This window comes from Molothrus ater, chromosome 1 (genome assembly GCF_012460135.2).
Source record: "Molothrus ater isolate BHLD 08-10-18 breed brown headed cowbird chromosome 1, BPBGC_Mater_1.1, whole genome shotgun sequence".
NCBI classification, from domain to species: domain Eukaryota; kingdom Metazoa; phylum Chordata; class Aves; order Passeriformes; family Icteridae; genus Molothrus; species Molothrus ater.
Window position 1 is genome coordinate 134,971,726 of NC_050478.2, and position 288,358 is coordinate 135,260,083.

General features: G+C 36.8%; 5 protein-coding genes across 7 annotated transcripts; 2 read left to right on the top strand and 3 right to left on the bottom strand.

Moving 5' to 3' along the window:
• The first annotated feature begins 9,426 nt into the window (after positions 1-9,426).
• Positions 9,427-69,595, top strand: CNGB3 (cyclic nucleotide gated channel subunit beta 3). The gene is made up of 18 exons (XM_054516246.1): positions 9,427-9,534; positions 11,951-12,026; positions 21,538-21,649; positions 36,238-36,392; positions 37,833-38,048; positions 39,034-39,242; positions 41,068-41,118; positions 43,101-43,187; positions 44,808-44,872; positions 48,339-48,461; positions 56,177-56,318; positions 58,232-58,391; positions 58,744-58,841; positions 59,878-59,961; positions 61,809-61,927; positions 65,330-65,476; positions 68,003-68,183; positions 69,314-69,595. The coding sequence occupies exons 1-18, from the start codon at positions 9,427-9,429 to the stop codon at positions 69,542-69,544; spliced, it is 2,364 nt and encodes a 787-aa protein (XP_054372221.1). The 3' UTR covers positions 69,545-69,595.
• Positions 69,596-72,555: 2,960 nt separating this feature from the next.
• CPNE3 (copine 3) lies at positions 72,556-101,617 on the bottom strand. Of its 2 annotated transcripts, XM_036402139.2 has the most exons (17): positions 101,530-101,617; positions 98,800-98,858; positions 91,976-92,115; positions 91,148-91,327; positions 89,914-89,988; positions 89,425-89,496; positions 88,562-88,645; positions 86,886-86,975; positions 83,484-83,582; positions 82,275-82,361; positions 81,638-81,697; positions 80,509-80,642; positions 80,029-80,083; positions 79,887-79,938; positions 79,124-79,257; positions 76,812-77,048; positions 72,556-75,428 (listed from the first exon to the last, which is right to left on the bottom strand). In XM_036402139.2, the coding sequence occupies exons 3-17, from the start codon at positions 92,105-92,107 to the stop codon at positions 75,318-75,320; spliced, it is 1,602 nt and encodes a 533-aa protein (XP_036258032.1). In that variant the 5' UTR covers positions 92,108-92,115; positions 98,800-98,858; positions 101,530-101,617; the 3' UTR covers positions 72,556-75,317. The 2 variants fall into 2 exon arrangements, with proteins under 2 accessions (XP_036258032.1, XP_036258040.1); XM_036402147.2 differs by lacking the exons at positions 98,800-98,858; positions 101,530-101,617 and adding an exon at positions 94,250-94,326.
• On the top strand, positions 101,130-115,976 carry RMDN1 (regulator of microtubule dynamics 1). 2 transcript variants are annotated; one of them, XM_036402158.2, is made up of 10 exons: positions 101,138-101,937; positions 102,580-102,691; positions 105,389-105,476; positions 106,421-106,580; positions 107,940-108,029; positions 108,682-108,737; positions 110,798-110,885; positions 112,431-112,461; positions 113,649-113,782; positions 115,782-115,976. In XM_036402158.2, exons 1-10 carry the CDS (start codon positions 101,284-101,286, stop codon positions 115,818-115,820), a joined length of 1,452 nt encoding a protein of 483 aa, XP_036258051.2. In that variant the 5' UTR covers positions 101,138-101,283; the 3' UTR covers positions 115,821-115,976. The 2 variants fall into 2 exon arrangements, with proteins under 2 accessions (XP_036258059.2, XP_036258051.2); XM_036402166.2 differs by lacking the exon at positions 115,782-115,976 and having other exon boundaries at positions 101,130-101,937; positions 113,627-113,710.
• A 2,875-nt stretch (positions 115,977-118,851) lies between these two features.
• Positions 118,852-177,311, bottom strand: WWP1 (WW domain containing E3 ubiquitin protein ligase 1). Its single transcript, XM_036402126.2, is given in 25 exon segments — positions 118,852-119,780; positions 121,000-121,072; positions 121,372-121,468; positions 122,844-122,948; positions 124,103-124,223; positions 125,131-125,271; positions 125,368-125,501; positions 128,211-128,370; positions 131,037-131,125; positions 132,110-132,181; positions 132,274-132,346; positions 133,270-133,398; positions 133,498-133,582; positions 133,677-133,731; positions 137,056-137,230; positions 137,850-137,945; positions 139,205-139,556; positions 142,493-142,674; positions 144,706-144,772; positions 144,870-144,905; positions 144,908-145,006; positions 147,805-147,929; positions 150,152-150,290; positions 153,918-154,008; positions 177,177-177,311. Coding segments are annotated over 24 exon segments (2,775 nt in total). The 5' UTR covers positions 153,988-154,008; positions 177,177-177,311; the 3' UTR covers positions 118,852-119,680.
• Positions 177,312-199,185: 21,874 nt separating this feature from the next.
• Positions 199,186-218,706, bottom strand: ATP6V0D2 (ATPase H+ transporting V0 subunit d2). The gene is made up of 8 exons (XM_036406715.2): positions 218,577-218,706; positions 211,564-211,735; positions 209,557-209,735; positions 206,761-206,840; positions 204,821-204,898; positions 201,434-201,610; positions 199,965-200,042; positions 199,186-199,443 (listed from the first exon to the last, which is right to left on the bottom strand). Exons 1-8 carry the CDS (start codon positions 218,704-218,706, stop codon positions 199,282-199,284), a joined length of 1,056 nt encoding a protein of 351 aa, XP_036262608.1. The 3' UTR covers positions 199,186-199,281.
• Between the last annotated feature and the right edge of the window lie 69,652 nt (positions 218,707-288,358).

The window sequence follows — 288,358 nt, forward strand, 5'->3', positions numbered from 1 at the left end:
TGCCTAAACTGCAAGAACTTTCATTTTTTCCAAGAACAATCTTAAACATGATATCAAATATATTAGCAAAGTCTACTGCAGAAGGGGAGAAAAGATGTGCTCTATTTTATTTCTTTAAATTCTTCAGGTGTTCTTTAAAAGTTTTTTGTCCTTAAATAGAAGTACTAGTGACTTAGAAAAGCAAATATTTTGCTGCATTTTACCACCAAACATGCTATATCACCTTTAGAATCTCTTTACCTAGGTTTCTGTCCAGGACACAATACTGCAGTCTAAGAACATTCACGTATAACTCATAACATTTAAGACACACTTTTTCAAAGACTTATGGACATAGTGAACTTTAAAGAGAAAACTAATTACGTCACTTTTTTTTTCATTTACAACTTCAGTGAAGGAATTCACCTTTTTTAGATATACCCATATGCACATATCCCAGAAGAACAGAATCAAAATCTATGACAGATGATGGCAAGTAGAAAAATCTCTCGGGCAAGTAACTGTCTTTCACAACTGTTGAATTCCCACAAGAACCATTCCAGTGGTACATAGGAACACAGGAGACAGACTGGTGTTTCAAATGGGTGCAAGCTTACTTCAGCACATTGAGTTAATGAAAGTTAAGCTACCCTCTCCTTAAATTATCTGACAGCTGTGTAGAGGTAACCTTAAAACTAATGAAAGATGCTTTTGGGGAGAGGTGGGAATATTGAGGTTAAAGAGATAATGAACTAAAATGAAGAGAAATCAGGTAAGTTTTAAAATATTGTTGTGGTTAGCAGGCCCCAATAGATGTAGAATTTTCTTATCTGCGGGATGGAAATGTCAAAGATTGATGAATTATATTTCATTAGGAGAGGATGTGCAAGTAACAACCTATCAATTTAAAATTTCCAAGTAGAGAACACCTTTTCATTCACATTGCCCCCAAAATATATTAGTAAAATGGGAATATGTAGTCTTCATAGCATTACCTAAACAGAAGTAAACCCCTTCCTGCAAACATAAAGTGAATAGAATAGGTCAACCAAGCCAATAAAGGATGTTTTTTTGGCCATGCAATACCCTTTTCAAATCTATCTCACTGTATTATGGGAGTGTCTCTAGCAACACTAGCCTCTACTACTTCCCTTGGAGCTGATCACATTTTACTAGAAGTATAATCAATGTTATACTTGCAAAAGAGAGGTGCATGAAAAACTAGAAATGGAGGCTGGCTTACTTATGGAGTCATTGCTCTTCTGCCTTTTATTACTAAATCAAATGAGTTGCTAAATCAAGTTCATCATTAACACCAGACCCTCTTGAACTGCAGGCCAGTCAGGTCATGATTACTCTAGAGTCAAGGCTTATTAAAAGATATTTCCATTTGATTTTCACTCCTACAAGTTTTTTGTGTTTTATCCAGTAAGTAGAAATGAAATTATTTATACAAAATTTCCCATCTTTACAGGGAAGTTACCAGTCTGCTCTATGCCTCCCAAATGATGGAAGTGCAGGGCTAACACTTGCTCTGGCTCTCCTTCTGATCTTTGTGTTATAATAGAAACAGCTATACTGATTCAACAGCAGACTTTGAAGATATTTATTTTCATCTTTACCAAAGGTCAGCCTAGTATTACGAAAGAGTGGGAATTGTGAATATGAATCCCTTTTTGTCAGAGGTCAAAACCAAAGACAAGTCCTGGATTTAAGCTTAAGATAGAATTCACAAGATAATTGCACTAAAATATTCTCACTTCTCCCTTTCAAAAAAAGATGAGAAAAGAAAGCAGAAGCCAGTACAGAACTTGGAACAGTTTAATTATCTTAGACACTACTTTTCTGAGCCAAGCTATACTTACACAAAGAGTTAATATTTCCTAATGTGAATGTTTTCATAATGCACTATCTCATTAGAGGAAACTGGAGTGTTAAGTACCATTAGCAATGAATTAAAAATTAGAATTCCTATTCCTTCCACCAGAGGTTTCCCCATCCAAACAACTTATTTGTCAAGAATGACAACTCTAGAAGTTGACAAAAAAAGGGCTAGAATTTTAAAAAATACGCATTAGTCTTGATCTCTTCATGACAGGGAAAGCCTCCTCAGACAGTAATTACTTTTAAGGAAAGTACACAAAGGAAAAATGCAAATATTTGATGGACTGACTGAAACTGAGCTAAGTCCCAGTTCAATGCTTAATCAATTGTACCAAACTACCTCCATGTTTGAGGTGCTAAGGTTCTTTCTCTGCTAAGGCACTGTTTTTGCAGTACTCAGTTTGCAGTTTGTTACCATGTTGTTGACTAGATGAGGTAGCTTGTGCTGGTGGCATGCTTTAAATATTTATGTTAGCAGAAACAGAAGGCTTAGCACAACTGCAGAGGGAATAGGATGCTCTGAGGGTACATAGAAAATATGATGCTTTTAGAGGAATACATTACACACTTCTGAGAGTTTTTCTTCTTTTGATAGCATGATGAATTTCATCTTTCCAGAAGAGATGCAATTTATAACCAAGTTTCTATTTCCATTTCCCTCAGATAGAAGTGTTAACATACACAAGTGTTAATATTGCTGGCATGAAAAACCCTAAGTGTATAACCCTCTATTCCTCCCCTCCCCACAGTGATCATTTGCTTGCAAGACAGTACAGTGGCCACAGAGGTTTTTCCCCCACACTTATTTCTGCTCTTCACCACCGGTACCTGTCTTGCACCTCTGGGTCCTTTTTCATCTAAATCAAGCCATATCATCATCTCCACAGTCCCTCTTCAAGAAAGTATGTCGAGCTCTTATAACTAAAGTAATTGAGAAGTAGTCTTAAGAAAAAAAAAAAACAGGGGGACTGCATCACTTAAGTTGTCACATTTGCTTCTGTTTCTTAAAACTCTCATTTTTATTAGAAAAGGAATTTTCAAAAGCCCTCAGATATTGAACATGAAATTACAATTCTATCCTGATCACCTTCAGATATTTTTCAGTGTAAGAAACTATTTCTTTCTCTCTTCTCCCCACCCCCACTCTACTCCTATAAGATAATATAATTGCAAAATGTTGAGATGACATTGGACAGAAACCTGGCATCAAGAATGAGATTATGTACTGCAATTATTCTGAGCAAAATTATTTCTTATTTCATTGGTTTGATTTGTTTTTTGTGTTCTGTTGGTCGGTTTGTTGGCTGTGGATTTTTGATTTTATGTTGTGATTTTTTTTAAAGAAAAAATGCCTTTTTTTAATGGGGGCTCATTTTCACCTCATATTAGATGGTTCTGAATTCCAAAATGAAGGATTTAGACTTAAATCTTATCAAAATTTGAGATTCAGGTGTTCAAGAATATCTCTTCTTCATGTACAATGAAGTTTCCTTTTCCTGATGCACTCACACATGTGAAAGACAAACTCAACCAATATTTTGTCAGAGTTTTACTTAAGGGAATTAAATTCTTTTCTACCACTCTACCATCCTTGTTATCCATGGATAAAAGAAGAACTGATTTACATAAGAGAAGCAATGATCAGTGGTTAAATAAGTAAATGATAACCTACTAGACTCTTGTGAAATCATTGTTTAATACATAAATATAGTTACTAGAGAATAACCCTTGCATTTTTCTTTTGAGTATAAAATACATGTAAAGCAGTGGTTCTGAAACCAACATCACAATATCAAATTTTTTAACAATAAGAAGCATTCCAGATTAATGCTATTTTATAAGGCTTGAAAACAAAGCATCAGAAACACATTTTTGAAGACTTGACATTTTTCTGAAATTTTGACAGCCTATTATTTTAGTGTATGCTTGCACAGTTCAGAGACCTTACTGCTCTTCCTAGCATTTCAGGGAAAATAATTTTACCAAAGTGACTCAGTTTTCTAACTCTTGATGTAAGTACCCTTCAGCAGAAAAAAACTACTTGTCCAGTAGTTTTCAGTAAAGTTTTTAAATTTGGTGCAAAGGCAGTCCATGCAGCTCCACACTGAAATGCTGGCTCGAGTCCAGGAGTCAGACCTTTCAAAGAAAAGCTTGTCTCCCCTCCCTGCTTTCCTCCTGAGCTTCCTGCTGAAGACATTCAGCAAAGGAGCCCTTGTCAACTTTCCTACGGTAAACAGGTGCACTGTGTATTCACCAAAAAAATTTAGCAGTACAGAATGACGTTGTTTGAGCTCATCTCACATTGTTGTTGTTAGACAATGGTTTCTTGTACAGTTTCTAACACTGTTTAATTCTGTACCTATAACATCATGGAATGGTTTCAGCAGAGGCCAGTCTTCATTTTTCCTTTGGGAAAACCACACCAGGCACTGTCTTCAGCAGGCATTTTTGTTTGTTCTGTGGTAAATACCCTTTTGTGGGTAAAACACTCTCTTTTGTACACTTTTATTCATGTTGTTGTGGTTATTGCAAATAATTAGCAAATTGTGATTCCATCTTCTACTCTCTCATAGTGTTTCTTCCACTATTGGATGGGAAGAAAGGGGGACAGCTTGGGTGGGTCTGAAGTTCCCACTGGGTTTTAAACCAGCATAAGCATATTTTTAAAAACTCTAGCCCTTGAACTTCATATTTTGAATTACTTCAGTTTCCCTTGAAGTGCCTTACACACAGAGGGTTTCCCCTGGGAAATATCCAGCAGACCACATGCAGGCAATTTCCCATCTAAATGTTGTGATAGAGAATTTATTTCCTTTTATAGCAATCTATTGTTCTTCATAGAGATGAAAAATAGGAAAAGAAAGGTGACTGTGACCCCAGCAGAATAAGGTTACTAAATGGCTGAATATGGCATGAGACCACTCTATTTTAGGTTTTGTTTACTTCTGACATGAGAGTGACCTGTCTCACATTCCAAACAAGTACTGTGTACCCATGAAGGTACTTGAGGAGACCCTAACTTGCTGGTTTGAGATTATGTGGTCTTCATGGAGGGACTGCAGGACCCCTCATTCTTTCAGTGATGTAGCCCAGGCTGAGAATCCTCCAAGTAGTTTTTGCAGCTACCTTTCTGGAGGGTCTGTTCCTTTTTGGCTTTAGGTTCAGAGACTAATTTTGAATACTCATTTAAGTGAGACACTTTTGAGCTCTAGCTTAGCAGATAAAGCTTTCTCATGTGATAAGTCACATTTTAGGCAGTGACAATGATGTTACTAAAGAAATCCTGCCCATAAGGACATGTAAGAAATACAGACATAAACATCTATTTATGGTACCTGGGTTTTTTTGTTTTTGCTCTGAGGGAAAAGAGATGCCAAAAAAGACAGGGAAAAAAAAATAAGAAAAAAAGCCAGACATGCTAGGGAAAGTGTACCTTCTACTAGGAGACAAGAACCTTTCCTCAGCTTTTATTATGCCTGCAGATTAATGTCATAACTAAACATAAAGAGGTTTGCATTTTTCTTCTGTCTTAAATCCCACTCCTTTAACTCACGTGTCACTTTCATCAAAAGAGGTCACTAGCAAAAAGTGGCATCAGCCATTATAATTTTGGCAGGCTGACAGTCCATTTTGTCACCTCCTACAACCCACACATCACATTACAGCATGATTCCATGATCATACTCAAAGCTAGCCAGGATCTGCTGCATACTCTAGAAAATGAGCCTTTAGGATATGGCTCTCAACTCTACTAAGTAATTTTATATAGAGGACTGTGAAAAGGAATAGGAAAAAACAATATTTTATCTCTTTTCAGATTATTTTCAGATATTGCCGAAGTGTTTCGATCTCTTCTTTGCTGTAAGCTGAATAAATCCTATTATCAGAATTTAAAAAAAAATTGAATTTAAAAGGAAAGTCTGCATTCATTGAAGTCCAAACAATCAAGATTATTACAAATTTTCAGATTCCTCCAGACCATAAGACTTATTATTGCCTCAAACTTAGGATTCAGAAGATTTGTGGCAGCATATAAACTGCAACATATGAAAAGCCTTATGAATCAGTGCAAAATTAGATATATTAAAATGGTGAAAGAATCATCCTGTAAGAAATCTTTGTAATTTCTTTAAATGCCTCACTGAATACCAAAGTTGTAATGCATACATCTGGCCATGACTGTGATAATATTCCTAAGGAAATAGATTTCCATTGAAAGCATGAATTAATTTTCTTTATTAAGGTAGAGTTAGATAGAAGATATTATCACCTCTGTTTGAAAAAGAAGACAATAAGTAGATATGAACAATCTGAACTCCAAAAACAATTTTAATCTGAGGAAAAAATAAACAAAGTCTTTTAACAAAACCCCAGCATTAAGGAAGACAGATAAATTACTGTTATAATTTTCAATAGCTCACAGAAATAGTGAAAATTTTCAAATATTTCACTCTGAAGAAGCAAAAATTATGAAAAGTCCGAGATTCAGCTTTTGTCTATTATTACAGAGCTCTAAAGAAAGATGTGCTACTCTTAGCTGTCAAGATCCTTAAATCACAAAGATAAACTGAAGAAAGATACCTACGAAAAACATCTACACACTACATTTTGCATCTAAAGAATATCTGAGCAGAAGTGAAACCCAGGCATTGGTCTTTTTAAAATGTTCCACATGACTTAATACAAAATAAAGATTCCAAGTGATATCTATTGATCTGTACATTCAAACAACTGGAGCAAATGACACTACCTTTGGAGGAATGAAAATCAGTCCTTGGAATTCAATCTTTGCCTATTAACTACACTGGGAGTTAAATCTGTGCTCACAGTGCTTTCAAACATTTTATTACAAGTTCCAGGCAAGAAAAGACTAATAAAAACCAAACCAAACCACCTCAAGAAATATAGTTCTGAAAAAAAGGAATCTCTTCCAATTACCAACTCTCCTAATTATTCAGAAAAAGAAGTCACGTTTCCTTTTGTATATTCTTATGATTTAAGTACTGCTCTCTTTAAGATTGAAAATAAAATCCTTTGAATAAGAATCTTATCAAAAGTTTGAAAAGCCAATGCATATGTCACATTTTTTACTGGAAAACAAATATGTCCTTGAAGAAAAAAAAAAGGGATAGGAGGTAAATCAATAATAGATATAGGATGTAGTCATCCTATAGCTAAAGAATACATGAGGGAGGCTTGAAATCTCTGTACCCTCTGGGGTTTACCATAAATACAGCACCTAGTAAGCCCTGGCCAAAGCCAATGTAGCTAAGAAGCTAACTGCACACAGTCTATCTTCTTTTCTGCTGCACTCTTAATCTTCTTACTTAACAGTGCATCACAGTGCTCAATTCACTGATGTGCTTTTAGTATGTTCAAAACGTGGTAAAAATACCTAGATAGCCATTGCACATAGAAAAAAATTGATACATTGAAGCAGATCAGTCATTTTACTGGGGTCAGACATGAATTTGTACGTCCATTGGTATCAAAATACAAGTTTTGTTGTAATCTGCTTATTCTTTACAAAATCAGATCATATGAAGGGGTTCTGAACACTTGTTTAATTAGTCACAGACTAAGCAAATCTAACATTCATTAACTGTGGATGTCCATAGTATGCACATATTCCCAATGGCACTTTCCTTTTAATGTCTGCTACATCCCTTTTTCATGCCTCTTAATTATAAAATATAAATTATATGCCAGCATAAACATTATATTTACAAAAAGCATTTGAACATATTGCTTCACATTTTTAAAAGAGATGACTGGTCATAATTTTGCAGAAATTCTTGAGAGATACATATTTCTCATGAGAGATGACATATGAATGCTACATATTTTCATTGCATCATGGTTTTTTATGCAGAACTTTACCATTTTTAATAAACAAGGAACAAAACTACCTGTTCTAAAAGATGTTAGAAATTAATATTTTTTAATGAGAAAATGGTTACTCCCAAAAGTCTCAGTATTCAAATATGGTTTAGATGCGGCTATTGCTTAAAGTTACCTGAATTGGTCAACATAATTCAGTGAAATTTCACAAAAGAAATTTCAAAAAATAACTTGTTGTCTAAGATTCTTCTGCTATGGTGCGATGTAAAAATTCACATCCAGAAGAAAAGCTACCTATTGTCCAGACCTGCATGAATAAGTGAAAATACTATAGATATTAATTTATAATTTACTCGCTAAAAGACTAATTTTAAAAACAATGTGAAAGATTAGCAAGAATTGTATAGCTTTTAAAGTAAATCAGGTCATAGAGGCAAATAAAAAGGGGAGGTTCTGAGATCTTGCTGTATCTAACAAGTATGAATTAATCATGCCCAGGGGGAGGTTCCCAGTTACAAAACTGAAGTCTGGCCAACTATTACAAGGTTTGCTTCATAAGTTTCATTGGAAGGAAAAAACTTGCAATCTAATAAACATTGTTGGTTCATTCTTACCGTTACTACTATGTTAGAATAAGGATTAAAAACCATCCTTGCCAGATGATAAACTCCAAGGAGGGACATTTTCAATGCTTCAATGTAATTGCTAAATATGTCATTTAAGAATCAGAGGAGTAGGTTTCTGTACTTCTTGAAGCCTTGATGATCAGCACAAATCAATTGTTAGCTGTTAACTCAAATTCAAAGCTCAAATTGAAGGCATAGACTAGTAATACATAAAGTGAAATTAAGGATAAAAAGGGACAATTAATTTTTAAAGATCCTTGCCAACAGGAGCTTAATCTACATGGTATTAGAGATACTTGAAACTGAATTTACCTATAAACTAAACCATACCTGAATTATATAGGATGACCCAAAGCCTATAGAATCTCAATACCATGTTGCAGTTATAAACTATGTTTTGCTAATTTATAGGATATTCACTCACCTAACACTTATTCTCATCAAAATTCTGAGACACCAAAAATTGTATTGCCTGTAAGCACATCAGAAAATGAAGGACAAATTTTTTTTCCATGTTTTCAAATAAGAAGAAAGAGACAAATTATAAAGGTGCCAAAACAACTCCCAAGAGAAGACCTTTTATTGTCATTCACTTAAAAACAAGCTCAGGACTGCAAAGAAATTGAACCTTTTGAGACATCAGGTATTGTATTATTGGTTATTTATTAATTAAATATTTTCATTTCCTGGCTAAACTACAGATATGATAACAACTTAAAACCTTATCTCTAAACATAAATTAAATACTTAATATCCAATACATAAAAGATTAGAAACTGGTTTATTCTAAAAAGAAAAAAAAAGTCACTCTCCTCTGACGACTTGCATGAAAAGTGGAACTGTATATGGTGTAATGGTTAAGACTAAAAATAACTTACAAATAACTTACTCGACAAGATAAAAAGAAAAAGTGCTAACGTTGACCAAAGAAATGTCACTGAAATAGACTGTGCAAGAAATTTCTCTAAGGCACTAATCAGACCTAAACCTGATTAACTGTCTAATTGGCTTGATTACTGATGGCAAGAAAACATGTGCTATAAACCTGTTCATGGTAAAAGAGTCATAGAGGCTTCAGGGGAGCTGAAGAGACAAGATGTTTAGAAAACTAAAATCAGTATTTTCTAGACCAAAATTAGCACCTGAGATAGCAGATTGCAAGAATGAAGGTGCCCCTCCACCACCAAAGGCATCAACAGGCCAGGTATGGTTTTTCTTGTCTATTACAGACTCATTAATAGTATATTTTTGTTTAGAATGTATTTATGTAAGTAAATACCAAAGGTTAGAATTTCAAATATAGTTACTGAATATGGTATCAATCTTTATTTAGAAAAATGAAATAAATTTCTTCATTCTCTTATACCCTACCATCTTTTCTTTATGAAGAAAATACAATTTTCTCCTTTTGAAAGCTGCTTTCCAAATAGGGATAACCTGAAATAGTACAGGCTTATGAGAGGTCGTGATCAACATTGCAAATGGAGAATTAGAGATACAGGTACTGCTGCTTTACATATGGTGATATATTTTATGCATCTTGTTTCCTTCTGGCAGGAAATGTCAGTGTGTCCTTTCTGAATATTAGAATGTCATGCAGGTATATATCAGCCTGCTTCCTGATAAACACTGGAAAGACAAAGTAATTTAGTAGCTTTTTAAAGAAATCCTTTTTGCAGCTTGGTTTTGACAATGTAAATCTTCTTGGAAAAATAAAGTCATGTTAGTCTACAGTCTATATTTTTATAAACTATTTCCTCACCATTAAAGTTAATTCATTGTTTTCTATTTAATAATGAAACATTTTAAACAGGAGCAAAATGATAAGTACTTTTTCTCTCATTGCCTTTGAACTTTTATCTTTTCCCAATAATTTCCAAAAAACATTTTTGCTTTTTCCAACTTTACATAATCAAAACTTTACAAGACAAAATGACAGCAATTTATGGCTTCACCAAATAATTATGGAAGTGACAAAGGTTCTTTAATATCAGCCTGATATTAATCATTCAGACTATTAATCATTCACGCCTATTGAAACAGTCAAAACCTATCCATTATAAAGTTAATTTTAAGTAAGTTGGTGTATCCATACTGTCATCCACAAAAAAATGGCAAAAATGTCTATGTTCAATAACCTTTATATACTGCAGATCTACAGGCATTGTTCCTGCTTTTATAGTTCAGTATTCTTCTGTCAATAAAATAATGTTTTGAAAGAAGAAAGCTCCTGGATGTCGAAAGGTTAGTTCTGTGCAGACTGATACCTCACTTGGCAAGGTACTTTAGTAAAACAGATCTATTTAGGTTTCACTGGAGACAAGGATTAGTCTTTTGGTGATAATTCATACATACAATAATTTCATACATCAGCACAACATTCAGGTTGTATCACCATCAGCCTACACACTTCAAAACTCTGCTAAAATGGAGGCACATGAATGGATTAGGGATTAAGACGTTTCTTGCCTGCATGGAGATGCCATCTAAAGAGTAAAGAAGAAAGAGAAGAAAGTACATAATATCTGGTAAATGGTTACTATACTGATTAATGCACTAATTTATGTACTTATACTATTAGGAGGGAGCCTGAAACAAAGAAAACAACTTTTACAACAAAATATCATGCAAAAGCCTTGAGTATGTACAGACTTTGCATACTCAAAGATTGGAATTTATTTTAATATGCTTACATATAAATATGTATATAAATTTTATAATTTAGTTCTCTATACATATGTATATTAGAACTTCAGTGCCTGATTCTTCAAATAAAAACAGACAGGAAAACACAAATATTTTCATAGGAAAAAAAAACCACAAAAAACCAAACCCATTTATTCTCAGAAACACAAACAAAAAGAAGGTCACTAACCTAGGAAAGGAAAAGAAAAAAAAGTGCATGAAGATCTGAAAGATACTAATGTCACATAATTTTTCCATATGCTGATACAACCCAACACCCTTCTCTATTAATAAGCATGCTGCACACCAGGGAAAATCATTCTACATGAGATAGCAAATGCTGATGGGCTTGATTAACACAATGCTGTTACATAGTATTGTGAAGGCCTAGGACTCCCCATGCACATCTCACTCCTTCCTCCAAAGGCCACTCTGTTATAACTGAGGTGAGTCAAGGTATAGGTACACAAGGATTTGGTCAATGGATCTAAGTCCGCAAGTGTGGGAGGAAGTTAATTTTTTGCAGTGAAAGTTGATACCATCTCAGTATTTTGTAGAGATTGAGATGTGTCATTGTGTTAAGGTAGCTCAAAATATGCCAGGTGTGTTAGCCCAACAGAAGGTTCAGGCAGAATCATGACTAACTCAGAGATGCACAGTGGCTTGTGAGAGACAGCGCTGAACAAGACAACTCTGCAAACTCTAAGCTGAGCAGCTGGGTTTGCACCAAGGATATGAAGATTCCAGTGTTTGATTTCAACATCCATCACAAGTCCTTTGGCAAATCCATCTGCAAATAGACAGAGCACCCAGGAACAATGGTCAGTGTGTGGCAGCTTAATCAAATTCCTACAAAAATGTTGCAGACATCAAACTACCCTTATCATTCTGAACAATGACAATCTACAGTGTCTAATCTTGTGTATTTTTTTAAGGATGAAAATAAAACAACAAACGAGCCACAGAAAGCAGAGGCCAATAATAAAGCAGAGCCTAAACCAAAGCAACAAGGTCAGTAATTTATGAGTTTTCAAAGATTATTGGGACATAGTATATGTATTCTCTATAGGATTGTAAATGAAACTGTTGTTTTCCAAGTGCTCTGGCAGGAGCTCTTATTTTTTCTTGGGGGATAAATTAAGATGTCTGAATTGTCATTGACCCCAGGCCAATGATTTGTTACAAATATAGGAACAGCATCCAACAATAACAAACGGCAACAAGCTTTCAAGCACACAGTGCCTTCATGAGCTTGCCCCTTCTGATCAGCTAGTCTAGGAAGCTCTATGTGCTCTTACTGCAATTTGGCTCCTTAAAAATCTTAAAATAAAGGTATTTAGTGGCTTAAGAAAAAAAAAAAACAAAAAAGACCATATTTTTAATGTCTCTTTTAGTCACTCTTCTCACCAGAAGAGGTACCAGAAAATAAAGAGGTACAAGAAAAGATAACACAGACTTTTAGCTATCTGACATTCAAATATTTCACTGAACAGCCATTACAAACAAAAACAAAACAAAACAAAACAAAACAAAACAAAACAAACAAACAAACAAACAAAAAAACCCCGATAAAATACATCAAAATAATTAAAAAAAAAAGTAATGCTGTTATAAATATTTGCCATCCCCGTTCAGAAGCTATTCAGGACTGGTACTCAGGAACCTAGAACTCAGGGCAGTAAAACGAGGTAATTTTCTGCCTAAGCAGCTGGTTTCTGGAGACAGAGGCCACTGGCCATGGATATCCTGCCCCCCTCTTCCCCCACCTCCAGCAGCCAAGCCTGTTTTGTGCATACCAGAGCCTGAATGAGTGCTTATACCTGCTACCAAAATAAAGGCTCAGGATGGGTGAAGCATCAAACACTGCCGGGCCATATCCCCTCCTCCCTCCGTCACAGCATGAGTGGTGCAGCCCTTTCCTTTTCCATCCTCCACTTCTGGAGAAAAACAGAGTCCAGTCTTCCTGTCACCTCATGCTTTTCCTTTAGGAGAGCAGCTCATGTTCATGTTCATTTCACTGAAGCAGCAAAGCAAAGACTGAGGAATCTCCTGCTTTTTGTGATAAAAAATAAGAGTGAAGCAACTGGAAAAAGATTATAAGGAAACTTTCATAAACCTTACTTGTGTTTGTGTAATCATAGCAAGTGTCACAATTTGTTTCCTCATGTAATGAAACTTTAAACAAAGTCCATTTAATGCAATTGTCTTGTTATATAATGGCTGTAGCATGAAATTAGGAGAAAACAAAGTCTGACCTGAATTAACTGTAGCAGCAATGGAAAAACCAAATATAATATTTGGCTTTTTTAGCAACACCAAGTCACAGATACTACCTCATGACAGAATCGAGTATCAGTACAGAAATTTTTTTTGTTTCCCGTAAAAACTTAATCTAATTTTACAGATAAATATAACTAATTAAGATATAGTTTGGCACAATCAACTACTTTTTTTCCTTCTAAAATATAGGTGGTGGAATAGTAGCAACTACACCATTAGTTACTTCAGGAAATTTTAATAACAGCATTAGGGTCTATGTGTTTTGGGGAATATTTTTAAATCTACCATTCTTATGGAAGGTACTTCAAATCTCATTTTCAAACAGCTGCGACAAGACATGAAGAGTATTAATTAATTAGATAGACAATGGCTGTACAAGCCAGAAAATTTACAGGGACCACACCTCAGAAGAAACTTATGATTTTCACCACTCTGAATGTAAGTCCCTATCAGCTGAGCCAAATAAGGAACTTCTTTATCTCTGGACAGAAAATGGAAGCTAATCTAAAGCAGTTCACAGGAGGGTCCAGATAAATTTCTGCAAAATTTTGTGAACATTGTGTCAGACTCAAAATTGTGTGATAATCTTCTGGAAGAAGAAAATGAGAATTTGTGTGGGTAAGCCGAGGATGAGAGACTAGAGAAAGCATTTTATGCTGTATGTACAAATTTGGAGTACAGCCAGAGCTGCAACAACATTAGTTAAGGCACATCAGCTAAATGGAGAACTTCAAATGTGTTAGAGAAAAGTCTCTCCAAAGCCTCTTGTTACTTTCTCTGGTGTAATCAAAATAAAATAGACCAGAAAAACCCGTAATCATAGTATCAGTTTGCAATTCCATAGTGCTAAATACAAATCAACAGACTGAGTGGAGCTTATCTTCACCCCCTTCTTTTCATATCACCAAAACCAGCCATTACTTTTCCTTTCTCTATCTATTTCACAAAGCAGCACAATGTTTCCAGCACACATGAGAATCCAACAGGAGGTACTATTGTAGCCTGCTTGATTAAAACTTGGCCACTTAGGTCAGCCAGGAACCCCTGGTATTTTTGGCTTCTTTGTTGTATACTCATTGCCCTATTTCTGCCTCCTCAGTTGCCCTCTCTCTCACTAACTTGCTTTATGATTAATTCTTTGCATAATTACTTCACTCTGTAATTAATTCTCTGTGCTTAGTCAGTTTGTTCCATAATGGATTCATTTTTTTTTATTTATTCCCTGCATTTTTTTGTGTACTTAACAAGGTGTGATTCACCTAATTACAGGTTCTCCGTGATATTGAATCCAATTGCTATAATTTCTTTGCATATTTATCATGTCCCATAATTGACTGGCTATACAAATGCTTCCCTTGTTTTACGTACTGCTGTTCAATAGCTCTGTTGGTGCTCTCTTTAGAAGGACATATCCAGCTTCCACCTGCTAGCTGCTGACTGCATTATCACTCTGTTTTATAATTTCTTTCGTTCTCCTGACATATAATTCCAGTTTGATTCTTTTCAACTACATTTTAGTATTTCTCTGAAGTCTGTCCTCATCTTTACATTTTTCCCTTACTAGAAACTTGACTGTTTCCAATATTTTGGGTTCTGATCTTCTACTAAATCAACAAGTGTGGATGCCAGCCGGTCAGGGAGAGAGAAACGGCAATCGTTTCTCACAGTGCCTTGTGAGGATTTTTAGGGAGTTGTAGGAATGTGATCAACTTGTTAGTATAAATAATCTACAGGTGGTGTTTTCCCACCTTGTTTTTCTGTTCTTCTTAAGGACTGTTTGTGAGAAAGATGTTTTTTATCAACTAGCCAATCAAGTGGAATGTATCATATCACTCTATAAAAACCAAAGAATCTTTTGTTAAAAACCCTTCTTTTCTCCTCTTGCTTTGGGTCTCTCATCTGTTCTTGTGTCATTCTTGGCTCAAGGTAGACAAACAAGTGTCTCAAAGATGTTTTCCAAAGTCACAGTCACATTATTCAGCTTTTACTAAAATGCATATTGGCATTGCTTTGTTCTTGGTAGGAATTGACTGAGAAAGCTAAAGTAAAACTACCATAGGTATTTCTATACATGCTGGAATTGTGCTTCTACTCCCTTTGGGGAGATTACCATGTTAATGTTCAGTGATATTTAGTATATTCAGAGCCTAGATGCTTGGAAAGTATCTCAAGTGAGCAGTGCAGCCCCACAGAGGGAGGGCTGCTCAAAAAGAGCTTCAATAATTCACTCTAGACTCCCTCTTCTGTTCAGGTACTTGAGGAACTTTTCCACTAAGAAGACAAGTAAAAGCAGAAGCTGTTGGTAGCTGTCCCCTCTGATATATTAGCCTACCTGTTATACCTTGCCTCTTTCATAATAAGAGGGTTCAAACCCAAATCTCTCCCACTCTTGTAGAGCTACCTAACTACCTGTGTAAAACCTAGGCTAGAGAGCAGTGGGAGGAAGTTCTATAGCCATCCTAGCCTCTAGGCCATCGTGCAGAAAAGAAAGCAAAACCCTATGGAATCCGAGAAATTAGAATGGAGCATGTAACTGACCTACACATGGATCATGGAATGAACCTAGAAGTTAAACAAAACAGTAACCATGCAGGAAGAATGAAGGACTTTTATTTCAGTATATATCTATATTACAATTGTTGAATCTTTTAAAAAGGGGGTAAAAAAACCCTCCCAACATGTATTTGACGCTATCACAAATAAATAGGCCCAGAGCCAAGAGGAGAGGCTTGATCACTAGCTGATATACAGAATATGGTTGCTCTTCCTTCCTGGCGATAGAAATAAAGCAGATGTATTTATTGAGGGTACCAAAATCTTGGCTAATTCTGGTTAATTAGGTACCAACTAACTCTGCATGGACTACAACTGAGTTAAAACTCTGAGAAGGGTGAATTGAATTAAACATGAAATCTTGCTAAAACCTTTGTTTGGCTTGTTATGAATTTGACTCCTAAATTGCTCTTAAGCAGCAAGACAAGACCTGTCCTGTAACACCAGGAAATCCAGACTTAAAGAAGGGGTTTTTATTTCAAAAAATACAAATGAAGTACATGATTTTATCAGCTGCAGCCCAATAGACTAAACCTGCCAATCCATAGAGACTTTGAAATAATTTTATTCCTTGTCACCTTATCCTTTATGCTCATCACTGGTACTCATTACTGGAAAACAGGCAGCTACTATTTCCATAAAATAATATAAAGAATAAAATATTTTTTCAAAGATTACCAAGGACTTGAATATGTTTAATCAGCTTTATTCACTTCTGCTGTTGTGAAGTCTTTTAACTCCTCTCAGATATTCATTTCTCACAGGAGTGACATGTCTAAATGTTAGGAAAACAAACTCAACTTCTTCATACAATCTTTCTTTCATAGAAAATAAACTCAAATAATATTTTTGTTAGCCACTGAAGTTGAGGGTTAAGACGGACCTACTTGCTGATCTTTTATTTCACCACTGTTGATTTCTGAACTTTTTTTCCCTGCACATAGCATTTGTTTAAGAAATGTTACTTCAAGAAATGCCATGCTTGCAGCACCATTTCATTGCTCTAATTTTTCATATCAGAAGAAGAAGATTACAAAGGTGTGCATTTTCTAATGTCAGACCTGAATTCTTTTCTTTCCTTCATCCACAGATTTTCTGTGTTGTTATTCTCTCTTGAGATCTTTGAGACCCTATAGCCATTTTTAGATATTTTGGATAGCTCAAGAGCACCTCCATGAGGCAAGAACAATCAGGCAAATGACTAACTATGTCACAAGCCTTACATGGAGTTTGTAGACTGGTTCTCTTGTTTCCATTCCATTGCTCCAAATGCCAAGTCTTTACTCCAGCTATTCAAGACAACCTGCTCTCTATGCTACGTTGCAGGCAATACCACTTAAAAGCCAATCTGAGACTTCTAACATATTTTGAAATGTCTAACACTTTGCAAAAAAGAGGAAATGTCAAAAAAATCACTGATTTTAAGTGCTTAAAATTATGTTTCTAAGGCAGATAATACATCACTGCTAAAAAGAACAGATTACTCAAACATTAGTCACTCTGCCTCCTACTAGCAGACTCTAACCATGTCTTTATACACCTTTTCCTGTTTCAAACAATGCTGTCTACCCTCGAGTGTTTCCATGAACCATTAAAATTGGCACCATTGACTGTATAATAAATTAATTTTATTAAATTTATGTTTTCATGCAGGCATGTTGCAGTTTAACCCCAGCAAGCAACCAAGCCCCACACAGCCTCTTACTAACTCTCTGACCAGCAGAACTGGGGAGAGAATCAGAAGGACAAAAGCTAGAAAACTTGTGGGTTGAGGTATTTTATCAGTTTATTAGGAAAGGCAAAAGCCATGCACACAGACAAAGCAAAACAAGGAATTAATTCAATTCCCATTGACAGCCATCTCCAGGAAAGCAGGGTTCCAGTCATGTGCAACAGTTACTTGGGAAGTTGGATACAATCACTCCCAACTTCCTTCCTACTTCTTTCCCCTAGTTTATATACTCAGCATGGTTAGTATATAAAGTATCGTATGGCCTGGAATATCTCTTTGGTCAGTTTGGGTCAGCTGTTCCATCTATGTCTTTCACAGGCTTCCATGCATCCCCAGTCTCCTCACCCCTGTGCAAGCCCTGCCTAGAAATAACAAAAGCATCTCTGTATTATCAGCCCTGTGTTCAGCCCAGATCCAGCACCAGCCACTGGTGAAAATTAACTCTGCTCCAGCTGAAACCAGCACAGAGCACAAACATCAAGCTACACAAAGTTTTCAAGTAACCATCAAATATATATTCAACAGAAGAAATCTAAAGTATTCCTTTATCTTTGTCTTTTTGTCTACCATGACTAATTCTCTTCTGTGTTTCTGCCAAGTATTGGAAAACAGGGCAAGATAGTTCAGGCCAATCAGATTTGCGGGATTATTTTTCATTACTGAAGGACTAAAAAGACCAACATTAAATGTTCTTTAAATCAACATTGCTTACACTGATCCTGGTAATAAACATCAGAAATGAGTGGTAACATTTACAACTGTATTACATACATAGCAACTCAACTATAATTAGTACTACACTATCATTATGCAACCATATAGTAGTTTTTAGCAACAGTGTGTTTTAAAATTACCATATTTTTGTAAAAGTTACTAAGAAGTTAACAGTAGAAGGAAGTATTTGACCATATATATTTAATTAATATGAAATAGACATTATGTGTGGGTGTTCTGATGGAAATATTGCTTCCATAGATGAAATAGAAGATAAAAGTGAGTCAATGCTTTGTGAATCACTCTATAAAACTATATATATTGTGGATTCAAAGTTAAATAAGATTATGTCAGTTGATGATTAAGTTGAACTAAAATGTGCTTTTGAGCAGACAAAAGAAGAAGCTCAGGAAATTCTTGCTTTTTATGTTAGTTACTGCTAGCCATGACAAGTTCTACATTTATGTATATCCAACCAGTAGAGATGGGAGGGGAAGCATAGATGTGATACTGTTCAGACTGCTAGAGCAAGACAGTGGAGCTGGCTGGGAATTCTAGGAAAGAAATTCTTCCCTTCCTGAACTATAGCTAAGCAAAAGCACTTTTTCTGTTTTGTATTCAAACTGCTACTATCCAGCTGCTGACAGTTATTCATATCTTAATAACTAAAAACTTACCTAAGAGAGGTAAACAAATGGGTTTTATAAATTGCATCTTGCTCCTTGCTCCTTGGGGTCCTAGGCAGATCACTGGTATGATAAGGTTTCAGTGGGTTTATAAATTTAATCAGATTTATTTGGAGGGATTCTGTTAAACAGTGTTTTTTCCACAAAGTACTACTTCCACAGCTGTCACTTTCCCCTTCCATCCTTAAGTAGAACCAGCAATATTTATCCCAATACAGTTTTAAAATACATTATCCTTATAGGAAGGACAAATATTTAGAATATGTGGACACCAGTGGGCTTCATTCCTCAACTCCCACCACTAATGCATTGGGAACTTCATCCACCTCTATGCCAGTACAATGGGAATGCAAATAATTCAGAAAAACTCAAACCTATTATTTTGTTGAGTCAGCATGGATCTGAATGTTTTCAAAAATTGCATTCATTGTTGGTGCCTTGGTAAGATTCTGCCTTTTTTCTCACTCATGATTTCTCTACCATGACCAAAGTTATGCAAAGCTGTCCTGCAAACCTGCCACCTACCTGCTGGATCATTATCTATTCTGGAAACCAACAGCTGTAGTCTAATTTTTCCTTAAAATGCCCACACTCTTCTTAAGGACATTCCTTTGGGCGTGGTTTCAAGAGTTAGAAGACTACAAGCTAGATTCAAGAAGTGAAGAGCAATGGGTTTATTTTTTTTTAATATGTGACTATGCAGACAGCCCTCTCAATTTCACACAGAAAGGAAAAATTAAAATTTGACACACAGCTATTAGTGGTGCTCGGCCCTGACATTCTAATATTAATGCAAATAAGCCCTGCTAGAAATTCATTAATCTTTGTATGTAAAAATTTGGAATATTCATGGGATTGCAAGGTTTTCCTTCAGTCTGGATGCAATCAGCATTTAATGGTCAGTGTGGGTTCAGACATCAGACTGAATACCTTGAGAATATCTATCAAGCTTAGAAGTTGTTATCCTCTGCATGGGAGTGTTTGTGTGCAAGCACCATGTATTTTTACTGTGCGCTTTTTGTTTCTCATACATGTTGTCATTCCAAAGATGAATTTTCTTATTCAGGAGCCTGTTACACTAAACAGTGTAACTACACCAGCATTTTGTTTCAATGAAGAATGTTCTTCTAACAAAACCCTCTTGAATGTCCCCTGATTTTCTCTTTTTTTTCCCCAAAAAAAATCCCAAAACACTTTAGGATCTCATAACTGGTTTGGTTTTATTGCTTTAGAATAAAACCAAATCAGAACAATAACTCCATGAGTCAAACTACTTTATTCAAGCTGCTTATTGACATTAATTTCAGTGGATCACAATACACCTAATCACCTAATTTGAAATTTATCTGCCAGATATGCCAGACAAATGACTGACAGATATAAATTCAATGCCATTCTTTCAGCACCATTTCACTGCTCTAATTGTTCGTATCAGAATGTAGCCTATAGATACAGCTAGGAGTAACTACTATAACAAGGAAAATTCCCAAAGTGAGGTAATTACAGAAATGTTGAGATTACCTTTGCTGTCACTCTTGATTGAGTACTTGGCTTTTTGGATTGTGGAGACAAGGCAGAGAGAACTGGTAAACTACAAACCATGAATTCAAAAGGGAGCAGAAACTGCAACAAGTGCTGGAATTTTTTGCTTCTCTTCAAGGAATAACTCTCTAAATATGGAGTTTAACTATCAGGAAAGTAACTTTATACTATCCATGTAAAATATTCAAATTTTGATTTTCTTTGAGCTGTTCTCAAACTTAAAATATAGCACATACCATACACAGGCTCCTGATTTATTTGTTGCTATGTTTTGCTGCCAAGTTTTTCCTCTATCATCATATTTGTGAAGGCTGAGCTTGTTCCTCCATTATGCAAAGTGTCAGACTGATGAGAGCTATCGCATTATTTTTCAACATGAAAGTTTAAAAGATATGGGACTAATTATAAGAAAGCATCATTTTAGGCCACTCAAATGGCAAGAGACCATGCCATTTGCTTCAAACTCTACAGACTTCCTGCTTAGATGACTTGAAAAAAGTTACTAGTAACAGAAATGAAGAAATAGACTAGACAAACGTACTGTCATGGCAGCAGAAGCATCATCTTTGATGCAGTACAAACATTGAAGCATAGATAATTTTATTAGCATTTCTATTCATAAGAAAATTAGCTACACTTCACTTTTCTTCCTGCATTTCTTAAGGCATTTCTGGACACATCTATCTGTCCTCTACCTTGCTGCATCACTTCTTGTCCCTCATAAATACAGAAGAGCTCTGAACTGACCATTGTTGAGCAGGCTACTGATGAATCTGTTTAAAAACCACAAGTAAATTACATATTCTAAAAGGTGAACTTATCATAAACATGCAGTTACAGTTAGCAATGAAACAGATTTATGCAGGATACTTTTCAGAGGTCAGGTCCCAGAAGTTGTGTCTTTTAGTGCTTATCTACTGAAGAAATAATGTCAGACAGACTGTGATTCCTTCAAAAGTATTACCATAATAATTATTTTAAATTTCATTTTTTAAAATTAAAACCTTTTTTCTAGATACAGAATCTGCAAAAGCACCTGAGCCTTCAAAACCTGAAAAATCAACTGAACCAGCTAAGACAACTCAACAAGAAGAGCATGAACTCAAAGATGGGAAAGAAGATGCTAAGTGAGTACATTCAATTAAAAAATTTGAAGATTCTATCTGGCATCCTGACTTAACATTTCTGTGTGCCATATATCTGTTCTTTAAAAGTTCCTCCTGTAAGGATCTGAAGAGCTTTATTTCAATTTCAAGGTAGCATATATATGAGGCATCCATTTGTTATGTGCTTTTGATAGTTTGTTGTGTACATCATCCTAAATTGCAGAAATGAAGAAAAGGATTTTCTCAACTACAGTTATATGCAAATTTTAGCAGTGCTGCTGTTTCATTATTACTATATCTTAGCAAAAAAGAAAGTCCCAGAATGCTGCCCTGAATAACTGGAATGTTTGTCACATCATTTCAACTTGAAACTTTTTACCCTGCACATTTTTTTCCTGAGCTATGACATTAAATCAGCATTAGTCTCCACAATTAGAAGATTATTACTATCTCTTGTTGAGAAGAGACAAACAAATGAAACAGTAGTATTCCTTCAGGGGAGAATCTAGGGTCATTCAACCTTTGTAAGAAGTTGAGGTGACTGTTTTGTGAAAATAAAAACAAATATGAAGTCTATAAAACAATAAGCTTTGAATAGTTTATAGTAATTTCAGAAGCAGAGATTCATAGATTCATGGAATCATAGAATTCCTTGGGTTGGTAGGGACATTTAAAGGTCATCAAGTCCAACCCCTGTGTAATGAGCAGGGACAGCTATAAGTGGATCAGGTTGCTCAAAGCCCCATCCCAGCTGGTCTTGAATGTTTCCAGGGATGGGGCATCCACCACCTCTGCCTAACAGGTGCCAGTGTTCCACCAGTCACACTGTTAAAAATTTCTAATCTAAATATGCCCTCTCTATGTTTAAAAATGTTAAATCTTGTAATGTCACAAATGCTCCTAAAATGTTTGCCCACATCTTTTTTACAGGCTCCCTTCAAATACTAAAAGGCTACCAATAAGGTCTCCCTGAAGCTTTCTCTTCCTCAGGCTGACAAACCTCAACTCTCTCAGCCTTTCCTCATAGGAGAAGTGCCCCAGACTTCTGATCATATTTTTGGCTCTCCTTTAGTCCTGCAGATTACACCACCCAGCTTGGTGTCATCTGCAAACTTGCTGAGTGTGCCCTTGAAGACACTCTCTGTGTCACTACGGAAAATAAAGGTCTTGATAGAACAGCTCAGGCTGGGAGGCTTCTCCAGAAGGAATGAGGTCCAAACTCTTGCTGAAAATATTTTGACATTAGTCCCAACTCCCAGGTTAGATCAAGGCACCCAAAACTTTTTTCAGTATAATTGTGAATCTCTATCACCAAGAATGGAGCTCCATGGTTTCTCTGGGCAATCTGGTCCACCCTTTGACCACCCTTATTAAGAAAACTAAATGCAATTAAATTTTCCTTTGCTTTGACTTGCTTCTTTTGCCTCTCATACTCCTGCTGTGCACCTCTGGTGTTCTTTGTAAATCAGAATGATTAGTTAGCCCTCATTACTTACTAGAACACAGTATGGATTCATGCTCAATTTGTTGTCCACCAGGACCCCCAGATCCTTTTATGCAAAGCTGTTATCTAGTCAGTCAGCTCTAAGCCTTTACTCTCATATGGCCCATTGCTATGCATCATGAAGTTTCTGCCTTTTGAGATCACTTTGAGTGGAGAAAAACTGATAGACTCAATACAGAAGCAGGTAAAAAATCCTCCTGCTTGTTTTTGCCTTCTATTATTTTGATTGTCCTAATGACACAAAGAAAAATCTTTCCCTGACATGGAGTAAATTTATAGAGATAATAAATTAACTACATACTTCCTCCCCCTCCCTATTCCAGACTTCATGTCTGGAAATAATCAAGCAAAATGCTACTGCACATACCTTTATAAAATAATAGATGCAATTAAAAATAACTCTGACTAGAAAGAATGGCGAAGTTATAAATAACTTACTTCAATGTGAATCAGTAGGTCAAAAATGACAACCTAGATAAGAATCTCCTTCTTTTTGTCATCATACAATATGTTATTCAATGCTTACAGTTCCACTGGTAAATCTTGTAACCATGGTTAACATAATTATGTGCTTATGAAACAAAAGGGTATGTTTCTTATTAGTAGAAACAAAATCTGTCTGTTAAAAGAAAATTTAAAAATATTTACATTAAACATTGCTTTCTCAGAGGTGTTCTGACTCAGTGTCACATGTCTATCCAGATATACCTAGTCGGTCTAATTTGAACAACAGCTTCTAAAAATACAGTAAATATTTGATAAAGTCTACTGCCAAAACAGTTACTCACTGAATTCTGCAGTAGAGTCTGGAAGTCATGGCACTGGTGTCGTTGCACTGGCATGAAACCAAACAACAGATCTGTTGTATGACTGTCAGAGCTGAAGGGAGAATGATTTTTAAAATGTGCATTTGAGAGAATTTAATTCATTACTTCTTAAGATTCATGGAAGTCTATTAAGGCACCATTCCTTATCAAGGTAACTGCCTTATTGAGTCTATGAGTTCAAATTTGCTCACTAGAATATTTTTAGGGAAATCAACCACCTTTATCACATCTAGAAAAGCTGAGAATTTGAGTCAAATAGATACATGTGATCTACAAATGTAGTAGTAAATGAAACATGCTCAAACCACTGTCCAGCACTGAGGCCAACTAGAACAATAAAATATGCCTCCTGAAGAGTTTGGTCATTGCTAATTTTTAGGTATTTCCATACCTGGAAGTTATTTGGAACAGTGCTAGTTTTATTAGTCTAAGCCATTTCAAGGACTGTTAGGACAGTCAGGATAGTCAACTAAGGGTCCAATTGTCCAAGAGTTTTCTCTGTTACTGTTTAATCCATGTTTGGATACTTCTCAAATACAGATTAGTAACGAGTGCTACCCCTTGGGCAACACCAAGCTGTGTGGTGCAGCCTACAAACTGGAGGGAATGGATGCCATCCAGAGGCACCTTGACAGGCTTGAGAGGCTGGCCTACACAAACCACACGGAGATCAAAAAGACCAAGTGCAATGTTCTGCACATGGGTCACACTAATTACCCCACCCGTACAGCCTGCATGATGAACAGATTGAGAGCAGACCTGCAGCGAAGGACTTGGAGATATATTGGTGAATGAAAAATCAGCTGTGGGATGGCAGTGTGTACTCAGAACTCAGAGAGCGAACTGTATCCCAGGCTGCATCAAAAAAAGTGTGGCCAGCATGTCAAGGAAGGTGATTCATCCTTGTCTACTCCAGCCTGCTGAGATTCCACCAGAAGTGCTGCACCCAGCTCTGGAGTCCTCAAGAGTCCACAAGAGAGACATTGACCTGGTCTGGAGAGAGCCACAAAAATAATCAGAGAGGTGGAGCACCTCTCCTATGAGGAAAGGTTATGAGAATTGTGATTTTTCTTGCAATTCTACAGGGGGTGATGATATTAAAGAAGGCAGATTTAGACTAGATATAAGGATGAAATTTTTTGTGATGAGAGTGGTAAAACACTGGTTTGTCAGAGAAGTTGTGGATGTCCCATTGTTGGAAGTTGTTCAAGGTCAGGTTGGACATGGCTCTGAGCAACTTGATCTATTGGACAATGTCCCTGTCCAAAGCAGATGGGATGGATTAAATGATCTTTAAAGGTCTATTGAATATCAAACAATACTATGATATTGTTATGGAAATCAAGATTGGCAAAATCACCAGTAGAATTTTCTTAACTGAAATTTTAGACTTTGCCCAGATGTATTTTAGGTTGCTGTAAGGAGTTCACTGGGAGGAGATAAGAGCCAAGATAACCCCAGCACAAACATGTTCTTACCACCAAGGTTCAGCCTCACAGTGTCTGAACACAGCAAGCACAGCAGGATCCTAGCAACAGGCTCCATCAACAAGGCCAAGTGGTGGACCAGGTTTGGAGTCCATCCAGGGAGTCCAGTCAGGAGAAAACACGGTCAGAGACCAGGCTGGAGACAAGGCTACATGACAGGTCCAAAGTCTGTCTGGGAGACAGGACCAGAGACAGAGCTGGAGGTAGACACACCTAAACATTGCCCAGGCAGTGACCAAAGCCTGACCTGAAGGGGACAACAAAGATCCATGGGCACAGACTGTGGGTGGAAGTCCCACTGGGAGTCCCAGGGAAATTAATTTGTGTAGATTATTTTTTTATGCTAATTATCTTTCAAGAGTCAAAGTTTAATCAAAAGTCACTTGATTTGCAAGAAATAATCAGTATGGCCATATGCCTGAGTAATATAGATAATGAAATAAGGTTCATGGATATTTTTTTTTTTTTCACAAATCATATGCATCCAGAGCTCATCAACTTTCATGGAAAATTTAATAGAAAAGTTTTCACCTTATCTGCTGTTACTGTGACATTTAATTTTTTAAAATACATCTGTGCAAGCTCAGATACATAGAATAAGGAAGTGGGAAGGAAGGCAATTTTACTGTTTGGAACAGCACATTTTTTAATTTCCTCTAAAAGAGCAAATTTTTTTTGCTTGCTTGCTAAGTGAACGAAAACTTTGTCAAATCCTGCATTTGCTCCTAAAAATTCCGATAGAAATTTTTTGTCCACAAAAAAAAAAAGAAAAAAAAAAAAAAGAAAGAAAAAAACCCCAACAATCTTCCTTTCCCCCTCAGTACATCCTCATTTAAAAAATACTCCAGTACATGGTGATGGACATTAATAAAGAGTAGACAGACACAGCACTGGTCTCAGCCACCTGAACACTATGTCTGAAAGAAGAAATCCACAAGAATGAATGATGTACCAAGCACTGAATTACAGCCTAGTGACTGAAACATTTAATATCTGTTTCCTAATGGTTTGGATAGAATTGCACACAAATTGGCTCTGTCTGCCATTTTTTTTTCTCCCCTCTATCTTTATTGATAATGTAACAGAGCAACAGATAATTTTCATTAATAGCTAATTGCTGAGCAATAATAACCTCTGGAAGGGTGGGCTAGGACTACCCTGTCTCTTCACAGCAAGAAATAAGGGAGCAGAAGAACACTCAGCACCTCATTGGCACTCTAATAGAAGACAGGGGAGCCTTATTAACAAGAAACTAGCACAAAGCTTCAAGGTATGAGGCAAAGTTGCATCAAGTCCTGGCAAAGAGTGTGGAAGAAGGTAAACAAAGCACCTGAGAGTAGAGATCAGAGGAAATGGAAGGACAAAAAGAGCTTCTGTGACCTCTTCTCTCCTCTGTGTCTTTTTAAAGCCTTTAAGCCCTGTTGAATTTGTAAGAGTATTTCATCTTCCCAGATTACCAAAGAGATTACAATGTACTATTTATACTAAGGTAGTACACTGAAACCCCAGTCAATGATCATGAACCCTGCCATGTAAAATCCTGCATAAAATAATAATAATCCATATTTGGAGGCTAAATAGCCAAGACCACAGAAAGGAAAAAATTGCAGTAGGTTACTGGGACTTTCTATGCTTTTAGATTTTATCTCAAAATCTTACCCATTCTCAGTTATGTTTAGAGAGGAACAAAACATTATATCTGATATGCCACCTTCAGAAAGATGGCATATCAGATATAATGATTACAAACAAAATATAAACATAAAATATAAAATGCATTAAATACATTTTAATAAAATATTAAACTTATTTTTAAAATATCATTCCCACCCAGAAAGCATACTCCTCTGTTTTTGCTTTTTCAAATGCAGAAACACAACTTTCAACATTTTCAAAAAAAAAGGAATTCCTGTACTGCAAGCTTGCATATGACCATGGGTGGTTCAGGCAAACTGAACTTTATGCTTGTGGTTTGCCATTTTCATAGCCACATCCTATTACTTAATAGTCCTTTATAAAGATTTTTTTTTCCCTCTTTAATTTGCCTAATAGCAAGAAAAGAAAACAAAACAAAGATTAAGAGGCAATTTGCTACATGGTGCATAGCCGGGTTAATAAAGAGAACTCCTGCTGGTAGCATGTTCTTAGTGAGTAATGCACTTCATTTACCTCAATAGCCTTGAAAAAGAAAATTACTGTGCTTATTAGTGCTTGCTATCCACTAGTTACAACACATCAATTCACCCAGTAGATGCACCTTAGAGAAACTATGTCCTACCACAAGTATAAAGTCTCAGCACATTAGTGAAACAGACCCAGTATCAACCCTCTGCAGAGTCTCCAGAAATCCTTGATTACTGTAGAACACCAGGGATGTACCAAAACGACACTCATGGCAATAATCTCCAGTCACATTTAGATGAAGTAAAACAAGGCCAATGCTGGGCCTTACAAAAAATCCCAGTTTAAACACAGTTCCAAGCACATTTTATGGAGAGGCTAATACATTTCCTTATTTGTTTTCAGCTAATCATTGCAGTACCTGAAATGGTAAACAGATAGAATGCATCTAATATATTTATTAAGCCTGACTGAAAATACATTAATGTGTTAAAAAATAAAATACTTTTCTTAGCACTTATGTTCCCCCTGCTTAGGCTTTTTTTTTTTCAGAGCCTTTTACTTCTTGGACTTAAGTTTCTGAAATTACTACATTGAGAACCTGCAAATTAAATAGAAAGGTGATGGTGTGCTGTCTGTACCAAAATGGATTAAACATGCTGTAATCTTTGGTGAGATGTAATTTCCCAGAGCCTTTAAATTCTATCCAATCTGCAGGATGCAGTTACCCTTGCTATTTAATTTCACTCACTCTGCATGGCAATCGAGTAGGTAGCCTGAAATTAAAAAGTAGTGAATTTAGAAGTTCTTCATTGAAGAATAAATGAAGTGAGGAAAGGATAAGAATGCCATTACGCAGACTGAAATGCAGGATTTTTTACCCTTGCACTGTTTCAAATCATATGCTCATAATATTCATACATCTTTATTGCTAACTGTATCAATGGAATAAATTGGAGTTTTTTGAATATGTAACAAAGTAAGGGTATTATTTGCCATAATTTGCTGCTGATTTGATTTCTTTGGTTAAAGGCAATTTCTGTGTATTTTGTGTAAATCTTCCATTCACTTAGTATTTTTTAAAGTAAGAAATATTTTTGTAAAGAGAGAAATTATAATTTATTCAAAATTTTATCTCTGCTATTATATGTTGAGTCATTTTCAGGGAAAAAAGCAAAGCAATGAGCATTGTGATACATACACTACTATGTGTAATATAAAACATTTTTATTTCAATTACATTTGTACCAAACATTTGCAAATATATCAAGGCCTTTATTGATAAATCTAAGAGTGATATAAATCTAAAACATAATGCTTTTCATTTAGTAAAAGAAAACTGATTATTACCTCATGGCAAGTATAAGTCTTCATGCCTATGTTTAATCTTGTTCAACATATTTTATTAAAACACCCCATCTCCAGTTATTTACTCTTTTTCCAAATCTTAGTAATTCAGGATGAAAACATCCCTAGTTGTACAGCCCAAGAGAGGAACAGAGGAAAGAGTGACAGGGTCAGATATGAGGGTCAGATGAGAAGTCAGACACATCTGGCAGCCCAGGTTTATTCAGTACCCTGGGTAAATGATACCCAGGAGAAGTGGGATGAGCAGGGTCTGCAGGGAGCACACCTGCTTTGCTGCTGCATTTGGAAAGGAATGTGCCAGGGTCTTGCAGAAGGGGAAAGGATGGTCTTTAATAGCTGTGGTTGGAAGTCATCTCAGAGGAATAAGTTCTTTTTCTCTGAGTTTCTGTATGATCCTGGGAAAGGTACATGTAGTCAGCTCCTACACAGGTTTCTGTACAACAGTTTACCCTAGATTTGCAACAAAGATGGTCACACCAAGGTGATTTTATATAATTAGCATGGGCAACAATGGAAGTTTGAGAACACACACTTAATTATATAATTAAATAACATTCTAGTCATCATACAATTATTACCCTTATATCAAGTCCTTTTTGTTTGGAAAAAAAAAAATTAAAAAAGGAAAATATTAAAATGTGTATATGTAAAAAAAGTGAGATAAAAGAGAAGGGCCCTTAAATTTTACCCCATGTTCAAAATGCATAAGACAAATTGTACCAAAAGAGATTTCCATTGAGGAAAAAGAAATTATAAAATGAAGCTAGTGAAGCACAGAAATAAATTCTTTAGGAAAATTATGGAATAGACATGACTAGCCAAGACATATTTAAGAAAAGGTTAGATAAGTATATTTCAGGTGTACCTCATCCTGCTTTGAGCTGTGATGACAGGACATCTCAAACATCTCTAGAGCCTTATGGTTGTATGATTATTTTAGGGACCCATGAAGACAGATGACAAATGAAAGCATGTATTGCAAATTAAGTTTTTCAAATTTGAGACTTTTTTCCTACCTTTGAAAACATTCACAGTGGGAAATTTTATGGCATTTTTATTTTAGTTTTTAATTCCCTGCATATTAAGAAAAACTTAAAGATAGAAAATAGGATGTGTTTGTGTTGTGCTCATGAACTCTGTACAAACATGTACTTTGATTAAATTATTTTACAAAGTCATAAATTAAAGACTTATGTAAATAAGATATGTGTTTGTGTTTAAATGCTAAAATGTTAAACATTCCTGATAAATGGCAGATGCCCCAGTCAGATTTAATTACTTACAGATAAGAAAGCCCCAATGACACAACAGCACCATATAAGGAAATAAATGAGAATTACTTCTTTAGATTATTATACCTTTGCTCTAAAGAAATTAGTATTAGAAATTATTCTGTCCTTATTTCTCACATCATAATAAATAGTGCAATTAAAAAGCAGTATATCACCTGTTACCTTAAGGAAAGGTGATTTTTTGCATAGCTAATTGAGTCTTTCAACATCCCTACTACTTTCTTTTTACTTCTTTTGTAGTTCCTACTGCAGAATTTTTAATTAAAATAAAATCTTATTCACATTTCAATCTGGTCCCTCAGTGAGAGTTCCGTGTGTTCAGCATTGAGACAGACTTCTCCTTAGAGAGTACTGTAAAGAAGATTAGAGGATTCACAGATTGTTGAGACTAAATAACTAGGAGGATTGTCAGAGAAGCTGCTGTGAAACAAAATTTAGCTAAAAACCAGGAATCTCTGCAGCCTAGATTATGAGATTTCAGTCTGCGTTGCATCAAGAAGTTTATTCTGAGTTCAATACCAGTGGATAAATCTGAAAGATAGTGCCTTCCTTGAACACTGTTGCTTCCATGTATATTTTGCTTTATGAACACAACACAAGGTCTGGGAAATGGATGATCTATGCATTTTTTTTCAAGAACATTTGCTTAGGGCCCAAACAAGCATGATCTCTGTACAAAGATTCTGAACTAAGGGAAAATCATGCATTCCAATGGAAAGATTTTCTTCTATGTTTTCTGCATGAAGCTCAAAAATGCCTATGGCCCATTCTTGCTTATATATACATTAAACCAAAACCAACACACATATTATGGTATCACTATGTTTAAATAAATGAAACACATAATAAAATACATAGTAAGACAAAGGAACAGAACATCAGTTTAAAATAAAATTGTGTTGTGAAAAACAACTCAATCCTAAAATGAAGTTAAATAAAAATTTGATTTATTCTGTTTTATTGCAAAGAAAAGTCAATATAATGCCAGTATTTTAAAAATGCAGCAAATAGAAAAGGACATAATCTTCTGTATCAGTAAAGATGGGTCTTTATCAGACACTTTCCCTTGCTAGGAGTTGTTCAGATTTGATATTAGGAATGAAAAGTCATCAGTGAAGGAGTGGAAAAGCTTTGGAATAAAATGCCCAGGCAAGTGTCTGGATGTGGCACTTGGTTTAGGGATAACTGTGATGCTGCTGGGTTGACCATTGGACTACATGATCTTGAAGTTCTCTTCCAGCTTTGATGATTCTGTGATTAAAGGAACACATGATGGGTCAGAGGAAGACACCTGTTTCAAGACAGTTAAGGAAAATTGCAATATAATTAAGAGCTTTTTTGAAAGTCCATGGAATCTAATGTGTGAACAGCTTGTTCCAAGACTTTAAGATAATCTATGTATCTTAGAAACTTACTTTCTTAGCACTTGAGCTGTTAAGATATTTGGAAGAAGAAGTAGATGGTAAATATACAGGTTAAGTCACATATCCACTTCCTAAACCTTTATATATTTCAGGATTTTTTGCTGAAAAGGATTTCATGTTAGACTGCATATATTCTTTTGTTTTCTTGGGAATCACAGCCTGCAACAGTCTTCATGATCTTAGCTAATATAATCTTGAAGTCTATCACACTTCTTTCAACTGCTCCTCACTCATAATGAAAGCTGCCTAAGATTCTGGTAATTAAAGACTTGGAAACTTTCTTCATACGTTTAACTCATGATAATTCACTGTTCCTCTATTCACATTTATTCTTCTCACAATAATTTTTCTCAGCTCAAATACCTATTTTCCCATGATTCAGCACCAAAATTTGATCTTGTAGACAGTGATCTTATTATGTCTCAATCTGGTTTTTTGTCCTTTTCGAAGTCATGTTCCCAGTAACCTTGACCAATCTAAGAGACTTTCTCGTGTCTTAGATGATGGGAATGCACCTTTTGAGTATAGTTGGTCAGAATCATTTTCACATTGGGTTATATTCCAATGTTAATATTTACTTATTTGGCAATATATAATATGCATTCTACAGTTATATTTGCACCAGTGTTTTTCATAGCCAGATTATGTATGGCTCATACGCAACTTCCCTTTGACTAAACACTTGGACATTTATCCTTTTGTCACCTGCAACTGATGATCTCAGCATTTACAAATGAAATTCTTACAATTTGATTCTAAGTACATGTCTGTAGTATGGAGCATTAGATTTGTCCTCATTTCTATTACTTGGACTAAATAACTCAAATTTTCCTGCATAGGAATCCTTCCTACTTTTTAATCTTCCAAATCCAATGTCCTATTAAACATCATTAGTACACTACTAGATTTTGTAGCAAAATCATGAAGGGAACTATTAAAGCTCACTCCTAAATTCCCGTCAGCATCCTGTGCAGATAAAGGAGAAAAATAGTCTCTCTTCACAGGCAATTCAGAGCAGAAACCTATCTCAGTCATTCCTCTCCTCAGGGAAGCCTTCTTTGGACTATAAAGACAGTATAATAAAAATAGGGGAATTTAGCTTTTTGGAATACCTCTATTGCTGTACCAAGCAAGTGACTAATATGTTGGATTTTTTCTATTACTAGTTTTCCTAGTAATTTAGGATGACCGATCTTAGGCTTGGAACTCAGGGCTTCTATAGCATTACTCACACGGGGATTGTCAGCAAAAATTGGGGATGTATTTTTGAATCAATAAATTTCATGCTACTTGCAAATACATTTTTCTGTCTCTCTAAAATCTTTCTCATCTGTGCCATCATGTTTTGTGTATTATCATATCCTTCTGAAAACTGATTATCTGAATCAGAGATTCTCCCTAATTTATTCAGAAAAGACTTTTTTTTTTTCAAGACACAGATTGTAAATGCAATCACAAATCACAACATCAGAACTCAATAAAAGCATTGAAAGCTCTATTGCAGGACCAAGAACTCTATTTCCCTGTAATTAGCAGAAAGTTTCTTTGGTGGTGCAAAAAAAAATAGGTTTATAACTGAAATCAGCAAAAAGTATCATGGATATTTTCCAGGCAGCATACATTTATGAAATACATTTTCTCAGGGGTCACCAGGTAGATTAAATGTGAAATTGAACTCAGGTATTTGGTGTTCAGGGCCAGAAACAGAGAGGAATTAAAACCCCAGACTGCAACTTAGAAAAGGGCAAGCCTTCTGAACTATTGCATTTCTTATCACTGTTTATTTGAACATTTAATACAGAAAACTTTCCAGCCACAGTCCTTAACAGCTGTTGCATACATTAGTATACTCAATATGGTATTTTCATAGCCTATTTCAAGGTGATATTCTTTAACTATGCTATAGGTGTCTAAATCTTCTCTTGTGGCTTGGGGAGAATAAAGGCACTGCAATTTTATCACTGAACAAACAAGTTTAAATCTACAAGTAACAAAAATAAAATCTAGAAGTGAAAAATATCAGAAAACTACATTATTATTATACTTCTCATGTTACACATATTGCTATCATTGAACAAAATATGTTTGAGATAGTAAGACTGTGTGCATAGTACATGAGTTGCCATCCTGATTTTCATTTCCTAGGCCACATGAAGTTACTTGTACAGGGAATAAGCATTTCCACTCTGTAAAGGACTACATGGAGAGTTAGTATACAGACCTAGGCCTATTGTAACATACTGCACAAAGGTCAAAGATAAGATGAGACAGAAGGAGTCAAGTTTAATTAAAAGTAATTTAGTGAAGTTTAAATGGGCTTCATTTGCCCAGGCAATTTAAAGTGCACCCCCACACAAAGTACATACACAATAAACATCCTCAAATTAGCAGTGTTCAACATGCAGTCTCTTCCATCTGTATTAACCAAAGAAAATTTAAAGTAAGCATCTCGTTACAAGAAAATAATGGAGTAGGAGGTAATGCAAGCCAAATGAGAAGTGGGGCAGGGAAAATCAATTTCTCATCAACTGCAGGGCAAATAACTTTAGACTAAGTCACATAGATTCTAATCAGTACCAAATGGAAACATGGTTCCTCTGTGCTACATTGTACCAAATTCATGATAGAGGAGATTTTAACTTTTGTTGGAAAATCTGTGAAATAAGAGGAGAATCTCAAGCAATTTGTAGCTCATTCCTAGAAAGAAGTTAGTAGGGGCCTTTGTCATGACACTTGTGGTAAGGGTACCTAACTATAAGATAGGTAATAACCTGAGCAAACACAGCAACAACAAAGACTAAGAACTATTTTAAATTGTTTGCATAGAAGCAAAAAATGAATTGTGAGATGTTAGCTCAAAACCAGAAATGTCATTACATTACAGATGGCCTGAGCGAAGGGACAATGTGACACAAAAGGAACTGTGATGAGATTACAAAATGTATCAGAACTGTTTTGATTAATCTCCTGTCTGAGGAGTTTTAATAGACAATATATAAGGCTTAAGATAGAGAAATGGCAAGCAAATAATTCCAAACTTTTGCTTCTGCTTCTAAGTGGAGCATATCTCCACTTTATCCAATGGTTTTATTGCTGAAGGATTTTTATATGCTTAAATTATACTTCCTTGGGCACTGTGATTTGTGTTGTGTCTCCAGAAAACTGCTTCTCAAAAAGCTTGACGCATCCCACTCTGACACTCTCCTTTTTTAGCTACAGCTCCTTCTGTTAGAAATTTCAAAGTAGGTTTAGGTTTTGAGGAGACATCGTGTTTATTCAAAGAGCACTTTTGCAGCAGTGTTCATTTCTTCCCTACCCAAGGTACTGTCATACCACTTTTCCCCTACTCACATTTGGGAAGATTTTCTCAAGAATCTGGGCATTTCAAGCATATGTCACTTTTGATCTGCTGCTACTCTTGCTGTAGCCATATCCCTGAGGTACTTGAGAGAGTTGAAAAACTGTTAAGAAAGAAAGAACCATTTCCTGCTGTAGCTCCTATATTGGGCATAGCTTTCAGAATTTCCATACAGGGTGGCAACTGTGACCTGTGGCAACTGGGAGGAGACCTCAAGCTGCCTTGTGTCAGTCACAGCCATTTCCAACCATCTCTGACATCCATGCATCACATCAGCTGAGAAGGATTGAGTCAAGAATACAGAAAAAGAATCCCATGTTCTGGTCTCTACATGGAGGAAGTCCAAATGTGTGGCCAAGCTGCCAGCTGAGTTGCACTCAAAAACAACCCCAGTCTGCAAAATCAGACAGTAGCAAATAATCAAGGATGAAATTTCAAGTAAGAATAAGCACTGAAGAGTTGATCAAGAATCACTTTCACCTGGATGTTATATTCGACTGCCCAGCATGCATAAAATCTAATGAAAACATTAGTTTTCAGTGCAGAGTATGAGTCTGCAAGTGTTTGAAAATCAATAGTTCTCAGGTTTGAACAAATGCTGTGAGTGCTGCAATATCAGCTTAGTGTTACTGTGACCCTGAGCAAACTCTTAACAGAAAAAGAAGAGACCTCAGGAAGAAGACCAGTATTTTGTTTCCACTGAAAACAGATGCAATTGTTTTTTACCTCATGTAAGCTATAACAAACCATAAAAATCATAGATGAAACAAATTTTCCCAACATTAGAAAGTGTAAAGTAAGCATAAGTCCCTCCTCCTCCACCTGCATTTCCTGTCCTCACTAGGATATTGCCATATCACAATGAGCACATTTTTATACACAGATGTGAAGAGGATGCCGTGTAACTTAGTGAATACATCAGGAAAACTCTAGGCCTTACACAGCCACAGTAGAACTTGGTGAAAAGCATCAGTGGGAAGCCATTAGTGCAGCAGGCTAAACAGGGTACCCTGACCTCTGCTTGAAATACAGACTGCTGCTGACATGACCAGGAGGAACGAGCAGGTTACAGGTTTAACTTAGCATGAATGAAGTGATATGAATGAACACTGTGCTCACTAAAGATCCAATCTCAATGCCTGAATTCAGTTCACAAATAGAATTACCACTGTTTCCTCCCATTGATTTCCAGTACATTAAGCCTTTTTCCCCCTTTTGTTTTAACCAGTGCACAGAAGCCAGCACGTCCGGGCCCCCAAACAAATGAGTACGCTGATGCCCAGCTTCAAGAGATTGTCAAGAAATTGCGTGAAAGGGCAAATGTCTATAAGGAAAAGCTGAATGACCCAGTGATATCTTCACCCGAAGCAAGTCCTCCAACTTGTAAGTGCTCTAGAAATAGCTGTGCATTTGCTCAGTTTAAAACTGAAAATAATTTTGTAGTAACAGAAAATACGATGATAACTTTTTTATAAGTATAGTATGTTTGTCCACAGGAAAGGATCACTTTGTGCCCTATGAAGTCAATTTATCCCTATTTCTCTACAGTAAGCCATAATCCTAAAGTACAACTTCCCTTTGAATGACATCATTGAAGAATTTGGGGAAAAAGCTTATAGAGGCAGTATCTAGAATCATTCATGTCAATACGTTTTCTGTATTTTGAAATAGCTCCCAGAGATGTTTATTCATGAAGATGAATCTGAAACATATGAAGAAACATATATCTTATGAGTGGATGTTAGTCACTTTGATAGGAGATCTTCTGTGTAAATAAAGTAAATAAAATTTTAGTCTTGACAGAAATCTGAAGACACTGAAGACTTTAAGTCCATGCTTTAAATAGAGCAAACTCATCTGATATTAATAAATCATTGACTTTTGACAAAATATGAAATATAAATCAATTTTTCTCCTCTTCAAAGGAAAGTTTGACTTTCCACAAAGAAATGGGTGTGGTGGGTTTATGGTCTGGAACTTTTTAGTAGCTGTTCATTGTGTATGTGGTTTTTAAAAAGCTGTAAAAATGGTCCCTGAAGAATAATTAACCATATCAACTGATAAAGGAATTGTTTTCCTAAATTGTATATTTGCTGATCTACATCTTTTGTTCTCTTTGTAGAACTTATGACCTTTATTTCCTAACTTATTATAGAGCCAGTTTGTCATTTTACTGCTAAGACTGCGTATCCTAATCAGAGGTAAAGCCACCAGAATTAATAGGAAACACATGCAAACAAGATTATCCAGCTCAAAGATGGAAGAACTGGGTTCAAAGGAGTGCTTCAAGACTTTTATAAGCCTAGAAATGTAGACTTATAAAAGGCTATAAATGTAGGCTATAAAAACACAGGCTTCCCACTAGTTTCACCTGCCACATCTTGCATATCAGCTCTCAGGAGAGGGGAGAGATCAGCCCATGACACAGCTTCTTTTCTTATCTCCATCCTCACTGCATTCATTCTTTGCAACAGTCATGTAAAGAGAAATGCTCTGTTGTGTTAATGAATGCTAAATTATGAATTAACAATTTTATTGTCAGTTTTATAAAAGGTATAACTTGTAAGCAATGTCCAGGGAAATTCAGCAATATAGATATTGCACTCTGTAACCTAAGTTCAGGATAGCAGATGTACATGTTTATACCAGTAGTGATTTTATTCTTCAAGTGGTTTTCTATGTATTTAATATAATGAATTTAGTCACTGCCCAGTGTTTTTAGAAGATATTTTAACATAATGAGGCTTATCTTCATGTTAAAACAGGGTGAATTAATTGAGCCATTATTAAAATGCCTATGTTTTTGGTAATCTATGTGTCTAGCACCAAAGAAGCCTCCACCCCCAGCAAAAGATGAAAAAAAAGGTGAAAAAAAAGATGAAAAAAAAGATGAAAAAAAAGATGAAAAGAAAGAGGAGGCAGAAGCAAAGCCAGAGGAGGATCATTACTGTGATATGCTGTGCTGTAAATTCAAAAAACCTCCACTGAAAAAATACATGGAGTATATGAAGCTACCAGATACCATTGACTCATACACAGGTAAATTTAAAGCTGTGTGATAGAATGGGGTAAAGTCATATTGAAGTGACCTGGCATTACATGGTGGCTTACACAGGCTCACACCTGTGAGGCACCATAAGATACACATTCCAGTTTGCAACTCCCAAGGACACAGAGGTCCTGTCCTAAACAACATTTATTCCAAACAGGGAAAAGTAACATCAGTTTTAAAGATGGTATGCAAAAAAGTGTAATGCAAACTGACAAGAATTAGAACCCAAGTCTTCTGTTTCTCGATCTGGAATTTGTACCATTCATTAGGGCCAAATGTGGAATTTGCAGGCAACCCAAACATGGGAAGAGATGAGAATCTTGACTCCATGTTTCAGAAGGCTGATTTATTATTTTATGATATATATTATATTAAAAGAAAATGATATATTAAAACTATACTAAAAGAATAGAAGAAAGGATTTCATCAGAAGGCTCAAAATGAATAGAAAAGAATGATAATAAAATCTTGTGATTGACCAGAGAGTCCAAGACAGCTAGACTGTGATTGGCCATTAATTAAAAACAACAACATGAGACCAATCAAAGATGCGCCAGTTGCATTCCACAGCAGGAGATTATTATTGTTTACATTTCATTTCTGAGGCCTCTCAGCTTCTCAGGAGAAAATATCCTAGCAAAATAATTTTTCATAAAATATGTCCATGACAGCCAAATAATTATTTTGTCAGTTATAATATACATGAGCAAGATACAATATCTTATATGCAATAATTATATTTGATCATATAAGTTTCTTCAGGAGCACTGAATATGCTCTCCTTTTTGAAAATTCCTTGTGTGACTCCTCTTTCCAAGCTATATCACTTTAGCAGCATTCCAGTTGCAAAAGGGAAAATGGTAGGTTGATCTGGGCTGAAGCATTCCCAGAGGCTGCAGCAGAATGAACGTGTCTAAAAAACAGCAACAGGCTCCAAGTTCACACCTCTCTGCTCAATGCTCTTCCTTTCAGATCGCCGTTACGTGGCGTGGCTCATGCTTGTGACAATTGCCTATAACTGGAACTGCTGGTTCATTCCCCTGCGCTACGTGTTCCCGTACCAAACCCCCAGTAACACCATATACTGGTTTGCCATTGATGTCATCTGTGACATCTGCTACCTGTGCGACTTGATAATTTTCCAGCCCCGAGTGCGGTTTATCAAAGGGGGAGATATAATAGTAAGTATTGGAAGTGGGACTTCCAGGGGAAGTAGTTCATCCAGGCTGACACTTCTTTTTATCACTATGTCAAATCTATGTAACTTTTTTTATCTGTCAAAGAGTACATATATTTTTCATCACTGACCTTCATTCTAGACTGGCGTTCCATTATCCTATGTGGGAAGAAACATATCCATTACCTGAATTCTTAAAAATTGAAAAAAACTCAAGATTTCAGATTTGAAAGTAACAGATGAGAACAGCTGCAACAGGCATACAGCTCTAAACGGATTCCTCACTGGAATCAGTAGTCATATGTACTCGTGCATATATATAGATGCACAAATTTGTACGTTTTTGTGAAACTTTCACCTATTTGCCTTGTACCAGAATCACAGTTGAAGACAGGGCTTATTCTGCTAGGGTTGGACAGAATATGCATGCTTTGTAACAGATATTGACATGGTGGTTTTATTTTTTTCCAAAATCAGAACAAATCCCTGTAATTTTAGGATACTTTGAAAATAACTTATGTGAGATAATCTCTTTTGGGGAAATAAGTATGTTCAATTTTGATTCTTGCTACAATTTTTGTGTTATCTTTTTATAGAGAAATTTAAAATAAAATTTTAAACAAGTATCTGAAAGTTTGTCTTTAATCTACCAGAGGCCATCTAGAATGTTAACTTTTCTTTATTCTTCCCTGCTTTTGATTCTTTGACATCTTATAGAAAAAAAGATACCTAATTCAGAAAAAAAAAGTTTTGATTACTTCGACCTGACTTTACTGGGCCCAACAGACAGAAAATTCAAAATTATATATCTTCAAATCTAATTTGGAACTAGCTTTACCTCAGTGCTTTTACAAAAAAAATTATACATTGTACATATACGATATTACTGATACCTTTACAGACCAAGCTGTGCAAATATCATTTCAATAGGTATTAAATGCAGTGCAGTGGAATGTATTTTTCCACACTAAGACATTCAGTAACTAGATTTGCCTAAATCCACAAAATTCATTTTTTATGAACAAAGTTAAAACTCTAAACTATGAAGCTCAGCTTGTATTTCCCTTGAAGCTGTTTCTACAGTTCACAGATTTTAGTGCACAGAAACCATCTCCTCCCTCATCTCTTGCATTTAGTTTAATGTTTAAAGTGATAATAATGAAAGTTGGAATGGAAATATGATTAAGATTTTAAAGCTATTTTTAAAGTTTCCCTGATATAAACACAGAAAGTACAATAATAGATAAATTTCTTTATATACTTGTGATTATCCTTTCTTATTATTATATTAGCATCAGTTCCTATGAAGAACAAATTAAAAATAAAAAGCTAATCATTAGTAATGAATGCAGTGTTGATTACTGTAATGCTAGTAATGCTAGCATGTTAATGTTAGCTTTCAAGGAGCTAATTTTGTAGAGCACCATTTGAAAAACTCTTTGAGTTTTTCTTGGAATCACTGCAGATAAATGCATTTTTTGCCATGAAATTGAAGGGGTTGGGTTGAACATGAAGTCATACAGATATCTTGAGAGGGAAGTTTTGTGGAAAAAATGTAATGTACTTTTCTAGACCAACACCCAGATTGGAAAAAATCAGACAAACCCCAACTTTCATTTTTCAAGTGATTCTAATAAATCTGATCTAATGTAAGCTGTACTAATAACAGTACTTCTTCTCAGAAATAAATACAGATATTTCTCCATTCATACTTTTAGACCATCATTAATTTAACTGTCATCACCACTACTGTACTGTGGAGTAGCAGAGGCTCATCCTTGACATTTTGATCTTGACTATGCCCTTTTCTCCTTTCATTATCACTGTAGTCAGACAGAGCAGAAACAGAGAAATTCTACCGCAGCTCTGTGAAGTTTCGGGTAAGTAGAACCTGTGTTACTGATGCCAATATGAACTTCTGGCCGTTCACAGGATTTTTTTTTTTCATTCACTGAAAACCACTGTTGGTTTAAGAATATCACCAGAAAACATTGGCTCAATGGCATATAATGTAATGGCATATAATGAAACAATGGCTCACCAGCTGAAGACTGACATCCGCATAAACAGTGTTTAACTGGAAGAGACAATATTTATAAATGCAATTTTAAATATTATTTTGGAATTGTAATAAATTGATAAAATAGAATTTGATTAGTTTTTGAGAGGTCATCCCAGTACACTAAAGACAATAGCACCATTTGCCAGAGATTTGTTTAAAAAAATTAAAACTCCTGAAGAGAGATGATAACTATTCTGTAAACTCTTTTGAAGTACCTCATTGTAACGAACATTTCATAACTCACAGGAGTCAAAAATTCAAACTAAGATTTTTTATGCTCATGGCGCTTTGTAAAAACAAAGATGCATTTGATTTAGGAAAATTCTTAATGTTGCTTCTAAATGTTGGGGTTATCTGTCAGTGGAAGATAGGTAGTTTATTGAATTCCTGATGAACTTACAGCTCTGTTGCTATAAGCACACATGTCAGTCATTGCCCTCTTCTCCTCTCTACTTTTGCACCTGCGTTGTTCAGAGTTATTTTTTTTTCTCAGTGACTGTGGTATCATTGCTTAAATACTTGATATTAAGCTATCCAAAAGTGCAGGATATACACCATACAGTCAAAGTGGATTTGTAGGGGTTTATTTTAAGTTCACGCTTGAGGTATGTTTAGGGCTCTTGATTTCTGAAAAAAACTAATGTGAGTTTTCTCATGACACACAAGATATAGATACAACATGGGAATTTGTCATATGATTAAGTACTAATTAGCAGTTACTGATATTAATGCACTTTTGACTAAATTTTCCCTCCTCTTAGACATATGACTGAGAGTGGAAAAGAAAGAGAGACCATAAGAGGCTGTTTCTCTCAATCAGTTTTTTGGTTTGCTTTGCACACTGTTCAGATATTAATTGCTTCTTACCTGCATGGAATAAAAGGTCAGAGCTGCAGGCTGGCTGCTGCCAACACAATTTACACCCCTCAGAGCAAAGGCATTTCTGATTCAGTGAGATGAAGCCCAGAGTTCCACATCCTTCTCTTCCAAGCAATAACAGCAACAAAGCAAGGTATCCCAAGTTCTTTAAAAAGGAAAAGAAATTTGCCACAGCTTTCCTTCTCTATCTTAGGAAAGAATAAAGATACACATAAGAAGAGTAATCACATAGTTGATGGACTGCAGGGAGATGTTTAAAATCTTTGTGGTATGGGAAGAAGCAGCATGAAAATTTGATAGAAGAAAAAAAACTGCAAACCAACCAACTAACCAAACAAAAAAAAAAAAAAAAAAAAAAAGAAAACCAAAAAAAAAACCCAACTCAGTCAAATTTATTATCCTACGATGAATATAAACCTGTTGTTTGGAACACATGCCTTCTGCAGGTTGCAAGCAAGAAATCTAACTCATTGTGCTCCCTCAAATTGCTTTAGGCAGCCTTGTTCTAAAAGCTTTTAAGAAGGACCTTTAAGAAGTGCTTTTAAGAAGTGTTTTAAAGGACTTTTAAGAAGTGCTTGTGTAGTGGCCTCCCCACCTGCAGTCACCAGCTCCATGCCAAACATTTTAGTCTGACCAGAACTACAACTGAAAAAACAGAATGTATTAATAATCAGATATATGAGATATTGTTAATAATCCACATGAAACAGGTTAAAATCTCAGGCACAGGGGACTCAAAAGCAGGGCAGAGCCAAGCTGTTGGTGTTTTCAAGGAGATAATCTTACCTGCCCGTAACTAGGAAGCATGCTGACTCTTCAAATATTATCACAGTCGTGATTCAGTCTAAGCAGGCTTTTGACAGCAAATAAATTCATTATGATTACTATGAAGTTTAAATTGACCTCTCTGCTCTTTAACAGCTTGATGTGATATCAGTGTTTCCATTTGACATTTTATACTTCTTCTTTGGATTTAATCCAGCACTTCGAGCAAACAGGATGCTAAAGGTAAGATCTGTGTTAGTGATGGATTGCTAACCATGCCTAGATGTTTTTGCAATGCAACAGAAATTTTTTTATAATATTTAGGAATATGAAATTTAGAAACTGTAAAATATCTTCAGGCTAAGGTACAACATAACTTAATAAAGAAAGAAAAAAAACAGGGCATAGTCTAGCCAAATTAAGTCCTTATTTTCTTATTTTTCTTCTGACCTTATTATTTCCTAATATTTAAAAGTATTTTTTGATTAAAGTTATTTTTCACATTATTTAAATTAGATCAATCTCAAATAACCTGTTTAGTTTTCAACGATTAAAAAAAAATCACTAAGTAATGCCAATGTACCTTCCCCTTGTGTTGCTTATGTCAGGTGTTTAAAAACATAGGAGGTAATTTTGAGGACAAAAACTATACACAGAATACCTATCAAGCACAAACTTACTTTTGTTATCAATTCCAAAGACCTTGGAGCTGTGTAATGAAAGGTCTGAGAAGGGATTAGAACACAGGCCACTGTGTGACTAAATGCATTTCTCTAGCACACAATCAACATGTTGACAAAGAATTGGCTTTCATTTAAAGCTGGGGAATACAGAACTCTGACAATAAAACAAAGGTGTTCTTCATTTTGGTATTCAATAAAACTTCAAAAATTCCTTAAATCCGAACCAAAATAACATGAAAGAGTGAAAAGTTAAATAGTACCTTGTATTAGGCAACAAGCTGTGTATTGAACAAAAACAAAGGAAAAAGCTGCATGCAATCACTAATGATCAACTGCAAATACTAAACAGGAATAATTTGATACAGCTGCCATTGATACAGAGTATCCTCTAGTGTGTGGCTGTTGATACATATGATCCCTTAAGGAAAGTTACTGGAATTTCAGGAAGAGAAAAAATCATGTAATTCTTTGTGATCATGTTGCCCAAGAAATTATATATGTACGAGGAAGTAGAAGTTGTTCACCTGAAGTACTCTGACCCAAACAGCAAGGTTATTTCTGCAATCACTCAACACCCAGAAAAACACTTGACTCAAATTTATCTTTGTTTTTCAGCTCGTATTTTTGTTAAGTGTTTGTCATGGTTTAGGAATAGTGCTCTCCAATTTAGTACTCCCACTAAAAGTGCATGCCTGGTCCCTCTCCACCTTCAACTGGAGGCACAAAAGGCAATGATCACAGGTTGAGATAACAATTTACTGGAAACAACAACGAGACAAGAAAATGACCACTAACAACAACATTGCTAATGACGACAGAGGGTGTAAGAAAAGAAATAGTTCCCATGGAAAAACTCCCCAATAACAAACAATACCAGACAGCTCCCTCTGCTGGATTTTCTCAACAGAGAGGTACACCTTGCTTCCCTAGAAGAAACAGTCCCTTTATCCCACTCCCAGCAATGACCTGAGATTGTATAGAATAACATGAGTCCTAGCCATGCCCCTCCCAGCTACTGCAAAAATTAACCCCGTCCTGGCCAGAACCAATATTTATAGAAAGTTTGATTGCTGAAAAATCCATTTTCAAAATGTGTATGTGAATTAATGCCAGTACTATTATAAAAAAAATGTGTACTGAAAAATAATGATTGGATTACTTTCATTTGTTTTCCACTCAGCATAACACGTTCTTTGAGTTTAATGATCGTTTGGAAGCTATTATGGAAAAAGCATACATCTACAGGTATGTGCTGATAAAACTCAAGTAGCATGCAAAGCCTGGCACAGAATGAATTTCAAATGATTTCATGAGTTGTCAGTTAAGCATTGGGTGAAATATGATACATCTTTAACTGTTCCATTTAAAGTTTTTTTTTAAATATCTGCCTTTATGGTAATCATTAAAATAATATATATATATAAGGCCTCACTTATGTATGAAATCTAGCTCAGTTCAGCTGGCCTGCTTCTGGCAAAATTTTCACCAAACTGAGGCTTCTGCCAAAATTTAATTGATCAGAAGTTTCAGAAAGTTTGTTTACTGAAAGAGCTAAAGAGCACTTTCTTTAGATTGCTAATAGTGGTTCCAAATCCTCAGAAGCTGTTTATTTGTACTTAATAGGAGTTATGAGCCTGGGCCTGTGTCAACATTTTTCTTGAAACATGCTCTCCCCGTGAACCTGGCATGTACAGAAACTTGATCCTTCACTGCATTGACTACAGCTGGAATGAGGATCAATTCAGCACAGTTCACAAATAGTGATTGTAACTGTAGTCTGCTGAACCGTGTTCTCACCTTCTGCATTGACAGAAAGAATTTTGGATCCAACTCAAGTAGTCCAGGGACATAGCTATGGCAAGATTCATAGCCTCAGCTGCCAGTGATGCCGCTAAGGTCCAAGGAACCCATCTGCTTTGTTATCATTATTGTCAATGTCATCAGCACTGGTTTACCTTGCATAATTCCTACACCAACAAATCCTTTTTCCTATGCTAGTTTTGGGGCATGTATTGCTCCTGTTTTCTGGTGCTGTAGAAATATGTTGGTTACCATCTTATTTCATTTCAGAGATTATTGCACTTATACAGCACACTTGATATTAATACATTCCAATGAGATATTTTATGAGATTTAAAAACAAGCTAAAGTTCAAAAGAAGGTTCAAATATCTGCTCTTTCATTTTTCCACTTACCTATGAAATAAAACAAAACTTAAAATTTTGAAAGTTCTACTAAAATAGTTTTGATATGCTGACCTTCACAAAATTTATTCTTATATTTACCTCTCTTTTTGCTTATGGAAGATTCTGTTGTGGTTTGATTTGGGTTTTCCTTGGTTTGGTGTGGTTTTTGATTTTTTAAAAATTATTTTGGTTCAAGAGAGGACTGAATTTCCACAAGATAAAGAAATTTCTTGTCAGTTTCTGAATCTCTGCCCTCTTCAGTTTCTTATTTCATTTTTTTTAAAAATGGGCCTTTATCTGCTTATGGTGTTTAACTTGTTCTAATATTGATAAGCTTTAAAATTAATAGTTTTAAAATTAATTATTTTCCATATTATATTCTTTGTTTTTTGGAGTCATAATTCAATATTTTTTCTGTATTTCCTGTAACATTTGCAGCGAGTATTGAGAGATACAGTATATATAATATAGATAATATATAATAATATAGACAATTCTGAATTAAGTAATTAGTTTTTATATAACAATACTCTTATAAGTACTGTGGATTTCAAAGAAAAGGGAACAAATTTAAAACTCATTTTCACCCAAATAAAGTTTTTCAAGGGACAGAGTTTCACACTATTATGAAAATATGGAATGGGAGATGAAGATTCAAAGGAGAAGTTGTAAAGGGGATGTGTATATCCTCAAGCTAGACCAGCTTTGAAGAATGTGATATTTATATACATGTCAAAAACAGGAAAGGTGCTCATTTTGAAAGGCTGAGACACACAGAGCAAGATCTCACTGGTCCTGTAAAATGCATGCAGTAGCAGAGCCAGCTACTCTGCCCTGTCAGAGAGTTTTTTTAGCGTGATATTGGTTAAGAACTACAACTGTGTTTGCTGCTTGTGTCTTTGCTTCCTGGACAAAGGCCCACTCAGATTTTCAGTATTAAATCACTTGCAGAATGTAAACTGCAGAATCTAAATATTTCAAAGTGAATCTATTTTCTAATTTGTACTTCAGAAAACACTGACTCCTGATTTTCTCATTGACAAATGGAGAACAGAGGTAGTTTTACAGAAGAGTACAAGGAACTAAAAATCTTTAAAACCCCCAGTCTTTTTGTGCAAACTACTGCATTTAATTTTAATGTGACAATCATGCTTTGGTCTGAGATTGGTATAACCACACTTTGAGCAACAAGGCACCAATTAACTAGATAATATCAAACTAAGCTTCTACAGCAAGGGGGATTCCTTCCTCAAACTAATTAGTTTGAGTTTGTAGAAATAGAGCTAGTATGAGTTATTTACATCTTCTCATTGTGATATATTCAACATATGTCTGGAGAAATATAACACAGCAGAGGTTTCTGGAATCTTCACTCAAACCTCAGGAGTCCACTTTCATGGATTCAAACTTGAACAGAAGACCTAGCATGGACAATATTGCAACATTACAAGATCACAACAGCTCTCTGCTGTTCTCTGTAGCTTGCAATCCTAAACAGAGCTGTCTGGAAGCACACCAACTTTTAAACAGAAAAATAGCATTCATTTGTGAGCATCATAAAGAAGAATAATATGATTAGGTAGATTATCTAATGGCACGGAAAGGCCAAGGAGGGCATAAAAAGTTACCTGAAGAAGCAGCAAAGGAGTGATTCATGAAGTAACCACAGAGATATTTGCTCCCATTACCTTTGTTTATAGATCCAACTTAGTTAAATCTTACTAAATTCTCATCAAAGCACTTAATCAGTTATTCTGTACTGCATAATGCATTGAATTCTAGCTGTAGCAGATAAACCTATGAACTACCAGTCTGTGTTTAGGCAAGTCCTGCCCTTTTCCTTCTTATTTATCCCCTGCTTGTATGAATATTTCAATAGCTAAATCCAGGAGACATTTCTTTTGATCCCCATGCTCTGAACAGAGGTTATACAGTGAGATCATTATTGTATTAGACAGAAAGCTGCTTGGTGCTTAATCATTGGTATTCTTCAAAGCACTGGCCATAAGCATAAGAACTGGGATTAGGAATGATATAACTCCTGCTGTAGCAACTAAATCATACTGTTTAGAGGATCTACTGCAGGTTTTATACTACAGGTCTTGTAAAGCAGCTCATTTCTGACCTCAGATATTTCTTGGCTTTAGTTCACAAGTTTAGAGCCTATCTTGGATAGAGTTTGGGAAACATTATTTTTTACCGTGTACCCTCATTAATACAGCTTCAAATTTCTGGAAATATTCATGGCCATTTAAAGAAGTAGACTATTAACTCCTCAGGGAACCATAATTTAAAAATTACCCCATGTCAAATATTCTAGGGAAGATATTTATTTGACCTTGGACAGATGTGAGAGATGGGTAACTGCCAGCTATTTTTTCATAGACTCAATACAGGTGGGGAGCTACTTACCATAGTCTTAACATCAGTACTGTTAATCCAAAAAAAGTAATGGGTTCTATATTAAAAAAAAAAAAAGAAGGAAAAATTTAAGTTGTTTTACAGGAATCTGTTGACTTTTATAGGGTCATTCGAACAACTGGATACTTGCTGTTTATCTTGCACATTAATGCATGCCTGTATTATTGGGCTTCAGACTATGAAGGAATTGGCAGCACTAGATGGGTGTATGATGGCGAAGGAAACATGTAAGTCCTTTTCTTTTGCAAGAGATTTTTTTTACTTTGCTCATTCCTGCCTCCCCATCCTTCTCCCATGCCACTGCTTACTTTTTAAGTGCTTGGATAGCAAATTTTCAGTATCATGACTGCTGATAAGCAGCTTTCAATGCTAACACCTATTTGGAGGGCAGGGGCAGTATATAATCAGTTCACCACTTTCAGCTTTTATAGGTTTATGAGTCAGTGCTAAGTGCTGACTTAATTAAACATTTAGAAAGCAACAAGGGTCATAAATTAAACTTACTGGTTGCATATGCACATGGGAACTGTTAGAAGGATTGTATAGCAATTCCTCAAAGGAAACACAGGAAGAGTTAGGGAGTTTTTTTGCTGCCACACAGAATTGTGTCATTAAAGTGCAACATTTTAGTCCCTCTACACGATGGTGATTAGTCTGAAAAAATTCCACCAGCTCTCTCTGATCTTTTGAGAAGGTCATGCTTAAACATGTGGCAGAGTGTCTTCAGAACAAACAACGATTTTGGCACAATTTTCCACAAACTCCTTGTGACAGCACTGGTTGGGTGCAAAGTAAGGACCATTTATCAGGAAGATGGAGAAGATGTAAGAGAAAAAAGCAAAGTCAAAATATTTTCTTTGTGTAGTTTTGCAAAGATATATATTAGGTCCAGTTGTATGAACATTCATTTCTTTCAAAGGCTATAATATAAAGCCACAGAAGTTCAATTTGTTCTTTGATTACACTCCTTGCAAAACCACATATAGTATTCTAATGCTGTCATAAACTGCCCTCTAAACAACTTTTCACCCTTCTCTTGGACATGTGCTCCTCTTGTTTGTAGTTTTGTTAGACTTCACAAGTTTGGTGTCAAGTCACTATCTTGAAGAGCAAAACGGACTCTTGGTAAATCAGCACTGATTTTTCATACATAGGGTTATCTCTTGGAAAAAAAAAAATACATATTTGAAGTTTACACACACCATTAAAATACACAGCTTGAGTGCTGCAGTCAGACATGTGCAAGCAGGATCGTGGAGCTTAGTGGAACCATTTATTTAAGTGAAGCTATAGATGGGTGTTTATTTGCAGGATTGAGGTTTCCAGAAATCTGACAAGAAAAATGCAGAAGCAATTTCCATTATAGCTATTTTTTTTAATGTGATTCTTAGGAATACTTGTCCCATACACAAAAAGTAAGGTACATAAGAATAAGAAACGTGTAAACTCTGAAAGTAGAGAGTCTTCAAGTTTTTAATGCTACTTCAGAACAGCCTAGAGAACAGGCAAGAAAGAATTACCTGTTTTTCACAGACAAAAATATTGCACATTTTTCTCAGAAAAACAATTGATCAAAATTATTTACTGGCTTTACTACAGACAATGCCTTGTGTGTTCACAGTGGCCAGGTTTTTTGACATTTTCCATGAGGAGACAAAAAAAAGTTCTCAAATGAAGTCACACTGCAATCACATGGAATTTAGAGCAGATTTGTTATAAAGAGTGACAATAAAATGATAATTCAAGTTCTGCATTAAACTGAGATTCTTAAATAAAATGCATGTTTGGATATCCAAATAGCCAAATGCAAGGAAAACATTGATCTGTTGGAATGAGTCCAGATGAAGCCACTAAATTAATCCCAGGGCTGGAGCACCTCTCCTGTGAAGACAGGCTGGGGAAGTTGGGACTGTTCAGCCTGGAGGAGAGAAGGCATGGGGAGAACTCATAGCACCTTCCAGTACCTAAAGGGGAGCCTACAAGAAGGCAGCACAGGGAATTTTTACAGGGGCATGCAGAGATAGAACAAGGGGGAATGGCTTTAAACTGAAAAAGGACACATTTAAATTAGATATTAGGAAGAAATTCCTTACTACAAGGGGAGTAAGGAACTGGAACATATTGCCCAGAGAGGCTGTGGACTCTCAGTCCATGAAGGTGTTCAAGGCCAGGCTGGATGGGGCTTTGAGCAACCTGATTTAGTGGAAGGTGTCCCTCCTCATGGTAGGAGGGTTGGAACTGAATAATATTTAAGGTCCCTTCCAACCCAAACCATTCAATGGTTCTATGATATATCCATCTAAACCTCATTAAGACATTAATCCACTTCATTTTGATAATTGTTTGGTGAGTATATGACTTTATTCTTTTGCCTGTATCTAAGTCATACTGGAATATATAGTGCCATGAACATAGAACCCCAAAGAGTATCCTACAATGAGCTGCATTTCATAAAATATAGCTTTGTATTCCACTAACAGCAAATGCTGACTGTGTAAAATAGTCATTGCCTCAGAGAATTAGGCATGACATAAAATCTAATCATCAAATGTTTGAGGATTTTTTCACACACAGAAGCATCATGTGAAGCATCATTAGTTATAATTAAAGATGTAAGTGAATTTAAGCTTATCAGACAAGATACTTCTAGGTATATTCATTTATTAGGAAAGCAGATATAAGAACAATTTTTCAGGAAAAGTGACAAGTACTGCAGCATATATTATGGCACAGCAGTGAACTTATGATTTTTCTTTCACAGTGCATTCAGGGTTGACAATATTTGAAGTCAAATATGCCAGTAGTCTCACAAAGAATGGGAACATATTCAGAAATACTATTAGGGATACATAGCTACTTAGCTAATTTTGAAAAATGATGGTAAGCAGTTTGACAAGTGTCGTGGTTTAGGACAAATTTGGAGGGGAATTTCCAAATTAGGGCCCCTCCAGTAAGCAAACCCACACAGCCCCTCCCCCCAACCGGTTCGGGAAGGATTCCTCGGAGAGGAGTGGAAAGAACCTGTTTATTTAACAGGCACAGCACCCCCAGCACACAAAATGAACAATACCGGATGGCACCGCTCTGAAAAAGATGACAAATTCAGAAAGTCTCTCTTGGGGGGTGGTCACTCTGTTCTCAGTCCCTCTGGCGCTGGGGCAGCTGCTGCAGGCCACAAGGTGCAGAATCTTGGTGTTTCCCAGGTCCCAGTCCGGAGCAGGTTCGAAATGGTCAGAAAAAGGAAAGGAGAAACCGTCCCGGAAGAAATTGGACAGTTTAGCTAAACTAGCCGATGAGCAAAAGCAAGCAGAAGCAAAGCAAGCAGGAGCAAGAGAGAGCAAAGCCAAAAGCAAAAGCAGAAAAAGCAAAAGCCCCAGTCCCTGTGTCCCGCCAGGCTGATAAGAAAACCAAAACAAAACTTTCCCTCTTCAGAGCCGGTCTTAAAGGTACAGAACATAATATCCAACATTAACAGAACACATGAATGGGGATACAAGCATCATAACGTCACCCTAGGACAACAAGCAAACCAAAATTCTAGCTGTCTCAGATTACACTGATGCACAGAATATGATCTGGCGCTGATTTAGTGGCCCTAATACTTTATGTGGAATCCCTGCTTTGTCCATAAAATATTGCTAGTTATGGCCAAAACCAGTTCTTAATAATGTCAACACTCCTAGGATGTTTTTTTCCCTTTTTCAATCTAAAAATAATTAACAGACAGTAGTTCCCATTATTAGTTTGATTACATACATATTCCTGAACAGGCACACTAGCTGGTGAACTAAATCTATAACTAACAGCTATACACAACACTCAAACCACAAGCAAAATTATCAAAGTAGCTCTTCTGCAAATTTCCGCAAGCTCTATTCTTTTCTGGTTTTTGTCCAGGCTGTAAAGTGCTAGTGTCACTCCAAGATTTGAGCTCTTTTGCATAGCAGCTTTCAGTCAAAGCCTTTGACTTGAGATGTAAAATGCAGCCAACTTTACCTCCCAGCAATACACCCAAATTAGCCACACAGGGTGTTTCCAGCAGTAAAAGTGCACAGCTTGAGTTAGGCAAGACCTCAGTCTCTCCTAATGCAGACGCACAGCAACAGCAGAGCATAGAGCCTATGCAAGGACAGTAGCAGATATTGAAAAGATCTCTTAAGTGGACAATTCCAACTATATGTGTTTATTTACAATCTAATTTAACTACCTAAGTAAAAGATCAATCTCCCTAATTCCTGAGGAAAATACACAAATCTTTCCCTTTTCAGGGATTCAAGGCAATGTTGTTGTTCTGAATTGTTCCAAGGAAGTATCTCTCTTTCATCACTGTTGACAGAGAAATTAAAACTAGGTAGCTGAAATTCTCATGCAAACCCTCCAGGTCAGCAGTAAGTTTAGGCAAAACAAATAATTTCACTTTGCTCATGGTGTACTTCTGCTGTTTGCAAGAAGTCTGCAAAATTATTTGGCAAATTTAAGACATTTATTTGCATCCCAATTATGTTTCTCTGTAGCGTGCTGCCTTCCTGTTCTGGGCACAGACTTAGTGGATATCTGTAAGTCCCAGAAAATGGTCACTGTAAGTGTCTAGAACAAATCCACTCCTTTGGTATGCATTGCCCAATGCACAGTGAGAGTGGCAAATCTTGAAACATGTCTCGTGGGTTTCAGCTGTGCATTGCTCTTGCAATAGGTCTGATGTGTCACAATCTCAGTACTTGCTATGCAAAGACAGTTTTGTGCCTCCAGGCAAGCTGTGAATGCACAGCCCAACTCATATGTTAGACTTTCAGACTTTCACTTTTACTTATTTTTTTAAGTAAAAGCTTTGTAGTTTGCTCTGCTGTGCCTGAGATCGTCAGACCCACAGGCACCTGATGAACACATCACTCTAGAAGAGGTACCAAGAAGGAGGCCATTAGTTTATAAAGGCTGCTGCTTTTCTCTGCTTAAACCCATCCTGGCTGTAATCTGAGAGGAGTCAAACATGATAGTCCTGAAACAATGCTTCCCTGGGCTGAAATGAATATGTGAATATCACCTTAAAAGTTGAGAGACACATGTACAAGGACTTGATTTACCTGCACTAACCAAAACCATGACAGAAGTTTAGTGCACTCTGAAATGGACTTTTCTGACAAAGATATTTCTATTGACATAATATTACAAGTTATCTTATTTGCAGTGTTTCTGAATGTTTTCATACCTAGGATTTTTTTTAAGGAAAATCTAGTACTTTGATTGCCTGAAGGATAAACATACTCTCTATGATGTGCAGAGAAAAAAATCCCTTTCTTGTCTCATGGCTGCTGTTTACTTCAACAGTAATTTTATAGCAGGCTGGTAAGCTGTGTAGTGAACAGTGAGTGTTTCCAGACACACGCTGGTAGGAAGCAGAGCTGCTAATACTGTTGAAAAAGGAGTTGTTTTTTCTGGCTTTCCTCAAACAAAATTTACAATCTCATTTCCCCCCTTCTTAGGGAAGAAAAAAGCTGCTCTGTATTTCAACTGTGCAACTTCCATTTCAGATTATAAAAACAAAAAATAAAATAAAAATAAAAAATGTATAAATTGAGAAAACCTGTTCCAAAGAGATAGAGAATATCATGTATCTTACCAATAGAAAGTTTCTTTTGAAGTAAAATCACAGAAGAATACAGTATATTAACTAAATCTTAAGAAAGGGTAGAAAGATATAAAAATGCTCGCACATTTTGGACATACAACACTGCAAAGAAGAATGTGACCCCTAAATTCTTCTGAGGAGCTACTTTCATTCTTTGTAGACATTCCCAGAATAAAGATTATATTGTCTGTCATGGTGGAGTTTGCAAACTTGGCACACAGAGCCATTGAGGGTGAGTGATTTGCTTAATTACTTTTTTTTCCTAAAGTAAGTACCACAGAAATATTGTTAATTTCTTTACTTTTATATTACCCAATTATACATGTTTCAAGCACCACAGCGTTCTCAGTTATGGCAAAATCAATATATTAATGTGTTTTACATAATTACACTCAGCCAAACTAGAAGCATCATTTTATGCTTAAATCTGTAATTCTTCCAAAATGGATCTCAGTCTTTTTCTTATTTGTTCATGCTACAGAAGTCTAAGAAAAAGCTGCCACTTATGCATACTTTGCTGGAAACATGCATATGTGATTTTTTTTTATCCAAGTGAAAATATTATTGTGGCGCAATCGAGCAGTTCATTTTGCATCCCTAACAAGCAAAAATGTTAAGATGGAAGATATGCAATGAATTTTTTTATTTAAGGACTCTGAATTAAAATGGCCAGTTCTGACTGCTAACATCTAAAACTAGAAAACTATGGTAAAAGTGATCACTGTTACTGCATTTTCTTAGTCTGCAACCAAGTAAAAAAGGGACTTTGTAGTGAAAAGCAGATATCAATTGCTTGGTAAAGGCTTGTATTTTGGGTGAAAAACTTGAAAACACTTTCAAGTGATTTAAGAAAAAAAAAAATTCATTGGAATTGGTTGTTTTTGTGAGTTTATTTTCTCATATTTGCACGAAACAGATCTTGCAGCTGTATTATTACATGAACCTCTTATTATAGTGTAGTTCATACCTTACAAAGAGAGGAGTCTGAAATAGACCTAATGTCTGCAAGCAGACCACATGTCCTCAGGTTCAGAGCAGGCATGAGAAGAGGCACATGAGACTTTCTATTTCAATACAAACTTATCTCCAAAAGTATTTCTTCTGTGTCTTACTGCTGGGGGTGGGGGGGTTGTTTGGGGTATTTTAAATTATTATTTAAAATGCAATAGAATTCAACTCACATAAGGAATCATCATTGCTTCAGAAGCAGTAGTCACAGCTAAAGTAATAGAAAATACCACTTTATAATTAAGGAAAATGAAGTTCCATTCCTAATCATCAGCAAAGATGAAGTCTGATTATCCAGAAACTTGGGAAGTCACATTCTAATTAACAGCAGGCTTTTAAAAATACATCTAAACCAGTCACTTGTTTGCTCAGAAAAGAAGGAAATTATAGCATTCTCACAACAATGATTTGAACTAGTTATTCCCCACTGCAGTGCTGCATTGCTTGCAGTTACCATGTTCTAGAAAGTGATTTAAACCAGAATTTTAGAGATGCCAAGACACTTTTTTAAAGCATTCTGTTCAGGTCCTTTGCTCTTTCCATAAACTTGTAGTAGAAATAGACGACTTGAAGGCAAAAGGCTCTGTAGTGAAAAAGGCATGAAAGATTTTGTTAAGGTGACAGAAGGAGTTGTGGAGATGAGCAGCTAGGAGATATTAACAGAGGAGTCAACCTTTCAGTGCTGAATTAGTGGTTTGGAGAAGCTGAATTAACACACAGCTCGTGGAAATATATAACTTTTTAGGCATAACCCAGAGGTTGAGCCAATGAAGGGTGCTCAGACGCAGAGTGGGAGGAAGACCAGCAGAACAAATGGAGTAAAAATGGACACAAGAAGAGTGGTATTGCATTTGTCATTCCCACCATAGGGCTTTACACTGGTGTCCTCACACTAAAGAAAGGGACCTTCAGGTGTTTGAGCACCTATTATGCTGCTACAGACAGCTTCTGGGAAGTCTCCCACACTTTTACACTGCTTTTGACCATCTTTACTGGTAGCATTCTAACACTGTAATGTCCATCTTGGCTATTTTTTACACAAATCTTCTTTAATGCTACCTAGAATTACTAGAGAACAGTAAATTATAGCTGCATGCCCCATACATTCTTATTTTGCTGTGAGTGAGGATATTCAACTCAACCTGGCCTATGTAATTGTATCATTTATAGATTCACAACCCTTTATAAAATGCTGAAAGTCTTTTGGACTGAAAAGCATCACTGAAAGGCCCAAATCAGGCAGGCATATGCTTAACTTCAAACACATAAGTAGCTGCAGTCTAACAAAAATGCTGTTTGCATCCACAGGTACCTGAGGTGTTACTACTGGGCAGTTCGGAGCTTGATCACCATCGGTGGCCTTGCAGAGCCACAAACGCTTTTTGAGATCATTTTTCAACTGCTGAATTATTTCATGGGTGTCTTTGTCTTCTCCAGCTTGATTGGTCAGGTACATAAAAAAATCAATAACAAGTTAGACTCCAATTACTGTAATGTAGTGATAATATATTCAATTTAATGGACTTTAATTCTCAGAAAAAGTTTAGTTTCCATCCTCTATTTTAACATCAAACATACTTATTTTTCTGATAAATACACGTGTTTAATCAGTTCCCTGTTTTGCAGCTCTTTTGCACACAAGCTGATTAAAAGCCAAGACTCTGCAGGACACAGATGACTCTTGAAACTATGTATAATTCCTTTTTTTTTTTTCCTTACTCACAGCCAAAGAGACAAATCCTTGACATTCACATTATACTGTTAAATCTGAAATAAAAATTGTGATTGTTGAATAACTCATGTTTAGTACTACTCCTGATAGGATTCTGCTAATTGAAATCCCATTATTTTTGTTAAACTAGACCTCTGGTCTCTTCTACAAATTATAATATATTTGTCAACCTGAAAATTAACTGGTTTTCATTTCTCTTGCTTCCCATTTGGCAGGAGAGAACTAAAAAAGCCCATAGCACAGCAAATCAGTTATATTTCCAAATGAACATAATTGAAATATTTCTGGTTTGTAACTATTAAACTTGGGCTTTAGATCATAGGTTTTAAAACACATTGCCTACAGAAAAATAAATGCTGAGGTTTCTGAGTGAGGCTGTGCCTTATCAGTTTCTGTAGAAACCATTCTAGACTTTTTGATTTCTCCATGCCTGTTATAAAATTAATAATTAAAAAAAAAACTAAATTAAAACTGAAATGTAATTCTTATTTTGAATACAGCATTTGAAAAGTTCAATCAAGCAGCTAGAGATTGCATATGTGTCTTGCTCTCCAGAACTGCAAGAAGGGGTCACTGTCACTGAAGAGACTCTTCCTTATAGGATTTAAAATTCCCCCATAAACCAGAATTACCAAAAATAAAACAATACATACATATAAAATATTTCTTCTGGAAAACAACTTAAGCTTCAGAGCTTGCATATTTATAACTTTTCCCTGAATTGTTGTAACTATCAATGAAGGCCTCATTTCCCCAAGAAGATTCTACAGATGACTTTTTGTAACCAGTGGCGTCATGTGTAGTCTCAAACTTCAAACCTTAACACACAAGCTGCAGTTCTGCATTGCAGTTTGTTGGTTATAATTTCTGTTTACAAAGAACCCTTGAAATTATTGAGTTATTTCTGCTTTAGCACACTTGCCTAAAAATTCTTATTCCCATTACAATCAATTGCATCTCTGTAATAAAGAGCAAAATTGAGCCCATGGCACATTAATCCTTGGCAGCCGCCACATGAAGCCATTCCAACTAAAATCACTAAAATCACACAACTAAAATCACATCTGAATACTTATTCTTTTGAAGAAGGAACATCTATGAACATTAACTCATCCACTTTCTAAAAACTGAATCACATTTGAATTGAAATGTTAAATGATGTTCCTGCACTAAAAACTTTAAGGTCACCTTTCAGCTCTCAGAGCTTAGGACTGATGCCAGCTATTTAACAGTGGCACAATCTTAGTTTTAGTGGTGTCAGATGACACTGTTACAGAAATTCAGCCCAGTTTTCTTTGCTTCTAAGTCGCATTCGCATTGCATGCGAAACAAAGAGTAGCTTTACTATGGATTTTTAAGAAAAGTATTATCTATCATTTTTAACCATGTCCAAAAATACAAGACAGAAGTATAAGCTAAAACCCAGAAACAATTCCTCTAAAATCATGTTACAATCAGACAATCAGATTAAATCTGCAATGCTTCTGAAAAAGCAGAAGAAGCACCTATTCAAAACATGCAGCCGAATGCATAATTTTTTGAAAAAAGCACTATATTTCATAAGTTGCTGACAAAATAAAATCAAGACTATTTTTTCTGAAATGTGTGGTAACAACAATTGATGTTTGCAGATGAGAGACGTAATTGGAGCAGCAACAGCAGGGCAGAACTACTTTCGTTCCTGTGTGGACAACACTGTCTCCTATATGAACACCTATTCTATTCCAAAATTGGTGCAGAATCGTGTTCGAACGTGGTATGAGTACACATGGGACTCTCAGGGAATGCTGGGTGAGGATTTCCAGTTTCTTAGCATGTCTCAGTGAGAATGGTTGTACAAATACAGATATAGGGTGAAATTCACATTTCACCTTTTCTGAATTGCATGTGGGAAGTGAGAGGAGGCTGCTCAACTTATTTTGGAAAAGAAAGAAACTACAAGGCAATATGATTCTTAATACTCTACAAATGCTATTCATTAATACAATGCTTTGGTAATAATTTTAGACAAGACTTATTAAGCATCTTAGTAAAAGGATATTAGCTGCTTCCTCACTTGAACTCATAAGTGTTAGAATAACTCCATTAAGTTATTTTTGCTCATTTTTGTGGACATTCCTAAATTTGTCTTTTTTTTTCCCAGATGAATCAGAATTACTGGAGCAGATGCCAACCAAAATGCACTTAGCTGTTGCAATTGATGTGAACTTTGCCATTGTCAACAAAGTGGACTTATTCAAAGCAAGTAGTTTTACAAGAGAATACAGAAACATGTGGTATTCCATACAGAAACTTTGTTTTGTACATCTTGAAACTCTTAAGTACATGTTAGTATGCAAGGCAAAATAAGTCAAAGAAATATCTCAGGAATGGGGACGTCAGAACAAACACAAATGCCTGCATTTGGATTTCTTTTGTGTCGAGGCAGTGATCTCAAAAGAAACAAATGAGATTAGAACAAAGTCCTGTTATGACCGCATCCTATAGCTGATGGTAGGGTCATCAGACTGTGAGTGAGTTTAGAGTATAACTCATCTCAACAGTCAGAGAACAATCTAATTTTTGACACAGTCACCTTGCTGTGACCACCCAGGTCTGCCTAAGAGATCACCCATGCTCTGTGTTCTGTCAATGTAACATTGGTGTAGAGAAAGTTGCATCATAGTCAGTTTTTGTGCAAAGGAGCTTTCTCTTTACTTACCATGGTAGTTTTCCAGAGCTACACTTTAAATGTGTACTTAAAATTGGATTTCTGGGAAAAAAACAAGGAGACCCTGAGTTTTTAGAAGTATAGACAGAAAATTTTCTGGTTAGAATATTTGTAAGAAATCACATGATACAGCTATATAAGAATTACATGACTGTACATTTTTTTCTACATCTGCTGAAGACATAGAATTTATAGATTCATATGAGCATTTGACAGAATCGGTTGTTTTCCCCTGGACTGGTTTAAAAAAAAATCCCATAACATCCCCATAAAAGACATAAAAAGCTCTGAATATAACACTAACTGAGCTTCCTCAGAAAATCTAGATGTACAGAAACTCACTTTATAAAAAAAATGGAAATATGTTCAACCCATAGAGAGCTTCATCAGTATTTGAAACAACAACTCTTTCAGTTCTTTCTCAGCTCTAGTAGCTGATCTTTATGATGTTTTGAGTTTGCATTCCAGTTAGGAAATCTCTGGGTTATTCCTGTATTGTTGGCTTTTGAGGCATTAATAATCACTTTTAATACTGAATTAGCAGAGTGATCAACTCTCTTTTAACAGGGCTGTGATACCCAGATGATATATGACATGCTGCTAAGGTTGAAATCCATTGTATATTTACCTGGTGACTTTGTCTGCAAAAAGGTGAGAATTCTTGTTTTATTCAAATAAGAATTATATTATGTGTTTTAGAAAAAGAGTTCAGACATGGGTCAACAATGTCCTTTGAATAAACCTAATCCTGACTGAATTAGAAAGCATAAAATTAATTAAGCTACTCTGTGTAATAACAACAAATATGCTCTCAAATTTCAATCTAGAACAAGACAATATGAATTTTATTACTTACATTACCAACCTAGTAATATGGGAAAGTATTTAATGTAAATATGGTTTATCTAATGATACCTCATGAAATTTTAATATTTAAAATGGATCAAACATAATGTTTCTATACTTCTATGCATATAAACCCAGCCTACGGGTCTCAGCCTATGATGCTTTGTCTGTGCTTCATTTGTGTACTCAGACACACTTAAGTAGAATTATTTAAGAATGTAAAAAATACATTCCATGGAGCTCCTTCGAGCAGGGTCTGCTCTGCCTTCACTCACAGCTCTGAGCCATCTCCAGGTTTCCAGCTGAATGCTGTCATACTGTCTCTTAGCAAAGATGTCTATCTTGTCTCAGCTTTTTGGCTTAAACCTGGCCAGACAGGTAGTTCACAGATAAATATCTCAGCTTCTGACCAGGGAGCCCACGTCTCTTTCCAGGAGGCATTTAAACATAGGGCAAAGTCAGATGCAATCAAAGCTTGGGGGGATGAATAGTAATCCATACTACTACTGCTCTGGCAAGTGACCACAGGTCCCACCACCTGCACAAGTGACCATCAGAACCCCTTAACTTGTCTTTAGCAGTTCTAGTCCAACATGCCCACTAAGGTCCTGCTCCATCCCAGAGTTAAGCAGACAATCCTCCCCCAAAATGCTGGGCTAGCTTCACTGACTCCACTGTGCAGAAGTTAAACATTTGTGAATACACTGAAGGATCAAGTGTGTCCCTTCAAAGACCAATCCAAGAACTGCTGTTGGCTAAGAAGGGTGGAAGAGTAGTTTGGTGTGTTTGTTTATACAGTGCACAGCATAAAAAGATCTTAGACTACAGCTGGGACTCTGACACAACAGAGGGAATAAAGGACAGCAACAGATTCAATGCCTTGATACTGCAGTCCAATGCAAACAGTTCTTAACAAAGACAGGTTATGAGAAATTGAACTATCAACTTATTGCTGCTTGATTCAGAGCTAAAAGGCCTCTCACTTGTATAAGTCTACTATGTGACCAACTATCACCCTGTTTTTTTAAGATTTTCTAAGCTTTCTGATGTTGACATTCTTGTAGTGAACTTTTTCACACACTTTCTGTAAATAACTCTTTGTTTTGCATTCCTTTATAGAAGAGGAGAAAGTTGATAGACTGTTGGTTTGAGCAGTGTCATTGGAGAGGTGTCACTGTCACCCTCCAATCCACTGTCACTTTTGGAAAATTATAAATGTTAGAGTCAGAAAATAAACTTCCCTCTTTTCTTCACCTTGAGAGCAGCAGTGAGAGCTTGTGTTCTTTCGTGTCCTATAGCGACCACCAACAACCACAGCAATCTTATTAACGCTGCAACATGAAGTAGGGAATGTTGGAACCACCTTCCCCCTGGATGTATGTCAGTCTCACCCTATTCACCAAGGAGATATTGCATGCAAGCTTGGAGCACCAAGTGAAGAGACAGGAAGTGCAAATCCCTTCATTTTCAGTCCAGGCTCTATGGCTGCTGCTTTTTCACTTTTAAAACTAAATTGCCACTTTGCCTCATGATAGTGGTACACCCTCTGCTCATGAGAGAGTAGAAAGATATTTAAAGAAGAACCTGTAATATGATTCTAATAACAAAAACCATTGCTAAAACATGGGCTCCTTATGTGTTTGTATACCCAGGGAGAGATTGGCAGAGAGATGTACATCATCAAACAGGGTGAAGTTCAAGTCCTTGGAGGCCCTGATGGTACCAAAGTCCTGGTTACTCTAAGAGCAGGAGCTGTATTTGGGGAGATCAGGTAGGTCCATCACAGTTTTGAATACTTTTTTTAGAGCTTGTCAAATAATCAGTGATTGTTTAACATCTCTGTGGTAAGTGTGACAGTGGGGAGGCTAGAAAGTGGGTAGGATCAACAAAGAGGACACTGAGCAAGGAGATGCATGTAAATGAAGGAAAATCTAAGTGAAGCACCAGTGATTAAAAGGGTAAGATCTGAGACCAGTGTTTTGATCAGTGCACACAGGGATATAGAGAAAAATTCCTTCTTTAGCATTTTAAAGATTTAACACATCTCTCTGTTATACTGTCTGCAATACTGGAGGACCAAATGTATTTTATTGTCTGTATAATAAGACTAGGTGTCCTTAAACGACAGATGGCAAAGATAAAAATTAATCTCCAACAAAATAGATACAAAAATCTAAAATAGCAATTAAAATAGTTAATTTAAGAGCTGATTAAATTGCTGAAAATCAGACAACTCAATTCGAAAAAGTATTCATTTAAAAGCATACAAGACAAGAAAAAAGGTGGATAGACCAGATTTTTTTGTCTGAATTTATCTGGATGAGAATTTTTTTGCTGGTGGCTACAAATGGTTTTTATATTCTGCATGTACTGTCTATGCAAAATCCATTAACTCGTATGTGCTAAATTCCCCAGTAGGCCAATCAAGTGCTAATTTTTAGGCATTGCATCCCTCTGCTGGGGGTGGCCCAAGGAAAAGTAATAAAATAAATGTGCTGCTGCATGTGATAAACTGGATCCTTGGTTTCTTCCAGCTGCCTTCCTGTTATTGTTAATGCTCTTGCTGGTAGCTTTAATCTGCCTTTTGAAAAGCAATAATCAGCTCCGGTCCAGGTTTAATTTATCCTCTAGTTGTGTCTCCCTTTGTAGTAGGGGAAACATTCCTGTTTATCCAGTGATGTGAGTACAGAACTTGCTTAGACCTCAAGTGGAAAACATCTGATATATCTGAGTTACAGAACTTGTTCATTAAGTGGGAAAGTGAAATTATATTAGTTCTTGGAGAAGGTTATTTGGGAGGCATTTCTCTGTGTGACAATATAATTACCTGAGCAAAGCGTCCAAACAAAAGGCTGTATTGTAAGTTATGCAGAAAGACTGAGAATGAACCCATCAATAAGGGCTGACTAATGAAAAGACAGAAGAAAAGCTAAAGCAGCCCTCATATGTAACAAACACGTGGTTCTCAATTATTTATTAGTCTGGTATTTGGAGTGAGAACTTTGTATTTTAAACTGAGAAATGATAAGTGTTGGTTTCAAAACACAGAAGGGATTTTTACACTTTTGATCTAACACAGGTGAGCGCTTGTTTCCATGAGAGAACCACACAGCGACCTTTAAAGATTCATTTCCCTGTACGTGTTACTCTTGCACAATTGCCAATATGGCCAGCAAAACCAAAACAAAGATCTCTAAATGTTTGATCTCAGCATCAGCTTTCAGTTGTTTTGTAATTTTAAACTTTATATAAAAAATCCAAACTACAGGGACTATTTAGTTTTGTGAAAGATGATGTTTTCCAGTACTTTGGTCCAGGATTTCCCTCAAAGTAGTAGCTGCTATTTTTCATAGTCTCTGCCCTTTGGAGTTTGACGTCCTTATCAGAAGCAAGATCCAGATCTATTTCCCTTTCCTGACTTACCAGTTCTCCTCATATGCACATAGGTGCCCAGCTGAGCTGCCACAACCCTGTGCATGTTCAGCTGATAAAACAAGCCATTCCCCAATTTCTATTAACAACAGCTTCCCACAGAGATCAGCTATAAAAACAACAGATAAGCTGAGTCATCACTTTGACAATTTTATAGCTTGAAATTTAATTTGCTACCATAAGAATTCTAAGGTTATCAACTTCTACTATTATTAGAGCATTTGACACTCAAAACTGGAGTGAAAACTGTGAGGTAAAAAAGCAAATTTTGTGATTAATATAGATATTGCATTAACAAGAACCCCTACAAGGCAAACGTATCTGTTTTAAAAAATTTGGTCATGTAACTCTTCACACACAAACCAAACCAGATTGAATGCTGAAGTACCATAACTTTGTCCTTAGTCAAAGATTATTCTGTTTGAGCAAAGACTGCCTTACTTCTAAAATTCACCTCACAACATCACCATAATGAAAAAGCTGATCTCTTTAGTCCCTGTCTACCTTGATAAAATGAGCTTTCTGTTAGGAAAGCCTAAAAATGATTGTTCAATGACTTGTTGAGAAGTGATTCATCAGAGCTCAAAAGGTATTTGCAATTTTCTTTAGCAGATTTTCCTATTGTGCAAAGAGTTTTATTCTATCTGGGGAATCATAGAGAATTGTTTAAAAAGAAGATGATAAACTGCATTTTCAGCTTCAGTCCATGTATTGATTGCTGTCTTGAGTTGCAGAAAAACACACTGTGGGCATGTAAAACTAGCCTTGCACACACAGTTGCAGAGGTCTCCTACTATTCTTTATAAATTAAATATATTATCTACATAATTCAATACTTAGAAATATGTTTTATAACTATCTTTAATATTAAAACAAATATATATCCTGTATTATTACTTCAGATGGGTATTGATTCCTGTTTACTGGGGTCCAGAATATTTTTTTAATTACTTTTAATTTAGATAATACTAAATGCTCTCTAAAAATATTAATTCACTGGGAAATTTTTAAAGGAAAAATTTTGGGGTAGATCTTGAATAAAGTGATAGAGCAATTTTAAAACTAAAAACAAAATGCAAATTCTCTTACTTACCAGCAGAGCTGACAAGTGAAGTCTCTTCAATTGCTTGGTGCAGGATGAACAATTTATTTTTATTTGTACATCTAAGTCTTTCTTACATGTCCTACCTCCGGCCAACTGCTGCTAGCTAAACAGGCCTAATGTCTTGTCAATGCAGACACATTTGTAACTGTCAGCCTGAAACACCTTCCTAAACTGTATCGTTCATTGCCAACATTTAAACGTGAGATGAGGTATGTGAGAAAACCAAAAACAAGAGTCCCGCAGAAGTTATTCACTCAGGAAAAAAATCCTTGGGGGAAAATCACTCATTCACTGTAAATAATGCTGCTCTAGTACTGATGCAAATAATTTTCAGCAATAAAACTGAGGAAATGCCAGGTTCACATAAGAACTAAAGCAAGTGCAGTCTGAACTGTGGGTATCTCTATTAGCAAAACTTTTCACAGTCCTTAGCATCCACATATACCTGACCACCCGTGACAATTTACCTTCCTGAGATGGAATTTCTAATCCCAACTGCACAGGGTCCTTACAGAACACTGGACAGAACAGCCAGCTCCATGAGCTTTACAAGGACTTTAGTGGAGAAGCACCAGCAGAGAGACTCCTCACTAGGCCAAGTAACACTGTGACTGATGGTGTTTGCTTTCATTCCAGCCTACTAGCTGCGGGCGGAGGAAATCGAAGGACTGCCAACGTGGTGGCTCATGGTTTTGCCAACCTTTTTATTCTGGACAAGAAAACACTCAATGAAATCTTGGTGAACTATCCTGACTCAGAAAAACTTCTCATGAAGAAAGCAAAGTATGTCCTAACAACAGTTTTTAAATCATACCATTTAGCTGCAAGGTGGACAGTTGTGACTTCTAGACGATTTGCATTCCTTTCTTGGAAAATAACAGTTGTAAACACATTTGCTATTAGGGGTCAGATTTGCCTGGTAGTTTCTAGTTGAAAGCATGGTCTTGGAAGGAATCCCAAGGATTGTGGAAATGTGGTAAATAGAATGAAATCCTCAATATAGCTGCTTTATGCATTATATTTAAGATAACATTAAAAAAATAAATAGGAGACAGGGACACCTATCAGGACACCTTCTTACATCAAGAAAGAAACTGCAGGACAGACATTGGTTAAGGAATAGGTTTTCAAAGATGCAACAAAACAATTAATTCTACAGATATGCTTCAATGCATCCACAGACTTGAATGCATTTCCAAAACCTTAAGCAGCAGTTAGGAATGGATTGAAAGGCCTGACAAGATGGAACTACACAGATTAGATACCTGTGCATTTCATTCAAAAGCATTCCAAAATGGGATTTCAAACCAAGATTGCTTTTCACCTTCCTTTGGCTGTAGCTTGCTCGGATCATCATTTTCACAGCTTTGAAAAGGCAAAGTATTGTCAGATTTTGTCATAAAATTATGACAAAATGAGTACCTTGCTACCTTGTAAAAGATCCAAATATTTGAAACAGTTTGTCATTATTAGTATACTTCAGCACCCCTAGTGGTCTTTACTGTTGTTTTCACTGTTGTATCAAATTGCTGTCGAAGGTTGGAAGGTTGGTCGCAGACTTGAAATTCCCCTAGAGAAGACTAAACATAGCACAGGAGAGACATTTTGTTTTTCAGAAGTGCTAGCAAATGGCTGCATTCATTATGTTGTAACAGCCCAGGTAGTCAAACAACAGTATCTTGAGAATCATGATGCCCCTGAGGAACAAGGAAACCAGACAAAGAATGGGCTGACTGCTCAATTTTCAAAACTAGCATTAACAGGTAGAAAAGGGTAACAAATACATGGACCAGTGATCCCTAGCATTAATCATTCCCGACTTTTCTCCAGCTTCTATCTAAACAGTAGTATGACCTTGTTAGTCCTTTCTCTCTGTCCCACACTGCCTCTTCTCTTTCTTGCCCACCCTAGGTATATTCTGCCCATCCATTAAATTCTGCTTCCTCCAGACAACCTTTCTCAATGGTGGAGCTAAATCATACACCTTTTGTATCTGCACTGCCATTTGAGCTCAAAGACCTCTCTAGATATCAGACTAAAAACAAGATATTCTGTTTAATTTTAAAGATATGCAGCACCTGCCCTGTGCAGGAGGACATGTTCCTTACCAGTCAAGGCATCCACAAATTCTGCCAAAACTAGACACAAAGAAGAATTTGTGCACTGTTTTCATAAAGATTGTGGTTATGCTCAGTTTTGGAATGAAGTTACCAGTTGCTCTGCCCTGGAAGGTTTCCATTAGAGTTCTTTTTGACCATCTGACACCCTTAAAGGGATCCTTGAAATAAACTGAAAGGATTTATTCAAGAAAGAAATTTGTTCTATTATCACCTGCCCAATAACTCCTATATGTTTTTTGCATAATAAAGCATGCAAGCTACTAAAGTATACCTTTTTATAATTTGTGACAATGAAATTTAAAAAAAAAAAAGTAAAAAAAGTAAGTAAACCCTTCACTTCTGAAATTCCCAAAGTACAAGATGCTGGAGAAAATGATAGTATTATGGGATTTACTATACTTCAGACTGCAAATATAGTCTTCACTCACAAAGAGCCTTAAGTCAGGGCTTTTGCAAGGATAGAAAAGTGGCCTTGAAACCTGTACAGTAATCTAATAAAAACTGAAAGCATGGGAACCCTCTGCTTTTTACTGGTCCCATCTATCTCAGATCTTTCATCTAATCTTTACCCTCATTATTCATACTCAGTTCTTGTCATTATGGCTGCAAATCAGTACAGCTACAGAATGGTGTGGAAACCTAGTCTGCCACAAGGCTAGCAGTAGTGTTTGTATTGTCAGGGTGTCTTCTTCTACTGAAGGGGACCAAAACTAAGTATCACTGTCTGACCTGACCTATGTGAGATGAGCCACACTGGAAGTTAGTTTGGTAAAGTATTTCCTCCAAAAGTGCCAACTGGAGTCCTGGTGGAGCACCAAATGCTCCCTGGATTTGTATCCAGAAGACCAGATAAGAAACTGCCATCTCAGGATGGGGCACCCATCCCCCTCCACACCTCTTCTTTCCTTATCTTTCTCTTTGATCTCTTTTGTGACACATTAATTTGAGCCAGCCCTTCTTTATACTCCAGGATATAGGTAAGCAACTCCAGATTTGAACACTTGCCTCCATCTCTACCAGAGCCTAGGGCAAAACCTTTACTGTTTCCAATTTTGCTCTTGTCACTTGACCTGGGAACCAAATAAGAGCCATCAGATCTTCAATACCATAAATGTGGTATTCCAGCTTTGCAGGAACTTTACTCAGTTTCACAGCACCACTGTGTGTTCTTATCCACTTCTTTCTCCAGGGTGCTGCTGAAGCAGAAGGGGAAACCTCCTCCAGGACCACCAGTGCAACAACCACGGGGCTTGGCCAGTCTCTTTGGGCAGAAACAGGAAACTCCAAAATTGTTTAAAGCAATGCTTGGAGGAAAAGGAAAAGAAGGCCTTGCTAAGCTGCTGCAGCTGAAGAAACAACAAGAAACTCAGGTAAAGCCACAGAAAACATAGTAGAATCTACTCAGAGGGCTTGGGCAAACAGTGTAGATGAAAATTCAGCCTTTCTGCAATCAACAGCAAAATCTCCCAGTAGCTGAGATATAACCACTTTCCCTAATCTCTGTAAACACTAATTCTAAAATTTGTCTTGATCTTTCTGAACCTGGACTTTATGCAGACCAGAGAACACAAAAGCAAGGAAAAAAAAGCAAGCAAACAAAAAATCCTGTAAGAAAGTAAGGATAAATGGATTTTACAAAGGTCTTAAGGGCATCTGATCTTCTAATTTTATGCAAACAACAGTAAATACAGAAATACCCAAACACAGTAATCTGATCCAGCTGACTCGGGCACATGGCGAACTTTCCAACTCAGTGTCAGATCTCTGGTTGTTAATAATTCTGAAGACAAAATATAAAGTGTAGCCCACACAGCTAAAACTGATTACATCTCTAATATCTTGCACTTATGAGAAAACTATTGTTGTTACTGATGAAAAATAATTCCCACATAATACTCTGTTCTGAGAAATGTTAATGTTAATAAGAACCTGCTCACTTCTACATATTTACCCAAAGGTGGTAGAATTATTTTCTTTATAGCTGAAATAGCTGTGGTTATATTTAAGTTAAATAAAGAACTTTGCACTTTGCTCTCACCAATGACTATAACAGTATGATTGGAGGAGAAATACTGCTCATTTTAGTGTGTATTTGTGAACTTATCAGCAAATAGGCTTGGCCAAGGAATGGGGGCAGTGTGAAGTATGTTAAAGTTTACATAACACTCTTTCTTTCTCCGCTAGTTTAAGGACATAAAGGAAGGAGAGACCTAAGGAAGGGTTCTATGCCCCAAAATGAGTCTGTTTCATCCCCCTATATTAGTAAGAAGCACATATTTTTAATATCCACAAGTGTTTTCTAGGTTTTATACTGGTATTCTGATTCAGAAATTACACTTTTCATTTAGAAACCAATTTTCAGCATCTGAATAGAAGTTTACATGTGTTGCATACCATTAATACAGTTGTCATGCTGTGCTTGTCCATGGCATATGCAGAATAGAACTACTTCCTGAATTTCTTTTGCAGTATTGGAAAACATTAAACTTCTTGTTTCTAGGAAACTAAAGCTGAAACAGAGACCAAGCCTAAAGAAGAGAAGAAACCTGTGGAGCCTGCAGCCCCCTCTGCACCCCCTGCTAAAAAGGAAAAGCCACAGACAGATGCTAAGCCTGCAGTTATGCAGAGAACAACGAGTAAGGAGTCTCTGATCATTAGTATGACACCATCCCCCAGAGCAGGAGAAGGAGAGATTCTCAAAGTTGAAATTAAAGAGAAAGAAAAGAAATAGATCGTGCTGTGGGGCGTGGCCCCATCTATTTGTCTTGCTACATTCAGAGGCCTGGCCGGACTTTGCTTTTGGGTATAGAATATAAAAGTAGAGGCTACGTGTGAGAAAAATCTACACCAGCTCCTCGTCTTCCTGCCCTCCTCTCCTGGCACAACTGCACAAATTATTTATATTCTTAACCATGACACTGAAGAGAGAACTTTTGGTGCATTAGAAATTACGGCCAGATTGTATTTCACGACCACTTGTTTCTTGCTTTATTCATGTTCTCCCTTTTCTCTTACTCTGTCTTGTTCCTACTTCTCCTCTTCCCTCTCCTCTTTATCCTTCCTTTCTTCCTGTTGTTCTTGTTGCTCAGTTTGCTCTTAGCTTTTGTGTGTATTCTTTTCTGTTTTCTCTTCTGCCTCCCCATAGTTATCCTTTTCCTTGCTACTGCCCTACTGTTGCTAAGGTTCCTTATGTTTCTCTCTATCCTTCTCCCTCCTCCCCTTATACTTCTAATCAGTGACCTGGGTTTGTGACCAGCATGGCTCAGAGCAGATAGCAGCTGCTATGTGTTGGGATGTTTTACCTTGGGACAGAGGGCAACATAACAAAACCATTGTGAAAAAATAAATCCCAAAATCTGCAATAGGGAAGCAGATTATAGAATTATTGCCAGCCCTCTGAAAGCATAAACATCTGCTTCAGCTGTCTTTGATTCTGACAAATTAACATGGGAAAGAGTTCACCCTCCAGATGTGACATATAATTTTGGGCTGCTGATTTACTTGCTTGATCTTGTCAAGGGGTTGGGCATGCTCTCTGTTACATCTCATCAAGTAAGCACTTGATAGAGCTGTCTGAATAACCTTGGTATCTAAACAAGCTACTTCAAAAATAAAGGCTATTTTATAAAAAGCAGGATTTACACTTTCTGGCTCTGCATTGCAAAGTTGCAACCAATGCTCCAGTTGTTCATCTACATCATAGACTAATGGTGCAAAGAGAAACCTGTGTCTCCATGTCTTAGCTACATCACATTTGTGAACTGCATGGGTGCCACAGCTGGGGGATACAGCCTCCCATGGAGGAGCTCCCACACTGCCAACCTTCTACATCAACTCATCAGTCTCAAATGCAGTATTAAACCACAAAAGCTTGAAGCTGTGTTTTAAGATAAACTCCCAACTACATTCTTCTCTTCTATGGGTTTGCATCTCCTCTCTCTCCCAATCCCCTTTCAGATACCACTGGATGAACAGTTTTGTAAACAAAAAACATTATGCAGAGGCCAAGCCAAGAAGTGGAAAAGCAGGCTTCACAGCTCCCTGGCTGACCAGCCAACCAAGGCACCATGCCAAAATAAAACACTCACTTTGCAGGCTATGTATGACCCTACAGGCTATGCATTCTGTAGGCCTGTTCTTCGAAGCCTTTCAACTTCTGTAATCACAGGCAAAACTGGAAGCCTAACCAGAATCAGTGGGAAGTTTGCCCAAGTAAAAGCTGGATGAGTGAATTCCATATGTTGCATATTCCACAATCCTCTGATGAGACCCAAACCATAATCTCTTTCAAAAGAAAGTTCTGCTGCATTAGCAGTGAGGTGAAGGTTCAACTGCTTTGTGGAAAGAACCATCTTTTTGTATGCAGCTTGTTATTTGATATGTATGAAAAAATGTCATCACAAAGAGGGAGAAAATTTTAAATTGTTTCATAAAGAATTATTCATCTATTGCACATCCAGGACTGTCTCAATGAAATCTCAAGATTAGAAATACTGCTGAACTGTTCCATGAATGAGACCTTCTATGAATAATAATACTCTATGAATTGCAATATGTAGTTTCACATCCTTTTTTTTTGAGAGAGTTGTCAAAGCATTATGGAAGGGGTGGAAAATATTCCCCATATTTTAGCATTTTTATATGAATGAGTAAAGCTCACTCTCATTGAAAAGAGCCAATTCCCTTCTGCCTACACAAATGCTACCAGGTAATTTTGAACGTTTTCTCTGAGCGCATATTTAAGTTCATCAATCACACTCTGACATAAATTACAAAGCAAAGGCTGAGACTGCAGCACCAAGTGCTTCACTGCAGTGACAGAGCTTCCCACAAATTGCTGCTTTGCTACAGCTCAGGTTTGCAGAAAAGTTTGACAGTTCTGTCTGCAAGACTACTGTTATACACAGCTCTTGAGTTCCTTGGATCCAAAAAAAATTAGGGGAAGTATCAGTGCAGAAGACAGTGGCCACACATAAAGAACATCCATCTGGTTTTCTGTAACATCCTACTTTTCTATTGTTGGGGTATTTTCCTCTTCCCACAATTTCTCAATTCTCAGGGTTGGCAGGCACAAGAAGGCTGCACAAATCGAAGTTGCAACTATTTGTATGTATACATCTTACAAGATGTAAGATGCAATAAATTCTTTCAGGAACTAATTCTACCCTGTAGATTCTTGATTAGTGAAGAAGCAGAATGAATTACTCTGGTGCACTTAGAAGATGCAGTTTCCAGTGTCATAGTTGTCTCTGTGTGGCATCACATTCCACTGCAACACTGGCTCCTGTATCTTAGTGTCCTAATTCAGTCCCTCAGACTTGACTACACTTGAATGTAAAGAAACTGAAGGGTAGAGTAGGATAATGTATTTGAAAACTACAAATAACCATCTCTCTATGCCCCCTCTAACTAAAATGTAGAGATTGTTCTGGGAAAAGAATTTTTGGAAAACCTGATAATAATTGTATGAAATAACATGCATGGGAGAACTCTAATGTGGCACAGAACATGAAACAGTCACAGTTAAAACTCTCCAGCTTCAGAATATCTTCTTGCTAGAAGCCTGTTTATGATACTTATGAAGAATAAAATGCAGAGTCATTACCACTAGAGTGGAAAGGCATTTTTTTTCCTCTCCCTTTTATACTTGTTATAAATCCGTGGCATACTCACCATAGGAATCACAAAAGCAGCATTTAGCATTACACAGGATATGCTGAATACAAAAGCACCACAGAACAGTATAGTGAAATGATAATTTTAATGCAGAGGTATTGTAAATCATTTAACTTCATCAGAACTGAAATACATATAAAAGTAAAAAATTCTGGTTACAGGTGAGCTCTCTGTTGTGCATATGTATATATTATGACCAATACATGGCAAAAAGCATCTGATGACAAAGACTGCCATACATCACTTTTATCACAAGGTGGTGCCAGTGACCTACGAGCACACTCACTTTACAAAACTTGGACAATATTTTGCTTTGTCACCCGCAAGCTATTAGGGCATTTTTACATGGAAAATGGAAATATAAACAAAAAATGGCAAAACAGCACAGTAACTCCCCTTCCCCTTGACTCACAATCTGCTGCATTTCTTCATCCAGAATATCACTTCAGCCTACCCTGGAGGTTTTCAACAGGCATTAGCTGCACATCTCTAAGTTATACCAGGTCCTGTCTAAAACATTTAATTTACAAAGAATAGGGCACACTGAGAATTAGGTGTTGTTGATATGCTATTTAACTCCCTAAGCTTGAGGAAGAGGGAGCAATTCTCTAATAAAAGATAATGAAATCTCTACTGTAGAAACTCAGAATTTATGTATAGAATACAGACAAAACAACAGGTTTTCTTTTACATGCAGCAGATACTTAGTATAATAATACATACTAACACATTTAAATGCACTTCCATGGCAACTTAAAACAGAATTGGTAACACATAACCCGGGTGCAGCATTTTATCTTTGGCAGACAGCTCAGAGGAACTTCAGTAGTATCCCGTACTTCTATCAGTAGTACTCCTATCATCCACTACAATTAATGCAGACAAAGTATTAATACTGCATCCAGTTCTCTCTGTACATGAAGCAGATAGCTGTGAAACAGTTTACTCTTCCAAAATAATTCACTCTCAATTTGCAGCAGTGTGATTTAGGTTTATTATAGTAACTTCCTTGATCTCAGTATTTTGAGTTGCATATTTGATACGACACTTCATTGCAATTTATACACAAAGTAGTAACAGATTTTCACTACACTGATAAAAAGATGATTACAGATTTTTTTTAACATAAATATATGAATTATATTTTTTAAAAAGAAAGAGCTTGGCTTAACATGAAAAACTCTCATCCTTAACATTTCACTACTTGATAGTATTTAGGATCCCCTTCCACCAAGAAAAATGAAGTGGAGATAATATATCCATTCATGATTGACTGATAAATGTCAGCTGTCTACAAAGCATTTGGTATGTCTTGTGCAAGATAATCTCAATAGATATATCCTTCACCCATCAATGTTAATGTCAATTCAGACTTTCTACAGGATTATACATGTAAAACAAACAAACAAAAACCCAACAAAAACCAAAACAAAACAAAACAAACCAAAACAAAACAAAAAAGCAGCACACTGTGTAGCTCCAGCAGCTAAAAGTCAAATACACTATGACCTGGTGAAATCTTGAGTGTCCAAGTGTGCTAAATTTAGCAGGAGCCCATTCTGTTCTTACATACTACAGCCAGACCATCCACATGAGATAAGTTGGATGTCTAACTCTAAACCACTTCAAAGGTGAAACTGCAAAATTAATGTTCAAGATTGGCATTCCAGAAGTGATAAATGTGACCTTTCCATCCACTTATGTTACACACAGTGACAGGCTCGGAAGGGATCCTCAGCAAGCAGTATGCAGCTGGAGGTCAAGAAACCTTCATTTATCCACTAAGCAAACACATGATTTACATTTGGTATAAAAGGTGAAGGGAAAACTCAAGCCAAGTAAATAAATCAGAAATTTTTTGCCCTAGAGAAATGCAGTATGATTATAGGATTAGGGCTTGAGAGACTTGACTTTCTTGAGTCTTCCTAAAAGGAGAGAAAAAGGGAATATCGGGTTTTTTGTAGGCACTTTTCATTAGCAGGCTCATGGAAAAGCAGCGTGACTCAAAATATGACAAAAGTAAATACAAGTAGCCAATTTGAAGAACTTACTTTACCTCAAAATATGCAGTTCTAAATCAGAGAAAACTTTTAAAGTGAAAACCAAATTCCTACTTCACAAAAAGCCCTTTAAAGGTCAATAGTCATGACTGTTTTATGGGGGGGATAGAACCCCAAAACAAAACCCTTACCAAAATAAATCTGGAATTTCCATTTTCCAGTACACTGCACATTGGAACACATCTTACAGCCTTTACAGTAGTGGCCTCATTGGCCAGTACTACTATTCTGAGATGTCAGAGGTTTACCTTGATTGACCCTAGTTATTCCCATACTATCTTAAGAGAAGGCATAGTATAAAATAATATATACTTTAATGACTTCTTTGGCTTATGTTCACACAGCCCTGAATCCCAGGCATTGCCCAAAGGCACTGAAGTGACAAACATGAAGCAGCTGTGCAAGGAGGGCCTTCACACTCTGTGGCACTTGTCTGAATATGAAACACCTGTATCAAAATTTTGTTATGGCGGCTTAATAGAAACTCTTCTTTCCACTCTTTTCAAAATCAAATGCATCCATGTAAGCACTCTCTCTCAAATCAACATGAAACTTAAATACCATTACAATTTTGGCCCTTAAAAGGCACACTTGGCAAAGTGATTTGTAGGCAAAGTGATTTGTAGGCAAAGTGATTTGTAGGCAAAAGCTAACATTTGACATTATGATACAGAGGCATGTGTACACATATACAGAAGTATATCAAGAACCAAAGTCTGTAGATCAGCAAGTAAAGCAAGCACAAAGTCTTTCCTCTGCTCAGCCCATTCATTTTGCAGCAGGATTCTTAGGAGGCTGAAGTTTGTAGGTGCTGAAGTAGTTCACCACTTGCTGAGGGACTTCTGCCAGGACACACTGAGCCAGAGCTTCTCTGGGAGACTTATAAAAAAAGAACATCAAGCTTCAGTTTCCACCAACTGCTAATGAAGATTCTAAGGCAAGTAATAAGCACCTCCTCTAGAAGGCCAATTTAAAGTCTGACATTTTACAGAGGATTTACACAGTGCCCTTGTGTGACAGACAGATGGAAGCTTTCCTCTTCCCTTCTCACTCCTGTTACCATGAATCATGGCATGTCTTGTGCCACTGAAGTAACAGGAGCTGAGTAAAGGGCTGCCATGTCTGAAGACACCTTTTTTCATGTGAAATACGCAGTGCAGATATCAGACTTCAGCCATGTAAACATACTTCCACTACCTACTTAAGATGACCCTTCAGGGATTTGTCTAAATCATCTGCAATCTTTTGTACCAAGCCTCATCCACAATAACTGTACTTCTATGGAGCAGCTCTTCTGCAGATACTGTTTTTACTGTAAGACTAAGTATCCATAAGTAAAAAAATCTCTTTTTCGAGAAACTGAAAGCATTTGAATATATTTATAATATATAATATTATACTGAGCAATGACCCTAGTTAATCTACATCCAAGTGCATTACTTGATTAGCATATTCTGTTTTGATTTTGCTCTTTCCCATTTCAGTTTGCCTGAGTTACTCAGATTAAACTCAGAATTTGTATTAAAAGTAAAAATATAAAAGCAAAATAAGAAGTTGTAAGGAGTATTATTAACAAGTTAATACTAAGACATGAAACAAAATTAGAATATATATTAGGATGGAAATAAAAATATTGATCTTATTTGCCCATCCTGAGGAAATTTTGGTGGTTTTTAAGTCAACTATTTTCAACATTATGACACTTAAAATTTTACTTCCATTGGCCTACACCTACATTATTGGATTTTACAGAAATTAAAATATATCAGGACTTTATTCTTTCACCACCTTTTTTTAGGTATTTACTTTTATGAAAATGAAAACTATCACCACCACCGTGGCCACACAGAGTTTCTACTGATTTTGACCTCCCTGATTATGACTTAGCCTTGGATTTTAATACTGCACTAAATTGTGACACTAATCCACATTCATAAAAGGGCATCCACAATAAAAAGAAAAATTACCATAAGAAAAAAGTAATAGTAAGTTTTTCCTCACAAATAAAAAAAACCCATCCATTTGCTTAATCAAGTCTGAGGGAGTTTTACAAAGGTCATTCAGGTGCAGAATCTAGCCAGAAATGCAGTGCTGGAACTAGAAACTGAGGGATTTGGGCTTTTTTTTAGCATTTGATAAAAACTTGTCTTATGAGTACATATTGGATACACCACACAAAAGCTTAGGACTAGATGCAGAACATCCTAGCAAGCCCAGCATACCTCTACAATATTTACTAAGCATATCAGTAAGATTACTTACATTTTGGAACTTCCTGAATGGCACAAATTGGACAATGTCTCTGACAGCTGGTTCTCCCGACGAGGACCTAAGAACTCCATCGTCACCATCGAGGAACTCCATGGCATCGAAGTCGGCTCCTCCCACACCAACAATGATAATGGACATGGGCAACTTTGAGGCATTAACTATGGCAGTTCGAGTTTGATCAAGGTCTGTTATCACACCATCCGTTATGATCAGAAGTATAAAGTATTGCTGTCAAACCAATAAACACTGTGTTATGACAAAGAAATAGCAACCATTTAGCCATGTACACTTAGAAAAACCCACATACAGATACACATACAAACCCACAACACTACACAGTGCTGTCACTTTGGCATGTCTACTGTGCTCACTGAATTTTACAATCAAACGTCTAATTTGTGGTCAGGCTTCATCTGCACAGTCTGAAAAAAGTTGTAAGGACAACATAATCTTTTAAAAAAAGGTGTCAATAAACAGCCACCATCTAAAACTCCAGTGCTATCACCCTTCTTTCCTCCAAAATCCCCAGACAAACCAACGATTAACCTATTTTGCCATTATTTGTTCTGGGATATAAGGCAGTTTACTGAGGTTCTGGAAAGGTAACACCTTTGAAACTTGCATTTTTTTCTTTTCTGGTCTATCAATACTTTTATGAAACACTACCCTTTACTTCATTTATTGTATCCAGAAAGTCCTAAATCACACCCTTCAGTGTTGAAACACACAGCCATTTTCAAATTCCTCTAATCATGTTTTCTAGCTGCTTCATGAAGTTAATTATCAAGGTGTCTTTGTAGTACATCAGTAACTTAATTAATTACCACCTGAGTTGCTTCCACTATTCTGACGGGGCTTCTAAAAGTTGGCATCCTAGCTTCTGTTCTGGATTGGAGCACCAAAATGAGCTAGAAGTACCAAGTCTGGAAATTATCAAATGCTTTTTGAATTTCCAGTCTTCCCTCACTTCATTTCATATGATTACTGAATAGCATAAATTCAAGTCCCAAAGATACTCCCAGTATTCTTGCAAGTCTCTCTTCACTACTTTCCTTCCCATCTGCCTTTATCTGCCTTCAAATAATTGTTCTTCCCTCATCTTGTCTTTAGGTATCACCTTTTTTCCCTGCTTTCTGGTAGTCTGTTCCCCCACATCAGCAAGAATCTATAAAGCAGTTATGACCATAGAAAGCTATAAGCAACTGTAGCAGGATAGCACATCACACTGGATTTACTTCTCTCTTCTAATACTTCCTCCATACTGGAAAAACAACCAGCATCAGAATCAAAAGCCAACCCCAAATGACTATGATATGTATTAAATGTCAAGGTAGCAAATTGTCTTCAATATATCCTTTCAGGCAGGAAAAACAAATCTCTTGCTAGGCATACTACATAAAAGTTAAAAAAACCCAAACAAAAACAAAACCACAAGAGGTTTGTTCCTTTCCTAAGATATAGACATACATACATATACATATATTTACATATACATATATTTATTTTTTTACAGCTACTAGTGAAAGACTACCAAGGTTAAACCTTAGCAGCCTCATGGCATATGAAAATCCATAGCTCTTTTCAAATTGGTTTCTACAGATAAATCTACATTTAAAATAGCTAATTTTTTTTCCTGATTTTACATGACATCAAATACACTAGTATTTGTCATCAGTGATTTAGGAGTTTGTGAACTTCCACGCATTATCAACATGACTGAATACTCAAGACTTGGTCTTCAGAATTTCTATTTTAAATATGGTCAACAACTCATGTATAAAATTTTAACATGGAAGAGGGCACAGCCCATACAGCACCTAAACCTTTATAGTGCAGTTAATTATCTGTGTTGGTACCTAGGTCAGGAGCTATACCAACCACTTCTTCACTACCTTAGTTAATCTTCTCTCCCATCTAATGTGGAACAAGGGCCAGTTGAATTTTTTTCTCAGCTGAGGTTAAATCACTCTTAGATATAAGGGCCTAAATTAGACTTTAGCAACTGTATAGCACTGCAAGAGCTTTCTACAGAAGATACCATAAAGGTGTTGTGTACTTTTAAGTTTCTATTTCAAATCTGAAGAGTTTATTTAGTTAATTGATTAAGAGGACTGTTATGTATAATCTGCAAAAATAAAACCTAGGTTTTCTCTTGTTTTAAGGGTAACAAGCATTTATTCACAAGGTAAAGGGCCAACTGTCAAATAAATACACTCACAAATTTAAAAAGAAAAAAAAGTATTTATAAACAAGAAGGAAAATAAAAAAATAGAGAAACACAGAGAATACCATAAAGAACTTACAGATGCTGTTTGCTGCTGAGTAGCTGCAGCAGCAAATCTTGCCACATGATTTATAATTGGAGAAAAATTTGTTGGTCCATATAACTTCACTTGAGGAAGACAGGCTCGATATGCATCAACAATGCCTTGGATCCCTAGAGAACAGAAACAGATCTTTCATTTTTTTTATTTTAGATTTAGGGTATTTTGAAGCACCTGATTTTTCTAAAGCTGTATAAATCAGTTACTTGAGGTGATTATGCAAAGATTTAAAACAAACCATGGTGGGAAAAAAAAAACATGAGTGATGGAAGCTTTCAGTTTGACCAACGCCTAAGGCACATACATAACATGATTTGCCTTGTGTGAACAGACAGACCAAATACTCTATGCTCAAGGGTGTGAAACAACTTCAGCAATTCTCTTCACCTGGCAGCTTGTGGTGGTTGGTAGTCTGATCAGAGAGGCCACACTGAACAGGCATTAGCAGCAGCACATTCAAACCAGACAACTCCACACCAGCAGCAAAGTAGCATAAAGTATCTTGACAGCACAAGAGAACTGTTCCCAGCCTTGTGTTTAAACCACTTCTTTAACAAATCATTAGAGAAGACAGATGCAATGCTATTTCTCCTAAATAAGAAATTGGTTGTAAAATTTTTCCTGCTACAGGACTACTTGAATTAATTAATTACAACAAGCTTCAGTTCACTTTTCAAGTGTCTTGATGCTGTCAACTTAGGTATTTTATTCTCTAGGTCTGATGTTACTTTCTCAGACTTACCATTACAGAATGGGTTTGAAGGATTAAAATTTATTGGAAACTCATGAGATACCTGTGAAGACACAGAAAACATAGTCAGGACTGCATATACGATCTCCTCCTGAAGTAAGAGCTTTCAGCTGTCATTTACACATTCCATTACCTGAAAGGAGGGAGGAATTTGTGCACCAAATCCAAACGCTGGAAACATCTTATCTCTAAAGAAGCAATTTTAAGGAAAACAAAGTCAGTGCCTTCCATTAAAAGCTGCCATAGTTCAGTAAGTGTAGTTATCACTGCTGCTTTTCATCATTAAAAATGTTATTTAAGGGGCAAAATTAAACAGAAGTTCCTCACTGTAATTGTTTCTGGGACCAAAAGTAGTCTTTAACACTGAACTGGCAAGAATGCAAGCATATATTTAAATCAATGCTGCTCTTTTCATCAATTATGAAAAGCCCTGCTGGTCTGCAGTAGACACAAACTTATACTTGCAATTACATGATGGTATTTTAGTTCTGTAACTTAGCTCACAAGTTTCATTCCAGTATATCTGCAGGCATATTCAACACTGGTTTAAAAAGCTACCATAAGTGTCTATACATGTCTAAAAACATGATCCAAATAAAAATCTAACACTTACGTATCATAATCCTGAATGACCATCCCGACAGACCAAATGGCTGTTAGGTATTCATTAACTCCATTAGGGCTGAGGTAATGCAGAGAGTCCGGAGAGCGAGGGTCTCCATTAGAGCCTGTAAAATCTATCCCCACCTGCCAAATGCAGCATTCATATCTCATTGCTCTTAAAGGTTAAGTTATGCTTCTTAACTCTGGCAAAGCCAAAGTGAAAACCATGAAAGAGTAGTAAACAGGACATCTACAAATCTAACAGGCACAGTACTTGGATGCAGGTTTCTTGGAATATTAACACTCTTCAAACAATGTCACAACAAAACCCTCAAAAGCTCTGCATCTCTCCAGAAGGGCCAAAATTACTTTCATCTGAATCACAGAATGGTTTGGCTTGGAAGAGGCCTTCAAGATCATCTAGTTCCAACCTCCCTGCCATGGGCAAAGACAGCTTTCACATGACCAGGTTGCTGAAAGCCCCATCCAACCTGGTCTTGAACACTTTCAGAGATGAGGCATCTACAGCTTTTCTGGGCATGCTGTAAGGTTTTCACTGTGTTTACTTTCAGTTACTATTCACAGCAGTTCTTCAAAATCTGGTAAATTAATTTCATTCTGTATCTTGATACACACACACACCCCCCCTTTCTTCTCAGAAGTACAACTAGTCAGGCTCCACAGAAGCCTAGAGAGCTCTTTCTCTGACTTCACCAGGTCTCCTTTGCTTTGGTGATGAAGCATGTTAATAAGGTGAAGATATCATACTGTTAGTTGTGATGCATTTGGTTCACAAATTATATAACCTAAGGGTTCTAACCCATATGATGACCTCTGTGTGTTGCTTTCAAAGAACAGTAAATTTCTCATTGGTCTCCATCCACACAACTTAGCTAGTTCCTAATGAACATAACCAGAGGTTCAGAACCATTTTCCAAGAGTAAAGACTATTTTTTTCTTGAAGCAAGAACAGACTAGAAGCACTCTGGCAAAATAGCTTCCTGCTCCATGCTACAGAACAAAAACAAAGTTGACAAGAAAAAAAAATACAATAATCAAATAAACCACACAGCCAATCAATTCTATACTTCAATTTGCTCCAAAACTCAAAAAGTATTCATATAAATGATTTAACTTACGGTGAAATTCAGCTGACACCCACCCATGATGTAATCAAGGAATGTGCACTCTACAATAATCTAAAAATAGAAGACAGAAATTTTGGTTTTTTCAATGGGAGAAAACCCAGCCAATGTTATTGTAGCAACTTCTAAGGTTCCAAATATGTTGTCTTTACCCATTAAAAGCATTAGTTTTGCCCTAGAGCTATCCCACCCACCCACTGTAACCAGGATATTTGCAACACATGCTACCATACAGTCAGTATGACTGCATGACAGTATCAGAATCAGGCCTTTAACAAAACTACAGACATACACCAAAGCAGCTCCAAAACAACTTTCATTTATAAAATAACACATTATGACAGAGTTTTTTACTTTGCCATAAAACAGTGATTTGGGAAATGCAGTGGTTCAGAAATTACTTAAATCAGTAAATGACTTTTCTCTTGAAGATAAAGGGACAACGGAGAACAGCTGTAATTCAGCTCTCAATTTGTCTTCTTGTACGAATCAGAGTCCCTTAAATATTTACTGTATGTGGAACTTTTAGACATTTTAAAGTTTCTTACAATTTGAGGATGAAGATATATTAAATGAGAGTTGTTACGCCTTAACACTTAAAACCAGAATCATTCCAGAATATATTACTGACCTCACAATGTTTAACGCTCACAATGCCAGAGTTTTTATAGTTCTTTTTCTTCTGTCTTTTCTTTTCATTGATGCACTCAAATTCAACCTGCATGAATGCAAACAAATCCAACAAAAATATTATAATATCATTATCATTTATGCAACAAGTTTAATTATCTTTTATTTCAGAACTGATACTTTGGGCTTATATTAAAAATGTAGTTCTTTTCATAATACAGCAAAATTAAACCCAGCCTGCCCAATATCAGCAAGGAAAAAACATATTCTCAAGACAGAACCCAAAATCTATAAACACATTTGTTTTGACAAATGTATTTCAAACAGAGAAAGAAATTCTGTACCATTCTCTCTCCGAGGATTCTGCTAACAGCTCTCTTTTTGGTAAAGACATAGCAATTCAAACAAAGCATCAGTGTTCCAGAAGCTGTGGCTGGAATTATTATTATTTTTATTATTTAGTATAAATACAACACTCAAAATATTATTATGCACTCTTGTTTATAGATCCCAGTATTTTTATTGCAGAAATAGTTCTGGAGGTTTTACAGGTCTAAAGGAAAATATGGTAAAACATCTTGATAACACACCTATCCATAAAGCAAATACTTTTATGTTATATTTGCTATGCCAACTTTTGTCTTCAACATGCAAACCCTGCCTATTGAAAGGTTTGGCAACTATTATAGTTCATAAGATCAGGAAGGGTAGCATCATTTTAGGAAAAAGCCACCTAATGTAACATAGCTGCATTTTTGTGCACTGTTGTAAATACTGAATTTTCTCATATTCACTGAAGTATACATAATAGTTAATAAGTTCTACATTTTAAAATGAATTTAAATTAAGTAATATTTGAAAAAAATACTACAAGCTTTGGTCTTTTAACTGTAGTTAAATTTGTGCTGCATTCTGTCTTTTGACAACACAGTGGTTTTTTATTTCTGTATTTTTATGATTAGTGAATTTTTTTTTGTGGCGATGGTGAGGCATTTAGATACATAATAATAAACTGTAGCCAAGATATTAATCCTAGGAAAATGGATGAACAATGCAAATGCTGTTTCAGCCTCAACTCCAATAGCAGTGTCAAGGTGTAGCCTAGCCCAACTTGGAGGTCACCTGTGGCCAGGTGATCTAGGTTTTGCTGCAATATGTATGAAACAGCTTATCAAGAACACCCAGGCAGCTTAGAATGTGTAACACTTACAGGTGATGACCGAGATGCTTCCTTCAGTTTTGACAACGTTGTTTGAAAACTTCCTATGAGATCGTGAGACCCATCACTATCATAATCATAGCATTCAACCTAAAATGCAGCATTACTTACTGTTAGTAACAGAAATGGCCCTACAAAAACAATGAACACTGAAATGGCAAACCTGAACATCCCAAATATTCCTGTATCTTTTATATCACAGAGTTTTTCTTGCATTGAAGTTTTAGAACTGCATAGGGTTGCACTTAAAAAACATTAAAATTGGGTAGATGCCAATACACTCAGTCTTGAATCTAATCTTCTACTCAAGTGAAGGAGAGATGAGAATACTAAGTAGTGTCAGGTCTTACATGAGCAAGTAACATCAATTATATTGAAGAACTATGTTTTGAGAGTGATGGGGTGTTGGGAAGAGTAGGAAAACAAGACAGGGTTTTTTACATTCATCATGAATCTGAGCATCCAGCTAAAAATTTAGTAAATCAGTTTTGTAAGCAATCACAAGAGTTTTAGCAACACTTTTATGTTACTTCATTAATCCTCAAAATAACACGGAATTCATAAGCATATGAAGGTTCAGCCATAAAGCCAGAAACAATATATGATTTTTTATTTTTTAAGATTAGAAAATTAAACAGTGGATCTGTTAAACTTTGATCTACACTTCATGGATCTGAATGTCAACTAAAAATCTCTTTTCTTACAGTGAGAGTTGAATGATAAGCTTTATTATTTAATCAATGCACTCTTCTAACAGCCCAATCTGCCAAACAAGGCAGAAGTGAAAAACAATTGTTTTTTTTCTCTTTGAAAACGTGATCAATCTGCCTTTCTACATAAAAAGCTTGTTATTTATCTATAAAAGCTTAATTTCAACCACTTCTGATATTTTATTTCAGTTCAGCAACACAGACATGAGAGCTAACTTATCAAACACACATAAAAACATACTAAAATAATTTAATGATGATGATAAATAGAAACAATAATAAATCAAAAGTCAAGTAGGTATCCCACACTACTTGGAATCAAAATGCAAACTTTGAGAAAAATGTTCAGAGTATGTATGGCTTAAACTGAACAGCTATTTGCATGTCCATCTTTCAAGTCCAAAAATATTGTAACTTACATTCAAGAATCAATTTAACTGATTACTTGAGCATTTCAGATAGAAATAAAAAAGCAAAACAAACAACTTCAACATACACTTGAGTTTCTGAAAGAAATTAAATTTCTGACAACAAACAGGAATATTGAAGTACAAAACATGATGTGTAGATTGGAAGTTCTACTGCACAGAACATACCTCTATCTTGCAGTTTGCACTACTACAATATTTTGAATTCACTAATAAATAAAAAAATGCATGCACATGCACTAAACAGCACCTTAAATTATGCAAGCAGCCAAAGAACCAACAGGCTAATTAATGTTCATAGCAGATGCTATGTAAATTCTTCTGAATGTCATAAATTATGCCAATCAAATACTCAGCGAAGTGCTTCAGTAGCTAAAATTTAAAATTGAACATATTTCCTAACCCAATAGTTCTGATACCTGCTAGTGCAGTTAGTAAATGTATCTCCTTTTTATTTCAAAGGCATAAAAATTTGTCTTGCTTGATATGTTTGACCATTTGAGCCAATTTTTAATATTTATTCCAGACAAGAGAGAAGCATTTACTTTTTTTTCCATATATGCCCTCCTGGACATGCAATAGCAGTAGGGAACAATGTGATTTAACATATTTTTCCCAGCAGAATTAGGCATGCATGCTCCAGCTGAAAGATTCACATTTGAGACAGAAAAACTTCACTGACTGCAAACACACTCACATGGAACATAACCATGAATCCAGAAGATAAAGGATCAACTTGGTTTGTGCACTGCTGGGTCTACACAAACTAAGCCTTTAAAGAGGTGAAAAGCCACTCATAGAAAAATTGCTGGTTTTACTTACTATGCCAAACAGCCCATTACACATGCAACTGTGTGCATATAAAAGTGTTAAAGGCATTGTTTAATCTTTCAATAACATTCCATAACACAATCCTGACTACATTTTAATGTTTGAAGTGAAAGGTCCTGCATTTCTAAGTTAAGGCATAATCAAACTGCCTGTCTGCAAGTCTGTAACTATTCCTAGTCAAGTCTATTTCCTCTGGATATAAACCTGCACTTCCCAGGTAAGATTTCAAAAAACAGACTTTATTAAAATGATGATAGAGCTGAGAGTAACTCTTTAGAGATACATTTAGATCAATAGTCTATAGCTTTAGTATGGCTGTTTAGTGAAAAGGAGAAATATATTTATAGTATATGGAGATGTAAGAGCTGTCACAGCTCTTTTGGGGACAAGGGAAGCAGAAAGGAATGAGATGGAAAAAACACAGAAGCAGCAAGAGAAGAAGGTTCTGGGCTTGTAAAGTTGTTCATTAGTCTCCTCTATAAATATGTATTTAAATCCATTCAGGCACTGGTAACACCCAGATCCCCGTGGCTGTTAAGGATTTTCCAGGACTGCCTCAAATCATATGACTAATACCCATTACATGCAAATCATGCTCTAAGTTTTCCTTCCCAAAGGAAGAACATCAAATATATAGCAGTTTGCTGCATTTGGGTTTTCAGGGCTCTTTTTCAAATGCTAAAATACCAGGTTTCTAACATGATCATAATAGCTTATAAACGGCATTTTGATTGGCTGTTTAGCTTAGTTCCACCCTGAAAGAGAATTCCTGAAGAAAAATATTCAATAGCTAAACACAATTTATTCAAGATAAAATTGGAAAATAGAAAATATTAAAGCCCTAGTAGAAGTATTACCTCACAGGTTTGATTTACTTTCTGACAGAAAATTCAGCTTTATATGAAGAGGAAAAGTTGCTTAAACTGGTATTCACAAGTTATATCTGTTAGCTAGTATATTAAATGTAATTTATTTTATCAGGCAGTATATTAAAAATTTCATTAATGTTACCTGTTGCACCAATAACAAAGTATTAAAAGACCCATCACATACAACAAAGCATATTCTAGCCTTTAACATGCTTCTTTCACTGCACAGTATCTTTAACACCAGCAGTATTAGCTGATGCCATTCTAGAACTGTACAATAAAAATAAGAAACTGCATTGGACATTTCAAAGATACTTGTGTTCAAATGGTTTCCCAGATTTTCAAAGACCAGCTTCTACCACATAATGCATGACAAAATGTGCAGGGTTTTCCTTTTTTTCCCCTAAAACATCTATCTGTGTCTTTCAAATAAGAAACCTAATATTTTCAATTAAATTTGAAATAAAAAACCTGCAGTAACTAGTAACATTTTCCCCTTGTTACATATTTTAACTTTTAATGCATTAATTTATACACACATTTAATATATGTTACCTTGATTGACTTATCCATGTCACTGTAACACAGAGAATTGAGAGAGATTTTAAAGGGCCTCCAAACAGGATTCAGGTTGTTTTTAATAACCTGTTGGGAAAAAAAAGGCAGAACACCATTGTTCACAGGGGTGGAAAGCAGTCATCATGATGGATCATACCTTCATGCCATGATTTTTGTATGCAAACAACAATTGACTAATGCTGCTGTCAATGCACTCCAAGTCCCAATATACAGGATATAAATCAAACTACTCTTAACATGCCATTGTTCAAAAAGAGATTAGTCTCTTTCAGCTCCATTTTTGCTAGACTTCCCTATCACCTACTTATATCCTTCAGCTACTGCACTGTAAAAAGTTAAATTTATCATTACAGAAGTAAGATACTGGTTGCTTTCTTTTAATAAGCACACATATATACATACACATATAAAGCCATGCATTACCAAAAACGTGTGTAAAAATATTACATTAGAATTTCTGAATACATCAGTGCTAAAGAGATTACAACACACTCCCACGTATTATTTATTCTGAAATGTCATTTATGGAAATATGCTCTCAAACAAAAGACATTCATGGTGTAGTAAAGCAAGAACAGTGCATGAGGATAAAAGGCCTCTCAAGTAAAACACTAAAGTGTTATTTACAAATAATACTGAAAGATCTTCAAAATTTGTCTTTATCTGTAAATACACCCAATACACCAAATAACGATCTTACAAAAGTACAAGAAAGTACACATAATATGTACTACTTAATTAATAACACCTTACAATAGCAATACTTTCAACACTGTAGGAGTGTTGTGAAAAATCTCTCTTGAAAATGAAACCAATAAAAACAGTTGCTAGAAAAAAGAGGTTTTTTTGAACCAGTAACATAAAGAACTAATCCACTAGACATTTCTAGGCTGAAACCACAAATTCTGGATTTACTCCTTAAGTTGATGACTGGAAAAGATGCACCTTAAGCAGAAGAATGACCTCATAAGAGAAACTAAGTCTGACAAAAAGGATTTATAGTTCTTCAACGCCCATACTTCAAAATGAATACAGTCAGCACTTCCTATGGGTACAGCACCTCAGCTGTAATGGGGCCCCGAGCTGCCACTGCAGTGAGACATTCTGAAACTACTCTTAGCCTGTCAGTTGCTGTCAGAGGACCCCTACGCCTCCTCCTGGGTGAAAGGCTGCTGCTGCTGCTGCTCAAGCACGTTTCCCCTCCCTCTGCATTCTCCTTGGCTTGCCCTTGCTATGCAAGCATTTAGCACCATTACTTTCACTAGTAAAGGGTACAGCCAGGTGACACTTTCCTAAGAACAGCAGAGTCAGGAATGCCCAAGTCCTACCCCAGCACTTGGGAGAACTAAGCAAATGTCTCTGAGTATGCAGCTCTTTTTCAAAATATTTCTTTTCTCCTAGATTGCTGAAAGTTAGAGGAAAAAAAAAAAGTGTTTTCCTTCCAAACAGAACGGCATATATTGAAATCAGCATAAAGAGAATAAGGTAGATTTCCCAGAAAAGTCAGTGGAAGAGATGATGTAATTTCTAACTAGTCTGCACATCAACTCCAGATAGTCAATTCTTTTTGTAAGGCATTTTATCTCTAGTGCTGTGACACACTGGAAATTAAATAACCTTAACCTCCTTGTTGTTAACTGAAAATATCCTACCTCTGTTCTGTGAACCATCACCCAGTTTCCATCTCCAGTCTGTTTGTGGAATTCCAGATAAGGATCTGACTTTCCAAAAAAATCCTGTATTTAAATAACATGCAATTATTTCAGAACAGCCTGTAGAGTGAATACCATTAAATTCCAGTTAACACACACTTAGATTAACAAAAAGTAAATGCAGGGAACAAAAGCTTTAGATGATGAAATGCAAATCTGATTATATTACCACCTGTGAAAGAGGAAAAGAAAGTGGTGAATGTCCTTCAATTTAGAAGAAAAATGTCCACACATCAAATACCTGACAGTTCAAGCAAAATACTTATACCTGTAAGTACTACAGTGGATAGACAGGAAACTAAGGAGTTAAAAAAATATCATGAAATCAAAAGGTAAAAATAGAAACATTTTTCTATTATTTTTCTAATTTTATTTTTTAAAGTCTCTTGGTAGCCAGCCCTACAGTAAACATAACAAATTCATACACACCAAGTACACTTTTCACCATTTATTTCAGAGAGGTAATGGGCAACCATTTATATATCCATTGAAACCAATGGATATACAAAACTCCCTTTTATTTATGAATATATGTAAAGATTTACATTTTAACAATATTACATGTTGCTCACAGATTACCCCTGAAATGCATTTATCTTACTTAGAAATACATTACAATTCATTTCAAAACAGTCAATGAAGTTACTCTGCAGGAATCTTACTTCAATTTCTTTTTTAGTATAAGTAAAATCTTAATGGATTTTATTTTATAAGCAAAAAAGCGAAAGAATACTCAAATGTTTCCTGCTTTGACAAGACTCTGATTTACTACTTTATCAGAGAAACAGCAACCACTTAAATACCTTATTGTCCAGTTTCCTTGCTTCTAATTCCAATACAACCACCCTGTTATCCTTTACTTCTTCTGCTGTAATCTAGGTAGGCAAACAAAATATTTCAGTTTACTCATATTCACAGAATTCCTATGACATGCCCATTAAAAAAGCCCCCATGTTTTCTCACAAGTGAAGCATTAAAAAATGGGGGTGGGAAGGAGAGGAACAATTTGATTTGGCACTGGGATTCTATTCCATCTATTTGCCATAAATGATGGCACTGACAAAGATATGCCCCAAACAGAAGCCCATTGGATGCCCTCATGATGTTTGCAATGGGACTTATAATTCAGAAGGCGGGCTGCCATTCGATGACAAAGACAGATTAGTGGAGGAAAAAACTATGCTTTACAGCACTATAGAATAGACTCACTGTATTCAAGCCGCTAACTAAAAATAAAACCCAGAAACAATTAAGGATGAACTCTGAAGACATTTATTTCTTAACTCTCTTACCGTAATGCTTCCTCTTCCAGCAGGTTTGCCATTTTTAAGTACTAATGGTTTTGTCAGAGTCCTGCTAGAAACTATCTGCCAAGACAAAATTGGAGTATCAAGAATTATTAACACAATTTAATAGATTTTCAGAGGAATTAAACGAGTTAGTGAGGTATTTTCATTTTAGTAATTTTCCTCTTTGTGAAGATGACAGCATTACATTTACTTACCATAATCTTCTATAAATAAATAGGTTATACTTTATTCACTTCAAAATTTTAAAACACACATGCAGATGAACATATGCAGAGCTCCAGGAGTAAGAAGAATTAAAATGTTTTCTGGTAACATGACACATATTCATGGACAAAGATAATACCTTAGGTTCCAATGTCAAATTGCTCTTTAGGTTCTCCATACATACCTTTAAAATGCATGCAGGGCACATTTCATAAATGGATTCAGGAAATAGATTTATAACCACAATGCCTGTCACTCAAAAAAATCATCAGCCCACCCCTGCACAGTTTCCAGCTGATTTTATTTTACCCTATTCAGGCAATGCTTCCTCAGAAGTGTGTCTACTCCTCCTTTACCTTAAGAATGAATTATTAATTTTTAATTGGCATTGAATTTCAGTTCACAATGCCTCTTTATTTTAAGTGCATTATAAGGATAAATGCTTAAGACACAGGGGAAGAAAAATCCCAAGACAACTTTTCTGAGAAGTGCCTTTGAAGGATCTATTCAAAAGAACAAGTTTAAAAGAAGCTGCCCAATTGTCATAGCATCAATAGCAGAATATAAGTGGGAAATAGAAGTAAATCTACAGCTGGCAGAGCTAGGATCATTGCTTGCATCGAGTGGAAAGCAGATTACAAGGATAACATGGCCCTTGTGAGCACTCATACGTTGTTCTACACTGATTCTCGTTTTTGGGAGCATAAAAATAGGAATTTGAGTATTAGAGTAAATAAACAGCAATTACAACTTTGTGCTCATTGAAAGCCCCCTTACTTTTAGCTAGCAATCCAACAGTCACCATCCTAGAGCACATTTCAGGGCATCATCTCAAGACCTTTTGCAAATAAAATGCATATACACTGAACTGAGACTTTAAAAGTCAAATGAAGAGCATCCTATTCAACTTAAGAGTACTCCAACTGCACAAGAACATAGTGATAAATTCAAGGTAAAAGTGGCTAATGATTTTCAGTAACTTAATTCTAAGGGAAATCATCTGCATGCTTACCTGTCCCAGCGTACATTCTAATTCTCCTAAGAAGTCATCATCACTCAGATCATAGGTTTTGTTATCAATGTCATATATTCCAAACTTAAGTTTCTGAACAAGCTCAAAATAATAATCAATTAAGAATTTCTTGGAAAACTTTGGGTTCAAGGAATTCTTAACTCTTTCTGTGCGATCAACCTGAAATTAGAAAGATACCACTTTATCCGGTATTTCCCAAATGAAACAAGCAAGCAAATCAAATATGGTATTATTAAATATATTCAAAAGTTCTTAAAGTACAAAGGAGTATCTTCCTATAAACCTTCATTAAATATAAGTTATATTACAAAATACTATATTATATATACACATTATATTTCAAAATCCACTGCTCTAAGTTAGGGATACTTGACCTATTTTTCAACACTCCCTCTAAGGTGGGACCTGTTCCTGCACAGAAAAGACCAACATAAAGTCTTGTATTGTCAAATCCAGGATGAGACCCCAGTTATGGAATACTGTATTTATAAAAGCACATTAAATCTCTTAGAAAGCTTCTTATATTGGTCCACATATGGCTTGGGAACAGTGCTAAAAATCAGACAGTTGTAAGTATTTAACAGCAAATGATTATTCATGTGCTGCCCATGTAACTATTTGTTGTGGTTTGACATAGCTTGGTTTTTAGTTAAGGGAAAAATCCTAACCTACTAGACTATTAGAGTTATCATCTAATAAAAAGTACTCAAAAGTGCTGGTACAAAATTAAAATATTTTAACGAAACCATATGCTGTAGTGTTTTAAAAGGTCCAGCAAGCAGATTTGTGAGAAGCATCAGGATGTACCTCATACCACTGCTGACCACTTGTGTTCTGGAGAAGCACACACAGGGGGTCTGACTTGGAACCAACATCTTTATCCAAGAGACTGGTGCAGGCAATAGTCAGCTCCACCTTTGTCACACACTGCGCCGCCATTTGTTACACTAGAAAGCAGCAACAGAATTCATCATTAAAATGGACTAAAAGCAAACAATAGGATTGTCACGATGCATTAACTCTCTAACTGATCACAAGAAGTGTTAGCTTGTCAAAAGTGATAATTTGAGATTACAAATGCAAATTTTAAAATTTATGATGTACCAACATTATTATAACATTATTACTGCCACACTCTTGTTTTTTTCCACACAGGTATAAAAATTAATTTCAAAAATCTGCTCATAAAAAACAAGATCAGGTTTCTGAGAATGCCCAAGGAACCAAATGAAAAATGGGATATACCTCAAAGAAGGCACAGTGGTTTGAATTGCTGACAATAAAACTTCACAAGCTTTAAATGAAATCCAAAAGCCCACATAAATGCCAGTATCTCAGAGATATTATTAATAACTGCATCAATAGGGAAGACACACTGTATTATATAGTCCTCTACCAAATCTTTGTAACAAAGTGCTGAAACCATAAGCATGGCAGAATTGGAAAAGTATTAAGCAGGTAACAGGTTATCTTGCTTTAGTAAATCCAAAAAAACAACTACAAATTTTAATAATAAAGATAAATACTTTGAAGTCAAGTAATAACAGAGAAATTGGGGGAACTGTTCTTTCTGAAGATCCATTAAAAAAAAAGAAGAATAACTGAAAGCATTTTTACATTTTCTCTTTAAGTACCTCCATCATTGTCCACTGGACAATGTCCACTAAGACTAACACATATTACAAACCTACAGAAAACTACTTGATTATCTGTTATGAGTCTCACATTGGCATAACATGCATTTGCAAGCCCAAGAAGGTCTGAGCACCAGATTATTTTCTATAGATACACATATATATAAAAATATCCATAATGATACACTTCAAGGATAGAGTTGATAATTTCCATCAACTCTTAGGGAAGTAAACCTCTACAGTGCAATTGTCCTTGACTCAGAGACTAAAACTTCCAAATCTTTCCACAAGAAGTGTACCCTGAAAGCTCCCAAGCCTCTTTAGTTTCAGGCTTGCCTTCTTTCCAGTAAACCCACAGTCTAGACCAAGTATCCCTCTGGATTAATTTATCTTACAAGTGCATGAGACATCAAAGAGAACAAGGCAGAAGGAAAGGCATCTGCTTCTATCTGGTCAGCTCCCTAGCAACATACATATTCATATTTGAATATGAAACTGTACCACTTAACCCAACCCAGCTCCATTCCTTTCACTGTATTCATAAGACTTTTCATGAAAAGGAGTGATTTTTTAGAGGAAAAAAGGAAAAGGAACATGGAAAATACAAAGAAGAAACTGAAAATAGAAGAAAGAAAATGTTGTGGGGTCTGAGGAAATTTTCATCAGGCTTCTTCTATTCCTCTAGGGCACAATTCACATGTCTCGTCTTCATTTTGCTATCTCAGTGATGAACCTTTTGGACACTGAAGTACATATAAATTACCTGCAAAAGAAACACTCAAACATCCATGCACATATTTTAAGAAGCATGTCAGATTCATAGAAGTCCTCATGCACCTCCTAAAACCTAAATGTGATTTCTTCCTTGAGTATCTTTTTGTTCCCATGACTTCCATAAAGTTTAATTCATTGACCTTGAGGAGAAAAGAGTGAAGGTCTAAGTACTAAAATAATTTTTAGACCAATGGTTTTTAGGCTTAGAAAGCACACCTCTTAAAAGCAGTCTGCTCCTTTATTCCTAGTTCTCTTTTTATACTGGTATTTTCCACTCCCTATTGCTTTCCTGGCTGCCAGACTGAGCTCATTAACAGTCAGTGCCTTTCCCACAGAATCCAGTGCAGACCAGTACCTGACCCCTTAATGACAGTTTTCAGAAAAACAAATTTCTGCTGACAAAATGATGCTCTAACTCCCACTGATGCTGCAACAGCAAGTAGAAAGGGTTTGCATGAAACGCAACAGAATTCAAACTTGAACTGAGATGGATCTTCAAACCAGTCAAAATTTTCTTGCGTCAACTGTCTGAAACTCCTCATTAGTAAGAGTTCTTGAAAGCACCCAATTCTTTTTCCAAGGTAATATTTCCAAAATCACTAGTAAATGGATAGCATTGAGTCAACCTAAAAATATGGTCAGCTTTTTCCTCTTTGTCTGTGTGTGTACTCACACTTCTTGTACAACTCAAGTACTTTCTCGCATGGACACATAATTCTGTTACTTCCTCTCCTCCTCCACGTCACCAACTCTCCCACTATGCATCTAATGCAGGAAAAGAGAAGATTAAGAAAGAGGTGCTATGCAAAAAGCATCCTTTAGCATAGAGAAGGGAAGAATAAAAAGGCTGATTTCCCTTCCCTGAAATGCAAATGCTCATTTGAGATGCAACGATTGTGTCCATATTAGATAAAAGACAACTTGTAACAAGAACATGCATTTATTTAAGTGGAGGACACTTAAAATTCAGATAAAGAGCAAAACTTCACAAGTCACAAGACGGTCCTTTAATCTTTACCATTTCCAGTTTTGAAAAATCCAAGATGAAAAATAAGGCAAGGCATTTTTCTAAGAAGTTTGGAGACTATTAGGAATATATATTTGTATAATAGGTTGAAGAGGTCTGTAATACAAATACATTTCCATAAATAATTTTGCTATTTTACTATAAAAAATGTTTCTCAGAAAAACTAATACATTTTACTGCAAATAGTTATACTGATTTTCAGTAACATTAATGTTAAAAGTTAGTAAAATACTTATTAGCAAGAAAAAGTTATGTCTCATCAACCCAAAGCAGTGTTTAAGGTAGTGAAACTTAGTAAATAAGAGATACTTCTCTTACTACATTGCACACCTTACAGAATTTGCAGAGGGCACACATGCTTCACATGTGTGAAGTCAGGAGTCTTTCAAACAGCACTATCTGCTAGGGCTCTGCTCATGCTGCACAAGCCCTCATCATCCCAAATGCATGAAAGAAAGAATTACACCAGTTCCACCCAATTCTCCTCACTTCTAAAAGCCCATGTTAGCTGAAAAGTTCCAAGGTTTGAGAGGTGGATGGTAGGGTTTCTAAAGATGATAAACATCCTCAAGGATCAGTCACTGCCAGGTAAGCAAGCAAACTCTTCTTGAGGACTTGATGTAATAAAGTCTGGCAAATTGCCATATTTTCAGGATGGTGAAAATAAACCATGGGTGCATTACCTCTTGAAATACCATTCTACAACACATCTAGTCGGCAAACCAAATGTAAAATATTCTAGATACATAACCAGATTACTTGAACATTTGGAATTCTGGAATAACTTAACATGGACAGATTATATTGTTCAGACAATGAGGATAAGCCTCGACTGCCACTAAGTTACAACACATAACAAGAAACTTAGTTCTTGAATTACTTAGTGTTATTAAAGTAGCTGTGCTCCACGTTGGTCAGATTTAATTAAAACCTTTGCTTTTCTCAAGCTATCAACTTGCCCTCCAGGTAGGGTACCATAAAGGGAGGCAAAGCAGTTCAGAATGTGTACAGGCGATAGCTCTGTCATCTTTTTATTGAAATAGCTGTTATAATTGCAGAGGCCAGGCTTTAAAAATACATATCTGGACAGGAAAAGACTGAAAATTACTATATATAATGTACACCTGAACTGCAGTGAGGTACAGTCACAAGGGACCCTCTGCCATGTCTAGGCTGCTCGAGAGCATGATTAGGTCAACTAAGAATATGACAAGTCTTTCTGCTTGAGCTGTAATTATCAAAGCAAAAATCTAAGTCAAGGACTAGTCCTGTCTTGCAGTTTTATAGATCAGAATGTTCTTTCAACTCCAGTGATGATTCTAATGAAGATAAGTGGGACAGATCAAACAACTGAGTCATTGTCTGTTTTCCAGCAGAAACTGCAAACATGGCATTCTACCTGGAAAGGAACAGATCTATTATCAGAATGATCTATCAGTGCACTTGGGAACTGCTAGACTGTAGCAATCCTCTCTGTGCTGCAATGTCAGAGGACAGTACTGGCTTGCCCAGATAACCTTGCAGAGCATTACAATGACATTGTTCCCAATTATAGGTGCATCCAGTCTGACAAGCAGAGATACCCAGCTAAAACACAGAAAAACTATTGAAGTGGGTTTGGCATCACTGTCTTTAGTCACAAGCCTCAAATCTGTTCTGACAGAAACTATTGCTGTCATTGAACATTTCCTAGCTCCTGTGAACTGCTAATGGCATTAGACCAAAAATCCATAATTTTCAGATATCTCAGGGCTCAAATGAACACAAAACCAGAACGAGAAACCAGAAACTTGCAAATGAAGTCTACTTCTGATCAGCTAATCTTGCCATAATGTTACACTTCAGCATTTTATGTCAGCTGTGTGCCAGACTGAAAAAGGCAGGAAATGCTATGTCTGCTGCAAGAAGCTGACAATGAAATTATGACAAATAGATGCTTCTTCTCACTGATAGAGCTTGTAGCAACACAATTGCTAGTGATCTTGGGCTACATGCACATAAATATACATTTTTTAAAATCTCAAGGTAACCATTCAGTTCTCAAGGAAATAGAGCGCTTCACAGGAAACAGACATTTCATATGAGGTTACAAGAGCTAAGACTGTTTCATAACCTAATTTCATCACTGCATTTGAAAAAAATCCCCAAGAAACTGCTTCTCGAAAAATCCTACCTCCAAATTGGAATTATGATGCCTCTTTTCAGTTTGTTAACAGACAATACAGCTGGAAAAATTGCCAGCTGATGTGCTGACAAGCTAAGTACCAGAAGCAGCTTGAGTCATTCTGAATTTGAAGAATCACACAAAATCTTGAGTGTAAGCTTTATCTTCTACTAGAACTGATACAGCTATCACTTCCTGAGTGATAGCTCAGGAAGTATGTATGAGGTTCACTAACATCAAGTACTGCATCCTGCACTTGGGTCACAATAACCCCATGAAGCACCACAGGCTTGGGAAAGATTGGCTCAAAATCTGCCCAGTGGAAAAGGACTTGGGCATACTGGTTAACAGCTGGCTGAACATGAGCCAGTGTGTGTCCAGATGGCCAAGAAGCCCAAAGGTATCCTGGCTTGTAGCAAAACAAGAACGGCCAGCAAGACAAGGGCTGTAATTCTGTGGTTGTTCCGCTGCACTTGGAACTGGTGAGGCCACACCTCAAATCCTGTGTCCACTACTGGCCCCCTCAGTTCAGGAAGGACACTGAGGTGCTGGAGCATGTCCAGAGAAGGGCAACAGAGCTGGTGAAGGGTCTAAAGAGTAAGTCCTATGTCAAATGGCTGAAAGAGCTGGGGGTGTTAAGCCTGGAGAAAAGGAGGCTCAGGGATGACGTTGCTGCTCTGTACAACTCCCTGAAAGGAGGCTGTGGCCAGGTGGGGGTTGGCCTCCTCCAAAGCAACAAGTGACGGGGTAAGAGAACATAACCTCAAGCTGTGCCAGGGGAGGTTCAGGTTGGACATCAGGCAGAATTTCCCCATGGAAAGTGTTGATAAGCATTGGAATGGAGTGCCCAGTGAGGTGGTGAAGTCACCGCTCTCAGAGACATTCAAGAAGCATCTCATTGTAGCACTTAGTGCTATGGTCTAGTTCACAAGACACTGATAGGTCACACGTTGGACTTGATGATCTTGGAGGTGTTTTTCAACCTAAATGACTCCATGATTATCATATTCACAATTCAGTATAAAGGAGGGAATTAGAACATTCTGAACTAAACAAGTAAGATCAGGCTGATAAAACCCTAATAACCACACCACTCATTTGACTGGGGATTATGTCAATCAAAAACACAAGCTAATACTTAAGAAATCTGAGATACATGCATACATGAGAATGGAAGCATAGTTTTCTGTATGGGAAATGAATCACCTATTTATACAAGCTTTATAATACTCTACTGGATTGGTAGCACACTGGTATAACAAGTTACACAACTATTTGCAGGTTGTTTCCGTATATAAAAATCTGTCAGTAAGCTACATTGCCAAAGAACAAGTTTAGAATTCTATTTTTAAATAAAAACTCCACTGCAAAGAAATTATTAATTTGACTTATAGGATACCTGCTCACAAAATTACTTCAAAACAGTTATTTCTAAATATCTTTCTGTTGGTCTTTTTTTATATATTTTATTTTTTAATCCTGCATACGTGTGTTTGCCCTTTAGACACATCTTTAAGGCTTAGTTCTTCCCAGCATCTTCCTCACACAAAAGTATTTAGGTGATGTTTCGAATGAGCTAAACTGTAAAAGGTAATATTGTGCCTTGAACAAGAAAATTAAGAAATACAGATCTCCTGACTTCAAAATTCAATTATTTTAAGCATACAGCAGCAAAACAGAGGAACACACATTCCTTGCATATATGTTTATATGCTTTATCAGAGTATCTTTATACCAATTATTTCATGTAAAACCATCCATCAACTATGCAATGTGAATAGTATCTTAAATTGTGTGTTCTTCATTGCAATTTCCCTGTGTAGAGCCACTGACTAATTGACTACATAATTAACATTAACCACAAGAAAGAAAAAACCTTTATCTCAGTAAAACTTGCTATACTTTACTGTAGAAACAAGATGCAGGTGAACACATGCCTTAAACTAATCCTTTTAACAGTTCTTTTCAAGGGACATTGTCCCTCTTCACTGTTACAAATATTAGTTCTTAAATAGGAATTACAGTAACATACCACAGAAGTCTGCCTCCAGGCCTCTCAGCAAAAGGCTAAAGCTTCAAGCAACAGTAGCACTAAAAAGTGAAATGAAAGGAAATTAAAATGAAGAATTGTTATTCCCATAGATCAATCAAAGTAAGAGGTTTGAGGAACTACAGTTTCTCTTAAAATAAATAACCTGTCCAACAGTTTTATGTGTCCATGACAGCAGCACTGTAAGGATTGCTCAAGGGTAATTCAGAGCCTTTATTAGAGAATAATATATACTAAATATTATAAAAGTCCAGCAAGAAGAGCCCTTTAAGATTTTAAGAACGCAGATCCAATTACTGGTTTTGTCCTATTCATTTTTTTTTTCCAATAAGGTGACAGTGGATTAGAGTAAGTAGATCAAAATCAGTAGCCCCCAACATTGTTTATGCTATAACTAACCTGTGCATCATTACACAGCTAAAGGATGACAAAGGAAAGTCCATGAAATCAGTATTCCACAGTGGTCCAGCACATCTCAGTATAAACAATAACATTTTGAAACCAGCAATTACAAAATTGCACTTTACTGTAGCCCAGAAGTATTTCAAACCTTCCTGTATGTAAACCAAGTGCTCTCCAATCAGCTGCTCTCCAGTTCTGTATCACAGCAGCTACTTGCACTCAGCATTCTCTGCACCTGGGAGGCATCATTCATGCTCAGCATATCCACAGGCAGTGGGTCCTAAGACAGGCACACAGTAATCATGCTAATTCCTGGAACCATCACATATGCTAATCACTTGCCATGAGGATTTTTTCAAAAACCCTTCTGGGAGGTAGGGGAAGTACCAGAAGCTAACTGCCCACAACTAGAACTATTTCAGCTGCCTCCTAACTGTGCCTTTGATAAAGCACTGAGTGAAAGTGTCCTTGATCCATCTACAAGACAGAATGGATCTAAAGGATATAGTCTCCTTCAATCAGAGAACAAAGCATGATTCAAATCAGTAAAGACTATTCCTTAAAAAGAAGCTTGGATCCAGCAACCAAGCCCCTAAAATTCCTCTATTCATTAATCCTTCAGACACTTAATAATGCCCTTTCAAAATGTCTGAGCAAAAGCATCTCATCTAAAGCAATATCAAAGATAAACCAAAGAAATCAAATAGAATCAGAGTTGATGGAAAAGACCTTTAAGATTATAAAAAAACCCACACCACAATTGTACTTCCTCCCTACCAGCTTGCACATGCCATACCACACCTTCAAATGTCACACTAGGAGGGGCCAGTATTAATCTTTGCCTAACTGATCCAGGAACAGAAATAATATTCTTGGGTTTAACAGGAACTAAGATCTACAAATAATAAATTGATCATATATTACTTATGTTGGAAGAGCATCCTGACTTTCAGAGGAAAATAAAACAGGAAGGAATAGAAGGTATCTTACTCCCTAACTTTGTCCCTGAAAACCATGTAATGACAGCATTTGTTCCTAAATCAAATTTAAAAAAATTAAAATTCCCTCCCAAATATGTGTACAGTTCAGATTTTAATTTTATTACCCCTAACACTAGGGCTTCCATTTAGTATTCAATTCAGGGGGAAAATTTGGCATAAAAGAAGACTGTACAAACACTGTGGTACTAATTCTGCTACTATGCATTTCTGGACATTTAATAATAGCTTAGTTATTCAGCCTACCAGAAATAGCTTTTTGCTTTTGTTACCTGAAATGAAATTAGTCTAACAGTCACCTATAATGAATCTGCATAGTTTAATTTTAAGACATTTAGCACAAACATACTTGTTGCAAAAACACTGCATTCTTCCTAACACCACATAACAAAAGAGAACAAAAGAACCTCTATCTCTTACTCCTTTAACATCTTTCCTACTTTTTTTCCCTTCAAATGCTTTTTAGTATTCTGCATGCACTTTGAAACATCCTCCCTCTATGAGTATACACATATAATGTCAAAATTTAAAGCTCCAACTGAAAACAAAAAGGGAGGGGAAAAAGCCAGGATTAGGTTTGACTGCATTTACTTTTATTAAACAAACTTTTTGCACCACCACAAAAATGTTTTTAACTCGAACCTTCAGGGACATAACCCTCCAGGAAGATAAATGTAAGTGTTGGAGGCAGGGCAATATTACTTTGAGGATACTTAACGTACTTTGAAGATAGGAGTATGTAAGCAAAAGTGAAGAGATTTCACATTTTAAAACTTTTCCCTAGTGGAAGAGTAAGTTATGACAACATGAACATTATCTAAGATTTGTCTTGTATATATTATGCAACTACAGTGAAGAAAGAAAACAACCACCCACTCAACCAGGAGCTCAGAAAGAACAGCCTGCGGTTTTCAGGAACGATGCTGACTCTCGAAACCCTCCTCTCTCAGAGATAAGGGTGCTTTTCAGAGCGGCGTTTACACCGCCACAGGACCAGCACTACGGACTCAAACCTTCAGGCCCACAGCTTTAACTTCACCGAGTTCCGCCACCCGCGGGACGGCGGATGGGGCAGCGATTTCTCGATCCCCGCAGCAGCCGCAGCTGGCAGCGCGCTCCGCGTCCCCCCGCAGGAAGCGGGGCCGCAGCTGCGGGGACGTTTCACACGAGGAAGGGCGAGGATAGCAGCCGCCCGGAGCCCTGCCCTGCCGCCCCAGCCCCGCACGGGTCCCACTGGACGGGGCAGAGCGGCCAAGATGTCAAGCCCCGCGGGACACGGCGGCCCCAGGGCAAGGCCGGACCCCACCCTCACCTGCAGCGCGGCGCCTCCGGACCCCCGACCCGCGGCGGCCACACCCACGCAACCGGACACGCCCCGCCCCGGGGCGCAGGCGCAGAGCCCCCGTGCGCGCCCCCCCCCGCCCCGGCCGGGCCAGCGGCCGCTTGGGCCCGGCGTGGCTCAGGGGCCCGGCCGCGCAATGTCCGGCCCGCGGCACAGCGGGCTGCCCGGCCGGGCGGGCGGCCCTTGCCCTTGTGTGCCCCCGAGCCCGGGCAGGGCCGTGGGGCGGAGCGGCTCCTCCGCAGGCGGGGGGCGGTGCTGGCAGCGGCGATGGCGGCGCTCATGGCGGCGCTGGCGCGGCCCTTCCGCCGCGGCCCCGCCGGCCTGGGGACAGCACTCCGGCGAGAGGCGATGGGCGGCCCCTGCGGCCGGGGGACTCAGGTAGCCAGGGTGCCGCTCGCTGCGGGGAGCGCGGCCGCTTCCAGGGCCTGCTTGGAATGCGCTGCCCGGGGGGCTGGGGAGTCACGGAGCCTGGAGGTGTTTTAGGAAGACCGGACGGGGCGCTTAGTGCCGTGCTGTATTTGGCGTGGTGGGGTTCGCTCGTAGGTTGGACTCGGTGATCTCAGAGGCCTCTTCCAGCCTAATTCACTCCGATTCCCACGGGGTGTGGCCGCCGCTCGCCCCCGCGGAGCCGCTCCGCCGGCAGGAGGGAGGCGGGCGGAGGCTCCGGCACCGCGGGGGTAGCGAAGGAATGGTTTGTTGGTGCGAAAACTGCCCTGGGCTCGTTTGAGCAGTACGCATTTGATTTTTGCTTCATACCTTGTGTTTGCTCCGTACTTACGGTTTATGTCCAGTCTAGTGCTCTGTTCGTTTTCCGGCGTAATCGTGAGCTTCTGGTGAATATACTTCAAATCCTTGCTTGATGAAGTGACATTTTGTCTTATGAAGATTTTTTTAAAATTTTAAAGTCTTTTTTTTTTTTGCTCAGAATCTGAAATATAACCGGTGATACAGACAAGAAAAAGCTTTTTTTTAACTCGGAGTGATAATGTTCATTAATACCTATCTTATGATCCTACACAGGTGCTTAGGAAAAGCCTTCAGAGAGGAGTCGTGCTTTCAACAGGCTCCTTTTTGGTTTATGAAGCTCATAAGCTGATTTCTGGCTTTGCTGAGGTTCATGCAAGCTTCAAAGGTAATATTTTCTAATTTTGAAGTATATTGCATATTCTGATATGAAACGTAAAATTTTTAGTACCGGAATTATAGAGGAAAATGGTGTAATGCTTTTGATTTTTTCCATTAAGACTGCATGCAGTGTCATTTCATGATAGAATGCTTTTGAATTGGTTATGGGTGATGTGGTAGCACTTCAACACGTGATTATTTCAGGTATAAATGAAAGCAGATTAGTAGCTCATCCTGTCAGGGATAGAACACATGCACAAGGTGGATAATAACTAATTTGTTGCCCAATCTTTAATTGCGCTTATTTACTCTTACTTTAATTAAGTCTTAATGGGTCTGTTAGGAATGCAAACTGGAACTTAATCTATTTCTAGAAATTTTAGCTAGTTGAGATTTTCAGTATGAAGACTGTCATTTCTGTTTAATCTAGTTGAGCAATACCAAGATAGTTCCTCATATAAAATTGAGAAATGTCTTCTGTCTCCCTAACACTATAAAGGCGGGAAGCAAAGCCTTGCTTTACGGACTAGAAAACAATTTAACAAGTGGTAAAATGGTTTTTTTGTATCCTTTGCATAAGAATAGATTCACTGTGGAAGGACAGTAACAATATCTTAAAAGGGGATATTGTTGCAGAATTAAAACTTGCTTGTCTAAATAAGGAATTTCAGAGTAAGCCTGACTGAAAGGAGAATGAGCCTAAACTGGATGTGTGCTCACTGTATAGTTGAGGTAGTATCCAGTTCAGGTAACCTGTTTCTCCATGTCTTAAAAAGAGGAAGATCTTAGATGTTTATGCAGAGAGAAATAAAAATTCAGATAACAAATTTATAAAAGGATAAGGAGCTGTTTCATATGCAGGAGTATCAGTGAGTAGATCTGAAGTAGCTACTCTACACAATTAAGAAATAATAATAATGAGGAATAAAGAATTCATCATTTCTCATGAGGAATATAAGCATAAATAACACTGCTTAGTTGGTCTTTTCGGTGCTCCCACATAAATCTGACATTTACATTGCCAAGAAAAGCAATGCTAATGTGCTTTCTATACAAGACATGGTAAATATGGTAAAAACAAGGGTAAAACAGAAATACCTGAAAAATACTCTAAAATAATAAAAATATAATAATGTGTATAAAACACCTTGTGGGAAATGCATTCAGAAGTTTTGAGTTCTGAGCATTTAGTCTTTAGATATGTTAGTAGTGTTCAGGTCAGCAAGCAAACATAACTATTTAGTGAAGATCATACTGAAGATGTACCATGAAGCTCATTTTGGACACTAAAATCCAAAGCCCACATAGACCATTATCTTATCTTTGAAAGGGTTGAAAGAAGACATTTAGAGACAGCAAGGTTAAAAATTATCCAGAATGCATTGATTTATATTCTAGAATGTTTTCAAGCTGAAGAGGAGGCTTTTGTGTTCAGTCACCTTCAATGTTTTACTTCTTCTGTAAAGAAAACTGTGCTGACTTTAAATTGGCTACCATATTTAGTAGGCAACTTGGAAAAGGAAACCTTATAAACATGATTAATTTTTATGAAAGGGGTTAGAACTTATGTTTTGACTTCTTAAGTTTGATCATGGACCCAGGAGTAATACCAAAGAGACAATAAGCATAGGTAGGTCTGTAAAAAAATAGACAAGGCTTTTGACTTAACAGGTATTTTTTTTAATGCTTTGATGTTGGCAGAAGAGTAAACTTGAAGCTTGTTCTTCTCCTGTACAGTTACCTACATCAACAAAATTACCCATCTTCTTCCCTTTGGGTATTTCTCCTTCTAATTCTATCCTTTTTCATGCTATAATCCTCTATAGTGTGGTGTTTGATAATTCTATTTCCTGTATGCTGTTCCAAGGGCTATATTTATTTATATATTATTTATATATTATTATATTCATGCAGTTGTGGAAATTATATTTCCCCACCACTGTTGTGTTTCAGAGTATTTTCTAGAAAAGGCATAAAAATAATGGAACTTAGCTCATAAATTGATATTCTAGAAAGCCAATTCTGATTTTCAAAATTGTTTTTGCTATTAGTATCTTAAACACACAGGAGTTCCGGTAGATTGTCTGTTTTGGGGTTGTATTTGGGAAAATCCTATGGACTTCGGTCAGAAAACCTTTAAGCAATGTTTTGTTTTGGCTTGTGAGTAAATAATAGGACTCACTCAAACTGCAGTAACGTTCTGGCTAAACTGTGGAACCATAATGAGAATGAAGACTATTTTTAGAAGTTGAGGGTTTTTCATTGTTATTGTAAGATTTAAATTCTTTACATGTACTAATGAAGTGACTTTGTTACTCTCAACTCTGTACTGCACTTGCTCTCCTTGTCCATTTTCCATACTTTTTTTTTCTTTTCTACCATTTTCACAAGTTAAAAAATAACTTATTTCTAGTAGTCTGATGCACTGAGAAAGACACCTTGGGATGTTAAATCTGTCCAGCAACCAAAGCTGTCATGCTGAAAGCTGTTGTAGTGTCACTGGAGAGGCACTAGTTGTCATCCTCGTTGTGCATTATGCATGTTGCTTACTCAATCCTGCTGTGCTTGTAAGTTTGAAGTGATGGCCTAAAAATGAGCTACATAATTTTCAGCTAAGTTGTCTTGCTTTAAAATGTTTTGGTGATAATGTCTTAATTAACTACCATTCGTTCTTCTGTTTTCACAATTTTAATTCCTTCATAAGTGGAAGATGTGATTGAACAAGCAGACTACCTGTATGGGAGTGGAGAAACTGAAAAGCTGTATCGGTTGCTGGTTCAGCATAAAAACAGGTACTTCATTGCCTTGGGACATTAGTGTAGCTTCTTTTCTATGCTCTTCTGTATCAGTTTATCAACTGATATACTCATTGTGGAATGCTGGAGAACCTATTTTTCACCCTTAAGTAAGTAGGAAGGAAGGACTTGTGATGTTTTTCCTCCTGATGGAAAAATGAATGAAGAAAGAACTGATAGTTGTAGAAGGTGAGGGTTAACCCTCAAGTTTTTTAGTCATGGTTGTTCATTACTCTAAGAATCCCTTAGAATACACTGCAAAATTCTGAAAGATTTTAAAGTCTGTAGTAAATTAGTAAGCCAGTGGTAGTTATCTAAAGTATAATGAAGTGTAAGCAGTGTTCCAAAGTAGTATGTTAACAAAATTAAAATTAAGATCCATAAGCTTGGACTGTAACCTACAATACACCATTTGGTAAATTATATAAATAAATACTTAAAGTTACAGTTTATGTGCTGGTGGTGCAGCTCATCTGTGGTTTTTCCATTGTTTTTCTAGGAAGAATTTAATAATTTAAATACAATTAGAAGGAAAAAAACCACATAATAATTTAAGTATTCCAAGTAAGCATCAATACAAATCGGCAGAGTGCTGGAAAAAAATACCATCTAGCTAAGAAGAGAGTAGCCCTCTTTTTCCTTCTGGTGTTTTGAGTGGTACCATAGGGGTTTCTTAAATCTGTCTTTCTTTGGAGAAAACAAAAACCTTTCCTGCAGATGTGTTTGCTTTGCAGACCAGAATGGCAGACCAAAGCTATTTTCAGACAGTCTGTAATACTGGACTTTCATCTGCTGTTTGTTACCTTGGAGTTGTACATAGCATAGCATGACAGATGATTCACTGTTGTCCTATCACCCACTTTAGATATACTTTAAAATATTACTTTTTTGCTTTGTTTCTCTGATTGCTTTAAAAATTCAGTGTTTCTGTTCCTAACCAGTGATGATGCAGAGTTGTTATGGCGGCTGGCACGGTCATCACGAGATCTGGCTCAGCTTGGTAGTACTTCTGCAGAGGAGAAGAAAAAACTGACATATGACTCCCTTGAGTATGCAAAAAAGGCACTTGAAAAAAATGAATCAAATTTTGCAGCACACAAGGTGAGCCTTGCAAAATAACTGAAATCTTGTTTAATTTCTGCTTATAGAAAACACAACAAATGTCATTGTGTTGTTTTAGGAAACTTCAGCATAATATAACTTTTCAGCTGTGAATCAATGACACTTCTTACTCTTCCTTAAGTTTTTGGAAGATCTGAGTTCAGACTTTTCCAGGTAAACTTCCTCTAGGGAAGCAGAAACATTCAGTGCAGGACCATGGAAAGAAGCGACTGGTCAGGATGATAACAGCTGATGAAATCAGCTCCTCCTGCCCCAGCCTCGCCTTAAAGATGTTGAAATGTTGTACGTCACACATTCCATGCCTTTTCTGGGCTCTGTAGAGTTTCACTGGAAATATTTCAGGCCCTGGCTACATTCTGCCCCCGTTTTTTTTTGTTTGTTTGTTTGTTTGTTTGTTTTGGGGTTTTTTTGTGTGTGCTGCTTTTCTCACTGGCAAAGAGGTAGGAAAATGTAGTCACTTGCCTTGGTATCTTGGATCAGGAGAGGACATTGATTCCCTTTACACATGCAGACCAGCAGCTTGCTCTGATGTTGATCGAGCTGTTCACAACAAATACTTACTGCTTTGCCAAAGCTCACCAGAACACCAGAACCCAGGCTAGCTCTGTACCCTCCAGTAGCCACAACAGGAGTGGGGAACAGCTGGGGTCTGGGATTTGCCCACAGCCAAACCTAAAGAGCTGCAAGCTCTACAGTGCACACTGCTACAGCCACGGCAGGGACCAGGTGAAGAAGGAAGGAGGAGACTCTTTGTCTTGAGGTTCCACTGGGAAAGTTTATTCTAGGTGGAGGGAGGAGGACAACAAGAGCGCCTCGCCCCCATGTGGAAGGGGTTTTGTTCAGATACAAGTCAGGCGGTGGATACAAACAGCTAACCAATAGGGAATCCTCAGGGGAGGAGTGAGGGGATTACATCAACTCTGTGGGACCAATCAGGACAGGGGGAGGAGAGGGAAAGGTCACATGGGCCAATAGATGAGGGGATTTCTAAGTGGGTGTTTCAATCAGGGATTGCCCCAGGGGTGTGTGGCAGGGCACATTCAGGAAAAGGGGAAGGTTTACCTTGACTGGCAGGGAGGGGACTAGAATAAAGGGAGGGGAAGACTTGAGGGACAGCTTTAAGGGAGGGTACAACTTAGGGAAAAACCAACTTGGGGAGAACGTGGGAGGGTAACAAAATGAACCATTTAACAGTAACTTAATGAAATAAACATGAACCGCAACACTGCTTGTGGTTGTTTGTGGCAGCAGCAGCTGTTCTACTTGGAAGTTTTTTAAAGGGCACTGTTAACGTAGTGCTGTATTAATTTTTTTTTTTTTTTGTTATTTGAATTACAGTGGTATGGAATTTGCCTCAGTGATGTTGGGGACTATGAAGGAATCAAGACTAAAATTGGAAATGCTATTATCATCAAAGAGCATTTCCAGGTAATGCAGTTTTTTGCATATGACAAGATTAATGTGTCCAGTATGTATATTGTGTGACAGCTGGTAACTAATTTTTGGTGAAATACTGAAAGCATACTTCTGTTCAGACTTCCTAGTAGCACTTTGGTTTTTGGGTTACTGTGACATATGCTCCAGAAATGCCCCAGAAACACAGAGTAGAAATTCTCTCCTGCAGTAAACTAAGTCACTTTAGAAGGGAGTCTTGAAATAGCTCAAGTGCTTCACACACCTCTTAGGACTAGATTAGTTGTAACTGTGATATTGAGAAATGGCAGTGTGGCTGTCCTTTTAACTGTGGATTATGTAACAGTAAAGGACAAATACTGGAGATGAAGAACTACTACTTTTATATCACCAGAGATTATATCAGAATCTGAACATGCCAAGTCTCAAATGCAAGGTTTAATAACCTACTAAAGAGATGTGCTTAGACATCTGTCAGTGTCATCAGACTTTTGAGGTGAGCTGATTAAATTGTGCATTGAATAAGTGGTGTGTTGTCTTGAAATTCTACACACCACAGTCTGGTTTAATTAACAGTATGCTAACAAGCCTATATTTAAATATATTTTAATCCATGTGTCAGAACAACTTCTTTACATATTGTGTTGTTTTTTTCTTCCCACACCAGAGAGCCATTGAACTGAATCCCAAAGATGCTACAACAATTCATCTTATAGGGATTTGGTAAGATGTATTTTCAAACTAAAATTAGTGCATGGCACAGAAAAATGCAAGAGAATAAAATATCTTGCATTAATTACAGAGCTGTTTGGAATAATATAGAATGTACTTGTAATTGATGCAAGCATGAAAACGTATTGAACAGATATAGGATGTCATGCCTTGAAAAAGTCTAGCTATTCTTATGCAGTTGTAAAAGATGAAAAATAATTGTTCATTTAATTTATTTGTATGGAACTGTTAAAAAGTCCTTTTGCAGATGTTAAGTTTGCTTCATGGAATCCATAGTGGGCATCAGTGATAGGAAGTAGTAGCTCATTTTTTTCTGGAGTATGAATGGGGTCAAAACTCAGCACTGACTTTACATTGAATTTCAGTGATGGCTGCAACTTAATACAGTCCCTGAAAAGCTATCAAAAATGAGATGTATTCTGAAAATACTTTTGTTACTATCTGTCAGGATACAGTATTTTAAAAGTTATATGAAAAAAAGGGAGCTTATAAATGCATATATATTAACCAAAAATCATTGAAATTGAATTTACTTCTCAATGAAAATGATACTAAGAACTACTGTTACATAGCAGATAAATGGACTAGAAATAGAACTTTCCATACTAACCAGGGTATTCTGTGCAAGTGGTGTGATGGAAAGCAATAGCATGTACATGTTAGTGAGAGACTCTAGACAGCACTTTTGGTTATTTGTCTGAAAAAGACCAAAGATGTCACATTGATTTACCAGAGATCTCTATTATAAGATTGAGAGATTGAAAATAAAGAAAGGCAATGTATTTTTAGCCTAAAAGAATACTGAAACCCACAGTCAGTTTTTCTGTGGGTTTTTTTTGATCCTAAGTATCAAAGAAAATGATAATGATAAATGCTCCAGAGTTTTTTACTAGTTCAGAACCTTTGGAATCCACCATTCATTCCCACGTGATCCAACAATTGCAGTAGTCCAGATTTTTAAGCAGAAGTATATGCTACCAACTGACTAAGCCTCAAAGTCCGTTTTGAGATAGGAAGCATGTTCTGGAAAGTACTTCAGACATTGTTCCCAAGGAAAATTAGAAAATATTATCAGAAATGTTAGATTAATGCTGCTTTTGGCTCTAAAATATTCCCATGTTGTCTATTTAAATCTACTCTTTACTGAATTTCAGAGCCATCTTGAATTGAAACTGGCACTTAGTATCAGCCAGTTCTTGAGTATTTCTCTTTCTTCTTTTTCTAATCTGTTCAGGACTAAATCTGTTTCTGATAAGGCACATCTAATGACATAATTTCAACTCCAGCAGTGTATTCCATGTCTTGCCTGCCTCTCCTCCAAACATTTACAGTTACTCATTTTTCACCTCCTCTAGAATGCTCTATTTTACACAGTGAATAACAATTGTAATCTCATTGTGGGAGGCCGCTAAAGTGAATATCATTGTTTAATGTTTGCACCCAGAATGTTCTGTGCACTTGAAATGCTTCAATAAAAATGTTTAATCCTTCCAGCACCAATAAGATAGGTGACTGATTGATTACCTGTGTTACTTAGTAGATAGAAAACCAGCATAGCATGGCTTAGCCTAGAGCGCAGTGGTTTGATTCTTGAATTTATTTTCATTCTTATAGATCAGAGTCTCAGGAATGTACTGCAGATCTACTTTATACTAATAATTGAGAAAAGCAAAGTAGTGTTGAGGTAAGGCAATGACATTATTCAGTTGTGTTGCTTTTGCAAATACATTAGAACAAAATAAACATAAATCATTAAAATCATTCAAGCTCAAAATCTGTCTCATGCTTAGTAATTGTTCCAGTTTTAGCTACCATAGGTAGTTCCCAGTAAAACACACACCAAAACTTCTTTAGTAGCAGCTTCAGACATCTTGCTATTTTTTTTTACAGGTGTAAGAACATGCTTATAGAACTTTCAATATGTCTGCAGTTTTGACTCTTGGAACCAACAATTATGACATCCAGTTTTTATGTCCAACAACAATTCTGAGACTGTTGCTTGAAAACAAGTGAAATGTGAAGGGAGATATAAATGTTTCTTTTTCCTTCAGGTGTTACTCTTTTGCTGAGATGCCATGGTACCAAAGAAAAATAGCTGCAACACTGTTTGCCACACCACCAACTTCCACATTTCAGGAGGTACAGTATGAAAACATTTCACAGACTGTTATTCCACCCACAAAGCTGATGATACACTTTGTACTTATTTTCCTGACAAAAACTGACCTCTGATTATGCAATAGGCATGGAGTTGTGAGTTTACAACTGTCAATAATAAAATGAGAACATGAGAGTGAGAGGTATCTAAAAACATAAAAATCTTTAATTTTCTTCAGCTGTAGCACACAAAGAATAGTGTAAATTGTTTTAATAGTTTTTGCATGAGAAAATAATAAACTATATGTAACTTAGCTTGTAATTACTGTTGTGCCCTGTTGGAGATAACTGTCTGTACTAGTCCAATGCTGATGATTTATATGGTGGTGTTATGCCATGTACCTATTTGCTAGTTAACAGAATTTCTCCCCTTATATTAAATGCAAAAAGCAACAGCTCACTTTGTTACTTAAGATGAACAAATACCCTTTAATTCTCTGGCCACATGTGGTGTGGGCTTTTTTCAGTTGAAAGTACTTTTGTTCCTCTTTTCTATGAAGATTCCTGCAGTCATACACCCTACAACATACTATCCACATGTTAATCCTTTAAAATAGTGCATCTAAACCAGTGTGCATCTTTTTTAAACACCCCTACATATATAGAAGCTTGACAGTTAAATTGGTAATAGAAAAATTTGGTGCAGCTGTTTTAATCTTTGTTTGTTTAGAGCAACCAGTAACTCTTTTGTTCTCTTAAAGTGGGGGTGGGCAGGCTGCTTGCTGTTACATAAAAAACAAATTAGGAGCTGTTTGAAAAATAAATAAAACTCTTTAATAGAATGTCAAGCTTGTAAGTTTTCCTGAAAAACCACTCTCAGAAGAATACAAAGTGTCAGCCAGGATTTCAAATATTGCCAGAATAATGCCAGTCCCAGCATTCAGTTCTGTAGCACTTAAACTTGTTGAAGAAGTAAACTTGTACCGGTAAGATTTCTGCAGTTTCAGTACAAAAACTGTTTTGTAGATACAAAAGCTGTGAGAGCTTTTTCCCTCCCCCTGCTCTCATTAGGAAAAGGTAGGGATGGACTGAGATTTTGGATGGGAAACTTATTGAAAATGTGCGGATATCATAGATGTTTATCCTTATGTAAGAGAGGTTACTGACTGCTGCTCTGTGGGAGTCAGTTCTCTCTCCAATATTTATTAATGACCCAAATAGTAAGATTTTTTTCATCTATTAAATTTATACATGAGAAATAGATGGGGGAAACTGCAGATGTGCTGGATAGTACAAACAAAATTCAAAATTTATCTTGACAAGTTGAACTGGAAAAACACAATCCAGTTTGGTAGGAACAGATAGGATGTACTACACTTATGGGAAAAGTAGTAGGAGGATAGTTGGGTAAGTACTAGTTCTTTTGAGATGATGTTAAATCTAATTGGACATCAGTAGCATTCTGAATTAATAAAAAACCATATCATGGACAGGAACTCCTTCTTCAGGTGTGTGCATAAGACTTTAGTTTGACTATTGTGTTGAGTTTATTCTCCATTTTAAAGAATACAACTTTGTCTTTTTCAGGCTCTCCGTTACTTCCACATGGCAGAAGAAGGTAAGACCTGTGGCTCATTTTGACTGAAAAATATCTTTTAGGATTGATGACTTCAGTAAACCTCTAGCTGTCAGTATTACCTTAGTAACTGTAGCCACCAAACCCAAAACAGTATAATATGATCAGCTGACAACTGTGGTGTGCCCCTCAGCACACTGAGCTGTTACATTGCAACATTTTATCAGTATGTTACACATCTAGTATAAATACCAAAGTGAAATTTAAACCTTCCTGAGAATAAAGTACACTTCCCTAAGGAATTCAACAGGAGTGCAGAGAGGCAGAAGAAATAAAAAAAGGGAATTCTGTGTTACTTTTTCAGAATTTTCTTAAGAGTTCGAAAGTCCTCTTTATTCTAAATAGAAAACAGAAAAAGCAGACTTTTTATTATTTCAGAATGTATTATGCCAATCTGACAGTTAAACTTTACACATGATACAAAATAAAATGTGAACGTGTTATTTCTCCAGGAGTGAAGCCATAAGCAAAACTCGCTAGCTGAAAGATAAAGGAAGACAAGGGAAGGCAGTGTTCTATGAAAGATTTGTACATAGTTAAATTATTGAAGATTAGAGGAAAGGCTCATAGTGTGTCTTCCTGAGTGTCAGGTAATGCAGCTGTGAACTGGAACAGTGAACTTCATCTCAAAATTTGCCTCCAAAACACCTCCATATGTTTTGAAACCTGACCTTAAATCCAGCAGTAGAGAAAGCCTGTGCTGTAAGTATGAAGAGCAGGCAAGATTAGTCTTTAATACTGAATGATGCTTTATAAAAGCAAGGTTAAAATCTCTCCTTAAAAAATGTTTCTTCTGTGCAGCAAAAATTAAGCTGGTATCTGTATGTGCTAGCAAATGTGCCCTATTTTCCCTTGCCTATACCTGCTAAGCTGGTTGCACTGCCTGTTTTACCTCCTAGGTCCAGAAAAGCCCAAAATCTGCAAAGCAAAGCTGTTACACTTTAAGCTCACTGCTTTGCTCTTTGTGAGGAATCTAGTGTCATTTAGTATATTAACTAGTAAGCTGCTAATTAATATAATTGTTTATGAGAAGAAAAAAAAATCTAGCAAGTGAAAATTTTACATTTGCTTCCTTCTGATCCAAAGCCAAACCATGTTTTCTAAAACAAGTATCAAAGTATAATATGCTGCTAATTTTCATCTGAAGCTTTTCTCCTGTCTCTATGCAGCTGATCCAAATTTCTACAGCAAAAATTTGCTCTTTTTGGGGAAAACATACTTGAAGTTAAACAATAAGAAAATGGCTCTTCTGTGGTTAAGCAAAGCAAAGGAGTATCCTGCACAGACAGAGGAGGACAAACAGGTGGGATGTTAAGAACTGTGATCATACAATCATATATCGTATCCAAGATGTATGACATCATGGCAGTGGAATGTCTTATAAAAGTAACTCAGGGCAACTTACAGTTCAGCACCTTTAGCTCAGAATCACAGCAACACCAAAAAAATTCTAGTATATTACTAGCCACCTCTGGAAGCTGTGGTTGGAAATACTCTGTTTTATTTCATAGCAGAGAACTGTTACCCTTTCTTCTTCATGGTAGTTCCACAGTGCCAACAACGACCCTGCCTTAGCTGTGTTACTGAAGGTCACACAGGCACCTTGCTAGCCTGTTTCTGTGTGAACACAGAATCACCTTTCATGTGCCTGAAATGGGTAAGGTAGGAATTACATTTTGGAATAGCTCACAATCATGTGAACACAAGGAAGAAAAAACCCAGATGTACCAAAACTTTAACATTGCAGTCCTTTCCAGGCCCCCAGGGAGAGATTCAGATGATCTGAGTAAGACAAATTAAGGTAATGTATCTTTGACAGCAGATCTCCAGTGCTAGATGTCATGAGTCACTTAATTACCCTTTGAAACTGTGCAGAAGGATTTTGGTTGGGAGGGTAGGCATCTGCTTCCTACCTAAACATTCAAAGTACTTCCAGGAGAGGTAATCCATTAGACTTGTTCATACCTGATAATGCATTCAGTATAAACCAATGCAACTGCAGTTACCTTTCAAAAACAATCCTGTTAGCATCACGACTAACAAAGCCTCAATTTGCATTTGATTTTTTTATGGTTGATTGACCTCTATTTCATTTAGCATTAAAGCTGCAGTTGAGATGCAGCATTCTGAATGTCCAACATAAGAAATACTTTGGTAGGAGTTTGCATTTCACACCTTAGAAACAAACACTACTGAGACAGTGTTTCAGAATCCCTCTGTAGATTCGCTAGTAAGCCTCAAACTGTTTCTTCCAAAACTGAGTTTCTTTAGTAACATCTTTCAGTGAAAGAACAAGTCTTGCATTCCTCTAGTGCCTTGCACAATGTTTAGGAATTTAATAGCCTAAAGGGGTAGTAGTCTCAGGTGTGTAAGGAATTGGTCATTTCTTCTGACAGTTACCAGTAGCCAGAGGCACCCATGAAACCAGTGATCCCAAAAGCTTGTCTTTAGGAGCCATTCAAAAAGTATAGTCAGGAGTGAATTCTGTGCAGTGGCCAAGTTGTTAAACCACTGATCTGCTTCAGCTACTTGTGGCCTCCTGGTACTGACATCTATTTCTTAATCTCTTAGAGGTGTGCAGAGCTGCTGAACTGAGAAAGGCAGTATTCTCTCCATTCTCTGGGTGAATGTGTAAAATGCAAAATTCATTGGGAAATAGACTTGATAGTCCACTATGAAGGAAACTGGCCTGTGCAAAGACACCTGAATCTTGTCTCAGCATAACTAGGGTTTCTGAACATTTGTTACCCCAGATACTCAGAGGTTATCTGGCTTACACTGTCTGCATGGCTTGCTATGTTATTACCATTGTTAGGATGGAGGTTTTTTGTGGTTTGAGAAGGGAGGAGAGGGTGTTGAGATTTTTTTGCTGTTCACTTTGTTGTTGGGGGGTGTTTTAATATGAATGTTAGAACCATTGCTCCAAGCAAACAGAGCCTCAGAAATGGTCTCACTTCTTAGTTGCTGTCTAAGGTGTTGAAATCCCTAGGCAGGTTTGGTATGGTCAGAGGTAGGACAGTTTCCTGCATGCTCCTTTGGACTGCAGCAAATCAAGAACTAGTGTCTGTATTCAACACAAATAAACTTCATTTATGTAGTAAATGAATGACACTGAAGACACTGGCTTAAGTGATTTATTCTGATTCATATTTCAAGTATTTAGCATCTTAAACTACGGAAGAAAAATGACTCGTCCTAGGACTGTCACAGCTGCAGGGAAACATTTGGGTGCTTCTGAGGGAAGTTTTGCTAGAAGAGTCTGTAACTGTCTGGGACTGTTATGTTACATTTATTTCTTTCAGGTGCAGAAAGAAGCTGTGGAGCTGCTTAATTCTATATAAGAAGAAACAAGATAATGGGAAGTAAGTGCCTCAGGTTTGAGCAGCATAGGAAAAAGGCCCCAAATACTACTTCAGTTTACTGAAGCTGTTACTAAAAGTACAGCTCAGACCTTCTATCTCATTTCTATTAAAATCTGAACTGAAAGATCTGTTTCATTATGTGATCCTGTCTGTTCATTTACATGGGAATGAAGGGGTCTTCATTCACAAGCAGGGTTGATAGTTAGAAAAGGCTGGGAGAGTGATAGCCTGGAGTTTAAATTAAGTTTTTTACACTTCTGAACTACAAGTTATTTATGAGGAATAATAAGATATGTGACTGGTGTAAGTTTAAAGAAAGGAGGGACAGGATAATGACATAATTATAATCCTGCAGTTTTTTCTACAGTGTTTTCTTGTGAGGTTCAATGGCCTTCAAGAGTAATAGATGCTCCTACATATTTATCATTAAGGCTGCACCATCTTAATTCCAATGGTCTTAAATGCTAGTGTTTGACTTTGCAGAAAGTGTTGTGGTTTAAAATAAAAAATGAATGAAAAAAGAACAAGTAGGGAACATCTAAGAAAATCCCTTTATGGGTGATATCATGTGCAGTGAGAAGCTTTGTGATGATTTAGTGGCTGTAAATGTTTGCTGAGCACACACTCTTTACCCTAGACTGTAACAACAGGAGAAATACATACTCCCAGTACATTAGAAAGTAACTACTGTGGAACAATATGGGCTTCTGTTTGTAGACATAAAACTTTCTTCTTGGTCCTTCTACTGTGTTGGCAGGAATTTTCACCAGAAATACAAAGTCATCTAAATTAGGTGTCCAGCCAAACAATATATTCCAATTACCCAAGAGAAAAAGTGGACCAAAGAATAAAGAAATACCAAAGATGTGGTATTCTCAATAGAACAGCCTAAAAAAAAACTTACTAGAAAATACCTAGTATTTGCTTTACTAGGAAAGGGTATTGTAATTCTAGGAGTAAGATGAAGAACAGCATAAATTGCTTAGACTAACAAACCAAGCTAAGTCAGTAGTAAAATTTCATGATTGAGAGAGAATCTGGGGCTTGAATTGAAGCCTGATGCCACAAAACTACAGTTAAAACCGGGTTTTCCCAACTACCATAAAGGAACTATTTTTTTTCTGTTAGTAGAGCATAATAATGAAGTCATCTGTGTTACAGTGTCTCAGGGTGGGTGATAGAGTGTTTGAGAGAGAATTTTCTGCATTCATATTCTAAAAAAACATCTGCATAGTTGCTTCCAGTAGCTTTGTGGCAGAGGCATCTTTATTTAGGTGCCTTTTCTACTGCTGCACAAAGGAAGAATATCCAAAGTAATAGCTGTGAAGTGTGTAGTGAAAAGCAGCTCAGTTGCAGGAAGAAAGGAAACAACAAAACCCATAAACTACACAACAGCTCCTTCAAGTTATATTACTTCCCTGGTCTGATCTCCAACCATTGCTGCCTTCCCTCTTTTTGCTATCTTACTCACTCTCCCCAAGTATAGGTGAAATATGGGGAATTCAAGTGGGAAAAGAAAAAATTACAACACAGTCTGTCTGAAATTCCCAGAAAATGCAAGTATGGTACACAAGTACACACATGCACACAGGTATATATATTGCTTTCTTTTCCTCCAGAGTCATTCTTTCAGTCAGGCCCTTGACACAGGTCATACACAGGAAAAGAAAGCTACTGGATTTGGTTTTTTCATGCTTACTAATCCTTACCCCCACAAAAAACTACTGAAGGTATGAGACAGCTGAAGTTACCAAAACAATAAAACAACTACATTCTTGTGGTGTGCTGTCTTTTTTTATTTCGTTCAGTTACTCACAGATTCACAAAATTCAGCAGTTGGTAGTGGGTCACCACGTCATTCATTAGTGCAAATTCATTAACTGTGACATTTAGCCCTCCTTGTCTTTTAGGCAAGTGACACACACACTCCTGGTGCCTGGCCTTTGACCTTCTTGGTTTGTTTTCTTAAACTTCCTCCATTCTAACCAGCGTAAGTGATAATTTACGTGGATTTGCACTTCAAATGAATTTAGTGCTATATAAAAATGGTTTTGCAAAAGATATTTGGTGGTGTATGAAAAACCCTCAAAGTGGTGGAAATTTCTGAAGCTCTTACAGAAAAGTTAATGTAAGACAGCAGTCTGTTTGGGCCTGCTGCACCACTGCTGTGACCAGAGCTCTGTACAGCTACAGCTCCAGGGTAAGCTGTGCATATTGAATACAAAGCCTTGAGACAATCCAATATGTAGAAAAATAAACTTTTGGCAGAATTCAGCTGCTGCATTGGAAAGATACATGAACAGATATAGCTGTTTTTTTCTGCATGTACACTTTTAACAGTGCAATATGATATGTTAACACAAGTGTGTTGAATCATATTCTAAAATCATGTGTGTACAAAATTCTGTGTAATTTAAATGTAATGGAATTTACAGGTAATATTTAAAGCATATTACAAGTGGTGATTTAAAACACATTTTTACTCTATAATAAGGAAGCACAGTTTGCTAAAAGTAGCATTTAATATAATTCACATGAATAAGGTGTTAAATTTTAGTATTTTTTTAAACATGTCTTTGCAGTTCAGCAAATATATGCCAATAAAATGCCAATAAAACTAATTTTAAAATGTTTTTATATTATTGTGCACTTATGACAAACCTGATCTACATAAAAGGATGACAGGTTTTAGATGTACTTTATTCAAATACATCTAAATTTCCCTTAAGAATTTTAGAGAAATGAGAGATTTAATACTAAATAATATTTTTATCTGTGCAAAGCTTAAGTAACTTTCATTTTATTTGAGTTTACTAAATCCAGTATCTGAAACTGAACAAGAACACGGAAAGCAGCAAAATTCACATTTCCTTTTGTATACCCTTATAGCTCAGTTTACATTAACATAACTCTACAAATTTATAAAAAGGACATCACAGATTGAAAAGGAAACCAAACAAAACCAAATTAAAAAAAAAAAAGCCTGCAAGACACCAGACCAAGAAGAGAATGGGTAGTATTTTCTCTTTTATTATTTTTTCTCTGAAGATTACCTAACATCCTCATGGTAATAACCCAAGGTACTATGTAAACAAATTTCAATGCTGCTCAAATGAATTAAAATACTCTGTTCAGCTCCTGCAGTAAGTCAGAACAGTGGCACCAATTCCTTTCAACATTACATCACATTCATCTCATTGTACATGACTCTTGTGCAAGTAGTAAAGGCTTTATTCATGACCTTGGCTACATCAGTAGAGAGGGATATATCAGCTATTTATGTATTTAAAAAAATTTAACTGACAGAAGAACAGATTCTGTCGTCTCAAATACCAGCAGCATCTTTCTACATATTTAGGATACATTTGGCCTAAGCCTTTAACACCTTTTAGAACAGCCATGCAGTAAAACAAACTTGGAGATGTTTCTTTAGAGAACACTGAGCAGTTTAAACATTTTTCTGAATGATAAAGCCAAGATAAAGCAAATCCAGGCCCTTTTAAATGGCTGCAACTTTTCATACACTTAAAAGCTCTATAAAACTAGAGCCCATTAGTATATATATTTATATTTTTATATATATATTTTTTAAATAAGTCTCTTGTCTGCTTTCAAAATTTATGGAGGGGTATTTCTGGTCTTTTGAAAGGGCAATAAATAAAAGTAGAAAAGGCTGAACTGTTTTGCATATATTTGTGGAAGAACAGAGAACAATTAAACTTTTAGAGTTCCAGAAAGATCACTGTACAGAACAGAAAGCTTATATACAATAAGGTGTGCAATTTTCGTTGGCTGGGCCTTTTATTATTCAAGATATCCTTTTTGACTAGAAGTCACTTTTACTCTTGTCCAAATCCCTCTGTTTCTTCAATGGCAAAGAGCAACTTCTCTTTTAGTTGTTCATAGCTTTTATATGGTGGCAAATCCAAACGATTAAAACTGAGCAGGAAAAAAACAGAATTTTGTTAAGTTTACTTAAATCCCATGCAGAACTCTACAGAACTCAATTGTTATAGTAGAAGTTATAAATGTTCTGATCTAACAATTAGAAAAAAATAAATAACAATCAGCACAAATTCACTGCCTTGGCATTTCTACAAGAAAGAAAAACAGTCGAAGTTTCAGAGCAATATTTTAAGAAACAAAAGACTATTACCAGATGAAAAACCAGAATGGTGAAAGACTGTCCAAGATACAGGGAACTATAATACTTTGAAAAAATACAATATAAAAACATGATACTTACAATAATAATTGATTATAATAGTAATACATAGAAAAGGAAATTTTCAGCATGAAGTTTAATCCTAGTTTGATGCATCTCCAAATTTCAACAACATCATGAAAAAGCTGAACTTTTCTCCTTCCTACACATGCTTGGATATAGGTGGGTGTTTTTTCCCTGTAAACTTTCCCTAAAAGACTTCTGCCAAAACATTTCATTCCATGTCTTCCTCAAAATTATCCTAAACAAGGTATGTTTAACTCTTGCAAACATCACTCAAAACAAAATCCAGTGGAGAAAATGTAAAATGAAGGATACCCTTAAGTAGTTTAAAAATACGGTGAATATTATTGTCACAGGTTGCCAAAGGAAGCTGTGTCCATTTTGCACAGTCTATATAAAAAACTGATCTGTGTACCTGATGCACCAGTTCAGTATGCACAGGAATGCCAAGCCAATAATGGCCCATCTGAAGCCTGGTGGGAAAAAGTATCAGCATTCTTGGCTAAGCATCCATCTTTTGAAGGTTTGCTGTCATTTCTTTCATGCTACTTCTTCTTGTGACTATACATTTTATCTTCTATAATGTTACTTCATAATAACTCTACCTAACAACTCTGTGCCTACTATTAACATGACTTGTTCAGTTATTTAATATTCTCTAAAAGAATTAGGAAAGCACCTTTCAGTCCTACACAAGGATATTCTCATATTTTTGATAGATCTGACACTGACAAACTGTTGAGCACAGTTGCAAAATTTTAGAAGAGGGCAACTAGGAAAGTTTTCAATACTGGCATGTCAGGGCAATCAAATGAAGCTGAAGATGGAGACAGAGAATTGATCCAAATTAGATTTCATTTGATTTGGCCAATGCAAGCCTGGAAGAGATAAACTAGTAAAGGTACAGAATGTTATCACATAACAACTCACCAAGTGTGACTTCTTGGTAACCAGGTTTCCTTACCAACTTTTTCAATGCAGAATTTCTGAGGACCATTACTTCCTAGAAAATAAGATTTTGAAAAGTGTAATCTGTTCCTTTTAAGTACCATACATAATACATACGTGAATACTACAGAACTCAGACACAGCAGAGTTCATTAATTACATGAACATGCTTCTCACAGAAACAAGCTAATTTCCAAATAGTTTATAAACATTTTCATGGGATTTATGATATAAACGCCCTTCTAGATGCAAGGTGATGAACATGAATTTCCTCCTATCTGTACACTTGCAGCATGATTCATTTGCAAATGAAACAGTGACAATATGAAACAGTTCTGGTCACCTTTTACTTACCCATAAGTTCAGCAAATCCACCCAGTGGTAATCTGCAAGTGCCAGTGACAAACTGCAGAAGTCGCATGCGAACCTCGTTGTCTGTTTCTTTTACAAACTAGGCATAGAAATTCAAATTATTTAATAAAAAGCTTTAACACAGCTGGACAAAACCAAGAACCTCATGAGATGGTTGAAAAAGTAGAATTCCATTTAAAAAACCACCACCTTGTTTAGCACCTGTTTGCATTTCTTTACTTTAGCAAAATGGGGTGGAGAGAAAAGAACAGTGATTTCAGATTATATGCACTGTCAGCCACTACAATGTGAAGGCTGGGAACAGCAAATAAGAAGAATCCTTACCTATTATATTCTACACTAAAATATAAATCATGTCAATGCTTTGTATAAAGACTACTGCCATTGTTATTAAACACAGCACTAGTCCACTAGCCACAGACTTTGGGTATTTCAAGACTAAGAAAAACTTGCATATAAATGTTGGTACTTAAACTTCTGGTTTAGATTCTTTCAGTACCAAGCATCTTAAAAAGATTTATCATCAGATCTTATAATATAAATAAGATAGGAAATAACTGATTTGCACCACTTTCCCAGAGAAACTTAGTCAAAAGCATCTCTAAAATGGTGATTTTTCAAAAGATAGGAAGACCCTAGGTCTGCCTTCTCTTTAGGAAAATTTGTAGAATAATGCCAGAATAGTATTTGAGGGTTTTTCTTAGCCAACTCCATTAAAATGTGAGTGAAGATTAGTCAGTGCTAGACTGCAACAGTTAATATGACAAATAATCATAAGTACTAAGTGAAATTTTTAGATCACTGAAACAGAATGGTTTGGGTTGAAAGGGACCTTAAAGATCATCTAGTTTCAACCCCTCTGCCACAGCAGGCCTACTTTCCCCTAGACCAGGTTGCTCAGAGCTCCATGCAGCCTGGCCTTGAACACTTGGAGGGATGGGGCATCCATAGCTTTTCTGGACAATCTATTTCAGTGCCTCACCACTCCCACAGCAAAGAACTTGCTCCTAATATCTAACCTAAAGCTACTATCTCTTTGAATCCACTTCCCCTTGTCCTGTCACTACGTGCTCTAGTAAAAAGTCACTCTCCTCCTTTCTTCTAGGCTCCCTTCAGGTACTGGAAAGTGAAGATGTTCAGGTGTACTACATGTAAGAATATTAGAAGGTAGATCACTAAGAATAAAATAAACCTCACTGAATAATCAGTAAGGACAAGGTACAGAAGAAAATATTCATAAGCCAGCATCCAAATGTAATGTGTGAATCTGTCTACCATTTCTCACCCTAAAGTATCCTCCCTAAAGACCAGTAATCCTCCTTTCCTTCTCTGAAAAGACAAAAGAAAGGAAGCTGTAAGAATCTTCATTTGGACAGCCCTCCACTACATATACCATTTGTGTTACAGATCAAAACAAAACCTACAGAAGCCAGAAATGTAACTGATTAACAAACCTGCCAGAACCATATGATCTGCTTGCTATTCCTTGTGTAATGACGATAAACAGTGTTCCTCTGCCAGTCTGCTAAATCTACTTCTTGCATACCACAGAGCATAACCTAGAAAAGAGAACAATTTCTTTATATTAAACACAAAAATTAAGAGTATTTTCTGTTTTGTATGAGACATGGTAACAAAAATCAAAGTTTCTGCCCTGAAAAATGGACTGGTAACTTTTTTCACTTTATTACACAATTAGATTTTCCTTTATCCTAAGTTTACAGTTATCCAAAATTGTGTATGTATATAAGTGGTCTGAAAGACTGAATACTAGAGACTTGGTATCTTCCAACTAATAGCTCAGTAATAAAAGCTACTACCTTTTTCATAAGAGAAATTTTTATATTAAGGAGTATATTAGCCTTTCCATTAAATCTTCACCTCATATTCCAAAACGATGATGATTAAATTGCTGCTACTACTAATAAAGATAAAACATACTGAAAAGTATAAGTCTGAAAATTATTCATTACAAGAAGCAATGAAAGCTGAAAGTTCTAAAGGCAAAGCTTTCAACACTGAATAAGACTGAGCAAAGTCTTTTTTTTAGAAAAAAATCCTCCCTACTTAACTTAGGAAGGTTTCAGAAAACTGCTCAATAATACAAGGAAAGTTGTCAAGTCACACAGAAATAAATGAGCACAGCACTACAGAGCCTTTTGTCCCTACTCCAGATGACAAACCCCAAGAGTAAACACAGGCCAGGCTGATTGTTAAGTAAACGTGGAGCATGCAAGCAATCCCTGTTATCAGCCTTTGGGTTGTGTACTGAGGATCTGCAAAGTTCCATTTCATGCCTTGTTGGTTCCTCCAAGCTTTAAATATAAGAACCCTAGAACCTGTCTTAGACATTGTATTTGATCCTAAGCAATCACTATGAACTACAGTCAACTTCTGTGTCATCTGTTGCAGAGTAATTCTACCCATCTACCACAGAGGGAAAAGTCTGTGACTCACAGATCCATCAGTGATCTCACATACTTTCACAAAAACTTTCAAAAATACATTTTAATGCTGAACACAAGAACACTGATTCAAGAACATTGATTCAATTTTTATCATGATTTAATCCCACTGCTCTTAATAAATTCTCCATGTTCCAGAAGCTATCAAATGCAGCATACAGACGAGAGATTCAACCTGACCTATCCATTTAATCTCTCCATACATATTACCTTAGCAAATGCTAAAAATGCTGGATAAAAACCCTCACCTCCAGTTCCTTTTCATCAAAATAATGTAGCCATTGTAGAGGAACTACTTCATTAAAACCATCAAGGAAAGCTTTGGTTTGTTCTCTAACTCCCCGAGAAAATCGCCACTCTGCCATTAGCCTGGGATAGAACAAAACCAAACATAAATTAAACATCATTTAGCATTCAACATGAAGAAGTTCAAACACATAGGATTGTCTATGTGTTCCCATCAGGTAAGAATCCCTTGTTTCACTTCTTACACTGTTCAATGCCATTAACTATAAGTAACCTAGTACACTATATTATCACAAATCTTCACATTTAGATAAGAGTAAAGTAGCAAGAGGTAACTTAGATTACCATTCCAGTTAAAAATAAATATTATTATTATATTATAGAAACTATTTCTCTGAGAAACTGAAGACTGCTAATGTAAGTGGAAACTTTATGTGCAGCACTGGACATACACTGTATCACAGAAAAGGGTCTGTCTACATCTGCTTTTGAGATCACTGAATAGATCAGAAACAGAGGTTAAAAAAAAGGGCAGTGATAAAATTAGGCAATAAGCAAAAAAGAGTAGTAAAAAGAGTTTAAAAAACAGTTGAAATCACAGCATGTTACACACTATTCTGATTTTCAGTTTCCACATTTGTAGCAAAGTTCTAAACAATTTTAGGATCTTCTGTCAAACAGACATCTTCCCTCTACCTGGATATGTTACCTGAAGTTACTGAAAACACACTTGCTCATTTCAGTTTCAGCTGTTCTCACTGTACATATAAGAGCATTTCAGGTCATCTCTCCACATGGTCTCCTTTTGTACCAAGTAGTTGTGTATCAAGATAGCAACATGTACCAAGGTACTATTTCAATAACAGTCACAAGAATTACATAGTAACATGGGAAGAAAAAGTAAAACAAAACAAAACAAAACCACCAGAAACCAACGTGTCAAAAAAGACTAGAGCAACAGGAGAAACATGGAACATTTTTTCAGCATCTACACCTTCCTACTCAATATATTCTTCTTTGTTCTCCTTACCCAATATATTCTTCTTTGTTCTCCTCAGTTACCAAGATATTTGAACCTCCTGATTTCAGCTCATGTGAGGTTACTTTCCCTAAGAGCTCCATATCCACACAGAAGTACATTTCCAAGTTACACTCCTCAATGTTATTATCCCTGGATGAAAAGAAAAAAATATTGCAATGAATTCTATATAAACAAAAACAAATCCATAAAATATCAAACACACACACAAGAAAATAAACTACAAACCTTATCCAAATTAGGGAGTTGTAAAATTCAGTATCAATAGATTCCAGGTCTTTAATAGTAAGCTTTTTGCTCAGCATTCGTTTGTAGAAAGGCAGAGAAAAACCAGTGTCAATAAATTTCCCATGAAACAATGCCTGTTGAACAGAAAAATACGTTTCGTTTTTATTGAACTACTGAATTATCAAAGTGTTTCTGGACTTGAAGTCTTTTTTTTTCTTTCTCCTTCAAATAATGAAAAGCACCAAATAGCAGTAGCAGCTTTATAAAGCCATATTTATAAGGAACAAAACATTAAATTAAATGGGAAGCAAAAAAATTGGACAAAATTTATCCAAGTATATGTTATTTATATATATTACAATTTAGTATTTATTTATATATATTACAATTTTATATATATTACATATATATTATAATTTAGAAATTCTTTGATTAAAAATAAAACTTCTCATAAAAGGACTTCATCCCTTCTTCCCTTAGTTATGTGAATAGGCATAATTGCCAAGTGTTACTTTATCCTACTTGATCAGAATATTTGATCTTACTTGAGTATTACTGCCATTTTTTACTACATACATACATCCAGCAACATCATCATTTACAGAATGCTACTGCAGCTTGTAAGAAAGAGCTTTGGGAACCACATTTTTTTGTAGGTGAGTAACAGAACTGAGGAATTAGGTTCTCCACAAAACTGAAAAAAAAAAAACCCAAACCCAAAACATGGTCACACTTGTCTCACCACACATGCACTTAGGGTGTAAGCTGAGTAATAATAGTACTGAAGCACAGCATTACACACACACACACACACAGTGTTGTCTCTAAGAGCTCACAGAGCACAACCATAACCATGAAAACCCTTTCTTCCTCTTAGCTTTATCAAGTATACTTTCTCCACTTAAATAGCTCTTTAAAAAAAACATCCTAAACATAGGCCATGTATGGCATTCATTGCTTCTCTTTCCTCTCAGCTGAAATTCTGAGAGCAGAAGAGCCAATTAACAGCCCATTTCCTCTAGGCTCCATCTTTTTTCCCCACCTAATTTCCCCCTTTTAGGCTTAGCCTATCATGCATTTTCTTCTGCTTAAGGAGACCTTAAAGAAGTTCTCTTAAAGGCCTGTATTTATTTGTTTGTTTGTTTGTTTGTACATCTATTTACTTTGAAACTAGTTTATTCTTCTCATGGGAGGCTGACCTGGTAGAAATTCCACGTCAAGTGCAGCACCTGGGCATATGATTTTCTGCTTTTGCAAAATTAAGCTCTTAAAATCAGGTTATTTGATGTGTATGATAATCTTACAGCAAAATATAAAAGTTGCCACAGCCAACTTCATTTAACAGGTTTTTATTATGAAGCAAGATGTGTACTCTTTATGTTTAATCCTGTTTCAGTTGAAAACAACTGTGGCTACTTCAGTACTTAAAACTAAAAATCTCACGACTATTTTAGAACTGCGAGAAGTACAGAAACTGCCATTTCATTTCCCAGTTGCATTATTACCTGAGCTATCTTAAGCCACTAGAGGGTATCCCAGGAAGCACTGCAGAAAGTTCCATCCAGTATAAACCATGAACACTCAAACCTTGCAACAAACCAAATCAGGCAGCATTATATGGGTCTCTCTCTTGGCCCACTTAGAGAATTTAAAATATAAACACATAAATACTTCAGGAAATAAAAGTTTGTCTTTTAATTACACTAATTACTTTAATTAAGTTCTCTACTATGATCTGTACTGTTATGAAATAGCTTTCCTAAAGTTAACATTTCTTACAGACAAGATCAAAAATCACCAGCAAAGAAACACTGGCTCTAGCACCTAACTGGCTTTATCACACCTTCCTGGTAAGCAGTCCTCTAACTTGCTGAGGACTCTAAAATAAAGAAAAAATGTGGCAGCCTATTGAAAGTGTAAACCCAATGAGCTAAATTTTCATGACAGCACAACAATTGTGAACTCAGCCATAAAACGCTTGAAATGAGAGATGTTGTCATAGCTGAATATAATTCTTAAGAAGCATCTGTAAGAAAAGCAGAACTAAGAAACCACCCAAACCTAATTTATTTTAAGTCTGAAAGTATTTTTTCATTTATGTTACACTTGGCTTGTGTTAATTCTAATTTTGTACAAAAAACCTGAACAACATGAGGCGATATGAAAATGCTTTCTACTCTATTTGGTTTCACTATTCACCAGGTTGAGGGATGTTGCTGAAGACTACCTGTAGACGTAATGATTATGTGGAAAGATGACTGTATACTACATGGAGGGAAAGAAATGTGACAGAACAGGAGTCACTATAGAAGACTGACTTAGTGATACCAAAGAAATGATACAACATGCCTGATCAGCTTGTGGTTTAAAAGAAATTGGATGGCAGAGAATCAGCTCCCTGACAGCTTCTGCTCTCCTCAGTGTCTGACTTTTATTTACATTTAAATTAAGGCCCAGTGTACTCTGCAAAACATTCTAACTCATTTTTTCAAATATCCTCAGGTATACCAGGTCCAACTGAGGAGCCTTTTTCACAAAATATTTAGTCACATTTTTCAGAGCATCAGTATTCAGACACTCAGACAACAGTTTGCATGAAGTACACACATCCAATTGATGAAAATAAAATATTATACCGAACGTCATATTAACTTTGATAACTCTCCCAGGAAACATGAGTGTGCAAGACACTTAACTCTCAGGGAATTGGCTCAATAAACTTATATGCCTTAATCTTCCATTTCTATGAGATTAATATAACCTTTAATAACTGTACAAACAAATACTGTTCAGGAGTCAATGTATAGCTACAGCAAATATAAAACCTTAAAAATCTAACCTACCATGGCAATAAAGCGCCCAATGAAACAGAAATATGAAAGATGGTCAGGATTGATTGTTGATGCTGGATTTATCTGCAGGCAATAGTTGCTCTTGCCAGCATATTCAAATAGGCAGTACATAGGGTTCAGTACTTCATGGGAAAGCAAGAAAAACCATTCTCTAAGGAAAAAAAAACATGTATACACATAAAAACCATCAAATACAGATGTTTATCACCATTCCCCTTAGGTAACCAGCAAAATGGTCAAAATATATGCAAACTTTGAAAAATAATATAAACAGTGTTTACATACTGAGTATTAGAATCACAGAATAATATATGGTATTATATATTTCTTAAATACAGAAAATTAATTATTAGACCCAATAATGTTAGAAAATCATGGTTTCCAAAGTTTAGAAATTATTAGAAGTTAAGATTTTCATCTTGAACACACCCTCACAGCACAGGTTTTAGCTGCCTATCAGTAACATTTTTTTCTTACACAGTCCTTGCTTCAACCAGTACACAGCATTTACCTGGTCATGCCTACTTTACTGTCTACAACTCACATCTTTACTCAAAAAAATCACAGATTATTCCACGCTTATTATAAACAACTTAGATAAAACAAAATAAAACAAAGAAATTGAAACCTCAGCACACCTTATTTGCTTTTCCAGTCTGACAGCAAAAACACATGCTGAGTTACTGTTGTTTAACAAATTACCATGCATTGGTTAAGCCTACATGACATGAAAGTGTAAAAGTATCTTTTTGCTGAGGTTACAGGTTAATGAATACATGTTTTTCACCAGCTTAATTTTTTTCAACTCAGCTGATCTGAAATAATACCAGAATTTGGTATTCAGTGTTCAGATAGGTGATTTTGATAATATTTCTTGCTTTCTAATATTTGCATATAGTATTTGCAGAGACCTCAGAACAGTCATACATACTCAGGGACTTTTTTATCAGGCCATAAATGTTTGGTAGTAAACAACCAGGCCTAGAGATAGCCTGTAAAACAGCTGAAAGTCTGTTCTATAATAACTGTAGGGACTGAATTCCATTCTGACTGCCTTTCAGCTGTCATAGTTAAAAGGCATCTCTTCTATCCTTGTATTTATTCAAGATCAAGGAATAGAAATGAGGTTTGCTGGCATGTTTCTCCTAACAGTGCCATGAAACTCAAGTCATGGATCATGGGTCACTATGATACACTTCCAACCCAAAGGCCAAGTAGAAAGAGTAAACAGAGAAAGGCAGCCAGGATCCAATAACCCTACCAGGGTTCCGTGTATCTTCCAGCAAGCACGAGAATGTTGTACAGCATTCTAGGCAAGTTTCATACTGAGACAATTACATTAACTACACAGAGGCATCAAATTTAATAGGCATTTAAATTAGAACAAGTCAGATAACAAGGGAGGAATAAACTAAATCAGCCATTAACAAGAAGTTGCAGAAGCAAGGAATTTTTCATATCAACAGCTAAAAACTTGCCACAGGACATAATGTCAGATTGGTCCTGCTACATGCAAGGTAAAAATCTGACAGGAACACTGAGTTTAGTCTGCTGAGAGACAGATGATCTATATTTGTATTAATGCTGTATTTCATTAGTCAGTACATGAACATTTATTAAGTGTCACTTAAGAACTCTCAGCTCAATTTACAATGAGATCCTGGCTGGTTCTCAATTTCACATTAAAAATCTTGGGCAAGACTTAAATAACTATGAAACTACACTGGTTATATATTTTTTATTTATTCATTCTCTACTTTATTTGATTAACACACTTCAGTTGAATTATTCTAACATCTTTTCTATGAAAAGATCTATGAACTGTTCCAGTTCCCACCCTAAACCTATGACCCTCATAATAGGGACGCCAACAAAACAAAACCCATGCAAAGCAAAAATTGAATTCCTTCCTGAAATCACTCCCCCAAATTCTATGTGATACTGTAATGAGAAGCAAAACACCACATACCCAAAAGAAGCTCAACCTTCAGAGGCAACCTTCCTTGCATATAAATACTATACATTTTCACTGAATTCAATTTCAATGCAGGAAGCTACATAAAACCAGAACAAAACCAAACCAGAATATCTTTACATATTAAAAAAAAAAAAAAACCAAACCCAGAACAACCTAACAAGAAAAATTCTATCACCTATGACCTTTTCCTGTTCTCAGGATATACAGTAGTACTGAAATTTTTTACCAAGCAATAACATTTCACTGAAGTAACTAGCAGCAGTAGTCAGTGGCTGTATTCTCAGTGATCAAGAAATGAAATCTTGTCTATGGTTTTCCTGTTATCAGATTTTTCCCCTCTGAGTTCCACTTCAGATTCTAGAAAAACCCATAGTCCAGCTGTTTCACATTCCAGTGGAGCCAACATTGTCTGTCAGTTGTTCCTTCATGCCTGCACTACTCTCCTTTTGTTTATTTCCTTTCTGTTCTTATCAGCCCCAATCTGGTGTTTGCTTGCCATTTTTCCAAATAAGCAGAACACTTTATTTTCCCACAGTTCCCACTTCTAGGAAAATTAAACTTTCTGATAGAAAGTTTTTGAAATAACTCAGATAAAGCAATTAATTTCATTCCAATTTAAACATCACTCTTTGTCAAAGAATTGAAAAACTGAGACCACAGTTTTACCAATGTGAAGTTATAACCTGTGACAATAGCCAGTGCTGCCAGTTCCACCTCCTTAATACATTTAGGGGGACTAAAAAGGTACCTAGGGTCAGACTGCAAGAGAAATCAAGGCTAGAGTGCAATTAAAAAAATAAAAACTAAGAAATTTGGGAAATTAAGAAAATTTCTTTTACCTTGCCAAGCCACCGTAATCCAATCCTTCTTCTCCTCTAAATATAACATATAATCTTCTCCTCAAATCATAGGGCTTTAATGCCATAATCTATTAAAAAATAAATCAATGTTATAAATTATGCATTGTTACCACACCACTCATTCAGATTTAATTTATGTTGATACAGAAATTGTATATACGTCAAATGTTACACAAATTTGAAAAGCAAGTAGACCATCTCATGGAACAAGCAATCAATGAACTACACACAAAAATACCAATTTGGACTTAAAATCCCTTAGCAGCAGACTGCTAGCAAGTGGAAGGAATATCTGGAAAGTAATGCTTTATGGGTATCCCTGTTCTTACATTCTTCCTGAGGCAGTCATTAATTACGGAAAACAGGTGAAAAGGCACTTCATCTGATATATATGATTTTTAGTTTTAGGGAAATCACTTAAAATAAATAATTTAATCCAGACTAAGTTCAATATACTTTAATTTATAATATACTTTTTTAACTTATAGAGAATTCCTGCCTAGAGGTCTTGTGGTGAGAGCAGCAAGAATTTTCATGACTCATTGGCTGCAGACTGTAAGGGCTCAAGGACTGTAAGCTTCAGTTACACAGATTTAATTTTTGAAGGACAAAGCAGTTTTAACTGGAGAAAACAACATGTCGTAAGGTATCTAAAGACACACAGGAATCAGAAAAGCAAATCCAATGTGGCTGATGCCACAGTAGTTAAGCTATGGAACTCCACCACAGGAGGCTGTAGATGCAAAAAGTTCACAAGAGGAGCACAGGCAAGCTCATAGAAGAGAAATCCCTTGAGGATTAGTAAAATACTCAGAAACCACTTCAACCTCAAGAATCATTTCAACTGTATACAGCTGGAAAATGAAAGATCATATGGTAAAGGTATTATATACAATACTTCTTTTCTTACAGTCTTCCCTAAGAAACCCCCACTAGCTAATACCAGAGGAAGATTACTGTGCCTGAAGGACCATTAGTGTGAACTAGCTATGGCCATTTTTGTTCTTCTGCTTTGTCTTGATGAACAAATACAATAATTTTTGCAGGCTTACTTGCTGGAAGGAATCCTCAAACAAAGTCTGTCTGGATACATTGATTTTCACATGACTTGGCAGTGCATTGGACTGTAATCATAAGGCAATAACATTAAAAGGTAGCACACACATTTGTAAAAACTCATATAATTTCAATAAATAAATAATTAATAAATCAGTACCTGACACAAGTAACGGAAATGAGCAAGTTTCCACCTAAAGCTACGCTCATAAGCAATCTGTGGCCCTTTATTTCTGTAAGAAAACATATTGGAGATACATTAAGCATGCAGACATCAAATCAATGCTAAATAACAGCATGAAGATTTCAAAAATACACAAAAATTGTTATTGTAAGATATGATCAAATGCAGCTGGTGGTTTGGAATGCCAGTCTTCCTTTCCACCATTCCTTGCCTTTTTTTTTTTTTTTTTGCAAGTCAATTTACCAAATTTGATAGAAAGATAAAAGATCAAGAGGGCATAAAAACCCTATGAAATGTATAAAAACTACAAGTCACATAAAAGAGAGATATCGAATTTATCATCTTCACTGAGAAAAAGACTGCTAAGTTAGGCTTTATAAATACAGCTGCTTCTGGAACTATGAAGGACATTCTGGTGCAGCATTCTACAGGCTTGTTGCCATCACCACTATTTGACAGAAGTAAACCCTACCCATACAAAAGACATTAAGAAAGTCATTATAGGTTGGGTCAATACTTTTAATCAAAATATTTAAAAGAAGATTTGCATGTAAACTTTTTCAGAAGTATTTAAAACTACTTTGTTTAGACATTACTGTGTATCCATTACTGAGTGTGTATCATTATAAGGAATGATACATAATGTCCATTTGCTGTTACTTTAAAAATGCAACTATTAGTTATATTAGTTCATTATTCAAGTTAACCTCATTACCCCTCTCTATTTATAAAATTATTACAATCTTGGTATTTCAAAAGCATATAAAAACTATTGAACATCAGAGCAGTACAGCAAAGTGTGTCACAAAGTCACAAATAAAAGTTTTAAATATACTAAACTTATAATAGAAAAACTTGTTCATAATTTAGTGTGCAATTCCAGCTAAAAGCTCATTTTATAGTATGAGAAAATTTCACTATTTAATTATAAAAAGGTAAAACATTCCAAAATATATTTAATTTCTCACTTACACAGAAGATTTCCCAGTACGAGGATCATTGAAGGTGGTGGTTCTTGTATTGTGATCAACAAAATATCTGACACCTTCTCTGGTGTATCTGATTTCCCAGCCCTCTGGAAGAGGGTCCTCATTTTGTAAACTGCAAAAGAAATTGCAAGCAGTGCTTTTTCCCCCATATCATGACATAAAAGAATTAAGCAGGATCTTTTGAACCTGTACAGTCATTATACACACCTACCCTTGAGTTCGAGGGTCCTCCCACTGTGTTGTCTTTGTGTTATGATTTACAAAATACACCCTATCATTTGAATCCACTCTTCTTTCTAAGGGAAAAAAAGAAAAAAATCCACTGTACAACAACTGCATTCCAAATTTCTGTAGCTGCCACTTCCTGAAATCCACAGCTAATTAACTTACCCCAACCTGGTGGTAAAGGCCCAAGTGGATCATTTTCTGCTGACAACATCGAAGCCTATTTAAAAACAAGAGGACCTTTCAGTTAGGCCAAATATTATTCATATTATTTTCTCAGTGTGTTCTAAGATTATCACTAGTCCTGAAGACTATTCATTCTGTAAAAAAACCCATCATGCCATGTTTAATCTGGTTTTGCAAAGAAACTAAGATTATATGATAAGATAGGCTTTCCACACTTGTTTTCAATGCAATGTACCCTCCCTTTCCCTTCCTACAGCAAACTTGAGTGCTCATACAAAGAGGCACAGTTCATACAAGTTTTGAGGAAGCATGGATCAGCAGATAAGCACTAAGGTCTTGCCTAAGAACACATCTTACCATAATAAACATTTCCAAGCACAGTGGCTACTGCCAGCATAGGGGGTTTTACTTCCTCAATACATGATAACTTCCCTGAATATTTGGCTATTTTCAAACATTGTCATTTTTTCTTAAAATGCAGCTGCATCTATATGCGGATGGATAAAATTATACTGACGTACAGTAAGGTTAGAACGGGGAAAAAAAGGGATTATATTATTATGTAAACACATGCTAAGCTCATAATATACTGTAACCTTGCAGAAGTCCCCAAGTAGCTCCCAAAAATACAAAGCATGGAAAAAACAAAAATAAAACGCAGAAATCCCACAGACTCAGGCTCACAGCTCTGATTTATAATTAAAAGCATCCACCCCTAAAAATTTGTGGACTCTAACTTTTAGTGTGTGTGAGTGCAGAATGGAATTTTGATATAGGGTATATTTTCCAAGAGTGTCTTAGGAACTAATACTGCTTTATATAGCATTTGCAATACAAAAATATCAAATAAGAGTTTACAGGAGCACATTCAGGCAAAACAAATCTATGATATTTTTTCTCTGAAGGAAAAATAGATCAAGGATCAGAAGGAAATGCATTAGTTACACTCAAAATCGAGCTGTGCAGCTGCCCCAGCCACCAGCTACTACATGTGAACAGAGAATTTATTTATTTTTCAGCAGTTAGTCTTTTCTGCTTTAGGAGAACATACAATCACAATAATCCTCTAACCAAAGACTTCTCTGTGCTGACTGTAAAAGAATAGAGCATGAAAGGAAAAAGCTGTCTGCCAAGGAACTGAATGTTGGCACGGTTCAGATATTTCCAACCTTCTTAATGGGTCCAAGGATTTGTGTATGGCTGCTGGCTACACAGAGCTGTATATTTAACAGAACACAGTGAAAGACCAGGCAGATTCACTTCCAAAATGACTACCATAAATTATTCCAGGTAAAAATGAAAGTAATTCAAATAACCATATCCCATCTACTTTTCTTTCTTTACATAGTTTAGCTTTGACCACTCAAGGTAATTGAAATATTCTTTAACTGAAAGTATTCATCTACTTTTTTCCCAAAAATAAAAGACAGTCTCACTCAAACTGCTATATAGGCAGAGTCCCGGTATGTCACCAGAGCATGAAAAGGTAGCTATAGTTTGACCTTAACTATTCTAGGAAAAAATATACAGAATCACACTAAAGTAAAAAAAAAAAAAAAAACCCACAAAAAAAAAAAAAAAAACCACAAACAAGCAACAAAAAAAAAAAAACTCAAAAAACAAAAAACCCCACTCTTTCTTCAATAAAATTTCAATTTTCCCCCTCAATAAACTGTGAGTTCTATCTGTGCAACAGATATAATAGTTAGAAAACAGAATTCTAAAGAGATACAAGCAGTCAAGTTTTCTTTTCCTCCAGGTATATTCTGTCTCACTAACAAATCCTCATTTATTGATTCTAAGGTCAGATGAGACATTTTAAGGAATAGGTCTGTGGTTTTCAGTAAGGGTTATCCCCTAAGGAAGGAAGTAATATAATTTAATTTTTAAAATATATTGTTCACTGAAGGATAAATCTAGCAAAAATAAAATCTTGGCATCAGAAAAGTGAAAGTTTTCTCAGATGCATTATGCAACTGATCAAAGTAGTACACAAAGTTGGCCAAGAGATTTTGGCTCTATGTGCTTCAAGCTGATTCTTGATTTTGCATTAGAAGTTACCAGTGTGTTTAAATACCTGAAGGAGGGCGCAAAAAGGATGAAGCCAAGCTTTTCTCACTGGTTCACAGTAGCAAGACCAGAGGCAATACACTGAAACACAGGGGTTCCCTCAAAACATCAGGAAACACTTTTTATTGGGAAGGTGACCAAGTGCTGGCACAGGTTTCCCAGAGGGGTTGCGGAGATATTTACAAGACATTAGTCCTGGATGGCTGGTTCTAGGTGGCCTTTCCTAAGGAGGGACATTGGACCAAATAACCTTAAGAGGTCCCTTCTAGCCTTGACCATTCTACTTTTCTCTAATTCCATAAAACAAATTGAATTTGATACATAGCCCTGGGAAAGTTCAGAAAATTAGTGGTGATGCATGTTTCTGCTATTGCTAGTGACAAGATAAAATGTCCAATTCAATAATGAGAGGCTGAGAATTTTTAAATGTAGCACTGCAGCATCCTTTACTTCAGAGGAGTGTGTGAATAAAGCCCATCAAATTTAAACTTAGGTCTGCACATGCAAAGAGTCCTATTCCAATGAAGCTGTTTTAGACTTGTACTTCAAAAGTTTCATGTTTAAAACAGTCCAGCTCTTCTGCATATCACTTACAAAGTTTCTGAGATCAGATCATTTTTTTAAGAAGCCAAGCACAATTATTAAAGTGTTTAGAGTGACAGTGACACACAGGCACCATAATTCTTAACTCTGAAAAAACAACTATTCTGCTTATCCAGTCACAGATGGGAAAATCTGACCGAGAAATATTCTCTATGAAGCTACTCATATTTTCTTCAGGCAGAAGTTAGCAATCATGTTAGAGAAATGGAAAACCATTTAGGAAATTCCAGAGTTGAACCAGATGTATAACCTTCAAAGTAAAAGAATTGCCACTTGTATTAGTGAAGGAACTCTAATCACCTGAACAGTTTTTAAGGCTATTTAATGCTCAAAATGACCCCTAACAGCATTTACATTCCTTTTCAGTTTAAGGGACATTTTTAGTTGTACCTCTTACTACTGGCATTAATAATGTTATGAAAAATGCAGTACACAAAGCTGATGTCAGGAAACAAACTCAGAAGGGAGTACTTTCTGTCCGAAAGTACTTTCTGATTTTCATCCAATAAAAGGATGACTTCTAACTTTTTTCAAAATAATCAGAATCTAAATTACTGATGCTAAATATCATTTAACCCATATGGTTGAATAGTTACAAAATCCCTTTCTTTGAAGTTAAATTACAAAAAGTATAACAGAGTATAACCTATACCTCTGTACTAATTTGAAATGTTGTGTACTTTACCGAATAGAGGTATCGTTGGTTGAATTGTTGCATAGCTCCCTGCAGTTGATTCCGTTGCGATTGCCATTGCTCAAAGTTCCTCACTGACTCCATTGTTGGTCGCTGCCACGTTGTCGTTCTGGTGTTGTGGTCCACATAGTAAACTCTCCCACGATCATCAACTCTCCTTTCCCAGCTTTCAAGGAAAACAAATGTTAACAGTTAATTCTTTCAGTAGTGTTACTAACCATTTTTCTCTTTGCCAAATGCCAAATTCCTAAGTGGTACTTAAATTAACTACTGGAGTCACAGGCATGATTTCATGTTCTAAAGGACACAAAAGTACCTCAACTTAATTGGCAGATGAACTGATGAGCATACACAGACTACAAGCAATTGCCTGCTCAGCTCTCTGTCACCTCATTCTTAACTTTGTAAACACCTGTGACTGCAAGTAATATTGGCAGACTTCACAAAGAACACTTTGCTGGGAAATCTGAGTTTTGGAACCAGGGCACTACACTTAGTGGTGCCACCTAAATGAAGGTGATCAAATATGCATTATTTCATGCTTAAGTTTTAAAGGAAGAACAAAATACTTTAATAGCTATATTTGAACAAGTGATCAAACCTAGTGACATATCCAATAGCAACATTCCTGTAACAACAGCTGTAATTTTATATAATTAAATGAAAGCTAGAATCTCTTAATATATGATACAGAATTCAGTTTTGATGAGCTGCTGTTTGTTCCCAGCAACAAACAAACAAAAATATAGTAAGTTTATCATATTTAATTCAAAAGTGTACATTACCCAGGAGGTAAGGGCTGTGGTCTTTCCCATGTTGTAGTTCGTGTGTTGTGATCAACATAATAGGTTCTACCATGAGGATCTTTTCTTTGCTCCCACCTTGAAGACAAAGAGACTCACACATAAGTGAAGATGCAAATACATCCTTGGGGCTTCCCACTAAGACAATAAATTATCTTGGCACTGAGTAAAAATACCATGGTCCAAAACCCATTCTCGAACACCAAAGAAAATTCATAACAGAATACAGATCACTTACTTCCTATTTAACTGATATCACTGTAAAGACTTTAAAGGATTTAGCACATAATGAGCATACATCAATATTCACAAGCATTTTTCTATTATATTTAAGTTTGGAACAAAGTCATTAATTATCTGCTCAATGCTTGGATGCTAAAAAAACCTCATTCCAAAAGTTCTTGGAAATACAAAGAATGCATCTCTCTAAGTTCATGTCTCTAAAAAAATGAGAGTGTTTGCATTTTGAAGCTCTGTTCCCAATATCCAACAAATAGCATCTTTCAGAGTGAACCTGAAGTGTGTGCTATCAGCTCTTTTTCCTGTGTTTCTATTTCCTATCCTGGTAAATTCTGTATCTGATATCCCTGGAGATTACTTCGTTTTGTGAAACAATCTTACACTGAAGATGGAGCTAGACCAACAGCTGAAGTTTCATAATGCTGAGAACTACCACAATGCAATAAAAGTATGTATAAATGACAAGGAAACCAGGAGAAACATTAGATGAAAAGGTGAAGTGCTTGTCCACAGTTGATATATATTTATTTTTCTTACATAAACACTTAATTAGTTCCTAAAAATGTAGGCAGAACACCTGGCCTGCTACTACTAAAGACTACTAAAGCAATTTCAAATAATCTAGTAAAATTAAAATATTCCAGCTCTTCTTAGCACATACCTACATACACATCAAATCTTATTATTAACTCTAACATTTTTGAACTCATTCTTACACAGCAAGCACCTACAAGCATTTATAGATTAGTCATTTTCACTTCTTTGTGCTTTGGTCCCTACTACTAAGAAACATAGGAATAATTAATTATGGCCCAAATAAGTTTGAAAATATCAAATGAAAAGTCTTCACATCTGTTACATCCAAGAGTTTGTCTGTTAAGATCACAATACCATCTCAGCAAATCAGTTATCAGTTATTACTTTCTGGGACAAGACTAGCCAGTTATAGCAGCAGTACAAATCCCATTTTAGATCAAATAACCCCATCTCAGCCAGCTGACCTGCATTTGAAAATCCCTGTATAGAATTAAGTTTCTGTTTCTTTATATGCACATTTAGATGACACAAAATGATAGCATTAAAGCAAAACAACATACCCAGGTGGCAAAGGTTCTGTACTGGCACTACCAGGCTGCTGTCTTACAGGTTCTGCAGACGCACTTGCCGTGGAGGAGGATTCCCTCGGCTTTGCCGCATCTGCTGCTGCGCTGTTCCGAGCATTAGGCTGAGCACACTCTGTGGCAGCTGCAGGTTCTAGCCCAGCAGACACAACAGGTAATGCAGAAGTGTGGCTTTCAGAACAACTAGCTGCTTCTGTTGCTGACTGAGGTTCTGCTGTATCATTAGTGCAATCTGCTGAAGACACAGGAGCTTCATCTGAACCCGTCGGAGCCTCGGAGACAGAGGAATTGCCAGCTTCAGGTGCAGAGGCAGATGATTCGCCATTAACTGAGAAATGGGAAATAACATTTGTGTATCAGGATCTGATGAGATTTACTTTTCAAATAACTTCCAGAGTAAATTACTTGAAAGGAATGTATTTAAATTGCACCTGCCATAAGTAGCACTGTTGGCTAAGATGACAAAAAGTCACAACCCACTTGCATTCAGTTAAAACTGACAGTTTGAAAGCCATTCTCTGTACCTCCCTGTTACATAGGGATACACATATATATATATATATATATATATATATATATATATATATAAGTTATTTATTAGTTTCTCCATGTCTTGGTCAACTCAATGTTGCACCTCAGTCTAGATTAGCAAGAGTCACCCATCTGCTTTCCACAAAACTGTACAGTCTTTTTTAAAACTCTGAACTTATAGTGAAGTTCAAAAATGAATCTTAATCAGTATGACATGAAAACAAGTATTATGAGATTACTCTATGAGATTTGGAAAACTAAGAGGCATTTCCTACAGATAATTTCTTTTCTTTTTCAGAGCTGACATACCAAACCCTACAATTAACCCTACACCTGTGCAACTTGGAAAAAAATCCTCCTCCAAAAGAGGGATTAAAATATAAAAACTATTACTGGCTAACACAACTTACATAGTTCAATGACTGAAGAAAATTACTTTAGAATTACAAAGTAAATAAATTCTGTCTTTTCTAGAACAATAAATACACCATCAAACTGAATCAAGCACAATCTCGTAAAAGGTTTAAAGCAGGCATGGATTAACAGACAAAGGATGCTAAGAAAGCTTTATTAGTCCCAAGCCCACTTGGCAAACAATACACCAATCATCTGCACAGCTTAACTGAACAGTCCCTCAGCACATCAAGATCTTGTCTAACTTAGACAAGTGACATCAGGTACAGCAGTCTGTAAGACATCCATTAAAAGTCAAGGCCCTATAAAACACAGCGCCACACCATTCAGCACTTTCATTTTCTGCACCACTAATCAACATTCAACGGTGACAATTCTTAGTAGCTCGTACCTGTTTTAAAAGTTGCACCAATTTTCTAAGGACTAAGGATATGCAATACATGCTTCAGGCAATTTTCTTACCTTACAGTATATTATCACCTTACCCTGCTAAGGGCTGAAACTAATTTAATTCTATACCCTTAACCTTATTGATACACATTTGCAAAATTTAATCCTACACTAGTGCCTATAAAATGTTGTTCCATCATTTTAAAGAGTTCACTTGTTTAATTCTGTCATCAGAATTTCAATTAGCAAGTCAGTTTCCTTAAAGAATTATCACTACACCATATACATTTTCCTGATATGCGTAAGCATAAGCATGAGCATGATTTTACAGGCAACAGATTTTTAAGTTCTATAAAGGCACTACTTTTTGAACAAAACTTTTCCAGGGTAACACACACTGCTTCCAGATGGCACAAAAGAAATTAACTACATAATACATATCAAGATTTTATATTGTTTCAGCATGACATGAAAACTATGAGCACATGAAAATTTGATCACATTTCCTCAAATTTCTGCTTATACTAGCAACAACTTAATTTACACAAGAAAAAAGCCAACTGAAATTTCAACTTCCATTTAAAAAATTCAACTCATCCAGACTAAAGAATGAATTGGATTACATAACAAAGTTAGAAGCAAAATAATGAACAAATCATCTGCTCTATTAGTAAGTTCATCTCCAAAACAGATGTATAAAACATTACATCAGATGATTACTTCACCAATTATGCCTAATACAGCAATTTTGGCAACATCATGTAAAATTACAATCCTACTAAAGCACAACAGTGGGGAAAAAAGTGTCATCGAAAAATGCCAGAGACCAGTTTTATGCCTTGCATTAAAAACATCTTCATCCGCTGGTAGAGTAGTTGATTACTCCTATATCAATGCCTCAGTGCAAGGTCAGTGATGATTTCATCAATATTACCACTTGAACAAATCAATTATTTTTCAACTACCCTATTCTAATACAGATTTCAAATGGCTCTCTCTGCTGTTGAAGAAAAAGGGAGCAATGCCTTAATAATATATATGCCCTCTAGCCTCAAACTGAAAAGAGAGGGGAATCAAATTAAAGTTCTCCAAATAGAGAAAAGCTTCAGAGAAGACCTAATTTAATTATAACTTTTAAAAGTTCATAATTCTTTCTGTTATCTTCCAACTATACCAGTCTATTACAGAGAGTTTGACAATCACTGTTCTACAACTTAGTAACAATTTGCCTATTTCTATTTACAGTTTTCTTTTCTCTCTGGTATCACTGTAATCTCTCCCAAACAGCTGAGAAAAGACAAAGGGCTTACAAAGCACAGTCATTATTGGACACCAGAGAAATGAAAATCAAAAAAACCTTTTTTTCAAATCAAAAAACTAGTTTCACTGAACCAAAAGTGAACTGTAGTGAGAATCAATGTTTTGGTGTTTAAGAGGGAAACAACATTCAGTATTTGCCACTAGCTGTTTTTAAATGGAATTTATAAAAAAAATTGAAGGCACGGAAAGTCTGCAACACATCTCAACTCAGAGCACAGCAGTTTCCTGCCTAAATCAGATTTATATAATATCAGGAAAAATTTAACCATAGCTACTCAAATTAATTGTGAAAGAAACCTGATTTTTCCTCCAGACAAACAGTAATATGGTTTCATCATCCGGGACAGAAAAATGGAAGATTTTGGACACTTTGATCTTCCTTCATCAGAGAAAAGAACTTATAATAAAGTGTGAAACTCAATATATTTAAGAATGGGTCTACTGCAAAAAAAATTACAGAAGTGGACACACAAAGTTATAAATTCAAGCCACATCCTTTCAGTACTTTTGAATTCCAACAAAAAGTTGATAGAAAAAGTAGCTCAACTTGAGATACAACTAGACAAAAAAGCCTCATGGAATACGTTCCCATAACTCTCCCCTTCTTACCAGTGCTGTTGACAGGCTGAGCTTCAAGTGGTTTTGGTACTGGTGTATTTTTGGGTCTGGCTGCAACGTGATTAGGAGATGGTGTGCTGTCTCCATTAACAGCTTCCACACAGAATGTATTCTGTATTACAGAGCTGGAAGGTACTTGATTGTCTATCCCATTAGAAATGTCACAAGCAGATCTTGGTAAAAATAAAAGATGATTTCAGGTTACTATAAGCAACATGTTAAATGGTTACACAACTAAACTAAATGCTACACTAAACCATGCTATAGAAACAAATAAAGAAATGGTGGGAAATTCACAACTGTTTATATCGTGGTGTTTGCAGCCTAGATAATTATTTTGGTTTCACACTTGACTGTTAAGAAAAAGGCAAGAATCGGTTTTGAGGATTTTAGATACTTGTAACAGGTAAGAGTTTCCATTTTTACTTTCTCTTTTACTTTTCATGACATATCAGAATTTAATTGAACAGACTGATGCACCTGCTGCATCTTCCAAAATGGCCTTAGGGACCCTTCCAAAGTGCAGCTATGAGCAGGAAAGCCTTTTCTCTCATTAAGAGGAAGAACCGGTTTTGTTAGTCATATCACTAAAAATACTGATAACATAAGAAAGCAACAAAATTTTCCCTCAGTAAAAGGAAAATAAGATGAGCTTCTCTATGCAATGGCAGGATGGGACATTGTGAGGACAACTAAGCTTAGGCAGCTCTGTGTTTGCAAGGCCACATGGATAAATGTATTTTAAGGGCTTATGAATAGAAAGTTTTGTTCAGTTACAGTAGTACATTGGTTTTCCACTTAAATCTCTTTCAGAATGCTTAAAGCCATCCACCAGAGACATATTTTGAAAATTACACTCAATGCCAACTACTTATCACCTCAAGGAGTAAAGGTTAAATACTGAAATTATTTACTATTTTATCTCACAAAAAATGTCAGAACAGTTAGAAGTCCAACTTTGTGGAGTAAGAAGGGAAGAAGCAGCATTTCCATGCTACCTAACACAACTCCAAAAGATCAGTATAGACAGACTGATCAGCTCTGGATTACAAACTCAATTTACCTCCAAAAGACATGGAGAGAAGCTACCTTAAATCTTTTCTTCATCTCTTAATTTTAAAACTGTAAATCAACACAGCTGGATAGTTGTGTAGAAAACTGCAGTAAATTAAAATATCAACACCAAAAGCAGGATCCCAGTAAGAGAGATTATCTCCAGCAACAATAGCTGAATGAAAACAAATGATTGTTACTACTGCTTCAAAATGGTATGCAGATGTGTTTCAAATCACTTTTAGCAGTCCCAATTTTTTCTAACAAAGAGAAAAAAGCAGAAGCACTGTTTTATTCTCACTCAGTCATCTTGAGCATCCATTAGGGGAAGAGAGAAATATCCACAAATTCAAAAAAAGAATCAAGTCAAGCATATAAGGACAAATGTGTCCCTGTCACTCAAATGCATAGCAACTGTATTTTTTTTCACTCCAGTTAGTGTCAATAACTTAAACAGAAATGGGTTCACAGAAGGTAACTGAGCAGACCAGTAACATTAAATTGATCTGAATTGACCTATTTGTCTTACTAGAGATGAGGGGACAAAAAAATCTATTTCTATTTCTCTCCAGCCAGTCCTTGAGCAGGTTAGAATGGCAGAGAAACCAAGAATTAAGCTCTTAATTGGTCTGAATGTCTTTTTCTTGCCACTTCAGGAGGAAAAAACAGGCCTTGGCCTCAGTGTTACAAATACTGCTTGTGAAACTCAATACAAGTCTCTTAAGTCCCTGATTATGACCTTAAAAAGGCTTTGGAGGAAGTAATTCAGGCTTTTTTTTCCTCTTCCTTCCGTTCAGGTGCTACATTGCAAAAAGCTGCTAGACATTAATAGAAATGGTTCTTAAGCAGCAAAAGAAAATAAATTGAGTAAGTACATAAAAATACACTGAGCTACTGCTCCCCTAATTTCTGCTGCAGCATTTTTATAGATTTCCAAATCAGCTGAACTAAACTATGTAACTATCAAACAAATAAGGTTTCTAAAACCTGTGGCATCATAATTTAGACCTCAACAGTGAAAATCTCTCATCTTCAAAACCATTAAAAAAAAACAACAAAAAACCCACCAAAACACAAACAACCCAAACATTTCAACTGATAAATTTGCTGATACACTTCATATCGCATAAAACACAAAAATAAATTCCAACCTGGATGAACTTCTTGCTGAAGCATCTCTGTTTTCATGTACAGCCTCGCCATTTTGCTGAACTTCTACTGAACAGTAAGAAACAAATTCAACAGAAATATTCTATTATATCTGTTTGAAATCTTAATCTAAATATTATCATCTGACTTAATTATTTTAACTTACTGGTTGCTGATGAACTGAGATTTGTAAGAGATTCTGTTCAACAACCAAACCATCTAGCACAACAGTCAGTTCACCTGTTTGCACCATGCCACTCTTGTTTTCCAAAGAGAGTTTCAATTGTTCTTTCACCTTCTCCACTAAAAATGGAGTTGGGGTGGGTAAGGGACAAGAAGGAAAGAAGGGATAGAGGAAAAATTAAATTCTAAATAATATTAAAAGAGATCTTCAACACACAAATGTGATATATGCATTTAGATCTATAAAACTGAACACCAGAGATCTTCAATTCAAAGTAGAAAACACTATGGAGTATATGTATATATTTGTATGTACGTCTATAAATGTATATATTTACAGCTGCTGTGTGTACACGCACACTTTAAAAAGAACTGTCTGTTTACATTGTATATTCTATAGGTATGCCAAAGAATCCATGTGGATTCAGTACTTTGTTGTTAATGATTTCCCAGGTCTGCCGTTTCCATTAAGCCCTTTGGAAATTAAGCACTACTTACATAACATGTGATGGCTTAGAGTCAAACAACTTCTGAACCACACATCCAAATATTAAAAAGTCACTGGGAACCCTTCATTTTACAACCAGAGCCTATATTAATTCTCTTAGCACCTTTCAAAACTAATTCTAAAAGACCACTGAAAAAACCATCTCTTTGAGGAAGATGAAAATGCAAAGACTGCATAGTGTCCTCCCTCAATTTTAAAACTATTTTTAATGAATCCTTACTAGCATTTTCATAGATTGCAACTCCAAGGATTAAACAGTAAGAGAGGATGCCTCAGGTAACCAAAAGTTAAATCAGATATTATTTTCACTGAAAGAAAATTTGAGATAACTGATGGTGCAGTAAAATAATTCAATCTGACTGACAAGCAACACACACATTTGTAGAGAAACATATATAATCCAGAGGTAAAACATGCTGAGGATGCTACGTAATTCTCTCTAAATCAACTGCTACAAGTACAACAGTTAAAGCTACATGTCATAAATCCAAACACAGTCAGCTAGGAGCTCACATTAATCAGGTTAAAATGGTTAAGACCTTTTAGTATTTGCGCTCTCAGATTAAAAGATTAGTTTTTAAAGACATGCCATCATATTTCCCTCCATATGACAGCATTCCAAGTTAAATTTAAACTAGGCACTTCTATGCATTAAACTAGCATTTCCATTTTTTTCATTCTTAGCATGCATCATAAGTGAACAATAAACATGAAAACAGGGGAGGCTGCCATAACCTACAGCCAGATACCCCCAAGCTATTACTTGAAAGAGCAGGTTTGACAGCGTAGTTGGGCAGCAGTTACCAGCAGACACACACTGCTGGGCTACAATGGATTTTAAGGGACTTCAACCCTTTGTAGCAAGCACAAAACTCCTAAATCTACAGGGTTACTGATTTAGCAATACACATTTTGGAAAAAAATACTATCTCAAAGAAGAGAAGAAACTAACCTATCACTGAATTGTTTAATTAACACATTTTTTAATTTTTGCAAAGGGTGGTTGGTTTAACTTCTGCTATTTTATAGGTTATCTTCCTAAACTAGATCAGCTGTTGGCTGTAGCTTAATTGAGCTGGCAAGAAAACTGTGAGGTGTGTGGGCAGCAATTTAATAGTTGTGGTGTTTAGCAGAAAAAGGAACCAAATTAATTCTAATGTTTCTGCATTTAGAGGACTTCCCATTCCATTTTCATCAGCAAAGAGCCTTTCAAGTGCTGCATTTTAGAATAGGTATCAATAACTAAATGAATTAAGGATACCAGTCAGACCATTCTACCAGTGAATTCTTAGATAATCCAGTAAGTATCTAACTACTGACTTGCTCAAATAAGAAACACTGCACATAAATTACTTTGGTTGCAATGTACAGTAAACTCAGTCAACCATTCCCTGAAAGAATTTGTCAAATTGTTAGATCCTACCTCCCCAGGATTTACAGTAATAAAATGTTAAATATTTTGTTAGAACTTTGTTAGAAATTTTGTTAGAAATTTGTAGAAAGTATTTAGAAATATTTTTTGTGGCTAACATTATTATAATCCAGTTTATTCTGATACAGTTTTCTTAGGTAAAAGAAAATTTTCTGCCTAACTATGAAATTTACTGCTGAATCGTTATAATACTGTTGAAGAAGACTTACTCAATACTGGATTCTATTTCAATTTTCTGTAAGAATCAGAAAAAATTAGCTTTTTTTATTTTTTTTTCTCATTTATCCCCACTGTTCAAAACATTCACCTCAGGTTTATATATCTATAACTTGTGAGAAAGGTTAAGATTGGTTTAGCTTTTAGCTGGAATTCTACTGCCACTCTGGAGTGGAATTTAAAGTGTGGATTCACCATCTTGTTGTACTAAAGAAAAAAAATTTTGAATAGCAAATCAGATATATTCTATTAAAAATATTTAGAAAATATTAGAAGTTACATGGAACAATCAATTTCTAATGTACTAAAAGGAAGATCACAATTGTTTCATTAATCAATGTTTTCTATTGCTCTCTGGGCAGCTAAATTATGAGGGAGAAATATCCAGTGCTTCTATTAGTGACTCCAGAGAAGAAAAACTTGAAAAATTACACAGCTTTTCTGAAAGTTTAATTATTTTTTTGGTCACCAAATCTAAAACAGATCTTCTATCAAATTGGTTACTAGCTTGCTACAAAACATTGTATTTCTGCTTTTACTTTCAGCAATTAATACTCTACTGTTTGTTTCAATAGTATTATACCCCAGTGTTACATTTAAAATGCTCTCAATAGCACAGACATCTCTAGAAGAGACAAGTAAAGATTTCAATTGAGAGTCAGTTGTAATTACATGTATAGTTAGTAGTCTGGCTGCCATTTTGATATATAGATTAGTAGCAATAATTTTACTTTATTCAAAATATCCTTCATGATAACTTACATTTTCTATTGTGTACTTCCAAAGCTTGTCTCAAGTCTACAGTGGCTCTTCCTAATAAAGCATCTGCCTTTAAAGTGTGATGGCTCCACACTCTAAATTCCAGCGTAGTCTGTGGAGTCACATGCCTGCATAAAAAATAAATTTAACAAAAGATATATACAGATTTTTAATTAATTCTTGTTATTAGGAGTATTTGAACTTTATTCACTTTCTCATTCTATTTTTTGATACTAATGAAGTGCAGTTTTGTATTGTACGGGGAAACTTTTGACTAAGAACTGCAAACACTATGATATATACACTTAGGAAGAAACTTAAAGTACATTACTATGATAGCCTAAGGAATTTGAGAAGCATCAGAATAACCTACACTCATCTCAAATCTCAGCTATATAAAACAAATCTTGATTTATGAAAGGCTTATTTCCCCTCATCCTCCAGAGTTTTAGCTAAAAACTTGCATTATTAAATGTAGAGAAAAAGGTGGGAAGTATATTTGTCTATCACTGAAAAGAAAAATAATAAGTATTTTTCAAAAAGGAAAAAAACAACAAAGCATCTATTTTCAAGCAAGACCCCACTCAACAGGTATCAGCCTGCCATGGAAGTGTTGATAAACATTTTTTGTGAATCCACAAATGTATACAAAACCATAAGGCATACTCACATAAATCAGAGAGGAAAATTCAAATGATGAAGCTAAAGTAAAAACTGGAGGGAAGCAGAAGGTAAAGGACCCAATTGCAGTAATATTATGACAAGCTTTGGCATTGATCTCTCCCCTGCTCAAGCTATGCTAGGTACTGGAGAGTAAGTTTTGTAATACAGGGTCTAGTACTGCAAAGGTGGTCCTGGCTGTGCAAAATAGGAGTAGAAGCACTTCATTGCAAAAAGCCAAAGGCCACATATCCATAAGTATTGACCTAATATATACAGAAAATTGTATCAGCAATGATGAGAATAATAATAAAAACAAGCCCCACTCTCCCAACAACAGGACTAATTCTACAGTCACTTGAATATGTTGGACAAGCTGGATCATTTTTGCTGAAACACAAGCAAATATATTTTTGCATTTTGAATAGGCTGCCTTCTAAGGGAGGTCTTAGTAAAAGAGCAGCTCAACAAAGAAAAGGAAAAAGCCCCCAACACCTACACACACAAATATATAGCTGACTCATAGAAGTGAGGGGAATTTGGCAAGCCAGAGAGGTCACTTAACCTCAAATACCATTCCAATAGTCAGGGGGGGCCAGAATACCTCAAAAATACATATAAGGGTAAGACCCTGAGTAAGCAATACTCATGAAATGAGTCTGCCATTACTATGCATTGCAATTTACCTAATTTCTATCAGATCACCAAATCCTGCCAAAGCAAACCTGCCTCCTCAAGAGAAACTTAGGTCCCTGTGAGTATACTGATAGCTCTGTAATTGTTCTAGTTCTTGATCCCAGAAATCATCCTCAGGTCCAAGACTATGTTATTCTCTTTTGCAACACTGCAAAGGGTGAATAAGTTCACTAAACCTAAATACCAAGAACTGAGGCACAGGAATACCTACTTGCTTCTGAGCAGGTCTGGAGTAAGTAAGTGTTCCCAAGCAAAGAGCTCCCCAAAGATGTACCAGTCCTCGCTCTCCAGCACTTACTGGAATCTAGCATGGCTCCTACTGCTAACAAAGCTGGCTACTGCACACAGACACGTCAGATGCTGTGAAATGTACTGGCCCAGGCTCAACGCCACTTGATAGGAGCTATGCTGTTCCCAGACCCAAGTCTGAACCAATATAATCTTGCTTGTGAATAAAGCATTCTAACCAAGTGCAAGATCGCCAACTCTTCATGGAGTTCTATTCAGGTATATCTACACCCCTGGCATAGTTAAACCAAACTAAACCACAAGAAGATTAAAACAGTCAAATATCAGGGTAAGGTGCAAGGTAACTGCAGTTTTTGTGTGCACATCCCTTCACTGGGAAATTCAAAGGAAGAAGTGAGCTTCCTCATAACTACTACTTATCCAGTTGAGACTTTTCCTTCTAAAGAGAGAATGACATGGTTACAATTAGTAAGTCTTTCTAGCAATGTATGCTGAACACAGTGCTGACAAATATCAAGACTATATCATGTAGTGCCACTGTATGCAAGTAACACACTCTGTAGGAAAAAAATATTCTCAAAACATTGTAAGGATTCAGAAAAAATCATTTGAGATAAATACCAACTCACGTCTGCATTTAGACATCAACAGCCAGAGCAAACTATGTAGGCAGCCAAGCTTAGTAAATATTTGCCTGCAATGTCTGTCTAATAAATAGTATCAAACAACCAAAAAATCTACTTACACTGTCAGCTGCTCATCCCATTTGGGATTTGAAGAACTACTTGATTTTGCTGTTTTCTTAATTTCTCCATCTGCAGTTAATTCCGTGTAGAAAGTTGTTCCAAACCAATTCTTTTTCCGTTTCAGTTTGGCACTAGAAACTAATAAAATACATTGCTTTATCTCTAACAGCATACTGTTGCTGAAAAACAGAAAATGTCCTGCCTACACACTGTATGAAATACTTTGCAAGGCAATGTTTTTCCTCACCTACTCTACTTCTGCTGAACAGAAAGAAGTCAATGCAAAAATTACCATTTTATTTTATTAGTAGCTTTTATTTTCAAAAGGTACTTTGTCAGATAGTTGAAACCAAGTGTCACTCTTTTCCCCACACACTGGCAGGACTGGTTGTAAAGACAGCACAATTATTTTAGGGATAAACACTGGAAATAACGTAGGTTATTTTCTCATTGTTCTCCCTATTCTTCCCTTAACTGAAAAATGCCTAAGTATATCTGATGATGCATCTGAGGGATAATGAGACAGACTATTCTTTAGTTATATTTTGTTATGAAAGTCGATGCAGTTCACGCCTATTTCAAAATGTCCCTGTATAGGAAAGCCTGTATACAGAGCTTCATTTCTTTGCCTGTATTACTGCATGGTTGAATTTCTGGGTTTACACATAAGTTTGTAACAATTAAGAAAGTTACTCTTAGCTTTCCTCTATTTAAACAGCTTTGCAGATGAACTCAAAGGTTTCAGGTAAATATTCAAAAATTAAGAAACACCACTGACCAAAGAAGCTACTTTCACATCCAAATCAGTGGTCAGTTCCTCTGTGCTCCTGAACATAAATCTGTTCACCCTCTTCCATGCCCAGTTGAGGAAGTCACTATAAAAACCAACAGCAGCCCAACTGCCAAGATTTTAAATTGTATTTCAGGCAGATGGTGTCTTGAAAAGACCACAAGAATGGACTCTCAACTATATTTACCTGCTGGCTCTGCCTTCTCTCTAATTCCTCCCTTGCTTCAGTGTGGTTCTTGTTCCCTCCACTTGCAAACTAAAACAAGGCTGAGTATCTTCAGCCATTTAAAAATAATTCTTCCCCATTCCTTTCCTTTATGGTACTTGCTAACTCAATATGGAAGTTTACTAAACTGAAAGGGAGACGTATTTCTGGATTGCAGTATTCTGAGACATAAACATTAGTCACTTAAAAGTTAGTGGGATGCAACCATCCAAGGTTCTAAAGGAGCTAGCCATGGACTTTTATTTGTTTCAAATAAAAGGTGCAAACTTAACTTCCTCACATTTGAAAAGCCCAGTCTTAGTAATGCATCATGGGTCATAAAAGGCAACTGATAATGATGAAAGCTGGATTGTAGTAAACTAAAACTGCAATTCCACACACAAGTCATATTTTTTCATCTCAAATCATGATATATTTTTAAGCTTTGACAACCTCTACTTCTTCCACATTTCCTCCACAATTTACTTTCCAAAGGAAAATACAACATTTATTAAAACACAGGTATTTAGTAATGATATTCAAGCTTCCTCCTAATTTCCCCTTTTTTTGTCTGATTATGTTTTGTTAGTAAGTTTTGAGTCCCCAAACATAAAAGGAGACCATGATCATCTTTTGGTTAGGACATCTTCTTAAAAAAACTATGAATAAGTAATAATACCAGCAATACTTCCAAAAGAACTAATAAGACAAGATCTCACCAAGAATATTTGAACAAATACTGATGGCAAAGCATGCCTACAACATGTTGTATCTGTCCAAACTCAAACAAGTCACCACTCCATACAAATTCTTTGTTTGCAAAATGAGTCTATGATACTTGCTGCCTTTATAAAAGTGCTTTTTAAGTATAGTTCTTGAAAAAATTATAGCTTCTACAGCAGCATAGACAAAACTGCACATAATTATGCAGTGTAGGTCAGCAATACTACAGTCCCACACTCCCCTGCCTCCTACAACTCAGAATGCCACTGGCATTCATTCCTGTGATCCTGCAATAAAGACTAGGTTTAGAGAACTAAACCTTCAGAAAACTAACCACAAATGTTGTAAAGACTTCTTCCCATTTGAGCCCTGACCCAGCTTTCTTGGAGTCAAAAGAAGTCCCAGTACCAGAAAAATACAAGACTATTTACATAAGGAGGAGCTCAGCACAGGATAAAAAATTACCATTTCTGTAGACACAGATCTGAAATTAAGGGTCATTTGTGTAAGTCAGTTTACAGTTACATTTTTACATTCAATCTACAGGCGGCTCCATCTTTGCAAATTAGTCATTGCCAGTTTTGATGATTCATCACATTATTGAGTAATCTGCTCCTTACATAAGGTTAATAATTTTTGAGGCCTCTATCTTATCTAATTTCATAAAATATCCATTTTGGGGACTCTTCAACGATATATTTTTTCTCAGATAACCTGGCCATCTTTGGATCATCTAGCAAGATGCACCTTTCTTAAGATGCAGCCTTTATTAAGACATGGTACCTTACTCATGTTTTTCCCAAATTTTTTTCAGGATAGCTTTAATATATTCCTAGCCATGCATGCATTTTTACTTCAGCATTCCCAGATTTCTCAAAATCCCTGGAAAGCTCAAGTTAGTTATCAATGGTAAAATAATACTTATACACATAAATACACATATATATATTTAAGGTAGGTGTATTTATGTACAGTATCTTACCTATGTGCTGGTAACATTTTTACTTTTAACTGCTGTAACACTGTCACTATTAGCTATTGTTTACTTAGATGCACTTTGCTTATCTTCAGACTACCAGGATGCCTCAGTTCTGTTCTGCCATCCCACAGATAGAGTAGCTAAGACTGACAACAATTGTCACATCTTTGACCAGTCCTTGTCCATCAGTAGCAAAATGCATAATCTACTTGGCCTGTTCAACAACTAATGAAAAAGTGTCCCCAGGACTGTTTTCCAGAAATTTCCGTGGATACTGGGATGGCTTATTTCTGCCCCAAACTATGAACACCAGCAGAGCAAAAGGAAAAAGGAGACTTCATGGCAATTTGTAACTGGATAGAAGGAAAAACATTCAAATTGACATGGCTTATCACAAGTAAACCTGGTAATCTACAGACTTTGAGATACTGAAAATTCAAGTGGACAATATAATGAGCAACCTGATCCAACTTCAAAGGTAGCCCTGCCTTCATCAGAAGAGTGGACTAGGGAATCACCAAAGGTCCTTTCCAACCTAAGTTATTCCATATGTCTGTTAAGTCTAACCGGTGGCCCTAAGGATATTATATTCAACAAATATTTACCTGATATTTAATGAAAGAACTTAATCTTCTGAAGGGCTAGCAAATTTTTTGATCTCCTCCAGCTCTCCACCTTCACTACAACATTGCACCTATTTTCAGCTTGGGGTTCACAACAACCACCAACTTTTTTCCTAGAATTTCAGTAATCTGTGCTCCCTCTTCAGAATACATGTCATTAAGCACTCGTTCCCAAGCAAAATTTCTTGCAATTGTCTGTACTGTTGTACAGAATACCTTTTTTTTTTAATTTTGAAAATTTATTAAACTCTATCATGCAATTCACTATATAACCTCTGTTTAGCCTCAAATCATCTACATATATTATAGTCACATTATTAACTGCAACATTCATATCATTAATTAAGATATTAACTAGCTCATTTTTACACTCACTTCCAGGATTGCTTTTGTAGAATACATATGCTTTCCTGTAAAAATTTCTATGAAACAAATCACTACTTGCCTGTTACTTGCATCTGTAATCTTCCATTACAGTTGTGACTTGTATCAGATCTTGGTGAGGCTGTGGCCATGTCAGAGGTTTAGGCTTCAGCCTAAAATAAGCAAACAAGATAGCTTATTAAAAAGTACTTATCTCTGCATGTCAGCTACAGCTATTAAATAAAATGTTCAACTAATCAAGAAGTTACCAAGTATTATTTAGGTACAGCAGAACACATTATTGCATAACAGCAGCTAAAAAAAGCAATCGCTTTGGAAATTTGTCCCACGTTACACCTTTAAGGATGCCAAGACACTTCAGTAACATATATATTTACATAGCTTAGAACAACTGTGTAAGGCAAGAATAGAAATTCAGCTGTGATATATCAATAATTCTCTCTCTAGAAGACATACTTATGGTCTGATTTCAGATAAGCTGAGCACCAACAATTTCAAATGAACAAAACATTTGAAATGTTTACATGCTTGGAAATCATCCTGTCACCAGAACAATACACTCAAACAGTAATAATAGCAATTCAAACAAACGTTTGCATTCTATCCCTAGATTTGCCACCAGCTTCCTGCCCCACTGCTGTCCACCCACAAATCACTCCCCTCATCTATTCAGACAGGAAGCACTTCACAAGGACACCCAGCTCACCACTCAGCAACTAAAACTGAGTGTGTCAGATCCCAGCTGGGGCATCCCAGCACGTACCCATGCAAGCAGCATCACTCCTGTCCTCCTGAACTATTACAACTGAAACACATCCAGGAGTAAAACATTCTGTGTCTATCAGACAACTACTTTTCACATGAAAAGAATATATACGTGTAAAATAGACTTTCCCTGATCTGGATAAACTTCCACATATTTGCTTCTGTGAATACAACTGGTTTCAATTAACAATATGGGAAGAGCTGTCACCAAACCTTTTTGATCATGCACTTCTATAAGTATGAAAATTTTGAGTACATACCCCCAGTACGTGTGTAGTTATTTCTAAATTAAATATATTTACCACTTTACTAATACACTCTGTATATATTACAACATATAAAAACAGAAATTTAAAAGGATGAAATGAAGAAGAAATAAACAGTATTTTGAAATATTTTAATGGTAAAAAACCCTTATGCTCTTACTAAAAAAAAGTGGGATTTTTTTTTGTGAGAGCCATGTGATTGAATATGCTTCAGCATTTTTTAAAATGTTGACTTAGCACTTTGTAATACAGTGATTTGAAGGTCTAGTTTCAAATTCAGTTTATTGGCTGTCATAGCTGGAAAACACAATTTACAAAGATATGTGCATCAAAATCAAAGTGCATCACTGGCTACACTTTCTAAATCATGACACTCATTTTGCATCTCCATCCACTAATTATGCAAAGGTTTTTCTTGAAATATGGCCATAAATTTCCATCTTCCCTGATATCAATCACTTGTTATCATAAACCAATGGAAGGCACATTTTTATACTTCTATAAAAATTTGAGATTCTGAAACTCTTAACTGGGAGGACTTTTAAGCAGATAAGGAAGTTCAGCTTCCAAGTTTAACTCTACAAATACAGAAGGTTTTACAGATGACAAATCTTTTCTCGCAACAAAATCACATAAGGAAACATTTCAAAACATCCATTTTCAAAATACTTTCTCAATAGCATCAGTTTATTTCAAAAAACAATAGGTTTCTTGCTTGTTAAAATACCATCTTGACCTTCAACTGAGAGTGTCTTAATTGTCCTTTTTTTTTTTTTAATAACTGACAGTCAGCATACTGCTGACTGTTATCACCAAACAGGTCAGGAAATTCGTAACACTTGTTTTTCTGTGAGATGAAACATGTAATTAATCTTTAAGTTTTACAACTCTTCTAAGCACTTTGCCATGATAACTAGCGATCCTCTGCACAGCACACAAGATCTTCCTGGTCACACCCAGTGTCATTACAGATTATGTTAGATACTCAACTATTTAAAGGTTTTGTTTTCATACAATGAACCACAATAATGGCATCCTGCAGCACTTTGTGCACTTATGGCTCCAACTTTCTTGTTGCTTGCCTATGCATGATGCAGTGAATGAATTCTGCAAGTCGTGCTCAACTTGTAACCTTAGCCAAGAACCTTTTTTTTACTTTGGTCAAATCAGCCACTCCATCTGTCCACCTGTGGTTACTTTTGTACAGTTTTTCCATTTAAAAAAAGTTATTTAAGAAGACACTGTTTAGAATTTATGCTTAAGAATGTCTCTTGTCTGGTACATCTTTCCCTAACAACTTAGTTCTTTGTGAATTTCATTATGCACCCAGAATCTAGCAATCACCGTAAGTCGAGCCACACCACAAACACCTGTACTTTCATCCAAGTGTCTGTAGAGCAAGCCTCTCCCACTGTGTAATTTTTTCTGATATTTGTTTCTTCAGAACTTTGGCAATGTTTCCCAGACATCTTCCAACAGTATCTGCTGACAAAAGAATGTGTTTTAGTTTGTCACCACATTGTTTACCATGTATTATTTCAGACATTTATAGTACTGCAGGAAGAGGAAATGCTTTCCCAACTGTATCCGTGTCTTCTGCTACTAAGAAATCTCAAAAGAGGCTTCTAATGATCTATCACTAAGTTTAGTGAAATCTTGTAAAATCTTGGATTGAGTTCATCATGACTTCAACGTTGCTGAAAAAAACCTGCAAATGCTTGCATGCTTGTCTTCATGTTTTGGGTGCTTAGTTTTTAAATGCCTTGCTAATTGTGATGGCTTCATACTATCATCAGCTGATACCTCAAGAAACAATGTTCATCATTTCCAATAGCGGATGTACATCCATATTTGAAATACCATTCTTGATAAACCAAATTGTTTTGGCTGACTTCTTGTCACCTGTAATTGCCAATGGTTTTATCCCTTAATACACGTGACCAAGAGCTCACGCTAGAAGCAGAAGAAGACTCAGCTCTGCCATGTTCTTATTATTTATATTATTAGTATTATCTTCAATCTGTGGTCTCTTTGCAGGAATTTTTTTAAGGTACTTGCCTACTTTGTGAGGGTTTGCTTAGTAAAACCTAAATATTATAATCCACAAATCCTCCTAACTGGGCCCAAGTAAACTGCCTCCATCACAATACACTGGAAGTGAATGAACAAATGAAGGTGTTACTGTGACCCCATCATACTGTGGAATACTAAATCTGTCTTCAGGACACCTCATGAACCAAATGTGACACAGGACCATCCAACATACAGACCTACAGAGAGTGCCAGTGTCAATATTAAATAAAGCTTAATTTCTTTCTTATTTGTCAGTTAAAATGTAAGTCCTAGGCTTTCTTCACACATTCCACTGGATGGTTGTCTACACCTGACTTTGGAGGCCGCTGATATGGAAACGTCATAAAAGCAACACATTCAAACAACTCAAATAAATTCAAATTCTTCCCAAGAAACCAAGATCTGCAATCTAGTTCTAAACACACATTAAAAAACTAGTTTAGGCATACTTCTGTAATTGACAAATTATGATTATTTCTTTCCTTCAACTGTTTAACCTATGTAGATCTAAAACGCTGGGGTGGGGGGTTGGTTTTAATTTGGTTGGTTGGATGAAATGTGTGCTTTTCTTAACTTTAAATCAAGGATGTGCAAAGCAAAATAAATACAGAAATAAATAAATAAATAGTGTCAGAATTCTCAAGTAGACAGTTCATTGTATAATCTCCTCAAACTTCATGTGCTGATTTATCTGCAATACCACCTGCCCAAACCTGAGTTTCTGGCTCTGCAAGCTACTAAGATGCTAACTGCATTTGGCAAACACATTTGTCAATCTTCTGATAACAGGGCAGCAAGAATTCACTACATTTAGCTTTGTATCTCTCCTCTTGAAAGAAAAAATGACCACGATACCTGGGAGAAATTATTGCACTGTGAGGGAGATCTCAATAGCTGACGGAGATGAAACAAAGTTAGGCTTGCAGTTGGCTGAGGGGCATGACTGCAACCCACAACAAAAGTCCCCCAATGTTCTGCTCTGACCCTGCTGAATTAACATCCTTCTATAACAGAAATCTATTTTATATTCTTGCCAATAAGGTACACTTAGGTGCATTTACAACTAAGCAATGATTATAGTTCCACATTTTCAGTATGCTGTAAACAAAATACTGACATGCATGTCAAATACTATTTAGGAAAACACACTGAAATATAGGAAAGTTTTTTAAAAAGCATTTAAACTTTTAAAAATAAACATAGGTTTTTACCAACAATACAGAAAGTTTTGTGTCATGGTTTATATTGAAAGGGCTTTACTGAACAGAGCAAGTTAGTTGAACTGACTGATTTTGTTTTCATCATGTTCCAAAGATTCTAACAGTTTCCATCAGGTTCCAAAGATTCTAACAGCTGCAGCCCACTCACCCTTTCTTAACTGATTAAAAATCAAGAATGGGTTAGGAACTAAGAGAAAGGAAACATTAAATTTATTTAAGGCTTCAGTCATCAGTTATTTTCATCACTAACTCAGCTACTGACATTTTTAAATTAACAGGTTATTGCCTAATCAGCTCAGATGAAGGTTGATTCTTTCAGGAGACAGCCTGCTCACATGACAATGTTTGTCATTTTCATTTAAGATCCAAAAAGCCACTCTAATGTTAATATTAAAAAAAAAAAAAAAAAGTCTTCACTGCCTGATGCACATTGGGTCATACTCACTTCCAGTCAAACACGTTTTTACTCCAGGTAAACAAAGCCTTCAAGAAGGAAAGTCAGCCAAACTAGATTGTACAAGATGAACTATTTTATCTAGAGCTTTGAACATCTATTAGTCCCTAAAGCTGGTCTGAATATGACAAATGCTGCACACAATTAAAAAAGAGAAGCATAATCCAAAACTTGGCCCTTCAACCTTTGACAGAAAAATTACTGGTGCAGACATGGCAGGGAGCAGAGGTGAGGTGAGGTGAGGTGAGACAGTGGGCAAGAACTCTATCACAGGAACCGTTTGCAGTGCTGACAAAAATAGTATTACTGACATTTGTGAGATAGTAGTATGGATTGCCATACTCAAGTAAAAGACATTAAAAGCTTTTCTGGGGTAATAGACCATGAAAGAGCAGTCCAAAATTAACAAAGACTGGAAGTAAAGAGTGTTGACATAAACATTCCCAAAAATCTTGGGTTTCTGGGGAGCAAGGCTGCTGCAGAGAGACCATGCATATACTATGCATGAATGAAACTAAGCAGGGACAATAAAGAAGTCACATAAGTAGAAGAACTGACAGACTTACATAAAGATGGGACTACCATCGTTTTTTTACTTTACTAGAAGTAAAACCTTTTATAACCTGAGGAAGATTTCTGGAAGTTCTAGTAGGCATTCTTCCAATACTGAAAATCTGAAAGTTTCAAGGACTAGCAACCTGCCGCCTTGATGAGCCAGAAGAAATTATATCTGCACAGCCAAAAATAAACAAAATTTCAACTAAACACATTGTTTGATCTGCAGAAATGCATGGGATGGCAATTAGACCAAGCGAAGTGAAAATACTCATTAGGAGGACTGAGTAGTTTTGACATTCAGGGTAATGACAAAAGCAAAATACCTGTATTTTCTTGATCTAATTTACAAAAAAGTCTCCATTAGAAAGAAAAATAGATAGTGAAGAAACACTGAAAGATGAGGATTTTTAACTAAACTATCTCAAAAGTCATAATTCAAATAATGCAAGCCCTTACCACTAATGGACAAGGGAACACTATGTCATAGGGGCACTATTTACCATTTTCTTGCATCATGGACAAATTTTTTTTTCCTCATCCTTAAATCCCTTTTTCTTGTCTTTTAAAATAAATGCCCAGTTTGGCTCTTGAATATGTCAATTAAGGGTTAAAATCTTTGAGGTTATCTTTATATAATCTTAAAAAGAGGATTACATACAGCAAATGTAAGTCACCATCTTTGTAGTTATAATCTTCCTGAAAATGAGGGGATTAATTCTGACAGGGCTACAATCACCACACATTCCCAAATATGAACTTGCTACACCTCTTTATTCAAAGTCTAGGTTAAACTTCATTGGTCTGAAGCATGTGAAGCTTTACTTTCAGAACTGTTCATCAATACATACAAATACCACTCGCAGCCTCAAAATTCCTGGACAACAAAAATTCACTGAGAGACTCTGGAGAGCCCCACAAAGACCACAGTGATCACAACCCTTCTTTCTAAACCACCCTCATCATATATAACTGTTACATCAACTGTAAGAGTACAATCTAGTTATTAACTCCTACAGCTGATACTTTAATATTACTTAATATTACTTCAGTTGTCATATATTATTTTGGGTAACTACAGATTGATTAGGACAAAATAAGACACAAGCAAAACTGTGGAATGGACAACATAGAAGTCTATTAAAAAAATTAAAGGATCATCTCCTAATTCATATGAATCAACAGTTTCATGGAAGTCAGTCTCATTAACAATAACAACATTTATAAAATTTACACTTCTGTGAACAATACTCTCCAAATCTCAAAATGCTATTAAAACATCAGAAATCAAAGGGAACAACTACAGTGAATATTTCATTTATTTATTTTTCAGTCGTTAGTAGAATAATTACTTATTCATAGAATTTAAGCAGGCACATTTTAAATGGCATTACTCATTTGAAAATGATTGCATCTAGTGCAGGTATTTCTTGTAAAGCTGAAAGTTAGGAAGTATCACTGGAGCAGCAAACACACATTTATAAATTGCCTGATGCTGTGAACCAGTAATTGAGGAGATATTTAATGAAGAATCAAGGCACTCAGATGTAAAAGAGCACACCCACCAAGAGAGAAAACTACTTTCTTACTCATACGATACCACAAGAATCAAGTGAGGAATAAGAAAAAAAAGTAAAAAAAGATAGTATGGTCCAATTACCTGTGATATCATTTCATAACATATGAAAAATCCCATCACAGAAAACAGTTAATTTTTTTTTCTACTTTAATTCATTAATGTAAAAATATCAATTAATGCTAAAGGTTAGAGAAGTAAACAGTGATTTTGAAGGCTGTAGGTGTCAGAATCTCTGTATTGTAGCTGTTCTGATCTTCTGAGTGTGAGGTATGGGAAGGAAAGATTCTAGGGAAACTCTGCCCATGGTGGAGCATGCAGGGTGACACAGCAACCCTGTGTGAGCATCTTTCAGGAAAAGACAGCTGTTCCACTTTGTTGGGTAGCACAGAAAATCATCCACACTTCTAGTCCTGCCTCCAGGCCCTCTTCTTCCACCAAAGAAACAAGGCTGGGTGGGGGGAAGGGAGTTACCAGGCTGATGAAAATGAGCAAGTATAGGATGAGAAGCAAGTTTATTGATGTAAAAATAAGAAAAAAAAAGGGGAAAATGCCTTTTCTTAAGTCAGATGCAAGTAAGTTTCTCAATCAATCTCTTTCCATTAAGACCTAGAAAATACAGAATTTTTATTCAACACAGTTCTGACTGAAGTCCATTTCACTATTTATCAACGTTAAAAACGCTGATGACTTTGTCACAGCTACTTGAACACATGTCTAATTAACTGGGTTTTAAAAAAAAAAAAACAAATCTGTATTACTTCAGAGAGAACCAGTAACTCTATTATCATTTTAAAAATTAAGGATTTCTCCCTTTGCCATCAGGAAATTTTCACCTCAGTAATTTGAGATGCACAAACAGAAACCAGAGCTGAAACAGATCTGGAGAAATCTCTGTAGACCCAAAAATATGTTGGCCTTTCTTACACTGAGCAGGACAGTAAAGTTACTTCTACAATTCTTCTTGCCCTCTGCAACATTTACAAAAAAAAAATCTAAGACTTGCCATTCCCTATATGGGTATTTCTGATCATCAAAAGTTAAAATTACAGTAATAATTACACATAGGCAAATAGAGAACTTAAAGTTTTCTTTCCTTGAATGCCACAAACCTTACCACAAACCAAATGCCACTTTAAGAAGCAATGGAAATACTTATCACAAACACCAGCAGGGCCTTCTGAGAACCACTGAACACTTGCTTCATGTTGAATACAAAACTAATTTGTTCTTCACTAAAATTTCATCTCTCCTCCTCCATTTGAGATGTTCTCCTCCTCTAAGATTTACTATTTCAGGCCAATTCAGAAAGTCTGCAGTTCCATTCTCTTTTCTAACAAATATATGTTAACCAGGAATATACAGTAAAGCCCAATACAAATTTTGGTTTAGGTGCAATGGACTAGGGATAGAAACAAGTTATCATGTAGGCAAAGGTATTAGCTTTAATTAATCAGCAATTAACTGGTGTATGGGGGAAGGCAGGCGAAGAAAAGACAACCTTACTCCTGTGAACATTAGCTTCCAGTAAAATCTATATTCATGGACATCTTATACACTTAATGAAAATATTTGCTGGTTTGATTCCTTTCAATAGAATGCCAGAATTTAAAATACTCATAAAGCTGGCAAAATGGTACCTTGACATGCTTCAGCCACTTAGAAGAACTCTTTCACATATGCACTCTGTTGCACTGTTAAGGAGCCAAAATTGTTTAAACACAAGAACAAACTTTAAGAAAAAGAAAATACTGCTTAGCTATACTATTGTTTTAGCTATTTCACATTACACATCTTTCTAGCTGGCAAAGGCTTTAAAAAGGGTATATAAAGCTCTAAATGAACATACTGTAATAGTTAAGCAGGCAATAAGTCACACTAGAAGTTGCAAAAACATTGAAGAGATTTTTTTCAATGTCAAATAAAAGCCTTGACAAGCTTCAGTTAACTGAAATTAAGTAAATTAATTGAACAAGAACGATGGAGTAATGAAGCACCATTAAGCAGCAGGTGGGTTTTTTGTCATTCTAACAGATACACTGAAAGAAATGGTTCAGAGGCAAATCCCAGTAAACAGTGCTTCAATGTGTGACTCCTGCTAGACATATGAGAGAAAAGCAAAGTCCAAGTTACACAAACAGCTCTAACCTTTGATTTTTAATCTGGATGCCTTACCCTGAATGTCTGGGATTCTTTCAATTTAACTTAATAGATCTGTTTATATGACACTGGGATATTACTTTTTTTTCTTCACAGACTAAACCAAGTTCCACATCTTCTGCTATTCTGTTTTTGCCCCAAGCAGCCAATTCCCATACCTTTTTATCTGCATGAATTTAAACACTTCCTGGTTTTTGAACCCCTTATTTTTTTTGTACTCACCTTTACTACCTTTAAATTTCAGTCCTATGTATATTTTTCTTTGCATTTGATACCTATATAATCTAAAATTTTTCTGGGAGATATTTTAATTATTCCACAGAAAAGTACACATGAAATCCATATGTTACAAATAAAAAATATTTAGACTGGAACAAAGTAGCATGCATGCTTACCATCAGGTTTTCTACCTATGTCTTAAAATTATGCATGAAACTGAAGAACCTGAAACATTACAAGTCCTAACTTATTTGACAGTATGCTCAATAAAGGAAAGATTATTAACTTTCAAAATCCCTGTGAAAACAACTTTAGCAATAGTTCTATGCTCAAACTGAATGCAAAAGATGGTACAAAATGTATTCAGAATCATAAAGCATAGATAAGTTTAATAATTAGCCAGTAAATTTGTAAGAGGCTGTGAGTAGTACTGAACAGCCTCCTCACCTATGAGATACCATTTGTAAAACAGTAGCTTAAGTCATTGTTTAATAGCTTAGAAAATACTAGAAATGGAAATCAGTTTTTCTCTGATCATTTAAAATAATGCTAAGAGCAGTGATTTTACTTCTCACACAATGGAAACACACAGTGACAGTACTTCTAGGACAGGATTGTAGTAAAGATTGTAGTAAAGTTTGTTGAGCAACAAATTATTTTCTGTGGTACCTACTGCTAAACTTGAGTCAGACAAATACTGAGGGACTGAAATGTAGGTCTCTACCTTAAATAAAAATCTAGGATAGTTTATAAAAGTGCAAAGCTAACAACTTGAAACTATTTAATAGAATAGTTAGCTACTTATCAAGATCATAAGATTCCTTCAGATCCCTTTAGTACTTACTCCAATTCCTTAGGCATTGATGAGTTTAAAATACATATGCTAAAAAAAAAAAAACCTGTTTCATGAGGCACATAAATATCACCGATACAAACAGATCTAGAAAACCTGAAAGGACAGTAAAATGTACTATTCAAAATATTTGTAACTGTAGGACATATTCTACGCTAATAGTGAATATTGGAAACTTTTTTTTTTTTTTTAAGTAGAGGTGCTCCAGTGCCTTAATCATCTTGATGGCCTTTAATTAAACTTTCTCCAGCACATCCATGCCTCCTTTGTACTGAGTAGCCCAGTACTGGGCACAGCACTGCAGGTATGGCCTCATCACCAGTGCTGAATAAAAGGCAAGGACCACCTCCCTCAACCAGACTGAGATTCTTTGCCTAATGCAGCCCAGGAACCAGTCACCCTCTTTGTCCCCATGGCATATTGCTGCATCATGTTCAACCTCATGGCCACCAGGACCCCCAGATATCTTCTGCCAAGAGAATGTTTTGCTTCTCCAGTCAAAACTCAAACGTACTACCAAAACCATCTTCAACTTACAATATCCCTCACTCCTTTATCTAAGACCAGCTTACAAGTATTACCCTAAAAAATGAGAATTACTTGAGGCTGAGAGATCTGGAAAAGGACCAAAACTTGTTAATTAGTACTTCAACAAAACAAATGAGAAGAAAGCTATGAGAATATCGTCATACTTTCTGTTTTCATCAACATACTTTTGGGAGTGAATCTTCAGACCAGCGAGAACAGACAGGAATATAGCAGCATTTAATTTCTCACCTTTTTGCCAAGGCCACAGTACATACTGGTGATATAAATACAGTAGTGGTTTCCTTAGGATCTGCTTTCACAGAGTAGAATGTCAGCTTCAGCACTCTCCACTTCCAAGGTTTACAAGGCCTTGACAATAGGACAAGGCACTAGTTTTCCCTGACAGTAAACCAACAGCTTCTCCAGAGATACTCCAACGTCCCTGATACACTGTAAATATTTTGTTACTAAGTTCCAAGTTGCCAACCCTGCAGCAGATGGACAGAGAACTGAAGTGGAAAGCAAACTGTAACTCTTCTTAAAACACAGGACATTCTGAGATGGAAGAGAACCCAAAGGATCACCCTATCCAATTCTGACTCCACACAGTGCAACATAAAAGTTAAACATCTTTTAACATAAAGTTAAAAGTATCTCAGAGCACTGTCTGAATGCTTCCTGAACAGGATGGATTGGTCAGTTCCCAGGGCTATGATATTATTGGTGGGATGAGTCTCATGGCTGGAGCACTGGGATGGAGGGCTATAGGCTGTCCAGGAGCAAAAGGCAGAGCAGGCAAGGTGGAGGAATTGCTCTGTTTGTGAGCAAGGGTTTGATTGCACAGCCTTACAGTTAGTGATGACATATGATTGAGAGCCCCTGAGAGAGGATTAGGGGTAGGGGAGAAAAGGAGTTGTTGCAGTGGGCGTCTACAACTGATACCCCAGCCAGCACATAATCACTGATGAATTATTCTCAAGGCAATTTAGGGCAAACCTATGAATTTGTAGTCCTTGCCCTCATAAAAGATTTCAATTAATATCAATCAGGAGCACCATACCACTGTGATGAGGAAGTCTTGGAAATTCTTGAAGTCTGTAGGAGGTAACCTCTTGTCACAGGTACTCAGTGAGCCAGCTAGAAAAGATGCCCTCCCAGACTTGCTATTCGTGAATACAGAAGGACTCGTGGGGGATGTGACAGTAGTTTGCTGTCTTGGCAGCTGTGATCATGAAATGATCCTGTTTAATTTTATATCCTTCTAGGATAAGGTCTCTGACCTTGTGGATGAAGGGAAGGTGGCAGATATAGTTCTGGATTTTAGCAAGGCTTTTGATACTGTTCCTTACAACATCCTTCAGGAAAAGTTGCCCAACTGTGGGAAGAGCAGGTTTGTGGTATGCTCAGTGAAGTACTGTCTGAAGGGCAGAGCTCAAAGGGTTGTACCAAATGGGACTACACCTGACTGGTGACCCGTCCCAGTGCTGTTCCTCAAGGCTCAGTTCCAGGGCCAGTCCTGTTCAATATTTATATCAATGATCCAGATACTTGTTGCAGTGTGAAGCAATATCCTGTTTTAGCTATCCCAGTTTCCCAAGTGTGCCAACCTCTCCCTTCCCCTCCCCCTTGCCCCCTTGTTAAGTGCTGTCCGTCGAGCTTAACATTCCAGCAAGGGCATCGTCTGGTTGGTCAAGTTCAAAAGATGCTTCTCAGCCCTGGGGTCATTGGCCAGTCCAGGTGTCATTGTCCCCTGAGACTGCCCCCCTCCCACCTGGTTGGTGGCTCACCTACCCCTTCCCCTCCCCCTTTCCCTGGGCTTAAAAAGACACTGGACCATGCGGTCGGGATTCTGTTGGAGCTGTTACCAAGATTCGGAGATCTGTGACCATGGAATAAAACTCTGGATTAACCCTCCAGCAGAATCTGTCTCCTTTTCCTCTTCACCTCACCTAAAGCCTTTCCATTAGAGGTAAAAACTGAATTCCTGCTTGCCTGGACTTGTTCCAAGTGCCTAGCTACAACATACAGCCAGCCAGGGGTGTCTCTGAGGTGAAAACACCACAGCTGCCGCCTCTGGTCAAGCAGCAAGGGCCAGAAGAGTCCAGGCACGTTCCACCTGGTAATATTGGGATCATATTCCAATAGATACTGGAGTTGAATGGACCAGTAGCAAGTCTGCTGACTGGAAACTGGGGAGGGAGGTGCTAATCTCCTCTTCCGGTTGTTTAGTGACAGAACATGTAGAAATGGTTCAACATTGAGTCAGGGGAAGTTCAGACCTGACACTAGAAAGTATTTCCTCACTGAGAAGGTGGTCAAACACTGTAACAGGTTTCTTAGAGAGATGGTCTATGCCCCAGGCCCATCAGTGTTTAAGAGACATTCAGACAGTGCCCTTAACAACATAGTTTACCTTGGTGTCAGCCCTGAACTGCTCAGGCAGGTGGACTAGATTATCACTGTAGGTCCCTGCTAATTGAAATACTGTACTCTATTTTATTGCAAACTGACAGCCTGGGGCCATGACCACTTCCCTGGGAAGGTTGTTCCAGTGCCTGACCCCACTTTTGAGATCCTTTCCAACATACGCCATTCCATGATTCAGCAGAGAATTTCTTATTAACCAACCAAAACAGTTTTAAGCAACTCCTTCACCTCCTATCACTAGACACCAGAAGATCAGCACCTCCTTATCTGTTCCCCATCATAAGGGAGTTGTAGACAGCGATGACGTCACCTCTACGTCTCATCTTCTCTAAGCTGAGCAAACACGGTATCCTGAGCTGCCCCTCATAAGTCATGCCCTCTACTCCTCCTTTGGACAAATTCTAACATTCTTCACATTGGGTCTGATATAAATATTACTGTATGTTTATATACAGTATAAACCCTCCTTCTTAAGCCAAGCTGTATGCATTTTCCACCCCTCCATCTCAGAAACCAAATCTTCATCTACTCCTATTGATATAGAGAGCAAGCTATATACAAACAGTATTTTCTCCATTTTTTTCAAGTACATTCATTGACCATTGCTACAAATGCTGCAGAATTGATCTGTGCATTATCTATAACATATTACCAGCCTCATACAAGGGTCTAAGAAAAAATATACTACCATTACATAAGTTTACAAAAAACTGAATTTCTGAGTGTTATGCAAGAGGCCCAGACAAATGACTATGATTCCATTGCACACATCTGCCTGTTCTGGTCTGCCATATACTTGGCCTTTTTTAGCCTTGTTTTCCCAAGCAAACATCACATGCATGACTCATACTGTCCACCTGCCTCTTCCCCCTCTTCCTTTCATCTCCATCCCTCTAAGTGAATCTGTTCACCACCAAATCCAGTTAAAATAAACCGAGAAGTAATATCTTCTGAAACACTAGGTTCCCATGAGTTTCACAAAGTTCAATAGCCTAGCAGAGGAAAGAGACACAATTTCATGTGCTTGCTGAGCAAAGGCTGCAGCGTGAGTTCAAGCTCTCTGCACTGCCTGACTCAAAAGCTACACAAACACCACAGAAAGCTCTGAATCAGTCTGAGCTGCAGCAGTGCACAGTGCCTTTTTTATTACAAGTAAGAAGGGTCTAGAACAGCACATGAAGCAAAGAATTGTAACTGTAAGAGAAGTCTGTATGGAGCCTAGTTCCACTGCTACAGAGCAACTTACAGCAAAATATTTACAGCATGCATTGCTTGCAAATCTTAATCACAATGATGCTTCTAGGTCCTACCACAATGCCTCCTCTGTGTGTTACAGATAAAAATGCACATGCAGTGAAACAAACAGAGTAAACAACTTTCAGGTTTCTTGAACAGAACAATGGTAGGTAAAGGCCAACACATATGTCAAGAAATCAGGGAAGAATATTTTCTCCTTAATTCTAATATTTAGCTGAATAGTTCTCATATCTGTCAGAACATGATATATGCTAGCCACACAAGCCTTCTCAGTTGTCTTCTGTTATGCAGAATCCTAATGCTTGGTATAAATTATTGCTCATCAGACTTGCATCAAGAGCAATGTAAATCAATATATTAAGATAGATTGTTAAAATATGGGCAGATTTTAGTGTACCTACACTGCAAACAGAAAACTTTACCCCCTAGTTACATATAGGTACTTCCATATTAAATTATATAGGCAACCTATTTTCACCACATGGAAAATGGAGAACTATGAGCTTCTGAACAGGAGGAGAGCCTGAGCACATACCAAGAGTGCCCAGATAGCTTATAAAATCCACTCGCAGGAATTTGCGTCTGTCAGCACCACCTTATTAGTTATAATAGCTTTGACTGGTGTAAACACATCTCTGCTGCAGCCATAGCAAAATTAGCGACCATGGAACAACTTTAAAGACATTAACCAAAAGTGCTGCTGTTACTGTTCCATCCCCCCACTATGTTTTTATGGGACATGAAAAAGGTGACTAAGGAATACCAATAATGGGAAATACATTATTACTGATCCACAAAATAGTTTCCCAGCCTCCCCATTGTTTTGATAAGTCACAAAAAAAACAATAATTCAAAGAGAGGAAGAGAAGCCTACTCAGTGTTATGAGAAAGTGGCAGAAAGGGTTTTGCACAATTTTTGTCAGTAAGACATTTGATGTGATCCACCTCTCACCAGTAACTTTATCTCAAAAAATAGCTCAAAGAGGTATAAGTAGAATTCACTGCATGTTCTCACTCTCTTTTCTCTGAATATTTGATTTTTTAAAAGTGCTATGCAAGGCTCTTTCCAGCTGTCAATCTCAGCAGTGTTAAAACACTAAAACATGTCTGTCCTACTTCCAGTCACAGACTGCACTAATCTTACCTACTGCTACCTGAGAGCATTCAGCCAAGCACTGTCGCTTGCTTTTTCAAAAATAGCCCTTCAGTCTCTACAGTGCTAGAGAATTCAACCTGATCCTTACTAAGGCTCTAAGCTGATGAATAATTCTCATGTCTTAAAACAAAGAGTTGCCTGTTTCTGCTAATTATTTTCCAGTCCAATTTTAGTCTGAGTTAATATGATTCCAAAATTTAACTACAAAAAAAAAAATCAAAGTTGAGAACATGAACATTAATAAAAAACACGTCACTGTTTATTAATAAATAAAAATTAATAATTGATTAATAAAATTAATAAAAAACAGGTCATACCAGAAGGGCCCAAGGTTTGACTTCTCAAGGGTCAATACTGAACCACAATAATATCTAACATAGTAAGTTTAACACATCATTACAAAAGCAACAGTGAATGAAAACACACTTTCATGAAGGTCAGTATCCTTTCTAGAGAAAAGCTAAAGACTAAGTTATAAAACTTAAAATTATTAACAGCTTATTCTTGTGAGCAACACTGCTTTGAAATCAGGTGGCTACAAAAAGTGCACAGAAAAGACCAGCTTCCCACTGAAGGAGGTCAAAGTTATTCAGGTTGATTTTCGAGGGACTTGTGAGGGTAGATATTAAAGGAAAGACAAGCAAGAGAAAAGCATCTCCAGCATGTTTTACCCACAAAATATACACTTGCATGATACGGTCAACACACAGGCCTTCAGCCTGAAGAGCACTAAAAATGCTTAGTCATTCTCTAAGTCTTCATCCATATGAATCTCTCCTCCTCTTGCTGTCCTTTCTTATGCCTTCCCCAGTTGTACTGTACAGCTTTCAAGACGGGGTAGGACACAGAAAAAGTTGAAAAAATACACAAAGCATTCATTCAAGCTAGGAATGCACTGTGCACAGAAACAGTGGCATGATGACATTGTCTGTTTTATTCTTTAGTCTATTCCTACATCTTCTATATTAACCTTTAGAAACACCAGTTTTTAAGCTGTGGAGTGTCACTGAACATCTGGAAAAATGTTCTTAGTTCCCCTCTGTTATAAGGGAAGGACTGAAACACAAAATGTTCAGATATGCAGGAAAACAAGCCCAAAGTATATGTCTCTGCTAATAAAGATTTATTTAATCAATTTTGATTTCTTATAGCCTTTAAAGCTTTGAAACTGAAGCAACCAGCATGATAGATTCATACAAAAGAGACAAGAACAGCAACCAACTCTGAAAGTAGACTGTCCCTGATAGTTATATGCAAAAAAACCAAACCAAAACATAAAAAACTGTAACCAAAAAAAAAAAAAAAAAAGGCTACAGTGGGCAGTCTAACTAGCTCTTTGAAAGTATTTTAAAATGCTTTTAGTTTATGTACTAAAGTACAATCTGTATAATATTTTTATTAAAATCCCTATTTCTTAGCAATGAATTTTCTCTCTCCTTGTCTGGTTATTCCTTATTTTGAATCATACATCAGTTAATCTCAACTGAACTGTGTAAGAATTACTTCTTGATAGACTACCCTCCACAACTTTTCAAAGTGTTCTCTAATACCTTTTTGTTTAGTTATATGACACAGGATTAAAAGCATGAGCTGAAAGCTATATTTAATATATGAAATATTTAAGGTTCTGTGTGCCTCTGCTAGAGGCCTCTCTTCACTTACTTTTAATGCTAAAAATTAACAACATTTTTCATTTTATTTGCACAGAAGCTGTACTACTCTGATAGTTTTCTCCTCAATCAGTTATATTTTCCTGATCAAACACTGAATACAAACAATAAAGAAACCCAACAGCTCATTTGTAAAATATCTGGGAGATCCCCAAAACCATTTACCATAGAAGAGTAACAAATATGCTTATGTAAGTAATATAAAAATAGCATGTAAGCTCATATATGTTTTATTCTGAATACATTCCAACATGTAGATTTTTACTCCATTTCTGATGGGACATTTTCGTAAAACAGTTCTTCACTATGTTTGGTTCTTGTTACCAATACTTCATTACACCTCATTTTGAGGAATAGTTGTAGCTACTCTTTCCAACACTAGGTCTCCTATGTTAACATAGAAAATGTACCTATCACCAAATATTACACTACCCACTGTTATTTCCATCTGAAGGTTCAACTACTCAATTTCCGATTTTGTCCGTTCATTAGCAGAAGACTTTTCATCATGTTATGAACTAAGATTCCAAATAGTTTTCTTTTCCATGGCTATTCCCTTAACAATGCAATTTAATTCACCATCCCATGACAAAATTTTGTCAGCAATCTCTTACAAGACAGGGATTTATTTTATTCTGGAATGACATACAGATATCAGTCTTCCACCAAATTTTCAATACTAACTGATTTTTTACTGTCCTTGTAACTGGCATCTTGAAGCCAAAATCCATCTTCTTTTCCTTTCTTTTTTTTTTTAATGCCCAAAATCTTTTCAGCTACTAAGTAAGAAAAGTGATCATTTTTAAAAAGATAACACTGTACAAAGATCGTTGGAAGTGGAAAATAAATTGTGCCAAGAATGGAGGAAAAAGGGAACTGAAATTTAAGAAGCAGCAGTTTCCACGATTCTAACCTGAGGAGAAAAGGGAAGTTTGCCAATCCTATTACTATTCATCTTCTATTGAGCTTTCCTCTTATATTTTATTTTGTTTTTTAACTTTTATGCTTACAAACATAATTTTATGTCATCACAGACGCTAGGAAATACATTGTGTATGTAATTTTGGTACACCAGTTAATAAAAACAAGGTCAGCTTTAAAGACTAAGGTATCATGATCTGTTCAACAGTTTTACTCCATCCTTACAAACAACAAACAAAAAAAAGTCTTTCTGAATTTTTCAAGAACTACCACAGCACTCTGTTTCAAAACTGGACATGTGTTATTTTTTCAGTTTTGATGCCAAAGCATATTGTGCAATTTTACTGATTATCAACTTTATCTTTCCTGTTTACTTTAGCCCATTCTAAAAATACAACTCATTTGATTTGATTTATATTGAGAATTTCTGGCTATCTTGAAATGCACATAAAATCCTAAATCCTCCTATATTTTTCACCCACCTACATGAGGAACAGGTAGAAGTTTTTAGTTGCTTCCTTTTTTAAAGGATTCTTCAGCTAATCTCCGGCTCCATTCAGATCTTATACCAAAAGATCTGGGTTAAAAACCCCAGTGATGAGAAATGTGTGCACAGTATCCTGTTTACTGCTCTCATGCTCACAGAAGCACAGATAAGAGCTCTCCTCTGCCCACTTCAGGCTGCAAGGTGAAGACACTTAAATGCATAAACCAGAATTATTTTGCTGCTTATCTTTAGAATCTGACTTCCTCTTCTCATCAGTTTTTAAATTGCTTTCCTCTATCTTCAAGACAATATCCTGCAAAATAAACCTAAAATCCTAATGGAATCGAAGTAGATGGGAGTAATTCTATGCTGTTTGAACTACTTGAGGGGTCAGATACTAATATGCATTTGCATTTCAATGCCGTTTACATGTAAGACAAATCAAGAGATTGTCCTACTGTGTAACAGATAATTTTATTCAGAAAAAAGTATTCAGGTTTAGAACTGGTTACATTTAAGTATGCTCAGATGCTAGCCACTTAAAGCTGAACAAAAGCATATCTAACAAACTCCAATGAAAAGAAAAAGGGTGGCTAATAAAAACTGAAGAACATAATCTGCTTTGTTAAACACATGCTTCACTCCAATTTTATTGGTGACTTTATTTTAGTCAAAAGCCATTATAAAGTAACACAACCAGCTCAGTAAATTTCAATTGATTCTTGCAAATTAAGTAGAATTTGTAAGTTAAATCCAAAGCCATACTGTCTTTTAACAGGATTTTAAAAGTGATTTTTTGACAGTACTGAATTATCAAACTGTACATTAGATTAACAATTTACACAGTCCTCAACACTGACTGACGGGAGAGCAAATCAAAATATAATTGTTTTTTGTCATACATAGGCTGCTATAAAACTACAGCAGTACAGTCATGTAAACCTGCAATGATTAACTACTTCTTACTGTATGTGCAATAATTAGTAAATCTATATGTAAAAGAAACCTAAAGGTTTTCCTGACATACTTTCCCTGGAATGCTAAGAAATTAAAAAAAAAAAAAGGCAATGAAAACAAAACAAAACCAAACCTAGCACGCTCCCCTGTAAACAATTCTGACATCCTATAACCACTCTGACAGCTGACAGCTTACCTGGAATCTCCAGTGTTTCTCTCTAAAGCAACACTACACTTGGAAAACAGAGCTAAACTTAAATACGCGTCTGATTAAACTAGCAGCTCCTCAAACACAGCAAATACAAATCACAAGCAGCAGCAATTAGAGCTTTTCACTTACAAAAAGCAACTAAAAACAAAAATTCACTCTTACTCTCTGTTAAAGGTATCATAGCACATTTTAGCAAAAACTGTGCCATGTCAGTGTTCTACAGGGGAGAGGGCCAGGGCAGGGAAAGAGGGTGCACCACTCTAAGACTTCATCTTTTTTACAAGCCTTTGGAATGCCTCTTCTGGACACTCCCAACTCCTGCTGATAAAGTAGAGGAGGTTTCTCTTTCCAACTATATTATTTTTCTTCAAGAAAACAGTGGTGACACCTCCAGTATTTCCAATGATCCTTACTTAGGGCCACTTTATGTAACCACAGGAGACTCTCCAGCACACCACAGAAAATCTGAATGAACACCGACACAGAAAGTGGCGCCTACTGATGCAATGGCAGCAAACTTTGAAAGAAGGACCTGGATGTAACCAGCTCCTATTGCCTGCACTGGGACACAGACCTGAGAATATAGAAGAGTGTCACTATATTGCACAACTCAGAACTCAAATGATGAGTTCAGCAGTTCTGGTTTACAAGTTTCGCAAGGACAGAAAAAATAGCGGGATTTTTGCTAATATGACACTACCATAGAAACTGGGGAATCCTGCCCTAGTTCAGACACTTTATTACAGGCACACTGGAGCAGCTTTTCTGATTTTGAGTCACTATGCAACTGATTTTCTGGCAGAGCCAGAAGGGTTTTTCTCTTTTTTTTTTTTTTTAATTCAGGTGAATGTTACACTCTGCAGAAGCAGGCAAGTGCAGAAGACTTGCCTAAAAGATAGTACATTTTTATCAGTAGCTTCACTCCTTTTCAGTCTTCAGGAAGAGTCTTTTTAACACAGCTAAAAGTAACTAACAAGAATCACTTAAAGACAGCTAGCAGCAAGCACTTATTTTGGTTATCACTCCATTCATTACCTCACCTAGCCTTCACACTTCATTATCTCAACTCAATTCTAAAATGAACTTGAGGGTTTTTGTGGGGGATTTAGATTGCAGGGGTTTTTTAAGCTAACAATAAGTATTTACCTTAAGTGCATAAAGAGAAGCCATTTCCAATTAACAGGCATGGCTTAGGTCATGATGTTTTGATCTCGGCACCTTAATTTTCAAGTCTAACGCTTTAATGGCATAGGAAGTATGAAGAAATGTATGAATGTGATACCAAACCTTACTCCTGATTCTTCCTGTTCAAAACCCAGAAGGAATCTCTTTCCCCACACACATCCTTTCATGAAAAACAACGGGGAAGTGGGGAGAATTCCAACTTATCAAAATTTCCAACTTCATACTGAAAGCTAAAAAGATGAAAATCAGTAAAACTAGCAGACACTTCTCCTTCCAAGGGTTCCACACACTCATGAAAAGGGGTTGAGTCTGAACTCCATCAGTATTCCTGTGATTTAAGAAGCACTTGTAGGCAAAGCGATTATTTAAAGTTTATTGAAAACCCTTTAACAAAAACATACTGGCTCACTTACAGTGTTTTTTTCACTGAAATCAAACAACAAATGTAAACTATTTTACAAACAAAAATAATCCATATTCTTTTGGTAACAAAGTGTCCTATACCAAGAGAATAAATCAGTCCAAAAGCTCTCAAGCTTTCAAGTATAATTTTGTATTTAAGGGAATTATTCTACAGTGTCATTGGGGAAAGTCCATGGATAGTACTAAGCTGCTCAAGCTAGAAGCACTTACAGGACTAGACCTTTAAAATATAGCTCAAAATCCACACTGAGGAGGTGATAAAGGGATTCTAAACCCACAAGTTCACAAGCAGCATAAACCAGAAGTATTTCTACTTGCCCCATTTGAAAGCATCTTTGTCATGAATCCAAGTAAATTGTGTTTTTGCGGCTGTAAAATTTTTCTTAAAAGGATGAAAAATTCTCAGATTTTTTCTGTAAGTAAATTTATTTAATCTTTATTAGTATTTAAATCAACCAGAAATTGTTATTCAGTTTAGACCTTGACCAAACGGACTCAGATAAGGCAGCATACAAAATTCTTTAAAATATACAACCAGTTCAAGTTAGTAAAGCTTTATCACAGCCAATATCAGTCCCTTTGTTTCTATACTGCAGAGATTAAACCAGAATACCAATTTTAAGAGTAGACTTATTACAATGAAGATCATACTGTCTTTCAGAGGTATGTCCATATATAACCCAGCTACCTGCAGTCAGTGATTGCATCTCCTAGTAAAGCAGTATTATTAAACTTGCCTACCTGAGTTTTTTTTCAATGCAGGGCATCCTGATTACTTTTTATAAGACACAGCTGCCCTTTGAAAGTGCAACTGAAATATGAATACCTTTTTTTACAGTTTCACCCAACATCGAAGAGCTCTCATTAAAATAATTAGATGCTGTTAAGTCCTTTTCTCTCTTTGATGTACAGTTTAAACATTTATAGATCTGGAAGCAGAGCTAGCTTATCCTAGTTAAACTGGGATGAGAATTGGTACCATTCCAAAAATAAGACAACTACAAATAAAATCAAGTAAATAAACACACCGAGTTGTAACATTTTGCAACAACATAAACAAAGATAAAGGACACAAACAGGTCTTTTGAGGTCTTCAATTCACAAAGTCTGCTCAGCCAAACACCCATCACAGGGACCCCGAGAGACGAGCAGACACCTAAAACCTGAGCGCTGACCGAGAACACCCCGTGTCCCCTGCGCCTGGCAGCGTGAGGGGCGACAGCAGCGCACCGGGGAGAGGACACGGCTCCTCACCTCCTCCCTCCCCGGCTCCACCAAAGGAAGGTGAACATAAACGCCACAATATCCTTCTCCTCTGCTTTCACCCGCACATAAGCGAGCCAGGGCCGGCCGTGGAGCTGCCTCACTGACTCCTGGCCACTAAAGCCTCTCGCAATCCACTCAGCGTTGACACAGGTCACGACTCAGCCCCCAGTCACCCTCGCAAAGGCCGTAGACAGGAATAAACAAGGTTATTCGCTGACACCGGACACCGGCGACACTCCCCCTCCCTGTCCCCCCGCCCCACAGAGACACAGGCTCACCACAGCCCCGACCCTCCCTCCCCTCGCCAGGTGCGGGCCCAGAGGCCCTCAGCCCTGTCCAGACGCGAGCCAGAGTGGGAGACGGCAGGGAAAGCCAGCAATTTTCCGAACACCATGTGGGGCATCGGGAGGGGAGAAGCAACCCCCCGTCAGCAGAGCCCGAGGGGTGCGACGAGTGGAAGTGCCGGAAGGAGACCGAGACCTCCCTACGGCTCCCTTCGCCATTTTAGCCCCCACGCCCATTCCCCTCCTCCCCGCCCCTCGGTGACAGGGGCAGATCGCAGCCGTCCAGCGCCCACCCCCCTGGCTGCCCACGGCCGAGCGGCGGCGAGGAGCGAACACGGCAGCCGCGTTTCTGCCGGGCCAGACCGCAAACCAGAGAGGCTGCGGCACAGCCTGTTTTGTGCCCTTACCGTGCTCGCAGCCTCACAGCTGCTGCCGCCTCCTTCTCCTTCCTTCCACCTTTCTCTGCTTCTTCTTCGCTTCCTCGCCGCCGCGGCGGCTCCTCACCCCTCCGCGCCGCGCTCCGCCGCCGCCGCCGCGCAGAATGATGCCATCTCACAGCGGCATCGGCGGCTCCCGCACAACAGCCCTCCTCCCGCCCCTCCCGGCACCGCTCCCGCTGCCGCTCCCGCTGCTCCCGCCCGGCGCCCCCGACGGCCGGGCCAGCCTCGTGCGCGCTCCCGGGGCACGGGCAGCAGGAACTTGTGGAGCTGGAGCCGGAGCCACTGGAGCCGCCCCGGCGGGAGGGCCCAGTCGGGACCGAGCAGTGCGCAGCGGCGGTGGGAGGGAAGAGGCGAGCCTGAACCGAGGCTCTTCAAAGGGGACAGGGCTTATTCCTAGCGCCTGCCCCGGGCTAAACCAAGTCGGGCGCCGCGGCGGGGAGAAGAGCCGAGAGCACGGAATCGACCTCGGGGGAGGCAGGGCCGGGCTGCAGCCCCGGGGCACCGACCGCGGGGCAGAGCCTGCTGGGGCAGGATAAGCAGGGCTCCTGCAAGTCTCTGTCCCCCGACAAGGCTCCTCTGCAGCGCGGAGAGCCAGCACACCCCGGTGCGGTGCGGGCGATAAAAGCGGGGGGTGTCTCCTCCACCCGCCTCCCGCCCTCTCTTCCCGGCCGTGCAGGCAGGGCGGGATCCTGTGCCCCGCCGGGAGCCTCTGCCGCCGCCGTGACAGCAGTCCCTGTCCGTGATACCCCTGGCTGGTGCCCGTCCTCCACCGCCGAGCCTCTTCTGCCTCTCTGAGTAACGCCGCCCTTCCCGTTGTGGGGCGGACGGATGTGGGCAGGGAGAGCAGCTCCGCGCAGCCCTCGGCAGCGGCGCAGAGCAGCCCCGCTGCGGGGCGAGACACCGCCCGCCCGGCGACACCTCTGACAGCCCCGGCATGGGCGCGGGGCCGGCTTCCCCTGGCAGGAGCCACAGGCCTCCCCTGCGGATTTACAAAGCCAAAAGTAGTTATATGCATAAGTGTGTGGAGCTGAAGTTGTGTCTTACATTGAAGACCAATGAAGCTTTGTCTTCGTACCGCACAGCATAACTGCTGTGGAGGCAGTGATAGCATGAACTTTCAGGGCGTAAACAAGGCCTTTGAGTGGTTGTCCCAGAAAGTCCAGCACTACTGTTAATTAAAAGGAACAAAAGCTTACAGTATGCGACCCTGAAGCAACTTGCAGCAACGTCTGGTATTTCATTATTCTTAAAAAACAACATGGGGGCCAGCAATCTGATTTGGGCATGTAAATTCCTTCAGGAAGTAAAAGGAAGGCTCTCAAAAGTACTACTTTCCAACCTATTCATTCTTCTTAGAAAATCTGCAGGAAAACAAAGTTTCCTAATAGAGTTTGGAAAGGAAACAGTATTTACAGTTCGGCTTTAAAAGTATCTTATAGTATTCTAGAATAAAAAAAAAATAGTGGCCTTCTCTTGGCTGGTGGTAATACTAGTACAAGCAACTGAAAACTGTGATGGTTTGAGCTTCTGTACACAGCAAATGTAACAGAATATATGGGCTCTACACTCACAAAATCTGGCATGGGCATAAGATGAGCTGTATGCAGTTAGCAACCTAGTTGCTAATTGCAAGGTAACCAAGTTAATCCATGTGATTTACAGAATTCGGCATATACTATTTTCTCTACAGCAACTAAAACTTACATTTAAAGAAAACTAGAGTCCGTCTTTAGTTCTGAAATTGTCCAAAATTGGGAACTTGCTTACACAAAGAATCACTTTTAGAATATTTTGGTAGCATTTCTGGAGTGTGGTAATAAGCTCTATCTTGCTTTCCTGGCTGTTTGTTTTTCTAGTGTAAAGCAATCTAATTGAAATGGATGTAGCATTATATTCCCAGCTGCAAAGGGTGGATGTAGGTGTACATGGCAACATTCTATCTCTTGCAGAAGATATTAATTTCTCTTCTACAGAACTTTGCTTGTTGCTAATATCAGTAATCTGATGCTAATACTTCATGGAAAGTATGGAAGTATGGAATACTTCATGGAAACTATTACTTCTTAGTATATGTGTAAAATTTCTAAGTGCTTCTTTCTTGCCTTATGAAGTATGAAAAGTGTGTAGTTACTTAATACTCTGTAGACAAGTTATGGGCTTCTTTGGCTTTCCTCCTCTCTGTTTCAAAACAAATTTTGTCATACATTGTCTCACTCTGGGGAACAGTGACATTCCAAGTATTCTTCCATCTTAAAAGACATTTGATACCCTAATTAGTGCAAAATGTCACAAGTTTGTTAATGCCACAAGTTTGGTTTTAAATGTCTTATAAAACCTCTTCAATATTTCTAGGTAATGGAAACATAGAACCATAGAATGGTTTAGATTGAAAAGGACCTTTAGGTTCATCCAGTTCCCCACGCTCCCTGCCCTGAGCAGGGACACCTTCCACTAGACCAGGTTTTACTCAGAACCCCATCCAACCTGTCCTTGAACACTTCAAGGGATGGGGCATCCACAACTTCTCCAGGCAATGTGTTCCAGTGTCTCACCACCCTCACAGTAAAGAATTTCTTCCTAATATCTAATCTAAACCTACCATCCTTCAGCTTAAAGCTATTCCCTATTGTCCTATCTAGTAGGTAAAAAGTCCCTCTCTGGTTTTCTCCTAGGCCTCTTTAGGGACTGGAAGGTGCTGTACGGTCTCCCAAGAGCCGTCTGTTCTCCAGGCTGAACAATGCCAATGCTCTCAGCCTGTCTTCATAGAAGAGCTGCCTCACGTTGCAGTCCCCTGATGGTATTAAACACTTAATGGTTAAAAGCCATGCATTGACAACTTGCTGAAAACATTCAAGTTATGGAGTTATACATGTATACTTATACCTGAGAAAGTGCAAATACAGTTGTCTTCATTTTGCAGATAAACACCTTTGTTTGTTTGTTTGGTTTCTTCTTTGTTTTGGCCAGAAAAGATTACAGACTCTATCATACAGGGCTGAAGGCTAGCAGGAATTAATGCAGGTCTGGTGTCCTTGTTACCTTAGAGCTTTTCTCTTTGTAGGGTGACATAAAGAGTTTTTATTAATCTCTTCACCATCCCTTTAGAAAAGTTAACCTCAGGTAAGGTTTGATAAGCCACTAAACTTACCAAAACAAATCAACCAAAGTTGGAATTTTGCAAGAGGGTTGGCATGAAGATTGAAATAAATATAAGAGTACCTTCTATACACAACATTCCTGAGATAGTAATTTATGATACTAGTGGAAGATTTTAACAGCATCTCCTTGTGTATTTCTGACTTTTTTTTTTCCTTTATTCTTTACAAAGTGAGGAGAGCTTTGGAGAACTTGGATTCAGAACAGATCTCTATAAAACAGACTCTAGAATATACTGGGTTTATCCTCAGATTTTAATAGATCTTCTCTGGCGTGCTTGAACAATATACATTTGATAAGCTTGGATTTTTGGATAGGCTATTGCAATATCTAGGTTTTAATAGACTAGAATGTATCCAGTGGCTGGAATTGTATCTTACCTTTTCACTAATTGTTTCTCTGTTGTAGCTGCACAAACAGGAGTGGCAGTGAGCTCTGCTAGCCTTTAATTGGAAAGTCTGAGTGACAGTAGTTTTGCTTAATTTATACTTCTGGAGAACTCTTGTAGACCTCAATAGGCAGTAAACCAGTACAATTGCAAATTAATGGCTTTCGCAGCCCATAAAATTACTGTTCAATACAATCTATTTGCATTTCTGTTTGTCTTTGATTTCTCTAACATTTTACAAAAGCTTTGTGTTAAACTAAAATCCCTGAATATTGCAGCATAGTTTATAAACTTCTGTAGAAAAGTGTAAGTGAAGTGTAATGATCCAACTTCCTTAACAGTGATGCAGTAGTAAAAGATGAGGCTGAAACCAAATCTTTCTGCTATTAATAGACTCCAATGAAAGCTGATTTTACCTGAGCAAAGGCATGTAAAACTAGTTGGTGTGGTTTCTGTTTGAAATGAGCAAAGTTTTATAATACAAGTCTTAAATGGAAATAGTTAAGTTGATTGCTTATTCAGTCCTAATTTCCAAACTGGGGGGGGAGGGGAGTTGAGGGGGTGGGGAATGTATCTAATGAGAGTAGAGGGAAAATTTCCTTGGTAATTGTTGGTTTTTTGGTTTTTTTACATGGAGATTTATTATTACAAAACTCATGCAGAGTAAGAAAATTTTTGGACAAGTTTCTTTGGACCATATTCAAAAAAGCATTTAGGCACCTGAATTGTGGTTTAAATAAAACATAAATTTTACCTTCAAGAGCACAAGCCACAAAACCCTGTAGATGTAGTCATCCAAGTCTGCCAGTGGATGTACTCTGTGTCCGTAGGTATTGGCAACAGGCATCTGATCATTGCAGTAAAAAAATACTACTTGGCTTATGCCTAATTTGTTTGGGGTCCAGGTGGTGGGTAATATGTCACCTAAGATCTGTGGAAGGGTGAATCAGGGAAGTGTGGTTAAAGCTGTCAGAATCAATACAGAGTACAGAAGTTACAGTGAGGGCAGAAGCAGGGAGAAACATGGTAGCAGCGATCACCCAGCATTAGAGTGCCATGGTTGGAGAACTCGGAACCTAAAACAATCTGTGTTCTGTGCCCTCCTAAACTCAAACTAAATCTCTTTTTTCAAGTCAGGCTGTGACCAATTAGTGCTGTCTCATTTGGGACCAGGATTCCTGTGCCAGCTTTATGGAGCTTTGCAGAGTCCCACTGAAGTAGTGCAGCAGAGTAATGCTGGACAACTCTGCAGCTAGGGAACATGAGCTAGAACAGCTGGGAAGTTTTAGTTTCTGGTCCTGCTTCCCAACAGTGTTCAGACATTTTAAGCAATGGTTTTTCAATGCACAATATTGGCTCCTGTTCCAGGACAATAAACACTCCCTATAACAACTGAATGTCTGCATTTTTGGCATTCTGTCAGTCTTCCCATATTGCTCTCCCAGATTCCATGGTTGTTATGTTCTGAAAGCAGAGTGAGTATAGTTATGTGTATGTTTGACTTATACACATGCTTGTGTCTGTAATATTATACCATAAACATATATTGGCCTTACAAAATATCTTATTTATATGGTAAGTAAGGGATAAGGGTTTGTCCCTATGTTGTTATGTGGTTTTTTTGATGTTGCATTTAGAGTACAATCCTACTTTAGTCACTTTTTACTGTGTATAATTAAAAGTCACCAGTTTCACAATGGTTAAGGAACTTGATTTCTGCACCATCCAATTATTTAGTCCAATTTATTTATTTCCTTCCATCTGACAGAGGTTTCTTCTCATTTAAGGTGTGAGATATGCATTCTGCTATTATGTGTGCAATATTTGGCACAATCATGTTCAAGTTTGTAATATAAGGGGTTTTGTATATGTGGTAGTGTAAATAATGCATTACAGTAATCACCTTGGATACACTTAATTTAACCTGATTCCTCACAATAATTTGCTGTCTGATTGCGTTAAAATGAGTAAGTCTTTAAAGCAGTATTGTGGAGAAATTAAAATGAAAAATTGCAAAGACTTGACTCCAGTTAGTATGAATCAGTAAAATTTCCTGCCTCTGGATTTAGGCAATATTAGTTTCTTTGTCTACAAATTTGGAATTAAAAGGAGATTCTTCTCCCTACACCTTTTTCCAAGACTAAAAATTGTTAATTCAAGAGTTTTAAACTTTTAAAGGAATTAATTAATTATTGAGGGGTTAAAACTCATTGATTTTCATCTACAGTTCTAAAAGTTGTATTTTTTTGTGTACAAAAATGTCTTCCAAAATGTATTCACAAATACAGTTATTTAAATACAGGTTATTTCAATACCTTGATATTGTCATCTTTTCAGATCTGTTAATCATCATTGAGACATCAGTGAATCAGCAATCAATGTATTGCTTTTTTCTTGTAAGTCTAGAGGTTGATGTGCCAAATCCTAAAAAACTATGAAAATAACTAGTCAAAGGGTTGTTGTTTCTGTGCCATCTCTTAGCAGCACAGAGTGTTAGATTTATTTTGGGGGGTGGGGGGAAATTTACAAACCAATACATCTCATTTTATATTCTAATGAGATTGTATTGTAATTTCCTTTAAGTCTGGTCCTGCACAGTCTTCTCCAAAATCAGAAACCTTAGATTTTATGTCAGTACATTGTAATGTATTTGAAAAACAACTAAAATATAATTATCTTTTAATCAAGTACTGTTTTCCCAATGACAATAGCGTGAAATGTATTAATGGAAATTCACTTCTGTCTTGAAATTATAGCGGATAAGTGTTGAGCCACTGTTGGAAGTCTCTTGTTGTGTACTGGGTTACTTTTTTGAAGTAAGCCTGCCCTCCTGACTTGGAAGTGGGGCTGAGGTTGAGCACAAATATTGAGTAAGCTGAATGTGGCTTAGGTGCCTGAGATGAGTACAGAGACAGGTAATGGAGAAAAAGGGACTCCAATCCTAGTGGAAGTGGTAAGTCACAGAAGGGTGTGGAGCACAGCAGCTCACCATGAGGTGGAGAATGGAAGAGAATAGGGTTGTTTAGAAGGCATGAGTTATGGGGAGGGCATTTAAATAAGGGAAGACAAATAGTTTTGTTTATTCTGTTCATATTCCAGTGGCAATATTTTGTATTTTTTCTCACCAATAAATTTTCAGTGAGTTTTGGAAAAAAAAAATCAGAGTATGGCAAGTTATTTTATCCTCAATTCACATGGAAGGAAGATGCATGTTTACCAAGTCTGTGCAATTACCCTTAAATCTCCATAATAACTTTTTTGAGTTCACAGGCCAACTTCAAACATGTCTAGTAAATCTGATAAATTCATTTTCCTTGAGAAAATAGATGGCAGAGTATAGTAGAAAGCTTCTGTAAATGTTCCCTGGAAGGCCTGCAGACAAAGGAAAAGCTACATCATTAAATTGCACACTATTAACCGCTGGAGAATGGGGAGTAAGGAGAGAGTAAACAATAAACCAGGCAGCCCTTATAAATGCCTACCATAAGAGAAGACTTTAGTTGGAGTTTGCATTCTTAGGCACCAAAGTCAATCAACCATGAAAAACAAATCTTTAAGAGACCAAGCTTCATTAGTTCCAGTGCTCACTGGGTGATGTGATTTAATTGCAGCACTACCTAAAGCAATGCTATGCAGCCCATAGTCTGTGGGTAATTGATGGTCAATAAAAATCAAAAGGGAGCTCAAAAAGCAAGTCAAAACCAGACATTCCTGCACAGCCATATTCTCTCATATATAGAAGCAGAAGGGAAGAGGAGAATGAAAATAAGGTTAATTTTTTAACCTTTATTTTTTTTGTCTCCAAAAGATGGCCATTGTGAGTACTTTGGCACAGTAAGCACAGGATGGCTTTTGAATTTGTTTTGCTTCCAGAGGTTAAGTGATCCTTCAGTTGAAAATGTTGAGAAATGTAGCGGTCTAGAGATCACAGTCAGAGAATCAAGGTTTTTGTTGTTGTAAGAAACCTTATGTCCTTTTTCCTTTATTGCCCTATTTAGGTTGCATAACTGAAAATGATCAAGTGAATGTAATTTGTGTTTGTCCTTTGTCAGAGCATGGCCTAAGTGAACCAGTCAGCCATCAGTTTGAGTTGCAAATTGTTTTTGTCTTTTGTTGAACCTTCTCTGAGAATTAATCAGAAAAACTAAGAAATTAAAATCTTCAAATTTGTATTTTCTTAGACTTAGCCATATATTCTTTCTCTTAACATTGCAGTGGTTTGTCTAGTGTTCATGCTTGTTAAGAGCTGAGAGCTCTCTCTCCCTTTAATATAGACTATGTGCTTATTGAACTTCTGTGCTGAACTCCTGCCATGACTTTCTTTTATTCTAAGGAAAAACAAAGGTCTCGAACCTCAGCTTTCTCCTGACCTGCCTTTCTGATCTTTCTTGGATTCTTACCTGCAAGCTTTTTTTTTGTTTGTCAAGCCTTAGAACTTTTTTTTTGTCTCTGAAAACCCCCTCTTCTATTTCTCAGCTGGACATAAGAATTAGACTACAGTATTGTATGCATACTAGTAATAAAATAGACTTATAAATTCATGCGTGTGTTTTAACAGCTTGGGAAAGTCCTTTTTTTGTCAGGTATTTACAGTACAGTACTGTTTGTTTCTTTATGAGTAATCCCAGCGTTTAATGCAGTTAAATGCATTTCAGTTTTAGATCAATGCACCTCCTTGGTAGTACATGGCAATCTTGGTAAACCATTCCTTCCATGACTGCTTAAACTGATAATGGGAATAAACTAGGAAATGTTTAACTCTGCCACTTTTGATTTCCTTATTATTCTCTTTTAATGCCTCTGGGACACCTTGTCCCCAGATCACTCTTGAAATCTCACTTGCAATTTGTGCATGTTGTATGTTTTAAAATAAGATATAAAATTTATACTTATGTAAATGTAAAATCTTTTAGGCATAGATAGGAGTCATAATATTTTTAAATTGTTGTTTTTAAAACTTCATTCTTCTTATGACTTATACAGGAGAGTTTTAACCAATTAAATATTAATACAGAACATTTCAATGTTTACTGTAGAAATCAGTGTACTGCTGCTCTTTAAAAGCCTTTAAAAATGCATTTCTTTTTTCTCCTACATACTGCACATTCAGCTTAACACGTAAATTTTTTAGCACAAATCTGATGGAGTGACAAAAGACATGTTTGAAGTAGAGCTGCTTTTGTGCTCTTTTTTGTCTTCTGCCTTCAATTAGATTACATCTGTTGCTTTGGTGGGCCAGTTTGTGACATGGTCACTAAAATATTGGCAATATCACATGTAATGCAGCTATGTTGAGGTCTGTATTTCCTGTTCAGCTGTTTGATGTATTGCAGAGGGAAATGAGCTTTTGCCATGAGTAAAAGCCCATGAATTTTAGTTTAGAAAACACAGGGTTTTCCATAGTTATTTCTCTGTCTGAGGTAAGACCTTGAAGAAGAGGCTTAGTTCTGAATTTCCTCGTGCAGAGATTCCTACAGGCAAAGGTATGTGGAAAATATATGTGGGTATGTGGAAGATATATGTGGGAGTTATGCTCAGATAGATCAGTTGTGTTTTTAAAGGCTGAGTCCTGTCTTGCACATCTCTGTGTGTGAACTGTAGGACTCTCCTTTGGCTTTCTACCAAGTACTGAGTGAATTACAGAACTGACTGTGCACAAAACATCTCCTTTATGAATATGGCCTCTGGGATTGTTCCTATTTTCATAAAATAGTACTGTGTATCAGTTTTCTTACCTTCAGTGGATTGTAGGTGAGAGAGAAATGAAAGCAGTGTTGAAAGGAGAAAGGTGATGGACAATGGATTTTTTAAATTATAGAATCGGAATATTAATGTATTATAAATTGGTATCATTATAACCATTATTGTTATCATTGTCATTATTATTCCTGCTGACAATTCCAGCTCTTCCTGAGGGATAAACAATATGTAACGTACAACAATGAAGTTAGTATAGTTCTTTTTCAGGTGTGTTATTTTTCCTCTCTAGAATTTAAAGAAAATACTGCTTTGATATTCAGGAAGAAATTATTAACTAGATGGAGTAGTGTTTGCATGGAATTTTTTTAATTTAAAAACAATTTTACCTACAAAAAAATTTTGGAACCTCAAAAACATGACTCATTTTCATCCCTGTTTCCAAAAAAATACTAGGGAAGAAAGGTATTTTGACTGGTATTGTTCTCTTCACAGAGTTGATTATTCTATTTAAGTCAGCACAATATTAAAAAATGGGTTTCCAGCAATATCCAGTGAAGTTCCTAGATACTTTAGGTAAAATAACAGTTTATTTGAAAGTGCTAAAACATTTCAACTTGTTCTGAATATTTATAATAATATGAAAATGTGAGTTAGCAAGTTCCCTAATGACAAAGATTTTATTATGAATAAAAACTAGATTTGAGAAGAGAGAGTTAACTTACCTTTCTCAAATAGAAGTACTTTATTTTCTCTCCTCTTTCCCAAGATGTAGCACATTAACTTTGTTAAGGAGCATGCTAGTCTTGCCATATTGAGAAAAGCCACAGAACAATTTTGTTATTTTTCTTGGTATACTAGTTTATTTTCTTATTTATTTTATGAAAGAAAATGCAAAGAAAATTAGTTTTGAAAAGCTAACAAAAGTGGAACTCAATGAAATGGGAGGGATAAAATATTAATGTAGTAACAAAGTGAGAACTCAAATGATTTTGGATATGTAATTTTTTAAATGGTAAGTCACCTTGAATCTGAGTCATTTTGTACACTCCTGAAGGTTTGAGACCAGACACTATTTGAAAGAGAAATGGTAAAAAAAGCTGAAGAAAGTGTGTATATTTCTGCAAAATAATATCCCTCTGAGGCAGAGATAATTGAAACATTATTCTGAAATAGTTCACTTATACCAAACAATGGTTTGAGCTTTCTGCAAAGATATGGAAATCTATCCTTGTACCATTATATTACCCTCTAGGCAGGAGCAGAATTGGATTTTTCCCCTGAAGTGTTATGCATAAGAGTGATCCACATGCTTAGCCTTTGTTGTTTCCAAGGTATCACTTTTATTTTTCAGCAGCTGCGCCTGCTGCACTGACAGTGGCCAAACAGCAAACACAAGACTTGGACAACAACTAAGAACTTGTAATTGCATTTTCAGTCAATCTGAATTACATTCTAATGGAAATGAGAAAGCATTTTCTTTCAAAAAGCAAATCTTGAACATACAGTTCTAGCATAAATTTTATATATATGTAGATATATATGGATTCTAAAGTTTCACTGTCATTTTTAATATACTGAAATACCTGCACACAAATAATTGGTAACAAAACTGAGTTGCAGCCAATGTGATTTTTTTTTTATTGCAACAAACATAACTGACAAAGCTGGACAGACTTCAATCAGAAGAGTCAAGTCAAATGATCTTTGTGAAGGAGCTAAATTTTTTAAATAATTAGATAGTGGAATTGACTCTTTGTCCCATCATGGGCGGTTATTAAAATCTCTTCTGGCCTTAAGCATTGTCAGTACTTTGATTGTGAAAGAGCTGTTTTCCTGTACTCCTGGCCTGAAATGTCTACTTCAGTTTAATAATACATTGTTTTTCTGTGTGGTTTAATGCAAAATCTGCCATATAAAATTCAACAACAAATTGTTGTTGTTATTGTTTTTCTCTCATAATTAAAATCAAAAGAGAGCAAAGCAAAGCAAACCAACAACTTCTGAAAATCACTGTTAGGAGATTGCAGTACAAATATAAAGAGGATCAGGCAAAGTCAGTGTGTAGGGAGTTTTTCCACTGAGTTCAGTCCTTCACATATTGAGGAAAAGAACTGACTTAAACCTGGCCAGTAAACTGACTGGTTGCAGTTTCTGTGATGTATGTAATCACTTGATGGTATAAAATGTTGACAATTTTATGAAGACTTCTGTAAGTAAATACCAAGATGTGCAGTGATGGCATCTTGGGTTGTTTTTTTAATTACTCTTTTAACACAAAATTAGTTTATTCCATTTTTTTTTCTTTCTGTGCTTTTCCCAGAGTGCTTTTCCTTACTAATGTAGTCCTCTCTGACAAGGTAGTATAATTCCTGAGCATCTAGCTTTCAAAAGCCAACAGGGCTTTCAAAGCCAGAAAGATTAATTAAGTTGAAATACATCAAGTGTTTCCATGAGTTGCATACGTTTCTAAGTTTGCTTTTACCCAGTGCTCTCTTTGAGACAGAAAGGGCCCAAATTAGGATAAATTTAATTTTCTATTGTTCCCACTTACAGCTTGGAAACAGGTTGTTAATTAACTTCATGTGGCTTGCAGCCTGAAAGAAAGTGGGAACACATTATTGTATTAGTGTGGCAAAAAACAACCCCAAATGTATTTGTTCTTATTGATAATGAAAGCTCATGTCTTTGTGTAGGCCATGGATATCTGAATATCCTTTGTAGGGAGGAGGTAAGCAGCCTTTGCTATTGCTTTAGGAAGACAAATAATGGTTCAGCTTTTGCTTCACAAGTTTCATCTTGACAGAAAATTGTATTTGCCACAGAACAAGGTATTTTCCAGCTTAGCAATAACTTTATTGATGTCTTGCCTTGTTCTGAAACATGATCCCTTCACTGCTGAGGTTTTTTTTTTTATCTTCAGAATAGAAGAACATGCCTGACTGTGCCAGGCAAGAGTGCGACTGTATCCTGCACCATGAATGTAAACATGACCATTTTGAACTGTCAAAACCTGTATTAAGTTGGTGGATCCTATTAACAGGGAACTGATAAATTATTTTTCCTAAATTTTGGTATTAGTTCTATTAGGATTCCTAAATTACTGTGTTAGAGATAGTCTTTGGTCTGAGTGTGAGCATCATTTTTATTAGCCAAGGACAAACTGCACCCAAACACATTTGGACAAAATATGACTCGGTCTGCACTACTCCTTATCTTGTAAAAATCATCCTATTGCAGCATTACCCTTGTATACAGTACCAGATTCCTCCTGAAAAACAGCTTCATGTTTTTGCTCAAATTCAGATGCTTTACTTGAGACAAATACAGTGTTGTCTTCAAGAAATACTACTATAAAGTTAGACACCTTTGAACTGGTACCATTAGATTAGGTAATTTTAATTTTCCAGGTTTATGACAGGTTTTGGGATCATCTATATATTTCTGAATTTCTAATTCCATAGAGACAGACTGTCTAACTGTTTTTCTTTTAGTGGAATTAGATTGTTGTCCCCATTCTGGTTGCTGTGGGACTTTGCCAAAATATGTCAGTTATTTGTTCTTTCTGTAACTTCAAATACTGTCTGAGTAATGATCTGACCTTGTTTACCAGAATCCTTGAGTAGGTGACAGAACTCTTTAGGGAGAATTAAAGTTCCAAAAGGTTTTATTTATTTTTCCTTCTGCTTATTTGTGTACATTGTAAATGCACAAACTGAAATGTTTGAGAGAGTTTTTGATAATCATCATTCTCATTAATGTGCCTGGTGCTGTGCCCAAAACTAATCTTAATTGGTGCACTTCAGAAGATGTGTACTAATTGGAAGGGGTCCAGAGCAAACAAACAGATTTTATCAGACATCTAGAAAATATGATCTACAAGGAGGGGCTCAGCTTGTTTAGGTAGTTGAGCACAGCAAAAGAAAAAACAGAGTCTGTTCAGGGTAGTTATCTTTGATGATAATTTGACCTACTCTCAGTGGGGGGGTTGGACTATTCATTATTGGTAAGGTTTGTTGGGAAATAAGTCTTTTGAAAAGAACCTCATGATAGAAATGCTGAGCTAAGACTTGAGAAATGGGCACTCAGTTCTTGTTTCTTCCCAAAGTGGCCTTGGGAAATCTCTCTGTTCTTTGATCCACCAGCACTAATATGTTAATATTTTTCCACTCTGTTTTGTTTATAGGTCTTAAACCAATTAGGACTTTGGCACTGAAAACATAACTCTGTCATGCTTGCAGCACATGAATCTAAAATTGCTCCAAACAAGCCTTGTTCTGCCTCTGACTCTTCAAAATATCTAAACTCACCTGTCATTTCACTTTAGAAATTTCCAATTATCTTCCAGGATTTCTGCCTTTTGCCTAGTATTGTCTCGGTCTGAACAAATTAGTGAATAAGTTGCTTAAACTCACTTAAAAGCAGGAACTGGTGCAACTTCAAGTTGTTTCCTGTCATGCAGAGTCACTGTGTGCACTTGCAGAAATTCTAGGGACCTAAAGTGCATTGGTTTCAGGGCTCACTTTCATCTGGTTTCCAATGTCTCAGGCTTGCAAGTTCATACCTCTGACTTATGCTGGTTAGGACACCTCATTGAGCTTGGGTTGTTCATCAGACAGCCAAAGCTATTTCAGCTTGTTTGCTATTGGCTATAGATAAAGAAGTGGCACTGGCAGCACAGACCAACCCCAAGATCTCCCTGCTGAGGGATTTAATTGATAAGTTAATGCAGTTGTTGGCATTTACACCTAGGAGCAGCCTTCTGTCCAAAACTGGATAGCCCACTTATACTCCTGAGAAGAATAGTAGCTGTCCTCTGAGCTTTTGCTGTTGATCAGCGATGTGTCTCTTTGCTCATTTGAGTGCAGGATACATTTTGATTTGCTTAAGCTGTCCACACAGTACCTATTAATGTATTGGCACCCTGTGAAGTGTACCTGACAGTTCTAGCTCTTACTTTGTGTGCTCTGATAGTGGGTGAAGGGACTCATTATCTTGGTTATGACCTATAGGCATTACAATACAAATTGAAACATACCTACATACTTACTTATCTCAACTATTTCTTACTTATCTCAACTATTTTTTTAGTGAAATAGAGGAGTAGAACATATTTGAAAGTGTCTACATTCCAATTGCTATCAGTTCATTTGAATATAAGTGAGTATTGTTTGGTAAATAAGTTTTGTCTGCAGCATTTCAGAGGCTCATTGTTTATGAGGAACTGGGTTATAACTTTTATTCCCTAAGAGCTCAAAGCGAAGTAGAAGAAAAAATCTTGCAATAGCTAAAACCTGAAAGAAGGCAGAGATCTGGGTCAACTTTGTCCTCTATCATTCTGCTCAGATGGTTCATTCCCCATATTATCAATATCAACATTTGAACAAAAGCAGCAGCCAGCTAAAGCTAATCTAACCATGATTAAGGTAATGCTGATTAAGTCTGTACATGTATCCATCCTGTACCTTTGTGGTTGCTGCCACTACTTTAAACTCCTGTTCCCACCCTGTCCAGAGCGTATAGCCATAGTTACAACTAATTGCAGTAAACTCTTCAGCAATAGGGGTTTTGCTCAAAAATACTTTGGGATATTAAACCAGATCTGTGTATTTCACACTGAAAAATGAGGCAGCTGCATTGTTCTGAGCTGCCATTAAAAAAAGTAGTCTTATTTTTCATAAAATGGTAATCCGCTGCCTGTACTGCCATAGAAATACAGATTGCCAGGTGATGTGTGCTGTGTAAGTCCTCTGCAGGAACAAATAATGTGTGATTCCATTCTTTGGGTGATATTTAAGAACAATTTGGAATTTCTCATAGCAGTGATTTTCTTTTGGAGTTGAAAGTCCTAGGGAATTCTAAAGGAGCTTCTGAGATCAATCCTGTATGCAGTCCTTAAGAAGTTAGCAGATGTATAAATATCCCACCCCTATAAATACAAATGCCATCCATAAAGTACTTCAGAGGATATGAAATATAGCAACTTGTATCCTAAGCAATAAGGATAAGAAAGAACTTTCTAGTTTCTTGATTTCCTGTTCACTGCTTCTGTTTTTCCTCTTCCTGTTTTCCATGCCAGGTCTCAAATCTATAGGAGAGTTCAGGGCTGTAGAGTTCACAGTGTGTGAAATGTGGTGTTTTTTAAATAAATGACTATGATCTGTTTTAGTAATTTTTTTTTAAATTTAATCCAAGAAATATGGCACTGCCCACTTCAAAAATAAGACTGGACATCTAGGTGGAATGTTTGTTCAAGGTCTGGCCCTTGAACACTTTTCAAAGCCTTGTGCAATGAAACACTTGATTTGCAAGACACTTAGATAAAATAGCATGTAGGGCACATGGGATTAGAATGAGTAGGACTGATTGGAAAGGCTGGCATTTTGATTTGTGAGTTAATACCTTTGGCAAGGGTTTGTTTTAGTGCAAGACTTGGCTCGTGCTCTGGTGAGGGCAAATCCTGAGAGATGAAATTACAAACTGTATCATTTATCATGATTCAATAGCAAGGACTGATCTAAAAACTGTAAAAGAAAAAAAGTTACAGTGTTATGACAACATTCAGAGTGACAGCCTTGCTGCCATGGTGGAGGTTGTAAACTGTTACTGCTGGTTTTAAGAGAAAAATATTAAAGCTCACACCTTTAAATGACAGACTCTTTCCTTTAGAATGACAGAAATAAGACTTTGATATGGAAGTCATGACATTATTTTAGGCAGTTGCTTTTAGTAGCACTTTAAAAGCAGTGGCTTTCCCTGGCTTCAGTGGCTTTCCCTGTTTGGTTTCTGCATGTTTATTTGAGCAAAATGAGGAGTGTACACGCAGCTGGATCCCATAAACTAAATTAAATAGGTCTGTTTAATTAGTCAGATGATCAAACCTCTGGATCTGAACTGAAGTTCACCCGCTCAGAAGCACTCTATTGTAGACCATAGACAGAGAGGCAAGCGGTGCTAATAATGTTTGCAAAACTGCTCAGCTACTGTCTCCTGCCAATGAGGAGTCATCAACATTAATTCATCTAAGGGTTCTGAGAAAATGTTATCTTTTTCAGTCAGCTGCTCAGTCTGCTGTGACCTGTGCTGGGCACAGTGATCATGCTGGTTACTACCTGGCACAATATTTGTCACAGCATCCTGGCTGCTGCAGGACACTGAGAAGTTTGAAGGACAGATTCAGGTTTTTCACATAAACCGTAAAGCCATTTACCTTCCTGGAGGCTCTAACCTCCCTTCTCCTCCCACTGAATTCAATTGGAGCATTGTCATTTATTCCCACAGGACTATTACTTACAGTAGCTTTTGCTGTATGTAGTTAGATGCTTTTGTTAAGTCCTTTATTTGTTTGGGGGTTTTTTTGAGACATTGAACAATTTTATATATATTTTTACATGTTTTACAACATACTATTTAGACTAATTTGGAATTTGTTTGTGGTTTTTGTACATCCATGAGAGTCCTAGTATTTGCTATAAATAAACTTCATCTGTTTTATTTTGGCTCCCTGGGCTTCTGGACATTTCCAAAAATTTTAGTACTCCCTCTTTATGTAACATATGATAGACAAAATACTCAGGTTTTGGTTTTGTAACAGTTATGATGGTTCCATCCTGTCTAAATTTATATATACACACACACACACTTCATGAAGCCATTTCTGGCAAAGGTCTGGTTGAGGGGAAAGATTTTTAAAAGTATGATTTCAACCTTTTGAATTTTTTAATTACCCTACTGAGGACAGAGAATATGTGACCTCCTTTTTTATGTTTCTTGGTTTGTCCAGATAAAGGACAGCTTTTGTCCTCAAATTCTGCCATTCTCAAGTTTGTTTGGGTTTTTTGGTTAATAGTCAGGGGTTGAAAGCAACAGCAGTATGGGGTTCAATTGAACTTGGTTGAAGTGTCATTGTATGTATAAAGAATTTTCACGAGCCTAAATTCATAGGTCCGATAGGCTTGTAATTATTTGAATGCTCTCATTTGCCTCTTGTGATTTATGGTGTGGTGAAAATGGTTTAAATTAGTTTAGTTGAAGATGCAAAAAGAGTTTGCTTTATTTGGCCTCAATGAACTTATTACAAATCTTTCAAATATTTTAATTGTTTTTCAAATTTTAACTGGCAAAAAGAGGTGTTGTGAAGGAACAACTTCTACATTGTTCTACATTGATTTACCCAATGGTTGCTCTCTCAGTTTACAGCAGATATGTGACTCAGTAGAAAATTCTGTAATTGACACATGCGCGCGCGTGTGTGTGTGTGTGTGTGTGTGTGTACATGCATTGTTTGCAAAGCAGAACTTTCAGAAAGTAGTGAGACGATGTTGTAGTGTGTTTTTATACTTTGTAATATTTTGAAGTAGTTTTGTTTTGTATCCCCATATTTTTCCCAAATGGTTTATCCCAGACTGTACTCCCCTCCCTTTACCTGTGTTATCCCTCTCCCAGGATGAGATCATCCCCAAACCCCCACCCTGGCTCTCTGTCAATCACTCTGCATCCCATCCCTCCATCCAGAAGTTTCTGTCCAAGTCGTTGAGTGATCAGCCAGAGGCCAGGGGTCAGCCCCCCAAGCCTTGCCCCATACGCTGTCCTATATGTCTGTCCCCCAGTACCCATCCCTTAGAGTTACTTATTGGTTGGTAAAACGTTATCTACTTTTGGTTTCCACCTCCCTTTAAATGTGACCTTGGCACATCTCCCGGGGCTCTCGGCAGGAGGCCCCCTGAGGTGCAGGAGCTCCTTCGGGACTCCTAATAAAACCTTGGATTAACCCCTGCTAAGAGTCGGCCCTTTCTCTTCTACCGATGTCTCTGGTGTCTCTTCTGCAGCAAAGGCGCCCAGTCCAGGTGCCCTCAGCACCCTTGGGGCACAGAGAGTGTCTGCCCCCAGCCCAGGTGCCCTCAGTACCCTCGGGGCACACACAGAGAGTGTCTCCCTGCTGCCAGCCCAGGTGCCCTCAGTACCCTTTGGGCACACACTGAGAGCGTCTCCCTGCCAGCCCAGGTGCCCTCATACCCTCGGGGCACACAGAGAGTGTCTCCCTGCTGCCAGCCCAGGTGCCCTCAGTACCCTTTGGGCACACACTGAGAGTGTCTCCCTGCCAGCCCAGGTGCCCTCAGTACCCTCGGGGCACACACAGAGAGTGTCTCCCCGCTGTCGGCCGTGTCGGGGCTGCCCTCCCCGGTGTCTGCCGACTCGGGACTGGCCCAGGGTTCCTGAGAGGCTCGCAGAGAGACCGAGACAAGACACAAAGAAAAAAGAGTATTTACATTTTCAACATAATATTAATTACATAAGAATGTGTACTTTTTCTGGATTGGAAAAAATATGCAGCTATTATCTTATCAATGACCTTGAAAGTTCTACCTGTTCCTTTTCAGGCAGTCTGATTTGCTGCTACATTTTATAAGTAGCAAGTTAGAATATGTAATTAACTTCCAGAGAATATATTTTTCTTAAGTAATGCTTAAAATAATTGTAGAATATGGATTCCTAATAGTCAAATATTTCTCATATTTTATTTTATGCCATAAACATAAAATTTTTCCCTTTGAGAGCTTTGTCTTTTTATTTCTTGAATCACATTTTTATTTTTCCTTTGTAATTTGGGAGGCATTCCAACATATTGAATGAATTTCTGTTTGTTTGAAAAGATGTTTTTTGTCATGTAAACTGTTTTAACTGCCTGGTAGATATTATTGCCATTTATCACTTGTTTTTTTCCATTATTTATATTACATATTTCTCCACATTCCTCAGTAAATCAATGTAGCTGTCCAGCAAATCAATGGATTTGACCTTTTTTCTTGTTTAAATTATTATGGTAATATTCATCGTAATAGCTTTATAAATGTGATGAAAATCCAAACACTGACCAGCTGTCTCTGGATTGTTTTTAGTGTTTTCTGAAATTCATGCTGGAATTTACAGAACCAGAACAAGAGATTCTACTATTGTCAGCTGACTGTGAGTCCAGAGAAAATCTTATGACCACATGCTGATATGATTCATCCTATAAATCTTCATTTCTTAGCAAAGGCACCTAACACAGTAATTCATGCTGGAAGGAGGGATTGGGCCTGGGAAGTGCTTGGGACACCACAGCCCGGTGCATCCACAGTTCTGTGCTGCCCAGCTGTTTGTGAGCACATGGCAAGCACATCAAGCTGGAGCTACAGCTCAGGCAAAGATGGGAAGGAAAGATTCACAGCTCTCAAAGCCCACCAGGAACTTGTTCTCCATCTCTCATGAAAGATGCAGTCCAAGGGGCATAGTCACCATAATCATACTGAACAAATTTCACTGGATAGGCTTAACCATTAAAGAGTGTGAACACAAGTTCTTGTTGAGAGGTGAAAGGGAAAAGATGAAAAGTGGCTGCTTCCTGTTCCCCTATGTTATAGGTTGACATTTCCAACAAGAAGTTAATGATGCTCTTTGTAGTGATCCTATGATCAGAACTACCACTATAAGGTCTTGATGGAGATGATATATGGCCTTTAAATCCCCTTTATATTGGGTTCCTTCCAAATCAGAAAACTCTATGATTCTATTTTACATATCTATATTTATAGATTTATAGGTCTATGGATTTATATTCATATATGCACCAGCATGAAAACCATTTTACTAAGAAGGCATAATGTAGAATATATTGTTTATAGAAAAAGATAGATTTTGAGGAGTTAAAAGTTTAAAGTCCTAGCTTGCTTGTCCTTGAATTAAATATAATTGAGGTCTATTACATGCTGTCTTCATTTGGCAAATATCTAGAGATTTGTTTTGAAAAAAGCATCAATCAAAACTGATGCTATCCTTTCCATAGTCTAAAGACCAGTTCTGCTGACAACACAGTCATGAAAGCTGCAATTTCTGCTCACTTCTTTCTGAGCCAACACTATCCAGACTGTAGCAACAGCAGCTGCATATCTTCCCTGGCACAGAATGATTTAGGGTGGAGAGCAGATTCTTTCCCCTTCAAATCACTTCAGAAAATTCTTGGCAGAAAGTCAGCTCATTTGTTTTGTTCGAGTAAGGAGGCCTGATTTATCAGAACAGAAAAAGTATTCATGCACTGTGCTGAATTGCATTAACTAAGTTTCTGTGTCCCAGACCAGTTGACTTTGTTATTCCTCTGCTCCCAACATTTTTATTAAATGCATATATAGAATTTCATGTAATTTTAATGCAAATATAGAAAAATATATAAATTTGTGGCAATGTTTTCTATTTCTTTCTTCATTGCAGTTTGTGAAGTAGTTTGTGAGACAGTTTGTTGTATATGAAAGCACTGACCACAGATTAGACTCGGAAATATATTCCTTTTTTTTGTTTCTTTTTATTTTTTTCTGAATTGCTGGATCTACTAAAGATATATGCCTTAATATAGAAATAAGACTTGTATTCTTGTCTTATACACTTATTAATTTTTAGTCAATTTTTCTAAATTCATACTAAATTATTTCTGAATTAACCTATGAAAATATTTTTTAAAGTAATAATATAAGGTTGTCTGGTACTCACAATAAAACAAAGTAATAAAATCATCTCAATTCTGCATTAAATGAGTATAGAATGTTCTGGATATGGCCCTTTGGTGTTATTTGCAGTTCAAGAAGTATGGTTTTATAAAAAACCCACAAAGTTTATTACTTTTTATGTATGAATGCATGTGCACATTTACATATTATAGAGAGAGCTATATTATAACTCAGTTTTTAAGATGATGATGCCTGAATGTTTTTCATAATTCTGAGGTGTTGACATCAGATATAATTTTTTATGTCTACTCAGCAGGAAATGGATTGTATTTCTGTATCATATTTACTGGAGGAACAGCCAGCTGAAGAGTGAGATTTGCTGTTGTGCAGCCTGAAACTGGGAAGTCATGCAGAAAATCAAGGTATGACCTGTTTGAAAGATAAAAGGGCAAATTCTTCGAATAGAGTAGGAAGGCAGAATGTCGATAAAGCTTTCAAAATCCTCCCTTTTTCTTCAGCAGAATTAATCTTGTCCTGCTACAATCTGGCTTCAACTGTTCCCTCTATTTTTAGTTACTGATCCTAGCCAGTCCTCAAATAGCTCAGAGCTGGTGTTGTTTGTGTCTGATGTAAAACTGATACAGACTTTGTTGGCATTTTCATTCATGTTTCATAATCTTCTCCAGTGAATACATAAAGACAATTCTTAGGTGTGCTGGGAGGGGATATTTTTATTGCTGTGGACTAGATCAGGCCCCCATTGTTTGACACGTAGGGTGCTCCTCATTTGATCGTAAAGGAAGAAATAAAAACATTTTAGTGATACTATAGTTACTTATTTACATTTAGTTGCAGAGAGGCATCACAGTTAAGATCAGGAAGCTTCCCCTTCAGACTTGTTTCTCTCTTATTTGTGTATTAAGTCCTTCATACCATCTGTATGCCATGAGAAAGACCCTGTGAGCTAGAAGTAGTGGTTTAATTTGCCCTTTGAGAAAAACATTAATTTTAAAAAAAAAGCCATTAAAGAGCTTTTCAAATGTCATTTATACAAATTTTGGTTCCACAAAAGAGAAAGAGTATATATGTAAGACATTGCAGGAGGTTTTTATTGATCAATTAAATTAAAATAGGCACAGTGGGGAACAAATCTACCAACAAATTGATTAAACCTATTAGTATTTCCTTATGAAGTACTCATATCTCTAATTGCATTACTTTTTTTCCTACAGTGATGTATTTAAGTAGGCTCATTAATACAATTTAAAACATCTGATAAGAGTTAATATTTGAAATAAGATTTTTCTTCTTTTCTATGAAATATCTTTTCAAGCATTATAGATTATCAGATTTAGAAAATTGGAATGTAGTTGTTAATTTTGGTTCTGTGTCTCTGAGAAATGCATTCAGCAATCCATACAATATTCCTGCATTCTTGTTCCTTTAACTTCACATAGGCATAAAATACTCCAAAATGAAACTGGTTGTTGAATGCAAGCACATTCAGCTTTACCTGTAGAAAAGATGAAACAAGTGTTAGGATAAAATATCAAGGAGGGTGAATGGGATTTTTATATGGTAGCTTTAATGTTCAAGACTTCTTGCAGCTTTGCAACCATGATTATATTTAGCAATCTCTTGAGTATTAGTGTAATTGAAATGTCATCTGTGGAATAATTTTGGTAATAGAGTACAGCAATATTACAGGAAATAAAAGACAGCGGTGAAATAACTTCTCTAGTAGATTACTCAAAAGAAATTTAATTAAGTGGTGTTTATGATATATCTTTTGGATAGGTTATCAGGAATGATAGCTGTGTAAAGAGTCTTCAGAAGAATGTTATAGGATTAATTTTATTTAAAAAGGTAAATTCTTCTATTTTTATTCAGCCAGATGTTGACAGACATCAAAAATCCATGTTCTTGAATAGAAAGCAGTAGAGTAGAATCAAAAGCCTGGTACCTCATTCTTGTTTTAATTATTATTCCATGTGAATAACATTCATTTTTGTATTTTAAGGCTAGAAGTTTTACCTCATGTTCAAAAAATGCGTCTTCCAGTGTCTTTTCTCCAGTGCCACTCCCTACACCTTCAAACACAGCCTTGTATTCCTAAAAGCAGAGACAACCACTGTCCATGGAAATAAGGTAGTTTTGCATTCTGTGCAGCACAGACACCTTACATTACTTTGTAAATTAATCTTTGTTAAGTAATCTTTCTGTATAGAAGACCTCCTGTATAGACCACAATTCTACATAAATCAAAAGGTAAAAGCATATAATCAGCAAAAGAAAGAAAAATCACATTTGTTCTTGTATTTCTTATCATCATTTCTAACAATTTAAATTAATTTGCTGAAGGCAGTAAAAGAGACTTATTATGGAATGACATGTGACCTTTCACTCCTTTGGGCAGAGAACACTGAACTTCTTGTACAAATAGTATCCATCAGAGCCAGAGCTCTAAATGGAGCCAAAACACTGAACTCTGATCATCACATGGCTGCTCCTTTTATTTCCAGTAGTCAGCTGGATTTGCCTTACCTGCATTAATATTATATCCAAATCCATTAGTCTGATTTGTCATCCTGGAATATCCTGTGCAGATACATTTGACTTGATTTCTTAGGTGTTATGTTTCCTGTGTAATTTCCTTCTCTGTGTGTTTGGTTTGTTTTTCCCTTAAAGTAGTGGTGTAGTAGAAGTCTACTACAATGGTTCCCAAATTCATCTAAATAACCCACCATCTCATGAACAGTCTTGCTCCATACCTCACTGACATGGTAACTCATGTTTAAAATGTTCTCTTTATGCATAGGAGCAGATGCACAGCTTCACATTTGTGGAGTTTTTTTGTGGAAAAAGCAATAGACCAGGTATTTTTTGTGTACCTATTTAGAGGTAGCTTAAATATTATAGTTAGACAGAGTACAGCAGGTAATTTGTAGATCAAGTATTGCAGATTACTAATCTTTAATAAAAACACTATTTGCATCAATATTAACATTTTCATCTAGTTCTTTGAATCAATTAGTGATTTTGAGAAAATGTTTCAGAAGGGAATTTTTATGGTATACTGGCAATAAATCAGGTTTGACTAATCTGCGACATTAATTGTTTCGTCAGCTCAGTTTAAAATGCTGTATGGCTATGCTCCAAAATCTTGGAGGCCGAAGCAATGAAGTGAAACTCAATTTGGGGAGAGTTAATGGAGTAGGAAGAGTTTTATTTACTAGATGTGATTTGCTCTTACTTAAACATCCTTGTAAGAGGAACTTTGTACTGCACTAATGTAATAATGTCTTCTCTCATATCTCTTCATATCAAAAGTCTTTGATCCCATACACTGTTTTATGGGAACTTTAGTACCTCTGCTGATATTTTTCCTGTCTCAAAAATTCTTTTAACTTACGTGTATACTCTTAACAATTTTGCTGATGTCAGGAGATGTTAATTAACTATTTTTATATTGGCTTTTTGTTTTAATAAATTAGTTTACATACTGCATAGTATTCTGCAACACACTTCACTTGCTCGTAGTCATCTGCATTGGCCAACAGGTGTAAGCCTTCTGGGTAAAGTTTTCCACAGGTTGGATACAGCTTCTCTCGGTCATCTTTACTCAGCTCAGTGCCAAATGAATTAATGGTGATGATAAAAGCACGTCTGTCTGCCTCAAACTTAATATGCAAAACAAAGAATAAAGAGGTGTTATTAGACATCTCATTCTAAATTAGGGTGGGCATATTCTGGGGTTTTTCAGTAAGTCAAATGGAAATGTAATTTTTTTTAAAAAGTCGACTTGAGAGCATTGGACATACTTTATTTTTGAAATTGTAAATTCTCTCCCTCTTCTTTACAAATATGCATTAAATTTTGACTAGAAAATCAACAAGATTTTGCAACTACAGTTTTTATACTGTGTTTTTTATTCTAAAAATATAATTTCTGCTGCTTCCTCATTTCCCTGCTTAGTTACCCAGATGTTGATAAGAAAAAATATCTTCACAACCTCATGTGTAAGATTATGCAATAATGATCTTATAAATAAAACTGATAAAGGAAAGGACAAAGAATCAATAGTACTGCCTGTAACTCAAAGTGCTGTTGATAGTAAAAGTTGAATGAAAATCCTAAAAAAATGTAGTTTCTCAATGCACATATTTAAAATGATAATTTGATAAGGAGGAGGGGGCCATTTACTTGCAAAGTTAAAGTTTAAAGTAGTTCAAATAACAGTTAATTTTTAATACATAGAATAAAAGGCTATATTTCTTCTGTCAGGTTTAGATGCCTGCAGTATCTGTATTTTCACTGCAGCAGCAGACTGAAAGGCAATCCAATGTCTAGATCTTGGGTTCTTATTTTGTACAAGGCAAATTTCACTTAACCATTCTTATAGTATGACTGAAAAATGCAGTAGTAAATAAAAACAATCTTTTCTTCTGTCTTGAGATCTAAATTGACTATGGTTTTAGTTCTTTCCTTTATTCCTTGCTTTCATGTTTTAAGAACAGCAGAGCCCTTGCTAATTGCAGGGATTACACAGGGAAATTCTTCCCAAGTGAAGTAAATATAGTATAGGCACATTTTAGGTGGCTTAAAAAATTTCTTATCCTGTGAATATTTGAGCAGCGAGGTGCCCTTTTCATTTGAATAATAAGGCTGCATTTGCAACACTAATCTGCCACTTTAGCAAAAACACATATTCACATCTACTCTTGTGTATGGGAACAGACAATAACAGGAACTCGCTACCCGCTGGTGCTGACTTCGAAGTAAGGGAAAGGAGTAAACAGTAAAGAAGTAATGAGAAGAAAATAAGCATGCTTGAAAAGATTTCTAGCTAATGAATAACAGGGCCAAACTTCACTTCTCTAATTAATAAAAATAAGCCTATTAGACCTACTGAAATCGTTTTAGAAGGACAAATGCTTTCTTTTTTTTTAACTTGTTAAAGCCATGTAGAATCTAGCTGTTAGACGTGTAATATTTTGTTGATAAAAAACGTTGGAGGCAATTGCAACTCATGGTAGCAGGTGTGGGTTCTGCTTCTGGTGGCTTCCAGTTTGAGAAAATTTTCAGGATAACTCCCATCCCTACAGACCTCTCAGTTCATCAAATTATTGGCACATGAGGGTCTCCACAGAGATGCAGTTACTTGGGTGACAGTCCATTTGATTGCTGCAGGTGGAGGTAGAGTCAGAGGATGACCATTTCCTTAGTGCATGTTTGCATGTGGGAGACTGTTGGTTCAGAATTTAGTGTGAGGCCAAGCTAAATTCTGAACTAGCAGCTTTAGCTGCAGTGAAATGCAGTCCTGCTGTTTCTTGCCAGAATCAGGGCTAAACATGCAGCATGTGCTGTCCACGGTGGAAAAGAGATCATCAGTTCTCTTAATATGGAAGTTTGGCACCACAAGTGGTAGTCAAGGAGTTGGGGAGCTAAATACCTCAGACTCATTCTGTAGGGTCAGGTTGGTAGTCTTACATATAAGATTACAAAATAAATAGCAAGTATTTGTTTGAATAATTTAACTTGTGGGTTTTTTGTGAATCCAACCATCAGCAGTCTGTTCTATGTGTCTCTTCAGGGTAATAAAATGTTATAGAAAAGAAAATCTTCTATAGAAAAGTTTATCCTCCTGGCTGATTGACATTAGATAGGGATTTTAAAGAAGCTTATCATAGGCTAAATTGTTACCACTGATATAAAGAGATTTTTACCACATGCTTAAACTAACATTAATAAGTAATCTGCACTGAGCATGAATTTCTAGTTAAAAACGAACTTTCTGAAAAATCTGAATCAACTATGCCAGCCAATCAGCCAGTCTACTGATTTTTATTTTTAAGAAAAGTCAAAATATTTAATTTATCTTCAATTTAACTTGATTAGGAGCATTTTGTTTAGAGCATAAATTGAAATGTTGCGACCTGCTTAATTAAAATAGGAAATTGCAGTATCTTTTAGGATTTATTTTGTAAAACGCAATTCAGACACATTCTTCCCTGAGGAATGAGCTCCCAGGGTTATTATCTGTCTTCTAAATGCAAACTTTCACTATGATGTCATCAGCCCTCAGTAAATTTTTTTTGGTTTCCAGGGTGTGAAATTGCTTATCCAGAAAAAAAGACTCCTGGAAGCAAGTGGGTGGTCTGGCTGTCAGCCTCTGCAAAGAATTGTGATAGACTAAGTAAGAAAAAAAAGAAAAGGGGACCTGAATGCTGAGAATTCAATTTTAGAAATTACTGCATCTTTTATTGAAAAAACAAAGACAAAAATATCATTCACTAGATGCATGTATGCTGTGGAGGGAGGACATTAGGAGCTTTGTTTGCCATGGAAAAAAATATCAAACTTTGCTGAGTTGAGACAAAAATATAACACAGAATGTTCAACTTTTTTATATGACACTAATTCCAAAGGTCACTCAACTCTAACCTTAATCACTAATTTTAATAGGAGAGTAAACAAATGTAGCAGTGCCATGAAGCTTGAAGATTATTGATTAGTAAATAGACAGTAATGTTAGGCTTTAGCTATCCCAAACTCAATAGTCAACATTTTTTGGTTTTCTACATAATGGAGAGAAATGTTAAGGGGCAACAGGTTGAGATTGGTGAACCATTTCTTCTTTTCTGCTCTCTGATACAGAAAAATATTAACTGAGACTGGATCCTCCTTAGTAATGGTCTAGCTGCTTCTCTAGTGAAAGGGTAAAAGTCATCCTTGAATACACTATTTATCACATCTTAGAAAAAACAGGAGAAGCAAACATTTCACAGATTCTTTTGCAAATGGAGAGAAATTGAACAGGAAAAACAAAGTGAAACAATTATGACAACATTGTGGAGGACTTTAATGTATAAAGACTGAATGTTTCTTACCTCAAGAATAGGTCTCATTATTTCTGCTGTAGTACCACCTTGTTTTTCACAAAACTTATAAAATGCCTCGAGATAAGACTACATGAGAGAAGAAGAGAAATATTTTAAATGCTGCTTAAGACCTGGACCAGGATTGCATGTAGCCATGAACCTCATTTTTAAATACTTCCATTAACTTTGATAATTCCACCTATAAATTTAAATTTTAAGTATGTGCTCATTTACTTAGTTCAAATGAAAGCTGAAATATTCAAATGCAAATGTCTTGTTTTTACAATTTGAGATCAAATGTTTTCAAAAATTGTAATAAGAAAAATATTATGTTTTACTTCCTCTCTAAAGAAGGAACTTTTTGAATTCCATTGAGCTTCCACTGCATAATAAGCAGATGGATAAAGGAAACTCTTCATTTATAGTGTGTGGAGGAGGGGATTTGGGCATATGCCACGGATGTTGGGCCAGCAGGATGAGAATACACAAACTAATCCCTGCTGCTCTACCCTAAACCCTGGATTAGGACAGAACAGCAGACAAAGCTTCTGTAATACTGGTCTACAGAGCCCTCTGGTCTATTAAGGATTCTGGCATCTGCATCCATTTCAAAATACCTGTGCAGGAAGGACACTAAATATCTGAGATGCTGTTCTGCCTGCCTCTCAATCTCCCAAAATACTGTATTAGAGAACATTTATGTGAAAACGCATTTGCTACAACTTCACACAATCTTGTTAGGAGCTGTCACTAACTATGCAATTAAGTGAATTTTAAGTAGAGACATCTCAAGGGGGATCTACCGCATAGAATTATGCATTAGGTTCTGTATACTGCTATCTGATAGTAGAGCAGAAGCAATCGATCACATTGACAGCTGAAGTAAAGGAGAAATTATCTATTAATAATTTCACAGTGTTTGCAGAATGGTCCCCCTAATAGTCAGATAAGCAAGAAGAAAAAAAAATAGATTTGGTAAGTGTTAATATATGGATATCCACACAGGATAAAAGAATCAAATATGTATGTTACCAAATTGGAAAAAGTGTCTAGTATAGTAGTACTGTGAAAGAATTAAAATACATTAAAAATTAGCATATGTAAGCATAATTGATGTTGTATTGAATGAGAGAATTAGTAAAAGTTTCGAGAATTAAAAATCGGCTTTGGAATTTATAAATATAATTTGTAAGACAAACAGAATTTTCTTTTCCTTTCCTCTAGTACAATCAGATCACTGTAAAAATACTTCCTGCAATCTGGGGAATCCACTGTGCAAGAAAGATGATAAAGGTTTTGAAGAGAATGTGCCAGGAGGAACCTTTGATGGATTGGAGTATGTATAGCCTTTAAAGAGACCATTGTAAGAGTAGTGACCTGTGTGCTAAGATTTGTAAAGTACTTTGAAAATGCAAGGCTCGCGTTAAATGCATATCCTTGCAGCACTATGCTGCAACAATGCTAAACTTTGTTTTTAAAGGAAGAAAATTATACAAAAACCCTAAGTAAATATCATGTTAGCTAGACTCAAAGCCATTAGACCCTTTCAAATCTCATCTTCCTTATATAAATAAAGATAAATGTTAGCCAAAAGCCTGCCTAGGCTCACTCAGGAGGTAAGAGTTCTCTGGTGTTTGGTGGCTGAGTTATTCATAAACAAATCTGGAACTGGATATTAGCTTGACATCTAGAGTATTTTCATTAGTGAGATATTAAATTAGAATTTGGATGCAGACCTAAAATTTGAAAAGTTCCCAGACAGTGGAGTAGAAATGGAAGCAGCTGGGTTTCATTTCTGGACTTGAAATCAACCAGATGACCTTAGACAATTTGCCTTATCTAGCCGTACTTCTGTTTCCCCATCCATAAAACTGGGTTAATGATACTGACCTGCTTTGCTGAGACATTTGATAAACCCCAAATATTATCATTTTGTTTCAAAGACTTGCCTTGTATAGTTTGTTGCGCATTATTTCAATGTTCATTTCATCCAGGTCGTTTTCAGACAGGCAGTCTTGAAAAAATGCAGCTGAAAGCAGAGTTTATAACATAGTAGTATAAATCTGCATGCTGATAATATGCATCTCTTGTCTATTGCTCACTAGTGTGTGAACAAGGATCCGAGGGTTCTGTTGTACAAGAAAGGATGATATAAAAGAGAGGAAGAAAAATCCGCTTGATTTTCCCCTTATCCTCCTATCCCCTTCTTTTTAATGAGAATCTGCAGTGAGGGGAATCAATCAGTGCTGCAGGCAGAGCCCACGTCTCCAGAGAGAATCAAATAGGAGTGCTAATGAAAGCCCTAATCTTCTCTAAAGTATATAGTTTGGTTATTATGGAGATTTTCTAGAGAGGGATATGAAAAATAATTTTGTCCAAAATCATGCAGGTATTCTGCAACTGTTAAGGAGAATCCTCTTTCCTATTTTCCCTTTTCTTCTTTGTCTATGTAGTGTGGGAAAGGCAACAGGTTGCAGCTGATAAAGGGCACGTGCTTCAACCTTGACCATCTGTGCTTATGGGTCCTTGGCAGAACTGACTAAAGAGCAAGCTTTTGAGCAGGGAGGCAGTGGATGAATTTCACTTGTGCAGCTGCACCATTTAAAAATGTGATATTCATAACCAACGTGTGCCTCTCACTGTTCCTGAGCTATCCCAGTGGGCAGAACAGTACCATATGTAAATGTGTTTTCCTAAGAAGTGGCAATGGAAGATGGTATTTACAGAGAAGATGTGAGCCTGGCCAGGTTTTGTGGTCTTATCCCTTCCTACATTTCCAGCATCTAGATTTTGTATAGAGAATATTAGGAAGTGTAGCCCTGAGAGTACACTTCAGTATGTCCTTATAGATCTATTGCCCACAAATTTGTCCCATGACTTTAAAGAGCTGACAACACTTTTTTCTTTTATGAACTAGTTTAGAAAAAAACCCAAAAATCCAGAAATTTACTACCAGCTGTGTGAAAACAGTGGTTTAGTTTACCTTTCAAAAGTAGTTTTCTGCTAGCACTTGGTCTTCTGAAGGATTTGGTAAGCAGCAGTTCATAAATCACTATGAACAAACCACTGCTTTAAGGAATCTGTAAACCCTGTCCGTATCTCTCATCAGCTTTGTCCGCTCCAAACTGCAGTCTGGACTTTTTAGTCTGTCTACACATGGCAGCACTGTTCATTTTAGCTGTCCTGCTCTGTCCCTTCTCAGATTTCACTGTACAGTGTGCCAGCGCCCAGGCACTGATGGGAGTGTACTGTAGGGTGGCCTCTGTGAGGGAAAGGCTGTGCTGTGCTGGACACAGGCAGCTCCAGCTGGGACCCACCAAGGGCACAGCCCAGCCCCTCAGTTGAGCAGGTGTATCTGAAGGGGGCCTACATGAAAAACAAACTGGGACTTCTTACCAGGGCATGTAATGTTAGGACAATGGGGAATAGCTTTAATCTGAAAGAAGGTAAGTTTAGATTAGATGTTAGGAAGAAATTCTTTACTGTGAGGATAATGACACAGGAATAGGTTGCCCAGGGAAGTTGTGGATGCCCCATCCATGGAATTATCCAAGGCCTGATAGGATGGGGCTCTGAGCAACCTGGTCTAGTGGAAGATCCTTGCCCATGGCAGGGGTGTTGGAACTGGATGATCTTTTAGTTCACTTCCTACTCAAACCATTCTATGGCTCTAAACTCCCCCTGCTCGTTGAGACTGCCCTCCCTGTCTGGAGGGATGCAGTGTAACCTGCATGGATAACAGGGCGGGTAGGGAAGAGGAGCATTGCATGAAGGAACAACAAAGGCTGGAGGGAAGGTATTTTTTCCCAAGTTTCCCCAAGTTTTCCCCTAAATGTTTCATTATTTTCTGTTTGTCTCCTTGTATCTGGATCAGTAATTAATTATGTCATACATATATAAATCAGTAATAAATCAAGTTAATCTCCCCACTGATTTAGTCTGGTTTGCCTGCAGCAGTACTTTGTGGGTGATCTCAACCCACAATCTATTTTTTGCACCTTTTTTCTCCCCCTCATTGTGCTGAGAATAGAGGGTGAGCAAGTGGCTGGCTGGGAATTTTTTTCTGTCTGGGGCCAACCTATCACACCTTTTTGAGAAGCAGAACCCAAAACCTCTCAGAGAACTGAAGATGACGGCACATAATGGCTTCATATACATTCAGATACATCCAGTTCTGTCTTATTCTCAGTGCCCTTCACAGGCTATTGGGTTTTGTACATGTTGGCTGCTACACCACATTGAGCAGAGTTTCATCTTAATTTATAATGTGACATCTCCAAACTTTACCTTGCTTTGCGCTTAGATTTAGTTCTTCAAAAAAAGGACTTTTCTTTATATTTGAACCATGTCCAAATCTCAAGAGGAATCTGGGTTCTACCACAACATCCAATATTTATTAGTAGCTGTCTGCTTGATCCTTAGTAAAGACATATTTTTTAATATAATGTAGGTATTGAAATAAAAATATATATGTTTTAAATCAGTGACTGCTTTGAATAGAAAATATATACATTGCACTTCTTGAGTAACATGTTTTTTTTCTGAGTCTGCTACCCAAGATGGATATAGAGGCTATTAATAAATGTTACTAGAATATGTCCTGAAAACCACTGCAGATGTTCTTGATCTACAGTTCAAGATTTGTTTTACCAAAACACAGCATGTCCACTGGGAAACATCCTGTTCTAAAGAATACAGGATTAGTAGTTTTGAGAAAAATAAAAGAAATCATTTAGTGGTTTTACCTAATGGTGTGTCAACCAAAATTGCATTGAAGAGTTCAGTGGGGTTTGAGGCAATGCTGACTGCTTCCATTTGCTCAAAGCTCCCCAATGGATGGCACTTGGGAACAAGTTCAGCTATGGGTCGCTGATGTAATGTGCCAGTTATTAAAAGAATTACATTGTCAATCATATAGCTGTATCTGTATTGGAAAGAAAAAGTAAAAACAAATTATTTTTATAATCAACTTTCACTTGAAAAAATAAAAACCAAACATTTTTGAAAATTAGCCATAATACCAAAGTATTATCAGAATGCATGTTCATTCTGTATCAATAGCTCATCAAAAATCAGTAGTTTTTAAATAGCAAGTAGATAACACAGCACTAGCTTTAAACCTAATTGATATGAGAGATTTAGAAAATGGACATTTTTAAAGAAGGTGGTACTGACACATGACTATAATAAACATAACAGCTGAGATGTAGATTCACTGTAATAAGTGACAGTGAGTGATATCCAAAGCAAATCACCTGAGCTAGCAACTTTTCAAGTTTGGGATTTTTAATTTCATATATACCATGGACAAAGAAGTACATGGGAATCTCGGCACTAAAACTGCAGAGTTCGTGCAGTTGGTCCAATCTTAGGTTTTCTTCTCATTTAGCTTTAAACATCCTCCCATGAGGGAGCTAAGAACAGGCACTTACAGATTTCTTCTCTATTACTTAAAGTTTTCTCTTGAGTAGAAGTTTTCTATCAGCTTCATACCAGTTTTAGTGTCAAAGGGGATGATGAGTCTTGTCAGTGACTCGGAAATGGGACCATAATTCCCTTGAATGCCAGTCTTGAGTATGCATTGTTGACTAAGAACACAGCTATAAACATACAGGGATTTATATGTTCTCACCCAAAATATGTAAAGAGGGCTTGAAGATCTGGTGGAATGTTGTTCAATGATTTGTGTGAAATATCTTAGCCAGTATATCCATTATTTTAAAAAAACAGTGAGCAAAGGCTGTGCATACACATCTATACATTTATGTCAATGAGTGTGATAAAAGAACTGCCAAAACTTTCCTGCTTTCATTTTTTTTCCCTGAAACAAAATGTAAATATTGCATGCCCACAGGCATCCTAGGACAGCCTTTAAGATCCTGTTAATATATCAGCCTAAAATTGGTCAGCTACACATGACCAGAAAAAAAAATCATGATAGTTTCTTTTTTACTGTTATAATAAAGCTGCTCCTTGAAATTTAGTTGAACAGTTCATTGTTCTTGTTAAAATATATTAAAAGTATCAGATCAAGGGGAGTAAATAGTTAGGTGAAATATCATACTGGTATTTTGCTAGTCCATGTTGTTATATTGTTATAAAGCAGATCCCTGTTCTTAAAGTTGTTTAAGTCATTCATTTGCAAGTTTCATCTATTCATGATGGTACTGAGATCAGAGCTTTCTCTTCATCCAGCATCAAACAACAGCTGAACTTTCAAATAAAGCTTCTTGGATCTAAGTACTTTGCAATATACCATATAAAGTACTCCTGGTTTTTATTTATTTGGTTCAAATAGTATAAAAATTATGACAGGTGTAGGATATGTTGTCTTTCCTCCTTTAGAAAAGGTCTACACTTTGCCACATGCCTAGGAATTAAATCACTTCCCTGTACATCATGAAATTGTTAATGAATCACACCCCTCTCCCAAACGTAGTTTTTCAATTTGTCTGACCTAGACAGTGTTTGAAAATTTTAACCATTTTTAAATTAATTAATCTCTACCACTTCTTCTGCCACTGTTCAAACAAAGAAAACTGCTTCTGTTCTTTAAAATAATTAGTTGCAAAGACAACAGCTCTTCATATTACATACAGTTTCAGAATTTATATTAGCAAGTAAAGCATGCAAATGTAGCAGCAACAAAGTAATTTTGCTGACTTTAAAACTTAAATACAAATTCCAATATGTTTTATTTACACTATTTAAACTGCTTTTCTGTGTGGTACGATATTTGGTAATATACTTACGTGACAAAATTCAGAAAAGTGGCAAGTGGTTCAAAAGCATGGTTTCTAAAGTAATGAAATTCTGTGAGTAGTTTTGTTTTCAGTTTTTCATCAATGGTGGAAACAGTGAGAGGGCCAGTTTCATTTGCCAAGAAATTGCCATAGTCTGTAGTCTGTAGATGTAACTTCAGATCTGAAATTAAATTCAGGAAAGATCATGAGGATAAACTGTCATATTGTCTGCAATCAATTTTTTTTAAAAAGTTAATTTCTAATACACTTTTATATTAAGCAACTGATAATACTCTATTGAAAAGTTTTTTGCATAGCTATAATATAGGGTAAATGCAAAATTGATGCAAATTTGTGCTTCCTTCTACCAGTAAGACTTTCTGCATACTGTAGGAAAGAACAAATAATTTATGTCTTTGTCAGAAGTTTCAACATCAGCTTTCATTTTCAGACATACCAGATAGGCTGTTACTTCCTACTGTCTCTAGTCCCTCCCTCATCACGTTTGTTCAATGTTTCGATTTCACTGATTTGCACCATTATAATGCATCAGTTGTTTTGTCTGCTGCACTCTCATGAACTGGAATAGGAATAATCCTTTAACTTGGGTAAGATCTTAAATATTCCCATGAAACATCTAAATCTCAAGTAAGATTATAATCTTCTGTTATCAGGCTGTCTGAAGAAGAGAAGGAAACACGTCTTGCCTGGCACACATTCTGGACTCCAAATGGATTCTGCAGTAGAGCACTTGAAAGGGGAGAGTTTACACTCTCTTAGCATTTCTGGTTTGGCTTTCTCTGATTTATGGCTGCTACTAGCAAATCCTAAGAAGCTGTTCCAGAAACTTGGGTCCTTGTGACATTTTCTGCTTGAGCTCTCAACCCTGGTGACTGGGGAAAATGAGTTGTTTTGACCACAAAGTTAAAAGAAACTTTCATGATATCCTAGAATTAATATGATGAATTTTCTCTGCTAGCCCTTTTTTACCATGAGGCATAAGTAAGCATTTGAATAATTTCTTGCTGTTCAAAGCAGTTTAAGTTTTCTTTTAGAAAAGACCCCACTGCAATCCATAATTGTGTTCAAATGCTATATTAAAACTTCTTAAATTATAGATTGGGATTCTGTTATATGATTTGGGCATTTCTAATAATTAGATTTCTATGTGAAATCTGAACTGATAATAAGGGAAAAGGACAGCAACACTCCCACTGATGGAAATAAGAAAGCTAATTTGCAGTTAGCAAGGTAAGCATTTATCAGTACAGAAGCTACTTTTGCCTATTTCCCTATGTGTATACTTCCCTAGTATGCAATAAGGCTGCCTACACTGAGACTTGAAGCAAAAGAACTAGTACAGTGTGAAGCAGACTCCTACGTTTAGCACTGTAGCTTACTGAGATAAACTTCATAGAGTCTTCTATGCAAGTTGGCTGCCTCTCAAGGTTGCTCAGAGTCCTGTCCAATCTGGCCATGAATGTTTCCAACTTCTCTAGGCAACCTCTTCCAGTGTTTAACCACCCTCCTTTTAAAATATTTCTTCCTTATATTTAGTCTAAATCTATTCTCTTTTAGTTTGAAACCATTGCCCCTTGTCCTATTGCTACAGGCCCTATTAAAAAACTTGTCTCTATCTTTCTTGTAACTCTCCTCGGGTACTGAAAGTTGGCAATAAAGTCTTCCTAGAACCCTCTCCAGGATCAACAGTCTCAAATGTCTCAGCTTTTCCTTGTAGGAGAGATATTCCAGCCCTCTGAACACCTCTGTGGCCCTACTCTGGACTCAGTCCAACAGGCCCATGTCCTTCCTGAGCTGGGGACCCTGGAGCTGGACACAGTACTCCGGATGGGGTCTCACGAGGGCAGAGCAGAGGAGGAGAACAATTTCCCTCCCTTGCTTTAGATGCAGCCCAGGATACAGATGGTTTTCTGGGCTGTGAGCACACATTTTCAGCTCATGTCTGATATTTTGTCCAAGAGTAGTAGACATCCAAGTCCTTTTCCACAGGTCTGCTCTCAATTCCTTCCTGCCCCAGCCTGTGTTGATACCAGGGATTGCCCAACCCTTGGCCTCATTGAATCTCGTGAGATTCCCATGGGCTCACTTCTCCAGCTTTGCTGGGTCCCTCTAAATGACATCCTGTGCCACAGTTGTGTAAACTACGACACTCACTCAGTTTGGTGTCACATGCACCACTCAGTTCGGTGCCACCTGCAAACTGTTGACAGTGCATCCAATCCCACTGTCTGTGTCACTGATGAAGATATCAAACAGTACTGGTCCCAAAAAGGACCCTTCAGGGGCACTGCTCAGCACTGACCTCTATCTGGACTTTGAAGCATTTCCCACTACTCTCTGGATGCGACCACTCAGCCAGTTCTTTATCCCCCAAATATTGCCTATTCATCAAATCCATATCAAATCACATAACACACTTAGAAAAAGTCATACTTTCAATACCGACTTCCAAGTAGGAAGAGGAGAAATAGAATCCAAATATGAAAAAAGAAACACAATTGGTGAAAGAGGGAAAGGTAAGCAAGACTAAGAGAAAAATAAAAATGCAGTTATACCCAGAAATTAGTCTATGTAAGACCAAGTTTTTAAAAGTTCATTAATATTTTGATTTTACACCTACATTTCCTGTGAAAACCTTCCTACTTTTCTCCTTTTTTGTTGCAAAGAGTACAAAAATACCTGACATATGCTGAGATTAGATAATACTACTTTATGAGATGCAGAGCTCAATTCCTTTTCTCAATTCCTTTTCAGATGAACCACAGATATCTACTTTCAGCGCCACTGTGTAAATGCCTTTCAAACACAGTACTTTTCAGGGGTTAATTACATAAAGCAGACTGTAAAACCCAAATATCAGCCCCAAGTATTGACCATTCTGAAATGTGATTAACATCATCATAAGATGAACAGAAACAAAAACCTGCTGATTGAGAGTAGTTTCACAAGACGTTGTTATTCTCCCTCAGTTATCTGAATTGATTTGAGTGCCTTCATAAACCATACCTTAATATAAGGCACGAAAAAGATTAGCTATAATTCATTAAATAGCCTCACCCATCTCCCAAAAGGAGGAAATGTTATACCCAGGAATATTGGATTTAAAACCCTGTCAGTTACACAGCCTGCCTTATAGATGTATTTATTTAACTGAATAAATAAATGCCAACATGCATACTGTATGTAAGAAAAAATTTCCACTCTATCTCACAGTCTTGGCCAAAACAATCATCCACAAGCTCCAACACCATATAATATCAACCAGGAATGTCATAATCAGAGTACACATCAAGACAGAGTTCAGGGCAGCTCAGAGACGGAACTGGTGGACCTAAATTATAGTCCTTTCTTTGCTGCTGGCATAAATAAGGCCTGGGAACTATTGCTGTCAGACACTTGCACTAGTGACATGACTTGGTGACTCAGCAGGAGTAGATGGCTGAGCATTACAGGGCCTCAGACATTCCTGTTCACCAAAACCTTTTATTGATGGTAGCTGCTCCTTTTCTCAGGGTCTCTTGGAGACCTACACAAGACTCTGGCCTTTGTCCTAAAGATCCCTAGGGAAGAAAATTCCTGTATTTCAGCTGTCATCCATTCATTTTGATTGTCATCCATCTGCATTGTCTATTTCCTCATTAAATTGCATGCAGGAAAACAACTTATAGGAAAAATATGACCTTAAATAATTACATGAGTTTACTCACAACTGAATAGCAAACAAACACAATTAACTAAAGTATGACTAAAAGTAATTAGAGCAGAGACTGGTTTGAGATGATTGCAGTTAAGAGAGGAATGATCCTGATCAAAAAGAAAGGCTATTGTGAGAACTTTAACAAAATATTAACCTAGTCTCTTGTCATCAAACTCATGGTAATTTGTCTGACCCCTCACTTTGATAGCAATAACCAACTAGCTGCAGTTTTCTTTCTGTTAACACTGTTATTTCAGCCACCATGTGCTGGCAGGCCCTGGCTCTGGCAAGTTAAGTAAACTTGTGTCAGTGATTCTGTCAGGCCCAGAGTTCAGATGTTTGTCCTTCTGTGACCTACCCTCCTTTCTACAGAACAGAAGTCTTTCTATCACAGAAAAAAAAAGCAAGAGAAGAACAAAACATTGCATTTAAACACCTCTACACTCCCACACTCCCATATTCTACTTCAAAACTGTCAGCAAGGTTGCTCTGGGAACCTCATTCCCTTGAAACAGATGATGCCATAGGACCAAACCGGCATGCAGCCCAGGCGGTAGCTCCATGGAAATCATAGCTCAAACAAGCTGAAGAGGATGTCTAAATGGAGCTGAAAGCCTCTCCTCCTGTCAGTATGGCCCTGAATTGAGAGGACACAGTGGTATCATTAGTCTGTTAGCAGTCTTATTTAATTTCCATCCTGCTTTTACACTTGCTCTGTAATTATCAAGCAGATGTAAAGCACTAATCTAAAGTTTTGCTTGTGGTTCTTCAGTAGTGATGTTATGGTTTCATCTCTAGAGATACCAAAACCACTTTGAAATTAAAAGATCTTTTTGCTTCTGTTTATGGGTTACTTTGAGTGGTTTTGATTTTTGTTTTCTGCTTGTTTGTTTTACCATATTTATAGTGTTTTTAGCTTAGGCCATTTTTTGTGGTGTGGTGCTAAGCCACAGAATGCAGAATAGGGTAAATTTATTACCTTTTAATGTGAAGACATGATGGCACTACTGAGAAAACATCACATTACTACAGCACAGATCCTCTTGCTGAATATTTCAAATTTGAATCAAAGACAATGTATGAAATTTACTTTAGAAATTTACTTTAGGTGGGAGTCTGTGGGTTTGGTGCACTGTACTCACAGTGAAAGTTCAGTATTACAGCACCCTACATGTGCAGAGAAATAAGTGTGTTTAGCACCATGTAGAAATCCATTATTTTTATATTTCTCATATTTTCATTATAAATGTTACAATTGGTAGGTAAATGGGGGCAATTTGTTAGCTCTCTATAATAAGTAGAAAAAAGTTAGTGGTGAAAGAGATGCAGCTGAATAGAGAAAAAGGGGAAGTGATAGTGGGTAGTAGAGATGTGCTTGTAGGAGGGATGATGAAGGCTGCTGCTTCTATTGATGAAATAATTTGCATTCTAAAATTGAATGAACACTAGAAAAAATAAGCTTAAAAAATAAAACTAATTGTTCTTCCTATTATAAATTTTAATTAAGAATGCTTTTTATCTCTCTATTGTTACCTGTCCATCTGCTTCATGCTATTAAAAATATTGAAGGTTTATATATAAGAAATATTTGAAAACTACCTCATGGTGGTAAATAACTTCCTTATAGCATGACTTAAAATTTAGGGGTTTTTTAGCTATTCTAAACTTAACACGATTGAGTATTCTTTTGTGAAGAATTTTTGCTTATATGTTTTTAACTCTATATCTTTTTTTCTTATTCAGAAGCAACCAGGAATTTTTTTCCTTCATGAAGCTTTGGATAACATAATGTATTGAGTTTGTTTGCAGAGAGAAGTGAAGTGACAACGGAGTTTAGTTATTCTACCAATCTGTTCTTTGTGTCTTTTATAGATGCTTGAAGCTGTTACCTTTTTCCAAAGTCTGTATCTTTATGCATCAGGACTTTTTCACTTAAACAATTAAATACTATATCAAGTGTTTCTGTAGAGTCTGTAAGTTGCATACATCACAAATGCTGGAACAAATGGGGTAAAGAAACAGTTGATTTTGTCCAGCTGACATAAGGAATAGATTTCAGTTCTCAGAGTGATTGTATACATCTGTTCTGTGTGCCTGAACTGCCACTGTGTTTAGTGGAGAGCTGAAACAGCTCTCCAGGTTATCAGGAGAAGTAGACACATGCACTTGGTCTGTTCAATAGTGTCTAGATTCCATTGACTGTACTGATAAACTCTTCTTTAACATATTCCTACAAGAGGAATTTTATTCTGCAGACAGGTAAATATCTACGTGCATTTCTTTAAATGCAGTTGTTTTAATCTGAGAGATGAATGGCAAGCAATCTTCCCAGACTTATGTTATTACTAATATTAATAGTTTAGACAGCCTCAAAACTCTGTTGGATATGGGAATCATCATTCTTCCCTTTTTCTTACTCCAAACCCATTACTGCATGTACAAATCAGCCAAAGCTTAAAATAGAGAGAGCTTATTCATTCTCCTTCTTCCTTTTCCAAACTGATCTAATAGACTGCAAGTTATAGAAGTTGAGTGTACAATCATAGCTTTTATTTTGCAGTCAGGAAAATTAACTTTATGTTCCTTTAGAAAGGTGATTTCTTTCTGTTGCATTTTTTCCTGCCAAGTGTCTAAAGGTATGTCATATGATTCTTTGGTACAAGTCTGTCTTCATCAGGCTGTGACCAGTCTTGGCCACAGAAAGCTGCTTTGGAAGCTACTGTGTGTTCTCTTTATTACTGTGGCAAAGTCACCTTGAAAAGAGCTTTTTTTTTTCTTTTTTTTTTTTTCCTATTTCCCTAAGTTTTATTTTTGTGGAGTCTAGTTTTCTGTTCCTGGTAAGCAAAGTCTTCACCACTGCCCTAAAACTCAGGAAGTAACAAATTACTAAAATCATTTATTTTATAGAGAAACTCAGAGCCAAATAGCAAGCTTTTAACAAGATTTTGGAAACTGTGTTATACAGCTGAAATGGTATGAAAGTTTCAAACCTGAACTGTTCTATAGCATGGCTAAAATCTGTGAGAAGGTTGTCAATCTCCATAAGAAGTCTGTGGAAGAGATTTCTAATCCTTGTCAGCAAACCAGAAAGCCCCATTGTCTGCATTGCTTAGCAAATTACAGCCTGCACACAAATCACAGTCTATGGAAAGCTATTAACTTAAATATGAGAGCAGTTCTTCATAGGACATCGGGGTTATCTCTGGGTTTAAGACAAACTCTCAGTAGCTCTGTCTTTTACCTTCCTTTCTTCAGAAACGTAAGCAACAGTGTTTCTTCCTGAATAAAAGAAGCCAGCACTTACCTTCTAGCGTCTCACACTGTGCTAAATTGACATAGTCTGCGCTTGTCAAGATCCCACCTTTGAACCCTCGGACCAGACCCTCCAGGTAGCCATGGTCCACATTGAAGTAAAACTCTGAGTATCCTGGCATGGAGAAAAAAGATATTTAATCTCTCTTCTGGGTACTTGATGGCACTGAATATCTGCCACCAACTGTATTTCCCCTCTTTGGAAGGAGTGACAAATAGTCACAGAGTTCCTGCCAGCCTATGATTGTGTTTTACCAACCGGTTTCTTCCTGTTTCTTGCTCCTACCGTAGTTCCAGTACAGTTGATGCTTACACAATGGCCAGCCAGTAAATCCAACTCCCTCCTGTCAAAGCCAGAATATGAACCTGTTATTGTTGGAAGAGAAACCAAAAAGGAAGTACAGGATTTAACCCCTGCTTGCAAGGATGCTCTGCACTGCTTGGAGAATGAGAAAGCACATTACAAAGCATGAATAAAACTGTCTTATAAACAGGAAGTTGTCTGAGAATGCCTATAGAGGAAATATTTCTGCAGTAAAATAGTAGTCTGTGGCAGAACACTGCTTAGGAGCTTAGATGGTTTGGTAGTGTCCCTGTATTGCTTTCTTTTTTTAACATTTTTGTTTGCTGGAAATTTTCTGCAGCTCATCTCTATCACCAAATATGTATACGAATTATAAGAACCTTCTAATAATTAGCGTGAACGTTAGATGATATGCAAAGGTGAAAGGTTTTTGAAGTGTTTGACTTTCATTGTCCTTGAAAGTCAGTATCCAGAACTTGCCTCAAAACCATAGTTTGTCCCAGGGTGCCACCCACACCTAAAAACACACACTCATTTTTCAGAGCTTTGAACATGTTTGGTGCATGGTGCTGGCTGAAGGCATGCACCATAGCTAGTCTATTGACATTTGTGCTGAAATGTGGCTGCAGCAAGAGTTGTGAGTTGGCAGCTGGTGGGACAAGGCTGTGACTATGACACCTTCTCCCCTGTCCTAGGATGGGAGAAAATGATGAGACCTTGGTACTCACTAGATGATTCCTGTCTATACCACGCTGCTCCTGGCACAGCATGGCTTCGAAGGCTACATAATGAAGCACAAGATGCCAGCATATTTGCTGCCAAAACAGCCACTCCTACCTCCTCTAGGAAGGTCACTAGCTGACTGGTTTCTTGGCTGGCTGGCCAGGAGAATGCAATGGACAACAAGTGGCCACAAGCCACTGGGCAGCTATGCTGAGCCAGGGAAGCAATAAACTGCACCCTGAGGGTCAAATTAAAATTGTCTCAGGCTGGATATTATCCCACCGGTAACCCATGGCAGGGGGAATAATGACAGCATTTAGACATTTTGAAAAATCATGTGTTCAGACATGCAAACTGTATTTAGTTGGAAGTTCAATGGGGCCAAGAGTATTGAAGCTTGCTCCTCATACACTGGGTTTACAGTTTTAAATCAATCATTTCTTAGCACTGCAGAGCTAACCCAGCTAAAGAAAATGAGACAGATTAGGCCTACTAAACAATAGAAACAAAACATTCGCTCCCCCACACAAACAATTTGGTTTTGTCTCCCAAGTCCGCATACCAGCAGTGCTCAGAACCTCCTAATGCAAGAAATTTTCAGGAGAATTTTGTCAATGATGTTTCAAAACTCAGAGAGATTTTTCACGATACATGACTGCCATCAGTGCTTCCTTACTGGCATGTGTCAATAACCACATTTTAACTTAAACCTACTTCTTTGTTGCTGTCATCTGCTTTGTTCCAGCATGTTTTGCCCAACAGCCTCTGTTTTTCCCCTTTTCAAAGAAAAGAAATGGAGAGAGCTGATAGTGATTGCTGTGTACACTGAGAGCAGCATGTAGATTTAACCTATAGCTCTCAAAGCGTGTGTAATTGCATAAACAAGTCAGGTCTCTCAGCAGCTGAGTTCAGGCTCCCTCAGCTGCAACCACAGCGTCCCACAATGTGGCACACGTCCAGCTGGGGGCAGTCCAAGGTTGTGCTCCCGATGAGCTTCCAGAGCTTCAGGCGGCAGAGCCAGTGCAGAAGTGGCTTTGCAATAAATCCTAAATTTAGTAAGGTCATGTTAATACTGCCTGGCAGGTGTAAATACCACCACTGGTGATCCTCCAGTGGGAAAGTACTACCATGGGTCTATAAATATTGATGGGACCATCACTTGAAGTATAATCATTCAGCCAAGTGGTCTAATGAAATCAGTGTAATTTTGAATGATTTTGAATAACTATAAGGAAGTTATTTACCACCATGAGGTAGTTTTCAAATATTTCTTATATATAAACCTTCAATATTTTTAATAGCATGAAGCAGATGGACAGGTAACAATAGAGAGATAAAAACCATTCTTAATTAAAATTTATAATAGGAAGAACAATTAGTTTTATTTTTTAAGCTTATTTTTTCTAGTGTTCATTCAATTTTAGAATGCAAATTATTTCATCAATAGAAGCAGCAGCCTTCATCATCCCTCCTACAAGCACATCTCTACTACCCACTATCACTTCCCCTTTTTCTCTATTCAGCTGCATCTCTTTCACCACTAACTTTTTTCTACTTATTATAGACAGCTAACAAATTGCCCCCATTTACCTACCAAAGGTAGGAAACCAGATACTGTAAAATCAGGATAAAGTCTTGAGCAATTTTATCTACTAAGGGATAAGGTGTCAGGTAATTCGATCCACATTGATAGCCTGCATTTGGCGACATCAGAAAATCCTCAGTTCTCTGATTTTTGTTGAAAGAAAAGCTGAGGAAAAGAGACAGCTTTAACAGCAATTTAAACACAATGCATATAGCTAGTTCATGCACTAAAATTTTATGAAAAAAAATGTATATTCAATCTCTACTGTTGCAGTCTATCAATATAATCTTATTTCTTATGAGTGGTTTGTATAGTTTCTTTTACACTTGTAGTGGGCACAGTTTTATTAAATATTATTGGGTTTTATATTAATGATTTTATTTAGAAGACCTGTGAATTTGCTTAAACAAATTATCCTGTGAGAAAACACGATACTCTCACCTGCTATGTTCGTGGAGTGCAAAGGTTGAGATATTTTTAAAAGAATCTTTTAGCAGTGAGCTAAACAAATATTGATAGTGTGCTTGGGAGGAGGAGTTATTTCAGGTTAGGCAACATTAACAACACAAAGCTCTTCAGATCTAAGCATAGAATTTAACCTTTGATACTGGAAGCTTTCAAGAGACTTTGATTCAAAATGCATGTATTACTTAACCACAAGAGGTCATCGTAACACTGCTGTAAGCCACTTTAGTTTTTTCACCTCCACTGAGAGAAACTTGGAAGGAAACATTTAAAAAAAGAGTATTTTTGAATATGTTTTCAGCTAATCTAAAATTAACAATAAATCTGCCATATATTGATTATTTACTCAGAAGTGACAAACAAAATCCTTCCATGTTACCAGTGTTTTGGCTATATCCACAGATATTCTCTGAACTTCCTCTCTTTTTTCTTTTTTTAACACAGTTAACAGCTCTTAGCCACGAGGTTAGTAGTGAAGAACAAATGACAAAGAATCAGCAGAAGAGTGAGTAAGTGGTATTATATCATTGGAATTTTGGCTAAAGGTACTATTTTTTCATCTTAGAATCACATTTAGAAGTCTCTATCAGCCTTAGCAGGCAGACCTCTTCTCAAATTTTGCTTTAGCGTATGCAGAAAAAAAATTCCCTCAAGTCTTGCCTATGCAATTGTTTACAAGATAATTAGCATCATGAGTGACAGATTCACTCTTACCAGTATACAATGTTGCTTCAATATATGGGTGAAACAGATTTCTTCATTTGTCTTTATATTGACTCTTTATCTTTGGCTATGGGAGATTTTTTGATGTAATTTCCTCTCCTGTCAGTGGAAAATGCTCCTTCCTTGCTTGTAAATAAGAAGTGGTTTTAAAAACATAGCCTGTTTTCCCAGATGTTGCACATTCCCCTTCCCCCTCAAAAATAGGATAACTTTTTCAGATTAGTTCAGTAAAAATATTATGTGCACTACCGAGATTAAAACTATTTTAATTTTCTAACACAACTTAACAATATCTAAACAGATTTTGATTCTTTTGGAATGCAGTTTCTAGAACATTTTTTGTTGCATATCTTTTTGCTGACATTGAAAGGCAATTACATCAAAACTCCCTAAACTTTGTAAATTCTGTGATGTTCCAGTGTCAATTTCTGATGGGTGTGACCCATTCCTAAAAATCTTTCCAATATGTGACCTGTTGAAATACCTTATTTTCTGAAAAAATAACAGGACAATTTTGACTGCAATATGTAAACTGAGATTCAGCATTTCTGAGGTGCTGAGTACCTGAAACTCTTGTAAAACGAATACCACAAGCAATTGGATACTGCATGGAGGCTGGCACTCCATGGAATGCTACAAGTATCTGGTATGGGTAACAGAAATGTAGCTCAACCACAGAGAACACGATTACACTTATCCCAGTTTCTGAGCTTTGCTCAACTGCTCTCACTCGTGAAGAAACAGTACAAACACATTTAAATTTGTGACTGCTTAGAAGTTAAAATGATAGAGTATATGTGTACAGACACAGTCCAGCTACCATGCTTTGTAGCTATTTTTAAATCATTCCCATGAAGATCATCTGGATAGCTAAGCCCTCTTGTGCCAAAAACCTGTATCCAGCTGACACACCCTGTGTTAACCTGCACCCTGGCCAATTTACTCTGTCTTTGATGAGAGAATTTGCATCAAAAACACACCCCTAACTTTCCTATAATCTGATTAAACTTTGATTGAATTTAAATAAAATGCATCTTTTACAACTGTTCCTTGTTAGAAGTGGTTTTTTGATATTGGATTCACGAACGCCACTCACTGATATGAAATATCAAAGAGTTCCCTTTTCCCCCTTCTTTGCTTTCAAAAGATAATCTAGCAGCTTTTTAGGTCAGCAAGTCTTTTGATTTTTAGGTCTTTATTCAAGGAATTACATGCCAGTGTAATAAAAAGGTTTTTATCAGAGACTTAGAGTGGTAAGTCCGTGGAGAGAAGCCAGGACAAAATCATTATCAGTAGATATAAACTTAGAGAAAAGCAGATTTGAGCAAACTAACACAGCTCTGGAATGCTTTCAGAAGTGAAGATGGAAATTTACAAAGTTTCTACACTCTCTTACAAAATCAGGCAACTTTGCTCTGAATAATTTGTACTTTTGTACACCGATATTCACATGAACTCAGCAGCCTCCTTCTCAGACTCATGTTCTGGCTAATTCTACAGAGGATGACAAGATTCAGATCCTGTGTTTATCTCAAGTCTTTCTCTGCATAGTGTCAGTACTTTTCAGTTATCTTAATTGTTTCTTTGTGAGAAAAGTTCATGCAGGTGAGCACCCTTTTCTCTTCTTCATGGATCAGTAATTCATTAACTGTCACAAAATTCACAATCAACAGGTAACATCTTACATTTCTTCAGGGATCCTGAAGGTTTTATCCTTGACACAACCTGGAAACAAAGTAAGGGTGATAAAACTTTGAGACAAAAAGTACAGACGTGTCAATCTGAAGTGCAAGGGCTCCATTAACTCCCCACACTTGCAGCTCTCTGAGGACCACTGCTCAAATGGTTTCCTCATCACCTCAGTGATTTCAAACAGAGATGCAAATTCTGACAGCTTTTTTCTCAGATCAATAGGCAATTAATATTTTTGACTACCAATTTAATCTGCTTCCTAAAATAGCCAGAAGATGTACATGGCTTCAAAAGACAGCATTCTGCTAGTGTTTACACTAACATGATTATAGATTGTATCTCCTACATCCCATTCCTTGTAATCTTCATTACAGTTCCATTTTCCACTTAGGACTTCTATCTCAAATGGTTATGAATAAAGTCTTAAAAATGGAAGATACTGCAAAATCAGAACTCTGTTTCAACAGGAAGATGAATAAAATTCAAGTCGAGGATTAGTATATTTTATTTGGCCCCATGAATTGGATCGATTCAAAAAATATGTTGTTCAGCTTCGGACTTAAGCCTGATGTATTACAGATTTTTCACTAGGTGGAGCAATAGTATCTTTGTTAACCTGCTATTCCTATTCTGAACTCCTGTGCCAGGAGCTTGGATTGTGCAAGAATATTCTGAACTAAATCTGAATATATTGTAAATGGGGTATTTAATTTAGGAATATATTTTTCATCAATTTGATTTTTTTAATTTCTGACAAGTGTTAAGATAGCTCTGATACCTCTTAAGAATTATTAAAATATAGAATTCTTAATTTTACTTCTTTTTTTTTAGTCTCAGATTCATGAATGTTTTATAGATAATGGAAAAAGTAACACAGAAAACAGTCCAGATAACAACTTAGTACTTTAGGTTGTTGTTGTTGTTGTTTTTCTAATGCATGCAGTAAGAAAGAAAACCAAATTCTGGCTCATAAGTTGCCTAAATATTTGCCTAATTGAAATTCTCAAAAATGTCGGTTTATATGAATGCACATTTTTGCAATTGCTTATTTACATTTAATGTTAAAATCTCTTTTCAAGGTTTATTGCTTTAAAGTATAAAGATGCTTACATTAAGAAATAAATTAAGAAGAGTTTCAATGGCAGTCTAGTTTCTTAAGATTATTAGTTTAAGAAATATTGGTGGTAAGTTTTAGAATTTTTCAAGACAAGATATTTTTGTTAGAGACCCTTCTCTTGATACCTGCATGAGTAATGATTCTTTATCAAAAGATTAATTCATGTTTTCTATGGGGTTGTGTTATCAGAAGAAAAATTACATTATTTTACAATAAAATGTCAAGGAGATAGATTTTAAATTGCTATTCAATTATATCTATTTTCCATTTTAATCCATATATTTTAGTTCATGGCTTGATTTGCTCCTATTACGTTATACCAGTTCTTTGGCTTCAGGCCAAGAATATAATACCTGAACATGTGTTATTCTGATGATTTATGAAATGGCTGTTAGTAATGGCCCAAATTAATTTATGAAATTAAAACATTATATCAGATGTTGATTCACATTTAGGAAGAAATAAAGTCTGATAATGTGTTTATTTACCTTATTTCCTCCACATTTAATAGAATCAAAATAGTGTTTAATTGTATAAAAGCATTGGAAAATAAATAACCATCAGATACAGTAAAGACAGCTTAGGACTGCTGCTGGCAAGGCTGATAAAATAAAACCTAATTTCAGAAAGAAAGCACATAGAAATTATATTATGTTACATTTTTAAGAAGTGCCTCACTAACCATTTAAGCACTTTTGTTGATAGATTGCTGCCTCTATGACACACTGGAACCTCATTCATAAATTAACCTCAGTCTTTAGTAAAACAGCAGAGTTGGTTCTAAAAATGAATTGTGCTTTTTGAGATTTAGCTATAGAGCTCTTTGAACCCCTTTTTAAATTTCTGGTTTAACAAATGCACCCACCAGCACTGCAGCACCATGGGTGACTGAGCTGCCAGAACACACCATCATAAGGACTTAAACACTAGAGGAAATGTTATTCAGTATAATATTCAGGAATTCAAGTATTTAAGGTATTTAGGTATTCAAACACTATTCAGTTAGATAAAATTCTTAATATCACATTTTTCACAAACTCAAATGGGCACCTGAATTGTGGGAAAGGTTATTTCAGTATATTTTCATTTTTATATTTTCTGGTAAAGAGTCATATATTTTGGTCAAAAAACAGAAAAAAATTGTAGTAGTAGTAATGTAAGTGCACTAAATATTCAGACTCTGGCTCCTTTACTGGAAAACAGATGCTAAACCTTCTTTAATGCCAGGGCCTGATGATCCATATGTAGGAGGATCCATGGGAGAGGTGGCACAGATCATGCAACAGTTTTTTACCCTGTCACTTGGGCAGTAGGATCTGATTTAGCATGAGCAAGTACAAACATGGATTTCTGTCTCTAATACCAGGAATATCAAATTCCAAACATCAAATTCAATGTCCAGAAGTTTTGCATCTCTGACTCTCCTAATCCCAGACCTGTTGTCATGAAACAGTTTCAGACCCAGTGCATAAGAAAACCTGGTTACTTTTCACAGCCCCATAGAAAGGGTGAATTGTCAGCAAACAGATCAGAGTTTTGTCTGACTTGAAGTAGAGAAATTCTGAAAGTTAAAAGTACTTGTCTCTTTCTTGAAATCATAATCTTCTTACTTAACTGATTAAATTAGCTCATATTGGCACAACAGTAGTCACTAATAAAGAGGTATGAAAGCCTTCAAATATTTTGAGTGTAAAGCATCTGTTTCTCACTGTGAATAACTAGCACCCTTCTGCCTCATATAGAAGCTGATTCCTCAACCTCAGACTTTATTAAAAATTATGATGATTATATACAAGCACCCATAAAAGACAGATTAAGATCTTGTTTGAAAATACCACAGTGAAATGTCTGGTTAATTCTCTAATCTCCATAAGCTATATTTATTATCTTGCCCAAATTACATTTACAGCTCCTTGCCTTTGATTTTATGAACAAAACCAAAATACAGAGAAGACTTAAGCTGGTACTGTACATAAAGTATTTTCACTATGATCAGTACATGTGTGAACAAATTATTAGATATGGAAAGAATTCCAAACACAGAGAAAATAATTTGCCAGGAAAAAAAAAAGATAGGTTGACCTTCTCACAGCAAAAATTGCTTTAGCTTATACTTGTCTACAGCTTCTGCAAATGCAGTTTTGGATAAGTCTACTGATTCCAAATGAGTCATATGAAGTGCATCAATATGAAACGTGTGTAACCCAAAGGTGCTGCTGAACAGCAGCTGGGTATTGTCTCAAAATTAAAATTAAATTCATGGAAAATATGAACATTTTCATCAGAGTTTGCTAAGTGGTACATTAGTTTTGTCCATGAATTTTGCTATTAGACTTTTGATTTAAGAAATTTAGTTTGACTATTCCCCAGATAATTTGGAAGTAATATTCAGAACATAATACTTCTCAAAGATTCAAAAACACTCAAACTTTAAAACAAAATACAGTTACAGAAATTACCATAGTTAATTTTGAATTATTGTCATTTTTGCTTTGTTTTGTAAAAAATGTTGATGTTTTCTTTCTCTTCTCCTGCAAATCCTATAAATCTTTTTAAGTACATATTGCTTCAGTACTTTTCTTCTTAGTTCATATTCTGTGGCAGACTTCTGTTGACCAGCTTCCTTCTAAATCATGGTATTTTATGCATTAATACCTGCAAAGATTCTCTAGAGCTGTCTTTCTGTTCCTGCAATGGTTATATCACATCTGAGCAAGTTCATAATTGTTAGCATTTTTAAAGATTCTTAAATAAGAGGGAATTAGTCCCACTTTGTCCAGCTTATGTATCGTCTGCCCACAGCTGCCAAAGACATTGGTCCTGTTCCTTTTTAAGTGAGTTTCCATGAGCAGAACTATACAGATTGACCTCCCTGCCAGGACATTGATTTCTTAACTCAGATTCAGTTTGAAATACCCAACATTAGTGAAATCTCTGAAAGCAAGTTGACAGAACATCTGTAACTATAAAAATATTTCTTTGTGATTGCTCGAAAATTCTGGGTAGATTATGCTGCAGGACTTAGATTTTTAGATCAAATTCACCAGATCTTTCAGGAGCCAGACTCTTAAAAAATTAGGCTTTTCTCCTCATAGTTCTCCTTCTCTTCACAGTTTTTATGAATGTCAACCCTCAAGAAATGCACAACTAAATTGTTCAGGGAAGCATGATATTAGATAAATAAAACAACACCTTTTCATAGAGCGAGTTTTAGCATAACTATTTTTTAAATAAGTTACTTCATAATTTCATGATTTTGTATTGAAATTAAAACAAAGAACTTATTTGCATTAAAGGTACAAAAAATTATTTTGAGGAATCCCTCTGAAGTCAGTGGGTTAGTGCACTGTACTAACTCACTGACTTATTTTAACCTGATTAGTTACACATTAAAATAGTGAATTTTTTGAACATAATTTTAAAATTTATTAAACAATTTAAAATTGAGCTGTAGAATGCAAAGCTGAGAATTTAAAATTGAAAATTGAAACGGGCTTGTATGAATTTTGGGTGCAGAAACATATTGCTTTTTGATATGTCCTTTAGAAAAAGAAAACATAGACTAATCAGCTTTTTCAGATGCCCCAATGAAATGCAGAGAACCAAAAATGTGATGTAGATAAACTGGATAATCCAAATAAATATTTTGCAATTCTAGTCTCTATAAAAAACAAATTTTCCAAAAAACAAATTATTCATTTTTCCATTTCACAAACTGAGTTTATCTGTAAGTATTGAGAGCTATAAATGTTAAATATCTTGAAACTCAGATGCATGGAGGATTCTTCCTAGGCTAAAGGAGTCTGTAATGCCACTGACTCCCAAATGACTTGGATGAGACTGACATCCCGATTTCCACTTGTCTCTGGAAAATGAGCCTCAGGGTGACTCAGACGGGATGATCTTAAGTTAGTGGGCTTTTTCTGGAAATTTTTGCATATAGTTTTATGCTTATATCTTCCTTACCCATCAAACAAAGCTCTGAATTGCTGAGTAAAACATAGAACGACTGTATTCAGTTGTCAGCATATTTTACCACTGAAGTTAGTGATAGTAGTCTTGCCAGAAGTGCCACTAAGAATAAACATCAAAAAATGAGACGAGAAGAAATGTTAATTGTCATATGAACGCTGGGTATTTGAGAATTAGCTGAATCATTTCCTGAAAAGAGAATTCCTGTTACAATGGCAGCACAGTCACTGTAAAGAAGTCAAGCACACCCATGAGCTAACATCTGTGTGCAAACACACACACAAATAACATATTTGCAACACTTCAGTGGAGGGAATTTGTGCAAGTCCTGCAGGAGTAGCTCAGAAGTAAGAATGATTAATTTCTGGAGTCCTTGTTCTATTCTTATTCTTCTGTCTCTGGAGTTAATGTCACATTCTCGCCCTTTCTCTTAAGAGGCAACAAAATGTAGCATTCAGTAAGCAAAAATACCCACAAGATCCTTAAGATATTAATCTTTAGCTATTTTTATAAAATAAATTCAGATTTTTTATTTGCCTAAGATTTTTGAGCTTAATGGAAAAGATATTTTTTGAAATGGGATAAGTACAGTTTAGTACTTATCTGTACTTTTGTACAGTTTGGTTGTGCAGAATTGTGTAGAATTGAAGATAAACCCCACGTGTACCCAACCTTTGGTGTTATCTGCGAATCAGCATATCTAATTTTTTGCCTTTTATCATCCTGATTATCAGGTCAACATTTTCTTTGGGCAGAGTATGATTTATGTTTATGCTTTTTCAATGGCTAAAATTGTGGCCAAATGGCTGTCTTATAAAATGAAATGTATTCAGATCTTAAAACTGCTGGTTTTGTGCTGTGCTCTGATTACCACAGGAATATCTGAAAAATGGAGAGTTCTCTTCTATGCCCTTTTGGTATCTAGAAGTCCTTTTAGATTCCAATTTGTCTAATTAATGCTGGCTTTCCACAGTTGTGGTGTTTTGGTTTTTTGGGAGGGAGAGGGGAGAAGAGTTGTTTTGTTTTCTTGGTTTTTATTTGTTCGCTTTTAAGTAACACAAAATAAAGCCCTCATATCTTTTAGAATTACAGCTTTTCAAGGATGGCTGACATATTTAAATATCTAGACAGGGTAAGAACAAGTTTAGTTGATATCTGACTTCTAAGATTTAAAGAGGTGGCTTCAGTGAATGCAGCTCAAACTCTGATTTTGCCATTTGCTTCCTTATTGATTCTAATAATCAGTAATGATTATGTTACCATTTACACTAAAATATACCTATATAAAGTAAATTTCAATTAGCATCTGAAGTCTTTTTTTCTGCCTTTCTGCCTTCTGAATGTTGATTGTTCTTTGGGATATCTATTTTCTGTTATTTAGACAAGTAAAAGACTGAAGTGTCAGTTTGCTCTATGAGAGAAATGAATCCCGTTTTAGGCTGCTTACATCACAAAGTAAAATAAGAAACTATTCGTTAGAAGAATTGAAAATAAATCAAAATTAAATCAAAATCTATATATCTTGCTTCAGATTACAAGTTACAAACAGTCTGATACTATCTTCTGTGGATGGAAAGCCTTAGAAATATATTCCATAGTCAGATTCTAGCACTGCTGGAGGACTAGGGAGAACAGCTCTCATTCAGTTACAGTGTTCCTGGAGAGATAAAAATAATTCTCTGAAATGCTATCTTTCCATTCCCAGAACTTGAATAGCCTGCATTTCAGATTAATTCAAACGTATTTCAAATTAGCTTCTTAATTATCTCAATGTAATTATGGTCCTAAACATTGTTCAAAATCAATCATGCATTACAGTATAAGTTTATTTTTAATGAACAACTTTATTGCTTTAATTATTGCAGTTATCAAACACATTGATTTGAGACAGAGCTGCTCAGGTATAACCCTTTTAATCCAATGTAAAACTTCTCTTTCCATATTCTTATGGAAATCCTGTGACTTGTTGTGACTCATCTACAGAACTGTCTTTCAGGTAAACTTGGCACATAAACTTGGCTTCATGAACTCAAGCAAAAGAGAATTTTATTATTTCTTGCTGTCAGCCATAAGGCTTAATGACAGGTATGGGGAAATATTAGGGTAATTTCCTTATATGTTTATACTTAACCCTTAAATGGCAACTTTTTTTTCCAAAGCTGTGAGATAAAACACTTTGCAGGAAGTTAAAAGAGCTTGATGAGGTCACATGGGAATAATTATCATAATTGCTGTATACGTAAGTCTTCCCACCTGTAAGCAATTATCTATTTTACCACCATCATTGGACAATGCATTAGCAACCTGAGTAATTTCCATCAAACAGTAAATTTTGAAAATACCTGAAAAACATGAGGGTTGCAGTATTCTAATGTTTCTGGCTCTAATTGGCTGTTTTAGGCAGATGTGTCTGGGTTAATAATGCTTTCCATTAAAATGTCACATTTTTGCTTTACAACAGCTGTAGAGAAACCACAACCAGACTCTTCTCAGAGGTGCACAATAAAAGATGAGAAACAAATCTACAAATTCCAAGAAAAATTTTGCCTGGATATAAGGAAGAAAAAAAAAGCCAACAATTAAAAAGTGTAGGAAAAATCACTGCAAAAGGGACCTTGACTGCAGCTGCCCAGCTCTGGCAATGTTTGCTCAGTATGATCCGACAAAGAAGTACAGAGGAACCTTCTTATGCAACTGCTGCTTAGCCTCACACTTTCTGTAACATTTGGTGGCTGGATACCAGAGGGTGACAAAGGCCCTGGGGACAGTTAGTAATTGGTCTTTGCTAAGCAGAAAGTCAAAGAGATTTGCCTGGGGCTATGTGATTAGCAAGGCCATTGACAGCTTATGTTTGCAATCCAAGTTAGGAAGCAATAAATAATTAAGACAGTAGTTCCTGCTGGGTGGGTAGAGGGATACAGCATGAAAGGATGCCAGCCCAGCAAAGGCACAGCCTACAGGGGAAGAGTTATGGCCAAGCTACCAGCCAGGACCCCAAAACTGAGTGGGCAGTGATTGCCTGTTCCCCCTCATTCATGACACAGGTCTGAGCTGCTGGCCCAGAGGAACTGGGACCTGATTTGTGAGTACGTGATGAACATGTGTGGCAAAACAGAGATCTTGGAACAGAAAACTCTGGACAAATGCTACATCCCTCCTGTAAATAGTAACTTCAGAAATACATGTTTTTGTGTTTATCCCACCTAATTGGCCCTGTAACACAATCCTTGAGATCTTAAAAACTCAGCTGAAGCAACTTGATCTAATGTTAGAATTGGTTTCTGCTTTAAGCAAAGTTTCAGAATAGATATTCTCCGGGACTGTCTTCAAACCTAAAGAATTCTGACATCATGACTACAACTTACAGCTAAAACTCCAAGAAACAATCATAGGGTTTTATTTATTAAATTATTTGGCTTTATTTGTTATACAATTTAAAAATGTCAAAATCCTATGACATACAAGTAAATGATGACTATGTACTGTCACATTCAGACTGTCATGTCCTAGAAGAAGAACTAGAAAAGAAAAAATAGGTGATTCCTGATTTTCTTTGTTATGGCTGATGAACACACAAACTAGGAAATAGGAGTAATATGCATGATACAATTTTATTTTAGGGAAACCTCTCTCCTTGTGAGGAGATCAGGAAACTCCAGAAGGCGCTGTCCAGAAACTTGCCTGAATGCCAATAAAAAATGATGTGAAAGATCATCTCTACAGATCAGGGTTTAAACTAATGACCCTATGCTTTTTTAGTATCATGGTTGCCTAGGTCTCAAGCAGCTACGAATGACCTGGGACATTTTTTTAGTAACTGTTGGCCACATTGCACCTCCTGCAGTGATATTATGGTGAAAAAAAATATAGTCGTATGTCTGATGTAATAGTATTTCTAAATGGCCTATGAACCAGTTACAATATAAACATAATACCTTTAATGGAACCATGATGAGAGAGGGAATTCAAAGGAAATTCCAATTTTCAATGCTTGCTTCATCTTGAAGAGAAAGAGCTTAAGAAATACTCACTTTAGAGGGAAATGGTGAGTGTCAGTATTTCGAACTGTAACTGACAAAGTGACACTTCGAAGTGTCTTACTTTCAGATGTTTATCTTAACTTTGACCTTTCTATCACTTAATATTGCTTTTAATGGGTTTTTTCACATTCCCATGGGCAAAAGCCCATGGTACCCAGTTATTTACCAAAAATGCCAGCTCCCCACACTACCCTCCCCTAAGCTTAGGTTACAATAGGACTGTGTTTTGCATTAAGGATTCTTAAGTCAATTTTCTAAAATCCCAGAAGATAAATTTGCTTCCACCACCATTCAGCTAAGAGAGTGGGACTAACTAGGGCAAGTGACTGGTTTGGAAACAAGACTTACCTTAGACTCTGTCCCCATTAATACTTAGCAACGCAAAATGTCACGTAGCTGGTAAAATTTTTCAACAGCCTGAGTCAATATTAAGTCTATTTTAAAAGTCTCTATTGTTGGGTTAGCTGCTTTACAGCAAAATTACCAATTTCTAGTCCCAGTTATGCCCAAGTACTGACAACACTGCTGCCTGTGAGATAAAAGTTCCTTGTTATTAGAAGATCTATTCACTGTGAATGATTTAATTTTCTGCCCCTGAAATCATCTTAAATTAAGTTGTTCATAAGAAGGTGACTGCAGACAGACGGTTATTATTTGGACAAGCCTCTATGAATGAAAATTCAATAGCCAGACTCTCATTTGTCTGCCTAAAAATGTTGTTATATTTTAGGTTCATTTCATTTTGAAAAGTTTGATGGTAACAGAGAAGGACAGTCTTCACTGGAGCTTGTCTGGTGTAGGGAGGTCCAATGTCCATCTCCTTCATCTAGCCCATCAGAGAAAAATGCTAAATCTTACTGAACAATAGTAATATTGAGCTTCCGTGCAGAGACACTTTAAATAGGGCCTTCACAAAATTTTAATGAAAATGCCTCATGCCTGACCAGTGTTCAACTGCTTTTCAAGACCTTCACCAACATATATCTGATTTTGGTTCCTACATGTTCCTTTTCTAGTGGGTCAAGAAAATCTTTAGGATGGGTACAGATGGTTCTGCAGAAGCAAGTGCTGAATTCATCTTTTCAAAAATGGACATCCCTGGAAGCAGAAAGGATGCTTTGAAAAGGGAATTTTCTAGGTTGTGCATGAAGCAGTGGCAGCAAACTTTTATCTGCTGGTGAAAACCATTGCTCTGCAAAGGGATAATTTTGGGAAAATAAAGTTGAGACTGGAGCTGTGCAGGCACTAGTTCTGCAGCCACATGTCAGCTTATCAGGAAACCTGAATTTTATTCGTTTTGTTGTATAAAGCAACCATGCAAAGTTTTGAGTTACTGTTAGAGCCAGAAACTAATAGCTGAAGGCTAATTTTTCCCAGATCTGCTGTGTGTGCTTGGTCTATTTGTGATGAAATACCATTTTGCTGATATAGGAGAGGAACAAAAGAAAACAAATGCCACAGAACACTTTCAAATATCATTTATTAGAGAACATTAGAAATTAGGGAATTATAGCCCACATTTCATATCTTATACAAAAATATAGTTTGGAAAGACTGGATGAAATTAATACTTATGACATAGATTATGTTGCAGCATATATTTAGGCAGAAGAGATACACATAGAACAGCAATAACCTTTGTCTGTTTTTAACACACTCAACCATTTAAACATAGTAGAAATTATTAATAATAACACTTCCATGTCTAGGCATCTTCAAGAAACAGACTTCTTTCTCTAAGCTTCTAGAATTCTACCAAAGGGAAGATTGCTGCCTGAGTCACAACAGTAGGAAATTAGTGCTAACATTGTATAGCTTGCTGCTGAAAAGAGGAAGGGGTCAATGTCGTTGACGATTTGTCATCAGTTTGTGTTAAAACCTATGGCACTGTTTTTTTTTTTACAAATAAGCCAAGTAATTCAAAATATTCTGCCCAAGAAACAATGCTCTTCCTACATAATGCTGTTAGCAAATTTATGTTGTCTGGCATTAGCATGTTGATGTTACCTTTTGCACATTAAAGAATGCATGGCTATGTTTTTTCCACATTTGAGATAGTCAATGTACATCTACTTAATGGCAATGCTATATTTCCTATGACTTCTTTTAAGAGGCATTTTGAATCTTTCAGGATTGTTCTTCTATTAATCTATTTCTAGTAAACATTACTGAGACATCATCAGTTTGTTGGGTTTTTTAATTGAACAGAAGCTTGCAAACAAGTCATATATTGTTTAAAACAGAAAACAAGAACATTCATTCTTAGCGTGGCATCAGTTTAGGAAGCTTCATCAAATTTCCTTCATTCATCTGCACTGGCACTCCCAAGCAGATCCTGAGTGGGTCTGTACGTGCTGCTCATCACACAGTGAGGCACTGCAGTATCTGGGTCTCCGAGCCATGTGACTGCTGCGAGCACTGTACGGGTCAGCTGCTATTTAATTTCTGTTTCACTAATAATCATAAAGAATGCCATAGGCACTTTTAACAGGCAGCAGCAGACCAGGGGCTTTTGAAGTATCCCTCTCCAATCTGAATGAAAACATCTGATAAATCAATTTCGCTATCTCAAATCTTGGCTTGGGTTTCCTGTGTTTTCCTAGTGGCATTCCTCTATGCTTCCAATAACATGGCAATTTCTATAGAGTGTGTTTGTGTGTGCAGGCAGACAACTCCTGATGACACTTCTCTTTTGTCCCTTCAACACAAAGAGGGATGTATTACTCTACCAAATACAAAGGACTAATTCTACTAAATCAGCTTGTGTGCTCATTAGTGGACATAACAGTTTGCAAAATTTAATCAACAAAGATTTGTAATCACCTTTACTCAATAGTAGCAATTCTTAATTTTCTTTATTATAATTCATTTTATGTCTGGCTAACTGCTACAAATGTAGTTTATTGAATAGATAGTATTCTTTGTGATTAGTTTAATATGAGGTGTCCAGTAATAGTTCTTTTGAGTATCTTTTCAAAGTAATTTCCTTGTATTTGGGTGCATAAAATTTTTTATCACAATTCAGTGGCATTCTTTTTACAAGCACAATACAGGAGTTTAGGGACATGAAGATATACATATTTTTGATATGTTATCCTCATTTAAGAATATTAATGCTAATATTAACAGTTGACTTGTTAATTGTGAAGAGAGAGCAGACATGACAATAAAATAATTACAACATCTCTAGTCCAACTCGCTAATTGGTAAACTACTTAGGATTCATGACACACAGATTCCAATTACTGCTGAATATGCAGACTAAATTTTATAAAAGGGCTCTTCTATCAAAAGTGAGGTAAAACTACTAAATATGTTGCTATGCAGAACACCAGTCACCCCAGTGTTTTTAAAAAACAAAGTACTTCAGATATTTTAAATATTTGAAAAAAATCCAGATTGCGTTTAAAAACTGCACCCGAGACATTGTGCATTAGATAAGCAAGGCAGAGTATTACCTTGGAATGGAAAAAAGTTGAAAACATAAGTGTACTTACAGTGCATTTTTAAATTAAAGATTTTTAAGTTTGTGAATTGCAAAGTCCTCAGGGAGAGTTATCACACTGCACTACACATGTGCCATTTAGGAAAAAAAATGGTTGGTTGGATCAGAACTGGAGCTTCTAATGAAGTTTTAGAATGGAAGCCCAGACACATTGCAGAATACAAGCTCCTCACCAAGATTTGCCAGATTTCCCTGTCTACAGCATGGTGTTGCACTCATGCTGTACTGTGAACGTCTGGCTTTGCAAAATGATGCCTATACATATGTACATACTTAATATTTATTGGTTTTCACTACTAATGTAGTTTAGAGAAAACACCTTTGAAGCTGCAACAACTGATAAAATTTTTGACTGACTTTTGAATATGTGATGTTTTTAATATAGACTGTTATCTGTCAGGGTTTTGTTTGGTTTTTTTTTTTTTTTTGTCATTTAATACTCCATGTTAAGTCATATTTCCTGAAATATTTCCAGTTAATATGGTTGTATGTTCTTGCCTGCCTGATCATGCAGTTCCAGGTAAAAAATAAATCACTTTCATTAGAACAAGGCCCCCAGTGTAAGCACTAGATTTAGTAATTGGGTTCAATGGTACAATTTATGCCTCAAAGCAGAGGGCACAGATGTGCAGAATGACTGCAGGTTGCACCTGGACACATTCAGTTCCCAAATGTACATGAAAATCAAAATTCATATCCAAATCCTTTTGATAAAAGCAATTTTATCAAAATTCTTTCGCCTCCTACATCATGTTTACATTAACTGTGATAAAAGCCCTTCATTCACAGAACAGGCTTTAGGGCATACTGATATTACTGCAACAAAATAACTTGGCATAATCCCAGGCCCAGTTTCTTCCTCCTGATTATTTCCCATACTTCTCTGAACATAGCAGGCTATAGTTTTCCACTCTGGAAACATTACTGCAACTTCCTGATTTTCTTCAGAAAATACCTTGAGGTTAAATTTGCATAAGCGTTGAAGACCTTCTCTGACGCCTTTCCTTGATAGGAAACATTATTTCGCTATAGAAATATATTTTTACCATAAGGATTTTCAGTGTGTTCATAATTTTTTTATTGATTTATTCATTACTTGTTATTTAGTAATTATTTTATTTCCTTTTAGAATACAATATGTTCATACCTGTTCGGCATTTGATTTTTCATAGTGAAACAAATCAACTAAACATGAATTAAAAGTGAAATAAAATAAGGCTACTGCTGAAAGTATTTTCAAACCTCACCTACAATGTCTGAACATTTATTGTTCAAATTTGAGTAACTGGATTAATTGACAGAACTGACAAGGGTATGAGTGAGCAGTCAAAGAGTATTTCGTAAGCCTAAATTCATTTAAATTTCTTCTGTTGAGATGCAAAATGACTAAGGATTTCCAAAGCATTTTTGGGGTTTGGATCAGTGGTTTTATTTGATATTAGTAATTCTGGATTCTTGGGTAAATTTGGTTCTCTCGTCTTTCTGGACTAGAAACTCTGATCATATTCATGGTACAAAGCTAGCACCAAGATTTGCTGCTGTAGGAAGGACAGCATGAAGATCCTGAGGAGTACTTTAAACCCAAATTTATTTATTGAATCTGAAGCACAAAATATATGAGGAAGGAAGAAAAAGACTGAGAATTTGCCTGAACCTCCCCTCCTACACAAATCTGACCAGATACTTGTGGTTAATATGAAATTGTGTAGTGTTCAGTGCCACTTCTCTTTTTTAGCTATTGGAAATTTTATGCATTTAAATAAAATACATTCCATGGCTTGCTAATACATCTGCTACAAACAAATTTTATTCAATAAGTATACATCTTCCAGTTCTGACTTCACACTGTTAAGCAAAGGATTGCATAGAAGGGATTCAGTAAGATGGGAAGATGTGGGGATATAAGTTTATCTTATGGTTTTATGTTTCACTGCATTAAAAAAAATTGAAAAGGTGAGCAAGTCATTGAAGTTTTAGCATGTAGTACTAATATTTTAATGTGTAATTTCCACTAATTGCAATGTATTTAATAAAATAGCAAATTAAACATGCATTGCTTCCTGTGAGAATTATTTTACACTCATAATATGGAGTCCTTATAATGTGAAAAAGAATTGTAGTCTGTGTTCCCATTTATTCAACAGAGAAAGAAAGCACATTATTTAACTATCACAAGAATGTCCAATATGTCATACTTAAAATTTCAAAATAGCATACATTAACACGTCTCATTCATAGGTAATAGTATAGCCCCTCACCAGAAGAAATTAAATTTTTAGCAAGGGAATAATTTGCTGGAATATTTTAAAATGTACACTTATTAAGGACAGGATCCCCTCAGAATTTTGGAGGAAGTCACAGAAAGTTGAAAGGAGATCATATCAGGTTTTAACATTTTGGGAGGAAAGAATATGGAGCATCAAGTGTAAGGAAAAGTATGATTTTTTAAAATATAATATGGTGATTGTTTTGATATACTATGAGTTACTATCCTTTCTTCTGTACACTTTATTGAAAAATTATGCCCAAATCATGAGTGCTACATCATGAATGGAAAATTAATGAAAATTCAATTCCCTAGAATACCAAGTCTTGTTGATCCAGCCCTGCAAGCGTTCAAGACAAGGCTGGATGTGGCTTAGAGAAATTTACCTGCCATGGTGTGTGGGGGGTGGAACCAGGTGATCTCTAAGGCCCCTTCCAACCCAAACCATTCTGTGACTCTATTGCTTAAGGAGGAGGATCCTGTATAGGGGTGCTCATGCACAAATCCCCCTGGATGCTGCACCACTTCTGTTGTCACTGCTGTCACTTCCGCAGGTGACTGCAGGAAAGGCAGCCAGCCTGAGTCTGCTTGTAAGGAGCCAGACTGAGAGGACCTGGGGGGACCTCACAGGGGAAAGCTGCTCCTGCCTGGATGGGATTGCAGGCAGGGGAAGACACAGGCTCCCATGAGCATGACTCTGCTGCTCTAAATTTTTGCTCATATTTCAAACTTAGGTAAAATGCTTTTGCTTTGAATGGTAGTGAAAAATGATAGAAAAATAGCTAAATTACAGTATTTAATAACAATTTAATAATCATGGGAATTCTGCAGAATGACTTTTGTCCAGATACTATTTTGTTCAAAGGAAATAATTCAGCTGACAACATTTTTAACTCAGAGCTCTGTCTTTAATCAGTAGCACACCATCTCAGTCACAGTGTGAGCTTTTATCACAATGAAGGCAAAATGAAGTCATAAAAGTCTTGGAGAAACAATTCTTGAGTATCATTCATGATGGCAGTGGGTGGGATGAGTCAAGTTGCAGAATATGGTGCTAAGGAGTTCTGTCCATGTTGGGCAACAACTGCAGTGGTGACAATTTTTTTTTGTTTTCTTTTTGTTTTCTTTCTGTTTTGTTGTTTGTTGGTCTTGTGATTTTTATATCATTCATTTTCTTCATCACTGTAAAAAAGACTTAATTCTGATGGCACACTTTTCTAGTTCTATGCTTGTGCCCTATTAATGTCATAATATGCTGCATGTGCATTCTGATTTTTATATCTCAGTCATGAGTTCCTGAACAAGTACAAGAAGAAATCAGAACGCTAAATGTAGCATGTTAGATGTAAAACATCTAACAAGGTGCTTAGAAACTTGGATTCTCCATTTGCTGCTGAAACAGGGGCTGTTCAGGCCAGCCACAATAGCCCTGTTGTGCTGTGAAATTCTCTCACACTGTATTTGTATTTTGAATCAATAGCTGCCCTGTAGCCAAGGTTACAGTGACGCACCACCAAGGCCCACAGAGAAGCAGCAACTCATGGCTGAAGCTGGTTAGAAACTGGATTGTGGTGCATCATCTGCCATGGGATATAATCAACATGATATGTGTGTCCATAAAAGAAAATTAGGGATGAAAATGTGAGGTGTAAGATTCAGGATAGGAAAAGATAGGACTAATCACATTGCTAGATTTGATTTGGTTTTTCTTCAGAAGTGTCTTTTTTTCTACTGCTATTTTTTCCCTACCATTCTCTTCATCTTCTATTCTTGGTCCTTTCCTCCTAGGAGACGCCCAAAACTACCTGAGGCTTTGCTGCTGTCAGTGTGCTATTGCTGAACCTCTCAGGATTGTGTACCTCCTTCAGCCACAGAAACAGTCTGTGTTCGGGTTAGCAGCTCCTTCTTGCTATCACCATGATGCTGCACAACCCATTTGACCACCAGAGTTCCAGGGTGGGCCCCTAAGCAGTCCTATTGCTCTTCCAGTCTTGGGACCATGAGACCCAATGAGACCCAAATTCTTGAAAGCTTTGTTATTTATGTTCCTGCCTTCTCAGGAGACAGAGCTGTAGTTTTTAGTGTGACCACTGAAATATGTTTCCAACGGGTTTTGTTTTATATTGAATATGGACTTAATAAAGGCTCTGTTGCTTTGTATGCTGGGATGTTCAAAATAATCCTCAGTAACTTTTCAATGTGACATTTCAATTCAGGACTTATATTTTTTGGAAAGCTGAAGCATATTTCTCTGGGGGTAGAGTGTTACATGTTAGAAGATTTTGGGAGAGATATTTTTTTTATACTCACAGAACATGTGGTGCAAAACCATTCAGCAGCTTTTCAAAAATACAAAGATAATTTTATTCTTTTTTCATCAGAGTTGTTGGAAGAACATCTCATTCACTTATACAGTAATTTCATACCAATTTTTACAAATCATTGATGTTCTCTTTCTTCACTTACCATGTTTTTTACCTAATTTTTTACCTGTTATTTTTACATGAGAATACAGATGGAAGAATTATGCAAAAAGATTATTCTTAGTTGTGTACCTCAATAGTGTGTGTGGCAGAAAGCAGGAATATCTAAAATCTTTGTGTCTTTGAGCATGACTGTCACTCATACTGTCCTAAAGAATTGCTTTAATAAAACGTGTGGGTGTTAAAAATGAGCAGTCTTTGGCCAGATAAGTCTCTGACTTTGAAATCTAGTTTTCAGGTATAATAGTTTCTTTTTGGCTTTTAAAAAATGCCGAGGAATAACATTAGGGACTTTAACTTGGTTTTTATTTCTCGATTTTTTTTTTAGCAGTTGAAAAGCAATGGGATTCTGTATTATATGGGGAATATTGTTGGGTTGGTCTTTTTGGTTTTTTGTGAAGCATGAGTATTTTTTTTTAATTTAATGCCATCTTTTTACTCAAGAAGTTGGACACACAGACGAGAAGCATGTATCTTTATCTGAAGCCAGGAGAAGAAAGTTACGTCCCTATCCTTCCAAAAGGCTGTAGGATTCAAGCAGCAGTAAAACCTTTGAGATACTGGGAGAAAAAGCCTGACAAAGGGTGGTATGTTTTTAACCATGGGAAGGGAATGACAGTGGCATTAGCCCACCTACTAGTGACATGTTTTTAGAAATGCTTATTTGCAATTGTCCTGAGTTTTCAATACTATGGGCTATGTTATTTGTAACTTTGTTGGCCTACAGTGTTTGAAGGCATATCGCAAAATAGGCTAGATATTTTTGTCTCTTTGAATAAAGGGAGTATGTAGCTTTTCAAAGATTAATTTTGGTCTTGCACAAGCTAGGCTTGGAAACTAACAGGAGTATAGTGTCATTAAGTACACTGTTCTCCAAGATCTAATAAAATATTTTTGTTCGTCTGCAGTGACACAGTTGTTCCCAGCCCTAGAGTTGTGTGATTCCAGAACAACCCACCGTGGCACTGCAGAAAGTGCAGTGAGTATTCTTTCCTTTAACAGTGAGGAAAGGTATCTGCAAAAAAAAAGAATTAAAAGAAACAAAACAACCTCTAATTCTTCTTCATTAACTTCTTTCATATTCAACTTCTTTCATATTCAACTTCTTTCATATGAATGAAATTCATATTTCATTAACTTCTTTCCAAGTATTTCCCAATCAGCATGTGGAGTGATTTCATTCTCAAATCCAAACTCTGAAATGGTATAATAATAATAATAATAATTATAAACATAATAATAATATTAAAGTGTACTTCCAAATGCCTTTTTTATATAACTATCTGCTTTTTAGTTTCATTTGTAGTCCATTTATGAATTTTGACAAAATAATTGCTTTTTTGGTGCCCACAAATAGTATAATGAACAATTTCCTATATCCATCAACATGCTAGGAACTTTTATGCAAGAGATTGTAGAGATAAGTGATTTGACTTATTAGGTATTAGGAAAAAGTTCTTCACGTGTTGAGAGCTACAAAGTTCAGCAGCACTGATCTTTTTTGTCATCTGGTACATCATGCCTGTGGCTTGAAAGCAATTAATGGATATATTTTGTAATATATATATTACAAAGTGTTTTACAGCTGTAATAAATATCCTGCAGATAAGAGACAAAAATGGATTTACACTTCATTGAGATTTGAAATTGATGCTGTGACTTCAGCGACTTCTATCAATTAAAAATGTCTTTTGCCACAAAGCAAATAATCTGTCAGTTTAAATCATTATTGGTTTAGTTCCTTGAGAAAAGAAAAAAAGTCTTCAACTTGCTTTCAGATTAAACTATATACTTAAAAATAATTTTTTCCTTTACACTCTGTTGTAAACTTTAATCACATTAAATTCACTTTTTAAGCTAGGCTATTGAGTTAAATGTTGAGTACATAAAAATATTAAAAAACATGGGGGGAGTGGCGGTGAAATCAACACAGTTCAGCTTCTAAAGAGGACACAGACTGAATTTTCTGGACTGTAAGATCTCCTTCAGCAGAGGGTATCAGATAGATAATGCTGTAATTCTTTAATTTGTTGTAGCCATCACCTAAACTTCAGACCATTCTCACGGGGTTTATCTATTGTATGTGCTGTTCCATTTAGCTGAAAGTGTGACTACAAGTTAAACTAGACAAAATGCCTTAAAGTATTGTATCCTCAGTTGGAATCTCCAGCCCCTTCAGTGAGCAAATACTGAAACTCAGCTAAAAGACAGTAAATGACCGAGGGTCTGCTTCCAAAATGAGGCAGATCAAGCTCACTTCAAACACTGTGGGAAATAAAAGCTGAACTGTCTGACAGTGGTGCCTCAAGAATAAGCAGCATTTTTAACAGGATGTGAAGTCTTGATTGAATTCAGCTAGGATGCCCAAAGATAACAGATGTAATTTGGAGAACACCATTATTTTAGTTTCTGTGTCTGGCCCATTTTCAAGAAAGTATGCAGTGTGAGAATTATGTAAAATATAATATGGTGGGGTAAAATGAGAAAAAGATGTATTTTTTTGGAACTGCCTGCCCAATGTATTCAAGACTTCAAACTTTTATCATGTGGGCCCTCCCATGCTCCTTCTAACTGAGTATACATATGCTCCCATAAGAAAAGTAATCCATTACTTTTGAATTTCACCAAATTTTGGAGCAAGATCTCGGCAGCAGCTGATTTTTCTCTGCATATGAGAAAATAAAAAAATCCTATTACTTTGTTCCATCCAGTCAGTCCTTTCCAACTCTTTATGTCCCATAATAAATAAATACATTCCTTTTAGCAGCTAATGTCAATTATATCTGACAATTGGCTAATAATAATAATAATAATAATAATAATAATAATAATAGACAATATGTCAATTATTTTCTGACAATAAGTTGTATGTTATATATATGTTTAAAGCCACTAAAAATAAATCTTTGACAAAGCACAAGGACTTTTGTTCTTGTTGTTTTAAGTCTGTTTCGACACTTTCATGTCTAATTTGGAGTCCTAAAGTTCATTCATTAGCTCCTGCAGCAATGCTGCACCCAGAAACATTTCTTCTCTTTCTACTTTTCCATCCCTCTCTTCTCATTTTCATCCTTAGGAATTGGAAAGACCAGATTTCCAGAAGCTGGGAATGTAAATGCAGTGGTTTAGTGCACTGATAGCTAGTCTTCCTAAAATCTGCAGGCAATACATCTTCTATTTTAGGAGATACCAGTTCATCCTGGATTAAGACGAAGAGTATTTTTAGACAGATTTAGGATGTCAGTACAGTTGCAGAAATAGAAGAACAAAACCAATTGCAGATAGAGCTACTCCCTGAAGGAACTGGGACAGCCATACCAGGATAACTCCTCTGGAGTTCAAGGGGATACAAGTTAAGGTTTTGGGGTTTTTTTGTCTGCTGCGTAGAAATGGGGTCTGGAAGTCATTAGAGGTAAGGGGTATGAGAGCAAAAAGAATAAGGAAACAAGTGTAGAAACCAGCTTTATATCCATAATTTTAATGTTTGACAACTGATTTAAATTGAACCATACTAAGGAAGTGCGTATGAAATTATTAATATGAATTTCCAGTATGCCAAGGCCAAAGGAGAAGCCTAGTGGATGATCTAGGTATGTATGCACATACAAAATAGAGCAAAATATATCCATTAATTGCTTTCAAGCCATAGGCATGATGTACCAGATGACAAAAAAGGTCAGTTCTGCTGAAGTGCATTTCTCCAAAGGAAAAATGTCTTATTGCTTCTACAAAGGCAGGGCTTGGCATTGAGACTGGTCACATTTAATGTCTCTATCAATGATGCGGATGAGGCAATGAAGTGCACCCTCAGTAAGCTGGTAGATGACACCAAGTTGGGTGGGAGTGTTGATCTGCTGGAGGGCAGGAAGTCTCTGCAGAGGGGTCTGGGCTGGCTGGATCAATGGTCCAAGGCCAGCTGTGTGAGATTCAATAAGGCCAAGTGTCATGTCCTGCACTCTGGTCACAACAACCCCAGGCAGTGCCACAGGCTGGGGCAGAATGGCTGGAAAATGACCCAGCAGAAAAGTAGGTGGGAGGTGCTGGTCAACAGTGGTTGAACATGAGCCAGGAGTGAGCCCAGGTGGACAAGAAGGCCAATGGCATCCTGGCCTGCGTCCAAAAGAGTGTGATCAGCAGGACCAAGACAGTGATTGTCCCCCTGTACTCGAGACTGATGAGGCTTTACCTTGAATCCTGTGCTCAATTCTAGGCCCCTCACTTTAGGAATGACACTGAGGGGCTGGAGCATGTCCAGAGAAGGGCAACAGAGTTGGTGAAGGTCTGGAGCACAAGCTATAGGAGGAGTTTCTGAGGGAATTGGGGATGTTTAGCTCAGAATAAGAAGAGTCTCAGGGGGACCTTATCATTCTCTACAAGTACCTGAAAGGCAGTGGTAGCAAGGCAAGGTTCAGCCTCTTCTCCCACATAAATAGCAATGGGACAACAGGGCATGGCCAGGCTGCACCAGGGGAGGTTCAGACTGGACATCAGGAAGAATTTCTTCATGCAAAGTGTTGTCAAGAATTGGAACAGGCTGCCCAGGGAAGTGACTGAGTCACTAACCCTGGAAGTGTTCAAGAAATGACTGGACGTGGCAGTTAGTGCTATGTTTTGGTTGGCATGGCAGCGTTAAGTCAAAGGTTGGACTTAATGATCTTGCAGGTATTTTCCAACCTAAATGACTCCATGATTCAAACAATTCAGGGAGAAAATGTTATTTTCTTTCCCCAAGATCTTAGTCTTTCTTGTAGTGGCCTGAAAAGGAAGATGCCAGGACTTCTTCCACTCTTCCAGTCATGGTATATTTGCTCAGGTTCAGTTATTTCCTCTGGAGGCAGCAGATGGCACTTTTCAGCCACTTTATTTGGATGCTTCTCAGAGCAGACATCACAACAGAAAAAAACCCCACATTTCTTATAGAAAACAAAAGTTAACATAATTATGAAAGTTATTGACAAACAGGAGTTTTAGAAGAAAATTCTTCTGTACTTTACTTTCAAATTGACACCATGACAGTGGACTGAGGCCTGGAAAGAATACAATAGCTTTATTTCAGGACAGTTTTTTCTCATGGAAAAATTTCTACTCAAATGAAAGCTGAAAAAAAGTCCCCCAAAACACAATAAAATATCCACTTAATCTGCTTTCATTGACAAAAGTGTATCATTATTTAAACCCCACCAGATTTATTGTATTTTATCTATGACAGTGATTCCATAAAGAAAACCTGCTGATGTTGATTTGTTACCAAGGCACTCATCTAGAAAATCACTTTAAAATATGGGATAGCAGAGCAAGTATTTATGTAATGAAAAGAATAATAGTGACATGTTATTAGCTATTTGAAAACAGTTTAGAGGAAAAACAAAGGAAAAAGAAAGGGAGAGAAAGGTACATTGAGTTCCTAGTTGTAATTACCAGTGTGTGGAGATGTTGAGTCTATGACAAAGTCCTGGGGGGGAAAAAAAAGGAGGGAATGTTAAATGTCAGTTTTTATTTTTAGGATGTCAGGAATACCATGTTTTCAGATTATTCAGTTGCTGAAAGTGTGTCGCTTGGATCTAGATGTATTCTATTTATATATGCACGTTTAAATACCTGTTAAAAATATACTCCTTGTGAAGTGATGGTAGTAGCATTGAAGTAGCATTGTTTCCTAATCCTTTCTGTTACACTGGAAGTATTCTCTATTATATTCAGGTTAATTAGATCATTCCCTGAATACTATGCTGTAGAGAACTGGTTATTCCCATGAGCACATTAGAAACATTCTCTGAGCTGCAATATTTTGTAAAGGATAACTCCAAGGTGAAGTCAAATAGACTTAAAGGTTTAGTCTGTTTCTTTCAGGCTCATCCTGCTTCCCCAGGATATCTTTGTATAGAATATCCGGCACTCTGTTGGGAAACCGACTTTTTAGTTCAACCAGTGGTGGTGTTTCATCTCAGAGAGTAGTTATTTCCTGAATGGAACTTGCAAAACTATTGAGAGAGGTACCACTCCATGCTTCCCTGCACAGCCAGATTGTTATCTCTGTCACACTTCTGCCGTGATTTCCCTGTGACTCAAGAACCAGCAGCTAAATATGGCTCCCATTATTTTGCCACAGGGTCACTGAGGACTGTCTCTCACAAGCTACTTTGGAAATCATTTTCTTTGTTAACATTACTTTAAGAGGGGGAAAAAAGTTCTCCACCCAAATGTGTACTAAGCAAGGCAATGTTTCGCAGGTTTTATTGCAATGTCAGGGTAAGGCAACTGTGGTCATTTCAGCCTGGTGCTGCCAAGCCTGGACTCAGTTCTAAACAGCTCAGTTGGGTACTCACTGTGAATTCTGTGCCAGTATTTACCCCACAGTGAGTATCATGTAGACAGGGACATCATATCACTGAGATACCATGAAATAACCATCCAGATGCAACACAGTAAACCATTTGCATTGATATATCAATCCCCAGGATCACACAGCTTCATGTTCATTGGATATTTGACTCATTTCAGTATTTTTTTAACAAACAGAGCATTTATCAGTGAATTTGATTTCATTTGATGAGCCTTTACTCCAGTAGGAAAAGTTGAGACAACTAGTGCATTAAAAGCAATGTGCCATAAATCTTGCATTTTTCATAGAGGAAACAGCATATCTGAAGTGCTTCTTGTCCTGGTAGGAGACAGGCAACTTCCATAGATTAATCTAGGAAGAAAAAAAAATCATGATTCTGATCAAATTTAAAATCCCAGAGGAAGGTTATTGCTCCAATGGTAAATGTTAGCAACCTCATTTCCAGCCTGTCCACCACACTTCAAGGTTCCTCTGGAGATCATTATTTTTTCCTCTTTTTCCTCTTAGATCTTCTCTTGAACTCCATTGTTCTCTACAGATTTCAATATTTTCTCTTTCAGATTATCTAGATCATTAACATAACCTAACCCAGTAAAATTCAGTACAGGGATTTTTTTCAGCCTGGGCTAAACTGTATGTTGCAGTTTTGTTCTGAAGTATATTTGTTTGGTTGGTCGGGTTTTTATTCTCCCAATTACATTGGTTGCCTAAAAGAAAGATATTTCCCTTCAAGTCATGCTTCGCTGTTGTAGTCACAACAATCTGTTGTCTTTTAGTAGCATAACAGAGCTACTAATGAAAATGTTATCATTATTCTTAGCATGCCAGTCTTAATTAACATTATACCTTTTATTCTTGAGGGTTTACTGTGTTGCCACAAGTTTTTAAAGAGCGTTGAGAAAAAACTTTCTTGAGAAATGTTTTTTACACACATAATTTCAGTTAAAGCTGTAAAGCTGTGTGAAATAGCAGAAAATTTGGTTCTGTAGAAATGGTCAAATTTAATATATCAAAGAAATAGTAATTATCTGCCCCTTTAAGCTGTGTCTTAGTTTGCACCTCTCTGCAAGTTGTAACTACTAGATTCAAGCACCATCAACCCCCCTTAAACCTTGAGAAAATGTAGGTTAAATTCAGTTCTCTCAATGAAGAATGTTGGTGTGGATCTCAGGTTTTGTGGGATTTTGACTTGTTCTTAGGAACAATAAGTACAAGATAAGATATGTCTGTGTTTTCTGCAGATTTAGCTGTAGTGCTTCCTGCTGAAAGAAGAGACTTTGGAAACAACTACAGGGCAGCAGAGTGGAGATCTCTGTATTAGGATGCCTTTTGCACTTTAATATGAGAAGTAAAAATGTTTTCCAGAAGTTTATCTGTCAGGACTAGCCCCCAGCTGCTGCTCAGCCCTTCCTGCTCCCACTGCAGAGCTGCACTGTGTCAGCTCCCTCCAAAATCCATCGTGCTAATTTGTAGCATTGTATGAATGCTTTGTATTTGCCAGAACTTTCTCCTATGTCTGTTCCAGCTTTTCTCTCTCCATAGCTGAGGGAATATCTTGAGTTAATTCTTTCCATCCTCACACTAGATAATTTTTAAAAGTGCTGAACACCTTTCATTACACTTATTGGAGCATTTCCAGAGAAGGAGGAGGAAAGAGTGAGGTGAGCAAATGAGGTAAGGTGAAAGTAAAGCATGATCCAAGGAACAAGTTATTACTGTCACCCTTTACCAAAATTCACTGTAGCCAAAACAAGGTATGTAATAAACTTTTATGGGAATTTTGTTTGTTCTGCTCTCACCACACTCTTCAGCATATGTGAGCCTAAGCCATGGACTTTGGAACAAGAACTGAGCGTCACTCACTGCACACACTAGTGCATTCTTTGAGGTTGTGTATTCAAATATCTTCTTTGGCATGTGCCAAAAGAGTTTATAATCTGTTTCTCCATTATTTAAATCCATCACCCATAAGTTAATGAAAATATTTGAGCAAAGTATCTGATACCTGATATGGGAGAATTTTAAATTTTCTTTTGTAGAAATATTCCTAGTCATCTGCAATTACTTGCCAATAGGAAGACCGAAAGAACTTATTCTATTCTGATCCACTGTACAGTCCTTACTTCCTCCTTTCCTATCTTCCTTCCTATGCTTCTTGCCTTTTTTTTTTTTAAGTAGAAGAAACCTGGCAATGCACTGTAGCTACTTTTGAATTACAACTTTTGAAATACAACAAACGAAAAATTATCAGGAGGATTTGAGCTATGGACATACAGTAGGTTTTCACCACTGTTTTTATCTCTCTTCTATCTAGATACATGAATATACATAAAGCAGGAAAAAATGCTGTTCAGTACCTTCTGGGCTGCAGTATTGAAGAGTGTGTCTGTAGGAATATATCTGAAGCATGGTAAGAAATCTGAACTTTAATTTTCTAAGGCTAGCAGTGAATATTAACATTCAAAGTAACAAAATCAATTTTTACTGGACACAAGGCCAGGAAGAAGCTGACAAATTTCTTCAAAGGCTTCAGATTTTGTACTGATATTTCACTTCTTCCAGAGAAATAGTGTATTGATTGAACTGATTTAAACTGAACTTTAGTGATTACATAAAATATTTCAATTTTTCAGGCAGTTAATTTTATGGGCACCATGCAAATAATGTAGGTTACATATATATGTATATTTATGTATTTATATAGATATATAAATAGATATTTTTATATATATATTATGTAGGTGTAAGACCTGTACTGCTAAAGCGAATGTCTCCAGCACTCTCCTGGGCCACTGTTGACACAATGTAGTGAGAAGGCAAGGAATAAATAATATAAATGCATATTAAATACTATCTATTAAGTACCAGAGACTAATGAATAATTAATTTAAGCCAAAACACTCATCATTGCTAAGAGAGCATTTAGTATGCTTTCACTAGAAAAAATAAATTTAAAAAAAAAGAGGCAGGGCACCTGTGCTGGACTCTTGCAGTTTAGAAAATTATCTGAGCATACATTTGGTATCCAGCACTCCTCAGGTTTGGCTGGGCAATGCTGCTGATTTCACCATGAGGCAGACTGGAGAACATGGGAATAAAGCACAGCCTCAGCTAGATCAGCTGCTAGGGCAGCCAAAAAGTTACAAGCTCTTTAGATATGGATTTAAAAAACAAGCCTGATGATCCAAGAGACCTTCAGGCTGCACCTATGAGTATGAATATGATTGATGGTGTGCATGTCTTGTCTGCTAGTGTTTTTTTAAAACCTTTTTGAGTAATAGCTACAGCCACCATAAAGGAGAGCTGTGCAAGTTCACTTAGAACTGTAATTATAGAATAGCACATGCAAACCTTTTGAGAATTATCTCTGGTTTCTGTCATTTAAGTGACAACTGCTTTTGCCAATTACAACTTAACCAGATTAATATTCCATTAGAGAGAAAGCCACACAGCTTAGCCAAGTGATAGAGAGATTAGAAGGTGACCTGCCCTTGCAATAATGTAGTCAAACTAGTTATTTTTGTCCTAGTGAGTTTGACATCTGCCTTTGGGTTTGTGTTTTAACCTAAACCCTTATTCTCGCTAAATTTTCACTCTTCATCACACACTCTCAAATCTTCATTAACACTGTGTGTTTCTGGCTAACACTTGTGTATTTCTTTCTCACTGAGGCTGGACTTTTTGCAATGGAGACAATTTTCTTTAATAAATACATCAAAAATAACTTCAACTTGTTGAAGAGAGTGTTAGAGCAAGGAATGGGTACATTATTGATAACTCAATCTATTGAAACTCTATATTATAGTGAAATTTGCAACAGAATTTGACAAGGAAGAGACTGCTAGAAAGATTCTATGCTAGATTATTCTAGAAAGGACTTTCTGGGCTCAGTATTTTTGGACTGCTCTTTCAGCACTTCTTTGAAGCTTTTTGAGAAAAGACTTCTTGGAGGGAATCTGTTGGAAGGCCTCTGAAAATTAAGATCAACAAAGAGTGCAAAGTCCAAACAGACAAAAGTGCAAAGTCGTCTTCTGAAATGACAAATAAAATGTGTTGATTGTGGCTGGATGTGGCTAATTTCCCTTTTGTTGAACATTAGAGAATAATTGTCCCAGCATCTGGTTTGTTCCTTCCATCGGCAGTCGTAAAGAGAGAAAAGCCACACCTGGATCCTCTGCTATCCTGCTAGACACTATGGAACTTCATCTTAGAACTGTACTTTTGATAATTACTGTATTTGAATAGGATGGAGTCTTTATATGATGATAAATCAAAATAGCAGATTTTCACCAGTGGAAAGCAGCCCGTTTCACAAAGTCATAGATTCTTGTCACTGATCTCTGTGAGGTCATTGTCATGATCTTTCCAAGTTTCTTTCTGTGCCCTAGAGACCCACATAAGACCAAAAGGAACATATTTTTGTGGGATTGTTGTTGTTTTGGGTTTATGTTGTTTTATGGGATTGTTGTTGTTCTGGATTTTTTTAACGGTCTTTTTCTTATTCTCAGACACACCAGTTTTGGTTTTTTGCTTAAGTGACAACTTAAGCAGTTGTGCAGTTTAAATATGCTCTAAAGCATTTTATATCCTTCCCCCTCCCCTTCACACACACGTACACACCCATTCTGGTAATTCATGGTGCTATTTTCCAACTTTTATAGCCCTTTATAGATAAATGAATCAAAGGCCATTGAAGTCTAGTCATTCAGCAAGGCAGGTCTAGAATCCAATTCATCCTGCTGCCCTCTTGCAAATTTAGCACACTGAAAGTCCAGTTGCAATTAGGAACTTCTTAGCTTGCAAAAAAACCTACAATGTCAATTTTGCAAATACAAGTACAAAGTACAAATATAAGTGCACTATGGACCAGAGGCTGAGTCTTTTAGGATTATTGGTGAACCTGAGAGATTGTAAGACTGTGGTAGCCTTTTAGAGTTTTCTCCCCAAACCAAAGGCTTTGGAGTTGCAGATGGGCTTTGGCAGAAGGAATTAAGACTGAGCTTTGAAGAGTAGGAAAAAATGGCAGAACACAGCCATGTCGTCTCGTGTTGCTTATAATTCATTAACAAAGCTTTTGAACAGTAATGGGATCCTTGCCTAGCTCTGGTTTTGATGAGAATCTGATAGGACATAAAGCTATCAAAGTCAGGCTTCTTTAAAGATCACAGTTCATTGAGCAACTTAAAAGCTTCAGTAAAACAAAGCACATGCAGCCCTCTGTTCTGGTGTTCTGCACAAGATAAATTTCCAATAGTCTCTGCAGAAATAATGGCTTATTATAACAGCTATTCACATCTAGTCACTGGACAATACTGTAGCTAAAGCAAAATGCAAAATGTTTTATTTGTGGAGAGGAAACTTAACAATCAGCTTTGTTAAGTCAGTGGGTTCAGAGCCTTATTAAAGGGAAGGGTGTGCTAAACAAAAGGTTCATCTCCCACACATTGATCCTGAGGAAGTGTATATGTCTGTCCTGACAGAAAGCTGAAAGTCTAGGAACCATGTAAAGCGTGGCGTTGCTTTTACTTAAGTGGATGAAAATACAATCTAAAAATAACCAATTCCCAAAACATCTAGAGCACAGAGCAGATGTTTGAATTCAGACCACAAAATGGTACATGCAGATTGTAATTAATTGGCAAATACTTCAAGGCCCAAACACCTCCTAAAATCATTTTGTTGTTTCATTAAACTGTTGGGGAAAAAATGCAATGAAGGTTAATAGATGTGATAAACTGTGTTGTCTGTTTATGACACATGAGAAGTCACCTGAGAAACTGGGAGTTAGTAATCTCCATTATCTGCTGTGGTGGCTCACAGCTGCAGGAGTCTTATTGAGGTCAGACTGAGATAATCAATTCACATGATTAAAAGGGGAAGTGGCCAAACAGATGTGTTTGGTGCTTTGTAACTTTCAGACCTGCAGAGAGCTCCAACCGACAGCACCAGGTGAGTAATGAGGTGAGGAAGCTTGAACAGAAGTGTGTGCAAAGGTGAACTGCATGCGCAGGTACTGGGCTAGGACAGCACTGAATAATGTTCTGATATGAGGATCATACATCATTTTGAGGATATCCAGAATAGATAAAGAGGCATTGTAATACAGATAAGCTTGGGAGCACCTTGTGCTTTCACTGTTTAGGAAACTGCAGAGAAAGGAGATCAGAGTTCCAATACAGAGCTGGTGTGCAGAGTGTGGGTGCGGTTGGATCCTGTAGGCCTTGCCTTGGGTTCTATTACTGATATCCTATGTGACCATACAACCCATTGTCTTCTGTGCTCCTCTAGAAAGTCTTTTTGTTCTAACCACAGCAGGAATTAAAAAACCAAAGCAAAACAAAAAACTAGCCTTTTGGTGAATAAAATCTGGAAAATCTTAAATGTGGTGCTCCAGGAAAGTGAGAAAACTGCATATACTTTTACTCTGCCAGTCAGGGTTCATTATAATTTCTCTTTAAATCCCACAATACTTATTTAAAAGTTGTTCAGAACTGCAAAGTCTAATTTTTCTGTCTTATATATAATTGGAATCCAGAGAGTCTCAGACAACTTTAAAGACTTTAATTACATTTAAGACATTAAAAACATTAAAGACTGTTGGTTTTTAAAATTAATTTACTTTTGTGCTACTCTATTACAGTTTTGTGCAGGTTTGAACAAAAGTGTTACATCAAAGTATTTGCCACGGCTGGTGGTAACTACAATCCTTTAATCTGGTACCTCTGAACATCAAAGTAGGTGCCATTGTACCCAGAAGGGAATGACTGGTTTCTGAATGGATGGCAATATTAGGCATAAAACAAAGAAATAAAAGGCTTTTTATAATCTGCACCATTATTTTAAAGCAATTTTGTTGCATTTAAAGTCCTCAGTCATTCTGGCATCTTTTGACTGTGTTCAGAACCTACAGTACTGCCCTTGTAGTTTTGCCATCAGTTTAACAAACGATATAGTTTCCACAACAGCTATTATCTTCTAGTTTCATACCATCAGTTATAATCCAATAATACTGTTTCACATTCCAGAAGGCATCATTTTCATACTCTTCTGTTGGAGGAAAGAAAAAATATAAAATACAGAAAAGTCACTGAAATAGTAGCAGACTACATCTTCTGGTAATCCGCCTGAAAGTCTGAGAAGAAAAGATTAGATCAAAAGGACCGGGAGACCAAATTACCCTTTCCCCTTTCTCTAGGGTGAGCTAATCTCTACAGGTCAAGGTTCAGCACAGTGGTTCAGCAGGAAGGAGTTGGTGATGGAGTGATAAGGCAGGCAGTCAAAGTGTGAGATCTGAGCCTGCTAAGAAACAGTTGTAAATGCAAACATCTAACAGAATGAAAATAAATTATCTATGTGCTCTTCAACATCAACAACACAAAAGTATTAAAAGTCTTTCCTGTACTTCTCCCTCAGCCAGATCTGCTTCTGCCTCACTTTTTTTGTGAATATACTGAAAGGAATTAACCATTTGCAATGAATATACTACCAGAAAAAGATCTCAGTCTCTGTTGAAATCATTGCATCAATCACAATTTTCAGCAAAGGAAGGAGCATACTAATAATAAAGTATTTAAATGTCAAAATATAATATAGTTGTTGTTGTTGTTGTTATTAACAGTCATTATTAACTGTTATTATTAATTTAGTATTCCTAGAAATAGACATAACAGAGAGAAACCTCAAGTGCAGCATTTTAAACACTGGCCATCAAGCCAGAGAAAGCCTATAACTTGTATAGGTCTCAAAGGAGACCCTGAAATTCTGGGCACCATCAGTTATATTAAACTATAAAACATAACCAACTAGAAAATTAAGATTATATTTTAATATTTAAATTGAAATATATATTCAGTAAAATGACAGGCAGGTATATATCACACAAATCAATTCAGTTTGAACATGAGCTTTTATTTAGAAACAAGTAACTGCTGTACTGTGTGATATTTCTAAAGAAGGCCTTCTGTTCAGGTACACTGATTTTATCTAATAAACACCCTTGCCTCCTGCCTGCCCTCCTCAGCTTCCTCATTCTCTTGGAGGTACCTGAGCAATGCAGGGACTCTTCTATGGGATGAGATGATGAACGCAGCAATCCTTGATCACACAAGAAAACCCAGAGACTTTAATAAACAGAAAACAAATGCCATGAAATTACACATTTTTCCAGTGCCTTCTGCATTTCCTTCAAAAGCATAAGAAGATGCCAGAAAAATAATATATTTTTACTTGACATACGAGAAAACAAATCTGGAGTTAAGAAGCCCATCTAAGGTAAGCATCACAGAGATAACATCTGAACTAAATTTTGAGTGAGATGAACAAAATTAGGTGGAAACAAGTGATTAATATTGGAGTCCCTTCAAAGAGGGGCAGAGGTAGTGAAAGCTTTTTGGGAATAGAAGGGGGAAATGTGTCACTGAGAGTGAGGCAAGACTGGATGCCATAAAACATGTTTGTCACTCTAGCTGTCATGCTGTTATGGATGGAGTTCTGACCTTGCTGCAGACCTATCTGCAGAGATTCTGCAGAGTAGTTTCAGTGGGCTATGAGAGACAACTTTCTGCTTTTGCAGAGGAGTTCAGGAACTGCTCAAAACACCGTAATAAGAGAAGTACTCACCAATGATACCCAACGACTTCACTAAGTTCTAAATATAAATGTATCTGTGCTTTTGTTTCATGTCAAAAAAGCAATACACAACTTTCTACAGAAAAAAAAAAGGTAGCCTAAAGTTAATTCATACTCTTCCAGAAACACTCCATAGGCCAAGTCTCCCCTCCTCAGTATGACTGTATTCCAGTACTACCACATAACTACCATTTGCCAAGGAGTTAATTCCTTTCTAGTCCAGGACTAACATTATCGGCAGGTCAGAACAGAAACCACTTCAAACAGTACAGAGGTTTAAATGACAGCAGAAACATTCTTGGATTTTGGATTAGCAATCACATGAGCAGAACAGAAATTTGCAAGAGGGGTTGAGATTTTTTTTATATTGGATTAGTATAAAGCAAGTTGCAGGGTAGGTTGGGGCTGTAGCATACAGCAGTAGAGTTCAGTGTGTTACCTTTAGGATAAGAACAGACTGACAAGGAAGAGGCAGTGCTCAGATCTCAATTGTGATGAGACCAGGTTTGAGAACAGTTGTGGGATGAGATAAATGGGAAGAGGCAGGCACAGACAAAAATGTATGAGCATAGGACCCAAATTCAAGTCGTCAAGTTCACTCTGACACAGTACACTGACTTCTGTTCTCTTCTGTGATCTTCACTTACCTTGCTAAGGTACCATGCAAGCCTTGGTGCTCTCCTGTACTCTCTCTTCTAACAGTGCTTCAGGAATTTGGGTGAATTATAGGCCTTGTTACTACAAAAGAAAGGCATGAAATTTTTCTGTTAGATTTTATAGACCTAAAATTGCCAATGGGAATCAACATCTGCAAAAGATTCAGGAAAATCCTTGTGACATACTGCAAAATATTTTATGTCTTTCTGATTTACTTGCATTCTGAGTATTGAGTTAAGGTCTTTTAAAAGTGTGATTTTTGATTCTCTGTTTTCATTAGAATATATTCACTGAATGATTTTAAAAGGCAAGGAACTTATAAAATGAATACCTCGTTGTTACTTCCCCATAATTTGTCAGTTTTGAAAACCTTTCTTCATATTGAAGAATGAACCTAATTCATTACCTTGATTGCACTTGTATGAGTTTTTAATCCTTACTGTTTTTCTCCAGTTAGACTTCTATGTTTTCACTACTGCCACATGTTTCCTGCATTATTTCAGGAATACAAAATCCATGAATATCTATATGTATAATAAACTGTAAGGATGAGACCTCACTGATTTGACAAGATATTGTTCTTTCAGATCAGGATTGGGATCCTAAAAGCCTAAGCAAGGCAAATATATGAAAATGAAGAAATGAAGCAGAGCAAAGCTCTGTAAACAGAGACAGTTACAGACTAATACTCTTATAAATACTGTGACATTTATGCTGTATTGAATGACTTTATATAGTCCAGTTTCAGAGCTTCATCGGAAGATTGTCATAATGGGCAAAAAGTGATCATAAGGATTAGAAGATTACAAACTGTGGTGAAAGAAGGGCAATTAAAAAGGGTGCTGTAACACCAGTAAAAATTAATTACTTCTTTTGCATGTGATTTGATGGGAAATATTTGATAGAAACATCACCAATAGACAGAAACTGATCATATGAGTTTGAATGTGAAAATATGTCATAATATATTCATGAAGGTGAAACACCTCCCACACATTTGAAGTAGTATTAATTATGCCTTCCAAAGCAGAACAATCCCTTATGGGCTGCCAGACATTTAACAGATCATTGTCAGAGTCAGTTCTACAATTGCCTACTTTTGCTGAGGTATTACAAAATAAGACATCAGCTTGGCAGCAGTTATCTGCTGTGCCAAGACTAGCAAGGACAACACTAACAGAGACAATAATGACAGAGAAGCACAACTGTGACTCCCAGAATCAAGAGTAGAAGAACTGAGTCTCACATTCCCAAGCAAGAACATCTTAGAGTAGCCCTTCCCCTAGCTCTCTACCCTATCCCTTTCTTGCATTTTTTAATCCCTTCTGCATGCATGGCTCAGATGCCCATGCAAAATAATTTAGCAAACAAAATTGATGGTTTTGTTTGCTTAGGTATCCTGAAATTTGTCCCAGTGTACCATTATGAACCCATCTGCAAAAGTCAGTGGCAATGAAGCAGAACTTTACCTAATGTAGGGAAAGGATTTACAGTGAGAGGGTCAGGAGCAAAGAGCTCCAACCTCCCCAAAGCAAGCCAGAGAGTTTCCCTCTCCAAAGTCTTTTCAATGTGTTGAACAGGTCAATGTGAAGGGAAACAATGGCATGGAGGAAAAACTTTAACACATGGCAAAAGACATATTGTTTTACAAAGAAAGAATTGAAAGATGTAAAATTAAAACTAAGTAAGGTCAACTCCCATTTAAAATCTGTGACTGCTTAAACCACTGATTAAGTTTTAGATGGGGAAACATGTATTTCTGCCATCTTAAAAATGGTCCTAGTAAATTACTCATATCTGTTTTGAATTTTTTGATGTCTGAACTGTCTATAATGTTCCATGAGTGCCTGAACTGCACAGCTGATTTCCATGAGTTTACTATTCTTTGACAGGTTAAAAAAGAAACAATAACAACCAAAAAAAGAAACCTCCCACTATTCAGTGCAATGCCCAGGCATTTCTTTATCTGTCATTTGGAGGCTTCCCCCCAGCGAGCTTGTGCCCTCGTTGCCTTGATCTGGGAGTTCTGGCGTGGGAAGGGCATGGCTGGCAGTGGATGTCAGCCAGAGCAGTGTGTTATTCCAAACACAGAATAGACAAACTCCTGATATGTGGATCAGCTGGGGACAGGTGATAGAAGGAAGCTGGAAAGTTCTACCAGCTCAGTATAGACCAAGTGTCATGTTATAGCTCACCCCAGTACTCCTGAGAACCAGACTGAGAAATGTATTTTGGAAGATTGGTGGGGTGGCTTGCCTCCTTTAAGAGGTGTGAATATTCATGCACCAGCTCACAGGGGATGCACAGAAAGCACAGAATATTCTTAGCTGGAAGGGATCCACAAGGATCATTGAGTCCAACTCTAAAGTAAATGGCCCATACAGGGAATGAACCCACAACCTCAGTGATATTAGCACCATGCTCTAACCAACGGAGCTAATCTCAGCATCTAGACCATGATAAAGCCAAACCTTCAGAATAATACACAGCAGGGACATCTCCTAATGGGGGTCTGCTATGAAGGAAACACCCATGCAAGCAACATATTTCTGATTTGAAATCTCAGGGATTGGATGTCACCTCAAGAAAATTTTTCCCCAAGTTTTGTGGTGCCCCATACCACAGGAGTTGCATGTATGGTAAAACAGTTGTGTTTTCTGAAGGAAGCATGTGTATTTCCTAGTGCTTGTTATTGTACATCTTGCTTGTGTTCTTCCTTGTTAAAATAGACTAAAACACTTCAAACATTTTCTTTTACAGAAGAATTTGTTTTACAAATGTAGTAAAAATGCAGTAATATCCAATCTCAGTAGTTAATAGGCTTGGGAATCACAAGACATGGTGAAAGATGGGGGCTGAAGAAAAGAAGTGAGAAAATAAGGAAACAATAGAATTGTCAGGTTTTGCTTAATGAGCTGCTGTCTTGGCTTGCTACCAAAGCTGTTATTTCTGTGTCTCTGCAGATGGAAGTGACATACACAGTGGATCTTGCATGTCATCCTGCCTAGACTTCAGAGGAGGCTCTGCACTGATTCATGCCTGTGAGAGACTGCATCTATTTTTATTTCCTTTGGATAAAATGTAGAGAAACTAATATGTCTGTGAGAGTCATAGAGGTCATGTAGAAAATAAGAAACATGATACAGTTATTAGTTTTCTTTTTTTGTTTTTAGCCAAAATGTACATCTTCACAGAATATGAATATGTGGAACTTAAATTTCATGGTTACTGGAAATTCAAATTTAGAAATCAGTGGAATCTTCAAAGAAAATGCTCCCACTGAGAACTTATTTCATCAATGAATTAAACCTAAATTGTTCTGTTCCATTCTAAAATTCAAGTTGCATGAGAATCCTTCCTAGAAGTAAAGCATCATGAACAGAACCGGTAAGTTTCCTTAAGGCAGTGGATTAGGTGTTCTGAAAGATAAATAAAATGTTCTTTCCTTGACAGCACCAACCTTCATTTGTGCCATGTCTTGCAACATGGAGTGTGATGGAAGTCTGTATCTCAAACTGTACTGCACCTAAAAAAACGGAGCATATGCCTGTAAGAAACAATGAAATATGTCAAATTGAGGTAATTATACCTATTCCAGACCTCAGAAAGTGTGGGCACTGTTGGGTGGAAATGCTGTGCCTAGAAGAAAGGTTGGGTGTTTTCTTACCTTAACCTAAAGTCCTTGATCTGCTTTGAGACATGGAACAAGACTTGGGGAGATTAGCTAGAGGACATATTTAGACAACAGTGCTAAGAGTCTTAACAATGCCAGGTTAGTGGAGCTGGGTGACATTTATAGCTCTATCCATGCATCAGGTTCTCTCTTTAGGCAGTCATGGAAGGACAGGCACCATACAACGCTTCTTACTCCTCTAGGAATGCACACAGATGACAGTTCACAAAAGTTTGCAGGAGAACAGAAGAATGATTTCACAGATTAAAAGGCATCATACAATGTAAACATTCTGTTTTAAAAGAATAAGCCATGTGATTAGGCAGAAAGAGAGCTCTGTGGTATTTGAGTCTTTAATGAAGAGCAGAGAGATTTTATTAGCTCTTTGATGCAAAATTATTAAGGAGAGAGATGAAACTGAAGGATCAAATATTAGAGTCACCTTTTGCTTATGTTGAAATCCCTCACATAAACAAGTGGTGTACAGGTGGCAGATTTATAAAGCAAAACTATTTTTAGAAAAGGAAATTTAATAAAGAAAATATGTTAATTGAGTTGTTTGAAAAGTGTGCAATGGCTCATTTAGCAGTATAAAAATCTCGAGTGCATACATACACATGCAATTTTATTTGTCCAGGTGAAGAATTAATTGCCTTCCTTATGAAGAAAATAATATTCCTGAGGCAAAAATAAATTATGAAATATAGAATGAAGCAAAAGCTGATAGATGATTAAATGAAAAATATTTTTCTGTATCCTTAATAAAAATTCAAAGCAGTATCTTTTTTCAATGTAACATGTAACATCAAGCCATAAGGATGATGGCCTGGGTAGCTGTTGGCTAAAAATTTTTACTTAGCATTTTATCCCACAGAAAAATTCTGAGTTGATTCTCTCAGACTCTAAATGAAGGACAAAGTCTAACCTTGAGCAATGCCCCATTCCTTATGCTTTTGTTCTGTCTTTCACTCTGGTGTGTACTCAACAACAAAGGTAGAGGGTTTTGTTTGGTTGGTTTTGTGATGTTTTTGGGTTTTGTGGGAGTTTTGTTTGTTGGGTTTTTTAACATTTTTTTATCTGGGGATAAAGACAGTCTGTAGGAAACAGATGTCTCTCCCTTCTGTGAAATGGAAGTAAAAGTGGCTACAGGATTATATAACCCCTTTCAGTTTGTTTGAGTTAAAAGCCAGTAGAGGGGAGCTGTCTTTCTGTGCTTCCCTTTGCTCCCTGCTATGGAAAGATAGAAGGAGACATTGTAAGCCAAAAATTGCTAACACTGTAGGCCTTTAACAGGCTATAACATACACTGAGTGGCAGCACTCTTTGCTTGAAAAACAGCTGTTCACACTGCCTCAATGAGAGGGTAAAACTGCAGGACTGTGTTTTCTGCAACTAAAGGTATCTCCTGCCTTAACAATATAGAGACTGCAGGACTGTGTTTTCTGCAACTAAAGGTATCTCCTGCCTTAACAATATAGAGACTGTGTATTGAGATTTCCTCGTGCCATTCACAAGGAATTGCAACAGCATGGAATCTACTATGCTAGAGCATATTATATGCCTGTGTGAGTTTATGTGTCTTCTCTGCCAGAAACTTTGGAGGAAATCCTTCAGGGAAACTCTGAGGGGGAATAAACTTTTCTATCTACCTTTAACCAACATGGCTTGATTTAAAACTGATTAATGTGGAGTAAAAAATATTTTTTTTAATAAAGCAGCTGTGTTTATCTTTTCTAATGTAATAGATTATATTTCCTAGTTTAATAGAGTGAACTCATTAGATATAAAAATAATGCTTTAGAATTTGCTGCCTTCCATGTCTTTTCCCATTTGTTTTAGGCAGACATGAACATGTAACACCCCTCATTCAAATAAATTTAATGTTGTGACATAAAGTGACAGAAGTATGTAAGTCCCAAGGTAGTGTTATTCTCAGCCTTCTCTTTCATATTGCCAAGATATGAAATAAAAGAAGATTCCTTACTCACAGTGTTTGAAAGCATCAAAGGCTAACACAAAAAGAAGTGAAAAGAATTTTGATACTTTTATTCCTATTTTTTACCCTGGAACTGCCTGAATAATCCTAGCACACTGTTTCAGGATACTTAGAGGGACAGAAATTATTGTGATTAAGATGACAGAATGGGTTCTTAAATGTTGCTTGGAGAAAGGTCTCTGACAGAGATGTCATTTTAAAATGGTGGCAAAATAACCAAACAAAAAAATACACCAAAACCAGAAAGAGAGTAGAAGAAGAAATTTATGCCTTTTTAATCTCTTCAATTACATTTTGTATTGTTAATATCATGACATGGATAATTTTTGTTATACTTAAAATGTACCTTTTAAACTTTTTCAAATATTACCACAGAGAAGACCATTCTATTGTGCATCTTACTGTCAGAGAAATGCAGAGATAAATAGCAGAAATAAATTACTACTTAACAAGAAGTATAATTTCCAGGCCCTGAGTGTATCCAGAAATACTATTTCCCAAAAGAATACTCAATCTCTAAGATTTCACGGAAGGAATAAAGTACATTTGTCTAGAGGCTGGGCTGTGATATTTACCCATGACATTTCCCTGGTAAATTGAGTTGGAATATATTTCCAAGGTAAGGTAGCATTTCAGTTTTGTTTGATGTGTAAACATATTGACATAAAACATATCCACTTCAGTTTTAAGCCAACTCCATGTCCTAGAGTCTGTCGGAGACTGCAGGAAATGAGTTGTACAGAAATTCACAGCTCCTAAATGCAGTACATATGCAGATTTTAGGACTAGATAAGCAGGTTACAAATGCTGGTAAATAGTAAAGGAGAAGGACAGTTTTTATCACCTTGGGATCTAAAATCAAGCTATATCTGCATTGGAAGTTACAAGGACACTTTTCAAAGTTGAAAACTGAAGGGAAAACCTAGATGTTTTATTGATTAATTGATGCTGGGCCTTTGTAATTTATTTTTATCACAGGAAAAATTAGCAGATGACACTGTATAGGAAAGGTGCTTGGGAGGATTTGAAATGAGATACCCAGGAAAATTCTGGTCCCAGCCACACACAACTTGCTTACCTCAGCTTTGCAGATCTTCACAAGTTTAAAGCTAATTATAACCTTGTCAAAATGCAGAAAATTAAATCAAGACTTTAGATTGACTGCCAAAGCAGGCAATTAAATCCCTGAAAATGCTTATGGCAGCAGTTTTTCTCCAACTCATCTTCCCAGTAGACATTATCAAAGAGAGATGGTTTTCCAAGTTCATTTAAAAACAGTCTGGTTATAACACACATAATAACACAACGCACACAAACAGTTCAAAATTTAGAATGTTTGTTTCCAGGGATAAGGTACCTACCACCTCGCTGCTTCCTCTTTAATAAGTTCCCTTTAATCTGAATATCAAGTGTGACCTTTTGTCCTTCTCTTCTGAAAAGTTTGATATTTTTTGGATTTGTACTGGGAGTCTGGATACTTTGAGTTGCTCTGCCAAGTACCTGGAAAAGTAGAAGTGAAGTAGGACAAAGCCTCACACAGTTTGAAATGCTCAAAAGTCTTCATTCAATCACAGTTCAGGAAAGGAAAGTTTCTGAGGGATGAAGCTGATCCTTGACCTGAGTGTCCCTTTGTCTCCCCACTCCCAGCAGAGTGCCCATGGTGGAGCTGCTCTACCCCACACTATCCTAAGCTAGCAGGGTCTGTATGAGGTTGTGTGTCCTGCAGCAGTTTCAGCTAAACATGGAAAATAATGTGGTTTGTGAGGACACTGTAAAAAAATATGCTCTATAATATGGCCGTGTCTAAGGAGAGAGTAGGGGTGGTTGCTCAGGCTGCCTGTCCCCATTCATCAGCACTGAGGCTTCATTGTGACACTTCAGCATGGCTGTGCAAGGTGGACCCCACATTTTAGTGCAAGAGGTGTCCTCTTTGCCTCTCCCTCCTCTTATGGCATTTGCAGATGGCTATTCCTAACAGAAGGATCAGTCTTGAGAGAATAGAGGTGATTGCTGGCAGTTCTGGGGAAGGTGCTCTGGCTAGAGAGGAGAAAGGAAGGCTGAGGACATGTGTTTGCACTTACCTCATCTCAATGTGGGTCTAACCAAGCAAGCCACCCAATGCCATCCAGAGGCACCAGATGCAGCACAGTGAGCTGCAGCTCTGACTGGACCAGAGCTGTTCATCAGATCTAAGCCCTAACTCTAGTCACAAACTCATTTCCAGAGCTCTGTGTTTATGACATTAAAAAAAAAAATATTAAAGGAATGGTTCAGTACACAAAGCAAACACAAGGTAGCAGTGGCACTAAATCTTGCTGGGATGGCACCACATCTTCCTCTCTGTGGAGGAGGAAGCCACGAGGCAGCACTGGAGCATCAGTTTCCTGTGGGGAGCTGTGAAGATGTTAATGGGGACAAAAACTTCTAACCTCTTTGCCTCTATGTCATGAGCAAGTTTTGGAGTTGAGGTGAAATCCGTATGCACTGGTGGTATTGTGATTCTTCACTGGACATGAAAATGAGTCAAACCCCACAACACTGAGCGCTTGAAGTGGCATGGCTTTCAGTGGGTTTTTCCTTTTTTTAATGATTGCAAAAGTTTCTGCCTGATGGAACCCTTGGCAGCCCCAAGGAAAGTTGTTTCAAGATCCTCGCAACTAGACTGCAAGCAGAAACTCCAGGACATGCTTTGACTCTGCCTGTGCCTAGGTATCCTCAACTCAAATCCCACAACAGACATGTTCATATAAATTGTAAAACCTTTGACTCATCAGCATTTTCTGTGCTCAGCTGGATAGAAATTCAGATCCTTCAGAGGATTTTCTTTACAACGTTTATGAAAAATATGGAGAACAGCAAACACCTTTGTGCTACATTTGTTGATGGAATATTGTTCTCCTACTGACCAGAGCTTGAATTAAATCTGATTACTGAACTAAATTTACATTTTGTATTTGTCAGTTTCTGATAATGGATGTCTTCATGTTAAATCTCTTAATATTAAAACAAATGGGACAAATTCACCATGGTGAAAATTCATGCCTTTACTTGAAAACAACAAAGATCAAATACTCCAAAGGGTGGATTCCAAATGAGAAAACAATGAAGACGTAACTTCAGAAGAACTAGATAGAATAACAGCCCTTCTGGACAAAACTAATTACAAGATTTTTTAATTTAAATTGAAATTATTTATTTGAATTGAAATGATATTTATATTAATGTCTTGAATTGTTTAACTCATCATATAAAATAATAATCAAATAAACAGATTCCAGAAGTTGGGGAAGGAAGGAAGGAAGGAAGGAAGGAAGGAAGGAAGGAAGGAAGGAAGGAAGGAAGGAAGGAAGGAAGGAAGGAAGGAAGGAAGGAAGGAAGGAAGGAAGGAAGGAAGGAAGGAAGGAAGGAAGGAAGGAAGGAAGGAAGGAAGGAAGGAAGGAAGGAAGGAAGGAAGGAAGGAAGGAAGGAAGGAAGGAAGGAAGGAAGGAAGGAAGGAAGGAAGGAAGGAAGGAAGGAAGGAAGGAAGGAAGGAGGAGGAAGGAAGGAAGGAAGGAGAGGAAGGAAGGAAGGAAGGAAGGGTATCTTTGGCATATTGGAACTGAATTTGTATGTTGCAAAAAAATCAAAAAGCTGAAGAACTGATTTACCCCAAGCATACTTTTGAAAGTCATTTGAAAATGGAGCATAAGGATTACCCACATATTGAAGCCTGGGCAGCCATGCACATAACCTCTGCAGTGCCTGTGTTTTCAGGGGTCTCAAAAGGCTGCATGCCCCAGTAAATCCACAACAATAACAAGTCTTAGGCATTTGTTGTTCTTATGCTTCAAGGAACAAATACCTTTATCAACTTTCTTTGGCATCAGTTAATGCTTGTGAGCAAATTCTCTCTTTTTTCTTTCCCTTTTATTTTCCTTCCTTCCTTCCTTCCTGACAGGTTGATATGAAGTGGTGAGCAGCCCTCAGCTACTTTGAGTGGAGAGTGGGACATTCAGAGCAGCCTTTGAGTAAAATTGCCTTTCATAGAAGTTGGATTTTAGCTTGCAAAGCTATATTTTTGGAAAAAAAGATTGCCTGCCAGCTAACACTTATATTTTACATATAATACATGCTAGAAATTAGGTCTTTCTTCATGTTCCCTGGAATTTTAAAAGCAGCTATTAAGTCTGTCAGTCCTGGAACAAGGGATTAAAGAGAAATTGTGTGGGCAGAAAGGGCCTATAAAATGTGTTGACTGACAATTTTGGTGAGTTCTGTTGATGGAACAGGGGCAACAACATGGTCTAGCCTTGTCACATGAGGATAATGTACAGAGAGTTCAGACACTAGTCATTTCAGCCTTTACTCTGGCTACTGATATCAGTGCTGCTAATTATGGCTTTGCATTATGTTTATCAGCCCATGATAAGTGCAATAAACACGGCCACATTCCCTTTCATAAGCCTTCACAGAGCCATCAGAAGTAACTTTCGATTGCCAGTGATCCGAAAAATATCAAAGCATAGTCCTAGAAGCCAAGGAAGGTAGGGCCTGGGATTCTTTCTCACACACAGCCCCTTTGTATGGGTTTGAGATTCCTACAGTCAACTCTACTTTTTCCAGATGTCCACTGGGCCATTCCTTCCAGAGCAAAGACTGAAATCCGGAGCGAACACACCAGTGCTGTGCTTGAAAGGACTGATCTAGGTCGGTGGGGAAAAAAAGACTTTCACATGTATACATATTTTTGAAGTCCAACAAGGATCTTCAAAGAGCTGTGAAAAGCAGAAAAAGAAATGCAGAGATAATGAAAAAGGAGATTATAAATCTTTGGACCTGCATCTGACTTGCTCTGAGGGAAGCAGGAAATGTGGTTGTCTTTGGCACACAAATTCACAGCCTCTTCTGGACATGGAGCCCCTTCTCCTGCCTAGCCAGGTTAAATACCAACATGACCAGGAAGGTAAAATTATAATCAAGCTCCTTCTAATCTGGAGAACAATGATTTTCTTCTTGAATGAGTTTTCCTTATTAATAAAACACTTCAGTTTTGTACAATATTGTGGATCTGAGTGACTCCTTACAAGGTCATATAGGAAATCCCTCTTTGTGACACATTATTTATCTGGCAAAGAGCCAATTATGGAGAAAAGACATGTAGAAGTGCTGTCACTTTGCTACTCATAGGATTGAGGTGGATTCTCATCTGAAAGCTTTCCTTGTTCCCCTTTGTAAACTCAGACAACAAGCAAGCAAGTAAACTGCAGGTAAGAGAGTAGTCACATTTACCTAGGAGGTTCTTGGTTATTCCCATGAGGAACTGTTCTGTGCTGCAGCTGCTGCAGTACTGAGAACAGTAAATAATGTCCTTTTTACTGTATTGGAATGAGATTATCATACAAGAACAAGTTGTGAGAAAAATAGAGCTGGTAGATGCCAAGGAGTACTCTCCCAAGAAAAGTATTTGAGCACATAGAAGAAATGGCTGAGGTTTCCAGAAAGCCAAGGATTGACAGTGAGGCCAAATATGTCTCCTGAGAGATTAGAGTCCAGAATAGAAATGTCCTATGGAGCTGAAACCCCTGGGAGAAGAAAAGCTGAGTGAGGGTGTTGCTGTCAGCTGTGTCACTTGCTGCAGAGAGCAAAATCCCAGAGCTGCTTCTGGGGAGGAACTGAACAGCAGACTGTGCACAGAGAGGGATGGGAAACACAGAGAGAAATGCTGGATCAATGGTTTGAACTGCAAATGGCCAAAATGGATTAACAAAGTGCTGAGTTTCCCACAGGCCCTGGACTGAGAATTGCAGGAGCTAGTGCAAAGCCAGTAAGTGCTGACCCTTCGGGCAGGGTGTGAAGGAGGCTCCCTGTCCACAACCAAGTGCACTCTCGAGGCACTGGGGACCCTGTGGCATTCAGTGACAGAGCAAGCTGCTGTAGAAGCAGTTATCAGTGCTGGGGAGGATGGTAGGGCAGTACAGGTTTTCATTGCAAAGGCACTGCTCTAGATGTTGATGGAATATTCTTTGTTTCTTGGATTTTTCTGTCATCCCAGCAAAACCATGTGTTACGTGCATTCGTAGTCAAGGGCCAGCTTTTTATATGTGATCATTTTAAATTAAATTGAAAGTGTTAAGCACTACAAACTAGTGTACAGGATATCAAAGCCTAGAGTTAAGCATGCACATGTTAATGCCTACTTTAGGCAATGAAGTACTTAGGATTTTCTTTCACTGCCAAAAAATGCTGTTAAAACAAGAATCTTTGGGCTTAGCTGGAAGGTAAGAATTAATATTAGAAATATACCAATTCAACATGATAATGAAAATGGGGCATAATTAAAACTCATTCTGAATGCATGGTTTGTTTTTATTTTGTTTGGGGCATTGGTTTCTTAATTACATTGTCATCTCTGCACTTTTACTCCAGTACTTATGTTGTCTTACCTCTTTGTTATTTCTGGAAAGTTTCAGTCAATAACAATAGATTACTGGAAGCATTTAAATTGTACTTTCCTCTCCCCTCCATAAAGGGGGAAATTTTATCCACAGGCAAATATTCCAGCTTTGTCAAGCTAAATCACGATTTCTGAATCATGGCGTAGCACACACAACATATGTCCCTTGTTTTGGAGTGAAATGTCACTATGCAGAACTTTGCACTTCACTTAACTGTCTTCAGCAGTAGCAGTAGATGGCAAGGTTTATTTTAGGTGAATGCTGAAAAATGAAGGAGAGGCCTCACAAGCTTAAGACTGCAAAAGAAGGCTTGGCACAATCCTCTCAGAAGGACCAGCTGTTCACAAAATATTTTATCCTTAGATGACTTATGAAAGTCTGTTTACCTACAGATGCATTTGTGGTGTCTCATATTTTGACAGATGATCAATAATGGAATTTGTAGCAATAAAGACAGACTGATTATTCCGGTGTCAGCTGAGATGCCTTAGGGCATTTGAGACATCAACAGTACAAGTCTTTCAGAAAACTCATGCCCTTCTGGAAGAACAGCTGAAGACCAGGTGAGAAATCCTAGGGATCTTTAATGATATAAGACTGTCTTTGAGCAAATTAACTGTGCCCAGAGGTATAATTATTAACAGGATTGTGTATTTTTGCTACAGGAAGGTACTATATCTGCAGAGACATTCTTGTGAGTATAAAGAAGATGGCGCAACATTAAATTCTTTTCTGTTTGGTAATTTTGAATAGAGGTTGAAATCTGAAGATAATGACTCAAAAATCTATGTTGCAAATAGAAAACTGCATTTTATTTGGCTATAGTGGAGGAGAAAATCCCAAATTTACAATGCAGCACATGCTGTTGTCTCTCTGGTTGGGTTCCTCTCTGGATGCATTAAGTCCCAATGTCCCTCAGCTTTTTAATATTTCATCATACTGAGTTCAAGCAGATGCAAGTGAATGGCTGTGCAGGCTCTGGAGTGCTGCTCCTTCCAGGATGACATTTACTGGCATGGCAGGTCTCCAAGACTGCTCCCTGAGTAACATGGAGAACAGGTGCTGTGTAACCTGAATTGGTTTAGCTGTAGTAAAAGCATTCATATCAAAGAGCAAACATTGCTGAAAGTCCACATTCTGGTTTACCTACTGCATAACTTGTTCAAAGACTGTATTGGGAAGCACTTGTTCATTGAGCACATCCCAGAATTAAAACCCTCTGTGTACTGTGACAGTAATGACAGCCAGTCCTGCTGTATATATTACATCTGTGAGACTTTTTCTAGGTGGTCCTAAAGTGTTCATTTCTATGTATCTTCACTAGTGTATTTAACATTGTAGGACATGTAACTGAACACAAGTGAAAAAGACAAAAAAGTCTCTAGAAATGATTAAGGCCGGGTAAAATATCAGCAGGAGATGCTTTGGCAATCTAATCCTCATTTACTTCAGCATTGATCCTGTCTAACAGCATTGAGGCAGCTGCTGTCCTATCTGGGACATGAAGTCTCTAGAGCAAGGTTACACTTTCTCCAGCTGTTTTATGTTTATCCACAGAAAAGGAATGCAGATTTTTTACATGAATAAGAGCTAAACATAATTTCTAGGGTCAATGAAAAAAATGTGTCAGCTTAGTAGACAGAGCACTAGGTGATCTTCTGGATACTTTGCAATCTATCTCTAGCTAATCTTTGGATTACTGTTGTTTCACCTCTTTAATCTTGTGTATAACAAATGAAGACACAAAGTAATATATTTTGAGAACATTAATATATCAGAATGAGGTATTACAGACATGGTAGAATTTAAGAAACTTACATGTTATTATAAAACAAACTAAATGGGAATGCTATAGACTATCTTGAGGTTTTCAGACTCAAGTGGTTTTTTGTGACATTGCTTGTTTGGATGCCAGCTCTGCTCATCAGGAATTATTGTGCCCAGCAGTGTAGTTGGTAAGCTGAGTAATGCATCTGAAGGAAGACCAGATGGCTAAATTTTGCCCTTTATTTCTTTCTGAAAGAATATGTGGCCTAAAAATAGATTAAGAACAGTGGCAGAGGTGTAAATAAATCCTTCTTTGGCATAAACTACCATAGCAATAACAATTGTCCAGCCTTTTGTACTATTCTTTGCCCCTTGTCTTTGTTTCTGTCAAAGTAACATGTGATGTATGGGGAAATGATCTATGATTGTACTAGTCAATTAACAAGGAAGGAGAAAAGAAACTGCTTTTTTTTTTTGTGGCATTAAGGGAGAAATTAAATGTAGCCCTAAAATACCCTGGATTTAAAGACTGCATTCAAGGCAGTGTTCAAGGTCAGGTTGGATAGGGCTTTGAGCAATCTAAGATGGTGGAGGATATCCCTGTGGATGGATGTCAGAGGAGGGACTAGGTAACCTTTGAAGGTCCCTTCTGACCCAAATCACTCTCTGATCCTGTGATTCAGGTGTAAATCATAGCTTGGGGCTGGTACTTCTAATGTTCAGTCTTTGTTGTGATGAAAGTAACATCGTAATCAGTGGGACAAATCCTTTTGTGCACCCACGGGATGTAGATCCAGAGCAGTTACATTGCTTTTCACAGAGGAAGAATAGCAGTACAACTTGTGGCAGTCAGTTATTAGGATTTGGGACTGCCCTTTAAACACAGCCTATTGATTAACAAAGCTATTTCTGTACCACTTGCTTTATGCATTTGAAAAATTAAAATTAGGTTGAAAGAATCAATGCAATTTATTGTCTGCTTCCTAAGGATTGATGGTCAGGATTTAATTTGACAGTAATCTATATTAGAATAAGATTTTACTGTAAGATTAGTTCTACTGAGCCCCTTTACTATCATGGTTAATTTAATTAAATACCAGAAAATCTCTTGGGAAAAAATGCTACCTTGCAACTAAGCACTATTGTTATTGCTGCTATTAATTACATTGTGTCTTAGTTTTTAATAACTCATGATGGATTAACAAAAATCCATACAAATGATAAAAGAGATGCTAGTTCTGCTATTGCACTTGCTGGAAACTTTTACATAGAATAACACAACAGTGCATGTATTATTACAGTTTAGTAGGTCATTCTTCTCCTTTTGGTGCCCACATTATATTTTACGGTTTTGGCTTGCTTTCAGTATATTTATTTTACAGGCAAAGTAGATCTAATTTGAAAGATCTTTATATTGTTTTACTTTTAAACCTCCCCTTTGGAAATTTTCAGGATTTAGCCAGTCTATGAGTTTTCAGGACATTTTAGCAGAATTCAGTATCTCTCTTCACTTTCTGGCAACACAATGAACATCATTGAACTATCTGTACTTTTTCTGTTCTGAATAGCGATCACCAGTATATTACACATTCCTATAGAAGTATTTCTTTTAGTTCTGTTGATAAAAAGTAGAGAATGAAAGAACAAAACTGTTTCCATTGCAGTCTCTCCCTGTAAGTGCAACTGTAAAACTTCCCTGCAATCATGGTGATTTTTTACAGTGATATAGAGAAATGATCATGTGAATCTCACAGAAATTCTATTTCTGCCAAAGATCTCTGATGGATGATATGGTAAATGTCTTTTAAGAAATCGTTCAGACTTGACTTCCCTTTGTGCTTCAGAATCATGAATTGCAGACATTCCCCAGCCAAAATTGAAGTAAGGTGTCCACAGGCACAAAAAACTCTTAGACTATAAAATCTAAAAAGTTCAGTTCTTTCAGTACTGTTCCATGTCAAGCTTACATAAGGCCAATAGTGAGATTAGCAAATAGAGAATTGTTCAAATAACCTAACTACTTTGAAAACTTAGTTTGTCCAGTCAGTGGAGGTTTTTGTATTATATAGATTCTTTTCTGATTCAATAACTTATGGTAAATTTTGCTTGGATTCCAGAGACTCATGCAAACTATACCATTGATCCTGCAATCATATTAAGTCCTGACTCTTAAACTTATGGGAAGCCCCACATCTTTTAATTGAATTCTGAGTGGAGACAGTTCTGGTACACAAATAATCTCTAACCAATCCGAAGATAGAATTGTATCTCCCACTAGAAATGCTATCCTTTAATTTAAAGAGCCTAATTCTATGCTCTCAGCTACGGCTTTCCTCTAATTGTTTGAGATCAAGTGCTCAAGGCCTCCCTGTTTTCTCGGTGCTTGACTGGTCTATTTGAGGTCTGCTTGCCTACTAGCCAGGGAGAGTCTGCAGCTCTCAAAGTGAACAATTCACTGTGGTTATACACGGTGCACAGAATCTGAGGGTGCCGGTGATCCACAAAAATACCTCTGATTTGTATGGTGATGGCAAACTGGTGAAGACTAAAATATATTAAACATAATTATCACAATAGTATTCATCTTTTAACCGTTCTAAGAAAAAATCATAGTACTTTTTTTGTTTCTTTTAAGATTAATATGCTAGCAGAAAGAGTGTCACTGGAGACAACATGAACTCCCAAGGTTAGAAACAGTGTGTTGTCACTCAGATGCCTAACAAAAAATATATTGGAATACAGTTTGATAAATTGCAAGGTCTTCTGGGTCATTCTGAATTGCAATGTGTTGCAAATGTAGCCATCTCTGAGTTTTGGTATTTCTTTTTTTTCTTTTTTTTTTTTTACTATGACATGAAATAGTTGCCTGAAAAAAAAAAAAAAAGTTATGGGACTGTAAAATGATGTAGATTCTGAGTTTTGGAAGAAGGATTACAAACATATGAGTTTACTTACAATATGCCTTCTGTATCAAAATGTTTCTTGGTTTTCAAATGAAAAAAGTATTCAATTCCTGGATTAAAAAGTTGCTTCCTGACCTTCATTTTAAATAATACTAGCATGAAACACAGGTTTCATCTTCACAGGGACTGTGGAGAAATACAGGCTAAACTACCTCGTAAGGACTTCAGTCTCTCTCCAGAGATTATAGAGGGATTCCCTATGTCCAGTTAGGACTAGATATTTTTTTGCAGATGGTTAAATTAGCTTATTCCAGGTTAGTTTGACCTAGAGCATATCTTTTAAAATGGATTCAGATTTTAAAGTTGCACAGAGAGAGAACCAATGACATTCTTGATGTGTTTGTTGTCTTCCCATTTAATTCCATCATTTTGAGTTTTCTGTTTGATTTACAGCTCAGCACCAGCTTCCAGTATTTTGACCTTGCACCCATATGTTAATTGAAGAGCCTCTGATATCAAATCTATCTTCTCTAGGAATGTCTTAGTTTGAAAAGACAGGTGTCTGCTAAGGAAGGCAGAAGCCTCACTTGAAATGGAAAATGTAAACCTCCCTCACTCCAAATTATTATAATTTCGAAATTAAGGGGCTCTTAGGCAAAGATATGGGAATAGGAATAACAGTTCTTTACTAAGAAAAATAAAAGTAAAAATAAAAATGTAGTAATATGAAACAACACTGACTGAGAATATGACCTGACACCCAGTTGGTTGGGGTGTTGGCAGCAGTCAGATTAAATGGCAGCTGCAGTCCTCCTGAAGTGACAGATGTGGTTCTGTTGAAGCAGTGATCTGGAAGAAGGGTGTAGTTTTCCTCTGAAGGTCCAGTGGTGGTGTAGATGGGCCTGGTCTTCCTCTGGGAATCCAGTGGAGAGGAAAGCTGTCCTGGGAATCTAGTGGGAAAAGGCTGCCTGTGGTGTTCCAAACCTTAGATTATATCCAGGTAGGAATGCCCTCCCCATGGGCAGAGCATCTCACAACGTGATGATGTAATTTTATCAGTCATGCAGCAAGACTCAATGGCCCATTAACAGAAGATATCTCCCTGGAGGGAGGATTGGTTGTGGAAGAGATAAAGAAAACTGCCCCATCTGGTTTTAACAGGTGGCCCAATTAACAGACGATAACTGCCCCAGCTTTAACAGATGGCAATAGAATGCACACCCCCAGCCACATCTTGCATTTGCAAACTGAGACAAGGAATGGAATCACAGATTCATCACCTTACCTTCTCCTTATTCACAATCCTTCATGGCGTGTAGTGGGAACCTGAGACTTCCTGATTGAATCCAAAGAGTTTTGCTTGCTGAAGCTCTAAAATATTTAGTATTTTACTATTTCAGAGGACTCCCTTGTTTTAATATCCTGCATATATCACTCCCTGAGGCACTCACAACAGAGGTCAGGGAGGGAGGGAGGGGCTCCATAGTTCACACAAGCTTTAACTCTGGTCCAGGTTAGGTGCAGACCCTTCAGATCTGTCAGAGTCCTCTACTTGGGCACAGGCAGAGAAGAGTCTGTGACAGGTCTTTGGTGTGTGAGGAAAGGGGTATTTGATGCTCTATAGTTTATTTAAGTGGGGTTCAAACTTCTATTTTATGAATCCTGGAGACTAACTCTGTGTGTTTCTGTGTGTTTCTGTATGTATGCAATTCCTCTGATAAATAATAACCTTCTCTAATAATAATAAAGGGATCACAGGAACATAATCTCCTTTATGCATCCTCAGGGAGAACTCACTAAGAAACATTTTTTTCAAGCTAAGGGCTTCACCTTCAGATGTAAACCTACAGTTTACAAGTTTTCTGTGTTTCTAGTGATTTTGAAACAGAGCTTGATCACACCATCATTTTTGTTTGCACTTTCCCTCATCATTTGCTATGTTTTTGTGCAAAAACCCCAAACCAAAACCAACTGCAAACAAGCCTGTCAAGTTTACTTTTGGTGCCAGTGTCCTTGTTCTCTCCTACTGCCATAAAAATCATGAAGGATTTTCTGTTGCTATTTTGGCCCAGGTGTCATCAAAGTTTCATTATGTTTCCTTTCCTTGCCAAGTTTGAAGGAATTTCCTTGAACAGAAATCATCCTTGGTGAAAAATATTGCCAGACACACATAGAAAAATACACCCTGAATGTTTTGCATTAAACAAGTTTTATTTGTACTTTCTGTCGGCACATTAGTCTGTCTGTGTGTATGTAAACTTTCCAGAAGTACACAAACTCTGGAGACACATTGGTTCTTTGCTGTGGGTTTAGCTAACTGGGTGGACAGTGTGTACTTGAGTCCTGCATTAAAATGCAGCAAAACTCCTCCAATCTGAACAGAACTTGAATTCGTGTCTTAACTTCTTGCTAGCTTAGGTTCATTGATTATAACAAGCTATAGCTTCATTAATTGATTTTTAGTGCTGGCACAGAATAGCTTTAGTCATACCCTTAGTCAACAAGTAATGTAGCTTCATGTCAATAGCCAATTAAAAATGCTTTTTGGCCTATGCTAATTCTTGAACTGCCACCAGAAGGACTCTGGGAGATTATGAACTGGACTGACTAAAACACACCAAGATAAGTATACAAAATCAAGTGCCCAGAATTGTTGCCCCCAATGTTTACTTTGCTTTTACATGTAGAGCATAAGATGATTAAAGTTTTGAATCATTAATTCCCTACTAGTGATTTTTATAAAAGTGTGTGCTCTCTCCCTCTTACTTTATATGGTGCTTAAATTCCTTGTGATGGAACTGGCTTGACTGTTATGCAGTGAGCCCTCAAATTCACCAGATTCTTTCAAAAACATTAAAGGTACAATGTTCTTCATAAAACAACAAAAAACATTCAAACTGTTTCTATTGATTTTCACTCATTATGAGTATGTTTACAATAATGTTTACCATGTTTCCTTGGCTTTGGCCATATATAACTTACTAAAAACATTTATTTGATAAGAAGATGTTGGGGATTAGGTTTCTTTCCTTTTGTTTCGTTTTAGGAACAAAGGGAATTTTTTAGGAACAAAGGGAATTTTTTTCCATAAGTTGCTAGGAAACACTAACAAGTGGGTGCTTAAGAAAAACAAAAGTGGCCAAACTCAGGGGAGGAGGGCATCTGGTTGAACTTCTCTTATCTGGGAGTTTCTCTCTAAGGGGTAGAGACAGAGCAGGAATTGGGCTGATAAAAGACAGCACTGGGGCTGCTATGGGGTCTCTCTCTGCCTCAGCTTTGGAGGAGGATGGTTGGAGCTGCTGCTTGGAGAAGGGAATTCACTGCTGCTGCCAGAGCCCAGCCCAGAGCTGTTTCTTCTGTCCTGGGGTGACCCTCTGCTTGTAAGAGCAGCCACTGAACTGGACCTTATTAACACCCACCTCACTAAAAGAGGGACCTCCCACCGTGTGTTTGGGTGCCCAGGATCTTGAGCTGGCAGTGGAGAGAGGGCTGGGACTGGGTTTGTGTTCTGTTTGGTGTTAGTGCCGTAGCTGTTGTTGTTTGTTTGCTTTATCATACCTACTAGTAAAGAACTGTTCTTCCTCCTCTCATATCTTTCCTAAGAGCCCCTTAATTTCAAAATTATAATAATTCAGAGGGAAGGGGTTTACATTTTCCATTCCGAGGGAGGCTCCAGCCTTCCTTAGCAGACACCTATCTTCCAAAACAAGACAGAAGATAATACACAAATCTATATCAACCAACAAACTTAATGAAAAATGCTTTAGGAACTAGTCACCACAGTGCCTGTAACACTAGCAATGCAGGCTAACATCACAGGGTACATGAAGGACAAGTACATCAATTATTTTTTAAAAGATGAGAAAAAGTGTTCCAGGGAAGAATCTATAGCAAATTGCTAGATGGTAGACTTGCAAGCTCTCAGGGGGAAGGCTAATGCTAAGCAGCAAGCACTATGGATGTCAAGAACAAAACTTATCAAACTAATCCTTTGTGCTCCTCAATTGAACTTGAGCCAGCACTATTATGATTTTCCAGACAAACCAGCAACAAAGGCTAATTTTAGCTCTTAGTTAATTAGTTAGTCTTGTGCGTTATATCTGATGGAAAATTACTGAAGTCTGTTTGACATTGTTGAGGCCAAGCTCTTCACTTAAAAATCACAATGGCTTTTATCTACCATACTTTGAAAGTGTCTGAGGGGAATAAATGGAAAAGAACTCAGAGAAAATTAATGAAAACATAAGATGTGAAGACTTGTAAAAATAAGACTTAGCCTAGAAATAAAACTATGGAGTGAATGGGATCTTTTATATATGTAAAGGCTTGTTTATAGAATGGATGACATCAATATTTCCATGTGCTGGTTGAGGAAGAAATAAATGAAATTTCCAGTAGGCACTTTAGTTATTTATTTTAGATATTAATTATTGAATATGAGAACTTTGAAGTACTGGAATTAGAATCCCAAAATATGAAGCTTTAAATAAAAGCTGAGACAAGAATCTATCCGGGCTAATATCTGAGCCAGTATCTTATGAACACAACCACCTTACAGCGCTCCAGAAGAAGGGCTGATGTCTGACTCCCAGGTGCATCAAGCAATGAAATCTACCCTTCTTTGAAGTAAGAGCTTCTCTAGTAAATCTGTCTTGGGGAGAGTTTGTAAATAAAATGCAAAGGGATTCTGAGAGTGAACAAACAATTTAATAGGAAATGTGGAACTCTTCCCAGAGCAACACAAGCATAGCCTTCCAAGCCTGCATTTTCTTACTCATTATGCAGTCAGAAAAGGATTGGCTATTTACCTAACACTGATAGATAAAACATGGAACCTATTTCCAGTTTGATCAATTTTTTGAGAAATAGACATTAATTATGAATATTTTGTAATGATTACATTATTAATAACTTTTTATGGCATGTCATTACTGTATCTAGAATTAGTCTTAGGTGTGTTGGTACAGAAGTTAATTCTCTCTCCATAGCTGAAATTTGAAGAAAGCAAATTTGAAGAAAGTTATGAATAGTTCAGAATATGAGTCCATGAAGAACTGCCATAACTGGTAGAATTATATCAACATATGTATTCAGAGAAGGTACTGTACAATAGCTGACAAAAATCTTCTTTCTGAATGCTGTTTAAAAGTTAGCTTTCTGAAAATTGTCTGAACCATGTCTTGTACACTCATTGTAGCCAGCTTTCTAGGGAATTGCGCATAGAAAGCAAAAATGAGGAAACACTGCTGTTTCTAAGAACAGGTTTGACGGCTTATTTTGTCTTGTAAATTTTGCCTCTGATTCCAGTGACTAGAAAAAAATGTGGCAATTCACAGCTTGCAGGATTGGGGTCATTCATTGTCTGGTTTTAAATGGAAATCTACAATTCAAAATTTAAATGTATTCACCTTTCCAGTCTCTGCAGTAACTGAGTAGGAAATTGTACGCACAGGCTACCCGTAAAATGGCCAAATTGCCATTGGAATAAGAGACCATTCAAATGGATTTGTTTGGATGGAAGAATATCTGTATCAAAAGTCTTTACATGGGAAGGCAGCTAGCAAGTCCACACCATACTTTGTCTGACCATTCCTAACCATCAGTTCTGTTTCCTGATGGAGTTCTTCATTTGCAATTGATGCACTGCAATTCACTATCACAGCAATGAAAACATCCTACATAGTGATCCCACTCACAGACTGCTTAGTTCCTGCCTTGCCACCATCCACATGTCAGAGAAACACATTGGCTGGGCTTGCTGGGCAGAATTCACTACACTGGTCTTGGATTTCCACTTGAATTATTCTGATGTCTGCTCATTTTGACATAAGCAGCAGCATGAACTCGCTGAGGCACAAAATGCCCCTTCCAGTTCCTTCCCTGTCCTTACAAACTAAACCTAGCCTATTTAATCCCATACCTCCTGGGGCAACTGTTACTTTGGTGGCCTTTGGGGTGAAAAATGACGTGGTTAAGAATTAAACAAGAAAAAATTCATAGCCTGGTTCACATGTGATTAAAAATAATTACATACAAAAACAAAGTAAAAGCTTAACTTCTTTCTAGCAGAGCTTATGCCTGTTTAATGCTATTTATCAATGTGCAGCCAAAAAAAAGGTGAAAAACACCATATTGTGAGGTCTAGTAACTTTGACAGAAATTTGATTATGGATTTATTCCTGATCTAGATTAACTTTGTATTGGCAGGTGGTTCGCTAATTCACAAGTCAAATATTAATGAATGTCGAAGTAGTGCTGCAGAGCTCATGACTACCCGCCACCTGCTTTATTGGTCAGCCTATGAAATGTAGAGGTCAGCCTGATTAGATTACTGGTTAATTGAAGCTGATGACTGGAAGAATCAGCTCATTAACCATTATGGGTAATGTTAAGCATGCATTCCAGTGACATAATTAAGCTAAGTACTAAGGAGTTTAGTAATGGGAGCAATGGGAGATTGCTCGTTAAATAATAACTGTGTTTACTCTTAAGCTTCTTGCCAGTTTATTTTTTTTCATCTGTGTCATTAACAGGTGTGCTATGACAGTGTGTTCTTTTTTAAAGACAAAATATAAATTATTGATAGTATATGAAAATATACTCTGGAAAGCAGAATTACAGAGCACCATAATCCAATGGCCAATAAAAGTCTTGTTATATCTAGACATCACCTTCTTAAATTAATCCAGTTGACATTTGTTGAAATCAGTTGTGTTCCAAGCAAAGCAATGTTTATGTCTCTAAAATATTTTCAGTACAAACATACTTAAATAGATTGCAGGAGTCTACTTAGTACTAATTGTCTTATGAATATTTATTTTGAATAAATGTCAGTTGTACACATGGAAAAAAACCAATTAAGATCCCCAAATATGAGTTGAAATGCAGTACAGCAGATCATAAGAGCCATTTTAAAGAACACATTGTGGCATATGACACTGTGCTGTTTATGTGAGATATATATGCTTGAAAGAAAAATACTTGCTAGTCTAAGAGGAATGGTTTTCCTACCCTCTTCCTTAAAATAAAGCATTCTTCCTTGTTTATGACCTTGCTGCTTTTCATTTACATTCATCCAGGTTGCTTGCCCCTGCCACAGCAATGAAATAGCATTGCATTAAGCAGGATACCTGAGTCTTGTCTAAACACCTGGCCAGGTGTTAATGTATATACTGCATATATCCTGATAAAATTGGAACATATATAATCATTCTTCTATGATTTTGTGCCAGGAAAATTGACCTATTCCATTTCCTGGAATGGAAGTATCCCATGAAGGCAAAGGGAAGGAAAGATGTCAGCTATCAGTCCTCATTCCTGTCCCAACATTTGCATCTTGCTCTGGGTTCAGCTATTCACCAGGCTCACAACTGCTGTCCCCCACCAGCCACCTCCACCACCAGAGACTGTGTACAGCCTCTCAAAGAATCAACCTTCCTCTGGGCTGTTTTAAAGTAAATGACTTTTTTTTTTGTGAAGGCAGAAAACCTGTGAGGAATCCTGAGTGGATTTCACTTCTGGGTGAAGTTCTTCTAGGAATGAAGGAGATGCAGCTCCTTGGATGAGGATAAACTGTGCTGGCTATGACTCAGAGCAGCCTTCCTGCAGCTCTTGTGGCCAAAGCTGACACACCTCTGCTAGCTCTTAGTTCATTCTAACTTTTCAGGGTCCATGAATAAAAGCTTTGGGTAGCAAACAATAGGAACAAAGAACTAGAAAAAGTAGGACAAGAGACATACGACAAACATAAGGGTGGTAATTGCACACAAACACTTAGAACAGTGTTTACACTGCTCTTGTCTCAAGAAGGCTGCTCAGAATTACAAGGCTGACCTACTTTAGGGTTTGACATTCTTGTGAAATGCTAGAGGGCAGGTACAATTTTAAAGCAAGATACTTCTCTTCTGCCAAGGTACATCTACAACACACTGGCTGCCAGTACTAACATTTTCTTTAAAAAGATATTTGAAGGACATTTTGTATGCACTATTGGAACAAAAAACATGAAGAAAAATGTGTGTAAGGTTGAGGGACAGGAATTGTATACCCAGTGTATGGAATTAATCTGAATATTTGTGAAGTTTATTAGCATAGCTTTTGTACACCATCAGCGTTCTTCATTTAGAGTAACTGAAATTTGGTAACTGAAAAGGAACTAAAGGTCTTTGTCAGATGTTTGTCTTTAGAAGCCACAGGTTTCCAACTAGATCTATTAAAATCAACATCACTAAAAGTAAGGAAATTTATTTAGGCCGTATTAATTTTTCTTTCAACTTGCATTAATAATTCTTTTCAATTAAATTATATAGAATATTAAGATTTTAAAATACAATATGGTTTCCCTTACCTATATGGTTCCTATTAGGTCAGTACATATATTATATTATATTATATTATATTATATTATATTATATTATATTATATTATATTATATTATATTATATTATATTATATTATATTATATTATATTATATTATATTATATTATATTATATTTGCTTATATTTATAAGAAGCAACTGTGTACTGTGAGTTGTATGCATTTATATGTTTAATTTTTGAATAATAGTGTATGCAGGAATAGCTGTGGGAAAACATAGATCAAGCAATATTGACCCAGTCATTGTTATGCAATTTCTCACTTTGTCAGTTTTTGACTAGAGAGGGAGCTGAAATAGCACATAATACTAAACAGGATAAATTTCAGCTTTAACTCAGAATTCTCTTCCTGTTGGATCTCATCAATTTTTCTCCAAAAACACTGTAAAAGTTTGCATTGATTTCTCTGAGAGCTAAATCAGACATTCTTAGACCCTTCAGCTTAATCCCCTGAGACAAATTATTTGTCCTGCTGGATATCTGTAGTCTCATGGAACTTATGAGTTTAACAGATGTAGCTAGAGGATAAAGCTTACTCAATGTTGTTTTCTTGATAAAGTTTTTTAGGGTTGTAATATCCATTGTCCTTGTGTGAAGGGAAAGAGGGAAAAATCATAAAAGGGAGAGGTTATAGTTCACTTTTGTTATGAGGTAAACAAGAGAACAGCACAACATTTCAGATTTAAGGCTCATATTTTGACCTTGAGAACTCAAACATTTACTCTGTACTTTTTTAATTAATTAAGCAGGGGTTCATTTGTTTCACACTTCTGACCTTAATTTAAGTGTAAATATTTTGTTAATAATTCTGATGTCTGAATTAGTAAATCTGCCTTTACAATATGTTCCCAGCATGTAACTTTATACCCAGACACAGCTGAGCTTCACCCTGGTAAGTAAAGCCTGTTCTGACATCTGATGAACTATGTCATGCTGCCCATATGTTCCTTACCACTAAGGAGGTCACCCTGCTTTATGTGAAATTTAAAGGGTCCATTAGAAATTGAATTTGTGTACTTTTAACCAACAGATGTCAGGTTACATGAAGAAAAAATCCCTTTATAAAATAAAATTATATACCGCATCACCATTTGTATGCTTTGAAATGTTCAGTATATTTTCCCCAACTTATCCCCTTTTTAACCTTACTTTTCTCTGCAAAAGCCTAAAAAATCCTTTTATCTCTTTTCAAAGATACTTACCAGTTGCTAAATAAGTACCAGTCTCCTATTTTAGGCTATTATTATGAGATGTCCCTTCCATGACCAATAAAAGGAAATGGTGAAAATTAATTTTCATGATAAGGTTTGAATTTTCATATTGTATTTTTCATGATGACCTGTGCTCACCATAGAGGAAAGCACACTAGCTGAAGTCAATGCAGAAAGCTGATCTGACTAAATAGTGTGAGATCTGTTTCTGTCACAGCAGATTATTGCAGACTGGAGCACTAAAATCCATTTCAGAACTCTGTAGACTTCCCATTATCTCTGTAATTCCTGCTGATGCTAATCAAAACTATTGTCCCATTTGCAAACTACTTAACACCATTTCTATTACCATTCATTTTATCTAGCCTTTGCCATCAGTTTCATTTTACAGTTGTCTCATAGCCAAAGTAATGTCTCAAATGTTATTTGCATAGTGTTCATTTTGATCAGAACACAAACATATAATAATATTTTAGAACATTTTAATTTATTCATATGTAATTCATTTCTGTGAAGCTACATCAGAGTTTTTAAGTGCTTTTTGGTGTTGGAAAGACAGAAAAGTGTTTTTCTAAAGTAAAAGGCTTTAACTCCATGGGTGTTCAACTTGAACCTTTTCATCTCAAAGGCCAGTTCCTGACACTGACTTTGGATGTCAGGAGTATAGTGTAAGTATATTTATCTGCCTATGGAGAAATTCATAAAGGCAAAGATTGAATCTTAGAAAGGAAAACTGATAAATACTATTTTCAGCACTACTGGGATCAATGGGACCAAGCTACCCCATTGGCAAATGCTAAGGAGCTATATAAATTATTGTTTTCATTATTATGCTATTACAGTTATGCCTTTGAGTGGAAGCCTCTAGACAGTTAGGTCAAATTACTGCTAAAGGAACTCACTCAACACTTCCTTCTCTTCCTGCTTTCCAAACTGTTAGTTTAAGAAAGAAGCTACATAAAGATGATCAGAGCACACACTGAGGAAAGGTAAAAAGTGTGGAGATGCAGAAAATATGAGCAGTTCTATCACAAAGAATGTGAGTGTAACATTTAATTCAACCTTTTCCACAAAGACCTCAGCTACAGAGGAAGGAGATAATACAAAAATTCTTTGGCAGTAGAGGCATCAGAATATGACTGCTTGGAAGGCCCTTCAGTAGAAGTAATAACGATAGAAGGCCTTGTTCAATAATTTATCTTTAAGTCAATGCTGGTGTTGTTAAAGAAGGTAAGACCAGATCTCAGTGATGGAGCAGTTAGTTAAGTAAACATCAGTAGACAGCTCTGGGACAGTTGGCCTTCAAAAATGTCTTGGCTCTGCCTGGTGTCCCTCTTCACCAGTATTTATAAAATACAAAATTATTCTATTGTTTGGCTGAGCTAATTAAAGATGTCAAAAATTTCAATGCTACACAAATAAAGTGTCCAAAACACAGCTTTGTGAAAATGCCTACAGAAATGAAAACAAATTAATAAAAAATGGCGGGGGGGGGGGGGGAAATTACTATTCTGAGAAGCCTGTTGTATCATAAAAAATGAAGCCTTACTCTTTGCCTAACACAAAACCATGGGTCCCCATCAGTTAGCTAACTACAAGCAACAAAACATGCAGTCATTCCATGCCACAGATTTAAATCATAAGGATAATTATGTTTTACCTGCTGTAGAAATGTGCTTGGAAAAACAATGTGGTCTGTGTTCCTCTGTGTTGCTAGATCTGCTTTTTTGAGATTTTGCTTTCTATTTAGGTGCTGGCTCCTCTAACTTGGAGCCAGCCAGCAACAGGCTTGCTCTTCCCTCCCACATATGTAACACTGAAAACTGTGTAAATTTGTTCTCTTCCTCTTGAAAATGTAATCATCAGGGCCCAAACCCTTGCTACTGTGGGCCAAAGCATAGCCAAGGAACTAAGCAGCTCACAAAAAAAGAAATTATTGTTAAAAGTCCCATTGTTTGGTTCTAGTTTCAAAGGCTGATGTAGTATCTGGAAGCATCCCTTACTGAATCCCAGGTGGCAGAGTTTATAAGTCATGTTTCATAAAAGCTTTTGTTCCTGTAAACTGAGTTCTGCCAACAGGCCTATATAGCCTCTCTCTTGCACGTACTGACCTTTGTCTCGACAAACTGCTGCACCTCCCACCCATTTCTCATCATTCCAAAACAAACACTGTGGGACTTGAGGATCTTAAAGGTCTCTTCCAACCTTGATGATTCTATGATTCTAAACCCTACAGCTGAACTGGCTCCTGCTCCCAACAGAGAATACACTGAATGACCTCTCCCTCCCAGCTATCCTAGGTAGTGGCTTGTTGAGCTTCCTTCTTTATACTGTCTGAGGAATGAGGAAAGAGACAATGTTGCTTTTGATGGCAGCTTACCAGACAAATTAAAAATAAGTAAAGTTGGGCAGGCTTGCTAATGGTTGTGATTTCAAAGATATTTCGTATGCCCTGAGACTCAGTAGAGAACATCTTTGTATGTAAAGTGCTCATGATGTGCATTACCCTCACCCTGATGTGCATAACCTTCACCCTGGAGCACATGACTCTCACCATTTTAAGACCTCTGTTGTCTGAACTTGAGAAGAGACTATGGGGAGTAATTTTCCACTGCCACTTAAACATATCCATGCTGCTGAAAGGAAGGAGTAAGTTATTGTTTGTATTCTTCCATTTCCCTAATAGAAAAAAAATTGAAGATATCAGAGCTAGTCAGCAAAAGTAGATTGGAGGACTATAATTGGGAGGAGGATGTGCTGCCATCAGAATATAACAGACAATACATTCCTGTTGAATGCTGAACCTTGGAAAATGAACTGCAGAAAAGAGTTTGCAAATATGCTGGGCTCTGAATGCTGCAAGGTTAGTGTTAGTGTCAGCTTTAGTGCCCTGGCCACTTCCAGTCTGGATAATTACATGCAGCTTATTCAAACAAGCCTACAGTTTCACTTGCACATGGCATTCCTGTCTTCCTGTCCTGAAATGCAGTAGAGATCTGCTGTGAGTTCATTTATAATAGAAAACTTCAAGGGTAGGCAATCCTCCATTCTGTCACACTGTTTGCAAATTTTCTTAGAGCAATGTAGGTGTATATTAAATGAACAGCCAGGCACAGTTAGACCCTGGCATTAGTGAACTATTTCAGTGCCCAGTGACTGTAAGCAAGGTTACTTTCGTTCTTTATACTCTTTAGAAAGTCACTAATTTTGCTTGCTTTGTTCTGAATTCACATTTGTAATCCTGTTTAGGGGTAAACCAATAATAATCCTGTTCACATGTCTGTGGGATTTTGTGCTGTAGCTTTAGGAGTTTTGAATTTCCTCTGTTATATAGAGAACTAGAGAACAAGGCTTTCAGTTAGGGACTAAAGCAGGGACACATTCCTGTTCACACAAGCAGAGGGAAGCAAAACTCCTATTTTTAGTTAAAAGGTAACGTAATGTTTCACACTAAAGATTAATTTATTTTTTAAGTGGTAAAGCAGCTACAGTTTGAACTTGGTAATTATGTCCGCAGACCCCATTTGTGGAGCCTGAAAAACTGTCTGAAACCTCTATCCAAAAGTAAGTCCAGGCTATTTATTGTTCCTTATTGTCCTCCGCATTATTCACTGCTGAGCCTGATCTCAGAACTCCTGTGCACATAGAGAGGTATTCCTGCACTTGTGGATACTATATTAGAACAACCCTATAATCTCCTATGATTCCATCTCAGAAGTCACCTACAAGCCAAGGCTTTAGAAGCCAAGCCTATAAAGAAAGCAGTTGATGTGTACAGGACTGCAGGTTCAAGTCTGGCAAGTCCTGGTGTCTCACCTTTGCTCACAGGAAAGCAAGTAAAGTTCTGTAAAGTTCTTCCATCTTTGTCAGCACCTGTGCACTGTTTTGGTTTGATATGCACGAGGAAGAAACAAAAAAAATAAGAGCAGAATTTAGAAAGTAGACAGCAAACAGAGGAATAGCAGAAAGAAGGAAGCAAATAGCAAAACAGTGGTGGTTATAATTATTCTTGACGCTACAAGTAGGAACAGGGACAGCATGGGCAGAGTGTGGCTGCAGAGAAGACTGTTAAGCAAAAATCAAACTCTTCTAAGATATTAAGTAAGGGGACCACCTGTCTGCTAAGGTCACCCTTGCTGGCTGTGCTATGTCAGGGTCTGTGCCAGGGAATTTTCTAACACTGGAGAGCAGGAAGGAAGTGCCCCGTATTGATACACACAGCGAATCCTGTAACTCCTCCCTTCAATCTCTGCGAGTGGTAATCATGCCACTGCCCTCAGTGCTGGATTGCGGTTTTGATGATGACAGAACCTGCATTTTCCCACTGGTCAGGGTGGACCCTTTATTTTTCTATTCCTCTTCTGAGAGACAACTGCTCACTTCGAAAACTTAAGTTTATTAAACCTTAACAAAAATACAACAAAGGACTATATAAGGAAAAAGCTGCAGCAGCGGGAACTGCCCCTCGTGGATACTGCGTGGCTGGTTTGTCTTCAAGATGGACACTCAGTCTTTCATATCCCTGGGGGTTGCATCAGCCAGCCCTGGCCCCTCCCAAAGTCTGTCAGTCAGCTCTTTGCCATTTATCAGTGGAAAATGCTTTCTTGTAACTTGATTGGAGGTCAGATGTTGCCATGCTGCACCCCCTAAGCACCAAGCTTTTCCATTCCCAACTGCCCCGTGCAAGGGACACACGTGCAGCCTTCTTTTACCTGTCCTAGACAACCCCAGCTGTCTGATGGCAGCAATACATGGGGGGGAAAGGGAACTGTGGGGAAAACAGAGGACATCTAAACTATAACATAACTATATAATAACATAACTATACAACACTAAAGCTTTTCTTAATATTCACACAATAGTTATCTTTTAATTGTGAGAGCCAATCATCTCATTATCCATCTATAACA

Coding starts and splice junctions, on each gene's coding strand:
- ATP6V0D2 (XM_036406715.2), bottom strand. CDS start 218,706: ATGCCAGGATACTCAGAGTTTTACTTCAATGTGGACCATGGCTACCTG. Junction 204,899..206,760: donor TGCGCAACAAACTATACAAG/GCAAGTCTTTGA, acceptor TCTCTCATGTAG/TCTTATCTCGAGGCATTTTA. Junction 201,611..204,820: donor TAATGAGACCTATTCTTGAG/GTAAGAAACATT, acceptor TTGCATATTAAG/TTTGAGGCAGACAGACGTGC.
- CPNE3 (XM_036402139.2), bottom strand. CDS start 92,107: ATGGCGGCGCAGTGTGTGACAAAGGTGGAGCTGACTATTGCCTGCACC. Junction 80,643..81,637: donor GGTGTCAGCTGAATTTCACC/GTAAGTTAAATC, acceptor TGCATTTGGCAG/GTGGGGATAGATTTTACAGG. Junction 77,049..79,123: donor CTCAGCAGCAAACAGCATCT/GTAAGTTCTTTA, acceptor TTGGTTTGACAG/CAATACTTTATACTTCTGAT.
- RMDN1 (XM_036402158.2), top strand. CDS start 101,284: ATGGGGCAGCGATTTCTCGATCCCCGCAGCAGCCGCAGCTGGCAGCGC. Junction 101,938..102,579: donor CCTGCGGCCGGGGGACTCAG/GTAGCCAGGGTG, acceptor GATCCTACACAG/GTGCTTAGGAAAAGCCTTCA. Junction 110,886..112,430: donor CAACTTCCACATTTCAGGAG/GTACAGTATGAA, acceptor TGTCTTTTTCAG/GCTCTCCGTTACTTCCACAT.
- CNGB3 (XM_054516246.1), top strand. CDS start 9,427: ATGTTTAGAAAACTAAAATCAGTATTTTCTAGACCAAAATTAGCACCT. Junction 9,535..11,950: donor CAAAGGCATCAACAGGCCAG/GTATGGTTTTTC, acceptor TATTTTTTTAAG/GATGAAAATAAAACAACAAA. Junction 58,842..59,877: donor ACAAAGTGGACTTATTCAAA/GCAAGTAGTTTT, acceptor CTCTTTTAACAG/GGCTGTGATACCCAGATGAT.